The sequence below is a fragment of the Excalfactoria chinensis genome, chromosome 3 (assembly GCF_039878825.1).
Source record: "Excalfactoria chinensis isolate bCotChi1 chromosome 3, bCotChi1.hap2, whole genome shotgun sequence".
NCBI classification, from domain to species: Eukaryota; Metazoa; Chordata; class Aves; order Galliformes; family Phasianidae; genus Excalfactoria; species Excalfactoria chinensis.
The window spans coordinates 48,453,074-48,741,431 of NC_092827.1; the positions used below are offsets into that span (position 1 = coordinate 48,453,074).

The 288,358-nt window shown below is 41.3% G+C and overlaps 4 protein-coding genes, 1 long non-coding RNA gene and 1 other non-coding gene across 18 annotated transcripts; 4 read left to right on the forward strand and 2 right to left on the reverse strand.

Moving 5' to 3' along the window:
- Positions 1 to 34,211: 34,211 nt before the first annotated feature.
- On the reverse strand, positions 34,212 to 39,778 carry LOC140249647 (uncharacterized). 2 transcript variants are annotated; one of them, XR_011903053.1, is made up of 4 exons: positions 39,666 to 39,778; positions 39,195 to 39,389; positions 38,652 to 38,805; positions 34,212 to 37,834 (listed from the first exon to the last, which is right to left on the reverse strand). It is a non-coding gene; the product is annotated as an uncharacterized lncRNA (long non-coding RNA). The 2 variants fall into 2 exon arrangements; XR_011903052.1 differs by having other exon boundaries at positions 34,906 to 37,834; positions 38,652 to 38,829.
- Positions 39,779 to 39,792: 14 nt separating this feature from the next.
- On the forward strand, positions 39,793 to 50,763 carry HEY2 (hes related family bHLH transcription factor with YRPW motif 2). The gene is made up of 5 exons (XM_072331636.1): positions 39,793 to 40,015; positions 41,141 to 41,219; positions 41,324 to 41,407; positions 44,010 to 44,091; positions 48,553 to 50,763. Exons 1-5 carry the CDS (start codon positions 39,933 to 39,935, stop codon positions 49,230 to 49,232), a joined length of 1,008 nt encoding a protein of 335 aa, XP_072187737.1. The 5' UTR covers positions 39,793 to 39,932; the 3' UTR covers positions 49,233 to 50,763.
- An 8,710-nt stretch (positions 50,764 to 59,473) lies between these two features.
- On the forward strand, positions 59,474 to 150,611 carry NCOA7 (nuclear receptor coactivator 7). 9 transcript variants are annotated; one of them, XM_072331119.1, is made up of 17 exons: positions 59,474 to 59,531; positions 61,149 to 61,830; positions 84,379 to 84,510; positions 101,978 to 102,231; positions 122,807 to 122,886; positions 123,743 to 123,850; positions 124,794 to 124,895; positions 125,981 to 126,106; positions 127,903 to 128,087; positions 129,526 to 130,592; positions 132,148 to 132,316; positions 140,618 to 140,765; positions 144,976 to 145,104; positions 145,236 to 145,388; positions 145,877 to 145,972; positions 147,375 to 147,448; positions 148,328 to 150,611. In XM_072331119.1, the coding sequence occupies exons 3-17, from the start codon at positions 84,461 to 84,463 to the stop codon at positions 148,461 to 148,463; spliced, it is 2,877 nt and encodes a 958-aa protein (XP_072187220.1). In that variant the 5' UTR covers positions 59,474 to 59,531; positions 61,149 to 61,830; positions 84,379 to 84,460; the 3' UTR covers positions 148,464 to 150,611. The 9 variants fall into 9 exon arrangements, with proteins under 9 accessions (XP_072187220.1, XP_072187217.1, XP_072187225.1 ...); XM_072331116.1 differs by lacking the exons at positions 59,474 to 59,531; positions 61,149 to 61,830 and adding an exon at positions 67,548 to 67,693; XM_072331124.1 differs by lacking the exons at positions 59,474 to 59,531; positions 61,149 to 61,830 and adding an exon at positions 67,548 to 67,693 and having other exon boundaries at positions 129,526 to 130,178.
- TRNAE-CUC (transfer RNA glutamic acid (anticodon CUC)) lies at positions 60,979 to 61,050 on the reverse strand. Its single transcript has one exon. It is a non-coding gene; the product is annotated as a tRNA-Glu (tRNA).
- Positions 150,612 to 152,137: 1,526 nt separating the features above from the next.
- HINT3 (histidine triad nucleotide binding protein 3) lies at positions 152,138 to 160,197 on the forward strand. Its single transcript, XM_072333272.1, has 5 exons — positions 152,138 to 152,355; positions 153,143 to 153,260; positions 154,233 to 154,302; positions 155,095 to 155,221; positions 156,749 to 160,197. Exons 1-5 carry the CDS (start codon positions 152,200 to 152,202, stop codon positions 156,794 to 156,796), a joined length of 519 nt encoding a protein of 172 aa, XP_072189373.1. The 5' UTR covers positions 152,138 to 152,199; the 3' UTR covers positions 156,797 to 160,197.
- Positions 160,198 to 166,583: 6,386 nt separating this feature from the next.
- Positions 166,584 to 194,105, forward strand: TRMT11 (tRNA methyltransferase 11 homolog). Of its 4 annotated transcripts, none has more exons than XR_011903084.1 (13): positions 166,587 to 166,742; positions 167,818 to 167,883; positions 168,564 to 168,637; positions 169,779 to 169,860; positions 169,952 to 170,044; positions 171,783 to 171,917; positions 172,564 to 172,720; positions 176,529 to 176,609; positions 177,608 to 177,772; positions 179,192 to 179,264; positions 179,931 to 180,082; positions 184,378 to 184,498; positions 191,386 to 191,520. XR_011903084.1 is itself a non-coding variant. In XM_072331962.1 (13 exons), the coding sequence occupies exons 1-13, from the start codon at positions 166,668 to 166,670 to the stop codon at positions 191,515 to 191,517; spliced, it is 1,386 nt and encodes a 461-aa protein (XP_072188063.1). In that variant the 5' UTR covers positions 166,588 to 166,667; the 3' UTR covers positions 191,518 to 194,105. The 4 variants fall into 4 exon arrangements, 3 of the variants coding, with proteins under 3 accessions (XP_072188065.1, XP_072188063.1, XP_072188066.1); XM_072331962.1 differs by having other exon boundaries at positions 166,588 to 166,742; positions 179,931 to 180,062; positions 191,386 to 194,105; XM_072331964.1 differs by lacking the exon at positions 179,931 to 180,082 and having other exon boundaries at positions 166,584 to 166,742; positions 191,386 to 194,105.
- Positions 194,106 to 288,358: the final 94,253 nt, after the last annotated feature.

Consider the following 288,358-nt stretch of genomic DNA (forward strand, 5'->3'; position numbering starts at 1 on the left):
CACAGAGGACTACAGCTTTCCAAGACAAATCAGCTCCTCAGAACGACAGAGCTATTGGGATTCAGGCACTCAGACATTGTGCCTGGCAGAAGGGGGCTGTACATGCCTCCTGCTGCAGCTCGTGGTCCTCCTAATCAGCAAGAAAACACAGGTACCATCACCCCGAGACTTTGGAAAGCAAATGTAGAACATAGCATGCCATTCTCTTAAAACTCAGAATTAAAAACACACAGGAAAACTTCTCTTGAATCAAGGGGATGGAGAAAGATCCAATCCTTGATTCAGTTTTCATTTCGACAGTCTCAAGGTACAAAAGATCAAATGTTTTCTGCAAGCCACAGGACTACATTCACACTCCAGTGCTGCTATGATCAGACAGCTGACAGCAGAGCCTCATGCATGAACATGTTGCTTTACACATGTGGAGTAGGAAGGTTAGCTCAAAGCATCCATGCTTTGCACACTGCAGAACACTGATCAACTCTTATAAATCTTTTCCTGTGTGACTTTCTCTCTGTTACTAGCAGAACAAAGTGCTGATGGTAAAGCCAGGCTCTCCATTTTTGCTCTGAAGAGGACTAGAGCTTAGTGTATTACTGAATCATAGAATGGCTTGGGTTGGAAGGGGCCTCAAAGATTGCCTATTTCCAACTCTCCCGTATCCTTTCAAACAATGATGCAAAGAAGAATAAATTCATCCTTGAGACTGGAGCTCTGGACTACCTTCAACTTCAGTGCTTCTTTACTTCTGCTGGCTACGTGTGTGTTCGACTGCTGTCTCTGCAGCAGACAGAAGTAGGCACCATGCCTCCTGGCACTGCTGTAAGCAACCCATAGCCCTTGGGGCTGGGACTCAAGGGATATGGCTACAGTTCCCAGCTCTGTGCCCTGAGACATGGCACTGAGGAGGGAGGAAACACGATGGCTGCTTGCAAATATATGTGCTTACACATGCACCCGGAGTAGCAGAAAAATAATGTTTCAGTTCCTGTGCTCTTGCAGGCTAGAAGACTTCTGATCAAGAAAGCGTTTATGGATGTGTTTAATTAGAAGCACATGTTAAAAATATGGACTTCAATTATACTAACTTCAATGCAGCTCAATTAAAAATGTGCTTAAATATTTCCTATTTGAGGCCTAAAAAAAAGCAAGAACACAATCCTTCATAATATAGGATGTTTCATTGTGTGGAATCTTACAGTACTGTATGTGCTGCATATGCTGCCATTATTCATCCATAAAGGCGGTTGCTTCTAAGGTGGAACATTTTGTGTGTCATGAGAACAAACAGAAACGCTGTAACAGTTACAGACAATGAGTATATCATGCCCAAATAAACCGCTGCAGGAAAACAGACGACCAGAACATAATTTCTCAGCTTGAAACTTAGAGAAGACACTGAGTGTTACAAAAAGCCTTACTGGAGGTCTGGAGCCCTTCGCTTCATGTCAGGACACTGATTCATTCTCTGCTCCTGGGGACAAATGACCATGTCCTCAGCAGAACTGCCAGGAGAGTATTATTTCTTGAACAGAATTCAGTTTTCCTGCAAGGTGTCCTACTCTAAAGCCACACATTGTTTGCAGCCTGGTTGTCACGACTGCAGGGAAAGGGCAGTCTTGAAAATGTCACACACGTTATTCGTCATTGTTTTTGCTATTCCATTTAGGACACTTAATCCTTTGCATTTATTTCTAAAATCCACCCTGTGCCATCACTTCTTCACCAGCACTTAAAAACAGATAGCAAGCCATGTTTCATTCACAGCCCTGTGCTCTGCCTCATACCAACATCTGTGCCCTTCGCCTCCAGCAAGCACACAGCAGCTGCACAGAGCAACACTTGGTGGGAATGCAGGGCTACAGAGGGCACAAGGAGCACACAGTGCTCTAACCACACAGGAGCTGCAAAACTGTAGTACAGCAAAACTCCTAGCACCAAGGTGCAGCTCTAGCAGCCAGGGACAGATTTTTGGCAGCACAGCTCTTTCCTGCATGGCTAGGGTATAACACTGTCAGCTGCTTTGATGCAGTTTTGCTGTATTTACGGCAGATCTTGTACCAGGACATTCGTGCTTTTTAAAATCACTTTGTTAACTATCACCATATTGCAAGCCAAAAAAAGAAAAAAGTTCTGCCTTAAATCTTCAGCTCAAAGCAACCTGCTTGCCTGATTATAGCAGAAATTTGTTCTGGAACATATGTACCAAACAGTGCCAATTTAGAAATATGAACAAACAAACAAAAAAATCAGTTAGCACCATTTAAAATTAAGTGAAATCTCATTTCATTTATTTTTGTTTGGCTGCTGTTTTTGTTCTTCTGTTACTTGATGTCTCCTTAGAGAAGTGATGCAAAAAAGTCTTTTTAAATGGACATTTGCAGCAGATTAGTCCATGATGTGAACTAATCCCTGTGTTCTTAAAACATTCAACATGTCAGAATTTAAAAGGCAGCCACGCAGTAATCATTCAAGATGGATTACTGCATGCCTGAAACTGTAATTGTGTTTTGAATGATTAGTGTGTGGCTGAAATTTCAATTCTACCATATATATATACATACCCATAAAGAACAACAAAGAAACGTACTCTGATTATGTTAGTAGCAAGAGGAGGATGAGAAAAGAGCTGGACTGCCATGTAATCTAAGAGGAATGGCACCACTTGATTGCACAGAGGAGGCCGAATAGCAAATATTAAGTCTTTGTATCAGTCTTCACTACAGTAACATCTGGAATGAGACACAACTTGCCTCAGAGTTCAGCTCTCAGACTAAGACAGGAATAAAGAAAATGTAGAAAAATTAATTGCAGCATTTTATCATTTTTCCTAATTGGATTCCTCATTAATGTTTTTCTCGTTACCATCTTGGGGGTTTGCAGGACTCAGATGGGCAAACACACGCTAGCCAACTAGGATCATCCAAACATCATACACTGAGGTTAGGTGAACAAGCCACCTTGTTACCAGGGGAAGACAAGCATTGTCCCCAGCAGATAATTTTCTCATCCTACAGTGGTTCCTAAAATGCCCCTCTTAAGATTATAGAAGAAACTTTGGGAGCTTAAACTGGATCTAAGATTCTGTGCCCTGGCCAGGGAGCATTTCATGAAAAGATGGCTGCAGTCATCCCAGGGAACATTCCAAGCCTGGTGACTTCCTATGTCCCTGCAGTGTCACACACTGAAGGCAAGAAGCAGCAAGAGCAATGTCCAGTTCATAAGAGGATAGTGCCCATCCCACCACCAGTGATGCTGTGGCTCCTTCTCTCAAATAACTGTGCAGATGAAGGAGAGCTTTGCTTCACTACTGTCATGGGCTTTCGTTACAGAAACTTAACTCACTGCTCAACTGCTTTGAGAAGCATCTCAGTAACAGCAGTGGTTGAAGCAAGGCTGCTGAGTGCTGCAGTGTAATGGGAGACATCATGGAGAGAGAGAAGATCAATGCTCCTGCCAGGAAAGGGTATGAACACAGTGTTGGATGAAAAATGTTTTTATGCAGTGAGCATACTGTCTCTTATTCAGACCTTCCCTGAGCAAGAGCTTGCAGGGAATGCCCGTAATTATTCTTTTTTTCTGAGCCCTTTGATGTAGTACCCATCAAAGCTACCTCTTGTTGAGCAGCTGTCCTTCTGCTCATGACCCATCTCCTCCTTTCAGCAGGGAGGGTGAGTGAGGCGTGGAACACATCTGCCATGGGCAGTGGGGTCACACACAGCTGTTTGTGCCCAGAGGCTGGCAGAGCTGCAGGCATTTGGAGAATTTTGCCTGTGGAAATGCAGATTTCTGGGGAATGAAGGGGTTTCTTTGGACTTCAGCATCCTGTGCATAGGTGCTCTATGCATCTACATTGCAAATGGATTTCTTTACTTAGATGTCACACACGTGATAAGAATAACATAAGGATAACATAGTGTTTCAAACCGAATACAATATAAACTGATGTGGTAGAGATACAATACATACCTACAGATATCTATGCTTTAACAAAATGTCACGTTGCTACTCATCCCATTTAGAATAACACACTAACAAAAGAAATCTAAGAATAGAGTTAGATATTTGACTGTCTGAGATCAGCTTGTTGTCTGATCTCTGGTGCGTTTTCAGCACAATTACTGTAAATGACATTTTCTCAGACTGCATGTCTTTGATTTCTGTGTCGTTGTGTCCCTCTGCCACAGCTCTCACTGTGATGACTGAGGGGCATTTCTCTGCTCTGCAGCAGAGCACAGCACAACACCCAGTGCAAGAGTCCAGCCAGCATGGTGTGTCCTCAGAACAGCAAGGCATTCCTATGCTATGAATAGGTTTAGAAATGGTAATTTATATAGTTACGTGATTACTGGAAATATGAAAATAATTATTTTCAAATAACTCTTAATTGTATTGGATTGACCACATGGGCACAGGTCTGCACTGGTTAGAAGCTGGGTTCTCTGCACTCAGAGTCTCTAGTAAGATACGATGCTCAGAACTGGCACTGGTTTTGTAGAGCCAGCTTGAGTGTTTCATTTCCCAGAAGGTGAATTCTACCTCAGCCTCTAGCTTTAAAAGTGTCACTTTTATATACTGAGAAATACTGAGAAAGAATATACAGGATAACTGTTGTGGTTTAACCCAGCAAGCAGCTGAACACCACACAACCTTTATCTCCCATCTCCTCGCAGTGGAATGGGGAAAGAATAAGAAAAAATGGTAGAACTCTTAACTGGAGATTAAAACTACTTACCAAAACAGAAAAAGAAGAAAGAAATAACAGAGATAATTAAATACACACACACTTACACAACAGCTGCACCAAAAGTAATGCCTTCTATTTTATTATATTGTCCCACTGCATCGGAGGTGGGTGTTGGTGATACAGCAGTAGAGATTTAACCTTCCCACCAATATTCTGTTACATGTTGATGCTGTGTGACAGATGGCAGCAGAGGGGCAGCCTGATGGAATGGTATCCAACATGGAAGTGTCCTTGAATCAAAGGTGAGGAATTGAATTCCTCCATGCAGAAAAAAGTGGCACCCACTGACATTCATCTACACTTGCTGAATGTTTATGGAGACCAAACAGTGAAGGTGAGCACAGTGAGGCAGTGGGTGTTGTGTTTCAGCAGTGGCAACAGAGACATGGAAGACGAGCTGCATTCAGATGGCCACGCACAGCTGTCACACCACAAAATGAAGTGTCCTGATCAGCTCATCAGCTCAAATTGTCATACTGCAGCCAGTGAACTGTGTACAGAGCTGAATATCAGCTTCAATGCATTGGAAATGATAGTCGGCAATGTTGGAATATTGCAGCGAACACTGGATTTCATACTGCAAAATCATGCTACAGTTTACTGAATCATCTGGTCAGATACTAAGCAAGGTTTTCCAGCTCTTTTCATCCAGGTTTGGGTTTGCCCAAATAATACTGAGGAGGAAATAGAAATAGCAAGTTTTATAGAGATGCCTAAATACAAATAAATGCCAAAACACTGTGCTCTGAGATCCTTGATGCTCATATAGAGGTTGTAAACATAGTGATGACTTACTTACAAGGTCCTAGATGTATTGAAATTGCATTGGCACACTAAATCAGCATGTGGTTTTGTTTGATGGCCTTATTTCCAGCACCAAGTTTGTACCTAAGCTGCCCTTTTATCACTTTTGCTTCTTGCGTTTTCAGCCATTGGGATATATTTTGGCACATCATGTCTCTCTGTAGTCTGCAAGGTGCCAGAAGAAAACAGCTGAAGTACAGCAGAAAAGACCTGTGTGGGATGCTGTGTGGTTTTATTCCATTTCTTTAGATACTCCGTAAACTAAATAATTTTCCCACAAGGTGAAACAGATGTAATAAATTATCAGCCCTTGCCTTTGTGAAGGGTTTTCACTCTCAACATTAAGTACAGCATCAGGTCAAACATTCCCTGGAGAAACCAGGGCATAGATTACAATTAAACCATGAACAGCACACCCCAACCTACAGCTATACCTCCAGCATTCATCTAAAATGTGCGACACACTGAACTTCAAAGAAGAGATAATTGCAATGGATACAGGAATGAGCAGGGGAGGGGGTAGTGAAATGCAGCATTAGCTTCTGCAGTTGTTAGGTACACAGCCAGAGGAGTTTTCCCACGTGGTTAGAGAAACAAAGAAGTTTTTGTAAATGTAAAGGTGGCGGGGAAGCATAGTTGCATCTCATTATACGCTAAAGAATGGGAAGGGTAAATTTTTTTCCTTTAGCTGTGAGTTCTGTGTAGCAGAAACTGAGCTTTCCATTTCTTTCCCAGAAAGTGTTCAAGTGAACCAAATATAGATGTGCATATGTATAATTGTCTATATATATAAATTATAGTTAAGAGAAGATACACTTTAGCACTTTGCCATCACTGAGAAGCACTGTGTAGTTTTGCATTCCAGAAAATCTCTCCCCAGCATTTCTTGAACTTTGACAGAGAAACCCAGTGCTTATAAAGGTAAGATGTTTGTATCCTCCATGCTGTGCTTCACCCCTACCTGAACCTCTGGTGAAATATACAGTTCTGCTCCAAAACAACTAGATCTTCCCAATTCACTGATGTCTCCCATTCGTGAAAGAACTGCTCAAACTCATAAATTTGAAGAGAGATTAATACATGTTTTTAAGCTTTTTTTTTTTTTTTTTTTCAGCTGTGGTGAGGTCCTAACATAGAGGTAGAAGTGCATCTGGATCATTGGCAGAGCACTACAGAAATGCCATGCTGTAAAGGTGGCCAAAAGTGACAAATAGAACTGACATAATGTGACTGGCAACAGGGATCCACAACATTGCACTAGCCAGACAAAAGGGCCTTTAGGAGTGTATTTTAAGCCTCCAGGGTTGATTTAACAGAGACAAAATTTACTGTTGTTTGGCAAGCACTCATCCCAGGAAGGCACCAGGAAGCAGTCAGCTGGTCCCTGAACGGAGTGAGGTGGGAAATGGAGGGGGGGAAAAGCATCTGTGCATTTTCAGAAATGCCTTCTCTTTCCCCTTTTGGTCTTGAGCTATTTTGTGAAGTTTGTGATCAGAAGACAATGACTCAGAAGGACAAAAGTCTGCCCTGAGGTTGGTGTTGTCACTGCTTGAGATAAACTGGGCAGCAGTCCTGGAAACAGATGGTAGTGACCAGTCTGGGAAGGGTCAGGGCTGCCTGAGCATACCCAGTCTGCCCTGTCACCAGTAGCAGGTGGCCAGTGGGGTTCCATTCAGTTCTTAGAACCTAGAATATGTGTGTTGAGGTTTTGTTTGGTTTGGTTTTTGTGAAACATACCAGGATTGATTCAAGATCAATGCAGAAATTTGAGGAAATTCAGTGCTCCTCCACTATAAACATTCCCCATGTTCTCCCATGCAAGTACTCCAAGGCTATAGAAACAAATCTATAGGAGAGGATGGGGAATGCAACTGTGAACTGAGGTAAAAACAACAAAACAAAATTACAACAATGACAAAGTCTGAAGTACAACATACATAGAAGCTAATCAGACTTCCCTTTCACATTTCATATTTCTCTGGCAGGATTTCTCTGATCCCCGTCTCCTTAGCTGCAATGACTGTCCCACAGCCATGCTACCTCTACTGGCCCTGACAGAAAACATCAGCACGGAGCCTAAGTTTCTCTCAGCAGCTGCATCTGCAGCCTCAGGGTCCAGCTTGCTCAACCTACAGTGGCGGCAGCACCCTCTCTCACTGTCCTGGCTTCCATGCAGGCAGAAATTAAGAGAGGTATTGCTGTCCCATGTGCCACCTCCCTTTGCAAGACCCACCCTTCCATCACTCTAGAACTCAGTCCCTTGCAGCAGAGACCCCAGGAACAGGACTTTTTCAGCAGCCTTGAACACAAGGTCTTGAAAGCATGGAAATGAAGTCTTTGCTACAAGACTCCTACTAAATTCACAAAGAGCAGGTTGCCACCATGACAAAATAATTGCTGAAAATCTCCAGGGTAACTGTGGGTAAATTACTTTTGCAAATGAAGCTCCAAATAACTTTACCCTTTTATCAACTGATGAAGCTTCTGGCTGTGGTGTGGCAGATAAGTCACCGACAGGAACATTATAGCAATCTCTGACTCCACATTCTAATGATGGGTGCTGAAGTTCCTCTCAGACCTGTAATGGTTACCTTACACTGTACGCTGTGGCAGTCCTCTCATTCCTAGCTTGGTTGTGAGCCATAATATTTCAGCAGTCATAAGGATCACAAAACCAGAACTAAAACCTATATCACTGCTGAAGGAATTTGGGGTTCATAAAAGCAGTTGGGTTAGCTTTCATAAAGTAGCTCATGGAGAATGACCTAATTTCTCTATGATAGTGGCAGTGATATGTAAAAGCGTTCAGCAGCTATGTTGGGAGCCTATAGAAAGAAGAATCACTGCAATTTCTAACTAGAAGAGAACTTAATTTCTGTCCTTATCCACCAGAAATACATTCCATCCTGCATTTAGCCCTAGTAAGATGGAGCACGAGAGAAAATCTTAATTGCATGTTGCAGTTGTATAGCCACACCTAATGAATCACTTGAAGACATGCGGGTGTTTCCAACCACGAGTAAAATGCAAAAATCTATGTCACACCAATGAGCGGAATGAGCGGACCCTGAACCCCCAGGCAGCCAGAGACGTCTGTTTGAAGAACATTAGGATCCTTTGTCACCGAATTCCTAATTCAAAATATTATACTGGAGAGATCTTTTCATAGGACAGCTCCAGATGCCAAGTAGTACACATACAGTTTCTAAATCAGTGGAATAAGAAAAAAGTTAGCTTCCTCAGTATTCAAATCTTTCATATTATTTCTCAGTCACATAATTTTGAAGACAGAAACTCAGTGGGGCTATCCTCATCTAAAGAAATTGCCAGCAGGTCTCCCCATGCAGCCATAAAAATGGAGTTCATTATAGATTCCACCCTTAACTATGGCTGAATGTTCTGCACACACTTATCTGTGAGACAGAGAACCACATCTGCATTCCTGGTAATAAAACGAACATTTCATTGCCTCACTGCTCGCTCACACATACAGCAATTCTCTTATGATACCATTTGAAATATGGGAGTGCTGAAGTCCATCCAAATTTGTTCTGACATTGTTTATATGAGCATGGCCCAAATTTGGCATGACTCAAATGAAGTTCAAGACATACTGGTGTTGAACAACAATAAGGCGTTATCCACGTGCTTGCATTATGTAATTGTACATGAGATAGGGATTAAATTAGATGCTGCAGGGATGGGTAAGGAAGATACATCCATAGCCAAAGTTTCAAACAACTGACAAAGACCATCAGAATTTTGTATCTGAAAATTGCCACATGTTTTTCAGTGATGTCAAGGATGAAAGAGATTATGATAATTTTCAGCTGTTAACTAGTGCAAGCCATCTCACAAACTGATTTCAGTCAAGGAAGGGACCCAAAAACATACTGAATAACCCCATCCAAATGTTCCCATGTAGCCTGTATACTTACACATGTCTTTCAGAACAACATCAGATTATCAAGCAGACTATAACTGCATTTGTTGCAGAATACCAGACTGATCAAATATGCTGCATGTTGTCCCAGTCAGCAAAAGAATAGACTGTATTCTAAAGATTTTTCTTTCACTGAGAGTAAGCAAATCAATGACCTACTGATTGAAGATGGGAATGGAAGAGGTAAATTCACACCAAAAGAAATGTTTGCTAAACTTCAAACAGTAATAACTTTCCTGACCTGTAGTAGGGGAAAACACTAAAGTTACTAAATGTCAGGTGAAATTCTTTCAAACTAACATTGCTGGTTCTTTTAAATCATTGTTGTTAATGCTTTTTTCATCTTCATTAAAAATGCCCTTGTCTTCTCCCTCAAAGTCTCTGTAGCACTGTTGCATATTGATGGCTACTATACAGTTGTCTTTGTCTTGATATCCCCAAGATGACTCCTTCTCTGCAGCAAGCTTCTTTCTCACACCATGTTATCCGCAATTAATGGAAATCCAAACGACTTCTAGACTTCAAATATTTCTGAAAAATTGGAAGAGCATCCATGGCTTCACTCTGCAGTGGGAATTGCTGCAGCACAGAGAGATAAAATCAACTGTCTTGGCAGGAAGCCACTTGCAGAATACTTGCATTTGTTTGTTTTTCTCCCGCCTTTATATTCTAAACACTTAGATATTTTTTCTTTCTCATTCTTGCTGGCATTCTGTTTGATTTTTTTTTCTCTTCACTTGTTTATTGGGGTACATGTATTTTTAATTACTCCTCCCTGCAGGCTATGCCATATGGGGGAACATTTCCCTGTCTGCACAAAGTCCCTACTGAAACATCCAGTAGGACCAGGATGAAGCATACCTTGGCATACTTCTGTCCCACTTTTCCCCATCCTTTGGACGCATTTATGCCTGTTTCTGCCCATTTTGCGCTAAACTTCCAACCCTCCCCCCGTCCCCCAGCACCGCCTTTCTATTTTGTTTCTGTCTCTCTCTCCTTTTTTCCCACCAGCTGGACATAAAGGGACCAGGATTTGAAACTCCAAACAATAGCTTTTCAGATCTTGGTATGTTTCCTAAGGACTTCACAGGACTGAAGTCTATGGGAGGGGGAGTAGCCTTTAAAATAATAAGTAGATGTTCCTAATCATTGCCAGGAGATGCGCTAAGGGGAGTCTGAGAGGACTCAGTCCCAAAAAGGGAGTGGTATTTTCCTTGCCATGAGCCCAAGATTGCACTAGCCAACAGTCTGAGTCAGTGGGGGGAGCTTTGCTGTGAGTTGTGCAGGATGTTCAGTCCAGGAAACCAGTCTTAGAGAAGTCATCATCCTGTTTTGTAGAGTATCGAGTATCAATACAAAGATTGTTCGAATTTACCTTCTTGTGAGGGGTAAAAGGCCCAAGCTATCTCTAAGCAGCACAGTACTTTTTAATGGTTTCTCTGACATTAACATGGTCTCTGCGACCATCTGTTGAGCAAACATTGGTGATGTGTTCAAACTATCCCTATATTATTTAAAATAATTAAAGATATATTTACCAGGTGTCTGAGCACTTTGGAGATACAAGAGAAGAAAGGGAGCAGTATAGAAAATATTAGATGGGACCATATCTTAAGATAGATTAAGACAGAAATGATAGACACACTCTTGTCTCAGAAACTGATGTGGATTTCAAATCAAGCATTACCTGTGGTGTATTTATATTGGAACTGATAAGCCAAAGACATTTGAAACAGGTTTCTTAAGGCAAGAAAAGCAGACAATAGGTTAGCTTCCCCAAAACACTGAACTGTCCTTGTCTATCTTGCATAGGAAATGGAATAAATTGTCACAGAACCACCATTTTTCACTGTCATTTAAAGTGTGATCTAAAAAGAAAGTCACAGAAGAGTAACAAAACTGTGACCTACATGAGCTTGTCTTGTATTTCTATATACACACGCTCTTCATTACCTTTACTGCTGAAGAATCGCTTTGGTTAGTCTATGTGGCATAATGAGAAACAGCACTGTAACCCAGGGCAACTCCACCTGTGCCCCTGTAATCATGGTAAGCCTTTCCACTTCTGAAATTCGGGAGTAGATTTTCATCTTGTTGTATGTAACATGTATTTATGAAGAAAGAGAAGTCCTTACGATTGGTTACACAACAGGAAAAAAATACTGTCATCAAACAGGAGGTTGATGAGTTCTTCGTTATCTGACTTTATTTCTAAATCTACAGATAAAGTTTTCTAAACTCTTCTACCAGGCCCATCCCCGTTTTGGACAAAACAATTGTTTTTTTCCATGTTTTTTGAAGATTCCTCCACTAAAATTCATTTTGCAATCCTAAACTACAGCAAGATGGATCAGTACTGCTCCCAGGTGAGATAGGATGAGGCTATGATCCTGCTGTGGGACCACCTGCTTGGTATAGGTCTGTGCCCGGGGCACATTCAAGCTCCTCACTCACTGGCAGAAAAGACAAGACATGATTCAGACACACGGCCTTGCTCCCTCCTGCCCTCTGTCCTGAGGGAAGGAAAACAGATGTGCATGCTCGGAGGCAGCTCGTGTTATCCAACAGATCCCAAGACTGAAGAAATAGGACAGTGAGGGGAGGAAGATGACTTTGTACTCAGTCTTCTCTCTCTCACAGTAATGTAAAAGAAACCACAAAAGCCGCCCCACAATAATATGCAAAAAAAAAAAGGCTCTGCAAGCTCAAGTAATTTAAGCTTAGGGGGAGCAGTATTTTCCAAGTAATTAATACTCATCTTCCCAGGAGTGTCTTACACTACAGGCATGTGAGGTTAATACAGCTGTTTCAGAATCTTAACTGAGGGACTGTGAAACAACAAAGCTGATGCGACAAAATGTAGACTAACCACAGTATGGCCCTGGATAGAAGAGAGGAAGGGATTTAAAAACCTTGTGTTTAAGGAGTGTTGTGTCCTTTTGAAATATCTCAAAGACAGCCTTGTGCAGGCTTCACAATTAGTGTGGAAAAGAGAGGATTGTGAAAAAAAAAAAGAAAAAAAAGAAACGACGGAAATGGAAGTAGAACACGAAGAGCATTTTAAGAGGTTGGAGGCAAAACCCCCACCACACAGAGTGGGCAAAAAAAGAATCTAAAAATAGGCAGCATGAGACAGGACTCTCCAAAGAGAGTGGGAAGGACACTGTGTTCTGGAAACTGGTGCAACCAACCGCAGGCAAATGTGCCAAGGCTCTTGTACATTTTGTTGGCAGCCGCTCAAGGCTGGCACATAATTCATACCAGGAAAGGTGTCACCAAGTAGGCAGTGCCCTTGGCAGGGACATGCATTGCCAGTACAAGAATCTGAGGGGCCAGAGGCAAGCGGCTCATCAGTTAGTGATAGAAAATGAGAAAATGGAGATCTTCCCGGAGTCTCCCTTACTGTCAGATGAACTGAAGGACTCAGGGTTTTAAAAACTGATAAAACTCCATCAAAAATATTTTCTTCTCCCTACCCAGTCAGTTTATGGCCATTTGTTCTAGTGCTTACATTGGCATTTTGTTTCTTTCTAAATTAGATTTAGTTAGCTTATCTTCTCCCCCCATATGTTTATAGAGAGTAATCATATCCCCTCCCCCTCCTCCCTTTCTCTCCCCCCCCCACTAAACTAAAGTGCCAAAATCTGCTATTTTCCATTGTAAACTACATCTATGATTTCTCAAACGCTCTTCTTTCCCAACTCTGCACTACTCTGGTCCAAACTAGTTTTGGAGTGGAGAAAAAAGTTCAAATACAAGCTCACCAGCACCTGGCAAAACAGTACCTCTCTACTCTAAGATGCTAGACCTGATAAAATATTTGAGGGTAAATAAGTCTTTTTCATTTCCAAATCACACTAGATTTTCTAAGTTCTTATTACCTTTTACAGAGTTCCAGTTTATAACAGATGTTTCAATCACCTCCTAAATGCAGTAAGTTGTACTACTATACCATAGAATCATAGAATGTCTTGAGTTGGAAGGGACCTCAAAGATCATCTAGTTCCCATAACTCGGCCACAGGCAGAGCTGCCACTCATTGCATCAGACACCAGATCAGGCTGTCCAGGGCCCCATCCAACCTGGCCTTGAACACCTCTGAGCATGTGGAATCCATAACTTCTGTGGGCAAATCTATTTCATTGAACCCCTTCTCTGTTGCAGATATTTTGAAAGTCAGCAACTCTTAATGTGATTATCTGATCTTCATCTCTATTCTTTTTGTTTACCAGTGATGGTTTTCTACAGTTGATTCCTTCTTTCTATGCTAAGCTCATGAAACAAACACACTAGCTGTCAGCAGTACCAAGACAGGGTCTCAAGGAAGCCTTCCTGCCTGGAGGCTTCCTTTCAGCATGGCATATTGTCCATCCCCTATTACGTGTAGCTGATGGATCTCATATTACCCCCTTTCTCCAACCTGACTATTTCTCAAGAGGCACAGTATTGAATATTTCACTACACACTAAGAATATTGGGCATACTGCACTTCCTTTGACAAGAAGTTCACTTATTCTTCTCAAAGAGACTTCATGTCTGGATTGCTTATGTAACAAAGGCAATGTTTTGTCCTCTTTTCTATTCACCTTCATTTCCTTAATTATTATGTATCTTTCTCAGCCCTGAGCTCTGCTAAAAGACCTTAGTGCCTGAAATACATTTTCCTGGCTGGTGTGACAAATGGAGATTGTCCAATGCTCAAACTGGAGCTCATGGAGGGGGCACAAGGAACACATGTTCACATGTTCCCCACTGTCTCTTTTAACCTAAGAAGCAGGAGACATGTTCAAAGCAAACAAAAGGAGATATTCTTCAATTAAGCTGCAGACAACCTCTGGGCCTTCTTTTCCTGAGATGTTGTTGTATGATTGAAGTTAGAAACAGACTGGGAACTTGAAAGAGGAAGCAAGTGAAGACTATGACCTTCTCCACCCTTAACTTTGGTTGTGGAAACCTCTGGGCCACAAATTGCAGTAGGCTTGGAAACCAGTCCTGAGTGGGAAGCATAGTGAGATGGTCTTTTGGTCCAGCACAGTTACATGTTTATAAGCTTACATGTTTATATTTTTACCGTATCTCGTTTAAGCAACACATCCGTCTTATTTCCATCTCACACATGATAATGTGCCTACTACTGTCATTTACTTTCCTGCTTTTTACCTCAGAGGCAGCACCTGATGATTTTTGTCATCATCACTAATGAAAGCTGAGGCAAAAGTGTTGTTTATCTTTAACACAGTACATGGATTTTCTTTAAACCCTGTAAAACCATTATGACACGGAAGGTACACTTATGCTTTTTCTCTTCCTTGACGTAACTTACTTTAGCTGTTGTTATTTGTTGTAATCTCTTTTTTGTTTGTTTGTTTGTTTAGTAAGGGATTTGACTTTGGAAATTCTCACTTCCCCCTCCCCCTCCCTTTTTTTCCCTTAATATTTAGTATGGTTTATTTATTGATAAATCTTTTCTCTATTCCTTGTAGTCTGCAAGTTTGGTTCATAAGTTCCTGGTTGGCATAATTACTCACTAGACTATGACTGGAACCATTTTTGCAAATTCCTCCTTGTCAAGGATGAAATATCAAGGTAGATTTTGAGCCTTTGATTTGAGAAATTCCATCCCTCTACTGCCTCCAAATTTTTTGATGATCTCTAAGTAAAAGAAGTGAGGCCAAGAACTCAGAGGTGAATGGAAAATAGATGTTATTTGAAGCCCCTTGCAAGAGTCTAAGATACTTACCTTCAACAATTACAGCCATCTAGTGGGCAAATACAAGAATCAGTCACTAGTCAGTAAAAATGTGCTTTTTTACTTGAAGTTCACTTTCTGAAAACTGGATATTTCATGTCCAAACTAAGCAATATGTAAAACAAAATTCACAGGTTTTTTTGTTTGTTTATTTTTTTTAATCTTAGGCTTTTAGTGAAGTGCATCTGCCAAAGACCTTAGGAATGAACACACCTTGCTACCAGTGAATATCATATCACATGGAATCAATTGGGTATACAGATCTTTTTCTCTACACATCAGCAATGGAACCAGAAACTGTCACCATAGTAGTATTTACCTCTTTTAGTATCAGCTGTGGTGGTATCCAGGCAATCTGTGGCTGCAAAATGCTTTGCTAAAGGGTTGTTGTTTTTCTGATATATTACAATTTGTACATGATAGAAAAGAATGTTCTTCCTCAAGAGTGACCGTCAGGGTTTTTTTTAATGGCCATGTTACTATAGAGCATACAACATCCAGAATGCTCTTGTGCCAAAAAGCACACTCTCAGCAACATCACCGTGACAACCTGCTTCTTTGCCTGCCAAAGCCATATTTTAAAATGCTGCTACTTAAGTGCCAGACGTGACTTTTCCATTTTTTTCAGCTAGGAATTCACCACAGTTTTGTTGCTGTACCACTGAAAAATGTTTCTTACTATGCTGAAGGAATGACTTGTTGGAAGCACTGTCATTTCAGTTTTAAGTAATACCACAGAACTTAGTTGAACTTTAGTGGTTACTACAAAGATAAAAGACATATGCCCATAAAAGAATCTGCCAAAAACTGAATCCTAAGAAGCTAACTGATATACTAAGCAGGTACAATGCAATAGCCTACCTGTTTGTATAGGTTTGTAGCCATATTTGTATGTACTCTTACAGATACATTTGTATACATACCTGCAGCCAACAACATAGAAAAGCCAGACCCTTCTTCCATTCATAATTTTTTTTGAGCTCCACACTTCATCTATTTATTTTTCTTGTAAGAAATTCACTGTAACTCTTTACTGGAGTATATGCTTTTTTGTGTTATACCTATTTCACCTGACATTATTTCTGTCACCAGATCAGCTCCCTGAAACCTTTCATCAGTAGGTACTGGAAATAAAACAGTCACTTCTAGTTGGATCTTTAAGCAAAGACAGACTAACGCATATACCCACAAAAAGGGAGCCAATGTTTGCTTGTGTACACAGCCTGGGGCAGCGATTTTCAGTATTGAAACCCAATGGTATAAAAGAGATAGGAAAACAGATGTGCTGTGAAGTTCCCAGCATCAGCAAAGCATCGCTGTCAACATATCCTGGTGGTCAGCCCACTTCAGAGGGACTGACATCAAACTGGTTTGTATTTATTTCACATTCCAGAATAGCAGCAATAATACCAAGTTACACAGGTCTATGCTGGACACTTGTGCCTGGTGGTCATTTGTCATCTATGGCCTTACTCCACGCACACTGAGTCCCTGCAATATTTTCACGTTGCCTTTTGGCAGGATTAGTGTACTGGACGTCCCCTGAGAAAGCCATAGGAAATACATACTGGTCTTGTGGTTAATTCAACAAAGCTCTTGATGTCATTATTATTTAGTGGAAATGCAGTCAAACACTTACCGGGCAGCCAAAATTTAAATAAAATCCCATGTTCTTAAGTGGTCATTTTGAATGTTTGACATAAAATGCACATCTCTGTTTAAGACACATGGCATACACGGATGAACTTACACACCACTGTGGGTTTTAACATGCTGAAACAATTTGCAACCCTGCTTTAAAGTTGCTGCTTTCCAAAACCAGTGGTGATAAGTGAAGTGAGATCTGGAACAAATTAATATATTTCCCAATAACCTGCAGGTTTCTTTGGGACTGCTTGTAGAACTTGAAGCGTGGTCAGAGTTTCTCGTAACAATAACAAAACATAAAGGAAGAAAAACCCCTATGGATATTAATAAGGTGCAAAGTCAGGCACTTAAAATTTAGGAAATGTAAAAATAAGGCACCACTCATAATGTTAATTTGAGATCTTTGTACATATATCTTATGATACAAACCTGATATTCAAACTGCTTTTTTTCTACAGAGCTCTCTTACCAGGCAGTCTTATCAGTCTGTGTTCCAAGTTAAATGCAGATATCTGTCAGCAAACGCCATGGTACAGCCAGCTTCTCTGCAGGCACCAGAGTATGGCTGACCAGGGGGCAATGAGCTCTGCTTCCCCAGACACAAGGATACCTTGTCATGCCTGTGTTACTCTCCATGTGGCTGTTATGTGTTGGCCCTTTTTATTACAGCAATTCAAAATAGAGTGAAAAGACTTTACAATTTGCACTCATTTTATTCTGCTTCGTTTTTTCTTCTTTCCAGAAGAACAACAATGACCAGCTCTGCCATTCAGTTCGTCTTGTTGTGTGCTTGGGCACTACAATGGTGTGCATTAACAGCTGTAATATTTTTTATAGGAGGTAACTGGAAGTTCAGAGACACTGGGTGACCTCTCCAGGCAGGAAGAAACAAAAGCCTTTATTTCCAGCTTCCTCTTCCAACGGCAAAGCTTCTCTCCCATCCTCCCCATGGTTTACCGAAAATTGCTTCTCCTGTTTAAAATGTTTACTCCAAAATACCACAATTGTGTCTCAGATTCCTGCAAAGCTCAGAGAAGTGATTCAACAGACCCTAAAATCTGCCAGCAGAGTTTCACCTCCATGCTGCTTCCACGGCCAGGGAGACACACTGCCCTATTCACCTAGGGAGTAAACACTAAGGAAGAAAAAAGCACAACCTTTTAAAGCTATCCCAGATCAAAAAGTATTCACAGTATTTCTTTCTAAGTCAGACAAGGAGTCTCATGCATATAATACAGTCCCTTATGACTCAAATTTTTCTCAGCTTCCACATTCCTTAGTATTCATCTGACTTAAAACTTTTTCACACAAAGGCAGCTCACAGATTCTCAGCATTGTAGGGAAAACGCAGTTCTGTAAATGGTGGCAGAATGGTTTCAGGATGGGGAGGACAACAAATGGGTGGCTTTGGTAGACAGGCTCTCCCATCTTCAGGAATGGCTCACCTAGGCCATGTCTGTGAGACAGGCAATGCCATGGAGCACATCTGAGTACTGCAATTTGGCTGGCTGTTATTTTTGTACCACTGATTTGGTGTTTTACAGCCTTCTCAAGGTGGTTTTGAGTACTGGCCTGTCCAAAACCTTGGTGTTGGAACTCCTCCACAGACTGCCTCAGCTGCTAGTTCTGTGACATGGCACACAGAAGGATGTGGATGTGGCACTCATCCAGCGGCTTGAGTGCCAAGCCAGTCTCCCTTATAAAGCCCTTTACTGGTTAATGCTTTAAGTAATAATTTCAGTGCCAAACCTGGGCAAGCTCAGTGGCATTGCTGCGGACTAGAAATGCCCATTGCCATCTGCTGAGCACCTGCCTCAAGCCCTAGCCCTATTTTCAGGAAGTCCTGCATGGACATGTGAACACATGGCATTACAGCCTGGAGGGACTCACAGTGTGGCTCCAAACTCAGGAATAATGACAATGGGAATAAGCGTGCATGATCTGAATATGTGTCACACTGTTTTCCTGCCCCCTCAGAGGCCTTTTAATCAGCCTGGCTATGAACAAGGTGGTCAAGATGATGCTGTGTTCATGTGCACCCAGTAAATCTGGGCAGGTGGAAGGGTCTATCCACTTTCAATCCCTGAAAACTGACTATCTGCTTCCAAGAGTGCTGGTTACTTGCAAGCAAGCTGTCTGCTGCCTTTTTTCCTTTCTCCATTCTGTGTTTTGTGAAGCATTCAGACTAAAAATGTGTTAAGAGCTCTGGGTTGGCCTAGCCAGCTCTCTCAGTGGATCTGCAAACTGCATTGTCTCAGCAAGACTCAACTTTCTATCACAGTTTAGGATGAAATGAGTAAACGCTCCATGAAAATGGCAAACTCAACCAACTTTATTTGTGGTGGATGTGACTTGCCGCAGTGCTGTCCATCAGGCCTCATCACATGGGAAAGCAGAAAGAAACCTACATTCAGAGGATGACAGACAGTTTCTTCCTTGACACTGAGGGAGAACGCGATGTCCCCTAGGGGCATAACAAGCAAAGCTAGCCCTTTTCTTTTGTCAGATGTGTCAGTGCTACTGCCACTGCACCAGGAAACTCAGGTTTCCAGGATCACCGGAAATCACTCAGTGAATCATCAGATACCTATAGATCTACAGCTGCTTCTGAACAAAGATGCTCTTCATGCAGTGTACATGGGGAACTTCTCTTTGAGCAGCTTAGGCAGGACTCCCAGTCCTTTGTTTGTGTCACAAAGTCTTCATGAAGTTTTGCACAACAGTAATACAAGCAAATATGTATCATTTTGAGCTAAACTACAATATAACTGTGACCGCTCTATTTCAACCAGGGATTTAATCTTCTGGCTGTTAAAGGCTTGCTTGCTGAATAAAAGCCAAAGGGAAGAGACACTGAAAAATGTTTAAGCACACATAGAATCATAGAATGGCTTAGGTTGAAGGAGATCATTTAGCACAAACCCTGCTGCCATGGGCAGTGCCCCACTAGATCAGACTGCCCAGGGCCCCATTCAACTTGGCCTTGGTCACTTCCAGAAATGGGGCATCCAACACCTCTCTGGGAAACAAGAGAGTCTATTGACATTTAATCTGAATCTCTCCTCTTTTAGTTTAAAACCATTCCCCCTTCTATCAGTGTTAGACCATGTAAAAAGGTGGTCCCCCTCCTGCTTTTTATCTTCCTTCAAGTACCGGAAGGCCACAGTGAGGTCTTCCTGGAGCCTTCCCTTCTCCAATCTGAATAAGCCCAGCTCCTTCAACCTTTCTTCATAGGAGAGGGTTTTCAGCCCTCTGATCATCTTTTTCCTTCTCCTCTGGACCTGCTCCAACAACTCCATAACTTTCCTGTACTGAGGGGTCACAGACTTGGACACACTACCCCAGATGGGGCCTCACAAGGGCAGTGTAGAGGAGAACAATCACCTCCCTCATCATGCTGGCCACCCTCTTTTGATGCAGCCCAGGATACTATTGCCATTCTAGGCTGCAAGAGCACACTGCTGACTCATGTCCAGCTTTTCACCCATCGGAGCTCAAAAGTCTTTCTCTGCAGAGCTGCTCTCAATGAGTTATTTTCCCAGTCTGTACTCATACCTAGGATTGTGTCCACCCAAGTGCAACACCTTGCACTTGGCCTTGCCCGCATTCCTTTTACATATGTCAGAGGGGGTACATTCTCCTTTGCCTGTCTCTTCTGCCCTGTGTATTTAAAGAATCCTTGTAGTTTTTCATGTCCCTTGTCAGGTTCAATTCCACCTGCTTCTTGGCCTTCCTGGCTTCATCCCCACACATACAGATAATATCCTTATTTTCTTCCCAGACCATCTCTCCCTGCTTCCACTGCTTATACTTCTCCACTTTTTTCCTTCAGCCTGACCGGGAGATCCTTGCACAGTCATGCTGGTTTGTCATGCTTTGTCTGTCTGATTGCTTATTCTGTAGGGTGGAGAGCTCTTGTGCTCTCAGAAAGGCATCCTTTCAGTTTCCCAGGGTGTCTCATCAAACAGTTCATTAAACAGCCTGAAGCTTGCTCTCCTGAAGTTCAAGGTCCTGACTCCATTCTTTGCTAAGCCCATGTTCTTCGAGATCATGAAGTAGACCAGACTTTAGTCACTGCAGCCCAGACTGCCTCCAGTCTTAACTTCTTTTATGATCTCTTCCATGCTGGCGAGCAGCAGGTCCAGCAACAATGTTTCTGGTGGGTCTGTCCAATATCTGAACCAGAAAGTTGTTGTCAATGGACTCCAGGAGGCTCCTGGACTGCTTACAGGTCATCGTGTTGTTTTCCCAGCAGATACCTGAGTGGTTGAAATACCACACTGGGATGAGAGCCTGTGAGTGTGATATCTGTGCACATAATGACTGAATATAGCAATCAAACAAACTTTAAAATTATTTTCCCTTTAATTCTGATACCTTAACTTTTCTTAACTGGTATTACTTTCCCAATATAATTTCAGTGCAACCTCCATATTTACATAGGAAGCAAAGAGAGCTAAGTAGCGATTTCCATGACAAAAGTTATAGGTCTCCATTTAATTGAGGACCTTTTTTTAATGACTGGAGTCAGATCCAATCACAGAGTTTCTCAAACAGACACTGAGTTCTTTATTTGCATCTTTAGGAAGCTTTGAGCTGTTTATTTCATCTTATATTAATTAAATGAGAATCAATCATTTATATATAATTCAAATAATACACAGAGTACAGAGTGGTCTTGTAAACACAGAGAAACACTACAACATCTGTTATTATTAATCCTCCTTACTTTCTGCCAAGTTTATCCACGGTCCTTTTGTCAAAGGAAATCCCTCCTTGCTGGTACAGGAATCAGATGATCAGAGCCCAGCTCACCAGGGAAGAGGAGACGCAACGATTCTGATGCATATCAGCATCGTTCTCCATACTCTTCTCACTGAGAACTGAAGATGCTTTTGCCTCCAAATACGACTTAAAAGACTCAGAGCCATAAGTACCTCCTTTTAATGAAAGTGTTATGATCTCCTGGACAGCCTTAATTTTGGTAGATTTAACAGGGTGCAATGAAGATTCACTGTTCCCTTTCAGTGACTTATAAGGAGCAGCACCATGTTTTCCATCACCCATGTTGTTAGTCCAACATGCTGCAATTACATGCATTTAGACCAGTGGTAGTAGTGTTCAAGTACACCCACAGTAGGTGCGTTTCAGGCAAGAAAAGTATTTTTTTGAATAGTGAAAATTACTGAAAACTGGCTAACATTAATTGTGCAAAATAATGAGGGAGAGGTGAGATTGGTATATTATTTGAATGCCATTACACAGAAAGCTGGACTAAAGCTTGCTTTGTTAATGTCTGGCAAAATGAATGTCAGTGTTTGAGTCATGTGCTTCTGAAGACTAACAAATATTTTCTGTGACATTGATACACACCAGAAAAAAAAACCTTCCCACTGAAATCTCTAGGAAAATACATTCAACACAAAAAATGATTTCCCGCAATCTAAATCGGTTCAGACTCATCCCAGAGGGAGCTGCTCATCCTTTCTGCTTATTTCCACCCCATTTCTTTTATGCCATCTCTTTCTAATACAACTGGGGAAACTGATCAAACACATTCTATACATACCACCCAGCCCACAGTCTCAGCATCCCAGCTGTATTCCTAACCTCACAAATTCACAGTGAAACCATCTCCAGGGTTTCAAAAGCATAACAGCTTTCATGAAGGGGGGCAGTGGGAGCTCTCTTAATTAACCCAGCTCCTTTGTGCGTTTCTAGGCATGTCTCCCTCTTTGTTCACCTTCAGGAGATTAATGCCAGCGTAGAAAAAGATTTCTCCTCCATAAAGTAAAATCGGAGTATGCATTCTTATGGGTCTTCATTTTTTTTTTCTTGTAAAGTTTTTGCACTTGGAAAAGCAGCTGGGGACAAGCATGTGCATGGAAAAAGGTGATTTTTAAACTGGTTTGCTGAATACTAAGAGGAAAATGTGGAAGTCCAGCCAGTTAGGTGAGCATCTCATCACCAGGAAGTCCTTCACTTGTTGCCCTTACAAACCTGGCCAAGAAATTCAACCACAAAATCATCATTAATGTAACTCAAACCTTTCTGGAGGTACAGCAATATGAAATTCAACCTCAATAGCTTTGGTCTTCCAGTTTTTCCCCTTGAGACATAACTAGCTGACCTGACAGCCATTTTCTAGGAAAGAGTGGATGCAGGGAATGCAGCAGGTCTGTGAATTTTTTCACCAGTTCTTTAAAGTGCAGGTCTATACAGAGCAGAAAGTTGTGGATAATGTCATGGTAGGATGAATTAGAACTTCACTGTGATTTGATTTCATTGACAAAGGTGAACAGTTTTCTATAAGGAAATAACATGACTGGACAGTACATTCAACCTGGGCTCAGAAGTTCTGAGGCAACAGATCACCTAAGGGTTTGCCTGATTCACAGCAACAAGTTTTTCTAAGGAGATCCCATGTGGATCAAGTTAGAGAAAAACAGAAATGTCTCAACCATTTCTTTCTGGCTACAAACAATTAGGTTTGAAAACTGAGAATCACTGTTAAAATGTGTGTGCTCTCCAAACTGAAGTAGTATGTGGCCGAATAAGATGCAGCAGTCAACTTAAATTTGTAGCTTTTGAGGTTTTGGTTGACTGCAGTATTTCTATTACTGGAGAACTGAAACAAAAAGGATACACTCTGGGTTTAGCTTTTTAATGTTGTTCAGTACCACAATGACTTAAAAGAAAGAGGAAAATATGAAAGAATCAGAGAATTTTGAAGATCTCCAAAGTGGAAGTATTTTTGAAGGTAAGGTAACTGCGTGCCACAACCTCTCTGTTCCCTTATCATTATAAAGAGGCTGTCTGCCTTAGTAAGTAAGCTCAGAAAGGGAAGACACTAAGAAATGGCCAAAAGGAATATCTGCAGTCAAATTTTGATATCAAATCTTTTCTGTCACCTCTGGTCCCTGCTGTTCACAGCAACTTAATGTATTCTCAAACCTTATCTCTTTAAGAACTGTTTTGTTTAACAAACATCATAGATATCATGTTCGTCATAGAAAGAAAATCAATTGACTACTTTGGCTAGCTATTCACCTTTATTTCTTTCCAGTGTAATGTCTAACATGTTGATGCTATTTAACAAAAACTGAATTCATTAGCACAGTAGTCGATGTGATACAAATATTGTTCAATAACTAACTCCTCGTTCTGTTTCCCAGGCTTGAAGTGATCAAATTAAACCTCAGACATGTTTCTTCTTGCCGCTTTACTGCTCAGCTGCTGTTTGTTTATTCTAATGATTTTCTATAGATAATTTGGCAAAAAAGAAATACTTCTGCAACTGTCTTATTGGAAAGCCCTTTTACACATTCTTATTGGAGCATTTATATTCTTTGAAGAGACCATGGCAGTCTCATCTATTGAAGGGTAATGCTCAAAGAAAACAATGGAAAACACAATTGGAAAACACAGTTCTACAAGCACTATGCAGAGACTTCTATTTTTTTTATCTGAATAGAATTTGGGCTATAAGATCCCAAAGGATAATTTTATGACTTCTTGATGTAGACTCAGCAGCCTGCCTAAGCACATCAGACTGTGCTTAACAGCTCAGCTACATCTGTGCTAGCAACAAAGGCTCTCCTCCTGCTTCTGACGTAGTCAATGAGAATTTTACCATGAATTCAGATTACTGTAATTCAGATGTGAAATAAATGTGATGTATATTTTCCATGATACAATTACTGGATTTGGTTCTGGTCAATTACAGCAGCATGCCCAGGGCTATCAACAGAGTAATGATTAATGTCAATAAGCAACACTTCCTGGCAACTGCTGGCTGCATGTGAAAAAAAAAAACCAACAAAAATGCGGTGGTATCATCAATTTGCTGTTTGCAGCCACATGTAGACTAAGAATGCACAATTGCATGGAAAGCTGAAGCTGAGTATTATCCCAAAAATAATGGAAGAGGAAACACGTGGCAAAGAGCATTCCAGACCAGCCATGAACATGGCCGTGCTTTAAGTTGCAGCGTTTGCCTGTAGCATTGTGCACATCACCTGCAGAAGACCATCCAGCAGCACTCTGCAAGCACCTCACAAGACAGTGAGTAAGACCCAAGCATTGAAGCACAGCAGGAGAGAGCTTAAAATGAAACAGGTATAACTGATTGCATGCGTGAGAAATTGATTTGGCACCATGTGATACTACCACAAAACAGTCCAAGTGCCAGGAGTTTAAAGCGCAGTGAGCAGTGTGAGTGCAAGCCCTACTGAAGGAAGCATGAGAGCAGCTTGCAAGCAGCCAGCTGGGCCTGCCATAGAAAGAGAACTGCAGAAGAGGGAAATTCCTCCCAGCACACCCACAATGACTCTCAGTGCTCTAGTGAGACACATTCTTTCTGGTTTTCCCTTCTAGCTGGGCCTTCCTAATCAAACAAAGGTTTGCATCTTCCAACAAAGATGCTTCCTCGTACCTCAGTGAGACTATTCTGACTCCTTCTGCTCAGGTTTTAATGCCACCCTAGAGACTGGGATGAACACATCCTCGCACCATAGGGAGTAACGATGGGTATCTCCCATCCTTCATTGTTTTGAAGCAGGAAATGGCTGCAGAAAAGACTCTTCACAAAGTGCCCAGGCCGATGACATGGGACTGGTGGGATCCCTTCTGGTCAGAATGTAACCCTCAGTGGAACAATCAGCAATTTGGACAACAGAAAATTATTTTATTAAATAGCAGTTGTTAATCAGTAGGAGGTCTTTTTCCACAGCCATTCTTTAAAGCCCAGACATTTCCATGCTTCCTGTAATACTTGTGCTTAGTCACACATTGACAAATACAAGGAAAAAAAAAAAACAAACTCAGATCTGTGTGACAGATTTTTGGAACTGCCAAAATAATCTCTCTGAATTTTGCAGTCACTCAACAGCAGGAGTCCAGGAGGAGAGTGTTGAAAACAACTTGCATTTTATTCACTGGAACTTTTACTCCATTTTTCCTGCAGAAAAGAGTACCTATCTTATTCTGCTAAAGATGCTTTATCAAACAGATTGTAAAGCATGTAGCAGTTTATGAGTAGCCACTTTCTGCCACCAGGACTTTAAGACTGACAGAGAAAGGAAGACGTTTTGCAATTCAGCCAAAATTTAACATGCTTCAGGTACGGAGACCAAAGGCCCTGTTGGAGGACATCCTTTGAGGAGCACCCTGCTGTTTTGTAACCCACACACTTGTATGAACAGAAAGTCTCCAGCTGAGTCTGGCTTCCCCTGCTGTAATGCATCACATGAACAGGCACTAGGTCAGAATGCCCAAGAATCTAAGTATGTGAGAAGTATTAAGTATTGTAAGTAAAAATATCAGAATCATTCTCTAAATACTTGGAGAAGGCTGCATTCCCTGGGCATGAGGTTGTATCTTTCCGCCTCCACATCTGGATGTCAGGGGCTGGCAGCAGGTCTTTTTCAGGGTACTGGACATGAAAAGATTATTAAGAAACAGCAAATCCACTCTTTTTTTCTTTCTTATTGTCATCCCAAAAGATCATGAAGTCACAGAATCAGTTCATATCCATCACATTTTTTGAGACACGGAATAAACAAGCAGTGCATTTCTAGGTGGCTTTTGAAAGAAAGAGATAAATCATCTGGCTATTTTTTCAAAGGTCTGGCTTAGCACAGGACTGGGATTAGATGTCAACAGCTGTCAATAGCAGCCATGTGGTCTGCTCCACTGGTGGCACAGGCTTGAGAACCTGAGTTTGCTGCCTGACCTTACTTGACCAGCTGCTGCTGGTGGAATCCTCCTATTTTTTCACCAGGAGAGCACCCACTAGCATGAGCAGAAAGCACAGATCCCCTCTATCTCTCTTCCTCAGGTTTACCCTCTCCTTCTCCCCTTTCTCTCCCCAGGACAACTGCAGTCCCTCCACTCTTCACTTCAGACCAGGCTTAGCCCATCCCATGCCCATCTGAACAATACAAATAACATCTTCAATCAGATAAAGCATTTCTGCAGCTCAAAGGAGTACTGTGAATAAAAAACACATTGAAACCCATGAAGTGCTTAAAGAATTAATTATTTATGCCCTCGGGGTCATTTTGCTGTGATGGAGCAATAACTACTATCGGGAAATGAGTACCCATGCTCATTCCCTTCAAAGCATACTCTGAGGTGGCCTTTGTAAATGAAATGAAAAATAAAATTCTCCAACAAATATGGATTGAGGATTGAATCTTAATAACATTTTCCCTCACAATAAAGACGGCATTTATTATAGAAACTATTCTTAAATTTCCTTGGCCAGGTCTACACTGTGGTGGGGTAAAGCCACAGGGAGGAGTTCCCTGGAGAAGCAAATGGGAGCAATGGAGTGTACATGATGGGTACAGCTGAGCATCACCAAGCAACCCCCTGACCTCAGCAGGGTGAGTAAGTAGACCTAGCATCTTCCACATAGCAGATAATATTTTTTACCTTGCACCTTTGTCCTGAGGCTCCCAACAGAGCAACGATTCTTTTTTTCCAGACTCTCCAGCTGCTGTAGAACTTCTCCCCAAATCCCCTCCTGCCTTATCAGTACGGGAAAGGAAGGAAACATTAAGTGCTCACAGTGACAACTGTTTTTCTCCTTGATCAAAAATTGTGGGAAATTTGTGGTGGCAAGAGAGAGAGATGATACGCATCAGAGCAGTGAGGGGCCATGTCTTGGCCAGCCTCCCACCTCTCTCTTCCCTTGCACAGACACAACTCATCATGAAACATGAACATGACTAACAGAAGTGGCTGAGCAGTCCTCTGGCTTCATTATGTCTTCTAGCAGCTCCTCTCCACACAGGCTGAACAGCGATACAGTGTAGATCACATTGGAGTTGATACAAAGCTTCTATCAAGCATAGTTCCTGCCTGTCTATGCCACGTGCCATGCCCACGGGGCTACTGCATGCACACAGAGCAACCATTGAGCTCTCACAATGCACAAAATCCATGCACTGAATTATCTATCTTTGCCTCCAGCCATATGTATTCTGCTTTTTGCTAAGTCAAGTAATATCTACCATGCTGGCTCTAAGTGGCCCTTGGGAAAAAGGAAACCAGGGGGTAGACTGGCTGTTCCCGATCTAGGCTCACCCTGTGCCAGTACAGCATATTTTCTAGAGTGTTTTTTACAATTCAGTTTAAGTGACTCAACTGAGGGGTTTTGTATAACTTCTGACCACAGACTAACAGTTCTCACAGGAGGTAATATTTCCTAGTGTTTGGCATGAGCTTCCCTCCTTTTCATCTTAGCACTTGTGCTCCTTCAGCAATCCTCATCCACTTTTTTTCCTTTCTTCATGCTTGCAGCCTACAACTTGTATGTGGTTACTGGATTCCCTCGGCTTCCACCAAGTCCTTCACCGCGCAGCACAATGCATCACATTCATTACTGTTATGCAAGTACCTAGACAGACAAGCATTATCTAGCTGTTTTAATCTTTCCCATAAACCAGTCCTTAAAGTCCAACAGTGGTTTGAGTTCTTTTATGTGAATTCCCTCCAGTCTGTCAACATCAATTTGCAATACTCTGATCTTTGATTAACTAGATCATCACAGTGCTGACAAGGTATGACTATTTTCTTTTTTGGTATGTAACCAACTACTTATTTGTTGCATTTTACTAATTGTCCTTATTTACTCCCCTGTTTTTTCACTGTTCCATCATGCTCCTAGTAGCATACTTTTTGTGGTAAACAGCACCAAACACAATCAGATTCTTGAGGCCATAAGCAGCAAAGGTAATCCTCATAAATATTTAATACAGCAAACTGATACATGAAACAACTAAAAACCTTTCAAAAGCATCATCCCCCTACACAAGTCTCCTGGTAAACTGAGTGCAAGTGGCAGCAAAGCCATCAAATCAAAACCTTATCCTTCATTTCTACCAACATGAAATATTCTCCTGCTCTGCTCTATGCTCTCTCCTCACAGAACGAGTAGATGTTTGATTAGGTACAGATTTAAACACAAAAAGATTTTCCGATCCTCAGTTCCAAGTTCCAAGCAATTACCCATTTGCTGGGTGTAACTCTCAGCAGGGTCGCCCAACTGGGGAGTAGAACAGAAGAGGCCCTTCACAAAGGAAAAAATATTCCGAGTGTTTCACCTCACAAGGAGTTCTTGAAAAATGTGCTTCCCCCCAGGAGACCTGGAGTTGTTTGTCTCATTCAAGGGCTGAGTGTTTTCCTTTCACTGGCAAACTGGCAAAGCAGTTGCCTGCTCATGCAGCTGAGTGAGTGGAGCTGCCCTGAGCTGACGCCACATTTTCACGGGAGCTCCTTAGGGTTCCTCTGTTGCCACCTGATAGTTCTGTCTACCACATACTGAATCCCAGCTTTTGACCTCAGATAGACTGAGCAAGATGTAGTCACCTTTTCTGCTCACTAGTGGTGCTGGCAGCAAAATAACTGTACATCAGGGCAAAAAAAAAAAAAAAAAGCAGCCTTTCTAAGAGACTGCAACTGTTAGGGTTGGTGGTCTTCCAATGACTCTGCAATATCACCTCTGAGGATCTCACCTAGGGAGAATAGGAGCTAACGCTGGGCCCTGAAGTCTCAGACAATTAAGATTAAATGCCATTTTCTTAACACTAAAACCAAGCCTAGAACAAGAAGCTAACAAACTAGCTCTGACTAGATGACACCAAGTGGTCGTTGCAAAATTTACATTTATTATTACTGGATCACTTTGCAAAAGTTTCACCCTTTGAAGTGTAGTTTTGCAGCTTTGCCATTTGAATAATTTTATTCTTTTTTTTTCTTCTTTCTTTCTTTTTTTTTTTTTTTTTTTTAATGTGGGAGCCACTAAGTCTGAGTATTTTGAGTCTAGGAAGTGTGCTCTCACTCTTAAAAAATACAAGCAAAATATTTCAACATAAATTGCTGTTATATTCAAAAGTTGTCCTGTTGTATGTTAACAAGATGCAGATTTTAAACACTATGTATTAATTAATGACTAATGAAATGACTAATAACAAGGTTATACAGGTGTACTTCTACAGAACTCAATGAAAAGAATCCTATTAGTAAAACATCATAGAGCTTTGAATGAGACATTACATGGACTAGTCAGACACTGAACTATATGAAACAGCATCAAATCTGTTACACCATTTTTTGAGAACAAGTGTTTGTCACTCCTTATGCTCTTAGGCTTAAAGTATCTCTTACAAAATATATTTGAACATATCTTCATTGGACAATATACTTACTGATGTAGGAAAAGAGAAATCAGAAGCGTGTTCTCTGCTACAATTTGGTGTACAGTGTAGAGTTATATACACACATTTCAAAACGGATTTTTAAAAGTTAGTCATCTGCTGGAATATCTTCTGTTAGGATGTTTTCTTTTCTCCTTTAGATGACTCTGTGAAATACTTCTTCGGTCATTTTGCCAGTAACCATGAAACCCCAGCAAAACATCAGAAGTCCAGCCAACCCCGAACTGCAAAACTGGCTACACTACAAATTAACTCAGCAGGTTCTCCCAGTGATTTTGAAGGGCTTAAATCCTCCCTCAGCTACAGATTCTGAATCTGTATGGGCACACATGTGAAAGCAAATGCTCTTCATGCCCACTGGGAAGGGAAAACCAAGAAGCAGGTAATAAAATAGTATGGGGGCACATCCCCTTTGTTTTACAACTGCTCACAGAAGTGAAATTCCACTTTCTTTCTACAGAGTTATCACATCAAAATATCTCCCATTTTGAATCTGATCCCTGTAAAAAAAAATCACACTTTAAATTAAAAACAAACAAACAAAAAACAAACTGTGATTTTAAGGAGAAAGGGAGAACAATATGAAACACATAGTGAAAGGCAATCTGCACTGTCTTTCTTCTTGATGTAGTAGAGACTGCAGGTCTCTGTGGTACTCCTGTGGTATCTGTGCAGGCCTGCCCCAAGGTACATTTGATCAGCTGAGCTACATCAGCCACTTCATAGGTTCTCTGCATGAGAAATACATCATAGTCATCTGTTTGCCAGAATGTGCTCCCACTTCCCATGTTTCACTTCATGCCTTGGTCAGTGTTTTACCAGATGAACCAGTCTGCATTGTTTCCACATTTAATCTGCTTTCTGACCTTTCAAGGTTCCCTTCTGTCGTGCTCATGTCCTCATTGCTATTACAGACCTTCTAAATTTTAAATAATCTTACATGTTCTGTTTAGCATCTCTACAGTAGTCTGTAGAGACTTACCATTTAAGATCAATACAAAAGAAATAAATGGCCCAACCAGCTCTGTCATTTTTAATTCTGATTGTAACTCACTACTTGTACTTCCTCTTTGTATCTGGTCTGTAAGCTGTTTTTCTCTTCTGAAATCACTTTAGCTAGTAGAAAGTTAAGATTCCTGGAGAACGTCTATTCAGAAGAGTGATGCTGAAAATCGAAGTGTTGTGGTTTAACCTGGCAGATGGCTCAGCACCACCATGAGTCATTTGCTCACTCCCACTCTTCCCAGTTATATGGGGAAGAGAATCACTAACAAAGAAGTAGAATTCATGGATTGAGCTACAACTATTTACTAAGATAGAGAGAAGGATAAAGAAAATTGAGTGTGTATAGGTGATATATCTATATGTGTGTATGTGTACATATACATATGAATGTATATAACAAGTGATGCACAAGTAATTTCTCACCACCCTTGCTCAGCTAGCCCCCCAAGCAGCAGTGGAAGCCTGGAGGCCAAAGATTAACTAACTCCTCCCCCTTCGTAACTCCTTCTCCTTGATGTCATATGGTACAGAATATCCCTTTAGCCAGTTTAAGTCAGCTGTCCTAATTCTGTTTCCTTTCACCTCCTTGGGTCCTTCCCTGAGAATGGCCCTGGGTCTGTATAACACTGCTTAGCAGCAGCTGTAAACATCAGTGAGATATCAACATTGTTTTTTTCCTAGAATCAAAACATAGCATCATACCAGACACTCTGAAGAAAACAATTCAATCCCAGCTGAAAATAAGACATTACATCCAAATAATTTATGCTGTTTTATTTTCTGATGTTGAACAAATGAAGCATAGGTCTGTTAACAACAAAAGTAATGATCTTCAGGTGGGCTACTCTAGGTGAACACATGAAGCACATGTGCTCCAGCAGTTTTGAAACCACAGGAAGAGCAGCACACTGGATGGAACCATGCCCTGAGCAACTGAGCCCTGCTGGGTACCTGTCTTTGCAAAGGGGGCATCTGAGTGGTTTGTACCCATAGAACACTGACTTACTTCAGATTGGCACTGCACCTAGTTTGAGAGATAATCCCATCTCCAGAGTGAATAGCAGCAAGATTTTTCTTTGTCCTTGTTACTACTATTGGGCCTCTCAGAGCAGGAAAGTTTGTCAGACCATTTCCTCACCAAAGAGTCCATGTAGGAAATGTTCTACTTCTGCTCACTCTCTTCATCCCCACCTGAGAAAGGAAGATCTCTGGAGCTCATCCCTCTCACCTCTTTCCTCCCTGACAGACATCAGGGCTGCAGCTGGTGCTTGGAATTCTCCTATCAGGAGCAAAACATTCCCACTAATTGTGTCAACCTGAGTCACCTACTGAGGTGGATGCCTGATCAAGTCCAAGTACTGCTACTCTGAAAGGTCACTTTGCAATAAAAGCACTTGTTAAGTACCTCAATGTGGGGGTCTCAGCCACAAGGAGGTCTAAGGATGAGGTGAAATTTTGGGGAGCTTATGGATATGGGCATATCTAGTAAATACCCAGGTTTGCAGTGCCTGCAGTTAGGCCCCCCAAAAATATGAAGATATTACAGGAGATGCACTAGCAGGGAGAGAGGGAGGGCAGATACATCCAGCTTTAGTGGACCAGAGGGAGAAGGGAGTAGAGACTGTAGTAAGACTGAAGGCAAGGATGAGGGAAGGGGAGGGCTGGGAGGGAAGACAGGGTGTTTTGGGAGGCAATGAGGGAGCTGGCAGTGATGTGGTCAGAGCTGTTAACCAGACAGGTGAGATGAACAGCCCAGTTGAGACAGGAGAGTGTGCATGGGAAGCCAGAGTGAAGCCTCCACAAAATCTTGTCTATCTAGCAGGAGAGTCAAAGTATTCATCGCTCTGGTAGGAAGACTTGTTAGCCACACTAGGATGCAGTCTTCCTGACTATGCAAACAAGAAGACAGAGAGGACACCTGTATCAACTCTGGAAGCAGTGATGTTGTCAGCCACCTCCGAGGAAGAAGGTGAGACAAAAACTTTAGAGAGGGGGAAGAAAAGACTGACTGACTGTGTAAAGGCCAAAGACCAGAGAGGTAATGCGGGAAGTGCAAGAGCCTACCAAAACAAGATGTGAAAGACCCCTGCATGGCTGAGGAGAAGTTATTGCTTGAAAGCAAGTTGTGTGAACTGCTGTCCATAGGATGTCCTCTGGCCTGACTCAGAGATGGGTGCAGAAAGAGAGAAGAGAGTGAAGTCAGATTGTGCCCCTCCAAGAGTAGCAAAAAACTACGGGACAATCAAAAGCAGGAAAAAAGGCTGAGGAGCATGGCCTGCAGCCAGGGAAGCCAGTTTTCCACAGAGGAGCGATGGTTTGGAAGAAAGAGAAAGGAAAAAAAAAAAAAAAAAAAAAAAAAAAAAAAAAAAAAAAAAAAAAAAAAAAACCTTCAAAAAGGAAACTAAAAATTTTCAGTAAAAGTGCATTCTGTGGTGACAAACAAAGCAACAGAGGAAATGTGGAATAGAGTGTCTATGACACCCCCAGCACCAGGCCTCAGCAGCGTGGTGGCAGCAGGAGTGCTGACAGGCAGCAGGGCTCTGAGGGACTCCAGCCCCACAGCTGGAGTGACCCAGGTCCCAGCACAGAACCTCAGCCTCTGTCAAAGGTGAGCACCAGCAGCCCTGTGAGCACCAAAAGCAGTGTGTTCTCTGGCAGGAATTTCACGTCCCTTGGTTAACATCTGCCATGGATATAAAACACACGAAGAAACAACTCACCAAGCAAAAGAAAGCAGTTAGCGTTTTGGAAAGCCTACAGTCTACACAGAATTTTTCATCTCTTGCACCACAAAGAGCAGTTTTAAAGTCACCAACAATTAGACTGACGTGTCCTCAGAACCCCAGTGAGAGCATGCTTTCCTCCCAAAAAGAAAGCCTTATCTCTTTTCCTCTAATATAAAGGACACGTTTATTTTCAGTCCTGCATAAATAGAAAAAGTATACTGAATAAAATCTATCAGAAAAGATGTTAAACTAAACTGCTGCCAAGGCAATATAAGATTTTGAAGGAGAGAAACATGTTTGCCGCTATAAAGCACAAATACCTTGACAGCATCCTTTTATTTTAGAATTGAGAAAAAAACTGGAATTAGGCCCAGCTCTCCCAGAGAGCTCTTCAATTTCTTTATTCAAGCAAAAGCCATATTCAGTCAACACAAGATTTCTCAGTTAAGCTCAGCAGGATGAAATGCAATGTTAACTATAGGATCAGAGAAAAGTCCTGCTTCAGAGCAGGCAGTTCTAATACACAGTGCTGAGGACAACCAAGACAACAGCAGTTTCTTTCCCTCTGAAAAAGACTAATGGACAAAAGTGAACTTTCTGCTGTTTAAGATGGCTGTTCTCTTCATGAACACACATTCATGCCAGCATTTGTAACTTTGAGTTCATGGAAAAATAGGTTACTTCTTTGTCTTAAGATCCTTAACCAAATTCTGTGGTGGTAGAAGTCTCTGGCTCTGCACTGTATTTATGCCTGCTTACTTTGGGAACGGACTTTACCAAGGATTTATTTTGCCCCTGCATTTTTTATGGCAGAGATAGAGAAAATATTTGCATTAATAGTTTTGTCCAATGTCATAGTTTCTTCTACTGGCAAGCAGGAGTGGAGCATGTGCCTTTATTTACCCAGCTTTACAGGGATCTGTATTTTTACAGTCACTTCCAGGTGCCAACAATGACTACTGAGGAAGTGAAATAAAATACCACAGATCTTGCCAGAATAACTAGTGTTGCTTATTTTTGTCGTATGTATATACATATATACACAGGGGCGTTTTTAGAGCGATGTGCTTTATTATTAACAGCTAGATTGGAAACCTGAAGATGATTCATACTTTTCTGTCGTGTAGAGAAACTCAGCTAAAGCTACTACTGTTCCCTTAGCACTTCCCGAGAACTGGTTCCTTCCTAACTCTCTGGAAAACAGCTTGGTTTTTATTTTAAAGGAACAACCAACAGCAAAATTCAATAATGACAATTCTCCAGTTTTTTTGGCAACCGAAAGGCACAAAAGAAGTCCCACTTGGAGTGAAACCACTCAAGAAAGAAAGGAAAACGTTGAAGCAGACAGTAGGATGGGTGGGAGGGATGGGAAGAAATAAAAGAATCCCTCTAGTCCAAAACCCACTAAGCTTTGATTTAAAAGAATAACAACCTCTCAGTGTTCCCATTTTTGACAGAAGATGTGCTGATGTGTTCATCCGGCCCTTCAGTACTTACGTACCACAAATTAGTCAAACCATGCTACATCACTGCAAAGACTTAAATTGCAGTGACTTCCAATAGGAAAGTTATGCTAGCGTCTTCATTTTCACAATGTCTTTCCACTATAAAAAGATAGTTTTGTACCTGCTACAGCTTCGTCCATTTTAGCAGAGCTGTCTCAGTAACAGATTAAAGCTCACAATTCATGAAGTGCAGAAAACAGCGAGACAAGGTTCCACGCATTTTTGTTAAGTAATTAAGTGACCTGATTTCCATTAATAAAGAAAGTGTCCTAGTTCCCATTAACACCACTGAAGCCGTTCATTAAGATGATGAAAGTTAGACAGTTCTTAAGTCTTGGCCCACAGGCTTTGAAGAAAACACGGAACCAGAGCCAAGGAGATGTTTGGTCAGAGTTCAAAACGCGCAGCAGAGCCTTAATTCCCCACTGCTATCTGTCTTGTGCGGCCGTGTACAGCTGCTTACAGAGCCTGCAAAACACCACCAGGCAAGAATTCTGCACACGTGTAGAAAATCAAGTCCCGGCTTTTGAGGAACATACACACCGAGTGGAAGGCAAAATGCTGCAGTTACCAGGAGTATCCAACACAGCAATTTTAAATGTTAGCAAGCTATTACTATCTCCATTTTATTGATAGGAGACTGAGAGAAACAGAAAGCAAGCTAACCTAGATGGAAAACCCCACGAAAATTAATAGAGTTAATTTTTAAAGTGGATTAGTTAAACCACAAACAATTCTATGCAGACAACCATTCAAAACTAAAGCTGCTTTTATTCTATTCAGTGTTATTTTATTCTGAAAGTGAATTAATTTAAATCAAATTGCAGCTGCTTTTGTTGTGAATAAGACCGTGCAAATTGAGGTTCAATACAGTTCACAGACACTTCTAATTTACACCCTTTGTTAATGGAATTAATTGGTCTGAGTGTCTGAGCTCACAGAGGAAACATGCAAAGGTGTGAGGAGGGAAGGACGAGGCTCACGCCTGCAGGGTTTGTGCCCCCGCATCCCAGGGGTGCGGCCCCACCATCCTTGCCGTCACCATTCGGTGCAGCCCGTAGCCAGAGGACATCTTGCCTTTCCCCATCACTTAGGAAGCAGTGACAGCTCGAGCATTTCATGCATTTAACGAGAGGACTGCACAAGCACCTACTGACTGGGGGCCAGGAGGCAGCACTCGACCCGGGAGAGTGCATTCATTGATCTCTGTAGGCACCAAAAGGTGGGGAATGCAAACTGCAGGGCACGTGGAGCTGTGCTTTCAGTCGGCAGCCGGAAAACCCAATAGCTGGCTTCACCGAGAACACATCTGCGGAGGTGCTAACCTCCAGTGATAACCTCCAGTGATAACCACTGAAAGATGCCATTGCAAAGGATCTATAAATACTGACTATATCTCCCCTCCTTGATAGATTGTTCTTTTTTCTTTTAACTCATCATCCGCTTGACATCATGTTTGCTTACAGCAAGCCTCCGTGCAATTTTTATACTTCCCAGAACTGAAGTAAAATCAAACAATCTGCTGGTGTGAGCACAGCCCGCCGGGGCAGCGCACTTCTATCACTGCACGCTCATGGCTGCAGCTCCGCAGCAGCTACCGACGGCTCAGCCCCGCTGCGACCCGCTGGCAGGAGCCCTGCTGGCAGCTCACTGCCAGGTCGCTCGCTGCGAACCGGGATGAACGCTGCACACCCACCGCGCAGCCACAGTCCCGGCAACGCCGCGTGTCTCCTTCTTTATTTCCCTCACATTCACAACACACGCTTTCCTCGGTTCTCTGCTCTTTCCTCAATCTGTCAGAACCACCTCGGTGCGACTTTGGCTAGAAATCACCTCAAACTTTTAGTTACAATCAAATCAGGTGGGGAAGAAAAAGAAAAACAACACAGTATTTTTTCTTGTTTTTCAGCTTTCCCCAGCAGTTACCGGTGATCCCATCAGGAAGAAAATACAGCCTCCTTGTTGTCAGCCACGGCTGATTGTCTTCCTCTACTGCTCTGAAGGTTTCCCAGTAAGAGAAAATAAAAGCTGCAGAGCAGTTACTCACACGGGGCTGCTCACAGGGTGCAAGAAATGAGATGCGTTTGTTTAGAAGCGAGATGGTAAAATACAAGAAACAGCTCTAAAACTGAAGGATTAAGTGCCATAAAGAAGCTCGGAACAGTCTTGAGTGCCGCGGGATAGAACTGCTGCTCTGTAGGGACAAAATGCCCCAACTAGCGCACCTTACACGTCCCCCACTGTCTGAAAAGAGCAATCCCGAAATCTCGGGCACGAGGCAGATTAATCTGCTGGAGACTGGGAGCGGAGGAGCGTCTCTTCCCCGCGGGCCGTGCTGACATGTCTCCACGTCCCGGCGGTTCCCTACACCCGTTCCAGTGCCGTCGCCGCATCCCGGGGCCGGGCGCTAGAAGCGCTCCCGGTCAGCGGGATCCGTGGTCACACGGCAGCCGTCCCCATCCCAACCTTCATTCGCACCGCACTTCTGAAGACGGAAAAATGGGGGGGGGGAGGGAAAGAGAGAAAAAAAACCAAAACAATAAAGCAGCCGTCGCGGAGCCCCGTTCCCCCGGCGGGGAGCGGCTCGGAGACATGCCGGACCTGTGCGCAGTCTCCGCCCCGCTCCCCCCCCTGAGGCCGCTCGGAGGCTCCGCGGTTCCGAGGGCAGCAGTGCCTTGTGGCTGTTACCTGCGGGGGAAAAGCGGTAGAGAATGGGGAGGGTTACATTAAAGTGAGCATGCGAGCCCCACTTGCTCAGGAGCGGTAATTCCTCTGCAAGCAAACGCCCAGAGAAGCTCCACTTTTCTGTAGTGGAGGAACGCGCCTCACAGCACCTCTCTCCGCCCGGCAAAGACGGAAAACGCAGAGAGCGGCTGCAGCTCCCACCGCGCACCTGCTGCCGCTACGGGTGGGGACTGACAGGGAGTGAGGCACGGGGGAACCCAAAATGGCCCCCGAGGAACGAGTGGGTTGGAGATAGGAAAGGGAAAACAAAGAAAGGGGGGGGGGAAAGAGAGAGAAAGAGGAGAAAAAGAACAAAATAAAAAAAGGGGGGAAAAAAAGAAAAAATAGATAAAAAAAAAGAATAAAAGAAAGGAAAAAAGGAGGGAAAGAATGAAAGAGGAGAGAAAAAGAAGAATAAAAAGGAAGGAAAGAAGGAAAGAAGGAAAGAAGGAAAGAAGGAAAGAAGGAAAGAAGGAAAGAAGGAAAGAAGGAAAGAAGGAAAGAAGGAAAGAAGGAAAGAAGGAAAGAAGGAAAGAAGGAAAGAAGGAAAGAAGGAAAAGAGAACGAAGTGAACCTGCCTAAGCTGGGTGCAGCAGGGCCCTCTTAGCGTTGGGAGTTTCCAGGAGGAGAGACCCCAGCAGGGCTGTCGGGAGGATTTCGCAGCCGGCTCCACGACGCACAGCCCTGCCATCAGCCTGGCTCAGGGAAGTACGCACGGGACAGCTCGGGTTTCTGTAAGAGAAAAGCACGGCAGAACTGTGCCCCGCGAGAAAAAAAGAGAGAAAGGGAGAGAGAGAGAAATCGTAAGGCAGCCAGAACGGTGTCCTGAGTGAGCACGCATCACACAGCTGTAGCGGCACTGACGTTTGATCCGCAGATGCCCGTGCGGAGCCCCGACAGCGGGCACCGTGCCGCGCTGCGGGGTGACTGATGGCAGCGCCCGCCCCCCGCCCCGTCCCGGGAGCGCCGCACGACCCTCTGCGGCAGCCGCAGCCCCAGCGGAGAGCAGGGGCAATGCGGCCGGTCGCCGCGGGCTGTTCCCGCTGCGCATCGTTTTCCACCGAGCGGTCCCCGTCCTTATTTGTTTTTGTTTGGTTTGGTTGATATTTTTGCTCAGATACCATCAAAGGGGCCACTGTGGGGAATGCGTCCCGAGTCCCCCGGAGCCGCCTCGGCCCTTCCCGCGGCCACTCCGCTTCGGTTGCGTCCCAACGACAGCACGACTCCCGCTGACGGTACCGCGGGCGTGAGAAGGGCGACACTGCAGCGACAGCCACGTGAAGAGCCTGCGTCCGGCGTGCCGCCGCTATCACTGCCTGCACGGAGGGAAACAGGGCTGCCGCTGGCTTCTCTTCCAGCACCGTGCCGCCCCAGACGCACAGAGCCACCTGCACCCGAGTGCTGCGCGTCCCTGCCCCGGCCCAGCGGCGCTCCACAGGGGCACCGGGCGAAGTGCCGCCGGCACCGCGGCTCCGGCCCCCCCGGCGCCCATTCTCCCCGCTCCCTGCCGGCCGCCTCCACTGCCCTCGGTACTGCCGGGCACAGGGGTACAGTCCGAGGTCGCCCCCTCCCAAGGCCGGGAGCCTCCTTACCTCTCCTCGCGGATCCCGGCACCTTCGGCCGAGACTTTTTTCCGGCTCCCGGGTGGGCGGCCCCCGCCCTGCCTCCCTCCCTCCCGTCCTCCCGACGGGGCGGGCCTGGCCGGGGGCGGGCCGGCGCGCTTGAGGCTGTGCCGCGGCGTGGGAAAGCGCCTCAGAGAGGGTTCGCTGTGCTGGCGGTGCGGTGCGTGCGGTGCCGTACGGGAGCCCCCGTCCGGATTTATTTCTCTCTGCCCCACGCCGGCTGCGGGCTGAGCCACGATGAAGCGACCTTGCGAGGAAACTACCTCAGACAGCGACATGGACGAGACCATCGATGTGGGCAGCGAGAACAACTACTGCGGGTAAGCGAGACTCTGTTCCTCCCCCTCCCCACCATCCCACCCGCGCGGGCGCTGAGGGCCGAAACCCCGAACACCGAAACCCCGCACTACAAAACGGCAGCATCCCGAACATCCATCGGGAGTGTGGGCTGCCCCGGGATCCCCGGCACCACTCGGAGCCCGCAGCTGCCTGGGAACACCCGCACCAGCCGGGGCTCGGGGCAGTGCTGGCCCGGGAACCTCCCGGCAGCCCTGCGTGATGCACTGTGTGCAGTCGGATCTGTTCTTGGAGTCACTCCCGATCGGGACCGAGCAATTGAAATGAATCGGCGCCAGTAGGAAATGGCCTGTGGGTCCAGTGGTTGGATGGAAACCGCAACAAACCCCGCTGTGAGCCGATGGAGATGGGCTCGGGGGGGGGAGGGGGGGGTTGGGAAGTGTCGGGGGGAACTCTGCAGGGACAGCTCGAGTCTAAGGGCTAATGTGAGCAACGCAGTGATATGGGCACCAAGCCCCGGCTTGTCGCCATCACTGAGTAGATGCCTGTCAAACAGCAAGCACGTCTTGCCTGTTCGAGATGAGGTTGAGAGCCTTCTGTAGCTGTGGGCAGTGAAGTTTTAAAAGCAGATTGTAAAAGCACTGTGCCGGTGGTGCTGGAGGAGGCAGCAGGTGTCGTCAGGGCACTGACCTCCTGCATGAGTGCCCATTGACCACAGAGGTGACAGGAATGACAAAACCTGGCTGGGCCTGCAACACTGGCATACATGTGCTGCTGCTAGCACTGAGGCATGGAATCGTTAAGGTTGGAAAGGGCCTCTAAGATCATCTATTCCAGCTATCACATAAAGGTGATCCATGTTCTTTCCTTTGGACGCGGTTCTACAGACTGTATTTGTAGGCATGATTTTAGATGGAGTGAAAATGAAACCTGTGCTGGACAGTGAACTGTCTCCAGAGAGGAACTTTCAGGATGTTCTGGCAACTTGCAGAGCAATCCGCTTGGCTGGAGCAATCCAAAACAGAATGTCTCCTTGAACACCCAGCAACATGAGAGGGTACTATGAGTACTCAATACAGTGACCTAAGGTGTCTACGGAGAGCAGTGTCACGTTGTGCAACACCTGATGTACTTTTGTCATTTCCCAGGCAAAGCCATAGTTCTGTGCTTCGACCAAATTCCCCAACCACAACATCTCAGATTATGGCCAGAAAGAAAAGAAGAGGGGTACGTGTCCTTTCGTTCTTCTCCCATGTGACGATTTACGTGTGTGCTGTGATTTTGCCCTTCAACGATTGTGTAAACTTACTGTGTTTTGTTTTTGGGAATAGATTATAGAGAAAAGGCGCCGGGATCGTATAAATAACAGTTTATCTGAGCTGAGGCGGCTGGTGCCAACTGCTTTTGAAAAACAAGTAAGCCCTCTTTTTTTTTTTCCTTCCTGTATCTCATCTGGCAATGTTGGTTCTCTTACAGAGCTTATTAAAATAATCCTGTATGTGTCCTGATCTGGCACAAAGCTGGCATCTCAGTGAAGCGCTTTGTTGTGGCCAAACTATTAGGAACATAATTCATCATAAAGCTGAAAAACATTTCCATTCTTTGGCTTGTTTTTCCCTTAAGGGTAACAGTGTTCGTGTTGCCTCTGTTCTTTCGATGAATTCCAGTGGTGGTTTTGTTAAAAATGTGCTTTGCTCCATAGTTAAAAAAAAACAAAACGAAACAAAAAGCAACAAAACAACCCCCCAGACCTGTGTGTCAGTTAGTCGTCGGTATAAATCTTGGATCTCTTTTGCCCTTCCTTTAAGGAAACTTTCATTTTCATCTATAATAGCAGTTGCAGCGTAATCAATACGGTTTCCTAAGAAGCAAGCAAGCTGCCCGGATCAGTCAGGTTTTAAAGTGGCTGTGTAAAGGCAGTGCACTGGGGCTGGGAACAGGCCCAGTGGTGAGATCTGGGTAAGGCAGTGGTACTTTCAAAGGCTTTCAGTGAGCGGTGCTCCATGGGAATGCTGTGAGGGTCCAGCTGACCGCAGGGAACCTGGTTTCAGCTCCTGCCTGGGAAATTGCACAGTGAAAGCTTCAAGTACAGTCAGTGCTGCAAAAAGTGTGTTTTGTTTCTGCTGCTCAAATTATTTAGTTACTTTCCCATATCTTGAATTTGCTTTTTTTTGTTTGCTTGTTTGTTTGTTTGTTTTTTGTTTTTTTTACTCTCTCGATTTGATATTTAACGGCATTTCTATTTTATCAAATGTATTTGAAGATGCATGGGTACATGCAGATGGCACTGGGTCTCATTCAGAGGCACCAACTGAGCGTACAGCTCCTGACTTCCTTCTATCTGAAAATAAAATATAGAAAGTAAACCCTGAGAGCAGCCTGTGGGTGCTGAACTGCTGGGACAGCTGGGAATGGCCAGCACTGTACATGGCTCGATACATGAACAAGAGGCCAATGAAAAAGATATTTTAAGCATTACAGCCACAGTAAGAGCATCACTTGTGTCACCTGCGGTATACTTCGGTACCTGCTGGCTGTAGCTGGACTGTTCCACAGGCCGTGGCACAGTGGAGCAGCAGAGGTATTTTCAGCTAGATAAACAGGCAAGAGACAACAGTTGTTTGTCCCATTTTATTGTTTACTTCTCGAAACCCACAAACATTATAAAACAAGTCCTACAGAGCCTTTGGAAGGGACCCAGCAGCGTGCAGTTTTTAGCTATTAGTCACTCGCCCAGAGACGGCCTGTGCTGTTTCTACGGAAAAGATGAAGCCTGAGCAAAACACGGGATGCAATTGCATGTAAAATGTAGAATTTAATCAAAAAATCACCTACGCAGCAAAATTCATTCTAAAGAATGCTGAAAGCAATAACTGAATTAAATAAAAAGAAAATAAGATGGGGGTAAAATAAGCTTGCAATGTATTTTGTTCAGCTTCCCTGCCACTTTCCTGCAAGATGCCAAAGGCAAAGTCACCCGTCCTTTCCCAGCTCCTTGGCATTCCACTCACTGAGGTGTCTGAGCAAGGCTGCTCGTTCCCACTGACCTTCCACCCGCTCCTGGCCACATGCTGAGCCCCTGCGGCGGGGAGCTTCCCCCTGGGGCTGAGTGCTGGGTTGACCCCAGGCCTCTTCTGCTCACCTGCAGCCCAAATGAAGAAGCGGGTGCTGCAGAGTGTCTGGTGTCAGCAGGTGGCATGTGTGGGAACAGAGGGCAGATTTAGCTTGCAGGATGCTGTCTGCCAGCAGTCAAAGTTTGTGCAGCTCTGATTTTAGTTGATGCTGAGGGGTGCCTTGGGATAATGTTTGCACGGGAAACTCAGCCATCTGGGTATGTTCCAGGTGTGTCGAGGGGAATGGTTTTATTTGTAGATGAATGTATTAATACTGCCTTCGGACTTGCATCCTACAACACCATGAGCCATCCTCAGTGGCAGGAAAGAGACTGACCGCTGAAGGAGCTCTTTCTTTTTCACAGTGTTTGGCTGTGTGTCCCTGCAAACCCGGCCTCGTGGTGACTTACAAAACTGTGGGCTGTGCGATTGTTTTTGCAGCAGAGAATGAGAATAGAATATTCAGCAGCCAAATGACATGTCAAAAATTAATAGGCTTCTAGGGAAGAAGGATACTTTTCGGTGTGTGTCCATAGGGACACCTACTGGTAAAAGCAGCAAAAAAGGCTGTAGTGGGATCTTCATCACCAGCTCTGCAGAGCTGTCCCAGTGGGATTTTTTGGGTCGGTTGCTTGAAAAGGACGTGCTGAAAGTGAGACCCTTCTTTCATTTCATGAAGGCGTCATCTCTGCACCAGCCTTAAAGACAGAGTTACACCGAGCCATAGTCTTAATAAAACCAGGTTGTGCTTGTGTCACTAAGAGGGAGACGGCAGGAGTGGTTAGGCAGTGTCTGGGATGCAGATGCTCACAAAAGAATTGAGCTGAGAATGTTCCAGTGATAGGAGAAATTGAAACCGTAATGCTGAGCTCAGTTTTATTTACATGAATCTCTTATCTCGAAGGGATCTGCCAAATTAGAAAAAGCGGAAATACTGCAAATGACAGTGGATCATCTGAAGATGCTTCAAGCGACTGGAGGTAAAGGTAAGGAGAGGATGGTTTCTTTTCTGCTACTTGGGGAAATCTCAGCAAAAAGTGCTTTGACGGGCTGTGATAGGCGTTTCCAGATTAAAGGAGTGGAAATCAATGCTAATGGCAGGATTGAACTCGTGGGAAAGAACTACTGGGACAAAAGAAGCACTTGACCCTGGGCTTGTGTTTGCTTTCATAACACTGTGGGAGTAAAGGCTTCATTCACAGGCAGCCCAGTCAGAGATTTGTTTGGGGTTTTCAAAGAGCACTGAAATCGGCACAGGGAGACAAAACAAATACGCAAACACCAAACATAAACAGGAGGTTTGTGGCAACGATTGCGTAGCACAAAACCAATGTTAAAACTCATTATACATCAGCTATACCAAAGGAAGTGGATGGAGAGGAGCTTTCATTATTGTGAATGTATTTTCTTTGTTCAGAAAAGACTCAAAATGCGAGGTCAGACTGCCTCATCCACCAGAACAAAATCCAGCCTGTTGTAGGCAGCTCTAGGCATCAGATAAGACTGCAGACTGATAGCAGCACTATCTGAGCTTTTATTTACATGCAGTATGTGTTTGTCAGAGGTCAGGGTGGTTCCTCGCGTCCAGAGCCTGTATGACACAGAGGCAGGCAGTGCAGTCGACCCATTCGATCGCCCGCTGCCGTGAGCCAAGCGTGCCCTGCTTGTGCGAGCTGACAGCCCTGGGGCTGGAGGCCAAACGATGTCAGCCACCCACGAGCTGTTCTCTATAGTCACGGGGTTGCAGCTTATTTGGAGCAAAGAACTTGCTTGCCTTCCATAAGCACTGTCCCATGTCCTGTGCCCTTAACCGTGATTATAGTTGAAACTGCTGTAATGTAGACCAGACCATTTTTCATTGACCCATTGTGATACAGAAGTATGGGCTAGAAAAGAGACTGCTGCTGGAAGTGTAATCACTTTCTTTCTTTTTATTAAACTCGAAAGTTTTTAGCCCGTGAGAGAATTGCTGCAGCTCTCCGTACCTTGCAGTGATTACAGGGCTCAACTTAAAATCAGCGCGTGCGTAACAACAAATGGCTATGGGAAAGCCTGCTGGAGGCTGGTGTTCTGTTATTTGTTAAAATTCACACCAAGCCGACATACATATTTTATAGGTGTTAAGAGGCTTTTGTTAGTGGTACCTCTAAGCTTAAGATTTACTGGTAGCTCATTTTGTCAGAAGTGAGAGGGATTTTATCGCCTTTCATATAGCAGATCTGCCTCTTGGTATTCTGAGCAAGCGTACAAAATTTAATCTAAGAAAACATTAATTTTATATCGCTCTATTCAGGAAAAAAAAAATGCTCTGTAAAGATCTGTATTGAGCTGGGAAAGTAGTGCTCTTCGAAGTTATGAAATGCTCAAATTTTTGTGCTTGTGCAACTTGAATTCAGATAATCTCATGTGTCTGCGTGGTGGTGCAGTCTTTAATTGCATATTTGCCTACCGGTTTTCCACAAAGTCTGTTTCGCTTGGTGCACAGAGTAAGCAAGGCTAAGAAGCCAACGGCAGTGGTTGCTGCTTTGTTGCATCCTCCCTGTGCAATGTGTAGCCCAGCTATCCCAGCCTGTCTCCCACAGCATGCTGCAGAAGTCATCATAAAAGCTGCAGCAGCTCCTTCTCTCCAAAATCTGTACCAATAACAGGAAATCTTCAGGAAGATTTAACAGGAATCTTCCTTCCCCTGCCTCCCCATCCTCAAACAAATGTTGTCGGGGATTATTTTTTAAGTAGGTCAGATTGAGTCGCTGGCTGATGGGGCAGGGACAAAGTGCTGGGACAGGAGCTGGCAGACACTGAGCAAGGAGTGTCAGGGTGTGGGGAGGTGATGTCTTCTCAAGTCCACAGCCACCAGTGGTCAACCAGAGCCACCTTTGGTGGCTCCCCAGGGCCAGAGGTTTGTGGTGCATCAGTATAATGCCCAGCTATTTCACAAACACTGCGACTTAATCTTCTCCTTCTGACCCAGAGATAAGAGTAATCTCACTGGATGGATTAACAAACTTTAAGAAAAGAGGTCTACAAGTTAGTGCTGGGCAAAGTTTAAGCCTGTGTTTCCTGCTTGCTTAATGTTTTACTTTGCAACATTAGTAACAGCTTTTAATATCATTTCCTAAGGTATTTTAAAAGCTGATATTTGTTTTATTTGCAAGTGTAGTTATTCCCACTTCATAACTCATGTTTGGAGCCAGAAACTTTGTTGGTCAGAAAAAAGATTAGTCCCATCATTTCATCAGTGGACAGAAGTTGTTATCAGAGGAGAGAAAAAAACATGTCCTAGAACCCTTACACTGTGTTGTACCCTGTGTTGAGAGCTGGGGATGGCTTGTTTTTCTCCTTGTGGCCCACCAACTGAGGATGCATGGGGATGAAAAGTCCAGGGTGGTGTTGGTGGCTTCTTGGATTTAGTGGTGCGGTAAAATCCAGTGTGGGCATAGCAGGAAAAAGGCTGACGTGGTTTCAGCTTTTTGGAGCCACTAGGGCAGACAGGGAAGCAGGAAGGGAAGAAGGCAAAGCAGGGAGGCTGCTGCTTTTCCAGCCCTGCGTATACTCCGTATTTCCTGATGCAGGTGTGGGCAATGGTCTCATTGTCATGTGAAGTTATTATCTGGCCTGGGGCCAGCGCTTTTTGCTGACAGGGCAAGCAAGCAAAGGGAAAGAGCTGTTAGCCAGCAGCAAGTAGCTGGCTGGAACTTTGGTGTGGTTTTATTGCAGCTTCAGTGCAAATTGAGCTCGGGTGACTGACACCTGGGTCGGTGTAGACAGAGCTGTTAGTTAGTGGCCATGCCCTGTCACCCAAGCACCTGGAGCTCAGTTCCCACATGAGCTGGTGTCCTCATTTCTGTTTCTTGGCCACCTCACAGGAGATTGACAGAGAGCCAATATAGATAGGGCTTTTGGACTGCTCATCACAGAGCCAGCTCAGGCTCAGAGGGAGCCACGGACAGCCATGTCCTCCACATCTGCATTCCAAAGACATGGAAGGGAGTCCTCAAGGCTTCTGATGTGAAGACAACCCTCAAGCAAAGCTGCTGGCCACCAGTCAGGCACATAGCTTTCTCACCACTGCCTGCCTGCCTGCATGCCTGGTTTCAGTCAGAAGTTCCCTCAAAACACTGTGATTTCACAGATAGTTTGGATGCGGCAGAGGGGTCTGTGCTTCCTTACAGAACTCCCCGATGTATTATACTCACCAAGCTGCTAGATGGAGAGGGGTTTTCTGGGATCTTGTACAGCATCGCGTGGGCAAAGTAACCTGCATGACAAGCACTGTTGTAAATTGGCAAGAGGTGGTATATAGCAGGAGGGGGATTTGGGGAAATGTGTTTAATTGTGCCTGAGTTCATTCTACAATGAGGACGCACAGCAATAGAAAGTGAAAGCAGCCATCTGAGCTGCTTGATTTTTTCAAGAAGACCTCAGTTATTTCATGCCAAACTGTGCAAGATCTGGTGTAGATATTGCTGACAAAATTCACCATGATAAGAGCACTTGGTCCATCTATACCAATGCACATCATAGTCATAAATACCATAAACGAGTTTTGCAGAAAGCAAAAGAAAAACCACTGTGCCAACTTGACAGGACATTGTTCTCCCAAGACTACCTCTAAACTAAAGTGGAATTGATTTTTGTAGCTGAAGAGCAGCAACTTAACCACTAGATTTAATACTAAAACCTTTTAGAAAGGGAATATCTTTTCATGTGCATTTAATAAAACTGTTGTTTGTTTGTTTGTTTTCCAAATGTTTTTTGTCCCAAGCCTATGGAGCTCCAGCTGCTGTTTGCTGAAATGCCTCATGGGCTATGTGACTGTCAGTCTTCCATCTCCAAATTAGCAATGGCACTGCATTAAACGTTTTCTCAGTAAAGCTTTTTATTGTGTGTGTGCAGAGTCATGACAAGATGTTTTTAGTTTGTAGTTAAATAGCACCGTATGCCACATCATCCTAATGACTCTGGGAAGGAGATGAGCCCTCAGCAGCAGTTACAACTGTCTCACAGTCTCAAGCAATAGCTCGAGTGCATTGCTGTGAATGCTAGCATGGGGAAAGCAGAGGCAGCAGAGTGCGTGCGAGCTGCCTGGTCCCCCACCGTCTCTTTGTGCATAGAAATGTGTCCCTCACACACGCGCAGGGGTAACACCATAACACCACACTGCAGAAGCTTCCTGAGGTACTGCAGGAGCGGCATCGTGTATCTTTTCAAGAGTCACGAGTACTTATGGTCTTAATTCTTTTCATTTATATAGTGTGCAGAAACAACTGTAGCCTATTGCGTTACAGGGATGGTCACACAAATCGCTTACAGACTGGAGAACACACTTTTCTCTTTGCAGATCTTAACCCCTAAGTGGCAGACCAGTGGCTGAGGGAGGGTGGGGTTGGCCGTGTTGCCTAATGTCAGCCTAACACTCAGCATGCCTTCTTGTCCACCTCTTGCAGGTTATTTTGATGCTCACTCACTGGCCATGGATTTCATGAGCATTGGCTTCCGGGAGTGCTTGACTGAAGTTGCGAGGTACCTGACATCTGTGGAAGGTCTCGACACCTCTGACCCACTGCGTGTCAGACTGGTGTCCCATCTCAGCACCTGCGCCTCTCAGCGGGAAGCGGCTGCCATGACCTCCTCCATGGCCCACCACCACCACCCGCTGCACCCACACCACTGGGCAGCCGCCTTCCACCACCTCCCGGCTGCCCTGCTGCAGCCCAATGGACTCCACACCCCCGAGGCCGCCCCATGCAGACTCTCCTCAGAAGTGCCTCCCCACGGCTCCGCACTGCTCACCGCCACCTTCGCCCACACCGATGCCGCCCTCAGGGTCCCTTCAGCTGGCAGTGTTGCTCCCTGCGTCCCCCCGCTCTCTACCTCTCTCCTCTCCCTCTCGGCCACCGTTCATGCCGCAGCCGCTGCTGCCACAGCAGCCGCTCAGAGCTTTCCCCTCTCCTTCACCAGCACCTTCCCCATGCTCCCTCCAAGCGCAGCTGCTGCTGCAGTGGCGGCAGCTACAGCCATCACCCCACCGTTGGCCGTGTCAGCCTCATCCAACCCCCAGCAGGCTGGCAATGGGGCAAGCAGCAAGCCCTACCGACCTTGGGGGACCGAGGTTGGAGCCTTCTAAGTGCCCTCTCTTCTTCCCTACCCAGCTCCCTCTTCTCCCTCCGTGCGCTCACACACATACACACACGCATGCACCCACACACACACATGCACACACACACACACACGGCTCCTGTGACCTTGCTGAGGGCCAAGGGCCACTGTCACCCAGGGCCTGGCAGCCAGCCCAGGCACTGCCCTCGCTACAGGCACTGGAAGGGACACGGGCAGCCTGCTCCTCTTGGCAGGTGTGCTGAGGGCACCTTGGGGCAGTGGCTTTCAGAAGCATCACCACTGCGTTGGCATGTGGATGTTCCCCAGGAGATCCATAGGCACTAGTGTTAACAGTTCTCTGGCTGTACATGCACAGTTGGGGGAGAGGCAAGGGATCATCCCCATCAGGTCTCCTGGGGCTCAAAAAAGGATTTGATTTTCCTAAGTGCCTGACATCTAAACAATAATAATAATAATAATAATAAAAAGAAGAAATAAAACTTATATATACGTGTGTTCTGCTAAAACCAATAACATTGCACAGGTATGGGAGTGATCTGGGAGAGAGAGGCAGTCCTGCATGCAGCTTCAGGACAGCAATATTCTTCCAGGAGAGTGTGCTCTTTAAGCAGACAGGTCCATTTAGCCAAAAGGCTGCTGAGAAACAATGTCCAATTTGACAGGCCTGGAACTCGCTTACTTAGTCTCCTTCCTTTGTACAGACTTGCCAAATTGTGACATCTAGCACAGCCCTGGTAAAAGCGATTATCTTATCAGTGCTTGGATTAATGAACGTTTCAGCAGTGCCTGTGAGCCTTGAGGCACCTTTTTTTATGGCTTAACTATGGTGCTAGCTTGTATCTGCACAAACAGTAGGTTGTCATGCACCCAGAAGTAACCACCTGCTGACAGCACGCACGCTTCCGTGGGGTTGGCTCATGCCAATACAAGAGACCTGTTGTTGTGAGAGTTCTATTTAACTTATTTAGCTGCATTCGGACGTTTACTTTTAGCCAACTCTGTGCAAAATCCCTCTTCTTTTCGCTATCGACTTCTGGGATAACAATCGCTCTGGGTATGAATGAAGTGATGGTAGGGACAATTTTAAATTGGCTGTTAGCATGCCAACAATGTAATGTGGGTTTGATTCCAAACCAAAATGAATGTATTAAAGGGGATGGCAGTAAGTTATTTTGTCAATACCCAGACAACTAGTGCTGCATAAAAATGTTTTGCTTTCCTTTTTTATTACAGTGACTTAAAAATAACCTAAGTATTTTAATACATCAAGTCAAAAACTAGAGATTTTATGTTTAAAAAAAAAAAAGAAAAAAAGAAGTAAAAATAAAACACAGCATGTATTATTATGCACTTCATTTCTCTGCTGTGTGGAGAAAGCAGTAAGCATTGAGAATGTTAAACATTACGCAAAATATACTTTAAAATATTTGTTTTAAAAATACTGTACCTAGTTGGTCTTTTATGCATTACTTTGTTAACCTTTTTCTATGCAAAAGTCTTTACATATCACTAATTAAACGAAGTCCTTTTTGACTGCGTTTTATGGATGATTTGTTGCCGTTTTTATTTGCTCTTGAGAAATATTCCTGGGCTCTGTGGCCAGAAACACACCCATCAGCCTCTCTCCTGCTCCTGTTCGATCAGAAGCCTGTCTCCTCCAGGATGTGTTTAAATGGGCAGGAAAATGAACAGTAAAACAGCATTGATTTTGTTTCTGCGTTGGTGGGGCACTTAAGAAACAGATCCATCTGTCCATCCCAGAGAGCGCCCTAAAGCATTGGGGTTTCCTGATCCAGCATTCATTCACCCTCACTAAGGGATCTGTGTGTAGAAGGAGAAAAATGTAACCAAACGACATTCAACACTGAGAATAAGAGAGGGCAGTTTTCACCTCTGGTTCTGGTTTCCTAACTTCAGTTCTCACTGAGGCAAGAGTTTGTTTCCTGTTAGGTCTGCTGAGAATGTTAGTGGAAGGTGTGTAATTCCCTAGCCATAGGATAAGCACAAAGTCTTACAAGCCTGAAAGGTGCTGGAAGATCTATTAGGCTCACCTAACAGGTGACAAGACTGAGGCACAGAAATGAGGTGACAACCCTGCAGCCTCCCAGAGACATCATCCATTGCCAAAATGCAAACTCAGCTCAATGACTTGCTCCCACCACCCCTGCCTCCCAAGTGTTAGAAATGTAGCTGATCCACACCTGCATAAATGAGACCTCAGTGTTCAGGTAATGGGGGGCTTTGATTTACATGAACAGCATGCTGTTCCATGGATAAAACAGGCAAAAAATAAAAATTAAAAAAAGTAAAAATAAAAATAGGAGGAAGGATCTCTACTCCCATGCCATAAAACATACATGGTATTTTGTGAAGTTTTGCTGTTTGTGGGAGATTCGGACATTTCTTTGTCTCTCAACATAACTGCCCTATGGCAGTTCAGCATGTCCAGCAGCATCCAGTTGAGGTATCATTCATTTTCTCTCAGGGCACTTTCAAGAAGAAAGTGAAAAAAAGTGTGGTTTATTTGCATGAAAAAGCAGATTTCAGCCCTACTTGATTTTAAGCTGTTAACTATTAACCTGCCATCTAAGAGCCTGGTATGAGGTCTCCCTACATCCTACTGTGGTAAGAACAGGCAACCACTCATTTGGTTCCAGCTTAGGGCTTCGAACTGTTACTTGGTTTGCCCTGAATCATTACAATCTGTCTCCCTAAAGGCAACATTCATGAAGAAAGGTAGCTCGAAAAAATATTTTTCAGAAACTGATTAGACAGAACTGTGGTTATTTTAGCTCCCTGAAGCAAAGCGTCACGGGTGGATTTGTGCAGCCTTTGTATTTGGGCCTGTCTTGCTCTCACTCTAATGAAACAAGCCAAGTTTGTGTATGCTGAGTGGCTGATATCTCCTCTATTTTCTTTTTCTGCTTTGTTTTGGTTTTTGTCTGGTTTCAATTTGTTTTTTGAGACCAGCACTGGGCAAGGCAGGAGCTCAGCCTACGTGTCTGAGCTGAGCCCCCATATAGGATGTCACCTCTGTCATGGCATGTGAAGGTTTCCTGAGTGAGAAATGAGAGGAAAAGCAGTTTATCATACATGTGCCCTTGGAAAGACATCAGAAGGTAATAGCTTTGGGTAGGCCGGAGCTGAAGGAATCCCTATAAGTGGTAGAACAGAGCAAAGGAAAGCTGTCCACTTGGTATAACTGAGTGCCAAAAGGTAGGATGTGGCTCTGCACACATTTACTTCAGCCTTTTTCTGTCTTTATTCTGCATTCAACTGAGCAGCAGTCCTGGGCAAGGAAAACTTAGGATCTACATCATAGCATGTAGCCTAAGAAAGCGAATCAGACTGTTCACTCAACGGTGTATCTGACTAACTTTAGCTTTGAGTAACTTTTCCATGTGTGGGTTAGAGCCTTAAATTTCAGGACTTGTACCCTGGCAGCAGCCGGGGGGGGGCAGGTTGTGCTGCTGCCTCCTTGGTGCCATCCTTCAACATGTTTGTTTGAAGCAACTCCGAAAGATGGGCCTTCAGACAGGCAGTCTCAAGGCATGTAAAGGGACAACCCAGGACATGGGTGTTGGCAAATTCATATGACCACTAACAGTGATAAAATTTTTCACATTAATAGAAAAAGTTCGCATGCATCTTTTCACCAGAAGATCTTACATAAGAAATTACTAGTGAATCTTAATCTGGGCTCCTATTAGCTCTGTAGTCACTAGGATCCCTGGCCATTTGTTTCAGTGGGGCATAGATAGCCTGAGATCACACAGATGAGGATTTAAGGGATTCAGTAGTTACAGATGGTTTTGTCTGACTTCAAGAAAAGATGAATGTGTATCTTTCTTTGCAGGCTTCCTGTGCCTGAACCTGGGTGTAGTTTTGCTCAGAGCTGAAGGTTTACATGTGCTTTTCCCCCTGCTTCACCATTTCACACTGGCAAAGACCACTGTTTTGGAAACTGATGTGTGAAGGTCTCAGAAAGAGTGACAGCAGGAGCCCACCTGCCCATGACAATACATGATAAGCAGAGAACACCAGGCAGGTGCCAGAAATGCCACGAACTCAGCCAGATCCAACGCCCAGCCTTTCCTGATTTACAGATTAAACAAATGTTTGGCGGGTAATTAACCGTAAAGAGGTGAGATTTGTGTTTTTGTTTTGTTTGTTTGTTGTTAGTTTGGGGCTTTTTGTTGTTTATTGTTATTTTTTTGCCTCTGGCAACTGCTGCTACTGGAAGTGGGAAAGTGCCACAGCTGTATTAATGCATATTTAGTCTGTATTCATTTGCCTAAATATCTGTGGTGTCCTCAGCAGGGATCCATCCTGCCCCCTGGCAGGCACATCTCCCTCAAGTCCTCCTAAGTCTCTGCCAGTTCATGCAGCTGCTGCTTGAAATGACACTAAATGTTTATGCCCAGGGAACTGAATTTTTCCTTTTCTATCTTGCATCATCTGTGAAAAGGTGGAATTTAATGATAGTTTCAAATGCAATCTAATACTTTTTTTCCACATAATCAGGTATCTCCTCCCCTGATGAGAATGTAGCCATTTTTCAAAACAATTTGAAGATAATGTGAGATTATCATTCACTGATCCTTTAAAATTACAACCAGTCAGTGCTTGCAATGAACTCATTCATCACTAACGCCTGAATTTCTCTGCAGCCAGAGGGCTGCAGCAGTAGCAGCATGATCTTAATACCATTTCTTTTCATGGAATATTTTCCTGCATTCATGATCGCAGTGCAAAGCTGGGCAACGTGAACTAGCGTTGTGCCCTATAAGCTCAAAGATCAGAATAAGAAAGGAAACGAATGCAGGAAAGTCTGGAGAGGTGGACTGCTTTTTACAGCTACAGCTGCCAACTCTGAATTCAGGCAAAGCTAAATGTCTTAGACAATGCTTATCTGAACATTGCTATTACTTATTCTACATGAAAGTCCTTCTGGGCTTTTGATTTCATTCTACTTTCCATGTAGTCTGTATTCAGCATTTTTTTCTTCTACAAAGGGAAGTCTTCAGAGAAAAAGGTGTCCTCTGATTCAACACTGAAATGATGATTGTGATCAGTTCAGAAATCTGTAACTCTGCCCACATCTTCATGCAAGTTACACTGTAAGCCCTCCTTCCATTAAACCAGCCCCCTGATCCAGGAAGCAACGCGTGACTGGTAAATGTTAAAGAAGGGTTTTACCTGCAAATACCCATAAATAGTATTCTATATTACTGTGTGGTACATGAAAATCTCATAAATGACTATAAGGCAATCCATAAACCTAAGGAGCAAAAGCTACAGTTACTGAAGGGCCCACGCTTTTTCTTTTTTCTTAGTTTTGGTTTAACTCTGAATGCTCTGGGGGATTTTTTTTCGTATATCAGAAAAACACAAGATACTTCACTTTGCTTTAGGAGAAGACTCTCTTTTGAGGACTTTAAAACAAAAATTTACACATTTCAGGTACGCTTTTGCTACAGGATTAATAAGTATTATGTGTGGATAGCTCGAGTCGTTTTCAATGATGCTTCCCAGCACAACACTATGGTTTAATCTGCAAGCCTTAAAATAAAATAACATTGCTTCCCTCCACTCTGTCTCCCTCTTTTAGAAGTATTTTGGTGAGGAAGAAGGGAGCAGTGTGTTTTGTTTGGGTTTTCTGGGTTTGTTGTTCTGCGGAGGAACCAGGCCAGAGGCACCGCGCTGGGAGCATTGCCTCAGTGGGACAAGGCAGAGCCACTTCCTCTCCTTCTACCCCTCCCCTGCCCCATGCTGGGCAGATCTCTCACCCGACAGCCTCCTCCCACCCCTCCCAACAAAAGGAAAGGCAAATGGGGTGAAACAGCAATAAAAACGGCCCTGCCAAGCATTTTCCCAGCTGACAGCTGGTGGTAAGCACCAGCAGCACAGCAGTGGCTTCACTGGGCTGCCTCGCATCTCTGTCCCCACTCACTTTTATTTAAGGATCTCAAAATATGTGCTTTTTATTAGTTACCTTGGATATCCAGTCTTGATCTGCCATCCTCAATGCCTGCTTCCTACCCTCCCCTCATTATGACACATCTGATGCCTGCTCAGCCACAATGGCTTTTCCTCTTCTATTTATTTCCCTTCACATATAGCAGATAAAAATGTTCTAAGCATGAATCTGAAAACAAAGCAAAACAAATAACAACATTTCTGCCCAATGATAGAGCTGAAAAGTGACCTGTATGTGCTGCCCTGTCCTCCTCTATGTCCTGCTAAACCTACAAGAAAGATTCCCATTAGTAAATCACTGTTGGATCATTAAACCTTTTTAAGGCAGTATGTGCTTTACAGAGAGAATGAGGATTACGACACAGCCGTGCCTGCTGCCCACTGACAATCATGGGAACCGACCTCAGTAATAAATCCATGAATTATCTGGCTCACTTTGACCGGTTCTCACGCCAGAGCAGTTCCTTTGATGTGACCGTCAAGACCCAAGGATGCCCAGTAGCGGTAGCCACAAACAAAACAATAGAAAAGTAATAATTCAATATAAATATGTAAAACCAGCTTCTCCATATGTCCAGCTTTTGCAGTGGGGTATTTCTGTGCCTCTGGTTGCAACTGGAGGAGGGAGGAGGGGGGGGGGGGAAAGAAGAGAGAAATAAATCCCTTTACACCTTCTGTTTTTTTTTTCTATGTATAATCCTCTAACGAAAGAAAAGCTGAACATGTCAGATACATCTTTTAGCTACAACTGTGCATGATTTCTTCAGTTAAGGGGCATTTCCTGTTGCTTTCCAAAAGTAGCCTGATATTCAAACCTGATGTGTGCTTAAGGACTGATCCTGTAGAGCCAGTATGTAAGCAGCCCTACTCAGAGGAACTATTCCACTTCAGTGGGACTGTTGACATAAATAAAGTCAGTTGTGCTTTTAAGCACTTGCAGGACCAAAACTTCAGAGGATGCATTCTCATTTGTCTGATTTGTAAAAATATTTAGGTGCCAAGCTTCTTCTGGATGTTTAAATATGTCAGAAACGCAACAGTTTGTCTCCTTCCTGGCTGCCCAGCTGCACAACAGGGATAAAATTATTTAGTTTCTTGTCCTTGATCTCGTCAAATTAAATGCCAGACACCAAGGAAGAGTTTTCCTCCAACCCAATCTCATCAGCACCCCTCTTAAGTTTCTGGCCTTAACTGTAAGCCTCCAGATTGTAGCTGCCCTAAAACCAAGTTGTGAGGGATTTGTATTTACTCTAAAGTGAGATCAGCAAACTGTAATAGCTGACTAGCAGCAAGCACGCCAGGGTGATGGGAACAAATGAGATCACCCCTCTTCTTTCATTCATTTTGCTGGAACATTTATGCAGAACTGCACCTTAGGTGATACAGTTCATGCAGTTTATGCATAGAAAACTGCCATGTATGTCAAAAACATCCTTGCATAAGACAGGAGCTGTTCAGGGCAGTGTCAGAGCTGGAGAGGGTTCCCTGCCATGGCCATGGCCTCACCTGGGTCACCACTACTCCCTGTCAGACACAGCAGGCAGCACCCACAATCAGCACATGTGCTGAAGTATCAATTTATTGTCTGTTACTGTTTTCCTGCTTTCAGGGGAAACTGGCACCTCCCAGCTCTGTTTTCCTGCCAGCTAGACAAAGATTAGGCACAGCACAATGCACTGTCAATGTAGTTTACTAAGGTATGATTAATCAAAGCGCACATGGGAAACAAAGCATAAAAAAAGCAGAAAATAGTGATTAACTGTAGCCACAAGGCAGTAATAAAACAGGTCTAGAAGCAGATCTTTAGAACGTCTGAAAACATTCCTGCTTTGGCAGGGGGGTTGGACTCGATGATCTCTAGAGGTCCCTTCCAACCCCTATAATTCTGTGATTCTGTGATTCAGATGTTTAAAAGGGTCAGAACTTTCAAGGTTTCGTTACCAGAACACTGCTGAAAAGGACGTGGCGATTGGTCCTATAAAAAACCTTTTTGGAAAATAGCCCTTGGATAGAGCTACGTGAGGTAATCAAATCTCCACTGAACTTTTGTTATCAACGCCTTCAATAAGATGCCTTATTTCAGATTAAGCAACTTCTTCCAGAATATGACTGAGTAAGCTTTCTAACTGCTGTTCTGAAGCGACAGTTATGGTGGGATTTGCAATGAGATTGCTGTGCTTTTTTAAGTTTATCTTACTGCCCGGGAAATGTTGCACATCAAATCTCTGTCAGAGAGATTTACACTTCAGACTGTACTATTTTACAGAAAAGTTGTTGGGGGGGAGAAAAGAACAATAGTTAGAATAAAGGGTTATGTGTCTGACACTTGTTTTTTTTCTTTTCCTTGTATCTCCAGCAGTTTATCTAATACGCACTTTGCCTTGTTTGTATCTGCTTACTGCCATGGTGACAACAGCACTAGTGTCACAGCACAGTCGGCTCCCATGGTCTCACCAACCGGTGCAGCAGGGAACCCAAGCAGAGCTTCGTGTCTCCCTGCCAGCCAGTCGTGATGCCCTCCCACCTGGGATGCAGAAAAGCTGGCTGCCTCCTCTGCCTTGGCACAAATTTCTGCACGACCTCTCATTGCAGATCTCTTGTTAGAAAAGAGGTGGAAAGAGGATGGAGGAGAAAGAAATACATTGCTTACAATTTGGCTTAATAACGGTTTCATCTGTACACGAAGTTTCTCTGTCAGCGATACAAAACCTTCGTTACTTCAGAGCTTATCACAATTGAATGGGTATAACATTGCCTTAAAAATTAAACTGAAATCGGTTTCAGCGATTGGTTGGGAGACCGAGCGAGAGATAGTGGCGAAAATGTGGCTGGGGTGCCACCTCGTGGCCTATTGATAGCAGGCTTTTATCCATAGGCTAAGGAGTGTTTCCCTTTGAGAAGGCAGCATGGAGTTTTACTGCAGAGTTTTTCTCCGTAAAAAACAAAAAGAAAAGAAAAATAATGAAATAAGCTGCATATAGAACTATATGCTATAGAACTTCAAAAGCTGAATCAAAATAGTCCTGTACCTTCAGAGATGTCGCCTGGAAGACATAAGATCAAGTTTGGATCTGAAAGCTCCTGTTTTCCAAAACTTCAGAAAGGTGTGAGTTTAACTGCATACTCAACTGCTGGTTAAACTGATCTGTACTCAAGGTGTTGATCTCTTTACCTTTTTTATTGCTACTGCACTGTTTTCCCATCAACCTTTGCTGCGAGGTGGAAAGTTATTGGTCAAACTTTTGAGGAAGAACATAAGTGAAATCAAAAAATACTCGAGATTTTTATCTCAAATGTATCATATTTGGAAGCAAATTCAGCCACCTGGTCAGGTACTTCTGCATTCCAGTGTCGTGAGTTACCAATTATTTAAAACAACAATAACAACAACAAAGTCTCTGTAACAGATTCTTCTTCCATCTCTTATAATTGAGTACCTTTTCTCCATCATGCTGACCTGAGGCCCAAGTAAAAGGAAGCCAATCTTTAGATATCCAAAACTGCATCAAAGAATATTGGCAAACCAAGTGTGCAACAATGAAAATACAAATAAGACAGGTTATAGAGAAGTTTTATGAGCTATCTATGACCATAGCAAGAGTACATCTAGGCAACATCTCCCTCTCTGCTCTCCTTTTATCTACCTATACACCCCATCTATAAAGATATATAAATATATATATATATATATATATATACATATATATATATATATATATATATAGTGGAGAAATAACCATTCCAATGTTAACAAGGCCAAGTACCCACCCCTAGGAGTCAACTGCCACAGTTCTAAGAAGGCATCAAGAAGCGACAATGTGGTAGCACAGTGAGATGGCTCTCAGAGGAGTGAGCCAGGTGCTGTTTCAGCTCAGACATGGGGGCTGGAAACAATCACAGGCTGTCAGCCCACGGCTGAAAGGAACATTCTCTTTCTTTAGCCTGGCCTCCCAGCTTTTCATAATCACTGATTTTACTACCACAGCAATCTGACCTATGCTGAAAATGAACAATAATCCTAGAGCTTTTTTCAATTCAAAGAGTAACCACAGCAGAACCTGAAGTATCAGGAAACTTGCTGTAAGGGAAATGGTGGGAAGCTCTGATTAACTACCTGAGGCAAGCAATGAGTCAGTTGCAGGAGCACAGGTGAAGGTAATTCAGCTGTGCTCCTGGAAGGGGTGGAGCTTGACTCCACCTCTCCTAGATCCCATTTAAGGGCTGACTACCACTAAGGTAGCATTACTTTCTGGAGATTGCTCCTTTGTGGAGTTCTTGTGGTGAGCCTTGACATCAGTGAGCACCTATCTTGAAGGCCTTGGAGTTGGTGAGTGTCTTTGTTACTCTCTAGCTATTCATTTCCATCTGTATTTGTACTATTCCAACCATACAATACCATACTTATATTATTTTCTCTGTACAAATACTGTACTTGTATTATTTCCACCATACGCTTGCACAAAGGATTGTTTTACACTTATTGCAAAGTGGGTTTTTGTTATCTGAGCTTCAGTGGCAAATTTCAGGTCTGGCACTGGACTGAAAAAGCTTTGGAATGGTAGTGTCTCCATTCCATATTATAACCTGCATGAGCTGTTCTGTGTTTTTTTTGTTTGTTTGTTTTTCCAAAGTTTCTGAAATCTTGCATATGATTAACCTTTCTCAGATGACTTTAAATCTGGGCTTGTGGTGTTAAGAGCATGCAAAGATATCACTATGAAAACTGAATTTATGCTTTATGCCTTAAAGCAAAGGAAGGCCTCTCCCTTTGCACTCCTTGGAAGTTCCTTTATCATTAAAAACAAACAAACAATCAAAACAAAAAGAAACAAAATGGAGGACCTCTGGCTTCTCATGAAACACTCTCATCTGTAGTGGAGAGTGGCTCAGTGCACAGCACTCATCCAGCACACCCAGCCAAAGGCAGAAGAAGGTATTATATCCAGGGATGCCTTCACACCAAAGTCTTCCAGCACACAGTACGGCCTCAAGGAGTTACCTGTGGGTGATGCAAGGCTTGTGGCATACTCCTGGCAGTGGGGAGGATCCTGCCAGTCATGCTAACTAAGGTAACTTCATGATATTAATTTATTACAGGTATTTCTTATGTGCTGGCAGGCACCACTCCAATATGAATGAAGGGGTTCTCCCTCAGCCCCTAAATGGCAGCCTGCTCCTCAGGCCCTAGGGAGAACTGCAGCCCTCTTCCTTCTGGCAGACAGCTGGGGATTGAACATTCTCCATAGGATGCTCCAGGAGGCTGTGAGCAATGAGGTCTGCCATGGCAACCAGCACATCATGTTTCAGCTGGGTCCTCATTGCCTGCCATGGCACCAATTGACTGCTCATCTGGTCTGTGGGAAAAGCTGTGGGAACTTGTCAAAGCAGTCAAAAAAAGGGGAGTGGGGATGTGAATTTTTACATGCTGACCAATCACCCTGCCTGGCAAGTGTCGTTCACCTGGCTGCTATAGGGCCTGCAGGTGGGAATACGGTATCATATTGCAGAGACGTTTCTGTGAGGATGGTACATCCAGGCAGATGCCTCACCTGCCTGCAGGTACCGGTGCACAGGATAAGAATTTACATACCTCCCCCTTGCTTGAGTCCTGCAGATTGCAAACGTGCCTGAAACTTCCCTCTGAGCAGGAGCACCAACACCTTAGGCGCGGCACAGAGACCGTCCGGATGCTCGTTGGGCTATAAAAGTAAAGAAGAGAAACAAAGAGAATTTTAAAAACATCCCAGAAAAGACGTTGAAAAACAAAAAGTAACTTCCCTGACCGGGAATCGAACCCGGGCCGCGGCGGTGAGAGCGCCGAATCCTAACCACTAGACCACCAGGGATCCATGAAGAAAGCCTCTAATTTGTTTATCAAGACTTTATCAGCTCGCCACGTCCTCACCCTGCTGTATTCTCGTTTTGTTCTCCTTCTTCCGGACAGTACCACGCTTCGGAGGCTGGCGAGCGTGCGGAAGGAGCCTTCCATTCCAACCTATGGAAGGAGAGCGGCGGGGAGGGAAGCGGAACCCGCTTGGCTCCGAGGCGAGTGCTGTGGCGGGCCCTCGTCCTAGGCGGGCCGGTTGGCAGCCCGAGCGACCGCCGTCAGCGTCTGCGGGTGGAAGGAGCCGGGGGCGCCGGGCCTTCTCGTTCCAGGGGGCTCCTTCTGAGGCCGGGCTGGACGGGAGGGACCCCGAGCCGTGCCAGCCTTCAAGCTGCATAGAGGAGCTGGGCCGAGAGACTGTGGAAAGCTGGCACCTGGGATGAGAGCCTTTAAAGCAGTTTGTGCTGTGCCGTCTGCTGCGTGTACAGTATTCCCCCAGCGGCAGCAGGCCGGCGCTTGATAGATGGGTTTCTTCTGTCCAGAGGAAAACGTTGCATGAATATTTATGTACTTAAAAGAGGAAAGAAGGCCTTGTCAGTGAAGTGCCAGGAACACAGACTGAGGACGAGACGCCTGGGAGAGGAAGTTCCAGCCGCATCGTGTGTTATGGGAGAAGTTTGAGGGAGCAGAAGGTTCCCTGGTGTCTGGTCCGTAGGAAAATGCCGATCCAGAGGCACACTGAGTGAAATCTGCAGCTCCAGAATGGGAACCAGGCGCACAGTTCTCTGTCCTGTGTTGGCAGGTAGGGATCCATGACTACTGAAGATGCAGACCACACCTGTGTAAGTGCTTTCCCCTCTGGCACCGTTGTTTCACAAGCAAAGCAGACCTGCATGCAGCAGTACTTTGTTGTCAAGAGTGGGGCTGGATGCCCCATCCCAGGATACATTCAAGGTCAGGCTGAATGGAGTACTGAGCACCCTGAGCTAGCTGTAGGTGTTCATTGCAGGGCAGTTGGACTAGGTGGCTTTTAAGGGTCCCTTCCAACTCAAATGACTCTGACTAGTAAAATTTTTTCCCTATGGAAGCAGTGTCCATAATGTAAGAGTGTTTACTCTATATAAACAAATGTCTGGTTCTCAAACCTTCTGTCACTGAAATTTGTTATAGAGTAAACTTTTTCTGCATTAAGATAGATATGCTTCAGATTTAAGATTGTGAACTCTGCAAATATGCCTTAGCTTATGTTACTCAGCTTCAGAGTCAGAAAGCAAATGTAAAGGACTCCTTTTTCCTCAGGGATTTGCTCAGGAGCTCAAGGTGTTTGGTTTCAGCCTTACCAGTTTCTTGTGTGAGCTGATGGTTTCTTTCAGCCAAAGTCTTTCACAGTTAACAGGCTTGAACATAATGTATAATTGAATTGAAATGGAGCTTGCTTTTGTCCAGACCGATTGATTTCAGGGCACAGTGATGCAGTCAATTTATAAAACTGTAAAGTAAGAATCAGGCCCTGCTGGATACAGTCAGTTATCTAATACCCTACAAGACTTTCAGTTCACACATGTAAGTCAATAACATCTTTGGTAAGGCCAAGACATTTTCCTCTTGAGGGATCAAAACTGACGGCTGCTGGATAGGGAGCACCCCAGGTTGAGGAGCCACCGTGCCCTGAGAACTTTGCAAAGATGGGAATGTAGTCAGGTGAAAATCACCTGGTCCCAGCAGGACACCAGTGCACCTTGTTGAAGAGAAAGGCCATGTGGGACCTGGTGTCCTGCCAGTTTGAGCCAGTGTAAAAGTAGTGGTTATTTTGACCCCAGAGTCTGCCTGGAGCATCAACTTAAGATAAGGAAAGTTCTATACCAGCCCAGCTGCTGGTTCAAGTGTGTTTGTGTGCTTAAACAACTCTGTGGCATCACAGTTAGCAGCAAGGCTCCCCCATCTCTAATGCTTACTGTCACTCCAAAACTGGCTTTTGGAGGGCAGCTGAGTTCTGTGCCACTGTGGCAATGATGCTAGCAGAAAAGGCAGCTCCTTCGAAACTAGAATAGGTCCACGAAGTAATATGATTAAGTTTATACTTCTTGGAGAAGGAGTCCTTGACTGCAGCTGTAAGGGTAGTGAAAAATGTATGTGCTGGAGTTTTGCTGAATTTTTTTTCCTATATGTGAATCCAGGCTGCAGCAGCAGGGGGCAGACTCCACGACCTCCAGGAAAGTAGCACTGGGAGTCAGACGTTTTCTAGTTGTTTTTAGGAAAGGCTTTCACTTCCCTGCAAGTCATATGCCCTGACAGAAGATTACACCTCTTCTCTGGGTTCCTGTGTCCGACAGAGAAACCCCTCCGTGCAGCTGTCAGCAGTTCTTCCTCCTGCTTGTGCGGACTTAGCTGCAGCTGTGCCTGCATCCCTGTGATACCAGCTGGAGAGGAATGATCATCTGAGAGCAACAGGGGAGGATGGGTGTCACAGCTTATCACCTGACGTGGTGGGATAGCCAAGTTAGTCAGTTAGGCCAAGTGAGTAGCACTCAGTGTCTGGGGTACCGTACCCCAGCTTTCAGAGATGAGTAATTAAAGCTGAATTCTGGAACCTGAAAAATCAAAGCACTCACTTTAGCTGCAAGCTCTAAAGCAGCACACAATTAACTTGTCTGTTCCATATGAATATATTACGTTATTATTACTTTCATTTGCCAGGTTAATTAATGTGCGACAGCAGGTTTACTGCATAAAAATGAGTAAGAATAACATCAAAGCGATCTGTTAATTTACTCAAGTCTTTTATTTGGTTGTTTCCGCTACATAATGGTAAGTACAAATTGTCTTTAGTACCTAGAGTACCCAGTCTGGTAGTAGGGGAAATCCTGTATCTGAGCAGACACTGTAATCATTATTTATAATTACGTGCAATATGTGCATTTATCACTTCTCTTTCTTCAGCTGTTTATTTGAGCTGGAAAGTCTTGGCATCAGCTTTTCTTATTTAAATTAGCCTGGTTTAAAATGTGCATCATCCCAGTGTTGGGGAGGTGGAAATGAAAAGGAAGGAAAAGATTCTGCACAGACTGATGCGTTTTTATGTTTAATATCCATGTATAGTCAGAACGGTTACCTAACTGTTGGATTATAATAATGATCTTGGAGGAGGAGGGGTGTTGAAAGAAAAACGACACACTACTGCAGTTTAGGTTTCTTAAAGCTATTTTCTTCGTGGTAGTTTTTGATGGAAAGAATCTAAGGAAAGTCTCAAAAGATGTTTCCCAGTTTTTACAGCAGTCCTGATACTCCTAGCTCCAAGATCACTGTAGAAGCAAAAGCAAATGGCTCTGTCCTCTTGTAGTTTAATTTCAGTGGTGCTAGGGGGCAGTATGAGAGAATTTGCATTGTCATGTTTTCATACTTTGTAAACCAGTTATTTACTGTTTATAGAGAACACTGTAAAGATTCTGAGAAGGAATAGGAGAGAAACTCACCAGCAATACTGTTACAAATAATCTTGCAAGTTGTACTACTGCTTCCCTTGTTCTCCCATTCCTCCCCTGACACTGTATTTGATTCAGGAATGCCTAGGCCAGCTTTTCCTCTTGCCTCTGTTAAAAGATGATACTGGGGTCTGGGATAAGGCATGGCAGTGGGTGCTTCATTAAATGTCCACTGAGCTCAGCAAAGAAACCTTATTTGAGAGAAAGACAGTTTTGTTCTTATCTGCCTCTGTATCTAAGTAAATCCTTTTCATTTCTCAGTCTCCTCTGCAGAGCCTTTTGGAAGCACCTTCTGGTTTGATCCACTTGACAGTAGAAACTGGAGAACAGTATCAGTTATGAGGGGAGAAGTTCTTGCATGGTTTTTTAAGCTCTTGGCCTAAACTGCAAAAACCAAGCTAAAAAGAGTGATGTGTTGTAAGGGAAGTCAGCCCCTAGTGCATGGTAGGATCAAGCAGAGACTCAGTTAGGAAGATGTCTGTCTGTATCAAAGCTATTTTGTGACTGTTTCATAGTGGAAAAAGTTGTAAAAATTCTTGGGGGGGGAAGGGGGGAAAAACACTGAACAACAGAATGACTGCTAGTAGGAATGGGAAACATCCATCTCATGTTTATTTTTATACCTTTTCACAACTGGACTGTTAGGATATTCTTTACTTCAGTAATTCTTTATTGCGTGTTACCTTCCTTAAATAAACGGGCAGTAAGGTAACAGATGCAGATGTTTGGGGGAAAAAGTGATGTGAGCCATACCCGAGCAATTGATTTCTTCTTTACTTTTCTTTTTTCCTTATATTCATGAAAGCTGATCTGAGTGCAGGTCAGAAATTCACCATCAGTACCTCTGACTATTCTTTTCTCTGCAGTGTATGCAGTTCTATTAATATCCACTGCAGTGGATATTCAGTGGGAGATCAAACTGTTCAAATATTGTACTTCAGTATCTGAAGTCTGTTCTTCCATATGCTATTATGCATGTGAGCTTGTGTAAGAAATCTTATTTTTTCCAAGAGTAAAAATTGATGAAAGTGACTAGAAATCAAACTTGCATTTTTATCTCATTCAGTACAGTGTGATCAGTGATAAAACAAGTTTGTCTGATCCTGAAATCAGTAACAGATGAGAACACCTGCCGAAGATATTCTAAGCATTAATATCACAAAGACTGTGATTTTAAACAGTGTTAAATCATTTGCATTTAAAATATTTTTCCATAGGAATGTATTGTCCCAGGAAAGAGCAGACTATTCAGACTGTTCCTATTGCCTATGATATACAGAGATCAAAACTAAGTTTTGTTTCAAAGGTTTTATTTCAAAGATGATGCATCTCTGTATCTATACCTACCTCTGCCTGTCATGTTCATGACTGTAGCAGATAGGCACTATCTCTTGCTTCCAGACTCTGTAAAAATAAAACTTATTTGGTTTGTTAGATCCAGCCACGCAATTTCTTCCAATGTCATCAACTTGTCTATGGCTTCATAGAATCATAGGGGCTGGAAGGGACCTCCAGAGACCACTGAGTCCAACCTCCCTGCCAAAGCAGGTTCCCTACACCATGTTGCACAGGCTTCAAGTCCAAGTGATATCTCACAGTTCTGTAACTGGAACTTGTGCTGTGCTTCTGTTCCAGCTTCAATGTGATTATTCTGCTGCTGTGACTGGATCTAGAGTGAGTTCTTTCCAATGTCAGTAGCTAGAACAGGCATTTAAAATGCTCAGGGCTATGTAAATTCTGAAGAGGAATGTGTCGTTACTTTGTCTGATATATGGAATCTATGCATTGTCCTGGTAAAGTCTTCTGCACAAGACAAACAGGTGATGCACTCGATGGAGAGTAAACTACATCTCAACAGAGGCAACTTTTCCTGGAGTTAGAATAGGGTGTCACTGACATTTAAATTCAGCTGGGAGATGGCTGCACATCCATATGAGAGCTGCATTCATACTTGAAATCATAGAATCCTAGAGTCACAGAATGGCTTAGGCTGGAAAGGACCTGAAAGACCATCCAGCCCCAACCTCTGCCATGAGCAGGGCTGCCACCCAGCAGCTCAGGCTGCTCAGAGCCACATCCAGCCTGGCCTTGAGCACCTCCAGGGATGGGGCATCACAGCTCCTCTCAGCACCTGTGTCAGGACCTCACCACACTCTCTCCATGATCTCTCCTCTTTTAGTTTAAAACAATTCCTCTTTGTCCTATTGCTGTCAGACTAAGTAAAAAGTTGGTTTCCCTCTTATTTATAAGCTCCATAATCAACACAGATGATTTTGAAAGGGATCTTTAAGCAGTTGTTAGGTTATTAAACAAAGGGGGGGGGGGGGGGGGGAAGCCTATGCCAGGTACTTCCCTTTAAATCCAACAGGCTTTGATGTAGACTAACAACATAACTACTAAGAAAAATGATTCTTATCTGGATGTACTCATGTACCAATTGCTGTTTTATTTTTGCACGGTCTTTTCCCATCTGCATGCACACAAACACATTTTGTGTTACGTTAAGTTGCTGTTTATGCAGGCATCTGTCTGTCTACACACCTCTGTCTTGCAGACTCTGGGATTTAGTGGTGCTGCGATATGGAAGGCCTTTCCCCTGGAGTTCCTGTCTTTCTCAGCTGCTTACTGACTAGAGGAGGGAACAGAAAGTGAGGTCTCATTTACGATCTCTGGTAGGGTTACCCAGAGGTACCTAAGGTAAGGGAGCAGAGTTTCTGGTAACTTGGATGGGTTTTTGGGGGGTTCACGGAATGCTTGTGAGGAAGCCTGCACGCGATGGATGTGCAAACAACAGGAAGTTTACAGGCATTTCAGTTTCCGATGGACATCTGCAAACCTGGATTTCCAAAAGCGGCGCTTTAGTATTACCCTTAAAAACAGCTAAACAGGGGTGAAGCTTTTCCCTCACCCCGAGGGTACCCCCTTCCCGGTACAGTGCCGGCGGCACCGGGATCCCCTGAGCAGCTCCCGAAGCCCACATTGCACCCACGGGGCTGACCGCGCCCCCTCCCACGGGTCCGGGGCGGGCCGGGGGCGGCTCGGCGCGGTGGGGCGGAGCCGCGGGCCAGGCCGAGCCCAGGCGGGCCGCTCGGGAGCTGTGGGGCTGGTCCTGCTCCGGCCGAGCGGGGAGCGGTGCTATCTCCGCGGTCGCCATGCCGCCGCCGCCGTTCGTCCTCCCTGCAGGTGCGCTGGCCGCGGGGAAGGGAGGTCGGGACGCATCCGCCGTTAAGCCGCGGGGTCGCCGCCCGGCGTGCGGAGGAGGCGCGGGGCGGCGGCCGCGGCCAGGGCCCGGCGGTGCTGCGGGGCGGGAGGGAGCGGGGGCGGCCGCTGAGCTGCCGTGCGGATGTCGCCCGGAGCCGCGGCGCGGGGAGGCGAGGGCTGCGCCGCCCTCCGCTCTGCGTATCCTTGTTTTGCGGGCTGGGGGCTGTGTGCGTGCTCGCGGTGCTGCGGTGGCCGTGTGCCTGCCGGGCTGAGCGACGCTGCTTGCGGGGCTCTCTCTGCGGACCCGTAGTTTGGCTGCTGGCGGAGCGGAGCGGAATGAGTCGTTCTGCTGATGGCCTTCAGCCTTCCGATCGGATTTTTTCCCTAGACCTCGCGTGATTTACTGGAATGTTCCGAGCTCTCCCTGTTAACTTACAGTCTCTGATGACCGTGACTAGGAAGCGCAGCTGGAGGTCCGGCGGTGACTGTTGTCTGTCCGTCCGTCCGTCCGTCCATCTGTATGTGCGCAGCTAACCTCACCCTCGGCATCCGCGTTAGTGCCCGGCCCTGGGGCTGAGCTGTGGGCTGCTGGCAGCGTGTGGTACTGACCGATGCGGCCTCCAGGTGATGGAATCGGGTGATGAATGCTTACGGCAGCCTTCTACCGCGTGTTTACTTTACACGCCACTGTACCGTTCACCCATTAAATCATCGTGCGTGTCTTGTGCTAATGCGTAGTAATGGACTTGAAGGACGGGTAGGTGCTCGTTAATTGATTATGGCTTGCTGCAGGATGCTGTGCTCCTGACTAAGTGCCTGTAGTTGGATGATGTTTAAAATGCACACTGGAGAGCTCTTCCAAGCTGTTGTATAAGCAGGTATTTCCGTGGTGTGGAAATTACATTACGTTTATATTGGGTTTTGGATGTGCCTATGCATAAGTTTGTATGTACATACTCTGACTTCAGGAAATTAATGGCAAACACAATAGAAAATGGAAAGAAAAGTGTACATGCCTATATAGTTTCTGAATGGAAGCTACATTATCAGCAACAGATGTAAGGCAAGGTAAAAGGTCAAGCAGCTGCATTCTCTGTTGTCCTTGCAAGGTTGTCCTTATTCAGGATAATGTTTGTAAGTGTAAGCAAAATATTTTAAGGATCAAAACCCATAAGTAACTTGGGTTCTGTGAGGAGCTTTAATGGAGTTGTTGGGACTGCTTGTAGACATAACATACTTTACAATGACTTTTCTTTCTTTCTTTCTTTCTTTCTTTCTTTCTTTCTTTCTTTCTTTCTTTCTTTCTTTCTTTCTTTCTTTCTTTCTTTCTTTCTTTCTTTCTTTCTTTCTTTCTTTCTCTTAATGAATCAAAGTCTTGAGTTTGCTGGAAATTGTGTACTTGGGTTAAATTCAGTACCGTTGTTGTTTATTATGCCATTAAAAAAATAATCAGGTATTCTGAAAGTGTGCCTTATCTAAGTTGCAAAGTCAGGTCTCTGAGTCACAGCACTTGCCTTTGCCCAGTGGGCTGTTCTCTTATGTTTTCAGTGGGTCAATGGCCATGTTCCGATTTTTATTTGCTCGTCTATTGCTGAAATGATAAATGATTCCCTTTGGAGATGAAGTGACTTAGAATTGATTGGACAAGTTCTTGTCTGGCAGGGTAGGAATACTGTTTTATTTTGCTTTTTGTATCCAGGGTTTTGAAAGAGAAGACTGAGGTTGGCCAGGGGTTGCCGCTGTAAATATTTGGCTAGCTTATGGGTCTGACTTCTCTTCAGTGGACAGCTTATGTGTAGGTCTATTCTTTTAAGTGATTCATTGAAAAGTGATTTGTGTTTGAGAATAACATTTCTTTATAAGGTTATTAATAAAACTGTGTAAAATGCTCTAGATTATGTACAGCATCTGCAGGGGCTCCCTGCAGTCACCCATCTGGGTGAGCATGTCAAAGGTGGAAATTAGTGTGATCCTCTGGAGCGTGATCTGATGCAAGGACCTGCTGCTTCAGGCAGCTGGAAATTTCTGCTGAAAATAATTACGATGCAAATAGAGGATGAAGGGACTAATTTTCCCTTAGCTTTGAGTGAATCTGCTGTGACCATCCAAGGAGTCACAGAGTGACAAATCTCTTCCTTCCCACAATCAATAATCTGTACACGTCCAAGGTTTTGTGGGCTCAGCTCTTGTTTTGGTGAGGCATCTGCTGGCTGGTACAGTGCTGAGGGTGGGGGTGTGTACTGGCCTCTGTGCTTCTCATTTCTTGCTCCCTGCTGTGAGGATGTTTAGTCTCAAGGTCTGCTGTCTGTGTGTGTGTGACACACAGATTGCGCTGCTGCTTCAGGGCCTTCATGTGGGCTGGTATCACTTTCCCCAAAAGAGGAAATGTAACTACAGCTGAGGAGGGAAGTCAGTGCCAAGAGGGCTCACTTAGGGGCCTCCTTCGGTAAGAACGAAAATAAAGGTAGAAGAATTGAGTTTTTAGATGTATTTTTTGAGATCTGATTTCCTTATTCTCGAGACATTTCTCCCTCGCTTTATTCCCGAGATACCAAAACGGAGGGATTATATTACCACTATAATCACATTGTTTTAGTTTGACGCATCAAGCACGTTATGGAAATATTTTTCTTCCTTTTCTTTTCAGACCTTTCTGATTGTGGGTGGAAAGCCACATGAAAACATCAAGCAGGTGTAAGCAGCCGTGAGCTGCAGCCGAAAGACATCTACTGTTTATTCCGTTTTGAAGTCCACAGTGTAGTGCTGCAATCCCAGGGCCCTTTGTTATGAATCTGCAGTTTCTGTTCCTTTTGATTGCAGGAGGAGGATGCATGGACAGGCTTTGTATGGCCTGTCAGGACTCCACCATGGGGCACAGCACAGAAGCTAGAAGTAAGTGCTGGGAAATGCAAGTTACTGCTTGCGCAGTGCTTTGCTCTCACAGCAGGGCTGCTCCCAGTCTCTGACTAAACTTGGATACTTGCATCAGTATTTCACCTTGATACCACGTAGCATCCTAAAGATGAGCCTGTACTCAAGCTGCAATCTTATGGCAAATTTTTCTCCTCTAGGAGAACTGGCTTAGGCTTGATGAATATTGTATCTATTGTAAGCTTCGTAATCTTTATGGGCCTTTCTGAATTTTACTTAATCTTACTTTTAAAACATCTGCTGAATTTTCAGTTGCATGCCTCAGATTCCATGTTGCTTGAGGTCCTGCGGCCTTATTAGCTAGATCAGTCTGTTCCTTACATTCAGTTGTTCTGTCTCCTGTAAAACGTGTAATTGAGCACCCGGCCTCCTGTTTGAAAACCGAGTGTACTTTGTCACGGCTACTCATAGTATGCTTTAAGTTGTTGTTGTTTGTTTGTTTGTTTTTGGCTGGGGGGGGGAAGTAAGTCTTGTTTCTTCTTTCAGCATCTTAAAATCTAGGCTCTCTGACTGCCTATCATGTTTAAGTGATGGTAATTTCAACCAGGTTTACAGGTTACAGGTTTACAGAGCTGAGCAAGGATACTGTACCTGTTTGTTCAGGCAAGATTTGTGTTTATCTTTTGCTTAAAGTGTCAAATTAGGAGTGTTTGTTTCTTTCCCTTTCCACTGCAGCAGGATTTATAAGTCTTTTTGTTAACAGCTACTAATATTCAGACTATGGATATCCTACCCTAGCTTCACCCTTTCTGACTGATTTGGGGATCTTCCCTTCAGAGTTTCTTTAGGTATCTGAAAGCCATTCCCCCAAATCTAAGTGTCTCAAGAGTGTCTCAAGAAATCACAGCTTTGTTCTGTGGCAGTTCACAGCGAGAGCTACTACTACCTTGAACTCAAAGTGGGAGGAACCTTGTCTAAAGGAAAGGCAACTTATGCCATTTTTCCAAGTAAATATAAATCTTTTCTAGCAGTGCTTTCTCTCTACAGCTACGCTTATCTTTATTTTTTCCTCCTCTCTGTCCCACATGCCATCTGTCTTATTATCTCATTTGTTTTCTTTTTAAATACTCTAAAACTGATGCAGAAGATATAAAAGAAGTATGAACTTTTATGAACCATTGCTACCACCTTTACTTTTGGAGGAAGATGTGCAGATGCCTTACTGTCAGCTCAGGTGATATCAGAAACTGCTTGGAATCTGCCTAAGTTCTTACTCGGGATGTTGTAAGGAACAATTTGCTATCGTCAGTGGCTCAACACAGTACTTCTGTGCTGAGACACTTGTCACCATTCAAACTATTTTGTATGATATTTAGACTATTTACTGAAGAACAAAGAACTTTTCTTGTAATCTGCAAGCAGTATTTGACTTTTCAAACTCTTTCCTGTCACTCATCAAGACTCATGCAACGAAGCTGCTGAAGATTAATGGTAGCAACTCTGATAACTTTTGGCATAAAATCCAGAGAGCTCCTTCTATCCCATCTCTAAGAGCTTGCAGCCTGTAGATGTTGTCCAGTGGATGTGTGGTGTTAGTGATGACATTGTGGTGACAACGGGTGGTGAAGCAAATGGGAAAGTCTTTGGTTTCCACTTTGTTATGGAGCAGCATATGCTGTGTGCTAAAACATATACAGGTGTGTGGTGAAAGACTGGCTTTGCCTGACATGAGCTAGCCACCTGCACAGATATGAGCCGAATGTTCTACAGCTATGTGACAGTTGATGGAACCACTGCCACCCACATATGAAGGGTCAAGTAAAAAGCAGTTGGAGTAGTCATCAGGGTGGCTAGGAGGCGAATTATAAACTCAAAGGAGTGACAAGCATGGCACTCACTTGGTGCAGTTTGTTGTTCTCCAGCCCCTGTGATTGCATATCAGCTGAAGAAATTTAGAATCATAGAATTACTCAGGTTGGGAAAGACCTCAAAGATCATCAAGTCCAACCGCAGCCTAACCATAGTACCCTAACACTAACAACGCTCTGCTAAATCATATCTCTGAGCATTTCCTTTGATTTTCTGTTTTTTTTGTTGTTTGTTTTGTTTTGTTTTTCAGGGGGGTATGATGCTGAGCTCTGTTTGTTAGGCATATTTTACTGCTGGGAGGTGAATAGATAGTGAGAGATGGCTGGCATCATTACACTGCTGTGCAGAGGCTAGGCAGGAACTTGCAGTGTCATCTGTTTGTGTTCTGCTGCAGTCACACAGGACTGAAAGCAAAATCTCTGGTGTGGAGCTCATGTTGACATAGTTGTTGATGGGAGCAGAATTGTTTCCTTCAATACAAGAATTCCCAATTCCTTAAAACAGAGCCTGCTGCTAACTGATCAGTCAGCAAATTTAAAAGTCGATGATTTGTTTTGAAAATTGGCTTTCACATTGTAAGGCATGGTTTCTGGTAGTACAAATAGCACGTTGTCATGAAAAGAGTTTTCTTTTTTCCCACTCAGTTGACACTGTTGTGCAAGTGGTAAGTTCCAGTGTTTTGTCAACTGGTTTTGTCCTTTCCTGAACACTGCCCTGGTGGCTGTCGATCTCAAGCTGAGCTGGGAAGATAACAGCTTTTACAGCTCATAGCTACCAGTGGGTGTTTCTCCCTAGAAGCCTACTGGGATGATAAATTCAAACGTCGTGTTGAGGAACGTGGGTTAGTGGGAACTATTGATGATGGGTAGATGGTTGGACTGGGCGATCCTTTGGGTCTTTTCCAACCTTGGTTATTAATTCTATGATCCAGCATGAATGGGGGGAACATGGAAACAGCTATGCCTGATGCCATGATGGATGTTAGTGAGCTGCCTCTAGGCTCAATGAGTAGTGAGTAATAAAGAAAATACATTACCTAAGAAAACTGGTCTTAGTTCTTCTGTTAATCTCTGAAGTCCATTTCAGATTAGGTTTATGAGAAAAGCAAGAAAGGTATGTTCTGTTCCTTGTTTTTCTCTCTGGGAAGGAAATACCCAAACTCTGCAGAGCAGCAGTGCCTGCTTCTTGCAGAATCCATGTCTATTAGGAGTGCAGTGCTATTTTTATGTACTTTCTGTAAGGGCTTCAACTTTCAAAATGTTTTTCTTAGGCAAAATGATGGCTGTCCATCAGTAAATGGTAACAGGCCTTTAGAAGTATCTTTTCTGCCTTTGTTTTTGCCTTTTTTTCTCCTCTCTCCTGTCTGTCTAGGATCTTAATAAATGATTTAACTTCTGCAGACGTCATTGAAATGAGGGCTTCACTTTCAGTGCTGATACAGTTTTCAACTCTTAACTGCTTTGCAGTCAACATTATATTGTGTTTAAAAGTTTTACCTGATACATTGTTTTATAAGTCCTTTAATTTCTGATTCTTTTTCATTCCACATACTATTTGTTATAAATTTTGTGATCAAAGAGCTACAGGTGATTATTTTCTTCAGTGAAAGGCTCTAGGATGACAGCAGACTGTGTTATAAATTGAAATTTATTTTATCTGGCCTTGTAAAGTATCTTCCTGCTTCCCTTCACTTTTTTATCTTTCTGCCTCACTGAGTTCAGCAAGCAGAAAGTTCAGAAAAGCCATGTTAACCTGTGAAAAGCTCATGCCACATACTGGCAGTTCATTAGGCTAGCCCAGCAGTGCATTCTGGATTTGAAGTGTAGATTTACTTCTAAGTCTTGTAGTAGTTATTGATCAGAACGTATATCTAGCTCTAGAATAATGTACTTCCTATAAATAAAGTGCCGATGCTTTTTAACTACAGTTCAATTACATACACAGGCATAGTAGATGTAAGCTAGAGGTTTTTTTCTGTCCTTTCTTTTTTAGGTTGTATATTTTTACCCTATTTGGAGACAGATTTGCACTGTGAAAAGGTCTGAACTGTTCTTTACCAAATCTTAAGTTTTAGACACCCAAGGTGGTTTAAAAACAAAGGCTTTAACATGGACCAAAAAAAAAAAAAAATGCTGTTAATATATTAACTATTCTAGATGACTTCAACTTGAGGTCAGCCAAGCAATTACTTTGGTGTAGCTGTAAACAAGAGAAGGTTGGAGGCTTTGCTTGGAGTATGTGGGCAATCTGAAAAACTCAGCAGTACTAGCTATGTTAGGACTATCTTGGAGTGAAAGAGAAGTCCACAGCTTTAGGTTCCAATTCTGCAGAACTGTACTTAGGTACTGGAAGTACAATAAGCAAGTAGTCCTTCTGAAGGCACATGATGCAGACATAAATCTGTGTGAGCGCAGGGCTCAGCAATGTACCTACTATGAGGCTGAAATGGCTTCCATGAAAGTGCAGCGCTGGAGTAATTGGTTGAAGCTATTTGTAAAATCAGGTCAAACTGTGTAAAAGCTTTTTAAAAATGATGATGATGATTTCCTAGCAAAAAGGAATGTTTAACTTCAGAAATGTTGAGATACTTTGTTGCTGCACTAAGCGCATGATTCTTTTAGTTTCAAAATCACCCTGCTCTGATCAACAAGAACACCCCCGTTCAGTAACAGCTTTTAAAACCCTCAAATAGCCTGAAGGTAAACATTTTTGGTAAAGCAATAACACCAAATAATTTCCATGCTTCTGTTTTATGCAGCTGCTCAACCTTAAAAACAAAACAAGCTTTGAATTGTCTTACTGGCTGAATACGTCTTTCATTGAGCAAATGAAGGCCAGATTAGGTACACCATAAGAAAAAAAAAAAAAAAAAAAAAGCCTACAGGTGGTTCGTATCATCTGTGTCTCTTCAATATATATAGAAATACACTGCTAATCTTATTTGCCTGAATATTTTCAAGCAGGCACTCAGCTGTGCATGAATATCTATGACACAGAAAAACTGTTCCTCTGCTTCTGGGCAGAAGCAAGTAGCTCTTCAGAGAGACTGTCTAATTTGAGGTAGGTAAATGTGATACTGCTGTGTTGTATATCAAGGTAAATTTGTTTTCACATATGAGATTTTGCCTTGTAAATGACGCAAGCTGGCTGTCGGTACAGGACCAGAAACTGCTTGTAATGTTGTATAGGAGTCTTTAGCTAGAGAAAGGATGAACAGAAAGATAATAAAGGCTTTGAAGATGTTTCACAGGAGCACGAGGACTAAATCATTCTTCATCACACAATACTGAAAGGAATCATGCAAGAAGGAAGGAAATAATTAGAAACATTGCTGCTATTGAGCCAGGCCTCAGGCCATGCAGCAGTAAGGGCACAGCTGGCTGTCAGAGTGCTGTGGCAGTGCTGCACCATGGCCTGCAGCATCTGGGCACTTGTGGCCTGCACTGGTGTCATACCCTGCAGTGCCAAAGCACTGTGATGCGCTGAGTGCTGCAGGCTGGGCAGGTCAGAAGTAGCCAGGGAAGGTGTCCAGTGTTTGTCTCCTGTGTTAGGGGCAGACAGGATTTTCTGTTAGAATCAAACTGTTCAATGTGTTATTTAATATACAGCGTATTCATGGCAGAATTGAGGTTGCTATGGAAACCTGGCATTCTGATACTGGTAAGGGTGTTTCAAATCAGAAAACATTTGCATTGTGTTATTGCAAGACTCCCTTTTTGCTCCACTCATTGTCTCAGCCCCACTGCTTCTTGAGAGGCAGGTGAGAGAGGTGCATCATGCACCTGGATTTGCATCAGTCCTTACAGGCAAGGTGGGCTGGAAAGGAATGTTGAGAAGGGATAGGAAAATGATCGTTTCCCCTTCAATTACCTCTTCTATCTTGAGTTGCTTTTATGGGAGAGGAAGTATTTATAAATGCTAATCTTTCACATTGTAAAGTCAGTAGGCTGTTAGCTTCATCTTTTTCCCTGTAAAATTGAAAATGATAGTTACTTTTTAAATAAAAATTTATAGTAATTTTTACAGCATGAATTTTATTGGAAATATACTCAAACGGTTCTAAAACTTCCCATTAAATTGGCAGATTTATGTGTATTTTAATACTTTATCATTTGCTTTGCCTTATTCTGTAGAGCACTGAGAATGTGCTAACCAAATCTGTGACCCTGAGAGTGTGCGTTTCTCGTCTGTAGTCTGTGCCTGGCACTTGCTGGCTCCTCTTGCCAGTTATCAAACTGTACAGTTTCTGAGGCCTACCGTGCAGGGTGACTACATGAGGAGTTAAGTCTACAGCTGCAGGTCTGCCTCTTTCTGTCAACTCTGCCATTACAAACGTGTGTGTGCAGTTCATCTGTGTGGCACAAAAGCCTGTGTTGCTTTCAGTAGATCAGCTGGGTGGAAGTGGATATGAGCTGACATGGCAGGAGACAAACTGGGCTGCAGGTATGGAGTCTCTCTGCTGAATCTGTTACTTACAGGTAATTTGTCTGGCAGTTTTTGGTGGAGTAGTGATAATGTACAACTGTAGCAGGTGAAAAGGAGAAAGACAAAGAGCAGCAACACTTCAAACCATGGCAGCGGCTTGCTGCATGGGCATGTTTTAGCACCTTCAAAAAGCCCACTTTCTTTGGATTGGTACTTGTACTGTGCAATTTGTGAAGGATGTTTATTGTACATCTGTTAGTGGTGATGCTTCTGTGTGAGGAATTCTGCTTTTTTTGCCAGTGTAAATTCCACTTGCAGGAACTGGTTAATAGGAAAGACTCTGAGGTGTGACCTGGTCTGGGATGTGTGACACTGGGATCCAGTGCCACTTAACAATGTCCTACATATTTGATGTAGGTATATCAGTCAAGGATCTGAAATACTCAGAAATACCTTATAAAGAGTGGTAGAGATACCTCAGTATCTCCCATAAGCACAGTTTGGTTTCACTGACAAGGTGTCTTGAGAAAGAAAGGCACAATGGTCAAACCATTCAGCTTGCAGTTAGAAGAGCTGTGACTTTGTAGCAACTTTGCTGAATGACAGCAACGTGCTTCTGAGTCTCAGCCTGCAGCCTTTGAAAAGAGAGCAAATGTTTTTGACAAGGAATTTTGGGAGACATAGTTTATTTAATAAAGTTGCTGACGCTTCAGTCTCACAAATAACTGGAGCCAGTACCCTACACATTCCTGGGCACTTCCATTGTTTACATGTACAAGGTTGTCTGTATTATGGTGGCTACACAGTTTGTTCTCCTTATCCGAATGTTGATGTTTTTCTGCTTCCTTGTATCTTCTGTTGCAACATTTTTTGTAGGAAGAAACCAGTTCTTTCTGTCAACAGTCCACGAAGCATGCAGGATTTGGCATACTGACCCACCATACCATGTGTATCTTTACACAGTGAATGTAAAAGGTGTTGGGTTCAGAGAGGTTGGCTTTAATATTTCACTTGAACTGGGGTGAGTTGACACAGGAGATGCAAGAAAATGAAGGGGTTAATTCTTCAAATACTTCAGGGGCCAGCAAATTCTACAGAATCTTAACTGCTGACTTATAAATGAAAATCTTCCAAAGTGGCTCTGTTTCAAACAGTACTGCACTTTCTCATTCAGTATGATGTAGCACTCTGCTTATCAGTTTACAGTTTTATAACTAATTTCTAACAACCACTGCCGAGTTATGCAGTAAAATGCATTGATCTTAATGGAAAATATATCTGGTGATGTTCAGCTGTCTGATTGGGAAGATTAAATCTAAATGATTTTCTCTTGACAGCTCTCACTTGTGGCCTTGACTTTCTGGCAGCTCTTTTGCTTCACTTTGTTCTGTATGAAATATGATAGCCTGAGTTAGTGGTAAATTTTTCCTCCCAAGTAAGCTAGGGATGATTCAGCTGGAGAGTCCATAGTAGCTGTTTCTAGTTTTTGTTATTGACATTCTGAATCAGAAATGTCTGTGGGGTTGGTCTCCTCTCACTTGTGACGGAATGAGGAGAAATGGCCTCAAGTTGCACCAGGGTATGTTTAGGTTGGATATGAGGAGAAACTTCTTTGCAGAAAGGGTTGCTAAGCACTGGAATAGGCTTCCCAGGGAGGTGGTTGGGTCACCATCCCTGGATGTGTTTAAACGCCATTTGGATTTGAGGCTCGGGGACATGATTTAGCGAAGGGTTGTTAGTTAGGTTAGGGTGGTTGGGTTATGGTTGGACTTGATGATCTTTTAGGTCTTTTCCAACCTGAGTGATTCTATGATTCTATGATTTAATCATTGAGTTTATTTTATTTGAACTCTGTTTGGCTCTTGCGTATTTACTTGGCGAGTTGAAAGTGATCTAAGCTTAGCCTGCTTCAATCATGTTAATGAAGAATGAAAATGACTTTTAGCTTGCAGCAGACATAATAACCTCAGAAACCATTGCAGTCAGTTCCTTAACCAAAGGTATGTTTTTCATTTATGTATTTTATCTCTATTATCCTGGGCTTCTGAACATGCTGTTGCAAGTCCACATGATGTAGCAGGCAGAACAAGCTGCTGTCAAGCTTTGCGTTTAAGATGGAGAAACTGTGATACTGGTCTGCACATTTAGTCTGAACAGGAAGTCTAGAAGTCATTTTTGCATACAAATTCACTTTCAGGTTTTTTTTAATTTTTGCATTTGGGACTTTTAGGAGTGAAACCCTGTTGCATGAAACTTGACAGACTTAACATTTTAAATGTCAGTGGAATTATATGCATAAATGAGGGTTGTTCTCCTTAGCAACAGCTGAGTGATCAGTCCCAACTTCACTCAAGTGGGGAAGCTCTCCTAGTTTTTGCTTAGTACCCTTCAGTTAGGTATAATAGACTGGTACTTCTTTATAAAGATAGAGCTTATTAACATCTTAACATTGCATTGTACTTTACATGCTAATTACATTGTGACTATGTAGTAACAGTAAAATAATCTTATATTTATCTTAAGATAGCTTTAGAATAAACTCTCAGTTTTTTGTTTGAATTACTAAATCTAATTTAACGTAATTAGTCTCTGCTGTGTTTTATTGGCATGTACTAGTGCTTTCCTGAGAGCTTCCAGACTAATTTTATCTAAGTCATTCTGCTCAAAGAAGACAAATAAATAAGTAAATAAATAAAATGGTTGACTTAATCTGTTCTTTTTTTTTTGCTGGCTGTATGTTTATATTACCCTTTCAGCCTAAAGTGCTGTAATGTCTTGCCTGCTCTGTTGCTTTACGCACAAGCATGTTCTGTGTGATCCTATGCAACAGCCATGTTAGTGTGCGTGTAGTGCTTGGTAACTGCTTTGGTCTGACCACAGACACAGACAGCAACCCCAGGTGTTCAATTTCATAACTAATGTGCTAAAAATACTTTCCCTCTGTTGCCATACAATTTCTTACTCTGGTAACTTGGTGGAAATTTGCAACATTGCACTTAAGATACTACATATATATTTCATTTTTTGGTCTTAATATTGACTTGCTGATGTAATCCTCCTCATCTCTCATGGTATGCTCTTTAGTGTAAAAGTGGCATGTATGCCCAGAAGCCTTATTGGCCATAAGAAGGTGCTCTGCTGCAGAGCTGAGTAGAATCCTCAGTAATGCTTCATGCCCCAAGCCTGTGAGTGGCAACAATGCAATGCTTGTACTGCAGCAGGTAACGTTAAGGAAATGTGTAGTAGTGTGAGGTGCTGTACGTGGTTTATCTGTAATCTTGGGGCAGAGGTAGAATAGAGAAGCAGAAATAAACAGCTGCTGTTGTGTGAGATGCTATAGCCCACACCTGCTCTCTGTGGAGGGAGGGTATTTGTGTATGTTGTTCCTCTGCTCTTAAGTGAGCGCGTGGAAGTTACTTAGAGCTCAGTTCTCCATTTGCTAAGGGGGAAATTACAATGTTTTCCTACCAGATAAAAAGTTGAGAGATACATTGACTCCACAGTGTAAAGAGGAAGAGAAGAGCTGCATGATTTTAAATCATAGAATATCCTAAGTTGGAAGCAACCCACCAGAATCATGGAGTTGAACTCCTGGCTCCACACAGGACCACCCAAGATCCAAACCTTATTTCTGAGACTGTTCTCCAAATACTCTTTGAACTCTGTCAGCTTGGTGCCATGACCACTGCCCTCTGGTGAAGAACCTTCTCCTAACCCCCAGCTACTTTTCCCCTGATACAGCTCCATACCATTCCCTCAGGTCCTGTAGCCTTAATCAGAGAGCAGAGCTCAGCTCTGCCCTTCCACTTCCCTCATGAGGAGCTGCAGCTGCTGTGAGGCCTCCCTTTATCATCCTCTGCTCTGCACTGAGCAAATCAGGGGACTTCAGATTCTCCTCACACATCTTGCTCTCTAGACCCTTCACCATCTTTCTAACTCTCCTTTAGAAGCTCTTTACTAATCATATGCTCTCCTCTTTTTTTCTTCCAGACTTGTAATGAACACAGGTGGCCAGACACAAGCTATCAGGTCCACTGAATGTTCAAAACGTGTTTGGATATTTTATTGGTTTCTGCATAGTTAGTGCCATCAAATGTGCTATTGTTCATGTACATTGTTTTGGAAAGTAATTGGAGGACTGATAACTGATGCCAGCAAACAGGAATTCTGAGTTCTTCTTGTTGAGCACAGCAAGCAGATCCACTGTTGTCTCTTAAAGACTGCAGACTGCTTACAATGAAAGTAGCAAGGCATATCATTCTTCATTCTTGAGAAGAGACGGAAGGAGAAGTGGTGGTCAGGAGTTCAGTCTGTTCCTTTTACTTGTGTGGCTTTACTGGAGCATTCCTGCCCTTGTTATGAATGCTCCTGTAGCTTCTTGGCACCATAAACAGACAGAGGATCAAGTATCAAAAGATATGCTAATATAAATGAAAAAGTTGAAGTATCAGGACTAACAGCAAGAAGTAAATTTTTGTATCTTGCTCTTCCTGTGTGAGATGTTACCTGACATTGGCTGAATTTGGAGAGCAGTACATTTTTAACAGGATCATTCCATAAATGCATTATTTGTGCATCGGGATTATTTCTTCATTTGAAATTATCTTGTAGAACATTTAGCATTGCAGTAGATACACAACAACAAGATTATCATTGACTATTTCAGCTTTAGTGTAGAAAGAGTTAAAGGGAGCTTGTAATTTCTGTAAATCAGTTTTTTCATCATTTGGGCTTGGACTGTTCTCATGATATATGAGTAACATCTACCTCCCAGCATATAAATATGCCCTAAATATATGCATTTTTAATAGTCTGCCTGATTCAGTCTTCAACTTTACCAGACAAGAGTGCCAGGAAACCAAAATTCATTTTAATTGTGTATCCATAATAACATTTTCAGCAGTTAATAAAGAATACCTGTTATTTCTTTAATGGGAGTTGTTGAATGACAGATGGAGGAGAAGTGTGGAGTTAGTTTCCCTTTTCTGATGTAACTTTAAAGTGTTACTGAAAATCTGTAAAGTAAATGTTGCTTCTGTACTGGTATTCAACTGAAAACCAAAAAGGGCCTTTCAGAAATACTAGTCTTAGCAGCAATCAATGCAGGTTACCTTGATCTTCCTAGCTTTTAAGCTTTTGTTCCTTAAAGGTAATTAGTACATGACAAATTGCAAAAGAAAACAAAAGTGAACTCAGAGGTCATAAAGGCTGCTCTCCTAACCCATTTGTTGTTCCATAGTACTGTTGAAAGAAAACACTTTCAGAGTAGAGTTTTTCAACTGTAAGTAGACCTTCCTGGGATAATACTTTTTGTTTCTTTGAAGAAGGTGAACCAAATACATTTTAATTCAAGTGAGACTTGTTGAATTATTTTGTTGTGAAAATTTCTAGTACTCATTTGCTGAATACAAGATTTCTGTGAGTTTTATTTCGAAAGGGAAGAAATTAAGCCATTTTTCACCAGATTGCCTTTCTGTTACCTCTAGTCTTTCTGAACAGAATAAACCCGACATTTGTCAAATTAAGCAATACCATGATTGTTTTGTGCTGATGCTTTCTGTAGCACATGCAACTCCAGGCCAAAGCCCTATCAGTATCTGCCTTTCTTCTCACTCTCCTTGCAGAGCCCAGGTGTTGCTGCTCCAACACTGGCAGGACTCATTCTCCTCTTGACTCCCTTGGGAGTGAAGGAGCATGCTTCCATCACTTGCACAGGATGAGATCCCAAAGAGAGATCTTCCTTCCCTCTGTTCATCCTGTGCTTTCTCGCTGTCATGTGAGAGGACTCTTGACACTTCCCTATTCTCATTTTTATGAGTCCCATTGTTTTTGTGTTTGTGACTTCAGTGTTATCTCAGTGCTTTGGTTATATGGTAGTTCTTGACATCAACACGAGGTTCACCCATGACCAGTCAGTGCTCTTATGCACACACCATAGCCTATAAATAGAGGAAAAGTAGGCAAAGGGGAAAAGCTAATTCCTCTGTCTTTGATCTCCATGTAGTTTGCTAGGTAGGTGGTGACTGTGTGCTTTTGAAAGACTTGTTGTAATTCTAAATACAGTTGTAACGAAGATACCATTTTTGATCCTCTGAAAGCCTAATGACCTACCTCAATAGAGGAGATAAGGTTATACTGGAATTCTTTATATCCTCATTCAGGCTGTGCAGGTGAGCAGGCTGCTGTAATGTCAGTGTCTGTGTTCTGCTGGAGACGATAGCAGACAATAATTTGCAGGGATAAAACAGTGTTCTATTTATAAACCAAAGATGTCGCAGTCAAATTTGACATTTAAAGAGTGCTGTCACATACTGACCGTTATAAGTCTCTGCTTGATGCCTAGAGATCAAAGAAACTCGATTATTTATGAAGTGCTGAATATGTACCAAATTAATGAGTAAGGAAAGTGCATTTTGAAGCACTGAACTTTAATTGCCAGGGACTGAGGCTTCCTAAACATGAAAAAAACCTATGGCGAGTATTTCTGATAGAATGCAGCATGATGTGCTCTTTGGATTTTCAAGTAGATTAGTCTGTTTTTCTGCATGACCTCTGTTGTTGATACCTTGCAATTTATATCATACGATCTTTTAATATAGGAAAAAGGTAAGAGGAGCTGATTATGTCCTAGAGTAACTTTTCTTCTTCTATGAATCATAACTTACGTGTTTTTCATTTCTTCGTCGTATTGTCCATTAGACTAAAATGTTTTAACTTTTGATTTAAATTTTAATCTGATAAAGAATTCTCAAGAAACTGACTCTGTGCATGTGCACAAGCCTTCAGGGTGGGCTGAATGTGTACTGGAGAGGGGAAGGGGATAAAATACATGACAAGATTCTCTGAAGGGAATTGATGTGGCATATGATTCATTGCAGTAAGTGCCAAGCAGTTCTGAAATTCCCACCTCTGATTTACAAGGGCCTGAATACTTCTACAGTTTATCTGGAGAGGAGATAGATCCTAATTCTTCTCCTAGTATGCTTGTTTGAACTTGTGTATTGCTCACAATGGTAAAAGCTGTTTGAAGAATGCAGATGACTCTTATTTTTTTCCCTTTTCATTATTCTTAAACTTCTCACTATTTTACAGATGATTATTTTTTCTTTATGAAGTCAACATTACATAGCTTTCTGTTTTTTTCTGTATGTGTGGGATGTTTCTGAAGAGTCTTGATCTTCTTATCTGTGAAACACCAGGAAGATGTTTTGATATAGCCTATTTAACTACTGCCAATCCCTCCAGGGTTTTATAACTTGCTACTGCTCTTTGGATTACCTGTTTTGCAGTACACCTCTTTCTGTGCTAGAGAAATTGGCCTGAGTGCATTTATTGTTTGTCTTACTGTATGCTAAATGAATATCTTGTGTCATGCGCTGACTGGTTAAAGTTCTACTTTGCTTTACCAGTGAGTCGATTGCATTTCCACAACACTGCTGGTTTTTGTAGGTATTGTTGACACACTGATTTATGAACTTCCTGTTTTAAAATTTTATATACAGAGAATTCTGCCTGGATATGAGGTACTGAGGGGAAGAAGAGCATCACGCCTGGCTGCTCACCTTGCCCATTTGACTGTACATAATGGAGACCAAGGAAGAAAAAAAGGAAAGAAGACAAGGCTATTTTGCTCGGTAAGGTTACAGATTTTATTTCAATCTGTATATTCACATGGCTTAACAATTTTTAAATTATGCTTTAAAATAAAGCAGTGCTACATTATGTATCCAAAGAGTGCTTTTATTGCCCATCCCCATTGTTGGAGTAATGATTTGTTCCCTTGAGGCAGTGAAGATAAACTTGAACTGTAATTGTTCTTTATAACAGAAAACTGTCCCTGGGTATTCAATCTCAATGTGCGTACAATTTGAGCTTCCAGCATCCAGCTTTGGAGAGTATTTATAAAAATAAATGCATCTAAAACAAAATGCCTGAAACTAAAGCTTATCTGACTGAAGATAAAGCACAGATTTGGTATTGCCTCATAGGAAAAGGTGAGCTAAGAAAGGGTCACTACATACTATATGATGCTGCCTAGACTTTGTCATATATACATGCAATACTTATTCAGTCTCTCTCTCTCTCTATGTGTATATATATATATTTGTCATTTCTAATTAATTATTGGTGGTGGCTGAGGTTTTTTGTTGTTGTTGTTTTTTGGTGTTTTGTTGTTTTTTTTTTTTTTAAAGAAATAAGTGACTGTGATTTCCTGAAAATTTTCTTCATTAATTTGATATATATATGTATAGTAATCTCTGAGCTTCAGTGTACAAGAAGAACTAATGCTTGTTTACTCCTGTAGGAATAGGAGGGGGGAGAAAACAAGTATGAAGCCATCTTTGACTAAGATATACTTTCTGCACCACTGAAATGGAAAGCCGTGTACTCTTTCTACTCTATAATAAATAACTGTTACTAAAACTGCTCTAAACTGCCAGCCTAAGTGAATTTCAGATGCCTAGAGACATGTTTGTCATACCTGCTTGAAGTAGTAGCATGGGGAAAAGTTGCAGCTCTGATTAACAGGTGGTGTGTGATGGTGGCTAAAGACTGAAGGGTTGCAGTAAAGAACATCTGTTAATGTCAGGTAACTTGCTTTCCATTTGGAGAACTGCAATTATGCTGATGTTGAAATAAATATTTTGATTTATGGCATTGAGAAATGAAAATAAACAATGTCAGCTATAATAGAGATATATGGAATAAGGTAAAAACCATATCTGAAGAGACTGCAAAGCCAAACAAGTAATTTCTTGCTAAAGAAGATGTGATTTTCAAGAGGAGCCTGACTAGGATGCTTTAGTATTGAAGATAATGTTTTGAGTCCTTTCTAAATGCTGTCTGCTAAACAAACTGGAACTGCCACCAGGGGTTTTCAGCAAGGTCCTCCTTGACATTTTATTTACTTTGTTTTGTAGCTTTTCTATGTTACTCTCTTTCCTGTGGCTAGTCTCTTCTAAATTTTCTTGGGGTAGTTTGCCCTAAATGGGTGCAGGATGTTGTTGATCCTTGCTTAACACCTGAAATCAGTTTTGAGTTCCACTACTTACCTGCTATGTAACTGTGATCATTTTCTTCCCTCCTGTTTTGCATCTTTGTCCTTTACATAGGTTATAGGCCCTTAAATGAAGGCTTAGATCAGCTCTAAGCCAACCTGTGCGTGATTTCTACAAGACTGCTAACACAAATCCTCAAGTTATGTTTTATATATATATATATATGTATATATGTTATATATATATATGTATATATGTTTATATATATAACATATATATGTGTACATATACATATATAAACATATACATATAAGCATACACACATATATATGTATATGTTTATATATATAACATAATATATATATGACATATATTTATATGATTTTTAATAGAAACTTAAATAAACAGGAAGGCATTGTGCACAGCTTACGTTTGCATACATTGTCCACGTGTGCAGTCAGGAGCAGAAGTGGAACGGAATTTGCATGTCAGTGATTTTAATCTAGCATATTTCCTCTAGCAAGCAGGTGTCATGTAAAACATCTTGCTTTACATGATGACCCATGTAAATGTCATGGGAGTACCTGACTAATAGGTGGTTAATACTGCCTTTAATAAAAAGGCAGTTCTAACAAGCCAGTGATTGTTTTTTCATTGTTCTTTTGTTCTTTAAGCTTTAGTTTTTACTTAATGTAAACAAAAGTTCCAAACTTAGGTGCCCAGTATTGGTACACCTAGATAATTTTATCAGGTGTGTACTTTAGTGTCATTGTCAGTTCTGGTAGTTCATTAGCTTAGAATCCATGGACATCTGTTCTGTCCTTGTGTTTGAGCACGTGAGTTTAATAGTTCTGACCCTAGGTTCAGGTTGTTTCACAACTTGAAATATCCTGCTTTTACTGCCAGCTTGAACTCATGTTTATAAAGCCAAGAGCAACCTTAGAGGATATCAAATGCATGCATCCCTCTACTTCCATTACTGTTTTTAATTTTTCTTCCTTTACCTCTTTTAACTTGTTTTGTGAGCCTGGGAAAATCTGTCTCTCTGCCCTGCCAGTGCTTCAAAGGGCCCAACTTCCCATCAGAAGGCAGCTTTTGGTCTTCAAGCTGGTGTAGTTTTGGCCCTTCTGAGAAGGCTTTTGATGGGGGTGATGGTCAGTGTCTTGATAGATTACACTAAAAAGTGTTGGAGAGGTTCAACTTGAGAACCCCAAAGTATTTGATGTGGTTAGAATAGTGGTGGTGATGTGCTGACAAACCACTTCCTAGACTGCTAGAGGGGAAACAAGATTAAAATGAAGTAACTCTCTGCATCTCTCTCCCCTCAATTCAGTGTTTCAGTTAAGTTTTTTAAACATCAGTCCTTGAAAGTAGTTAAACTTCCTCTATAGAAGAAACCTATGCAGCCATTCTATCTTTTCTCTACAGATCTTTGTTCTGTCAGTGCCTCAGTACTTCCCTGTAGCCAAACAACAGTTTCCAGAGGTCTCCACGCCTTCTCCAGGGAAGTGAAGCTGAAATAAAGCCCTCAGCATTTCTTTCTGCTTACCAAATACTCCTTTACCTGCTGTTTATTGTGATAAAGGCCATACTTTTTGGCCATGAAACAAGTAACTTTTCAAACAGAAGCCTCTACAAATTTTAAAGACCAATTTAGATTCCTTATACAGATAAGATGTTACAGTTTGTGGGAGTTTAACAGGCAGGAAGCTGAAATATGAGAGTAACATGCAAGCATAAATTTCTCTTATGTAATAGGTCCTTATGCGAGACTGCTACTCCTACTTAAAGACCATTCTCTATAGTTGAGTCTTCTTGCTTATGTATTCAAACTTGTTTCTAGGCTTTTACTTCTGTGCTATCAGCTCCTAAATGTATCAATGTTTCTTCCAGCTCTTGCAAAGAACTCTGTCTCCTCTTACTCCAAAGGCTTTCCTGGTATCCAGCCAGACAGAAAATAAATGGTACAGTGTAATATGGGTCTATAGTGGCACATTTGTATGTACTAAGTCCCTGCTCTGCAGTTGCCTGCCTGTGACACTTGGTTCTTTTAACTGTAATTATGTGCTCTTGAAGCTTGATATTGTTTGCAGTTCCCTTCAGTCCCTGCTTTTCTTGTCTCTCCTCTGCTCTTAGAGAATGGGGAACCTCTCTGTTTTTCCCTGCCTGCTGTGTAGGGTCAAGTACTTCACTTCATCTATGGCTTGTATGCATAGGTGATTAAGAAATGGTATTATATAACAGTTTAAAATGTATGCAAGTTGGAGCTGACATTGGTATGCATGCTTAAACTTCAGGTAATACAGATTTTGTTGTGGCAAGGTACAGTCTGAAAGCACTACATTTAACAAAGTAGCTGTTACAGTAGCAGAGGAGCAAGTAGGGCTGTCCTGTCATACCTTCTGAAGGCAATACTCAGAGCCTGAAAGTAGTCATACACTTGATATTCACTTCATGTTGCCTTATGATGTCTGAATGTTTGAAGAAAATATCAAAATTTATAACAAAGTAATTTAATTTAGATTCTTGGTTTAGATACTTACATGTGAATCTTGCAAGTTAAGATTTGTACATTAAAGGTTTACTAAGGTTTACAAAGATTATAAATGTCATATTTACAACCTAACCTGAACTCAACTTATAAACATTCATAGTTCATTACAGTAGGAATCATTAATACATAGCTGCTGAGTTTTAAACAGCTTGAATCTGGAAGGATGACCTGGAGAAGAGATTTCATATGTATATGCCTTTCTTTTTGGCCAGTCTCATTATGTCCACCTGGCAAATGCTGGTTGCTCCTCCAATTACTGTTTTGCCTGCAATTGTCTCCTTACAATTCTTGATCTCTTGAGCCAAACTGTTGCTGTTTATTCAGGTTTCCTATAGCACCCATAATTTACTTTTTGCTTTCAGAAGGAAAAGCTTCCACACATTGTTCTTAAAACAAAACATTGTGAAGGTTTATCTTGGGTGTGAAGAATATTCAAGCCAAGATCCTGGAGATACATAATTTATTTATCTTTTTAATTACTTGAGGAAGCAATGCTTCATTTCAGCTCATCTGTCTAGCAGAAATTTCTTAGCTCTGCTTCCAGACATACAAATGTTTCTTCACAACCCTTTTACTGACATTAAAAATGGTATTGCATTTTACATCCATCGTTTTGTCCAATGATATGCAACGCCTGTGGCATGTATATTTGAAGAAATGTGTTTTTGAAGAAAAGCTGAAGATATCCCTCCCTCAGATTTGTAGGTGCAAGCGTATTATTTGCTCAGTTATTTAGAGGTGTGTGTGTGGGATAGTTGAATTGCTGTGTTGGCTGCTGAGAGAAGCCATAGAAATAATTTTCTGAAACATAACAGTATTGCATTGTCTCCCCTTGCTTAGAACGGAGAGGTTTCAATGTTTTTAGCGGGCTTTCTGCCTGCTGTTGTCTAGGTTAGCATTTCAGCAGTCTTTTGCAGCCACTGTAGTTTTCAGATGTTAAAGAACATGTAGAATTCCACAGACAGCAGCATGAATAGACTTTGAATACAGGTTTTCTGGGAGGTTGGTGAGATCCCTTTGATGCTTGAGAGACATTTGCTGCTCATACACCTATTGCATATATAAAAATACATGGAAGCCTTTTATCATAGGTATAAATCGGAAAAAAAAAAAAATGGAGATCTGGGGAGAAAATTGTATCTTTTCTGAAGTATGTTGTGGAATGTGATTGTTGGCTGGGGAAGAATGTGTTGTGTAGCTGCTTAGCTTGGGAAGTGTTTCCTCACTTCACGTTGCTGTTGTTTTCCATATCAGCAATCTTGTAGTTCTGTGATGCAGGATGAGAGTCACTGGGAAAACAGCCTTAATTATTGCTCTCTACTTAGCCTGTGAATCAGAGAACTATTCTCTATCTGAGTTCCTCCTCTGGGAAGTTGAAACAACACAGTGGTTTGTGCAGTCTTGGTTCCTTGCAGTGCTTTTGTCCTCAGGAGTAGTGGAGTCATCTATGATCAGAGGTTTTGTTTTTGGCTAGCAGAGGTTAGAGAAAGTATCTAATGTGACTCTGAAATGTTTCTTCAGGGTTTTTCAAAACTTTCCAACTCCAGAGATGTTATTTATAGTGATGCAAAGCTTGTTTAAGACTTGTGTAGTTTATCTCTTACCCATTCATTTATTTCCCACTGGATAGGATTTGAAACTGGGGAATAGTGTGTGTTCTGCATAAAGACTTTGTGTTTTCTTTTAGGAAAGAGAAGATAAGGAGGTATTCATGATGTTCTTATTTCCTTCAGGCCTATATTGCAGAATAAAAGATTGTGCTTGTTTAATCTTAAGACATGCTTTCTTGTAGTGAAATTTCTAAAACTGTTGCTGTAAGATCTGTACAAAGTTTGTTAGGCAGCAAGTATACAATGTCCTTGTGTTTGCTTTTCCCAAGGGGACCTTTGGGTGTCTCTTACCAGCCTTTAAAAAGAAAGTATTATATATATATATATGTGTGTGTGTGTGTGTGTGTGTGTGTATATATTTTAAAAAGAAACTGATTTAGCCTCCTTTTTTAGGACATAAGTAGTTACATGATAGACCTTTTAGTGTAGGAGTCTGTGCAGTTTTGATAAGAACTACTATTCATACCATCATAGCGTGTTTGTTCTTTCTCCCCTTCCCTTACTGTCTGCTGCCTGATCTGCAGTGCATGAAGGGCATGCAAGAGGCCTCAGGCAACTTCCTTCTTTGCTCTCCTAGAGATTTAAGGAGGTAGCATCCTAAAGGCTATAAAAATATGGTACCTTCAAAAGGTAGCTTTAGATCTAGGTAGCCAAGATCTAGGCTTTTTACTGATGTCTGTAAGAAACTGATATAATTACCTGTCTACACTGTGCTGTGTTTCTGTAGTGCCTACATACACAATCTTATCCTGTCAGTCTCTGAGAAGGATAATCTATTCTGCTGTTAAGACCTACTGTGTACGATTCTACATAATCCCAGTGATTAAGCATATCTGAAAGCTGGTGAAAATCTAGCACTATTACCTGGCAGATCTTTAGTTCCACAGTCAACATAAACCCATGCTGAGCTCAAGCTGTCACCAGAAGAAGTTATCCTATACAGCCTTCTGGTTTTGCCAGGTCTCTGTGCACCAGTTGGGAACTGCTGGGGAATGAGGGACCCTTTCAGGAGCAGCCATGCTGTTTCTGGCATGGAGACACTTCCGTGGCACAGAGGCACACACTTAAGGGAGTGCCTGGTGGTACAGATTTTTCTTGGTGGTGCTCTTAATCATCTCTTGCTTGTGTTGAAGGAAATCCCAGCTGTCCTAGCACCTTGTGAAGGCAGCCCTGATGAGCTCTCATGCTTGGTACCAGGTGGCAGGTGGGATGCAGAGCGTTTTGAGAAGAATTAGAGACAGCATCATGAGATGTGTCAGAATTTACTTGGATTGTGTGTTTGTAGTGAATGATGCCTACAGGGGTCTGCTTTTTGACAGAGGCAGGTTCCTGATGGCACTTGGTTCTTGGTGGTTCCAGGCTGGTGTGCTCCCATGCCCTCAGTACTAAGCCAGGTTGCAGACTGAATTCAGAAGGGACTGTGAGATGTAGGTTGTCAGTGTAAGTTTGTAGGTGTTGTTTTTCTGTCTTACGTCCCTGTCTAGGCAGGGACTGTTTCCATCTGAAATTTGAACATATGTGTTAACTGTGTTCTAAGTCTTGAATGTTCTACCACTGAGGTCTATGGGATTTTATTTTTTCCATTTGTGTGGGAGAAAATCTCATGGAGAGCAGCAGAATTAGTTAGAAATTTGATGGGAGGGAGAGAATTGCCTTGATGATAGAAAACTTTTGTAATGCAAATGAGCCATAAATCAGCTAGCTAGCTCCTGGGGTATCTTCATGTGCTGAGCTTTTTCCTGTCAGGAAGCAGTCTCTTTGGAGTGGAGAATGTGTCTTGCATAGCACTTAATCTACTGATAATAACTCTGAGTTTTTACCACTGTTTGTTTTTTTCTTCAGTAGGCTTAAATTTAGCATGTGGCCAATTGCAGATAAATTCAGCTTAAGTTTGATGTTTTTCACATAACATTGTGTGTCTGTCCACTAAGGAGTCTTTTTCTCTCAATAATGCTTTTATAAATACATAGTCTCAGGGCATTCATCACACATTCCAAGCATCTGATCTTCAAAAATCAGATCTCTTGGAACAAGATTTCTATGTGTTCAGGATCTGCATTGGAAAGACAAGGGCCCTGGTTCCCCCTGGAGCACAGTGGTTGCTGTTAGAATTGCTTCCCCCAGATTGAGAAAAGAGTTTTTGGTATTGTAAAAACATTCATGTTAGACATGCTGCCAAACCCCTTGGGTTTTTTCTTTAGGTTCTTTTTGTTTTTGCTTTTTGTTTGTTTTGTTGTGTTGTGTTGGTTTTTTTTCAATCTTGAGTGTCCTTAAACTGTAGAAGATGACCCTGATCGCATGAAGTGTTGCATTTGAGCCATTTTTATGCATTTGAAGAGTCATACTATTCGGTTTACAGGACAGTGGAAGTCACTTGTAGGAACAGAGCTGAAGGCAGCATGGTGGGAGTCTGTCTTTCCAGGAAGTTCCTGCTCCCAGCTGAGTAGGGATGGGGTGAAGTGGGGGTGGAATGGGAATGTTACGCAGCACCCACCATACCTGTTTCCTGCCAGCCATTTCTTCTATGAGGCCATTGTCCTTGAAAGCAGCGGACTGAAGATAGATGGCCTGCTTACTCTCTGGGGAGGTGGTAACACTTGACTCTGTGCCTTACTTGGCCTCACTGTGGTCTGGGTGGATGTGGTTATCATTTTCACTTATGAAAAATCAATTGTAAGAAACAATATTACTAAAGCTGTGGATTCCTCTTTTTCCTCACTTAATGTTAGCATTGCTGAGTGTTTTTCTGAACTTTAATCCATGTGCCAGGATCTACCATATACTCACACATTTCCTCTCCTGTGCTGTTGTTTGGAACTCTTCTCAGGAAGCCAATTAAACTGTTCAACTTGTTAAATAGGTTGCAGGTTGTTTGGAAGCAATGATTGCAAACGTAGAAGTGAGACACAGTTGAGATGTGTTTTTAGTATCTAATCTGAAATATTTTAAATAGAACTTTTCTTCATTTGTGTGTCAGTGTTTCTTGCTGTAAATTTATTCCTGGACAGGGGAATTTTGCAGCCTGTTTGTAAGCATGTGCACAGCATCTTTTATGAGCTCCAGATGTGTTTAACAGAATTCCTAAGGTATACATGGTCGCACTTATATAATTCCAGTCATGGCAGTTATGTCATACAGAAACCCTTGACATTTAAATTGTAATTTTCAAAGTAACTTCTGAAATAAAAGCAAAAGCTAATGCAAAGACAGGTGCTTTAAATTTTGGTTTACTTCCCCTTTGGAACATCCCTCATAGGACAATTTAAATGAAGAAATAATTAAGACTTTTGCTTGCATTACTTTGGTCACTGACTTTTTGGCTGTGGTTACTTTCTGATCTTGCTTACGTTGCTGTCAGTGTCAACCAGACAACTTCATTTAGCAAACTGAGTTGATTACTCAACAATAAGATCTACTCTAAGAAGGAAACCTTTCTTCCCCACTGGTACTGTAAAAGCAGTGTCTCAGTGTTCTTGCATCCTGCTGCAATGAGAGCTACACTTCTCTCAGCTCTCACAACTCAGATGAAAATTTCACATCATCAAAGTGTTTTTTCTGGATAAGTGGGAAGAACTTAACACAGCTATGTCAGTGTTCCTGTCCAGACGCTGATCGGGCATCATGTAGCCTATGTTTGGTTTAGTTTCTGGTGGCTTCTCTTTGCTGATCTCAGGCTGATACTGCAAAAGCAAGGCTCTCATCTGATGAGTCCTGCAGTCTGAGCAGGATGCCTATAAATTGGCACTGCTGCTTCAAGGGGCAGCCTTGTCTCCTCTTTTGGCCTTTTCCTTTGTATTGGTATAGATATTAGCACAATCATGCAGGATATAATGGGGAGGTTTATCTGATTTTTGAGAAGCTAGTTACACATTGGCATTTCTAGAGTGATTCTTTTCTTTCATTTGTTTGTTTTTACTTAGGTAGTTTCCCATGAAGCTGCAACAAACACTTATGTGTCAGAATAAGGATAGCTCTTGGGGACAGTAATAATAATGGACACAGAGAGAGGCTCCTTCCTTGGCTGGGAGAAGTAGCTTGAAATCTTTCTTGAGCTGAATCTCCTTTTCCTTGAATTGTATGGTCCCGAACCTGAAGTCCAGGAGCTTGCTGTGCTTTCTACTGTGTATCAGTACACTTGATGTGCATTACTGCTGACAGTGTCTGGTTGTGGATACTTAAAAGAGAGCAAAAAACAAAAAGAGAACAAAAAATCTCAATGCTGTGTGCATGCAGGGATTCTTCACAAATGTGCTGACAGGTATACAGGCTTCTAACAGTTTGCAGTAATAGGTGCATGGGGAGAAAAAGGCGGTATCCCTGCTACTGTGCTCTTATGTCCTCATAGACCCTGCCATTCAACAGGGGAAACAGTTACAAGCTTAGAGAGGATAGATTTAGGTTGGACATAAGGAAAAGTCTTTTACAGTGAGGGTGGTGAGGCACTGGAACAGGTTGTCCAGAGATACTGTTGGTGCCCCATCCCTGGAGACTTCAAGGTGAGGCTGGATAAGGCTCTGAGCACCCTGATCTAGCTGTGGTGTCCCTGTTCATTGCAGGAGAGTTGGACTACATGGCCTTCAAAGATCCCTTCCAACTCTAAGGATTCTATGATATTACAAGATTATTTGATGTGTACACCAAGCTCATGGCAATAGGGCTGGCTGAAATACATTTCAATTTCTTTTCAAAACTTTGATAAAATCCCTCCCCTTTCCCTCCCCGTTTCAGTTAAACACTTGAATAAACTCAACTTCCAAGAGAGAAAAAGAAAGTTCCTTTGAAAGTAATAATTAACTAAAATAGGGAAATAAAGTACAAGAACTGAGAATGTCACAAAACAAGAAGACAGGATACACGAGGACTTATCGGGATGTGCACTGCTCAAGATAATCATCAGTAATCATCCATTTTATCAGATCAAGTGCTAAACTTTCCTGAACATATAAAGCTAGTTTTAGTTTTCGTTAAATGGACTGAAAAGTAAGAAGGAAATTTAAAGCCCAGTGACTACAATAGCAATAGACATTTACAATGAAGCAATAAAACAGAAAATTAAAATCAATGATTCGTTCTTCTTTCATAGAATCATGGAATGGCCTGGGTTGAAAGGGACCTCAAAGATCATCTAGTTTTAACCCCTCAGCCATGGGCAGGGTCGCCAACCACTAGACCAGGATGCCCAGAGCCTGTAGCTCCCCTTTAGATGTTGAAAGAATATACTGCTTTAGCCATGTAACTATGTGTGAGGGTGTTTTTTTGTTTGTCTGTTTGGGGTTTTGTTTTGTTTTCTTTTGCACTTCCAACAGGCGTGTCAGTGGAAGCAGTAACTCAGCAAGCTGGCAATGAATGTAAGGAGGGGCTGGAGCTGTGAGCACCAGCTGGAGGGCACAAGTTGGCCATTCCTCCCTGGCAAAGGGCTTGAATGAAAAGTAAGTGTCTTGCTGAGTCAGTTTGGGAGGAATCTGTTGCATGTGTAGGAGCAGCTGGGGATGAGTACCATGGTAAGATAGGTATCTAGCACTGTTAGAAAGAAAGAAGAGTAGGAGCAGGATGGGGTTGTGGTAAGAGTCAAGTTGGAATTTGTGACAAGATAGATATGTAGTGTGGATTTAATTGAACGAGCCTGTTTAATGCATTTAAGGCAACTTTAAAAGAGTAACTCTTAAGGGAGAGATTTCTTGATTTTTACCTTCTGCTTATAGCCTGCAGTAACTGAGGTTATAAAAGAAGGAATTAAATAGATGTTTAAATCAAACTTAAAGCAGCTTTCAAAAATTCTTTCCCTATGGAAAGGATTTCATTAAATTGTTGCCATGGTAATGGAGTGCTGAATACATGGTAACCTCTTTTGCTAAGTAAACAGAAAGATGGGGATACTTTATGCCTTTGAAAGTAGAGTTTATTAAGCTGTGTGGGAACATTTTATTCCTAAATTAAAAAGAAGATGGAAACTTTCTCAAAAGTTCAAAAGTCTCTCAAGTTTTATCCTGGGAAACTGTGATATCCGCCCCCAAAATTAACATAAGAGAGCTTAAATAGGTTATTTAAAATTCTCTGCTATCCAGCAGAAGACTTAGGAAGAAGTAATACTTTCATCTAATCCAAGAACTGTCTTCTTTATCAGAAGCTGCAGCCTTTTTAAATTCCAGAAGAGCATTGCTACAGAGCTGCATTATGGATAATGAAAGAAAGGTTGCGTTTAGTGTTTTATTACTATTATGTGTTAATGGCAGTATCTGGAAGGAAATGGACATATCCCCACAGTCAGTGCAGCACTTTACTCTTTGAAGCATAATGTCTTTCTTGATGATTGCTGCTGGCTGACCATGTGTGAAACATAGACCTGGTGTTTGTTGTAAATTAGTAACTGCCATTTCAATGAAAGTGGAAATTTCCAGCTTTGACCTGTGCTACTAATATCAGAGATTTCTGTGGTTGCAGAATATGTTGTCCTTTTAGAGAACTGGCAGAGTATAACCAGCGTGGGCACTTCTTGGCACATTGCACCCATACCCGTTGTTCTTGATAGCTTTTTCAAAGAGTTAATTTTATCATTTTTTTCCACCTTCAGTTAATCTTTGAAATCTAATATAAAAATGTGTGCCGTTGCTTACTTTTGCCTTTATAATCTGTTTTAATAGTAAACATACAGAATTGTGGCTTGCTTATTTCCAGAACAGAGTGCATAGCAGCCTGAAACAGCACACCTTTGGCAGAGTGTGCTTTCTTGCAGGGTGGCCACTACTTACTGAGATTGCTCTCTGAGGGTGAACTGTCTTCACTGTAGTTGTGAAATGAAAGAAGCTGCACTGAAGAAGTCAGGTGAAGGCATTATGGTGTGGCACGCAAGCCTTTCTTTGGCTCCATGAGTTGTCATGATTTGCTATGCCTGAGATCATTTATTCATCATGTTACATCAAGTTGGATGAAAGAACAGCCATGCTGTAAGGCTTCTGAATTTCAACACAATGAATTTGATTTATGTAGCTGTTTGTGTTCTGCAGGATGTTGTGCTGATCGTATATCAGATACCAAAGCATTTAGAGGATGCACATTGTAGAAAGTTTCCCGAAGGGAAAACCATCAGCTTTAAGAAGTCATGAAGATTTCTTTTACCTTTGCCCTTCCCCCCCACCTTTTTTAAAAAACATGTATTTGTTTGAGGGTCACCTTGATAAATCATTTCTAAATGGAATTACTTATGCTATGTGATCTTTGGCAATCTGATACATCTTAAAAATCAACTTGATCATATTATCCTGGGACATTTTTAGAATATAATATGAGCCTAGTGCTCTTCGTGATTACTTACCAAGTATATACAAAATAAGTTCCAAACCAATTATTTTTTAGGCCCTCCAGTTGAGTAAGTGTTAATTGAAACCAAATGTATTTTCTAGGAAAAGAAAGATGTTACTGTCAGATTAGTTTATTTTCTTGTTATCAGGGATGCATTGCCTTCTTGATGCTCACATTCTTCTAATGAAAGTTTTACAGTTAGCATCACCTTTCCTTTGTCTGGACTGTTTTCTTTTTACACTAACCACCTATGTTAGTGTTATGGGAAAATTTAGCTGCTTTATTCTAAAAATGCATATGTATTTTCTATTTGTAGGCAGTCAAATAGACTTGAATCTGGATGTTTAACTAGGTTATTTCTTGAAATATTTCCTGGCTCTTTTCCTGTAAGTCAGTGCCCAGATTCTCCCCACCCTCACTGCCAATGAATTTAAGGAAGCACTGCTGACACTATGATTCTATGATTCTATACTCAGGGATATGATATAGCAGAGGTTTTTTTAGAGATGGGGTACTGGTTAAGCTGCGGTTGGACATGATGATCTTCAAGGTCTTTTCCAACCTGGGTAATTCTATGATTCTATGATTCTATGAAATTACACTCCTTTCACATCACTAGTCCCTATTAAATGGTGTCAGAAATCTTGGCAGCCAGCTCTCAGTGTCTTCAGAACTGTTTTTTGTGGAATTTTGTAGTGAAGTTCTCATGCCATCTGTTGTTCACATTGACAGACTTAAAAGTTTTGTTTTGCCTGTTGTAACCAATTGGCTTGAGGAACTTTAACTGGTGTCTAAATTACATTATGAATGTGTAAGACTTTCTGAAGAAACAGGCATGTTTTTGCAGATAAGTTGTTTGTGTCTTCATGCCTCCCTTTTTCTCTGTCCTTCTTCCTTCCCTTAACAATTTTCCTGGTGAAACGCAATATATTCTTTGACAGAGACACTGAAAAATTGACATCTTCTGCAGCAGTATCTATCTGCTTGCTAAAAAACATACATATAGTTTTGTTTGTAAAGCTGTTTTAACTGCAAAACCTGACACTGTGATCAAACTGAGTGATTTTAATTAAGTATTTGGCCTTCAGCTCAGTGTTTGTTCTCATAATGCAGAACAAAATAGTTCAGTTGGAAGGGACCTTCAGAGACCAAGTTCAACTGTTTGACCTCTTTAGGCTAACCAAAACTTACATTGTGTTTTTGAGGGCATTGTCCAAATGCCTCTTGAGCACTGACAGGCATGGGGCATCAACCAGATTTCCAGAAAGCCTGTTCCAATGTTAGACCACCCTCATGGTGAGGAAATATTTCCAATGCCCATTGAGCCCTCCTCTGGTGCACTGTGTGTTGTTTCTGACCCACCACAGGTGACCAGGACCAAAGCCCATCACCTCCCTCTGCTTTCCTTCCTCAGGGAGCTGCAGAGAGAAGTGGGGTTGCCTCTTGGCCTACTCTTCTCCATAGCAGGCAGCCTAAGTGTTCTCATCCTCTCCTAACAGGACACTGAATTTTAGTTGGATTCAGAGAACTGTCCTTCAAAATGGAACAAGACCACTAGAAAACCTCCAAGGCGGTTGAAAAAGGAAATAGCTTGACAAATGTTCTTCAATGGATTTTTCCATCTTGCTAGGAAGGGTGGGAGATAGCAGAGCTGTAAGGAGCAGATAAGACCTACAGTCTCTAGCTTGGTCAAGAGATGAAGAAACCTTCAAGAGATGTTTGAAACCTTAGCATGAGCAGGAGGAGGGATGACCAGCTTGCTTGCCTTGCTGTGCTGTGTCCCTGTTACTCTTTGTGGTTGGTTATTGACTAATACCAAAGGAGTTCCCATTCAGCTGTTTGTTGGGTGCTTCAGTTGAATAAGTGTTCAGCAGCCTTGCTGATGGTGCAGTGTGAGTGATGAATGTGTGGAAGCTGAACAGAGTACCACAAGGCGATGCAGTTTGGCTATATGTGCAGCAAGCTCTCCAGTTATGCTGTTTTCTGCCTCGTCTCTGCAGTGCTTTACCAGTGAATGTTAATAATTAATTGCCTTGTGTATAGGCAGGACTTTGTATTTGCTATTCCAAAGAAGTGCACTTAGTTAAGTTAAAAAGCGTAGTGAGTTTAGGATGTTCTTGTGGTGTTAAATGGTGTTGCAAGCTTATTTTGGTTCACTGGGATGTTTTATCAAGGTCTTTCAAGAATGAGGTAAGTGGGTGGGGGAGTAATTTTGGCCTGACTTTTGAGGCCTCTAAAAGCAGCATCTTCTAGGTACAGAGCGTTTCCTCAAATGGAGTTAGTACAAATCCAGATCCTACGATGAACACTGTGGGTGCTTAGTCCTCATATGGTGATTTTTCTAGTGCCTAAGTTACCACTTAGAAAGCTCAGTGGTTACCTCAAAACAGAGAATTGGACAGGTGTAGTCTAGGTATTAATGGAAAATGTGATGTGTGTCTTGAGGACAGAGTAGGAATTAGGGAGCACCTAGATCATTAATTGAGGAGTGTGCTGGTGGCTTTACCTATTTACGGCTACTGTAGATTTTGTGATAAGCTCTTGGTGAGCTGCCCAGCCTAGAACTTCAGTGAGGTTAAATGCTGTGATGAGGAGCATTGGTTGATGATGTTACTATTATCGGTCCCGTCTTTTTTTTCTGCCTTCCTCCTCCCTGTCACTAATGGACCAGGTCTTTTAAAGCTCCTTTTCCTTCAAGTTGCTTAGGGCAACTTTGATAACTCTAGTTCAAGTGTGCTTTAAGAGAAGTATTGATGAAGCTGTTGAAGTCATCATGAGGAATGTTGGCCTCTAAGGAGGATTGCGGGTGTTTCCCTTTCAGAAAAGGGTTACATGTTTCCATTATAGCTGCTTTTTTGTTGTTGGTTGGTTTGTTGGTTGTTTTGAGATAATGTATCCGTGCTAAGTAGAACTTACTTAATGAGGTTGGTGATCAAAACACATTAGAAATGTGAAATGGAAGGCTCTGATGCAATGTGGATAGAAATGGAACTGCTGGTGCCTCACCAGTTCCAGCCTGTTGAAGCAGATGATTTGGATAGCCTGTGACAGGCACATGTGCAGGAAGGTCGTTGTGTCACTTGAGTAAAAAGTCAGGGACATCTAATTTACAAGTTTGGAACCAAGTTCAACCACAAAGTAAGGATATGCCATTGTAATAGAGCAGACTCCTTTAAAAGATACTAGCTGGGGCTAAAGGTAGACATCGTATATACAGTGCGATTGTAGTGTTTTACAGTTATTACAAAAGCCTTTGATTAGTTTGTGGCTTATTAGTCAAAAATAAGCTTCTTTTGCATACTCAGATTTTCCAAAATCTAAACAAAACATTTTTTGTTACACAAATGTATTCACTTTTGTCTTTTAGAAATACATGTAGGTTGTTTTTATATGTAGTCAAGACCTAGTCTACAAAGTTTACACATATAAAATCTATTTTGCTGTGCAGAGCATGAACTACCACAACTGCTTTATGAGTCAGTGGGTGTGAGTGAATGGGGGACCACTGCAGGAGCAGAACTCATCCTCCCTGCAGAGTGGAGATCTGCTGCTATGATACTTGGGGAAGCATTTAAGAAGTATGTATACAGATGAGTACAATAGGTATGAGGCTTTTGCGAGTCAATCTATTGATATATTTCACTGGAAAATGTTGATTGCATGTGGACTGAAAAACTGACCTTTGTAACCTAGAAGTCAGTGTAGGAGAGAGAAGTATCATTAGGTCATTTTTTTTGTTCTGTGCAATATATTAATGATTCTTAAATTAGTGATACCTGGGGGCATTTCTGGTGACTCTGACCCATAGGCAAAGGTGAGCTTTGCATGATAAAGATGGTGATGTAGCAGAAAGTGGTGTTAGGATTCCTGAAGCATCTTTTTCACTTGGGCTGTTTTAAGGCTTCTAAAAAGAAAGTGCTCTTGTTATAGTGATAAGCTGACAGATTTATAGGCAGGACATTAGCATTTTTCTTAGAAGAGCATAAAAATCTGGGAAGTGTTCCTGCACCAACAGTTTGCAGCCACATCAGTCTCTTTGCTGTACAAGCACTGGGTGTTGCTTGGGTGCAAGGTAACACAGGCTGTGCAAGAGCAGCAGATGTAGGTTAGCATGGGTAGATAATGTTGGGCAAAGTGGAAATAAATAACAAGTTTGTGTCAAAACAAATAGCTTTCTATTATGCAGGAGCAGTTGGCTGTGAAATTGTTGTGTTAGCTGTTGTATGATAATACATTAGGATCTGAGCTTTTATTTTATCCTTAGTTTCATCTTGAAAACATGGTCTTGTTTTCAGAATTCGTTCAATAGGGGTTTAAAAACAAAACATTTGGATGTTCCTTTTATGAGGAAGAGGAACAAGGAAAGCAATAGTAAAAACAATAGTAAAAACAATAGTAAAAACATTCTTTTATTATTATTGCTCTTGAGAAGATAATCTCAAGGTGATGGGTGCTATGATGATTGAAGACTATGCCTTGGGATAATGTTAGGTACTGATGAGAAATGTGTTTTTTACAGGGTTGTAAGGATTTTTGACCTTCAGTTAACTAAAAATCAAGAGAAAGTGAACAAACTTGTTTGAAGATATTGTCAACATCTTCATATTGTTTTTTTTTTTTTTCTTTCCTTTATATATAGTTTGAAAAAGAAAAGGCAAGCCAAGCAAAACACCGAGACCGTCTCTGCCAATTCCCCCGGATCTCCTGTTTCCAAAACTCCAGCTGAGAAAGATGATGAAAGTAAAGTTATTTTGGAGCAAATCAGTTCTTCTGAAGACAACTCTAAATTTGCTGGGGAAAAGGAAACCATTCCGGACAAAGAAAAGAAAAAAAAAAAATACAATCAACTGAAAGACATCAGGCGCACAGAACTTAAAAGATACTATAGTACGGGTGAGTTATGTTGATGTTGCAGTGTTCCTTAAATGTTTGTTTTGATGGATAGTTAATGGGCTTTTCTGTTATCTTTTAGAGGTTCCTTTGAGGGGTGATTGACTCTGCATATCCTTTCTGTAAAAACAAAAAGGATTATGTTGTTCTGTATATCCTCTAACTTTATCCTTCAGTTTCTTTAAAACAAACAAGAAAACCCAGCGTTATCAGAAACACATTTCTGGTTTCTCTGTTCTAAAATACAGTGTTATAGGCAACTGTTAACTTTTCTGCAATTCTTTTTCTGAATTTTTCTTCTTTGTGAAGTTTATTTTTCGGTAGGGTTATTTGTCTATAGGTGATGCGCACTATTTAAGACATCGGTCTTAATTCATACAGTTTTATCTGCTGAAATGTGAACAAGTAAGGCAATTAAGTACATAATTCTAAACAAAATGTCAAAAGACCCATGTGCTTGAAAATTTGTCATGTTCACCCCTTCTCTCCCTCTGTGTAATGAGTGCTTAGTTAATCATTTATAATATTATTTATATATATAATATATAATTTATTCTCGCAAGTAATTTAGTCAAAACTAAGCGTAAATATAAGTGAGAAGAGTTGTACACAGATGTGTTTGTGTCTCTAGATTGTAATTTGTCAAATACTTCAAGTAGTTTTATATTCAATTTATGAAATACTTTCCAGATTCTCTTGGTGTTTCCAGTGAGCTCTTAGGTTAAGAGAAGTAGGTGTTTTTTCTGTTTGTGTGTCTTAGAGGGAGACACCAGGAAGACACCATCTTAGAAAATACAACAGGAAATTGTAGATACCCTAGAAACAGACTTCTTTCCTGCTCATGCAGTGTGTGTGAGCAGTTGACTTCTGAGGAGTTCTCACTAGTAGGAAATGAATCAGCAGTAAAAATGCTGTTATGCATTGACTGGCACGTGCAAACTGATCTGTGCCTGTCTTTTATGAGGCAATTGGGCCTTCCCAAAAGGGTGGGAAATCTTGGAGTAATGTTTCCTAGCAAGCACAAGAGTTTATGATGATATATCAGTCAGACCCTAAATTTTGTCAGGTTTGAATTTAATAAGATCAATAATTTGGAAACTAAAAAAATACTTGATTTGCTTTTTTTGTCTTATGTTCTAGCTGCACTGTTTTTGAAATCAAATTAAGAGGAATTTTTCAGGAATGAATCTGTGAACTATTTCTGTTGTGTTGGTACATCAGTTTTAAAAACAAAACAAAGCTTACAACTCTAACACAGCAACATATAAAGTCCTGCTGTATTGCTTACAAAGTGCTTCAGCTAAAAGCTGCAATTCCTTGCTGGTTTTTCCAGATCTGTGTAAGGTAGTTGGATTTCATTTCTCTGGTGTTTCAGGACTTCTGTGAAAACCTTTTGCTCCAGTTGATGCTCTCTGTGGAGCAGTGGGGGATGACATACCTCCAGCAAAGGTCCTTCTGAGCTGGCAAGGGAGGACAGGAAGCTCTGCAGATCTTGGCTGGTGATCCAGCAGTCAGTAGAAGCTCAGGTTTTACTCATGTTTGTTTTGTAAGCTTTCTGATGTTCTGCATGGACTGACATCATGACTCAACACGCTGCTAGCTGTTGTGTGGATGTGCAAAGTTCTGCAGTGCTTTGAGAAATGCAAGAGTTTGATTCTGCTGTTGAGCTGAGCACAGACCAGGCTGACAAAAAAAAACAGAGAGACTGCTTCATTATTTCAGTGCTTGCTTTGTTGTTCCTAAATACTTTTCCCCAGCTGGAGTGTCAAAATTGTGGAAGTGAAACCTTAGAGAGAGGTGGAAGATGGATTGTGAAATGAGTGTAATAGCCCTGCGTTCTCTGTGCAAGTCTCAAAATGCAGTAGTTTCACTTGAAAATTTGGTTGCCACAGAATTAGTCTTCATGTGTTTACACCTACCTTCTTTCGCTGCAGCTGTACCTGTTAAAGAGTTTGCAGTCCTCAGGCACTTGTCAACACAGTTCTTCTAACAGCTGCTGCCTTTGCTGCCCTTGTGTGCTGACTGAGCAGTTCTTGAGAGCTCTCCTGGAACCCGCAGCAGCCTCTATGGAGTGGGCTTATTTAACAGATAGGCTTTGACTGCATGAAGATGACAAAAAACATCCATCTGGCTGAGCTGAGCTCTGCAGGAATTATGAATGCAGTCCTGATGGGAAGGTGTTTGCTGTGGTGGTCAGAATCATAGAATCACCAAGGTTGGAAGAGACCTCCAGGATCATCCTTGCCAACCATCCATCTATCACCAATATTTCCCACTAAACCATGTCCCTTAGTTCAACACCTACATTTTTCTTGAACACCTCCAGGGACAGTGATTCCACCATTTCCTTAGGCAGCTTGCCTGATCACTCTTTCAGAGGAGAAGTTTTTCCTAACATCCAACCTGAATCTTCCCTGGTGTGACTTGAGGCCATTCCCTCTAGTCCTATTGATAGTTATGTGGGAAAAGAGGCCAACCACCAACTCACTACAACCTCCTTACAGATAGTTGTACAGACATTAGGTCTCCCTTGAGCCTCCTCTTCTCCAGACTAAACAATCCCAGTTTCTTCAGCCGCTCCTCATAAGACCTGTGCTTCACTAGTTTCCATAAAGACTAGTTTAGAAATGTTGATGCACTTCTGTATGAAAGTGGCTAAGAGAGACCATCACATCTTTGTTATTTAATGTTATGGATACATATATCTCATATATTTTTTCTTCTTTCACATGATTTCTTCTCTGAGTTGTTACTTACATGGTGCTTCAGACTGAAGGACTCTCATACCTGTGATTAACCTTTTTTTCTGGGTTTACCTTTTTTGTTGTTGTTTTTGTTTGGTAGTTGTTATTTTCCAATTATCTAGCTTTGACTTAATGTCTAGAACTTTTTAAGAAAATCTGATGTAAGAATTTTTTCTAAATGCATTCTGTACTTGGCCAAAATGCATTAGGTGTAGCAACATTCTTATAGATTCTCATCTTCACATTGATATGTTGAGGCACAGGAAATTTATTTTGTGATTTAATGGAGGTTCTACTGGAAGTTTCCTTGAGCCCAGCAGGGTTGGGTTTCTTAGTGTAAGTAACTGAAGACCTCTGTCCTCTAAATAAATCTCCCTTTCATATTTTGCATGACTACAGATGCTTCTTTCTTTGTTTTTGGTTGTAAAACAGGGAAGGAATATTACAGCTCACAGTAATTTGTTTCTCATATACCACGCCTCTTTCTTAAAAGCTTGTGGATATGTTTGCCTTCATAAATTGGCAAACGTTAATGATGGTAACCTCACTCAAATGTGATTCTGTTGATATGATAAATCCTTTTTCCCCAGAAGGATAGATGTAGTGCAGTTTCTCTGAATGCTGCAGAGAAAAGGAAGTGGTGGTACACCCTGCCACACTATGTAGAAACAGTGTTTAAAAGGTTAATGCTTTGAATCAGAGGGGTGCAGCTGGTGAAGTGTTGTGGTTGTGTCTGTAGCCAGTGGGTGGCATCGCAGAGCCAAGGAGGAAGAGCGTCATCCCGCAGAAGTGAGTCCTCCATCATCTCTCCCCATCTTCTGGTATTGTGGTGGCATCATTACAGATAGCCTAATGTTATGCAGCATTGATCTTGAGACATTGTTAAATGGCTGAACAGGTGCCAATAAGAGATAATTTCTCCTGTGTAAGCTTATACTTTGATTCTTTATTTGCACTTGTGTTGTTCTTCAATGGCTGTATAATTTTACAACATATTTGTACCATTCAGTCCCCAAATGTCACACTATAAGATGTTGCTTCGTAAATATAGCCCTTGTTTTCATGCCTTATATCAGCAGAGGCACCAATACTACTCCTCTTTCTTTTCTGAGGACCAATGGAAGTAACACTTTCTCCTTATTTCTGCTTCATCTCTTGACGTTCAGCTTCCTAACTTTGTTTTACTCTTTTGCTATTAATGTTGCAGTAATCTTCTAAGGGGATGTATTTGTCTGGCACAGTGCAGTGTTTGCTTAGGCACTCTGGCTGACATGCCTTCTGCCCAGGATGCTCTAACCTTCTTGAAGCAGCATCAGTGATGTGCTTCTGCAGCTGATTAGTTATGCACATTTTTTGGGGGAAGCCAGTTCTGTTGGAAGATATTGACTTCCCAAGCTTCAATATATAAATTATTGGTTTTTACTTGTTTTACTTTTTGTTTCTTTTTCCGTAAGTATCAGAGGTTCTAAAACACTTTCAAAGCATGAGGGTGAATTTCAGAGCCCTAGCGCTGAAACTCTAGCAGCTTGGAAGCACCGATTCTTCATCTCTGGAGTGGAATCCACATCTTAGGAACAGAGAGAGCCCAAGTGGACTGCTGTGAGACTAGAAAAACAGGGTTTGTGTTGGGAATTGTAAAAGCAGATGAAGATGAGTGTTTGTGCTTTGCCATTGAAGGCTGTTGAGGGGAGAGGGGCGGGGCAAGTGACCTTGTAAAAACAGACAGTGTGAAAGTGATGTAAATGAAGACTGAGTTCACCCTCCTGAATTCCATTCATATATTTACTCCATAAGAATATAGCTTGCCTTTCTAGCAGCTGTGCTGTATATTCCCAGGTTCCACTGATTTTGCTTGAAATTGTAAGCAGTTAGCATATATAAAATAAAATATAGCATTTATAAATACCTGAGGTGTGGGAGCTATAGTGGCGAGGCTGGTCTCTTTTCAGTAGTGCGTGGGGACAGGACTAGGGGCAATGGGCTGAAACTCCAGCATAGGAAGTTCCGCACAAATGTGCACAAGAACTTCTTTACGGTGAGGGTGACGGAGCACTGGAACAGGCTGCCCAGGGAGGTGGTGGAGTCTCCTTCTCTGGAGATATTCAAGACCCGCCTGGACGCCTACCTGTGCGACGTGGTGTAGGGAGCCTGCTTTGGCAGGGGGGTTGGACTCGATGATCTCTAGAGGTCCCTTCCAACCCCTATAATTCTGTGATTCTGTGATATGTGAGAGCTGGTCACCATTCAAGAAAGCATCATAAAGAAGAACTTGGTTTAGACTATTTGTTCCACATCACACATTTTTATCAGCAGAATAAAATCTAGTTCACTAGCTTATCATTCTGCCCTCTAATCTTAAAGCCATCTTTTATTCTCATGCGCTATGCTATCTCATTCAATGCATACAGCCCAGCTTCTGCAGTGTGTGGGAGATCACTCTAAAAGAGCTTGATCCTATTACATCTCTGATTTCTCTTCAAAGAAAGTAGGAGTCCTAAATGCCATGACAAGAGTCCCAAGAGGGAAAAATGGTATATGTCCATGTCATGATACTACATAGTGTATGTTGAGCAGGAGGTGCCAAAGTATGTCCCCAGAGTCCAGAGGCATAACAATAGATTCTTTTATGATTTGTCCTCCTTGGCATGACTCAGGCAGGGGCGGTATGGGAGCAGGATGGCACACATGCAGTCACAAAACATCTGAACCTTCTGGGTATCTGGCCAAGAGCAGATGCTAGTCAATAAAACAGAGGATATAGCAATTTTCATCACTTATAAATGTGGTGAGATTTACTTTGATTGGCACCAGATCAACAGAAGCAGCTCCTCTGGTTCCAGCTGTACTTAATGTCACTTTCAGAGCTGAAAGCTGCATGCAGTGCAGTGAGAAGCATTTTACAGTTTAATTTATTAAAGAAGTGGAACACTTTCTGAACTTACTTTGCGTAGTGGTTTGTAATCCTTAGGCTACTTGTTAAATAGGCTTAGTCTGAAGTAGAATTTTCAGTATATTTTGAGTTAGAGCTTTGCACTTAGTTAATCAGGCTTGATTTTTGTCTTCAGTGCCTGTGGTGATTATGCAATAATAGGATACACCTGAGGACTTATTTAAGGTGATAACCATAGAAAGACAGATAGTAGTTAAAAAAAAAAAAAAAAAAGAAAAGAAAATTCATTGAAATTTTTACTGATAATTTGCTAACTCTGACCAGCACTAATCACTGGAGGCTTGATTTGGTCAAGTCTGTTAATGTTGTGAACTGTGTTGTGTTGCATTTAATGTAAATGATGTAAAGAGGGGGTGAAAAGGAAAATAATTACCTCCGAAACTGAGATCACAAAATTGAAACAGCAGAGAAAAAATAAAAAATAAAAAAAATAAGAAATTATTTGGTTATAATTACCTGGGTAATAAAATGAGAAGTGTGGAATAACTTTTGAGTATAAATGAGTATAGCTAGTAGTGGGCTAGGTGGGAAGCTTCACACAGTTGGCATAGTAGCATGACTTGCTGAAACTATTTAGAAATAATGAGGTGAACAGATGACTGCGAGACAACAGGTTTCACATCATCATTGTTTGGTAATAAGGAAAAAATGATCTTGAGTCCCTTGGAATCAGTGTGAAGAGCAAGGAGTTATGTTCAAACTGAGTACAACTAATGTGTTTGCAAGAAACAGTCACACACGGGAGGAATGCCCTGTCCACAAGCAGCAGAATTTGGTCTGAGAAGTGGGTACCAGAAATAATGCTGCTAAAACTTAATTTCTGAAGTCGGGTGGAAACATCTAAACACTTTCTTGAGTTCTCCATGTACAGAATCCTATTTTAATCCTTTTCTCATTCATACCAGTTTGTTTCTTAACAACCCGAATGAGTTCATCCAACAGAAGCCAGAAATGACAGTAGGAAATTTTTTCTTCCCATACCTGGATTTTCCTCAGTAGATGAAAACAGTTTAGAATGTACGTAAAAATTGGTGTCCAACCTCTATATAAACCAAGTATCTGTGTAGTTAGTCATGCAAGTGACAGAAAATCAGATACACCTTATTTATTTGATCTAAGGTCACATGTTGCTTTCTTCTCGCAGTTCTCAGTAATACTGTATATTTCTGTTGTGTGCTCAGAGACTGACATGCTTCATCTATGCAGTGCAGTTTGGTCTAGTTTGTGAGTTGAAATCACAGAGACCTGCATGGAGTATACATCCTCAAGTGACCAATTTAGCCAGAAAAGCTCTCTCACATCCCATGAAAATTGGGGAATAAAAGGTATCCAAAGGTGCCTGCTACCAATGGAATCACTTACCAAAATCTTTGTTGCTGTCTTTATTAAACAGAAAATTTATATTGTTTTGTTGGTTCTTTTTCTTTAAAATCAGGAAAAAAGTTAGACTATGCATGCAGGGGATGCGTGTTTTTCAGAGAAAAAGTAGCTTGCTTTATTTTATTTATTTACTTATTCCCTCTCATTTGATTCCTCTTACTAGTTTTCAGCATGCAGACCTCTCTTTTAAGCCTGTGGTCACTTTAGCAGTGCTGGAAGATGGCTCATACCCTGCTGTCTGGTAAATGGGAAAAAGCACAAAATTCAGTTTTTCCTGCAGTTTTACTCAGTGCCTCCCAAGAGAACCTTTTTTCAGCTTAACTTTGAGAGCAGTACGTTTTAGTGCCAGTGTCATTTCTTTCAAGAGATTCATGTCTTTTCCGTTCACATCTCTTTGTTCTTCCCCACTCTGTTTCACTTTCTTCCCTCTCACATCCTCAGTGGTGACTTCAGGCTTGTTTAAATGCCATCTTGCCCTTTAAGGATTAGACAGGTTGGGATGGAGTAAGAGTTAGTAGGATGTAGTGCAGGATGAGCAGACACTAACACTAGAAAACTGTTTACTTTTAAAATTATAATCCAAAAAGATTAAGCTCCCCTGAAGTGAGGAATTTATCCAGATTATTGTGCAAAAGTTTATCTCCAACTTGTACAATGTTGCACTTTGATGTAACATTGCTCAGGCTAAAGCTTCGCAAATGCATGAATGGGCTTGTGGGTTACAGCACTCTATAAAATGTAAGAAAAGATAATATGAGAAAGATTAGGCAAGGTAAGCCTTTAGGACATGCAATTCTATTGTGCTTATATTAGCATTGTATTAGTGAAGCTGCTCATTTTTTGCTATAATAACTATCATACAGTTCCATGAAATAGTAATTCTCACTGAATTCCTTATAGAGACTAAATTGGTAAAGCTCTATTTTAAAGCTAACGAGAGTTGCTTTCCTTCATAGCATCTGTTATTCCTTACTGCACTCTTGTGAACCATCCTATTTGCTGCTAAAACTGATTCTTTCTTTCCTTGGTTTTTAGGAGCAATAAACAAGCCTTGTATGTCTAAAATGGTTTTCTTTTTAAAAACTTCTCCTTTAAAGTGGCCCAGGATAGATATAGATAACCTCAACATGCCTTCTTACTATAGTCTTCTTAGACAGTGGTTTTGCAAGTACAACTGGGTGATGTGAAAAACTTGATGTTTTGAAGTGTGAATTAATACCTCACTGCCACTGAAAGGGGAGGTCCTCTGCTTCCCAGCCTGTATTGGTTATTAATATACAGATGGTAACAAATGTACAGAAGGTATAAGTAAATATAAGTAAAGGAAAACTCACCAGTGGTGGTGTCTTGGCTAAAGAAGCTGGGGCAGTCCTCACTGGTGAGCAATCTCCAAGAGATACTGCTTCAGTGGGAATCAGCCCTTAAATGAGGTCTCAGAGGGGATGGAGTCGAGCTCCACCCCTCCCGGGAACACAGCTACATCACTCTCACCTGTGCTCCCGCAGCTGACCCCATACTTGCCTCAGCTGATTAATCAGAGGTTCAGGCTGTGATTACCAATCTCCCATACACCAGCCCTACTCTGAACTACATTTTCTTCTTCTCCTTCTCTGAACTGTCACTGTGATTTATCTGATTGCAAGGTAAAGGAGTCAATTCACTTGTCCAGCAGCAATAATAAAAGCTTTGCTTCTTTGTTTTAAGTAACTGAATTGTTGTTGTTGTTTTTCCTTTTGGATCAGATGACAGTCAGAGTCCAAGTTTATTTAAACAAACAAATGAAAAACAAAACAAAGGAGAGAACTGCTTCTCTCCCATTTGTAGCCATTCATTTGGCTTATGAAACCATACCCATGTTTGTCCTGTAGAAGAGCTTGAGTGTCACTGCTAAATAATGTGTGCTATAGGCAGGAACACCTCCCCCTGGGCCAGACTGTTCAGAGTCCCATGTAGCCTGGACTTGAATGCTTCCAGGGAGAGGGCATCCACAACCTCGCCAGGCAGCCTGTTTAAGTGTCACACCACTCTCACAATAGAGAGTTTCCTCCTAATAGCTAGTCTAAATTGAATTTCATCCAGTTTCAAACCAGATCCATCTCCTTCTTGTGTTGGGGACCACAGAACTGGGTATAGTACTCCAGGTGGGGTCTTACAAGAGTAAAGTGGAGGGACAGAATCACCTCCCCCAACCTGCTTGTTTTTCTTTCACCCCCTAAACCTAATTCAAATGGTTCTTGATGTCTGATTCTTTCCATTTATTTCAGGTATTTGCTTATGGGGGAGTTTTTATGTTAAAGAAATTCTTTGCTTCTGTATGTAAGCGGTATTGACTTTGCTTTTGAGTTCAAGACTTTGTAATGTTTACAGTTTACATGCTCTAAATACCATATAATTTAAGAGCTGTTTGTATTTTCCCCCCATTTTGTCTCAAGTATTCTCTTGTTGTATGGGGAAAGTCACCCAATTTTGGTTATTAATTCCTGTACTATTTTAATTCCACACTTCATATGTACAGTTGCAAGGTACTATTCCCAGATTCATATTTGTTTAGATCCTAAAAATATTTAAAAATATTAACCTGATTTACCCTGTGAAGTAGGATCATCTCTACAGAGATTTTTTTGTTCCACTACCAGCCTTCAGTCTCAAACACGTCATGGAGAATCACAGGTGTACAGTCTGTGTTGAATTTTAGACAACTGAACTTATGGAAATCCTACATGAAATGAAACAGTGGCTGGTATTGCAGCATCAGTTACATCTCCTCCAAGAGTAAAACTGAAAATGGTTTAATAATACATCTCACATCCATTAGGTTTTTGCTTAGCCTTGGTGTTTCATCCTTGTATAAGGAGGTACCCCTTTCTGTCTACGAGAACTTTGTTAATGGAAGCTTTTTGCTTGTGGCATTGGGGATTTGATTTAAAAATGGTTTGGACTGTAATTGGCAGAAGTGAGATTTGTTTCCTCTTATTGTCAGAGATGCTCAGGATAATTGTTTCTTTACATTGCCTATGGTCACACAAAATTCTAATGAAATCTAAGCACTTGATTAAGAGCAGCCACAGCTCTGTCTCAGACCTGAGAGGGGACGCAGTCTTTGTTTTGATCCACAGACAAATGAAGTTTGCTAGTGTACCCAGTCTATCTCAGAGACTTAGGACACAGAAGATTTGCAGCATTTAAGACAGCGTTTCCCCTTGCAGAAAGAAAAGCCTGTATATCCAGCTTACTTATGGGCAAAGATATGCAGACAGGATCATTGCATCTGGGAGGCTGGAAAAAATGTTTTTCTCCTATCCAGCCGATAGATATCATAACTTAACATGTACTTAGCAACAAATACTGCTCTTTGTTGGACCTGAAAAGTGGAGTTGTGGTCCCAAAGACTTCTCTCATTTTTTCTGTCTATATTAATTGTTCTGTCAGAAAACTATTACTTCACACAACAGCCTTGTCTTGCCTATTTTTGACCATTATGGCTCCAACAAGAACCCCACCACCCTTTCCTTATGTTCTCTCCTTTCTTCTTCCCCTTGACACCTGATACTCACATTGCAAATGGACTGCTTTGTACTTGGAAACACTTGGTGAGAGCATTCCTGAAGTCACTCCTCTCCACTTCTTCAGGGTGGGTTGCACAGGAGCTGGATACAGAAGCTGCCCCACCGATCAGGATCCACTGTTGGCCAGGGAGTGCTTGTGCCATCTCCATCAGCAAGGCACAAGCTTGCTTTCTCTGCAGGCTTTCTGCACTTTGGTAAACATCACTATGACCTATTTCTTAAGTAGTGATCTCTGCCCACAGAAGTTGGTTTTGTTTTCTGTCTGGTATGAGGTTATCTAACCAGAATCTTTCCTGTATCTTCAGACAGCACCTACAGTGCCAGAAGCTTTCCACCATCCCTGCCTTTGCCGGACACCCTCTGCATGCACTTACTGTTCATAGCAGCTCCATCATCTTAACTTTCTTTCCTTTCTGACAATATAATATAATGCAATATAAAGACTCACCCAGTCTTTACTCTTCAGCATTTCTTTTCAGCTTTGACACATTTTAGCTATTGCCCTGTTGTTTTTCAGGTGAGATTTAGAGCTGAAGCACTGGACTGTTCCTGCATCTCACTGTTTCTTTACAATAACTTGCTAAATAATCCTCTTGGCTGTTGCAGTACTTAAACTCTCTGAAATAGTCCTTTTATTCCCCCCCCCTACCTAAACTTCAGTGACCTTTTTCACTGGATCTTTCCTCCTTCTCTTGTTTTTCTAACAGATCTCGTTAAGGAAACTTTGAATGCTGTGGTGTGCATCTTGCCATCTTAGCCTTGGGAGCCACTCAGTTGTTGGGCACTCAGCAAGCTGTGTGAGGCTCTTGTGCCTCCATGCTGTCCCTGCAGGGTTTGTGCGTCCTGCTGTGTCTCCCTCCATTCTGCCTAATGTGAAAGTGCCAGCAAAAGAAGAACAGTGATGCCTCCCCATGCTGCATCTCCTTTTGCTTTGCATTTTAGCACAGCATGCTCAGATTGTAATCAACTGTTAAAATCTGTAATACGTGACGTTGCTTTGCGCCCCTACAGTTTAAACTGGAGCACCTAAACCCCTACTTCGTGAAGGAAGAAGTAGATAACTGTAAGAGGAATTTAACCTCCTTGAAAGTATTTTCAGTTTTCCATGTAGAAGCTGCAGTATATGAATATTGCATGAATCTCAGTTTCTGAATTCTTACTTAAATGTGGCTGAAAATACATAACTGTATTTATAGTAGGAGTTACTGCCTTTGTTATGTCAGTTAGTGGAACAGACTGTGACTTTGTTTTGGGGCCTTCTGTTTTCTGGAGGTCTTTTAATTTCTTTACCTGAAAAAACAGCTAGTATTGAACTACAATTAACTGTTAATGAAAACAGAGAAAAATTATTAGGGCATGGATATTTCAAAGTAGACGTGACTAGATTTTTATTGGTCCAGGAATTACCGTTCTCCTATGGCAGAAGTTTCAATAACTGAAAAGCGCAGATGTGGTCATGGTGAATGACAACATATTTATTATTCCAGTGATTTCAACCGCAGAGAAAGAGGAGCCAAATTATAAATATGATTCAGTAGAGTGAAAAGTAGAGAGAAGTAAAGGTGAGGGCTTGGCAAAAGGTTGTCAGAGAAGTGGAAGTAGTACTGAAGAAGAGATACCTAAGATAGCGTTGGCATGTCAGTTTACATTGTTTTGGTTTTTTTTTCCTTCTTTATCCCTTGTAGTATGGTAGCACTTTGCTGTCCAAATCTGAACAGAAAATGTTTCCGTCTACCTTGTTGCTTTTTTCCTCAGGAGGATTGGTCTGACTAGATACCTAAAAATCTCTTTATGTACCTAGCTGCTGCAGCTGTATCCTTTTTGCTGAAAGGAGGGAATGGGGCTGGAATGGGATCTGCTCTGAAGATGCTGTTGTGATCTCTGGGTAGCACTGAGACTTAAAACTGGGTGGAGGGTATCCCAAAATAGGCATCCAGCTCCTATGGAGGTGAGGTTCACCTGCACTTGACAATAGCTGAAAGCAGGGCTATGTTACATGTAGTAATTTCAGTATCAGTGCTGTTCAGCAGGATAGTTCAGGGATGATGAGAGGAAAATTGCTTGGGGAGGCAAAGTTAAATCATCCTGTATTCAGCTGCTCTGCGTATATATCGTTGCTGGATGTTATTGAACTTTTGATTTAGAAAGTAAGGATGAAAAAAGTTGCTCAGATAAATTGATTTGTCACCCCTCTTCATCCTCAACCAGCCCAAGCTGGTCTTGATATTCTTGAATTCTTTGTGTCTCTGTAATGACTTAACTGATGCTTACTGCACCATGTCTCTGTCAAGATAGTTGGTATTGAGCCTCATTCACTGATAAGAGGAAGTTTTGTCTGCATAATCTCTTAAGTGGTGTTCTGATTAGGTTACTTCAAGTGATAACTGTCCACTGAGTTTATTGCCTTTTAGATTCTTGTGAGCTACCTGCAAGTTTTCACTCCTTAGTGCTTGGTAATCAGTTAGGCTGAAACTAGTGTAATTTTATTTCTTAATAGAGGTGTAAGACTTGATTGTCTTGAAATGGTAGTGAAGTACTCAGAGATGTGGAAAAAGTATCTAGAATCTTATGGTTTTAAGGAAACACTTGTTATGCTATTGCATAAATTAATGACACCTTTACATCTTGAAACCTGCATGTAGTTTTTCTTCTCCAACTGAAGAGGGGCATATTAGAAAAAGAAAAAGCAAAGAGAGAGCCTTTGTGATGAGAGAAATAGGAAGGAGTATGGAGTACGCTAGTATTAGTCAACCTCAAAAAGTGGCAGAATAAATGGAAGATGTATAGAAATCTGTGTCTTAATATGTGATATGCATAAGGGAATTTAGGATTGTTTATTTGTTCATTCCTTAGATAATATTAATCAGGATGCTCAGTGAAAATAATAAATTCTAATTTTTAAGTAAAAAAAGGGAAGCACTGGCTTATGTAGTGCACAGTGGTATATTGTGGGGTTCACTGTCATAGGATCAGTGTGAGGGAGTGAAGAGGGACTGGGCAGACTTGTGGATGCTGCTCCTTTACCTTGAGAAATCTGTCATTTCTAGAAGCCTAGGAAACTGGTCAGAGAAAAGATTTCTGTTTGCTTGCTGCTGAAGTCCTTTTTAAGACAGAGATTAATAAGTAAAATGGACTTTTGGTCCAACTGAGCTATTGCCTCTATTCTCTTAGGCTACTGAGTTTATTTACCCAGTTTGGGAGGTGCTCAGTCCTTCAACTCTTTGTTTACTTCTGCTTTTCTGATAGCATTATTGGACGTCAGCTGAACTATCAGGCCAGTTCAGATGTCATAGCTGGTATGAAAGCTCCTTATGCTGATTCTAGCCAGTTGCAGGTTAGTCCATAACAGCAGTGAGTTACACTTACATATCATATGCAGGTATAAGCAGCCTGGGATTCTGTTGATGTTTTTTGACCTATTCTCATCTCTTTACATAGCTATTTATATAGATACAGAGGTGTAATTCTCCTATCATGCATCAAGGTGTTCTGGATAATAAGCTGATTGACCTCTTATTCCTTCAATAGTTGCTTTCCAAATTACTGCTAGATAACTCTTGTTTTTTTTAAAGGTTTCTTATAGGATTGGAAAATGAAATATGAACAGTCTGCTAGGAAACTGAATCAGGTATAAATATATCAAGGGCAGAAAAATTTCCATTCCAAGCCTATCAGTTTTTAATAGGCATGTATCTTATTGCATGTTCTCACTTAGCATTCTTTTTCTCATTGCAGATTAATTTTACTATTTTTGCATAATTCCTATTTTACATGTTTCCTGAAAAGATAGAGAACTACAGTCCACCCACTCCACCCTTTTCCTTCAAATGCTGTATGTTTCCATTTGCATTAACACCTAGTCAGCTATCATATTCGTACATTGCCATGTTCAGTACATGTGTAATGCAGGAAAACTTGTGAGGCAGAACTCTGAGTCACTTTACCACCAAGCAAATGTCCAAGATCAAAAAGTAGACAGTGGCTTGTATTTTAGAGCCTGTGAAGATGTACATCTCTATCATTTGCATCTGCCTGAGAGAAATGCGATTACTGAGGATAAGCCTGTCTAGCCTCCATCATGCCTGTGTGTGCTTTGGGTGCTTTTGGGACTGCTACCTTCAAACAGTCAGAAAAAAAACTGGTGTCATGAAGAAGAAACTGGAGAGAATAAGAGAACTGGAAAAATAATATGTTGTTTTTTCTACTTTCTTTGTCAGTTTTTATTTTCTACTTTATAATCCTTCATGCAGAGTGTAGTTTGTGACCTTGGCCCAGCTAAGTGTACAGTAAGTAGAGAGGGCAGGATTTGCCAGACTTAATGGATTCACTGGAATCTTTTTTCTGATAATCTGATTTATTTATTTTTTTTTTTTTAATAATTTCAAAGCTTTATATGAAAAATGAAAAGCATGGAGTAATGAGGACTTTTCACCTTGGAAAATGATATGATGTTTTTTGGTTAGGTGGTTACAGCCAATGTGAGGATGGGATTCAGAATTCATTTCATTATTTCATCTAGGAAAAGCCATTGTATAAAGTAACAGTTTTAGGAAATAGTAACTGAAATTCCAACACTATGAAGACAGGAGGAGGTGACATGATGATTCTTTAATCTTTAATTCAGCTGTCAGCGTGAATACTTCTTAGACTTTACAGAAACATTTAATTTTAAGAACCAGAATCTGTCACGTATACAAATTAATCCATCAGAGTTAAAGTAAGTGAAGATACTGTGTGAAATATTCTCTTGTCGTCTTGGAAAATTACTTAAATGAAGTGATGCTTATGAAACTCTGAAAAAGATATCTAGAAAATAACTATTCCCAGTGTACAAAGAAAAAGGTTCTTTTCAATAAGTTCATAAATATATTCCAAGTTTATATTTGCATGTGGTTTAGTATTTTAACTGCAAAATTCAACATATATTTATGCATGTAGCTAGTAGACATGAAAGAAAAAGCAAGCCATTTAACAGTTGGGGTTCTTTAGGATGTGTAGACCTTTACTGGAGAAAGAAGCACTGCATTATATTTGTCCTAAGCTCAGCTCGTCTTTTGAACTCTTTTGCCTTTTGTTTGTTCCGTTTTGGATGTTCAGTTATGTGTAAGTATCTAGCTCACTGTACCGTAGTGCTCCGCAGTTCTGTTGGGGACTCTACTAAACAGACAGACCCACAGTTCTGTCAGGCAAGAACTGGAGTGCAAGAACTGTTTGCAACAGTATTGCAGGTTATAACTTTTGACTGTGTGATACTTTATAACTTCCAAGCTTCAGTAGCTAATGCAGTTGAATGTTGAAAAATAAGGTGTTGCAAGGGGAATTAGGTGAGGGAGAAAGAAACGTCCATTATCGGGCAAGAAGCTGTAGAGTAGAAAGTTATCTGTACTGGCATATTGTTTTGTGGTCTCCTTATACCACAATGACTTAGTGGTTGCTGATGTGATCGGCTGTCAATCATCTCTCCAATCTTCCAAAGACAAAGTCTTGTTATCAGCTAAACAGCTTTAGTTCCAAACAGCAGTGGCTCTACTGTGTATTACTGTTCTTCCCATTCACATACAAACTTAACTTCGTGTTCAACAGGAATAAATTCTGCCTCTTTCCCTCCATCTTTCTCAACTACTTTATTTTTTCCTCTAGGGTTTTGTTGATGCCTATCTAGTTCATATTCACACATGCTAATTCAAGCTAAGGAAGAGTTAATGTATTTGAAAATTTGTCTGTTTTTTCCAGCTAGACTAAAATAATTCAGTAGAAAATTTAGTCTTCCTGGCAAACCTTTTCTCATCTCTAGTGATAGATCATGGGCAACTCATAAAGTTTGCCTTTATGTTTGTGCTACATGGTTTTAATTATCCTGGAGTAACTGGAAGAGTATCTCCTGAGTGGGACATAACAGTGATCACAGTGTAGGTGGAAACAGAGGCTTACTACATTACTCCACCTGGGCTATCCTAAGTCTGCATGGCCTGATGGAACCCACCTAGGGATGCTGAGGGAGCTGGTGGAAGTGATTCCCAAGCCTCTTTCAACTGTCTAAGCATTCCTGATCAACCAGAAAGGTCACTAAGGACTAGTCAATTGTAGGATCATAGAATTGCTTAGGTTGAAAGGAACCTCAAGGATCATCAAGCTCCAATCATCCTCCCCCCCCCCCCCCCCCCCTCCCCCAGCTCCCACCACATGCAGGACCACCAACCTCTATAACTAATATTAGACGAGGCTGCCCAGGGTTCCATCCAACCTGGCATTGAACACCTCCAGGGATGAGGCATCCACAGCCTCTCTGGGCAGCCTGTTCCAGCACCACACTACTCTCACTGTAAAGAACTTTCCCCAGTATTCAACCTAAATCTTCCCTCCTTCAACTTAAAACAATTTCTCCTTGTCCTTGTACAAAGGTGACTCCCCTCCTGTTTGTAGGCTCCCTTTAGGTTCTGGAAAGCTGCAATGAGGTTACCCTGCAGCCTTCTTTTCTCCAGGCTGAACAAGGCCAGATCCTTCAGCCTGTTTTCATAGGGGAGGTGCTCCAACCCTCTGATCATCTTTGTGGCCATCCTCTGGACCCTCTCCAACACCTTCCTGTCTTTCTTGTAGTGGGGTCCCCAGGCCTGAACACAGTGCAAGGATCTCACTAAGGCAGAGTAGAGAGGGATGATCACTTCCCTGTCTTTGCTGGCCACCCCTCTTGTGATGGAGTTCAGGATACCATTTGCTTTCCAAACCGCAAGAGTACACTGCTGGCTCATGTTTGGCTTTTTATCCACCAGGACCCCTAGGTCCTTCTCTGCAGGGCTCCTCTCAAGGATTGCTCCTGTCAGTCTGTATAAATGACTGGGATTCCTTTGGCCCAAGTGTGAAACTTTTGCACTTTGCTGTGTTGAACCCCATTAGATACATGTGGGCCCACATTTCAAGTCTGTTGAGGTTCCCTCTGTTAAGGTCTGTTGAATGGCATCCCTTCCTTCCACAGTGTCACCCATACCACTCAGTTTGGTGTCATCAGCAAACTTGCTGAGGATGCTCTCAATTCCAACATTGATGTTATTGATAAAGATGTTAAAGAACACCATTCCCAAGATGAACCTCTGGGGGAAACTGCTTGCTACTGGCCTCGATGCAAACATAGAACCACTGATCACCACCCTTTGTCTGTGGCCTTTCAACCAATTTCTTATCCACCATGTGATCCATCCATCAAAATCACATCTCTCCAATTTGGAGATAAGGATTTGGAGGGGGGGGAGGGGGGAAATGGATCATACCAAACACCTTACTTGAGTCCAGGTAAATGACATTGGAATTGGTTGCCTTCCTTTTCTCCACCAATGCCACCACCCCACCATAGAAGCCCACCAGACTGGTTAGGCATGGCCTTCCCCTGGTGAAGCTGTGGTGGCTGTCTTGGATCACACCCTCATTCCTCATATGATCTAGTATGTCATCCAGGAGGATTTGCTCCGTGATCTTCCCAGGCACAGAGGTGAGACTCACCAGCCTGTAGTTCCCCAGTGTGTCCCCAGTGTTACTCTTATCTACAAGAAGGATCATACTGGAGGGTCAGGGGAACTACAGGCCTGTAAGTCTGACCTGGGATCAAGGAAACAGAACATCTTGAGTGAGACCATGTGTCAGGTCCTGTATTTTGGCCTCAACAACCCAAAGCAACACTACAGTGCTGGAGCAGAGTGGCTCAAAGACCGCGTGGAAGAAACACCTGTGGGTGTTGGTTGGCACTTGGCTAAACATTAGCAATCAGTGTGCCCAGGTAACTAGGAAGGCCAATGGCATCCTCGTTGTGGAAAGGTGGTAGTCAGCCTCTTCTCCTGCATACCTAGTGATAGGACTAGAAGGACTGGCCTCAAGTTGTAGCAGAAAAGGTTCAAGTTGTGTATTTTGAAAAATTTCCATAAGAGTGGTCGTGTGCTGGAGCATGCGTGTTGAGTCACCATCCCTGGTGGTGTTCAGTAAATGTTTAGATGTGATACTAAGGGACATGGTTTAGTGGAGAATTATTGGTGGTAGGTGGATAGTTGGGCTAGGTGATTTTGGAGGTCTTTTCCAGCTGACATCCATAATTCTGTAATTCACTGTTAGTTGGGAGAGTTTCTTTTCGTGGTATTGTGACCAGCAATTTTACTTAAATAATGGATTAGGGAAGTATTTACTGTTTGCCACTTTTGGCCATCATTAGCATTGTTTTTGATGGTTTAATACTGTGCACCCCTAACTCTTGTCACTGCTCTCTTTCTCCTGCTTTCACCATAGACTTTGATCTGAGTAAGTTGATGGCAGAGATGAAAATCCAAATGGTCAGAAAAAGGCAATAAGAATACTAATTCTAAAAGTTCACTTTGGGTCTCCAGTCTCAAAGATGAGATGACTGAGATCTCTGAATAGTGTTCTTCTCCAAAACACTATTGGTAAAAAGTCAGCGTCGTCCTAATGTTCATCATCCTACCTCTGCCTTTCAGGATATGTGTGCTATCCATGCATGTTTAAACTGTGTATTTGGTTCTTGCATGCTTTCTGCCTCCTTGATGAGAAGATCTGCATTGAGATCTTTAATATTGTTAACCATGACACTTCTCATGGCAGTGTCCTGAGAAGACCATTGGTTGTGTCTGCAGTACTACGTGCAGGTATGCTCAGCTGAGCACGCTGAGTATTGCTTGTGTGGGCCTCTGCAAGCTGAAGAAAGTCCCTGAGTGCGTGGCCTCAGTGTTTTGAAAGCACTGTGTTAGTCCCTGCACCAGTCTCAAGGTGGAAACCAGCTGCAGAAAGGCCAGGTGTAACCTATCTGTGGGCCCCTCCCTTCTTTCTGTGTACATTACAGTTGGTTATATGAGCCCTCTCCCTTCTTTTTACTACTGTCTGCCTCTCACTCTTTGGAAATAGCAAAGGTTGCAGTGTGGTCTGAATGCAAGCCAGGAGCCCTGCCTTGCTGTTCCTCATTCTTCCTCCCCTGTCCTTCTCCCCAGAGCTGCTGATTTGCACAGCAGAGCATCCCCCAGGAAGGCAGCGTCCCCAGGGCTCTGCTACTTGGTCTTCTGGGCCTGGCCCTGCTTTCTCCCCTCTCCCACCCAGGCCAGCTTGCAATACTGAGGGGCTGGGGGCACACAGGGCAGCCATGCACAGTCTCTCCACCCTTCGGCCTCGCTCCTGGAGCTGGGGCTGTGTACCAGCCTCACCCCCACCACCAGGTAGGAGAACATGGGTCCTTGGTGCAGAGTGAGCATGTGAGGGTGGAGCTCACTGAGTTTAGGCAGGGTGGGGGGTGAGTGGCTTCTCTGGTCCTTGGTTTTGCTGTCCCTTTGCACTGCCAAGTGCTGTGTGTGCCTCGCTGGTCCTGCAAGGGGTTGTGCAGGTGCACTCAGTTTTCTGTGTGTTAGCTGGCAGAAAATGTCTCCTGAACAACCTTTATGCTTATACTACTTAACACTTTCTTTTACTGCTTTATGCACACCTATTTTGCAGGACTGCTGGGGTTCTTCAGGCTTCAGAGTTAAAAATAGCATTTAATTATGAAGTAGTGGTGGTGAAATGGTGGTGAACCGGTATCTGTTGTGATCATACTGACATAGTATCAGTGTATATCTTTATAAGCTGGTTTCTCTCTCAGCCATGATAGCAGTTTGTCACACAAAATGGTAATATTTATTAACAGAATTGTGCAGTAATAATGGAAAAGCATGGGAGCAGCTTGGCATTGATACATTGTCATGCACAGAATTCTTCCAGAGTTCCTGAGTGATCACTGATTGTGCTGCACTTGATGAAGAGTTGCCTGCTTTGCAATGCCTGTTAACTAATAGATTTTTTTGATGTGTTTGTTTCCATTTGCAGCTTCAGTTTGTACATCCCGTGAATCTCTTTTGAAACTTGTTGATACACAAGCATCTTTAAAAGTCAATTACAATCTTTTTCTTCCTCTTTAGATGACAATCAAAACAAAACCAATGAAAAGAAAGAGAAGAAGATGGTTTCTCAGAAGCCTCACGGTACCGTAGAATATACTGTAAGTATTGCACTATGGTTTGTTCTTATCTGCTTTTTGAAAGTGGAGTTGTTGAGGCTGACATAGAGCCAGTGGCATAAAGCAGAACGCATGAAATGAATACTAAATGATATGTTTGTATGAATCTCAGTAGGATCTGTTCCGGTTATCATTGTGAGAGGAGAGCCAGGCTTGCATCTGGAACTGCTGTTCAGCCCAGGTGCTCTGCTTTTTCTCACAGCTGCCAGCCCTGTTTTTATTTCTGGGTGTGACCCTTTCATAGGATAATTGGTTTTGTTACTTTGAAAAATACTTCCGGTGTTGCTCAGGGGCATCAAGCAGATGCTTGATCCTGAGATGACTGTGTGATCTTTCTCTAAGGAGCCTTGAAAGAGCTGCCAGAGCTCAGAGAACTGCCTCTGAGCAGAAAGCCCCTGTGTGTCATCCAGGGTCCTGGAACAACACTTGCACTCGATCCTCCCACACCCAACATAGCTGTAGAAAGCTTGTGTCCTATCTGGGAGCAAAACAAGTGTGCGACTTACTGGGACTGCTGAAGGTGTAATGAGCTTTTCAGTGTGTGTCCATCTGCCATTCTAGTTCTAATTAAGGTACTGCTGCTTTAAAGTTTTGTGACAAAATGAGTGGGGTGTCTATAACACATCTCCATTTTTTTACCTATTGCATAGTGTGAGAGAGGTAGGTTTGTTGTGGTTTTTTTTTATGTATTGACTTTGGCTTATCATATGATCTGTTAAAAAGGGAGTGTGTTCAATCATCAAATCCATTCCCTGCAAACAGTTTTAGATGGTTACAGTCTAGCTGTTAAACTGTATGTGATTGCCACCTTTATCTTAAGCTTCAACTCTTTCTTCAGGCTGGAAATCAGGACACCATAAACAGCATAGCGTTAAAGTTTAACATCACCCCAAACAAGCTTGTGGAACTCAATAAGCTTTTCACACACACGATTGTTCCAGGGCAGGTAATTTTTTTATGTTTTATATACCTGAAATCTGATTATTTGCTATGCATCTAAGGCTTTTTATTGCTTTCTGCATATATTTGGGTACCTAGATGCAAAGATAATGGACAGTAATTTAAATCTCTCAAACGTCAACTTTACGTGGAGCTGGTGGGGGGAGAGGAGGATGTACTTTTATAATTGCCATATCTGATATCTGCTATTTATTTGCTGTCACTAAAGCTTTAAGACAACTCTGAAGCTCAAGAGGGAAATGGAGCTGTTGTAAGCGAGTAGAATTCATGGAAAGCCTAGATAAATTATATTATATGATACATTAAAGAATTAGAGAGTTGGATACAATAATTGAAATGGCTCTTTGACATTATTTTGGAGATGAGTCAGTCTCCTGTAAAGTGGGAAATAAGTAGACTGCTTTTGAGAGGGTCAGCTAGAGGAGATGCAAATGTGAAGGCTAATACGTGGCTCCTGAAGAGTAGATCTCTGTTGTTGCATCACAGACAGAAAGGGTCTGAAGTATCCTGATCTGCAGATGGGAAAACTGAGGCACAAAGAAACAGCAATACCAAAAAGACAAAAGCTGGGATAAGCTAAATGATTTTGTTTCTCAACACACCATTTTTCAGGTGCTAGTTTTGTGGTTGTAATTGTTGCAAGGGAAAATGGGATTACAGTTTTGGAGGGAAAATAGGACCTCTTTGTGTGGGGAAATGTGTTATTTTCTTACTTGTTCTGCAAAGTAAAATGCAGAACTATATTCCATAATTAGACTACACATACTCCACCATCACCGCTAATGTAGAAAGATTCTAGAATTTGAAGTAGTTAAGTGTGTTGCAATCATGAAAAACTGATACTGAGTTGTCCTTCTAGTAGAACATTGTATTTGTAATGAGTAACTTTTTAAAACCAGTCTTAATGTTTTTCATGCTTTTGTATTTAGATTCTCTTTGTACCAGAAACGAGTGTTGCCAGGCTGCCTTCTTTCAGTCCTGGTGCTCCCATTTCTCCTTCGTCATCAGATGCAGAATATGATAAACTCCCTGTAAGTCAGACGTTGGTTCACACCAGTCTCATGTTCACAAAACATTTCCTGATTCTGAAGCTGACATTCAGGGCTGTGTAAATAGCTGTTTGTTGAAGTTACAGTTCTGACCTCATGTGTAGCGTTATTGATTAGTGCTGTTACTTAGTGTCAAGTAATATTTTAATATGTTGCTGTACAAATTTTACATCTTTACAATAATCAAAATTAAGGGATTCTGTCTGAGCAGAGCAATCAAATACAAGATAAGCTGGGCCCAGAGTATAACAGGGCACTTGGAAATAGTGTGTGGCTTCTAAAGAATAGAAAGTTGGATGTGGATTTACTGTTTCATCCTGGAGATTTCTATACTGCTCTGCAGGTTTTCTGCTCTGTTCTGCAGCCTTAATCCTGCATGGGGATCTCTTTGCATGGGAATACTAGTTTGACAGAGAAGTCACTTTCTTGCTAGCAAGTGTACTATGGTTGTACCCATATAAGACAAGGCCACTCGGCTTAATATTTGTGACAGGCCTTGATGTAGTTGAATTTTCATTTTACTTGGAAGGGTGGTTGTAATTAGTGTTTTCAGGGAATTAGCTGTTCATTTGCTGATAATAAAACAATTAGACATTTCAAATTCAAAACTACTCAAGAGAGAAAATGGAAAGAAGCTTGGAGTGTAACACTGTGTTTGACCCTGGTGCTATCCCTCTGTGCCTTCTGCATGGGAAATCACACCAGTGCCAGTGGGGTGCACCGTGTGTGGAGATCTTCAGCATGGATGGGGTAGCAGGACTGGCCCTCTCTTAATGAGAGTACCTCATTGAAACATAGTAGATTTACTGGACTTGACATTTGAGTTTCTTGCCTGTTATTTGGAAGAATTTTTTGTAATGTAAGATTTTTCTTCCTTACCACATACTGCATTATGTGTACGTATGTATCGATGTATGCATGATCACCAGTTTTCTTCTTTTTGATTAAAACAAACAAACAAACAAAAAGTTGGTTAAGCTTGATTACTTTTTTTTTTCAGTCTTGTGAAATGTAGAAGTAGATGGTTTTGGTCTTGTTGTTCCGCACTAAGCTTTTTCTTTCTTAAGGATGCTGATTTGGCAAGAAAGGCCTTCAAGCCGGTTGAGAGAGTCTTGTCTTCCACTTCAGAAGAGGATGAGCCTGTTGTTGTCAAATTTTTAAAAATGAATTGTCGTTACTTCACAGATGGTAAGGTATGTGGAACTCGGGCTCTGGGGACATTTCTTTTAAGATTCTTTGAATCCAAAGTCTGTGTGTTTGAGAGATGAGTACTGTGGGAGCCAGGTGTACTTGTATGTTTGTAAAGAATGTAAATGTTGCAGTGGCTTTATCTGTCATTGCTGTGTTCATTGCTGTCATAGCAACATGTAGTATGATTTCTTTCTTTAATGTTTGGAATCTGTTACAATAACTGCTTTATGGAGGAGCAGCTCTTCTAACAACCTTCATTCCTTTATCATGCCTTAACCAGAAATACTCTGCTTCAGAGTGTACTGTTAGATGCAGAAGACTACACTTTAATCCTGACTCGTCTGAGCTTTGGTTGTCCAGTTGCATCAAGTTGTGCAACAGCTTCGTAAGAGATGAACACATGCCTGTCTATCTCATTTACAACTTTAAGCTAAATTTTAACTCTTTCCAAATCAGTGTTTCCAAATGTGACCAGGTTGATTCTGCGCTTACTAATGAAGGTCACATGAACTCTAATAAAAAGGTTAACATTGGTTAACGTTGCACAAGATCTTTTCTTTCTTTTCCTTGGAGCCATTCTTGTGACATACATGTTCTTGCTGGGACTGCAACTCTAAATTTTACTGTGACTGTTTTGGGAAAGAGGGCATAATGTTTGTGCAGTGTCTTGGTCCTGTTCTCAAGGTTGCAGTACTTTAGCTGTCTATTTTCATATAACTGCTGTTGTTGAGTCCAGTTTCAGATAGATGTGGCTCCATGATTGTGTTTTCAGGTTCTCTGAAATTGATAATTCTGGTGGTTTAAAGTTTAAAGTTGTTTTTTTTTTTTCCCCCTAATCCTATGATTTTTCTAAGAATACTTTTACACTTCACGTTTTTGATTTCTTTTTGCATGAAGTGAATGTGGATTGTATTTAATCACTCAGCAATTTCTGCAGTCTCCTATTTTGTAGAAAGCAGTGGGGGGCTACTTGATTTCTTGCATGTAAATTAGGGCCGTACTATTGCACTGTTGTGTGATGCTTGCTAAGTGCAAAGGACATATATTGCTTTTTGGCCCTGGGACTGAAACAACCATTAGCAGTCAAAGCAGTGGAATGTGGGACAGCTTGAAATGTGGTCACATGTCAGAGGTTGAATGCTGGATGGTGACTAATGCAGTCTCTTATCAAATCAATGGCTAGGTCACATCTTAGTGAATTAAATGCATCTTCTACAGTTGTGCAAAAAATGGTTGGGTCAGTAGTACCAGGGAGGAAGTGACTTCATAATAACTGCTTATGTACAGAAGCTTTCTGCATGTACCTTTTGGAACTCCAGATCAAGATGATTTGGAATTCATCTTAGCACAGTAACCTTGACATTTCCATGATGAAGATTGCCTTCAGGCATGCTAGTTTCATATAAATATATATGCTGTGTGAGACTGGCTGTAGTTTGGATGAATGTGTTTGTTTTTAAAATTCTCTTCCCTGTTTTGTCTGAGGCTCATTAATAGTCTGTAACTCTAGCTTGTAGCAGTCAATGCTGAAAGCTGAATAGTTCAACTGTTCTTCCATAACGGACGTGAACTTGAGTGTCACTAAGAAATCTTTTTCTTTACTCTGCCTATGATGTCTGACTTGATGCAATTGGAAAAATGTTTTGTTATCAAATATTGCATGACAGTGGTATAAAAAGGCAGGAGAGAGGTTTTTTGTTTCGTTGGCTTTTCTTTTTTAGTCTAGTAGACAAAAACCTCATAAGTTATGATAAGTTAATTATATCTGATATGCTAACTCTTTGTTCTTCTACTTTAGGGTGTAGTTGGAGGAGTCATGATAGTAACTCCAAACAACATCATGTTTGATCCACATAAATCTGATCCTCTGGTAATTGAGAATGGCTGTGAAGAATATGGGCTAATCTGCCCCATGGAGGAGGTTGTCTCTATAGCTCTCTACAATGACATCTCTCACATGAAAATTAAAGATGCATTGCCATCGTAAGAAGTGTTCTTTCCTGAACTTATGTTATTGAATTTTCCCTAACAGTCATGGAAAGGAGTTGGAGGGAGGGGGGGGGGGGAGGGGATGGGGGAAGGTTTAATGCAGCAGAATAAAACAAACCGGGAGAAAAATGCCAGCAAATGAATGATTCACGTATGTTCTTTTGCTTACTTCTTAGAAAACTTCAGTGGCAGTAAAGAGAAATGTGTTGTAAGTGTGAGAATGCCAGTGCAAAGGAGACCAGTTAAAAAGAGTACTAATTAAAGCTTAGGTGTTGTGCCATGACTGGGCTCTTGCACTGTCAGGTCCATAGGGATATTTCAGTGGAATTGAAAAGAATTAGATTTTTTTGAACCATTTGATGTGTTATCGGGATAGTTCTGAGAGGGTTGTTTGTAACTTTTGAAGATAATGCCTTAACTGTCTCTTTCAGGACTTGTAAAAATATTGTTTTGTAGAATGTTTCCAACTCAGAACCAATTCAGAAGAGTTTTGATAGTTAGAATTTGTAACACGTAGCAGACTTTTGAGCACAGAGAAGATGGTATTTTAATTTACATGCGGTGTAACTGCTGCTTAATTTGTTCTAAGCAAAACTTTGTCCTTATGGATAGTACTTACTTCCTAAGTGAAATTCACCAATGTTTCTCTATTTTCTTAGTTCAAGAAAAATTTTCTAGATACTTGTGTTATCTTCATTACCAGACTGCCTACTAACCAGCTTCTGAGTGATGAAAATCATCTATTCTCATTCACCTCAGACTTTTTAGCAGTAAGATGGAGCTTATGCTGTTGTCTGCTGGTTTTAAGAATTTTCCATTGTAAAACATTTTAAATGTCTTGCATTAAAAATAAATATGTGGGAGTCTGCATTCAGATAGTATAACTTAGTGCTGGATAAAAGAAAATGGACCGTTGCCAGTTGTGTTTGTGGAAAACATGTTTAAAGAGCACATACCTTATCTGTGATTTGCTTTCTTCTCAAAAATGCATTTTTACTGACTTAGGGAGCATGAAAACCCATTGAACTACCAATGAGCAGAGCCTGACAGTTCTCAAGTGTGGGAAGCAATAATACTAATATGATAAAATGAATTTCCAGTAGCTAAATACGTGTCCCTTCTTTTCGTTACTGAGCTTCTAATAACCTTGTGCATTTTTATTACATGTGCCATATCTTCACCTGTGTTGCATAGTCTGCAAAGTGTGCTACTCATTTTAGTTTGGTATTTTCCTTTCCACATTTTTTTTTCTTTAAAGTCATTCATTTGTACTGGTCTATGTTTATTTTGGAGAAAGTAATTTTTAGTTGAGTTTCAAAACTTAAGTTGATATATTATTCATTTTTTATGTTTTTCATTTTTCTTTTATTTTTTTCTTCTGTTTCCATTTTGCTTTTAACATCCTATGTACATCCATCATTTAACCTGGCAGTGACATACCAAAGGATCTTTGTCCTCTGTACAGGCCAGGAGAATGGGAAGACCTTTCCTCTGAGAAAGATATCAATCCTTTCAGCAAATTCAAATCCCTTAGCAAGGAAAAGAGGCAACAGAATGGTGATTCACCCAGTGTTCCAGGTGCCAAACAGATAAAACCTTCAGATAAAGAAAAGTCTGCTGATTTTGAAGTTCTTCAGTCATCTGAGAGTACGGGCTCAATTAAATCCAAGTCACTGGAGTTTTATAATAATATCACTGCCACTGAACATTTGGAAAAGTTTGCTGCAGATCCACTTGTCAAGGAGCCTTCTGAAGAAAAAAATGTTTCAGACATCAGAACCAAAGAAGACTCCCTTTCAGGAGGAGGAGGGGATGATTTCATTGATCTGGAAAAGGTGCCATCTCGTATGGATAGAGGGTTGGACAGGAAAATCTCATTAATGGAAGGCTTGTTGGCTGACCCCAGGGAGTTGGGGAGAACGAAGCAGCAGGTAACCAAACCCACTACAGAAGTCCAGGAGCACTTCACAGTTGATTCCTTGGAAAAAAAGGACAGTGTTGAACCTAAAGCTGATTTAGACTTAGAGCTATGTGAAAAACAAGATGTTATTCCAGAAGTAAACAAATGTGTCAGTTCCCCAACAGGTAAGGTGGAGACTGCATTGGACACTAAGAAAGAGCTAGAGAAAGATAAACTTATAGAATTTTATCTCAATAAAGATGGGAGTGGGTCTCAGTCATCTGAAGACTTGCACAAGGCTGAAATCCAGAAAGGTGAAAACAATAAAGCAATTGGTATAGACCTTACACTTAGCTGTTCAAAGTCCCAAGCTGATGAAGTCCATACAGTTAGAAGTATGGAGCTTGATTCCTGCTGTGTTGGAAGGAAAGCACCTTCATTAGAAAGCAGCGCAGCAGCAGCAGAGGAAAAGGATCTCAAAGAGTCTCTGGACTCTTCGTTAGTACCAGCTGTAGACAAGACCTGTCAAGAAACACAGTTAGACAATCAATCAGAGGTCAGACTGTGGCTGCTGCAGAAAATTCAAGTGCCAATTGAAGGTAGGTCTCTGGTTATCCTTGTTTCCTCTGAGACTCGGACAGCATTATGACGGTAACCTTTGCATTGATATCCTTCTGCTCTGAATTTTCTCTTTTACGTATATAATGCTTGGTCTCTTCTTTTTTACTGTTGTATATTATAATTTTATATTTTATGATATTTAGAAGAAAAAGATGCACCTTCAGGCTCCCTAAATTTCTAGTTTAATAAGTAGTTTATGTGCTCTTTCCGTATTCAGTGATTACAGTTTATATAAACCTTATGTAATGTAAGCTTCACTGTTGTTTACTGGCTTTAAGAACAGTAAAATGTCAACCAGTTGGAACATTGACATGGATGCATCATGGCATAGGAGTTGTTACTGCTTATCTATCAATAACTTCTTCTGCTTCAGTGAAGTTAGTAAATGTATTTCTAATCAAATCTAAAGTATTGCATTGTTATAAAGTCATCTTGACGCAGTATCCTTCTGGTGTCTTTGATGCTATGTAAGCCTCTAGGGAAGTGATAAATAGGAGTGTATGTAGAGTCTTACTGATCCTTTTGTTTTAGTTAGTGATTGGTTTATTGTGAATAAAATTTGAGAAACAAAATGAAATCTTAATTTAAGTAGCGTGTTCACAGATTGTTATTTCTACTGCTACTCGGGACATCTGAGCATGAGTCCATCCCCACGTTTTAGTTTAATATGCTACTGGCCATAATTCCTTGATTCATATGAGATAGTGGAGGGCAATTCAAGTGGAAGTCTTTATTTTAAAAACAGTTGCTCTTAAAATAGTTTTCCTTTTCCCTAATGTCTCAGTAGTTGCACTTGGTGCTAGTTCTCATCACCGAAAAACAACAGAAGATGGCTGTATGTATGTTCCTCAAATGGCTGTAACAACTTCAGTGTGGTTGATGTTACCATTTAATAAACAATTTTTTTTTTTTTTTTTTTTTTTTTTTTTTTTTGGCAATTTAAGAAATTCAAGCAACTGTTACACTTTACTTGTCCCGTGCAGACAAAAGATTTTGACATGACTATCTATCTGACCATTATGGCTGATGATCTGATTGGGCTTGGTATGTTTGAAGTTATTCTCTGGTGGGATTGGTTTCCTGGACTCATTCAAACACTGGGGTAGGAATGAGGGATCTAGCTGGGGACAAGACAGCAAATGCATCACCCTTTGTCTGTGGTGAGGTTTGCTGGGCTGGCTATGGTGACAGGTAGGCAAGATCTTCTCTTCTACTGTCCCCCCTTCCTTGCCTGCTTCATGTCACAGTTTGTACCCAGTCCAATTATCTTAATGATTTAATTTACAGTGATACCATACTCAGCTCTACAACTGAGGAGGATATGGTCCTGATAAAATGGAAACAAACACAGCTTAGAATGAGCAAGGATTTATTAAAGCAGTTTGGCTATTAAATGGAATGTTAGGTTTAATTCAGTGCATGATACTTTGTAGTCTACTTTGTACAAAGTTATCGATCTCTGTGCTGATATTTTATCAGTTGTGGTAGTTGTGCTGTCTTGTAAACAGCTCATCTCTTCTGTCTCTTGTTCAGATATGCTTCCTTCAAAAGAGGAGAAGAGCAAGACTCCTCCAATGTTTCTGTGCATTAAAGTAGGCAAACCTATGAGAAAGTCTTTTGTGTCTCAGAGCACCACCATGTCTCAACAGTACAGTAAAAAGATAAAGCAACCAGAGTACTGGTTTGCTGTTCCCCGGGAAAGGTAAGCTGCAGCATGTAGTATGAAAACTTTATCTGTCTCTTAATTTTTAAAGGTACAGTGCTTTCTGGAGTTGAATTTGACTTTCTTTTTGTGGTCTAAGGTATAAAATGCCCCAAGAATGCTGAAATGAGGAGGGAGGTATCCTCATTTAATTGCATGCCAGAGATACAATGAATATACAATTCCCAGTGAGAAAGAGGGCACTGAGTGCCATGTGAAGGTTGAAAAGCTTGGTAGCGTGTGATAAAAGTGCTTGGGGATCGTCTGGGTTTTGGCTATAGTTTGAGGAGTGAGGAAATGGGAAAACGTGGGGCATTTTCAAGTGCTGAGGAATGCACTAAAGTGCCAATGTTAAAAGTAGGTATTTCATGTCAGCGAAGGACATAGAGTGGAAAAGAGAGAGATATCTAACTGAATGGGTGTGAGTCTTTCTGCCTTCAGACCCATCAAATAAAACATGCCTTTGTGACAAGATCCACTTAAATGCTCTGTGTGTCCCTGTGTACAACAAGCAGTACTGTAGGGCAAAAAAAGTTAAGGCTGGTGATGTTCCATACAGATCATTTTTCCTTGACTACGGGGAATCAAATTGCTAGATTTCCTGTAGCTAGAAGAAGGATGGAGCAGCTCTCAGGTCTGTTAAAACAACAGAGGGAAATCAGAGATCACACTTCTGGTGAATTAGATGCTAGGAAGAAAGAATTGGAGTTTGTGATGGACAATCAATTTTTCTTTTTAAATACTTTTTCTGAATATTTTCAGATTTGTAGCGTGTGTATAAATTTAAGTGTTCATTTCATGTATGTTAGAAATGAGTGTTTTAAGCAGACTAGTAGTGTGGAAGTTGCTGACATAGGGAGGAGGGGGAGAGGCTTAATCCAGCTGGAATGTGGCCATCAGGAGTGTTGCTGAAGGTAACTTTGGGTTTGCTTGCTATCTGCTGAACCTGGTATTCAGCTCCTTAGGGATTTCAGAAAGGTGGGTTTAGAAAATTCTAGTTTGGATTGTGAGTAAATACTTCAAGGAGCTCAAGTGATGCTGTAATATAATACAAGGTCAGTTTTTGCTTTTGAGACAGTTTGTCTAATGTTGAAAGCTGCTGGACTAATGTAATTTTTTATCGTTATCCTGTGTAACAGCGAAATCTTAAACTTCTTAACACAAACTTTGAAAATGGCAGCTCTATTTGTCATTTTATAAGCAGAAATTTTCATGTTATCAAGGAGATTTAATTCATATATAAACTTAAACATTGACAACTGGTTTATACTTCAGTCTTCAGAATAGTAAAAGTCATTTCTGGAGTGATGTTGCAGTATTTGGCCATGTTGGCTGAAAAGACAAATCTTTACTGTCACACCTGCTGCTTGGATCCTCAAAATCAGTGGTGAAAGCATTAAGATTGAGTCATTCTTGTGCTATTTGTACGTGACTGTTTTAAAGCCACGTGGGTGCTTAAAAGGTTGCACTGAACTTGGGACAAAAATTAAGACACTTAATCCATCGTTTTAATGCAGGAGATATGGTTGCCCAATAAGTTAGTGTTTCCTTTAAAGTCTCAGATGCATCCTAAAGCAAAATGGGGCTTCCTGTTCACTCATGGCATGGCTTGTGCTAGTATTACATAGTGTGTACTTGTTGGTGTCACATCTCGAGAGAATCGTGGAGGATAGATAATTCGGGATAGATCTTTAATGTATTTTTGATACAGTGTATCAAAATAACATAATGAATTAAATTCTGTTCTGAATGCAGAGTAGTGTTACTTATGAAAATAGCACAAAATACCTTTCTTGTCTCATTGGCCTTGTAGCAACATAAGTAGAACATTTTCTGTTTGCCATGATTGCTGTAGCTTGCAGTGTCTTCGTATTTTGTAGCAATTAAGCAAAAGTGAGATTGTGAAGAAATTAGTGTGCAGGTCAGTAATCACTGCTTAAGTTAAATCTTCAGATTTTCATCTAATTGTGTTTTTCTATGACCTTTTACTGTTTGCTGTCAAAACGGCTTCTGTAATCAGTTGCGAAAATGGCTCCTTTTTCACCCTGAGCCCCCATAATCTGCTGTTCCCAGCAGAGTTGCTGCTCCTTGTGTAAACAGTCTGTGGCTTCTGTGTCCTTGGCAGGCTTTGGTAAAGCTGCATGGTGGGAGGTGAGGGACATGCAAGGTAATTGCATTGGTTTGCTTTTCTTTGTGTTCTGTGTTTTATGAGAAACATTGTTAATACACAGAAAAATGTTAGGCTGGTATCCTTCATAAAGGGTGTTAGAATGTCTTAAATCTTGTTTTCCTTTTGCCTGCTCTTCTAGTTCTGCTCTGATATGCAGCTTCACAGGGCACCGAGAGCAGTCCAGTGTGTCAGTCACGACCCTGAGCAACACTGCTACATTAATCAGTGACTCTGGGACTGCTCTCTGCAGCTTTGCTTAATCACAGAGGCATTTGCCTTAGCACGTAATGTAGGAGATGGAAATCTCTAGTTGCCTTACATAAAGATTGCCTAGACTCAGGTAGCTTCTCATCACATTAACTGTTCCACTGAGCAGGGAGGCACTCGTGCTTTTGGACAGTAATGAGGAGATCGATTCTTTTGCTGCGAAGTCTTGCGATGGGTGTAGCTTATGGTGTTAGAGGGTAAGTGTGTGTGCTCTTATGGTTTATTTAAGTGGGTATTTAAACGGAATGTAGATTTTTCTAGTTTACTAGATTTTGAGCAGCAGTAGCAGGTGAGTAATTTGGTAACTCAAAGATTTCCTCAAGCTCATCCAAAGGAAAATGGATTGTGCTGGGACAAAGATAGCTGCATTGAATTTCTTCCTTTACAAACTTGCATCCTAACAAATTATTTCCTCATTTTAGCATTGAAAAGTTCCTCAGGCAAGTAGTAAATCTTTTAAATCATATTAGAATCATTTCAGTTGGAAGGGACCCTGAAAGGTCATCTAGTCCAGCTCCTGTGCTACAAACAGGGACAGCTACATAGCTGTCAGGCTGCTCAGTGCCAGACCTTGAATGTCTCCAGGGGCAGATCATCCACCACATCTCTGGGCAGCCTGTTCCAGTGCCTCACGACCCTTACTGGGGAGGGGGGGGGAAAAAAATTCTTTCTTATATTCAACTTAAATCTACCCTCTCTAAGCTTGAAGCTATTTCCCATTGTCCTTCTAAACAGCTATTTCTTAAACTCAAAACACTTCTTTCTTACAGCCTCCTTTTAAATACTGAAAGGCAGCTATCAGGTCACCTCAAAGCCTTCTCTTCTCCAGGCTGAACAGCCCCAGCTCTCTCAGCCTGTCCTTGCAGGAGAGGTGTTCCATCCCTTGGATTATTTTGGTGGTCCTCCTCATGATACACTCCAACAGGTCTATGTCTCTCCTGTACTGAGGACTCCATCTGGATGCAGTACTCCAGGTGAGGCCTCACCAGTGCAGAACAGAGAGGCAGGATTATCTCCATTACCCTGCTGGCCATGCTTCATTTGATGCAGCCCAGGATACAGTTGGCTTTCTGGGCTGCAATGGCACATTGCTGGCTCATGTTCAGCTTCCCATCCATAAGTACTCTCAGGTCTTTTTCAGCAGGGCTGTGTTCAATCCTTTTGTTCCCTAGCTTGTATTGATATTGTGAGCTGTCACTACCCAGGTGCAAGATCTTGCACTTGGAGGGTTTGAGCCTCATTTCATTTTTTGGAACTTCATTTTTTGTCTTAGCTTCCTGCCTTCTGGATTTTTATAGATTATTGTCTTTTTATGTTATATCGGAAATCTTATGCAAGCCTAAGCATGTAGTATTACTGCTTGTCTAATTAATCTCTGACACCAAAACAAGGATCTCATCTGAACAGTTTAGTTTTGAGATTCCCATTCCAATTAATGAAAGGATATTTCAGCGATTCCATTATATCAAGGACATTGTCATTACAGTACTTATGTATTTCATTATCGCTGTTCTTGGGCAGTTTTTTTCATTCAATGCTAGTTTTCTCCCAGTCTTTAGAGCTGCCCCAGTATTTCAGGTTTCACTGAAGTTGTCATTACCTACTCAGACTGGATTCCCAGTTCTCAAAGTTTTTAGACATAGACTGCATGCGTAGGGATAACTTAAAACAACTCACAGAAATATCTTCTCTTTTAATATAGTTCTTAGCTGCTATACAAACATGAAGTATTTTGTTATCACCGTTATTGAAAATTTTCAATAGTAGTTGTTTAGGTATAAAACAGAAGTATTTATTGAGTGATTTTCCTCTTTCAAATGACTTCTGGTAACTTCATACATTACCCTTATTAAGGAGTGTGGCCAATACAACTTTTAGGAATCAGGCTCCTCTGTGAATTGCTTAAAAATCTCTAATACTTCAGTATTTGCTGTCCTGATTTTGAAGTCATGTTCTTTACTCTCCAAAATGAGTTTTCTAAGTAGTTTATATTCTTCACTGTAATCTTTTTGTTTTACATTTGTTTTGTTCCTGTATGTATTCAATACTGTGAATATATTTGTAAGAATATTCAGTTTCCTTTTAACTTATCTGCAGCCAAGGGTGTTTTTCCCCATTTTCCTTCCCTTTCTTTAATTGGTGTTTCATTTTTCATTTTTTATTTGATTTCCTGGAAATTTAATTATTAACTTCAGGTTACTGCTGTTGGTCCTTTCCAAGCACTTTGTTTTATTGATTTTTCTTTTTTTCTTATTAGTATATGACACTTATAAGCGTATGATCACCAAAACAGCTACTGACATCGAGGGATACATGCTTTTGCAGCTGTCAGGTTGGCTCTAAGAGAGTTCCTCAAGCAATGAATTTTCAATCTAAAAGTTTCTTCCTTCAGTTCTTTTTGGCCATAATGTTATGTTACAATTTTACACACAGAGAAGGGATGCTCTGCATCCCCTGTCACAATTACCTCACTTCTGCAGCTGCCTATTTCTTATTTTTCATTGCTGCTTCTTAAATCTGGAGTGTCTGGATTTACTCAGCGTTTGCCCATGTGGAGGAAAACTTATTTATTGATTACTAAAAGAAACTGAGATTATACAGGACCATGGAGACTGACAGGAAATACTCTGAGTGTACTGAGGCAGCTGGTTGATATTATTGCAAGGCTGCTTTCTGTCTTCCTTTGAAAGGTAATGATAATTGGGAAAGCTCCTTAATAACTGGAAAGATAATTACTGCAACTATCTTCATAAAAATCAAGAAGAATCTGCAGGAGCGTGGGTCAGTTGGCTCTGCTTCGGCCCCTGGGGCTGTTATGATGTAGGTCCTGATGGAAGCCATTTCCAGGCATGTGGAGGTCAAGAAGTGATTGGAAACAACTGTTCCAAATTTACCACAGGCAAACCATGTTGCTTTTCTGTCTTGAGACATTAAGTTTTGTGAACAAGGAGACAGCAAGAGGTGTTGTTAACCATGCCATCAGTAAGGGTTTCCACTATGGTGTCTTATAGTACTGTTACAATTAAATTGGAGAAAAGTAGTCAAGACAGATAGAAAATGAGACAGGTGAAAAATTGGACTGTCCTACTCAGTCGATAGCTAGTCTAAGTGGTAATCAGGTACAAGTGGTATTCCTTAGCAATTGATCCCATTTAATGTCTGCATCCTTGATGATAGAATGCATCCTCGTCACTTTGGAGGGTGACACCAGATCTGGGGAGTGTTTGTACATTGGAGAGCAGAGCTGCCATTCAGAAGGACATCAACAAGCAGGTGCAGCGGCATGACAGAAATGTCAGGAAGTTCAGAAAAGGCAAATGCAAGGTTGTATGCTGTGGGTGGAACAACCTCACTGAGAATCTGGGGACAGATGGCCTTGGGGAGTAGCTTTACAGAAAAGGAGATGAAGAAACTGAGAACAAACTCAACATAAGTCAGCCTGTATTTTCTTTGAGGTAATGAATACTTGACTTCTTGCTAGCTCACATAATGGAGGAACATGGTGAGCAGTTTGGAAGTTGTTATTCACTTTTTAAAAAGATTGATCCAGACTCTTTGCAGATGACATGCTGCATACACTGGGGGAAAGTCTGCTTAGATGCAAGAGGGGAAAAAAAATACATGGCATTGTTTGTATGTGGAAGAAGTTGCACAAAGAGGCTGTGGAATCTGTTGGAGATTTTTAAAGCTGCAGATGGACAAGGCTGAGCAAACTGCACGAACTTGGGTATTAGCTCTACTTTGAGCAGAAGGTAGATGAGATGTTCTCCAAAGGTGCCTTACGACTTAAATTCGTTCTGTTTCTGAAATAAAGAGCATACTGCTCTCCTCTGCCCAACTACGTGAAAGTACTTACAGGTTGGTCTTGGCCAGATAACAGCAGCCCCTGGTTTTATTGCTCTTGTGTAGGGATTTGTAGGAATTAAGTAGGTTAGCTTTCCAGACTAGGCCTACTGCACATAAAATACACAGTGCTCGAGCTGAAAGTCTCTTCCAATTAAAACTCAAATTAGTTAGTGAGATTATCACACTGTTCTTTCTGAAGCATCTGTGAAGCAAGCTGAGAGGAATGGGGCATACTGCGTCAGCTATCGATGTGGGGTTAAATGCAATTAGGGGAAAAGATCTAAAATTAGATGAGGCAACTTTCAGAAATATGTTCCACAGTTCACAAATTCCAGATCTGTGCAAGCTTGTAAGCAGTCACATGGATTCTCACAAAGAAAGGGGAACCCTTAACACTGTGGAGTGTGACCCTCTTCAGTCTCTTCCTTCAATTATTGGCTAGAGTGATGCTAAAGGCTGACTGATTGTGCATTACTACCTTGATCTCTCTCTTATTTGTATGTGTTGCTTCAGAGTTATGAACAACAGTTGGATTTTTAACTTTTTATATTGTTAGCTTCGTTGCTTATCTGTGGCAACAGGAGGCCGTTGATGCCATAGAAAGTAGTGCTGGGTAGAGCTGTATGTTGTTGCATCCTTTGAAAATGTTTCACAAATACAATTATTCTGATAACAAAAACATAAATTTAACTATGTCACCCAGTAACCATATACACTATGGAAATGTTTTGTGAATGTGCAAAGAAGAGAAAAAACTAATTTGTTCCTTTTTCATGACTGGGACATGAAACAGAAAAGTCAACACTTAATACTTTCTGGGGGTAGTGGAAATTGGAGCCGAATTTCATGAGGTCTAAGAAAGTCGAGCCTCGCAAATATTTTACTTTAACTAGGAATTAATGTGACTATCATGAGCAGACAACTATTTTAGGGTTATCAGTTTCTGCAGTTACAGCTGGCAGCAGACTGTGACTCTTACTGGTAGAAATGTGGAACAAAAAAACATAGATTCAGTTGTAGAAATCTGTGGAATTATATTTGTGAACAGAATCCAAGAGTGCAAGAACCCAGGGGCTTTAAGGCTATTCATATTAAGATAATTTTGCATATACTGTAAGTGCAAGTAACATGATTTATAAAGTGAAGGTATCTAGGATTCACTAGGACTTCAGTTCTTTTGTATTGATCGAGGAATTGCCAGAAGAATCTCTGGTGAATAACTGAAGAAAGATCCAGTGTCCTAAGTACTTACTACCTGTCTGTCTTCTCTCTTTAATTAGGGTTTGATTTCTGCTGTGCATTCAGTTTTTGGACAGTGGGTCCACTAACCTATTCCTGTTTGGTTTTGCATATGTTTGTTTTAATTTTGATCTTCAGAGCTACCTGGATCAAAAGATTATACTAAATAAATTGTTCCATTGTTATTTTTTTCCTCTGTTCATTATGGATATTGTCAAACAACATGTCTTTAAAGCTGTCAGTAACTGCTCCTTTTTGTTATTACAACGGGATGAAGAATTCTTTTGTGATTAGTCTGTAAACTTTAGAGGGCAGCTAGAAATGCTGTGTAGAATTTGTTAGTGCTATTTAGCAGCTTGTTTTACTTACAAGGTCAAACTAATTGAAATGAGATGGTAGTCTTTTCTTTTTATATCTTTCTCTTGGATTTAACTTCTGTGAAGCGTGTTTCTAATACCAGTTGGTGGGCTTTAATATGAATTGTGTGTGACTAGACAAGCCGCTTAGTCTATCTGTAATGCTTTTTTTTTGTGTGTATAGCAAAAGGAGAAAAAATGTATGATTTGGGAGGAGGGGGATAAGGGTGGAGGGGAAGGAGAGGAAGATTAAGTAGTTCATGCTACTGTGTGGAAGGAGCTACTGCTGTGTGTGGAAGTGTGTGAGTACCTGGTGCGTGTGGTTATCCCCTCTTTGTCCCCAGGTGAAATCTCTGCACTAAGTGGTACTGCCATATTCATGGATCACTGAAAAACAGTTGTTTCTTCCTTTTCTGTTCACAGGGTGGATCACTTGTACACGTTTTTTGTTCAGTGGTCACCAGAGATATATGGAAAAGATGCCAAAGAGCAAGGTTTTGTTGTGGTAGAAAAGGAGGAGCTTGACATGATAGACAACTTCTTCAGTGAGCCCACTACTAAAAGCTGGGAGGTGGGTGCTTTCTGCCACTTTATGAACCATGTATGTGTCAATTGTGCGTACCCTGTTAAGAGTCTTATCAGCACTTATTCTTAGGACAGTTTTTATATTTCTTTTTATAACGTTTTCTGCTTCAAGACTTGGCAGCAGTCACATAAATGTACTCATCTTCTTTCAGTATTTCTTTCTTTTCTCCCCGGAAACTGCAGGCCAACAGCTAAACAGTTTTCTGATTTGCCACCGGTACATATTATGCATGTATTTTGGCTGCGTGATGTTTGCCTTTTGCCAAACTGTACAGCTGTATGTTGTTAGCATTGCTAAATCTATATTGTATTTATATACTATTAATAAATGCTCCCAAAAGCACAGGTACCTGTGAGCACACTAGCACAAGCTCCTGTGTGCTCACTGAAATGGATTAGCATGAGATGCTGTTATACCAGACAGATCTTTGCTTCTTAGTTGCACAAAGAAGTTTAAATGGTAGTTGTAAGATGGATAGGTTTTATACTCAGATTCGTTCATCCAGAGACTTTTGCAGTCTGCTTTAACTACTTAGTGTTCCTGTCTTTATTATCTGCATCTCATGCCTATCAAAACTAGTTTCTAAGGGAAGTAAGTTTATGTGCTTTTTTTCTGGTTATACTTATGAACCCTGAAGCACTTGTTGTGTTATGATACGTGATAAATGAACAAATAGGTAATTTCCTGACTGGGAGGTAACTTAGTTGTGAGTATTTGCCTTAAACTTGATTAAAAAATAATCCTACTGCCCTGTTTTTTGAACATTTCTATTTTCAAATTGAAGTATGTTCAGAAGCAGAACTTGGGAATGGAACTTGTCCTTTGAAATGTAACACACTGAGCTCTGATTGTGAATAACTTTAAAAATGAAAGTTTTACTGCCTCAAGATTCTGGTGCTTTGTGAACTGCAGCATGAATGGGGGGGGGGGGAAGAAAGGTTTTCAGCCCTTGTTTTTCTCCGAGCTGAGTGCAGTCATACATCGTGCTGCATTTCATTCTTCAGTTGCTATTTGCATTTTCCCAAATCCAAAATGAAGGAGCAGGGCCAGCGATCCAAAGAACAGAGGTGGGAAAGATCCAGCCACATTAGGAACTTCTCTCACTGTTTTATTTAAATATGTACTGGGAGAGGAATTAGCTGGAAACAGTTTTAAGGTGTGTCACTTTTGTTCGCAATACATTCAAGCTTTGCAAATTTAAAGTAGGTCTGCCAGGAAATATCTGTCGAAAGTCCAAATTTGGGCATGGCTGTTGTGAAACTATCACTCTCCCTTGTGGGGAAATAGAAACTGCAATTGTGGAGAAGCATATAAGCAACTTTATCAAAGCGTGTCATGGGGAGAGGCTGTCTGTCACGCTTGTGGGCAGGAACTCTTGCCACTGGAGCACTGAAGTACAGTAGATACTGCAAATTAATAGATGATGAAAAGGCAAAAGATGCCTTTGAATATTCAGATTCTTTACTGTGCCAAACCTGACCAGGAGGAACCTTTTGTGAAGGTATGTTGAACTGTATTCCTATTTGAGCAGCATGGATCTGATACAGTACTACTTATGTTCTAGTAAAAAGTCCCTCTGTTCTCTGATGAATTTTAAAACAGAGTATTTGCACCTCAGGTAGCTTGTTTTCTCTTTCCCATAGAATCTCTGATAAAATGCTGTAGGTACAGTTCCTGTAGCTGCTGATTCTTTTCACTTGTTTTTGGTTTTGTGTGGTCTGCAATGTTAGTAGTTTTGCTGCAGTAACTGAAGTCTGTAGGTTGGGTTGTATTTTGCTTGCTGGTGGTTGATTTACTTAATAGCTTCCCCCCCCCCCCCCCCCCCCTTCCTTCCTGGAAAGCCTAAAGAATAACATAGGAGTTCAGGTACATCTGCTTTAAGATGAAACAGATGTTCATTCAGTTTTAAAATATATATATAATAGTAATAATGGCCTAGGTAGGGAAGAAAAACATTTAAGAGGTAGAAAAAGAGCAGGGATAAAAGCAGAAAGGCCATGTTCCTTTAACAGTTAGAGGAGGAAGGGGTTGTTTTGTGTCTTTCATTTATTTATTCTTAAATTGGTTTAATTTTGCAGTTCAAACACAGATTTCCCTCCAGCCTCTGAAGACTCAGGCCTGGATCCCCCTGAGCCTGGACTGTAGGGTTAGGATGCAGCTGCACAGTTCTTCGAGTACCACCATCAGAAATATCTGTACTCCCTGGCTTTGCTGGGGCAAGGAACACTCATCCTACAGGCTGGATTTTTGCCCTATCCCCCACTGCAGGTGCTGCACCATGAGTTCCCTGGCTCCCTGCTCAGGGTGTTGTTGTCAGCGCTGCTCCAGGTGCCTGTGAATGGACACAGGGTGGATGGGAGCAAGCACAGCAAAGGCCTTGCTCCTGTCCCACTGGAGATGTTGGCATGACTGGCATCCCTAGGGCTTTATTCTCCACACAGAAAACTCCTCACAAGTCCTGGTTTTTATGAGAAGTTCCTTCTGCACTTTGTGGTGGGTCTAAACCTCCACCTGGAGTCTGTCCAGTAAATTTCTTGCCTGTGGGATAGGTGTATATAGGACCTCCAGGTGTTTTTTGGCTGCTGATGGCTCCTGCAAGTTGAAGCAGCAATTATGAAAGTGTGGGGGAGTTGTTCAAGCTCAGCCAGTGTATTCAGTGAATGACATTCAGAAGCTGTATTTGTAGGAGGGTGTGTGGAAGCTGTGCAGTAACGTTTTGAGATTGTTCTTCTGAGATAAGGTTGCTGTGGCATTAAGCTCATAGAAAGATGTTGATGTAAAGTTTCCTAGCTTTTGTAGCTGGGCCTCTTTCTTTCCCCTTTTCTTTCTCATCAGCCCTATCTCCAAGCCCTTGCTGGTGTTTCCTGTTTGCCATGGTGGCATAGAGCCCTAAGCCTAACTACAGCCCTGCTGCTGTGTTCAGTGTACCTTCTCTCACCTCCCCAGGCTGAGCACTGTGCCTGAGATGCCCAGAGTTGTACTGAAGGGTCTGCAGCTTCCCTCCAGCCTTGCACCCCATTTTGGCTCCCATTGCCTGCCCAGGCTGCACGTGTCTCAAAGCATGGCCTCTGTATCTCTTGGCACGTTGTTGGCTCCTGAGCACTTCTATAGATGGCTGTTAAATATATGGACTAGCATTCTCGCTACCTTTTCAGCTTTATCAGAAAAGGAAGTGTGACATACCTGCAGTTGCTGAAGAGAAATCTGTGCTTCATTTGACAAGCAGTCAAATTCAAACCTGACTTTGAAGTATGAGTATTGGCTCACCTTGTAAAATACTGTATGTTCTCCATAGAAATTCTTCAGAAAATGAATAAGTAGAAGTTCCTCAAAGGGCAGTTTGATCATTTTCAAGAATGTTATAAAGATCTTGTCTTTACTGATAGTATTTTCAAGAACTTGCATAAGCTGAGCACTCAAATTCTTACTCGGTGCATTTCTTTCATGATACAGCTGCAAAATTTATTCCAATTGATTTACATTTGTAGCTTTGTTATATTGTTTCTGATTGAGTTTGCATATACAAAAGCAAAAAACAATAACAGAAAAACACCTCCCCCTGCCACACACACACACACACACACACACACACACACACACACACACACACACACACACACCCCATCCAGAAGAAGGGGGCTGTTTTAGAAAAGAGAAGTGAAGCTTTGAACCTTTTCATGTTCTTATGCACTAGCATCTAAGATTATAAGGTGCTGATTATAGTACATAATACTACAGAAATAGTATATAGTAACCTTACTGCGTGAGAGAAAATGAAGAAGCTTGTGCCTACCTCCTTTAGATTCCCATAAGGTGAAGCTGTGCACGGGGTGATGTGGAAATAAGACAGTGTGCTTTCACCTTTTGACTCAACACCACGCATGTCTGAGAACAACCATGTGGTGTCACCTGCTCACATCAGAGTTTATTAATTCCAAAGGACCCAACAGTAGTGGAAGGCCATGGGGGTGTGAAGACATTCAGACTGTGCTACCCATACTGTCTCAGACCTTGCCATTTGAGAATTACCCTAACAGTGGGCTGCCCGTGCTTTGATGTAACCATTCCATACAGTGGTTTTGCTTCATGCAGTACAGCAGGTGATGAGTATATTGCTTCAAATGAATTTGCTTGCATAGAGGACTGACAGCATAAGAGCCGTGCTTTAGGTTTGACACTTGTTCTCTTGCTTCAGATCATTACTGTAGAAGAAGCAAAACGGCGGAAGAGTGTTTGCAGCTACTATGGGGAAGAAGAAGATGATGATGCTTTACCTGTCTTAAAGCATCACAGTGCACTTCTGGAAAATATGCACATAGAGCAGGTATGACTGAAAACAAACAAACAAACAAAAAAACCCCGGTTTCCTTATTAGTTCTGCTAAGTGTGGGGCATTCTGCTATCTGTGACGTGACTGGTTGAATGCCTCATTGTTTATCCCTGTTCACTGTCCAGCTTGCCCAGCGCTTGCCTGCAAGAGTGCAGGGCTACCCGTGGCGGCTGGCGTATAGTACTCTGGAGCATGGGACAAGCCTGAAGACTCTGTATCGCAAATCGGCATCTCTGGACAGTCCAGTTCTCCTCGTCATTAAGGACATGGACAACCAGGTAAGGTGTATTTGTTCTGCAGGGTTTGGGCTGAAAATAAATGTGTCATTAAGAAGCGCTAATCATACCATGAAGTGACATCATGCTACAATAAAGCATTGCTTATTTCTTTTATTCTATTTATATTTTCTACTGCTTAAAATAAATTTACAGGTAGGAAAGCACGTAAGCACTAATGGAAACAAAACTACATGTTTTCCTAATTACAATGAGTGCTCCTTTTAACATTGGCCATGGAAGTTGCAAATAACACCTTTGTGGTGGTGTACTTAGTACTCGGCAACACCTGGAGTCATCATTCCTGTTGCCATGTGGCTTTATTTTGAAAGACAGAAAAGATTTGCAGGAATACTTGCTCAGCTGGTGTATTTCACCAGTTGGTTCTTTTAAGGTGAAACACCAGCTCAGAAGGTATTTTGAAAAATACTTATTTTCCTCTTGAATTTTGTTCTGTTCTCAGCACTAGTTTAATCCTTTTCTTCTGACAGATTTTTGGAGCATACGCTACGCATCCCTTCAGGTTTAGTGACCATTACTATGGCACTGGTGAAACATTCCTCTACACGTTCAGTCCAAATTTCAAGGTAAGCGGTGTTTTCTTCCTCGTATGAGATTTATGGATTCCCTTTTGGAATAATAACCTTTAATGCCCCCTGCAACCGTAGGCATTCTGTCATTTTAGAAGATGTGCCGGCTGTTGGTTGCTTGTCTCAGTTGACCGCTTGTCTCAGTGTAACACTAAGCAACAAAAAGGCTACAATTGTTTGAAGTGAGGGTAAGCAGTGGGTTTCAAGTGGATTGAAGGAGGGAAGCAAGGTATAATAAGGAGTAAGCTATCAAAGGCTCACCTTGGAAGTTAGCGAATGTCAAGAGGAGGATATAATTGCGCACATACTTAGGACCATAAAGACATCAAACTAGAGACAAAAGTGCCACTGGAAAACCCCTTGATTTCCATAGCTTGTGTATTTTTCAATACTGAATACACTGGCCATTTTCTTTTCAGAATGCTTGTTGATTTAAAGATGCAAGCAGAATTGTGAAAAAGACTAGGATGCCTTGTTCCTGATTTTAAAAATGCACTGTTTTATTTTTTTCTTTCTAGCTGGGTCCTCTTCCTTCTTGCCAATCAAAATGAAAATAAAAATCAAATATGACTACACTGAAAAATACCTGCTAAGAATCAGTCCCTGCTAACTAATTGCATGCACCAATACAGGCTGGGGGATGACCTGCTGGAGAGGAGCTCTGCTGAGAGGGACCTAGGTGTCCTAGTAGATGACAGGTTGGCCGTGAGCCAGCAGTGTGCCCTCGTGGCCAAAAAGGCCAATGGCATTCTGGGGTGCATTAAAAAGAGCGTAGCCAGCAGGTCGAGGGAGGTGATCCTCCCCCTCTACTCTGCCCTGGTGAGGCCTCATCTGGAATACTGTGTCCAGTTCTGGGCTCCCCAGTACAAAAAAGACAGGGATCTCTTGGAAAGAGTCCAGAGGAGGGCCACAAAGATGGTGAAGGGCCTGGAGCATCTCCCCTATGAAGAAAGGCTAAGTGAACTGGGTCTGTTTAGCCTTGAGAAAAGGAGACTGAGAGGGGACCTGATCCAGGTCTATAAACGTGTGGGGTGCAAAGTGGTGAGGCTGGTCTCTTTTCAGCAATGTGTGGAGACAGGACAAGGGGAAGCAGCCAGAAACTGGAACATAGGAAGTTCTGCATGAATGTGCATGAGAACTTCCTTACAGTGAGTGTGACAGAACACTGGAACAGGCTGCCCAGGGGGGTTGTGGAGTCTCCTTCTGTGGAGATATTCAAGACCCACCTGGACGCCGACCTGTACAACCTGGTGTAGAGAACCTGCTTTGGCAGAGGGGTTGGACTCGATGATCTCTGGATCCCTTCCATCCCCTACAATTCTGTGATTCTGTGAACTACAAAATCTTGTAATACTAGAATCCTCACAGTACAAGTAGCTTTGTTCTCCTTCACCCTCAGGTATTCAAATGGAGTGGGGAGAATACCTACTTCATCAATGGAGACATGACCTCTTTGGAGCTTGGAGGTGGAGGGTAAGTGAACGTTTGCTTCTTTTTCAAATGGTGTATCTAACCTTATTTTATTTTGCTTAAAGAGGATGCGGACTGTGGTAGCTGCAAGAAAAACTCGTCAGTGAAACTGCTGACATTTTAGTAAACTGTGTAGGGCAGATATCTCAGCAATCTGATTTCTGTTACAAACCTTAGAGCAGTTTCCATCACTTAAAGATAGCAACTGATGTTGGGCAAGTAATATTTTGGGGGAGGTTAGAACAAACAGATGTTTGGGATAGATACTCTTCTCATTGCTGAAGAGGTTTGCTGTTGGGTGATAATCTGTAATGGCAGTTTTGCCATCAACATCTAGTGTTTCTCACGTGGTCCTTTTAAGCTGTCCTTATTCTGTTGCTCTGCAGAGCTAGGATACAGTACTTAATCAGGTCCTAAATTTCAAAAATGGGTTGGTATGAAATCAAGGGCTAAGACTGTGCAACTAACTGAAGCTGATGGCAGGCTGCTGTGTGCAGTATCTGGCCATGGTTTGCATTGGGGATGTGTAAACACCTCTTCTCCTAAACTGGGAGGGACCGTGTCTGGAGCAGGGAAAGGTCCCTGCTGTCTGTACTCTGGAGCAGCTGGACTCCAGCCATGTTTGGGAGGCTGCTCACCAGCAGCAACTGGAGCTGATGGCACTGAAGCCAAGCGCATAGGCACTGTATGCACACACTCCAGCTTGTGATCTGCTGTGATTTGCCATGTGAACCAAAGCAAGCTTATTTGCAAGTGCTTCGTCAGGGCTAAGCCTTCATGTTCAAACCCATCTGTTCTCAGAATTGTCTACTTTCTTCCATGTCACTCCTCTACAGCTTCGGGTTAAATATAACCTGAAATTTGATGTGTATTTTCTTTTAGCGGACGATTTGGCTTATGGTTGGATGCAGACTTGTATCATGGACGAAGCAACTCCTGCAGCACCTTCAATAATGACATCTTATCTAAGAAAGAAGATTTCATAATACAGGATGTAGAAGTATGGACATTTGAATGAAGTACTTACTGAATGCCTTAAGGACTGGATCCATTAGGCACTTAAAAGCTAAATAAAAGGTGCGGGCTGCCTCACAATGTTACACGCTTTTTTTTTCCCCATCAAGTCGTACCAGAGCATGACTACGCAAAAAAATAACCAAGGAACAACAGCTGGTTTTCAGAGGCAGAAGGAGATGGAACAATACAAGATCAGTCAGAGGTTGTTTATTTTTAACTCCTTTCTTCAAGGCTCGTCCACTGAAGATACGATGCTTATGAAAACATTGATGGTGTATGAATCGAGAACTACTTCTGTTACTGTGAAAATATATATATATAACGTGGGAAAACTATCTCTGTCCTGTACATTCCATGTGTATTTATGTTCAGCGTACAAATGCTAACCAAAAATAAAAAGTTAACTGCACCAAAATCCACAGCATACTGTTTGCCATGGGAATGAATCGGAAGTAGGTGTAAGCAGCACTTAAGGGAACGTGTTTTTAAATGCTTTTTATTTATTGTTATTGTATAGCGAACTTGGTTGTAAATGCGTTACCTGTGAGGGTTGGGTTATTGGGTGTTGTTGTTTTTTTTTTCTTTTTAATATTTCAGATCTTAATTTGGTAAATCATTACCGTTCAGGTAGGTTTCTTATGCGTCGGCATTTATTTTTCAATCAATTTATTTGATTTCTGAAGTTTAATTTTCGTTTTTAGTTTGTAAATGAGGTTTGGTTTTCATTTAACCCTAATTAAGAGGGTTTATTTTCTGGCTTGAGTGCATAATTCTGGTTTTCTCTGAGATGAGAGGAAAAGTGGCTAGCACTCCTCATTAACAGGAACGTGTAAGCAGAGCTAATAGATGATTATTTAGGCCGTGTGGGGGAGACTCTGGGCAGAATGCCACCTGGTGTAGACTGCATGAGCTCTGGTGCAGCCAACAGAATTGGGACAGCACGCCCTGAGCATCTGTCCTAGTGCTATTGACTGTTTAGCAGGGACGTTTCTAAGAGGTGATTGTTTTCTGTATCACCACCAAATGATTCAAAATAAACCACCCACTGTGCTTTTTTTCTGAGCATTTCTTTACATATTGAATAACTGCTTTGTTAAGGAAAACATACAGTCTGAAGATATGGAGAAGAATGCTGTTTCCTTAACAGGCCGGGTTACGGTAGCGTAGTATTTGTTTTCTTAGCAATTAATATTATTTCCTTCCTTATGACTTGAAGCAACAGGCCGGCTTAGGATTTGATGGGCAAATAAGTATTCTTCCTTGTTTTGCGCTTTCTGATCCGTCAATCAGATAATTTTCCTATCAACACTTAAAAGACCACGTTACAATATACGGCTCAATGCTAACCAGATCAGTGCTATGAAAATTTTAGCAGGTAGAAAAAGTGTGGCAGAAGACCACCCGTCTTACTGTTTTCTACAGAATTCTGCTTTCCAGTTAAGCCATGGTTTTATTCACACAATCCGGTTGTGACCAAACGCCGTCTTGCCATTAGTATTGAATGTGGGGTTGTCCTGAGAAAGGCAGGTTGTAGAAATGGTGGCGTGTTTCCATGCATTAAACAGTATAGTCTAGTTTTGGAATATTATTGAGTAATGCAACTCTATTTAGTTACCGTTCTTCCTGTTTTTAATATATTCATAATAAAACAAGAAGCCAAATTATTTTCTCTCAAAAGCATTCATAAATCTTAATCCTGCACATAAATTTCACGATCTAACACCAGTGCTGTCTATACACAGTAAGTCTGTAATATGCTGCACGTAAGCTTTTCACACTTCCCATCTACATGGCCTGCTACAGCCATAGACTTATTGGTAATGCTGTGAAGTGTTTTCCAGGTTGCTAACAGCATAATGCTTTGAAGACACCAGGAGTATGTAGGACCCGTTTGCTCTTCTGATGGTGGCAAACCACTTACTAGTTAAAAAATCTACAACCCCAAAGCCAAGTTCAACATTTTACACACGTTTCACCATTGCTATCTACAACTTAGTTGGTTATATTATACTTGTCAGAGCATATCTAAACGCTGTGTTCTATATTCAAACAGTGTTGTTCAATCAAATTCTGTGACCCTTGAAACTATGAATATTGAATATATGTAATGCAGTGCTATCACAATATTTTCAATAAAGGAATTTATGCATTCAGAAACTCGGAGCAGATCCTATCCTTTACTCACAGCTCTTAGGGCATTTTTAAACTGAAAGGATATGGCTTGCGAACATCACTTTTGTATGGACCACCTTCACATTCACCTAAAAGCAGTTAGTTCCCAGCTTTATCAATGTATGCATTTAGTAGGTAAAGAAAATTGGCATTAGGAAAAAGAAAAATATGATTTCATATTAATATAGCAACTGTGCTTTTGAACGTTTCTTTGAACATGACCTTGAGTGCAATAGTTGTAGAATTTTTATGTAAGTCAAGAGGAACCAGTCACTGGTAATTTTGCTCTTATAGCCATAACTACTTTAGGAAGAGCCTGTTTTTGTGACATGGAACACGTATGTACCTCAGGGGATAACAGTTTGTTATTTGGGACCATATAGAAACGCTCATTCACGGCAGGGCTGCTAAGTGCCCTGTGAGGCACTGGTGATTGGTGCTGGTTTGCAATTCTTGCACTGGACTTTTTGTGCAAAGCTGGCTTTAGAACCAGGTAAGACACAGCTGTTTCCCAATTAATCTTCGCAGATTATTATTATAATCTTAAAATGTAGGGATCCTGGAGGCCTCCATCTCTACAGGGAGGTGGTGACGCACTGGAACAGGTTGCCCAAGGAGGTTGTGGATGCCCCATCCCTGGAGGCATTCAAGGCCAGGCTGGATGTGGCTCTGGGCAGCCTGGTCTGGTGGTTGACAACCCTGCACATAGCAGGGGGTTGAAACTGGGTGATCATTGTGGTCCTTTTCAACCCAAGACTATATATAGTGACTCAAAAGGAGGCTGTGGCAAGGTGGGGGTCAGCCTCTTATCCCAGGTAACAGTGATAGTATGAGAGAGAACACTTCAAGTTGTACCAGGGAGTGTTCAGGTTGGATGTTAGGATAAATTTCTTTTCAGGAAGAGAAGATGGGCATTAGAACAGACAACCAGACATGGTGTTGGTCACCATGCCTGAGGGTATCTAAGTGTAGATGTAGTAGTCAGGGACATGGTTTAATGGGCAATATTGGTGGTAGGCAGACAGACACTGGATGATCTTAGAGGTCTTTTCCAACATCTATGACTGCAACTCGAAGTGTGGCACCTCCTGGCCTCTAAGCACAGGCTGAGGCCTGCGGGTCAGTACGAGCAAGCTGAGAAAATGCTTCTAACACCAAAGGTTAACTACCATCGGGAAACAGCATCTTTCAGCTTTGATTTAAACGAGGTCAGAGTGCGTTCACTTTATTTCCAGTTTGTGCTTTTTTTACTGAAAACTTAGGCTGAACAGAGACGGTGGTTTGTTTCGGAGCCTCCACCGAAGGCTCTTTAACATGGCTATGGTCACCCGCGGGAGCCAGCCACAAGCCTTAAGCACAAGCCTTAAGCACACATAACCCCGTCCCGCGTCACACACCCGCTGAACGCCGAACGCTCGCTCGCTGCAGCCCTCCGCGCCTGGAGGTGGCGCGGGCGAGCCCGGGCCCCGAGCGCTGCAGGGCCGCCATTGGCGCAGGCGGCGAATACGTGAGGGCGGGTGGGCCTGCGGCCGGTCGCGGGGCGGTGCCTGCTTGGGCGAGGGGCGATGGCGGGTGAGGAGGCCGCGGCCGCCGCCGGCCCGGGGAACGAGCAGCTTCTCGCCGAGGGGAAAGAACCCGCGAGCGGCGGTTACGATGGCAAGTGCGTGTTCTGCAGGATCGCCCGCCGGGAGGAGCCGGGCACCGCGCTGCTGCCCTGCCAGGTGGGTAGGGGTGGCCCCGACGGAGGGAGGGTCGCTGCCGCCGCCGCCCTCGTTGTCCTTGGCAGCGCTTTGCCCCGCGCCGCGGCCTGCTGTCCGGCGGAGAGCCGCCCGCTTCCCGCTATGGGGTGGGCTGGTGGGACGGACGCGAAGCCGTCGGTCCGCAGGGCTGGGCTGCGGCGTGAGGCGGCCGTGCGAGAGCGGAGCCGTGGCGCCCGTCTTGGTTGAGCTCTTGTGGCAGCGCTCAGGGAACGGAGAGAACACCGAAGGGGTTAACTTATGAGAGCTGTAGATCAGCCCCTGAAATCCTGGGTGTTTGTAGGCCAGCTGACTGCTGCTCCCTCTCTGAGGAAAGTGGTGTTTTTATTTCCAGCTAACGAAGGGTGTCACCTTAGGGATACCAGTCCTGGGGTTGCCATGTAGCCATAGAGGTTGTCTGTTCTTTTATGGAGGCCACGATGAAGCTTTCACAACAAGTATCTTGTTGTACAATAGCTACAAGTCTAAAGGTGGTCATGGAACAGGTTCTACTGCTGTTAGATACTGAGGAATTCTGTCTGCAGAAGGCCAGCTGAGGAAACAAGGCTGTGCTCCAGTGTTTCAGCAGGCATATTCCAAGACAGCTTGCTTCAGTGTAGCGACAAAAGAAAATAGGCTTTAGTTTTGATATTGTTGTTAGTTGATTCAAATATGATACCAAGTAATATCAAACTGGTACAGGGGAAGGCCAACTGTGTTACCTGCTGTTTTCCTCATCCTGATCATGTAATGTGTTTGTATTCTTCTGCAGTATGAAGACCTTGTTTGCTTTAGAGATATCAGGCCTGGTGCCCCTCACCACTACCTGGTGGTGCCGGTAGAGCACATGGGAAACTGCAAAACACTGAAGTCAGAGCATGTGCCCATAGGTAAGGCTGGAAATGTGTGTTACTCAGCTTAGATCAGGGGCAAAGACAGCAGTCTTACATAGCGTGCTGTCAAGTAAATTACAGCTTTGGACATTATTTGTCTGCGGTTGTAAAACACTGGAACGCGTGATGTGAGTGAGTTGGGCGGGGAGTTACTCTTGCTGAAAACCTCTATCATGTGCTGTTCTAGAGTAATGCTGCACTGATGCCAGAAATCTTGTTTTGTTTGCATGGAGTATAGATAGATGCTTCTGCTCTTGGCTGGAAGTGCCGCTACAAAGAAATGCCCGGCTAAGTGTGTTGAGTAACAGGAAAAAATTACATCCCTAAATGCATGAACGGATTCTGCTGTGGGGAAAATGGCAGGTGCTACAAGAGAAGCATTGTAGTCCCGTGTTGCAAATTTTGACTCATCCTATTTGACTTCTAAATGTCGGCGTTTCCTTCAGAAGCAACTTCTGTGTGTTTTGCTCCGAGGCAGTTATTTTTTATGCTTTTGTCTTGGAAGTTTTTGCATCAGAGTTTCTTCTCTTTTACAGGAACGAAAACGCTGTCCTAGTAATAAGTAGGGATGATGGTTTCATTGTGCTTTCATTTTAGTTTCGTATCTGAAACTTTCTAACTCCAGGCTACAAGGGAGATAGAGGTCAGTGTTGCTGTGTAGAGACATGAGATTAGTAAACCATGACCTCTGTGTGGCATAGTGTGGAAATCAGTAACAGTAGTGATTTTCACATCAAACTTTGCACTGCAATGTCTTGACAGTCTGTTTTATTATGAGCAGTTATGGTATTTATACTTTGAATAAAGCAAACACAAGCTTGTGATCTTAATGTAATCTTTGTTGACGTTAATAGTCAAAGGTTTTGTTTCTTAAGAACACCTGCTTTAAACTATTTGACTCTAAAGTCTTAAGATACGTAAAACATTATTTGAACTAAACAGTAAATGAAATTCATTTGTATTTGATAGTGAAAAGAATGATGGAAGTTGGAAAATCTGTTCTCCAGAAGAATAACTTCAGTGACTTGAATGATATAAGGTAGGTACTTGAGCCTTCTGTGTTAATTACTCATGTCCTTGGCTTTTCAAAATGCTGTTTTAGGTACCATGTTACATTTGCAGTAAGGTTTATTGGGTTTGCCTTGACTTACCATATGACTTGTCCAGTCTCATGCCCTGGCAATGAATATAAACTCTTTTTTTCCCTGATAAGTTCCCAGTGTAGATTGTGTTCTGACTGCGATTCTTTCCTGAACGCATTGTGGAACAGGGAGGCCAGTTCACACAGCTTATCTAAAAGGCTGTTCTTTAGTTACGTGCTGGACATTGACTCCACCGGTGGATTCCAGGAAAGATAAAGTTTGTCACTTTCACCGGGGCGCTGCAGTGTGTTTCAGAGTTATACCTGCATTCATTTAGTTTAAGTCAGTCTGTTCTGTAGCCAGCATGAAGTGAGCTGTGACATAATTTAAGCAGCGTAGAGTGTAGGGAGATGAGTCTTCCTGTTTAAAATAGGTAGAAAATACGTTAATGTGGTGATACTTAACTTTCCAAGTAGGTATGGTGTATCTAAGGAACATTCCTGTTTTTTAACCCTCGTTTTAGCACAGTGTGCTGGGTAGAGAGTTGTGAAGTAAGTGGTTGGTGGTCTTCTGAAGGGTTTGTGTCAGAGCATGTTGATGGGAAAGGACACATTATTTTTCATGCAATGTAAAAGGAAAACGTTGTGAGTAAATTTCTTTGTGCAATTGATCTCGAACGTAAAATGTATTCTGTAATTCTTCCTGTATTAACATCACCGGTGTTTTGAACTTGTTTTCTCTTTCTGAAGAATGGGTTTTCACTGGCCTCCATTCTGCTCAATATCCCACCTGCATCTGCACATCTTGGCCCCGGCAAGTCAGCTGGGATTCTTATCCAGGCTGATTTACAGAATCAACTCCTACTGGTTTATCACAGTAAGTGTAATGAGGTTTGTTAGAGGTCTTCCAAGCCTCTAGAAACCTCAAGAAAGAGGTTGATGTCTATCTAACATCCAAGATATTCTTTGAGCTATTAATTTTATCATTACTATAATTATTTGTTATATTCTGCATTACCTATTTGAGAAAAGGCAATGGGTAAAATTTGATACTGTTTACACTTACACAGGGAGACAGAGTGACTAACATTAACAGCAAACAGTGAAGTAGTTCTGGATTTAATGTGTAGCTTAGGTGGATGTGATTTGCTTCTGACTAGACCTTGTAAGTATTTGTTCTTTGATACAAAAAGATTCATTAGAATGTGATGGTTGAACAAAGACATGTATAACACATAGCCCAATTTAGATGAAAAATATGGCCACGTCATGGTTGGTTTTATCAGTTCATACATTTTTTTGCTCATCTTGCCACCCTTAGACTGAAACAAGTGTTTGCTGTACCAAAGCATTGTTTGTGCTGTTTACTGTCTGTAGAGATTGCCAATGAGATTGAATTGAAGCTGCCAATCACTGCTTGAAAACCTCTTTCCTCAGCAGAGGATCTGTCCATGCAGTGTAGCTCCAGCATCCTTGTGTCATTGGGCAACCCCAAGGCAAAGGTGCTGAAAAAAGTCTCTCCTAAAGATGATTATGGCAGCCTCTTTAAGAGGAAAAAACTCTGCTTCTTTGTGGTGGTAGCTTGTTGGACATCTCACCTATCTTGAATGAAGCAGATCTGGCTGCTGTGTAACAGAGCACCATGGGACGGGGGGGGTAGGGGAGGGAGGAAAGAAGACCTATGGCTTGTCTAGTTATATTGGTTACTATTTTGGATTAGCATAGAGATCTCTGTACCAGGTCTGGTTATCCAGTGTGGATGCAATTCAAAAGATATTTTGCCCAGTTGTCAAGTTGGAAAATGTTCTTGAATTGTCAGGAAGTTTTTTTTAGTTCTATACAATGCAAACATATACAAAGTGTAACAGTCCCAGCTATGTGGTAGATGCATGAATAGCCATATGATGAGAAAAAGCACATATGGGCCTCGTGACATAACCAAAGAATGAATGTGTTTCTAATGACACGAACAGCACACACATGCTCTCCATCACTCAGTAATGTGTATGACTGCAGTGGAGTTGTGAGGTGTGAAGAGGCCACAGGATGCTGTTCTGGAGAGTGTCCCAAGGAATTCCAGTTCTCATAGCTTGGTTGTTCTGGTCACTGTCTTCCCAGGTCCTTAAAACGTGATCCTTTAACAGTGATTACTTCTCTCAACCATCCTCCAACTGTCAGAGTTGTTGTTTTTTCTTTCCTTATCCCCTAGTGGGAGTTTAGTGAACGCATGGCAATGTCAGCTGTTTAAAGTCATGGTATTTTACTTCTTTGTATGCTTTATCCATAAAAATGAATAATATACGCTGTGTCTGTCAGTGTTGTGCTGTTACTATTTTTAAGGCAGATTTTTCAGCCAACTGACAGCCTGCTGCATTGTTAATGCCTTGTGTTCTCTCTTTCATAGGCAGAGCAACTGATTGAGCGACTGCAAACTGAAAATGCTGCCAGCTGAGAGCGCTCTTAGCCTTGTGTCATTAGCCATTTTGTTCTTTGTCTTTGAACTCTGATTTAAGGTTGCACAGTTTGTGGCCAAATATATGCCAGGATAAAAAAAGGCTGAGTTCCTTATGAGGGAATACTGAACGTAGGGCTGTCAACCTAATTCACACATTTGGGTTCTTCAGAAGTCTGCACATTTCTCTGACAATAAGGAAATGCATTTTAATTATGATTTTATCTATGTGTATACATATACATGCATTCATAACACATACAAATATGTAGACAACTTTTCCCAGTAGAATGTGGGGTATAGCAGCAGAATGCACTCTTAAGGAAACAGGTTGGTAGTAACAGCATGCACATGGTACTCGGGGTAATATTTGCTGTGGAATCTAGCTTTTATTTTAAAGATGCATCATTCTGGAATTGCAGGGAACATTTGAAGTATTTTCAGTTTCCATCTGTTCTTGTATGATATATTACCTACGCCTGGTTAGTAGCAGGTACCTTGCTGAAAGTGCACTACTAACTTTTCTGGTGCTAAACCACTTTAATATATTGCCGATCTTACTTGCATGGCAGTGACGTAGTAAATGTTAATACAGTATATGCCCAAGGTGTGATAGTGCTAAACCATAGAATGTCCTTTACATGGATGTATAAGTGGTTTTATGTTGGACCTAAAGATTGTTCCCCTCTCACGTGCGCAATATTTTTAACTCGTTATTGTATGTTTACAAATATGTGAAGAGTTCAGAGGAATGGATTTTAAAGCACCGCTCTTCTGTGTCGTGTTAGAAGAAATTAAAACAAAACAGATTTTGAGATTATTCTGATCGTGTTCTCACTGGAAGTCACTTGGAGATTACTATTGCCTTGGCTAGATTTGATTTCTAAATGAGGTAACAAAACAAATGGGTCTTCATTACAGTGAACTGTAGCAGGCTTGTATAACAGCGATCTGAGTTTGGAGTAGCAGGGGCTCAGCCCAAAAGCAGAACTTGTAGGGATTGTGTTCTGAAGTGCTTATGGAATCCGCTGAACGCTTGCCCTCGCTGCATGACTCTAATCAGCAACGCTGGCACTCTGTTTTTCAATACCATGTTAAGGCAGGCTGTTCGGAAAGTTTTGAACTCCAGAAAACGTGGAGTGGATTTTCTTTGCTCACAAACTATTATCTCTTGGTGCCTAACCAACCAAGTGCCCTTGGCTGTTGCACTGAGATGCGGCTGAGGCGGTGATGGTCTGTTGCACCTGCAAGATTCCCTGAATATAATCTCAGTGTTTTCCACTGATCCAGCACCTGTTGCCTTAGTGGACAATGTATTACAGGAGACTATACGTCATAATTCAGAAGGTAGGCACTCTTCTAAACAAATGTTTTCTACCCAGAAGAGTTACTATTAGTCTTTTCTGAAGACCTCATTCCCAATGTCTTGTTCTTATTAGTGGGCACTGATGTAATTTGTAGTACTTTGGTTTTAATTTGTAATATTAGCTGTGAAGAGCGTGAATTAAAGCCGCTGAACTTTGATCAATTCTGTGCAATAGATTGGGAGGCTTGAGTGGGCTCCTAACTTCATGAAATATCTGAACATTAAGATTTTTTGAAGAGTTAATACTATCTGTGTCCTGATTTTTAATTAATCTGTGTAACTGTACTTAACTGTGATATGTAATACTTGAAGAGCCAACATGGACTGTTGTCAAAAAGAATTAATAAACTGAACAAATGCTAATCTTGGAATGATCCAACCATACAGTGGTAAGATACCTCCTCGCTTCTGCTCCCAGCGGGATGGGGGAGAAAATGGGTCAAGGTGACACTAGTTTAAGAAATGAAGGAAAGAGGATGGAAAAAGAACAAGATTTGCACTGTAAAGGCAATCATTACCTCCTGTAAGCAGTCCAGTAACACTGGCTAGCCTAACTGTAGCCCTCAAGAAGCCTTCCCTCCATTTTTATTGCTGAGCATGATATTATACAGCACAGGATAACTCTTCTGGTTGCTTTGTGTGGTTGTGCAGGTTGTCCCCTCCCATCTTCTTGCTTGCCCCAAGCCTACTGGTTGGAGTGGCAGACTGGGAGAAGGAGAATGCCGTCGTGCTGTGCAAGCACTGCTCAGCAACAGAACGATAGAATCCTATTATAGAGTCATAGAATGTCCTGGGTTGAAAAGGACCTCAGAGGTCATCTAGTTTCAGCCTCTGCCGTGGGCAAGGTTGCCAACCATTAGACCAGGCTGCCCAGAGCCACGTCCAGCCTGGCCTTGAATGCATCCAGGGATGGGACATTCACAATCTCTCTGGTCAGAAGATTGGTGTGTTAACACTGTTTTAATCACAAACAGGAAACGACATTGAGCTGCTACAAAAGAAACTGAAGTCCATCCCCAATACACTGAAATGTACGCAGCAGGAAACGTGAAGACTGACTTTTATGTTTGAGGAGGGCCAAAATAGTGAGAGGAAAGTAAGACTGGAGAGGTAAAAATGAGGACATAACCTAGCTTACAAAACTTTTGCTGATAATCGAGATAGGAATTTCAAATTGTCTCTGCCACTAGCAAACAAGCATCAAACAGGCTCAAACAAGAAGATGCTAAATGGAGCCACATTCATTACTGAGATGAATGCTTAGTGTCTCATTAGTGCTTTCCATCATGGAACTGTGCTCCATTTTCCTCCTGTATTGACAAGCTTTGTTCTTAGATTCAGCGGATATTTTTTAATTGGGCCAAGAAATATTTTCTGAAAAGTCTATTCTAATGCTTTGAATGTGTTTCAGAATTGTTGGTTGCCCTCTGGCAAAAGCAGTGGGCAGACCCTGTTCATTATGTCACCCTCTTCAACAGCAGCTTTATAACGCCATTTTAAAACATCCCCAGTCTTCTGTAGAGTGCTGTGGTGAGCAGAGATGGCTGAAAAACCTTGTGGAAAGTGAATGTACTCAGCAGTTTTAATCTTCAGTAGACAAGACCGAGAAGCAAAGGAAAGTTGCTTAGCCTCTACCCCTGTTCTTTGTTCTAGTATTAGCAGTCTTGAGAAAAGCTGCTTTTTTGACTACATATTTAGGAATGACAAAGCTTCGCTTGTACTCTTATGCTCAATTGTTTTACCTAATGCAAGCACAGAGAATAATACTTCTGTGCTGGACCACTAATTGCCTCCTGAAAGGATGAAGTAGACACACATACAATGCTGTTGCACGTAGAATTAAAAGATAAAAATGGGTGTGTTGACCCAAGGACAGCATTTTCCATGTGAGTAAACTGGTAATAGACCCTCTAGGTATTCTAAGGCCTCCATAAGCATGAGTTGGTTGCAAAAGCATGGAAATGTAAGCAAACTGGTGAAGATCGTATTTGAGATTTGGCAAATATGAGAAGTAAATATGAATGGTAGAACCTGCATAAAAACTCTCTCGCTGTCATTTCAACTGCTGTGCAATATTTATTGAAGTGCTGAAAGCGCTTTCGTTTGACAAGACAAAGTGCAGATAATTCCCATACAATGCACAGTCCAAACCAGGTGCAGAACTCACAGGCTTCAACTGAAAGGAAAGACTGCAGAGGAAGCAGGTAAGGTTGTTGTAAGATAAGAGAACCTTCAGGAGAGACTGGAAGAGCTGAATGTTACAAGGTAGGACAGAAAACCTCATAAAAGGTCAAACTTTAGATACTACTACAAACAATTTTTAATATTTAAAATACACATCTTACATTTTTAGCGAATATATTAAATTCTGTCCCACTAAAGAGGATTTCTATTCCTCTAAAGAGGCCCTGTTGCATAAGAAGACTTCTAAAAACTGTCACCTGTAGATGCTAATTGAAGCTGCATTGCAGATGAAGAAGCAGAATATTGTTAAACTTGTAAGCTGGTAGCTAGGTTCAGACATGCTCATTAGGTAGGGCGCGTTCTTGTCTCTACTGGCTTTACGATGGATTTTGTTATTCTTGAGTGTATCTGGTGGACAAACTGAACAATTGCATTACCTTTCAAAGACTTCTTTTGAGATATGGGCGATTGCTGAAAGCGGATTAGATTTGTCAACTTGTGCACTGATCCAATTTGGCAGATTTTGGTGCCATTGTGTGGACACAGGAGACAGAAAGACTCGTCCACCTTCAGAGAATGCTCACCTAATAATGGCAGACAGGAAATTTAGCCCTACAGCTGTTATTAGAAAAAATCCAACCCCCTGTGAATGTCCTATGAATTATGTTTTTAGTAATAACCCTTTGTTTTGATTGCTGACAATCTTCTCACAGTCACACAGGTCTTGGTAAGACCATTTCATTTGGGCTTACTCAGAATCACACAGAATCACAGAATGACCTGGGTTGGAAGGGACCTCAAGGATCATGAAGCTCCAACCCCCCTGCCTGGCAGGGCCACCAAACATCCACATTTACTAGATCAGTTTACCCAGGGTCCCATCCAACCTGGCCTTGAACACCTCCAGGGACAGGGCATCCACAGCCTCCCTGGGCAGCCTGTTCCAGGACCTCACCACTCTCCTAGTAAAGAACTTCCCCCTGACATCCAACCTAAATCTTCCCTCTTTTAACTTAAAACCATTTCCCCTAGTCCTGCTATTATTGGCCCTTTCAAAGAGTTTACTCCCCTCCTGATTATAGGTTCCCTTCAGGTACTGAAAGGCTGCAATGAGGTCACCTTGCAGCCTTCTTCAGGCTGAACAAGCCCAGCTCCCTCAGCCTGTCTTCATAAGGGAGGTGCTCCAGCCCCCTGATCATCTTCGTGGCACTTAACTTCTGTTCTGAGAGGTACGCTTAAAGCTTTTGCAGATGAGCTCAAGTGATACGTAAACCAACCCTAAGCAGCAGCACAGCTGAGGCCATGTTACTGTCTGACACTACATGCATGGCAGTGGAAGCCTTGGTTCTTGTTGCTTAACTACTTGGGTCAGTCTTAATTAAGAATTAGTGAGTCTGCACAAGCTGGACTTGCACCCTGAGAGTGCTCAGGTTACACGCTGCCTCAGCTGTGTCTTTTGAGAACAATGGATTATTTTCCCTGATGCTGCCATCCTGTAGTTCAAGTATCACCAGCTGCCTTCTCTAAGTTACGAACTACCGCTAGAGCAGAATCAACTGGACTGACAAAGAATGCAGCAGGCCACGTTTCATAGCTGTGTTATAAAAAAATTGATTTGCTTTGAAATCAAAATGCACGCCCATGTTGCATCAAACGGGAGTGGAAATCCACTAACTCATGCTCGTGTCATTTGGCTAGAAATGCTTTTCCAAAAAAACCAAAGCATTTGAAATACGTAGCGATGACAAGTTACGTAAGTCCTGTTTTAAGCCATAAATTATCTTAGAAAGGGGTGGTTTTAAGAACACAAGCCAGCGCTGTCTGGTGCAGCACGTATTCTCCAGTTTCCAACATGCTGAAATGATGTGGTGATTGAAGCCCATCCTTTGTTTCCCCTCTATGCTGTGCTTTCATCTGGCTCTCCTGCTCTCCACATGGACTTACTTCACCAAGTTCATCTCTGTTTTTTTTCCATTCTCCTCGTCTTTTCACTAGGAAAAGGAGGCAGAGGGATAACACAAACTGTATATTCAATTGCTCAAACTTCTGCTTTTTGAAAAAAATAAAAATAAAAGGTATTTTATGTAAATAACACTAAATAATCAGTTTTATCTAGTGCATAGTTTACACTAAATCTCAGTATCCTTTTGAGGCAAGAGAATATTCCTATTTTAAAGACTCGTCAAGTACTGTTCTTAGCGTCACATACACCACATAAGAGCTTTTATTTACCCTGTTTAAAAGAAACAAAGAAAAAAGTTCTGTATTCCCGACAATTTCTTGGTGGCAATTATGTGAAACACAGATCCTGATTATTTTTAATATTGTTATTACAACTATCAAATGTAGCCAATTCTGAACGCTGAAAAAAGTTCCTCCAGAAGAACTATGAAGAAAATTCCCGTCACTCATCTCTCAATTTCATTTTTATCGAGCAGCTCATTTTTTCTCCCAGTTTGGAGAACTTGCAACACAGCTTTGCCTTGACTAAATGAGGGTTGTGACAGCATCCTATACTTCTACTTATGTGTTTGGCATTACAGGATCTCTACTCTCCTGTTGTAGACAGCATTGCTACACTTTACTGTATAAAGCCAGAGCTTTTTTTTTGTTGTTGTTATTTTTTCCTTTTCATGAATGCCCCAATATATTTTCTGATGTCTTTCAAATTGCTGTGTTGTGGCACCATACTTTTAGTGAAGGGTATATCTGAGGTCACTAAAAGCTGCAGAGCCTTGTGATGCCCCTTAGTATGAAACAGCATTAGAAGAGGAGGTGAAAGTGGCAGGATATACAGAGAGGAAGAACTAGATGCAGAAGACACAATGCTAAGGATAGACCATTAAAGTCAGCAAGATGAAGCTTATTTAGGAAATGTGAAATATCCTTGCTGTGTATATTGCAGGCCACTAAGCAAGTGATATTTCTGTAAACTTGGGCATTTTCATATACTTCATGAAAGTTAACCTAACTGCCATTGATTTAGAGTCACCAATAACCAAAACTTTTGCTACAACCAAGCTTTGCTTTGAAGTATATGAATTCCCACAAAAGTGCTCAGTTCCATGTTTTACAAATCACAAAATCCCCCCCACGGCAAGTCTTTCACAACCTCCAAGATTCAGTGCTTTCTGGTGGCAATTAGTCATTAGTGTTCAGAACCTAAAGCACTAACCCAGTGAGGATACCTGAAAACCACAGCATGCTTGGTGTTGTGACAGATTAGTTGATTATTTGTGATTTCTCTCCAAAATAGCTTATTATTTTTATGCAAACCGGTTTTTTATGTTTCACACCCATTTTCTCTCCTTTAAATGTCCCGTTCATTTGCAGAACTGAAATTCTGCAGTGAAAACCTTTTTCAAGACAGTATTTAGAGGTGTTGTTTTTTTTTTTGTTTTTTGTTTTTTTTTTCCAAATGGAAACAAGCAGCAAAATTGATCAGATGCCAAAGTCTCATTCCAGCAAAGTGATGACCACATCATCATCCTTTCCTTGCCAAAGCATTTCACCTTCAAAACGAACCAGGCCGTGTTTTCTGGCTCTCAGCAAGATTCCTACCACTTTGTTGGAGATAGTCACATATGTCTCAAACAGCTGCCCAAATGTTACACTCACGTGTCCGTCTTCTCCCTTCTGCCCGGTGCTTCTGATAATCAGGCACAGCTCTTCCACCTCCTTTTCCACATGCGAGTGAGCATCTTTCCCTCTCTGCTCTGTTTTAGACCCTTCAGGGGGTCTCCCGTAGGCAGGGTCTCCTCTCTGAGCGTGCAGAGGTTTAGATGCAAGCCTGTCATCGTTGCTGAATGGGTTCTTCCTCTGGTACTCGACCCGATCCTCTGCCCAGGTCTGCCAGCTTCTCCTCAGGTCACTCACTGCACCGCTGGTTTTAGCACGTTGCCCCTTATTCTCCTCCATTCCCTGGAATTGGTTTGTGGCACTCAGATGGGAACCAGCAGCCGATGGTAGAGGTGGTTCTCCTGTGAACTGTCAGCTGAGAGGGAAACAACACAAATAAGCCTCGTCAGAAGCAAGAGAGAGAAAAAACAATCCTGATAGTTTCCGCCAGAGTTTTGCATCTGCGACTGCCAAGGCTGCCGAACACACTTCAAATACTGAACTTTTTGGTCGGTCCACTCATATCCGCACAGCAGTTGAGAAAGCGAAGAGATGCAGTCGGCCTCTCGAGGTCGGGCAGCGGGGCGGGCAGGACGCTCAGCAGCCGCTGTCCGCGGTGCTCTCGGCCCCGGTTCCGCGTCCCCACAGGCACTGCGGTACCCGGCCGGCCCCGCGGGCACGGGACGCTGCGCCCGCCCCGCCGCCGGGATGTGCCCGCCCCGGAAGGACACAGCGGCCCCGTTACGGCCGGGAAGCGCGGCCGGGCGGCGGAGCGTTGCTCGGTGGAGGCGGATAGTTCTGCCTTAAAAGGCCCCGGGCAGACACTGGGCGAGCTCAGGCCGGGCCCGTCTGTGCGTAGAGGCGGCGGTGCCCCCTGCCTGCTGAAAGGCGGGGTGCTGCGGCTGGGTTGGGATCCAGAAGGGAGCACGGGGTTAGCGGCTCTGGGGTGCTGAGACAGCGAACAGCAATGAGCACTGCACCGCGGCTTTGTGTCCGTGGGAACTCACGATCACCGCATGATCCCGTGGGGTGTTTTGTGAGAGGATGGTTTACTCGAGGCTCCTGGAAAACTTCCAACTTGAGTAATTACATTTCAGGTCCTTAAAAGTCCCCTGAAAGGTAAAAAGAAGGAATTCCACTTCCTTCTCTCCCTATTGTAGTTGTGTGATGCTGTTGTTGCCTTAAGACAAGTCCCTTCCTGCAGCCCAATAATCTGCTTGGCTCATCTGAGACCTTACAGTACTGGGTTCCGCATCTGACCAACGCTTTGTTTTTGTGCTGTAAGTACTCTGTAGCTCTTACTTGTTAATCTCCATACACTCTTAAACTGTGCTATGCAGCATACGGATTCGGCACGGATCCCCATGCAGAGAGCAGGAAAGTGCAGAGCCTCAGCCCTGTTCTTCATCAGAAACGCACTGCTAGACCGTGGAGATCTTCATCTTCTGGGGTGGACAGCAGCGCTCCGTGCAGGTAAAGTAGGAGAAAGGCAGACCCAAGGAGATTTAGCTCAAGCAATAATGCCAGTGGCACCTCCTAAAAAGCTTTTGTAAGCTGCATGGGATGGGCTTGTCAGCAGCTCAATGTGGTGGGCACGACTGAGCTCTTCTGAACTGACCAACAAGAGACATCTCCATCTGCTGCTTCACTTCCTCCTCAAGAACTGCCCAGGAAGATTCACCCTCAGATTACAGTGCACACTGAAGTTGGCAGCTGTTGAGGTGAAAGCTTTGTACCAAGATTCAGTTCTGCTTAATGCAGGTAGGGAAGGTCAAGCATTGGCTACATGGATACATCAGGAATGCAACCGATACGGTGCTTACAGGTCATGAGCAAAATCTTAGCCATGTCGAAGAAAGGCCATCCAAAAATCAGCATGGAAAACACAGACCATGAGTTACTGCTGAGCTGGCCTGCTCCTAATAAAGGCTTACTGAAATCTGGATAAGCCGAACCTTCCAGCTCAACGTAACGGGGATCAGGGAGTATGGGATTACAGCTATCGAGTCTAGATGTTAAGTTATAACAAACAATAAGCTGCAGCGCAAAACAGCATTCTTTTATCCTGCTGAACATCCGCTTCTCTGCCATTTCCCTTCACAAGAATCTGTTTCCCATCTGTTTGCCCCAGCGCCCATGCTGCAGTCACTGACCTTCCTGCATTGTAGTGCTCAGGGTTCCTCACTGCCTGCTACGGCTGATGGCACCATAAAGCATCTGGAGATGCCAGAGGGGAGAGGTGATGGCTGAGGCCAGGTGAAGGCAGGGCCTGTGGCATGCCGGTAACCAGCAAGGTGCCTCTAGGCCACGGCCTTCCTGTCAGCTCGTTCTGTCAAACAGTTCTGAGTGCACACACCAATGAGGTGCGTACGGAGTGATTTACAACTCACGTATGTGTAGGACCGCACTCATACAGTAGGTACGTTACAAAACGTGCACGGCGACTGAGAAAGCTGGACACGAAGACGAAGCCAACTATTCCTCTGCGAGCGACACCAGCGGCCGCTTCGTTGGAAAAGCAGCACCGCCTGTGTTATGGGCTTCGGGCCCAAGGCACACACCGACCCCGCCGCCCCGCCCCGCCGCCGTACCGCAGCGGGCGGGAGCCGAGTGGTTGCCTCCCGCCGGGCCCTGCCTCCCGCCCGCTCTCCGCTAGGCCCGCCCGGCGGCGCATGCGGCGCGGGAGGCGGGGGATGGCCGGAGATGGCGGCGGCGGGCCCGGCACTGCAGCGGTACCTGCTGCTGCTGGCGCAGGAGCACCTCGAGTTCCGCCTGCCGGTGAGGGAAGCGGGCGGGGGGCGGCCTCCGAGGGGAGGGGGCGACGGGGTGCTGCTCACGGGGCTCCCGTGGATGTATCCGGGGGCGGCCCGGCCTGGCCGCGGCGGCGGGACCGCGCCTGGGCTGCCCCTGGAGGCTCGGGGTGGGGCGGGTTGTTCCCGGTCCGTGCCCCGGCCTCGCTCCCCGTTTGTGGTGGCAAGCGGCGCGTTCGCTCGGGGCCGTCTTCGTTTGCTCCGGCATCGCTGCAGCCTCGGGTCCTTCCTCGCCCTCCAGCCCTCCCTTGGCTGGAGGGAAAGGCTTTCCTTGCCGCCCTTCTGCGTCTGGTGGGATGGGGCGCTGGAGCCAGACAGCCGATTCTATGTAGCATGTAGAGGCGGGACAGGCTGGCAGCACAGTGCTGCAGGCTGTGAATAGAGACCTGGAGGAGAGAGCTGGCTTACGGAGGTGTTGCTAAGATCCTTTGCTGGTGCTTTGGCCGCGTGAGGAGCTGCGCTGCTGAGCCAGGCTGTCTGAAAATGGAGAGCGCTGGGACCAGTGCAGGATGGTCAGCCAGAGCTGATGCTCGTCTGTGCGGGATGGAGGACCAGCTTTGCTGCCTGTATGGTGGTGCTGGACCCCAGCAGCTGCAGGCTCCTGTTCGAACCCACATCTGTTATCAAGCTAACAGCCAGTCATTAAGTTACATGTTTCACATTTCTCAGTCTCTTAAGAAATCACAGTCTGTGCTCAGAGCATCTCTCTTCTGCATAAGCAGAGAGAGATCCCGAGAGAGGCTGGTGCCTCCTTCTTTGCTGTGGACTGGCAGTGCCCTCCAACTCCTTCCCTAGGAGATGTGCCCTACATCACTGCCTTTGCTTCTGTTACACTCTGTTGTACTTCAGTCATGTTCAGAGGCTGCAGCTTGTCACTTGGAGTGAACAGGCTCCAGGAGGAATATCCCCAGTGCTTAACTCCCATTTCAGTTTAAAATGCTCTTTCTGTAGGTATTTTTTACAGCTACTACTAACTTGTTACTTGGAGATTTGCTGTTTCTCCTAAATACTCCTAAAGCCTGACCTTTATGTTTTCTCCTTAGGAAATAACATCTTTGCTCTCGCTTTGTGGCGGACAGTTTAGCAGTCAGCAGGAAGTCCGTGTAAATGTAAGTGAGCATCAGATATTTTCTTAGAGCGTTCATGTGATATACAAGCATGCTGTCTATGGTATTTTTATTGGCAGAGGGTGACTGAATACATTCTAAAGTTTATTAGGAAAGTAAGAGATATTCCAAAAGTGAGGAATCTTCAGTTTCAGTTACGGTTTTGAATTCAGAAGAAGCTGCACAAAATGCACATTGGGATGTCTTCAGTTATCTATGTATAAAGAAATTGTGCCATCTACTGGGAAGCTTGTTTTATTTCAGTATAACTGAACAGTGAGAAAGTTCAGTAGCTCTGTGAATTTAATGTTTACCTCTGGTTCAATAAGACAGCATATCCAAAACAGTGAAGCCAGGAGATACGTGTTTCTAGTTTCAATTCTTAGTCAGCAAACATTACTTAGATTTTATTATTAGCTGTGTGTAACTAAGTATTCCAATTCTTTAGAGTCTGAATAACCTAGAAAAACTGGAATTTGTGATAAAGCTTCTTGGCCTTTCAAGATAATATACAGTTTTCTTTCAAATTAAATGTTTGATTCTTGTATTCTCTGTACAGCTTGTGTTTTCTTTGTCTCTTTTTTTCTTCAGCACGCGTATTCTGTTTTGATAGTGCAGAACTGTGTGATGGTGTAACATCTTCCATCTAGGTGTCTGCATCTCTCATCTTCTTTTTATTTCAGTCTCCGTTCTGGATTCTCAATATTCCTTCAGAAGAGATGGCGAGGGGGCTGATGAAACGGACAGTATGTGCAAAGTAAGAAGGGGTGGAAAGTCTTGAAAATGATGATGCAGACTGTGAACATTTGTATCAGTGTATGGTGGTAATGATTGATTTTGTATGGAGAAATCTCCCCTATGAGGAAAGGCTTGATGACCTGGGGCTGTTCAGCCTTGAGAAGAGAAGACTGAGAGGAGATCTTATTAATGTTTATAGGTATTTTAAGTGTGGAAGTCAGAGGAACATAGCCAACCTCTTTTCAGCGGTCTGTGGGGACAGGACAAGGGGAAACTGGAGCACAGGAAGTTCCTCACCAGTATATGAAGGAACTTCTTCACAGTGAGGGTGACAGGAATGGACTGCCCAGGGAGGCTGTGGATTCTCTTTCTCTCAAGATATTCAAGACCCACCAGGATACGTACCTGTACAGCCTGCTGTAGACCCCCTGCAAAGCAGGCCCCCTAGACTCGATGATGTGTAGAGGCCTCTTCCAAGCTCTACAGTTCTGTAATTCTGTAATTATAATTAAAGATGAGAACTGTGATAGATAAAAACTGAAAATCAAATTTAGAGGGGAGTTGTATGATACATATTTCTTGTGTCAACCTCCTACAGCTTGTATGTGAGCCTTTAGCTCAGCTCCTCCTACAAAACTCCAGAGCAAAGGAGTATGCCAGAGATTGGCTATTTCTGCTGCTCTTGGCCCTTTTTGAGGGATCTGGATAACACATTTTCCCATGAATCATGAAAGATGGCTCAAAGACATAGTACAGGACAAGAAACAGCATAGACATGGTATGGCTCTCTGAGCACACTGAATTTGTTTTATGGTCTCTGTGCTGCCTTGTTCAGAGTTGGTTTGGGCAACTCTGCAGAGAGTTGTATGCTCCCTGTTGGGTGCTCGTTCTTCTTGTACACAGTTTTTCCTATGTTGGCTTAGACTGTTTACTCTTGCTTAGAGAAAGTCCATGTGTACAAAATGGCCCTTTGTGATAGTGTGTTTCCAATGGGTTGTGAACAAAACTTATGCATACTCCAAGACTTAAATAACATCCTTTATTATCCTGTGAAGCGCACATACACCGGCCAAGAAGGACTGGTGGAAAGGAGTAAGTGTCTCTGAGACATCTTTCAGCCTCCTCATCTTGCTGCACTCTAAAAATATTGGTATTTTCAGGTCTATATTTGAGCTGTGGGGTCGTGGCAGATCTGCAGGGGAACTCTATGCATCCTTGAAGAACTATCCAATGGACAAGATGGTATGCATGTTAAGAGCTTGGAAACCGTGTTTCTTTCATCACAGTGATTAGTGTTGCAGCTGTACTAATTACAGTTTTTGCCTTTTTTCAGCTTCCATATCTACAGCCAGACTCGACGTACAAAATACACATTCATACATTTAATAAAACGCTGACCCAAGAACAGAAGATAAAAAAGATAGATGTAAGTAGGCGTTTGAGATCTCCAACCTTTGTTTTAATCTACTGATGTTGTTCTTATGCCACGTTATCAGTGTTGTCTAAGATAAATGGAAGTTTAGATCTTCTGAAGATTTTAAAGCAGCTTGTGATCTCGTGTGATCTTTGTGTCTGACTTAACACTGAAATCACTGACTTTGTGGTATTTTTTTCTAAGCAGGCCGTGTAAGGCCAATGTATCATTGTGCTGATTTCACAGATACAGAAGCATAGATGTGTGGCCGAGAACTCTGAGATTTACATGATAGAGTTAGGTGACAGTTTTAAGAAAATCTGTTCCTTGCTCTCAGTATTCGGCTTTTATTGTTGTAGAATGTGGTACAAACCAGTTCAGTGACTTAAGTTGCAAGCTGTGGATTGTTTGCCAGTTTTCTGTTCTGCCCTCATGTTCTGGTCTGCACTTGTGTTCTCCTCCTAATTAATCAGTATTTTCATTAGGATTTTTTCTGAATTACTGTTAGTTTTTTTGTCTTTCCACTTGCCATTTTTTGTTATTGATTCTGTTCACATTGTTTATTGATATTGAAATTATCTGATAAATAATTGGTGCTCTTTAGTGTTGTTTTTTTTCAGTTTTTATATATGTGAAATAGTGCTGAAAATTTCACAGAATCACACACACAGAATGATCTGGGTTGGAGGGGACCTCAAGGATCATCAGGCTCCAACATCCCCACCACAAGCAGGGCCACCAACCTCCACATTTAATGCTAGACCAGGCTGCCCAGGGCACCATCCAGCCTGGCCTTGAACACCTCCAGGGATGGGGCGTCTACAACCTCTCCGGGCAGCCTGTTCCAGCATTTCACCACTTTCATAGTAAAGAACTTCCCCCTGACATTCAACCTGAATCTCTCCTCCTTCAACTTAAAACCATTTTGCCTTGTCCTGCTGTTATCTACCCTTTCAAAGAGTTGACTCCCCTCCTGTTTATAGGCTTTATTTAGGTACTGGAAAGCTGCAATGAGGTCACCCTGCAGCCTTCTTTCCTCCAGGCTGAACAAGCTCAGCATCCTCAGCCTGTCTTTGTAGGGGAGGTGCTCTAGCCCTCTAATCATCTTTGTGGCCCTCCTCTGCACCCTCTCCAACAGCTCTCTATCTTTCTTGTACTGGGGTCCCCAGACATGGATGCAGTACAGGAGTCTCATGAGGGCAGAGTAGAGAGGGACGATCACCTCCCTGTCCCTGCTGGCCACCTCTCTTGTGATGGAGCCCAGGATACCAATTGCTTTCTGAGCACACTGCTGGCTCATGCTTGGTTTTTCATCCACCAGGACCCCCAGGTCCTTCTCTGCAGGGCTCCTCTCAATTTAAATTTGTATAGTTGCACATCATTGAAATTCTGTATCTTACTGTCTGTCAGAAGTATTGTTTTCATTCCTTGCGAATTGCGTAATTATCATGCTCATTTCTTTTCATCTAAAGTTGCGTCTTCTTCAATTAATAACAAACTTTATGCTTCTGCTTTTTATTCTTTGGTCATTTGAGACGTGTTCATAAAAAAAGGCATTTTAGAAATCCAGGGGAATGTCAGAATGTACTTTTAGTAACAGTCTGTTATTTCTCACAGGCAGAATTGCACAGTGTCTTTTGGTTTGGTGGCTGTTGTTGTGCCTTTTTGTTTTGTGTTGTTTTTCGTAGGGTACGTGTTTTAAAAAGTTGACATAGAATATGTAGACTGTTTTTCTTTCTTTACCATTTAGGCTCTTGAATTTCTGCCATTCAAAGGAAAGGTGAATCTAAAGAATCCAGAACACATCTTCTGGATTTTGGAAGATTATGGAATGGACCCTAACAACGTCCCGGAAGAGCCTTTTGATCTGTATTTTGGTAGATGGGTGCGTAGATGCACTTACTTCCATTTTAGGACATGTCTATTAAGGGAAGTGTTTTTCAATTTGAAATGTAGAAGTTGTATTGAGCCTTAATGGAAGGAGAATGGTATTGGAAGAGCTTTTGAACATGCTCTGTTCCAGATTGCTTTGGTCATCTCCCATGTATTTTATGAAGTCCTGAGCTTTGTTTTTCCAGTGATTTCTTATCTGTCAATGCTATCCTCAGTTTAGATTTCAAGTATGAAAAGCCAGTGAAGATGGAACTTTTATGTGACCTTTGGCTATGTGCATATACTTGTTAATATGTCCTTATTATTTGGGAATTCTTTTAACTCTGTATTGCCAGGAATTGTTATTTTGTTACCTAGAATAATAGCAGAGTTGCTCTAATTCTTATTTATTTTCAAGAAGAAATTTCACTCTAAACTGTTTACCTGCTTTTGTTCTCTTATCTTGAGGTATTTATCAGTTATTGCATAGGGTTTCTATTACTTGGAAAGAAGTCGTTCATACTTGCAGAAGGCAGAAAGCAGACTGATGTGTTATGAAACAAATAGTTCACCGTTTGTTGGGTAGTGTTACTTAAGCAAATCCGTTAGTCTTATCTCTTGTATCTGAGACCTGACAGTGATTTCAATTCTTTCAACAGATTGCAGATGGCCAAAGAGAACTTATTGAGTCCTACAGCATAAAAAAGAGACACTTTATTGGAAATACTAGCATGGATGCCTGTCTGTCATTCATCATGGCAAACCACGGGAGAGTAAAACCCAATGATATTGTATATGATCCATTTGTTGGAACAGGTATGTTTGTTTATTTTTCTACTGGAAGAAGAAAAACGGAGGGATTGTGTTACTGCTTGCACTGCCCTTATACTTGATACATCAGCCTCAGGTGGCCTGACTGACATTTGATTGTTGTAAAATGAATCTTGAGAGGGATTTTGGGAGAAGGAGGCCAACTTCAGAAGATTTAAACAGACTTCTCAGAAGTATAAAATATACTGTCTTAACTAGGGTGTTTCTTTTTTTCTTTCTGAACATAACGTGAGTTGAACTTCGGTTTATGTGTATTATGGACTGCTTAAAATCCAAAGTAACTAAGAACCGAACCTTTGCCTTCAGCCACTTTCAAAATGTTATATGAAGCAGCATTTTTGGAGGCGACTATGCAGAAAAGTCTTGGGGACACTTCTGAGCATGTAATGCCATGTTGTGGTTATTGGGCCATAGCCAGTTGTGATCGATTCCTCCTGCTGTTACTTCTCTTTTAGGACAGCTTAGTACATACCACTTGTTCTCCCCAACTGAGAATTTTCCTGGCTAAACCAGGAGGGGGAGCTTTTATTCCACACAATAAAGCGCATGCTGTGGTAGTATCTCTCATCTAAGGGAAACTACTGTTGTAGTTGTAATTGAAATAGAAGATCAATGGTACTAGGTCGTGAGCTGCAAACGAGCAAAAATGCTTATGTTAGTGAGACAATGAAGAGAATTATTCGCACAAATCAGTAGAAAGAGTTAGGAAGTGTGAAGGCAACAATACAGCATCGCTAGTAGGACAAATTCTTATTAGCGTATGGCTTCTGTGTACTGTAGAAAATACATTCAGAATGTTGTATTTTCAGAAACAAGACTTCAGTAAACAATGTTTTTGTCTTTAATATTTGTGTTCATATGATATAGGGGTTTTTTTTGTATGCAGAATTATTTCTTATGAAATTTATTCTTCTTTCTTGTGCTTGTGTGTAGGTTGTAGCTTTAGAAAGGTTGAGGAAATTCCTCGAGTTCACCCCGAGCAGTTTGTTTCACCTTGTTGTCGGTTTTGTTTCTTTATTCACTAAAACAACATCACAAAAAAAGTTTCTCAGAGCATTCGTTCTCTTGGGGGTGAAAACTTAGTAACAAAAAAAAGTTAGAAGAAAAAAAAAGAAAATCACATAGAAATGGTAAAGCTATAAAAATTAAAGATAAGTGTTAAGACTTAAATGACTTAGTCCAAAAGTATAACATACATAAAGTTTTCCCTGAACTGCCCAATGAGTTGAATTGCAAATTTTATATTCTTATTGCACTAGGCACTTGTACTGTACGGCCTCTTGATTAATGTATATAGGAACACTGGAGATGTTGGGTAATGCTATATCTGTTGGTAAGCTTTATTTATGACCAGACAGTAGCTTTTCCTTTGCACCTACTCTTGGTGAGTAAGGCTCAGTAATAGTCTCTTATGGCCTTTATGGGATTATCACTGGACTATAGGGAGGTATTTGTGAGTGACGCAGTAAATGTGAGCTGATGGGTTAGGAAGGAGCATATCTTCAGGACTCGAGGAGTGCTTTGGAAAACACATAATTCAGATTTCTTTCATGGTGCAACTCCAGCACCTACCTTGATTTCATCCCAGTTTTTTAATGCTGAAAAGATAAGTATTATCAAATAGTATCAAATGGTGCTTGACTGTTGGAAGCAAGCTGCTTTTGCTGAATGACCAAATCACAAGCCTTCCAGACTAGCAAATTAGTGGACAAATTCCATGTGTCTGTGGAAGAAAAAGTGCTTAGAATTGTGCTGCTTTTATTCTTTTTTTTTTTATTCTTTTTTTATTTTTTTTTATTTATTTTCTTAGTGAAGCAGAATTGAAATGATGTATTTCCAGAATGTAAATTCTATCAACTTTTCAGATACATTTTTTTCTTGGTGTTGGGTAAAATGAAACATCTAGGAAAAAAATAAAGCCTTTTTATCTTTATATTGTCCTCCTAGACAGTTGTTGTTAACTCACTAAGCTTATTGCTTGTACCTGTGGAAGGTGTTTGTCCCTCGTTTTCCTTTTACCAATTCATGATGCTGTATAATTGCAAGAATTACCAGTTTGATATTGTGGGGGATAATGATATGCCCAGACCCTCATCTGTGCTCAGGAGGTAGGAAAACGAGACACTGTGATGGAAGGCCATGAAGTCTTGTGCCATTGTCATTCTGTTAATAGTCATCACTGGATGCAGTGATTTTCTGTTTAATCCTTTATATACATCTATCTAATATAGGCTAGGTCAAAGGGCGGACCATGTAGACCATTTAAATATCTGTGCACCTTCTCTGTAAACACAATTTAACCAGTACTGGCTGAGATCTAAAAGCTCTAAATTCATACTTTCCTTTTCTTTTTCTTTTTTTTTTCTTTTTTTTTTTTTTTTTTTTTTCCTGTGATTAAAAATACTCTTAGATGGGCAAAGTACTTTCTTCTTACTTTTTTTGTAGGACTGGGTGGTATGCCCTACTTGGGGTCAGGGATAGCTAAATTTGTCTTGACCCCCTGGAGGTACTGCCCATCTGTTCTGAGGGATTACAGCCGAGGGGAATGGGTGACTCCTTTGGGGTGAGTAACCTTGCTTTTCCCTGATCCATTTCACAAGAAAAAGCAGATTTTAATTTTTTTTTTTCTCCCTCGCCTTCACTTTTGGTAGAGTTGGTTAGCATATCATATTTTCTAGAATTTTCTTGTGCCCTGGGACAGGATCTTCAGCTTGCATGTGCAATATGTATTGAAGATTTGTCCGTGCTGAGCAATTGGTATGGGGCAGTGTAGCTGCCTGAGATGCTCTTTTTCAGGTTGCCAGTGAGTGCAAGGGTTGATGTCATCCACACAGGCAGTCTGTGTGTTTCTGGTGCTGGTGGTGGCCTCTTGTCTTGCAGAAACTGTCCCCCTCAGTTTAGTGGAACTGTTTCTGTCTATAAGCAGTTGGCATCAGTAAGGTGGATTTCACAGCTGGGTTCTTGGTTACTGCTCAGTTTTAAAATGTCCTCTTAGCTCTATACTTCCCAATGAACAGCAACACGAGCCTTTGATAATCTTCTGCCATCCTTTTTCATTTGGAAGCTGTTAGAAGAAGTTTTTTAGCTTTCTTTTTTTTTTTTTTAATTAGAAATGGAGATCCCAATGGTAGTGGTAAACTAAATTAGATTTATTGGTAGATAAGCTAGTAAACATATTTCTTTTCTGTATTCTGCTATACTCAATACATCTGCATGCAATTCTCAATTAGTAAAAGAATTAAGAAAACTTTTTTGATACTCGCATTTACAGTGGAGACAATTATATCTATGAGGTTCTTCTTGACCATTGCTACCTCATAAAGAATGGCCACATACACAACAAGTTTAATTTTTGACATGATGAAGGAGACTAACTTTGAGATCAGACACTGTTTGGTATTAATTTCTCCATTGTTTGTCAAAGTACTTGTAGAATAGGAATAATAATTTTGATTCCCGAATCATCAAAGGATTCTTAGTGCTTTAAAATACAGAAAAATACAGACTCCTGAGAAAAGTCTCCAGTGATGAGTGGCATAGCAAGATGAGGACGATCAGGGATAACAGTCGGGGAACTTGGTGTTACATTCTGTGGTTATAGTTGTGCAATGATTCTAAGTGGATTGTAGCTTTAATTCTTTTTATTTCTTTATTTCTTCTGTTATTTTATTATTACTCATTGGGTTTGATTCTGATGTACTGCTTGTGCAGGCTCCTTCCCGTGGAAAAAATCATAACACAGATAACATTAATGACAGTAATTCATAATTTTCCCCTTTTCTCCCATTCACAGGTGGCCTCCTTATCTCCTCAGCACACTTTGGAGCATACGTCTGTGGTACTGATATAGATTACAACACAATCCATGGATTAGGTGTGTTATGTATTTCTAAGCCACTGAAATCTTACTTCTTGAAATATTTAAATAGTGATGTTAGTAGATAATTTTCATCTTCCAGCTTGTGTTGGTAGTGTGAGTTGCAACGGCCCAGGTGCAAGACCGTGCACTTGGAGGGCTTGAGCCTCACTTCATTTGTTGAAAATTCATTTTTTGTCTTAGTTTTCTGCCCCCTTCATCCTTATTTCATAGGAATGTCTGATTGAAAAACACAAAACCATACTTCCTATCAGGAAACTTTGAATCAAGGTTTTAATAATTAGATTACTTCAGACTGGAATCATAAGTTTTCCTGAACAGATCAGAAGTGTCTCATTCAGAAGCAATTATAAATACATACTAAGTTACATTTCACATCATTCCTCTGCTATATATAGCCATGATTTATAGTGCTCTTGTCTTTTATGGACCTAGATGCATTTTCCTTACTGGAGGATGCCGTAAGATTTGTCTTAAAAGTGAGAGGTTTGATGGTTCCCCAGATGAAGCATTTGGTCGCGCTTATTTTTATTGACCATTTTGTGTGTGTTCTAGCTAAGCTATCCTATCAATTTTTGAACAGGAAATATTTATTGAAAGGAATAATGAAAACCAAAACAGAGTTCAAAATAGTAATGACAGTCGCTGTGTGCTTTCATATTGCTTATAACCAAACCCAGAAAGTCTAGTCCCATTTTTACTTCTCTGAAAAGGTTCAGTGGAAATTGTTGAATGTACTACGTAGGATGGATAGTGATATACCACAGTTAACATATTTAAAAGTTAACTGTTTCTCATGTATTTTCATTGTGCCTTTTTACTTAGAAAGTTTAATCCAAATAGTTGTGATGGTGAGTAGGGTAAGGTAGAAGGTTTTTTAGATTTTTTAGTGGCTTAATTCCTTCCCTCTAAAAATAAATGGTAGGCGATATGAAAGGCTTTCCAATGAAATAGTTCATTGTTGAGAATGTGTGTTTTTTTCCTTTCTCTCTAAGGCAAGGCAAGCAGGAAGAACCAGAAATGGAGAGGGCCAGATGAAAATATCAGAGCTAATCTCCGACAGTATGGTTTAGAAAAATACTACCTCGACGCGTTGGTTTCTGATTCTTCAAGACCAATATGGCGAAAGGGGACATTGTTTGATGCAATCATTACAGACCGTAAGTTTGCTAATGTTTTTTGTTGCCTGATGACAGTGACTGAAATACTGTTGCCAGGATCATAGAATCATAGAATATCCCAAGTTGGAAGGGGCACAGGAGGATTAGATGTGAAATCAATATAGAACAACATGTCTTGATGGGTGCTCACGTCTGCAGTTTCCATGTTGCAGAAGATGACCGCTGGGGCTCTGCATTGTGCCATCTCTGCATTTATTTTAAGGATAGCTATACATGTTTAACAAAGCTGGAGATAATGCTCTCTTCCATGAATAGAGTATTATGATTAATAGTAAAAACCAGTATGGCTGAAGATCATCCTCTGAAGAAGTTTAATTCATTAAAAGCATAACTTTACTGGTGCGTGGAAGCTTCTTACCATGATGGTCCGCGTTGCTGTCAGCACTGAGTCTGCAACATGTGAGTCTGCTGTGCCGCTCTAATGGACTTCTGCAGACATGTTTTAAGTGCTTATTGGAATGATTCCAAAGAGAGATTTAAATGCATTTATAATGCACTTATATACTAGAAACACTAGGGATTTGTAAAGATCCTCCACTTTTTTGGAAGCTTGTGCGTTTAATGCCATTTGTCACACCTGAGAGAAGTAGAAGCTAAGGGAATAAATAGAAGAGCTTGATACAGTGAATTCTGATCTCTGGTAATGACAGATTCGTATTAATTGGGAATGGAGAGAGTGACTTTTCCTTGTGTTGCCTGTGGTTCTTTAGCCTATTTGAAAATGAGGTCATGTAGAATATTAGCATTGCATAGAACTGAGTTTTTAAATTGTGTTGAAATTTCTGCGTTTATGAAATAGTAATACTAGTGCTTCCATGCTTAAATGACTCTTACAAGAACACATGTACTGAACATGCAGTGAGCATGTTATACTATTAGAAATCTGCAGAAATATGTGAGAAAAGCCAACTCTGGCTCAGCTTGTCTGTACGAGAATTACCATTTGCATGACGTGTTAGCAAGAAATTCCTATATATACAATTTCATTTGACATTCTATATATTTTATATGTACAATTTCCTTAGCTAAGCTTGATAGCAGAGGTGTTTGTCAACAAAAGAAGATGGCATTATTTGCCATGCATTGGAAATGTAGGGAATATGTAAATTTTGTAATTAATAGTATGGAAAAGCATTCTCCTCTGTATTGCTGCTAATGTTGAGTGTGCTAGAAACCACTTACAGCTGAAGGTTTTCTTTGAAATAGTTTCAAAGTAATTCTTTACACATTGAAGAAATTGCCCCTATGAACGTTCTTTGTAAAAGTTTGAGGGTTTTTTCCTAGACTTTGTGTATGCTACAGACTGTGCACTATTGTATATGTATAACGTAACTGTATATTGTTATTTGGGCAAAGAGTGAATTTCTTATCTGCGTGTGACCTGTTTGCTTTTAATAGCACCATATGGTATCAGAGAAGCTACTCGCAGAACAGGCTCACAAAAGGAATCAGTTAAATCATCTGAGAGAAGGTAAATAAGCTGTCCTCTCTGTCGTAGAATATCAGTCTTAATAGGAAGCCAGTCACAGTTTCAGAATCTTTATTTTTTTCTTGGTTGTCTGTCAGCTCTGTAACAAATCTCAGTAACTGAAGAAGAAAAGCCCCTTTTGTTCTGTTTGCAAGACTAATATGCCTAATACATCTGAAATCCTCTTGGTTTTGTTCTACCTCCTTGCATGCATCCAGACTTTACATCCTGTATCTCACCGCAGTGAACAACTGTTACCTTGTGTTTCCCATCCTCTAAAAGTTCTCTTCAATCCCTGCAAGTTGCAGAATCAGTTTAAAATGGAATGCCTCTGTTTTAACTCAACCATAGCTCTTGGTTTTCCATTGCTCCTTTTCTCTTCATGGATTACATGTGGCTTCTGCACATGCATGGCCTTCCTTGTCTTCTGCCTTTTACTCTAACTTGCTGTGTAAAATAGCTTTTCCCAACACACTTGTGATTCTTAGATTTTCAGGGGTAGGTGATAGTCTAACGTCTCATTCTATGGGAATCTGGCAAATCTTATAGCAAAAGCTGCACATCAGAATTGACTTAGGGTACTTTTATTATTAGTGCTATTATTATTTTAATTTAGCAATATGATTTTTACCTGTGCTTTTATGCTTACACTTGCAATTTTTTGTTTAGCACAGAAAATCACATCATCATTTCATCCAGCTATCATCTGAGTGACATCTTTTTTGACCTGTTGAAGTTTGCAGCAGAATATCTGGTGATGGGAGGAAGATTAGTTTACTGGCTGCCGATACACAGGCCTGAGTATGTATGCTTGATTTCTGGTATGTACTATGTCAGAGTAGATGGTAAATCCCGGCCATGAATATTTGGGCATAGAGAGCTGAGACCTTCTTAGTGCTAGCACTGAAAAGTATTGCTCATACTTTATATGGTTAAAACTTTGTATGAGGGAAATCGAATTTTGAAATAAGGTTTTTGAGTGGAGATAATTCCTGCCTGTAACTGAAAAGAAAATGCCATCACATCTCCTTGTAAATGTGTGTCCAAAGGATTGAGATTTAAGCTTAGATAAGGAGACTTTTGAGGTGCAGATAGATTCCTAAGATAGTAGTAGAAAAGCTCTTATTAATATGTATTTCTATTAGAGTAGTTGATGGAGGTGCATGACAAAGTCCTGTTGGAGAACATTCTTGGCTGTTCGGAGTTTGGCACTACTAACTTAGCTTTCTTCTCAGAAATCAAAAGTCAGTTGACAAGAGATGGCAGTGAGAGGCAAGAAGTGTAGGAAGCAGCGCTGCTATGGACGAGAGAGGCCAGCAGAGACTGCGAGATGCTGTCTGCTCAGTAGTGCAGCCTGGGATGATGACTGAGTTTAAGAGAAGAGATGTCTGTTTGCATAGCTTAGTTTATCTCCTAAGTAAGTTTTGTTGCCATTTATTTTTCCTCAAAACTGCTGTGTAGTAAAGGGAAGAGTCAATGTATGGTAGCTGCTCATGAGTGTCTCCCAGATAAAGATATGCTCTGTTGGTAGCTTCTAGTGTCCTGTATTTTTATGTACAGGCAAGCTATACTGATAAATGGATTAACTGCATTAATGAATTAACTGAATTAACAGTCCCCGATTTCACCACGCACAAATCTTGTGACAATCCTACATACAATTATCACGTGCTCTTTTTGAAAATTTGAAAACCAAAAGGAGCCAGTTTGTTACATCAGATGCCTACACACTCTTCAGTAACAAAGCACTTACTAGATTATATGTGGGTTGTTGTTATTTTAAATGATATAGTTGGTATTTTAAGCTTTTTGCGTACTTTTTATTTATTGTTGTTTTTTTTTTTACCCAAATCACAGAATTTTAGGGGTTGGAAGGAACCTCTAGATTCCAATCTACAGCTAAAGCAGGTTCCCTTCAGCAGGTCACACCATAGGCATCCAGATGAGTCTTGAATATCTCTGGAGAAAGAGAGCCTGGAATCTCTCTGGGCAGCCTGTTCCAGTGCTCCATCGTGCTGACAGTAAAGAAGTTCTTTTACATGTTTGCATGGAGCTTTTTGTGTTCTAGTTTACGCCTGTTGCCCCTTGTTTTGTTGCTGCTCCTTGTTATATTGGTACATGCCTCCAAGAGTCTGCTCCCATCAACTTGACTCCTCCACTTCAGATGTTTATTAACAGTTACAAAATCCCCTCTCAGCTTTCTCCTCTCCAGAATGAAGAGTCATAGAATCATATTATTGCTCAGCTTGGAAAAGACTTTAAAGTTCATTGAGTCCAACCACGACCTAACCAAACTACCCTAATTCTAACAACCCACTGCTAGATCATAGCCCTGGGCACCACACCCAGACAGTTTTTAAACACATCCAGGTGTTCAAAATGTCTGTCTATACATGCTTAACCCTTGCAGAATTCACTAGTACGCAGAGGCTTAGTTTTCCATGTCAGTAAACTGTTTGGAATTACTGCATCTGTTGTGTTTGTCAGGATAACAGCTTTTTGTCTGCTTGTTACATTAGTAAGAGCACACTTCTTCTGCACGTGGGATAAAACGTTTAGCTGTTGGTAACTGTCAGCTATGTATTCTCATTCTACTTTTGTCGCTGGTTTGGGGATGTCAGCTCTCTCAAACTCTAGTTGGTTTGCCTCTTAACACTATGTACAAATTTACTTTTTATTTCAAACTTTGGTGCATAAGTTATATGTAAGTCACTGTATTAGCACAGAATATTTCTATGGTCTATTTTCAGCTATGAGGTTGAGAGAAAATTTTATGTATGTACAGGAAAAATAGGAGGTTATCTGCTGGTATGTTGTGCTATCAAATATACCCAGGCAACACCTGCCATCAGGCTTGTGTGTTATTTGAGATCCTTATGTATTACATTAAATTATGTATCCTTATGTATTACGTAGGCTAAAATTGATGCCTGTTAAATGCACTGCTACTGTATTTCTCAGATAATGTTCTGAATTTTACCTAAGATTGCAGAAAGATATAGATGTACATACGTGTGCATTATTGCTAACTGACAAGGATTTTTAACAAAGTGATAACGATCTCTCATCCTGCAAGATAGCATCTCACACCAAGTTTACTCTTTCATTCTGACACTGAAATCATTGTTGGGTCTGAATTCTTTTAATTCCTTTGCAGTCAGGCTTTTATATGCTTAAGAAGAGAGACTCCAGGGACACTGTGGCAGAGTGCCTACTTTATTAAGAGTGAGAGGCTGCTTGGTGTACTACATGCAAGAAAAGTCTTGGGGAGTAAGAACAAAACATTTGAGAATTCATTGGATACTCCCATGTCAAAAGCATATTCTTACTTCACTTTGCAGAAGCTGTGACTTGATTTCAGACACAAGAAGGGACTGAAAGGCTGTTTTGTCTATCTGGAAGTTTTGGAACAATGGAGAGATGTAAATAAATAAAAAACAAATGCTGCTGCAAGTCTGCAGACTGTTGTTTAATGGCTTACTATTATCTTTAAATTAATAAATATCAAGGCTTCACTCAGTACCCAGAGGGATCGTTTTATGGGTTCTTTGCTTTTGAAGTTGCAAGCTACTAACATTTCAGAATTTGTATTTTTATCCTCTAAAGTGAAAACTTTGTGGCAGGGTTTTGTGAAGGCTGGCTTTTTTTTTCTTGCAAATGCTGCATGAACAGCTGAGCCTCTGACATTAGTGTTAAATAGTAGTGAACCAGAGACTGTATGAAATTTGTTCTACCAAATCCTGGGTGAGCATAGTGAAAACTCATTTGAAAAAAGCAAGTTTCTCTTCTTCTTTTAGCTACTGTTAGTGAACTCAAAGCTATGGCTTAGAGAAGTTCACATCACTTTCCTGTCTTATTAATAGGTCTGGATTAGTGGAATTTGAGTTTTGTACTGCTTATGTTCTTCAGCCTGGTTTCCTCCGCGCCCTTCTAGGTTGTGTGCCTAAACAGCTTTGCAGGCCCATCATTTTGTGACATGCCTACTCTCTCAAGCCTGTGCCATACATACAGGACAAGTTATTTTCAGTGGTATTGGATTTGACTACTCTTTCTCCTAGAACATTAAATCTACTTTGTCAAGTTCAGAAAATCCACATCTCTACAGGAAAAAAGAAAAGTTCCTTCGTTGTATCTTTTAAGTTGCTGTGATTTGTGTGAAAATCGTTCAGTTCTTTTTTTGGTTTTCTTCTGTTGAATCCCAACCAACAGGTGAATCATGAGAGCAGGCATTTTATATGAAATCATAGTCATTGACAATATCATATATGAGGCCTAAATGGCTGATTTTTATTGCAATATATGGAAACAATATCTGAAGTCATTCATCTTATGAGCTAGGTCAGTGCTCTACTATTAAGTTTTAAATTCCTCCTTCAGCATTTGGAGAAGCAGAAATAGGGTAATTTCCTATTTCCAAGGGCAAATAGTATGCTTCTGAGATGCAAGGCATTTTAAACATGGTAACTACTTGATTCTGTAGGAGGATCTTAATTGCAAGGCACATTACTAGCATCTGATGTTAAAAGATAATTGATTCTTTTCTTTTTTTTTCTATTTAGAAAAATCTGCCATAAAGTAATTACTGTATGGTTTGCAGCACCAGCTTCCGAACTTGACAATGTTGCGCTCACAGGAGCTGGTTTAATATGATTTGGAATTGGAGTGCAGTGGGGTCCTTTTAGGAAGCTGATGTTGTGTCTTGCTGCAGCTTAATATATGTTGGCTGTGAGATTTATTTATTTTTTTTTCTAATTTTTTGTAAATCACAGCTTTTCATTGGAGAAGTTATTATTCCTGTTTGGCTGAGATACTTTCCATTGAAATGATACAGGCATGAATGCATACATTAGCACAGCATAAATAGATGAAGAAAATGTGGATGGGACCCCTTTACAGTAATATTTTCACTTATTCCATATGTTTAATGTAAGGAAAGAAGGTTGGAATATATGGTGGATAAACTCAGCAACAATACTTGAGCTTCTGGTCACTTAATAGAAAGTTGTCGTAGGCTTTTTAGTTGTAATCCGTTTTGTGAAAAATCTGCGTGAATTTTGTTTTAGATGCAAGCATTTCAGTTCATGAGCTTACAGCTCTGAATGTTTATTTCTTCCAGATACACGGAAGAGATCATTCCCCGCCACCCGTGCCTGAAACTTATTAGCAACTGTGAGCAGATGCTCTCCAGCCACACATCAAGGCGCCTGATAACCATGGAAAAGGTGAAGGAATTCAAGGTAAGCTTCAATTCTTGATTATGCTGTGTAAAATGGTAGCTGCTGCGATGGTGAAAGGTTTGTGCTGCGCAGCATTTGATCTTCATGCAGTTCTCTCACACTTGAGTCTTTTTTGATGATGGAGGTTTTGTAAAATTGCCACACCTTTCTTCCAAGTAAATGGGGTAGTGATTTAATGGACTGTTCTGGTTTTGCTATTTTGCTTTTTCTCCTCATCTTCTGATAAACTTCTAGTCTTCAACAAATCCCTTTAGTTGGGTGGAAGTGATCTTTAAAACTATGCTTGCTTATGGAAATTGCATATGCTTTTCTGTGAATCGGATCCATGGAGATATTGAGATGCCTAAATACCCATTTTCTGAAGTGTAATTCGGTGCCTAAGTAAATTTTAAATACCAAGTACCTTGTGGATCTGACGGTACGTGTAAACCATATTCAGCTGTTACTTCATTTTTAGTGTGGTACTTCTGATCATTAAATCTGTGAGAGACTAGGAGGAATATAGCTTTTGGAAGTAATGATGTTCCTCTGACATGAGTGCAATGAAGCAAAGAGATTTGTTTAAGTTTACTGTGGGAGAGGACAAACCAAGTTTCTTTCTGGAGACATCAAAACTAGTAAACACTGCATTCAAGTCTCCATGCCATTGTTGATGCTTTTCTCACCTTCTAATGCTGTTAAAAAGATGCTACATCCAGCAGATTGTTAATGAAAACCCAGGCAAAATGTGAGCATTCCTTTTCTGTTAAAAGAGCTGTTTAAAATGACAGGAGATACAGATGGGCTGCTGTGTTTGCATGGTGCTCACACTGATAACGCAGCAGGGTTTCAGTACTGCATTTGTATTGCTGATGATGACTGAAATTTTCAAGCAACTTTTTGTAAAACACCGTATGTGGAATTCAGAGCCCGAGTTGTCAGTTTTGTCAGTAACAAACCATGAGGGTAAATTACAAACCTTTTTGACATTTATGTCTCGGGATGTCCACGGAGGTATTCTGCAGAAGTTTTATTACATGGCAGCAGGTATGTGGCTGCCAGTGCTGTAGGATAAGATGTTCTGATTTAAAGAGTATGTTCGCCCTTCTGCGAATAGACTGTCATTATTAGTTATTCTTGTTTTGTGCATCACATGTTCTTCAGTAGTGTTTTGACATGTTCACACCTGGAAACACTTAGCTTTGAGCACCTGATGCTACTTGGCAGACTTACTGCCTAGATAAAACTGTGCGGTGCTTCTGCTGTGGACTCCAGATGTCTTTTATGTAGCTTAAGGATACTAAGTCTCGCACACTGTTTCTTATAATGTAGGACTATAATAAACACCAGGGTATGTATAGACTCTTTTGCAAGTGTCTGCTTGGTTAAGGATCTAATGTTTAGCATCTGCCTTCCAAAGATCTCCCCACTCCATTTTCCCTTGCCTGACCTGCTTCATATTCCCATGGCCCTCCATATTGTGTATTTTTGCGTCTTTACATCTCAAGAAACCAAAAAAGATGGATACTTCTGACTCATCAGATGTGATCGTAAAATCCACATCTTGCAGGCATTTGCATCTCCGGAAAGTTACCATTTTCTTTACTGAACTGATCTGTAACTGAAACTGACATATTCGGTTCAGCTTTGTATAATGCTCAAAGCTAACTAACAGTTTATAAATGCTGTGGTGTCGTTACACAATCCTGCAGTTACCCCAGTGTTTGTCACCAACACTGAACCACAGCAATTTCACAGCAAATTCAGTTCTGTTATTAACGCTCTTAACTGAAATAAAACTTTCTAGTTAATATTTGAGTGGGCAGGACTGTGCGAGTTTAACATCGCTGAATTGTGGAAAGAGGTATTTTTGAGAGAAAAACACAAGTTCCACTTTCCAAGATTGAAACAGTCATATGTAAGAACCGAAATACAGTAATAATGTAAGACTGAGAAGTTGCTGGTTGAGTAGATGAGTGATGCGATGTCTTTTGACTGTAATCAAGTAGGAGTCCAGTCTTCTGCTTTAGGCCAGAGTGGGTTTAACCAGTTTTTCCAGAGTGAATCACTGTGGTGGGTTATTTTTCAGGAACCTTTCACAGTATCACAGTATCGTGTGAGTTGGAAGGGACCTTAAAGATCATCAAGTCCAACTCCCAGGATTCGAGCCTTCTGTGTAGCAGAGCGGCACTTTTACCACTTGCGCCACAGGGGGGATTCGAACCCCGGGCCTCTGGTGCTGCAAGCAGCTTTATTCCACTGCACCACCGGGGGCAAACCAATGCAAGTCTGGAAGGTCTCAGTCTGTGCTATCAAGTAGCTATTTAATTTCAATTTCTGTTAGGTAGGTTAATCTGTAGCAAAGTTGGAGTAGAACAGCCTTCAACATTGACACCAGCAGGGTTCTTTGGGATCTTTATCTAGTGATCAGCCGTTTCAGGAGGGATGAACTTAGTAACGGCATTTAACTAGGCTGTTGCCTTTCTTTACAGCAGTGGTCTTGCGTTTTCCCATAATGCTTTTTTCAGCCATTGCAGAATTCCTTGCACTTGTTTCATCCTTATTTGGCTGTCCTAATGAAATAGGCTAGCTTCTATGGCTGATAAAAGCTAACTCGTTCTAAAGTTTCTCATTAATGCTTCTCAAAAAACAAAGTAAAACAAAAATAAAACCAACAAAAACAACTGAAGCAGAGCCCTACAGTTAGCAAGGGTTAAGAGAAACACCTAGAAACTTTAGGGAGAGATGATACAGAAAACTTGATTGCAGGTTCAATTCTGAGCATAAGGCTGCCAATGGAGAGGCTCTGGAGCACTGGGTTTACAAAACCACAGTGCTGGATGGGTCCAGCATTTCCATGTCACACGGTCACTGCAGAGTTTTTATTGGTGTAGATTTTTTCCTACTGCATTTAGCAGTGTTTGTTCCTGGATGTGACCCTGTTGATCCTGATCTGGAAAGTTGTTTATAGCTGCGTAACATTAGTACAGGTGGCTTCTATAGCTACTGTTCAGCACCAGATGTAGAGTGGCAGGAAGCTGTGATAAGGCTAGGAAGATCTATTAAACAACAACTGCATGTGGATAATTACCCTAAGGCTGGATGGAGGCATGCCAGATTCATAAAAACTTGTAAACTTACACACAATATTGACCAAGGCTTAAAGAAAAACAAAGCTTTCCTGTTATCTTTAAGCTCCCTCCTCTTTCTTCCATCACTTCCATTATTTATCTGAGACATGACACCTTTTTAGTGTTTAGTGTTGTCCTTCAAGCAGTTAAGTGTTAAGCTGAAAACTCAAATTAGGTAAAAGCAGTTTGGTAGCATTCACTTTGACAAGAGCTTTGTTGGCTTTCAGTTGTGACAGAATTCATCATAAAATGTTTCAGAGGAGAAGTTTTATGCAATAACTGCTGTTTACAATTAATCTGCTGTTTTGAGAACCAAAATGAGAGCCAAGGATGATATAAGAAAGAAAATGAGCAATGTTTAATGAACCTTTTTAGTTCTGACTTCTACAAATAAAGGAAGAAGTCTTTGTCTTCATGGTAGGACCTGGGGGAGGAGTTGGCTTACTGCTGGCTAGGCTGATCATTGCTGATCAGTCTTGACACATGGCCTAAGGAAATGTTTTCTTGGGAAGTGTCAGTATTTTGTGCCAAAGAACCAACTATAAAGTTTATGCCTTGAAAACTACGTACACTTGTTTCAAAGGGAATCAAAAGCTCGTCATCCCTAGATGCAGCTTTATAAGTATCACTCCTGATTCTTCCAGTGAGTCAGTTAAAAGGGGTAGAAGGACTGCCTAGATGAAAACACTGGTTCAGCTCCATTCTCTGAATTCAAACATGAATATTAACTGGACTGGACAGTTAATGCACGTGAGGGAAAGTATGGTCAGCAACTGAAACAGTTCCAGTGATTTGATCCATTCTTTACTGTTTCCCGTATCCCAAAGTTGTCTTCTCTTACTGCAAAACTGTAAGAAATTTGGAGTGCGTGTTCTGCCTGTTTATGCTACACAAAATGGAGGTCAGCTGAGGATATTTGACTGGCTTCCTCACTGAAAGGTTCAGGTGCTCATTGCCTAGGCAAATTCCAAGCCAAATATTCAGAATAGTTTCATAAAGGTGATTTTTGGCATGGTCTCATCCCTGCAGAATTCAGCGCAGTGTATTCCTAGTGCTCAGATAGTACCCATTCAGCTCCCTTTATAGAATTTGTTCAAAACATCATTAGTTTCTGAAATTCAAGAACTTCTTTTATTTGATCAGTTCTCATATTCCTTATAAAACTACTTTGATTAGTACATGTCAATAATGAGTGGCATCTCCGGATAAATTTAATGTTTATTTTCTTATCCTTTTTAGGAAGCCATTCCTAATCTGTTCTTTAAAGCCATTAATGTTTTTATTGGGCAGTCATGTCTGCATAGGAAAGAGGTAGAGAATGGTAATACTTAAGCTGGAATTATGACAGTATGGGCCAGGAGCTTTCTTTGTAAGCCATCCCAAGAAATCAGTGCCTGACTGCAGATCTCTCATCTAGCAAGCAGTGATCTGCATAGCTTTCAATGAGGCCTGGATTTACAAAAAAGATTTTTCTGTGGTGTGAAGCGCCAGACTTTTGTCCATCTGATGAATACAGATGCTTTTCTTACAGCTCTGTTTGACTTGAAGTTTCTTCCCTTTCATACCATATCCCCTCTTTTCCCTAACCAGCTTGGGGTTAGAGGGAGGTAGTTCCATTCTTCGTTCCTCCCTTCAACCCAAGTTAGCATTTTATGTCTTAAGGAATCCAGATGAATGGTGTACAGATGTGTGACCTCTTAGAGGTTATAGGGATTAATTTTTATATTAAAATACCGTTGACACCTATGTCATTATTTTTCAGGGTCAGATATCTCATCCGTTTCTCAAAACAAGTGAATTAAGTAAAATCACCATTAAAACACTCCCCAAAGGTATAAGAATACATTGCCTGCTTAGGTCAAAGAAGGATTTACTGACTGCTAATTCAGTGGAAGAACGAGTGTGCTTTTCCTCAGAGTGGTACAGCATAAGAGAGCTGGAGGAGTGGGCAGACTGTGAAAGGGACTTAACTCCTCCATGTTTCCTGTCTCCCAATAATGTATAGATATATTTCCCATGGGCATGTTATGAGGCTTTGTCTCACCTCTCACAGGTGACAGAAAACAATTAGTCCTGCATCTACAGCGCGGGCTTACTGAGATCATTTTCTCTTGCAATTTTCTTGCATCACAGTATCTAAAAAGAACAGACAGGCTGCTCGTGGTGTATGTGCTTTATGTCTTAGGTATGCACATGGCACTTAATTTTCAGCAAGTTAATATAAGCCTTTGGCGTGCTGATGGCTATCTGCTAGGATAGAAGAAAACAGCTTCATAGGAATTTCTCACTGTGTCCAGAAGAGGGCACTTGCACATGCACGCAAATGTCTTGCTGTGTTGTAAAATCTTTGTCTCGCTCCTTTAGAGTGTGTTAGGACATACAGCGGAGGATGTGGTGTTGATCTTGCTAGATGGAAGCCTAAAAGAGCTAAAAAATAGCTGAAGGGGGGCGGGATGTCCACTAGAACTTAGTTTATTTAGTTCAATTTTGCGCTGTAACAGCTGGGTAATATACAAAAATACAGAATTAAATTTACTTCCATGTTACTACTGCTTGTGCTAAAGCATACCAGAATAACTTCAAATATGAATGAATAACCCCAAACTGTATATTAAAATAATGAACTGATGTATATGTTACTACATTGCTTGAAATTTTTACAAAAGCTGTGAAGGAGCGTTAGGAAGAAACATTTAGAAGAATTTTAGTTCTGTTGTATGCTTGTGTTTTATCTTCTCTTTGCATAGTTCAGTTGTACTTGTGAGGCTGCTCATCTCAGTCCCATCCTGCTACTGAGAGTGATAAACTGTAAACCATAAATGTTAAACTGTTTTTAACTTTGACATCAGCTTTTAGCTCTGAGATTAAAAGGTTGATGTATTATTCATGTTAGAATGCTGTTAACACAAATTGGTAAGTATCTTAATTGTACAAAGACACAGCATGTGATGAACTAAACTTTTATATATAGTCACTCATATAATGGGTCAGCTTTCTAAACTGTTTTATAGGCTGATGTCAAATAGATTTTATGTGCAGGGCTTCATTATGTCAACTTTACTTTTCAGAAGTACATGAATAGTGCACACAAATAAAATCCCCTGATAGTACTTCAGTACCTGTGGGAACTCCTTTTAATCTTTTGTGTTCCTCTTCTTTTTTGTATCTGCTTTCCGCAAAAGGAGTGATTGAGTTCTTCAGGTTATAGTTTTTTTTCTGAGAACTAATCTTTGTATTTTCCTTTATAAAAGTCTGTGTGACATAGTACCTGAGCTCTCATTTCAACGTGAAAGGGTTGAATGCTGGTGTTAACTGTTGAGAGACTTCCAGTGATTCAGTGCAGTTCAAGTTTGCAGTGCATGTTATTGCATCAGATTGGTGTAAAGAGTAGCAATTGGAATAATTGCATTTAAAACAAACAAGGAAAAACAAACCCACTTGGCAAAATAAACGAGAAAAAATTTGCTTACAGCCTGTATTTGATCAGTGTTGAGTGAGAATCCACTGCGTATGTATTCTCATTTCTGTTAACATGTCAGTGAGTTTGTAGTATGTATGTGTTCTTGTTAATTCCAAGGAAAACTTCAGCAGTGTATTTTTGGAATTCTTTAACAATTTAAATGTTTGCCATTAAATTGTAAAAATAATAATAATATATATATATATATACTTTATTCTTGTTTATAATGATCTGAAAAAATCTGGAGGAAAAACAGTGGCAATGCATGCTGAACTTAGTACCGTAAAAATTAATGCTTACATTTTGATACCATACAGGATCAAGACCAGAATTCTTACTTGTTGGATGGTCAGTACACACCATACAAGGGACACAATTCTTTCCGTGAGAAGTATTTCAGTGGTGTGACAAAAAGGATTGCCAAAGAAGAAAAGGACAACCAGAAGTAAAATATAATATAAACATATTAAAAAATGAGGAAGGAATGAAGATTGTGTTTCTTTGTAAAGACATCTGGATATGAACATTCATTTGGATGCTTCAGAAAAATAAATACTGCTTTTAATTTTAAAGCAAGATGAAACCCACAACACAGGTTGAGAGCAGTTCTTTTTAATTCCATTTGTTTATAGCAGATTTTATTGTACAATGTTTCTGAGTTTTATTTAATTTATATTTGTGCTTTCAAGTCCTAATGATGATTGACTAAAACCATTATTATTGTTCTTTCACCGTTAACATTTACAAAAAGTAGTGGTGTTATTTGGCTTCTTAAACTGTGAACATCTGGCTGTTTTAGAAACACGTGGTGGTGATCAAGGATTGCTTATTATGAAGATCAGTTTCATTTGCTTTGGGGTTTTTTTTCCTGTTGTTTTCTGGTTTTCTTTTCTTTTTTTTTTCCCTAAGAGGTATACAGTAGAACAGAGAAGTTTGTCATGAGATTTTATTTCTAATCGTTGTATGCAATAATTGCTCAGATTGCTCTGGCTGAGGACTGCGGTGTTTAAAACAAACAAACAAAAAAAACACAAACACACAAAGCAGCAAATGTGTGTATGTGCACACGTGCACGCGCCTCTGTGACCTGACAAATGCTGGAGAGTCTGTTAAACCCTGTGAAGTTTGTCCACATCTGAAGCTCATCTGTACTTTGGATTTGCTCTTGCATTCCTAAACCTTGACTCTTGGTCAAGCCAACTGTCTGCAATTTTTGGTTCAGAAATTGATAGTTAAAGCAGTAACAACAACAGCATAAAATCAGTAATGGTTCCCTAATGGTATTAAGCCTAATCAGATCTCTGAAATTGAAGCTGTATTTGTCAAAGGGAAAACTTTGCTGAATCCACACCATGTCCATCATGAAAATACCTCATTTGAAAACCACTAAGCCCATTAATTCAGGATGTTAATGGCTCTTCTCATTTTGGTGGTCAAATATTCTTCAAGAGGGCGTTGGTGAATGTATCTGCTTGCTCCAACTAGAGAAAGCTTTGCTTCTTAATTTGATGCAAGCTACTGACTGTGATCATTTTACATTCTTTGTAGGTAATAACCTAGAGCCTCTCCAAAAGCCCAGTCGTACCTAGGCAAGTAGCAATCATTGTGCATTTGGTTGAGTTCATTAACTGGATTTTCTCTTCTGTATGTTGTGGTCCTCAGCTGCAGCAGGGAGAGCTCAAATATTCAATGACAACTTTGTCTGACCTTCTGGATCTAATCTGTGGTGGTGTAGGTAGTTCTGAAACAGTGATTTATTTTCTCTGTTTACATTATAAATCACTTTGTTTTGAGACTCATAATGTCAGCCGTCTAATAGTTGTTCTGGGCTAAACTTGGAAGGAGATGAAAGCTCAGAAGATTTTCAAAAGCAGAATTTGAATTGAACACTTTCAAATATTACATGATGAAATTACTGCTTCTGAAAAGCTGTCTTCATGTAACTTCTGACTTCAATTTTAGTATTACACTTTGACATTCAGTCTTTATTACTTTACAAATTAAAATTACTTTCTGTTCTTCATAGGCAGGGAATTTTTGTAGATGGATTTATTATGCATTTATAACTTCGTTTTCTTAAAAGTTACCCTACATAGACATGATCTAAATGGTTATACAAGATGTAACGTAGTGGCAAATCTGGCTCTGTCTATTTAAGGAGAATGATTTAGTTTATTTCTCCTCTTCTTGGTCCAACTTTTAGCCCATTCAGCAGCGGTGGTGTGGCCTCTGTTTAGCAGTTCATACATAACAGCTCTATCATTACAGAAGAATACCATTTTGAACAGAAACTGTAAGTGTATTTAGGGTACTACATCAACGTACGCTAATCAAAAAATTTGGAATTGAAATCAGATGTTCAAGCTCTGCTGATCCCCAACATTAAAGCTATCATTTGGAAGTATTTCTCATGTCTAAACTTCTCCTGGTTTAATGTGCATACTTCAGACAATTGTATGCGCAGACGTGCAAAGCAGAGGCGTTTATAGCTATAGAGCTGGGACACAGCCCTCGTGCTGTCTCTAGCGAAGGACTGACAAGTGGGTGAGTTATCCTTTCGACAGGATTTGGCCACCGATGGCCGCGGTTTCTGGCGCTTTCATTCAATCTGGTTCCATTCAGTCTCTTTCTGTGAAGTTCCAGTTTCCTGTCCCTGGCAGGGAGGGTCAGTTCACAAGCCTGCTCTGAACTCATTCCGTTGTCATTCTCTCCTTTGGGGTGGTTTGTGCCATTTTCCAGTTTTGAAAAATAAACGTTATTTTTGGAGCGCTTTGTTGCACTGCAGTGAATTGGATGGAGGGAGGAGCTGAAGTCAGCTGCAAGGTCATACGGGCAGAGGCCCTCTTTTGCTGTAGGGAGCACTTTATTGAGTTAAGAAACGGAACGAGTCCTCATCTTTCCATGGAATTCCTACACTTGATGGTGAAAACAGGTTTGACAGAATGTCAAGGTTCGATGGGGTCTTACAGGTAACAAGGACCTAAATTTTGTTGAAATGAACAGAAGTGTTGAAGAAAAAAAAAATAAAATAGCTTTCAAGATTAAAAAATAAAAAAAAGAAAAAAAAATAGTAATGAGTTCAACTCTCATTCAGTATCAGAGGACTTGCATGGAAACAGGACTTCGATATATAAATGTTAGCAGTTGTTTCTGCTGCTTCTGCTGAAACCAGTGCTGGTTCTGCTGCTTCTTGATCCTTTCCTTAAAACAAACCACCAAACAAAAAGCAAACATAGAGCATTTTAGGAGGTCTCAGCAGAGCATTCTGATTCTTTAAAGCTATGACACCAACTCAGAAAAGCTGAGATTCAGTCGTTTTAACTCTTCAGTCCATTGAGAGGAGTCAAGGAGATGCGCCAGCCTGCTGAATGCCTCAGGGAAGTTCAGTCTTCCCTTTAAACCAAGCTAAGAAGCCAGTGTCTGTTACTGGGACAGCTAAACCTTGATCTCACCTAGGAGAGCAAGCTTCTTGTTTCCAGAACGCTTTCACTGGACTTCATGCTGGTGCCACACAATACAGTAACTTCCACCCACTGGATAGGGGCACGAGAGGTCTTGATGAGAAGCCTTTCTTCCTCTCAGCTTCTTTTCAGCAGGCCGGTAAGACTGTGGTGAATGTCCTTAATTGTTTGACCTCTCTTCTCCTTTTTTTCTGTTAGCCTAATAAGCAGTGCTTTAGCTCAAGAGTTGTGCCTTACAAGCAGATTATTTGTATCCATACATGTGGAAGCTGACAAAAGTCAAGTCTAGTTTTGATTTCTCAATCAAGGTTTGCCTGCCTGAAAATACTGAAGATACAAGTGCACATCCTCTTCAGCTGTTCTGACACTACAGTTAACTGCAGAGCTTCTACAGAGAGGAAACACCTCAATATTTCTGAATATTCTTTTTCCTTCCAAGACTATGACTTAACAGCTATTCATTAATGGCTATTTCCAGCATCCCCAGAACAGCCTCAGGCCTTGGGGCTACCAGCCAGAGAAGAGTGTCACTGGAAAGGTAACTGTGACTTTGCACTGTCCTCCAGCCAAAGGTCTTTCAGGCACAAAACTGTCCTCTGGGACAGGGCATGACTGGATCTGATGATGTGTGGTGGTTCTTTCCCTGCTGCACAGCAAGCAGCTCTGGGTTAGCTGACAGAGGACTGAAAAAGGCTCCAAGATGTAGAGGCTGTTCACTGCTGGCTCAGCTCCCGTCACCACCATGGTTCTCTTTTCTGACTCTCCTTTCCACTCCTTCATCAGAGCTCAGAAGAAAGTTTGAAAGCATTCTTTCTTTGCTGTTTAGCTTGGTCTACAGTCTGAACTGGGGTCCAAAGTTGAACGAGACAGTCTTTTTAGTTTGGAAATTCCTTCTTTTCTCCTAAAAAAGTGGAGTTTGGGGTAGCTGGGAGAAGGAAGTAGCCAATATCCTTTTCTTTTTTGTTTGCTATTTGGAAAATAAATGTGTTTTTTCTTTTTTCATCCTTGTTTGCTGTTGTTAGTGATTATGTCATTTAAAACAGCAAAATGTATCTCACCTGCCTCCATGCTGCCTTTTAAATATATTTCTCTGGTGTTCTTTTATTTGCTTGTAGCACGGTAAAAATCTCTGTTTATGTATGTACGCTCACAACTGTTTCCATTTCAGTTTTCTGTCATTGCTGCTTCTCTCTATGGTGTCTCTGATCAGTTACAGCTTTTCTGAGCCTACGGATGTGGAGGATACCTCTCGAAAGAGATGTTTGCTCTTTCAGCCAAAAAGCCTCATCAAACTCAAGATCTTGGAGACAGGACAAGCTGTCTGGCTAGGCTAAGGTTATTGGACCTCAGGACAGGTTTGCCAAGTAAAATCCTTTAAAATGCCGGTATTTCACTTAAAATGAGGTAAGCAGATGAAAAATATAATCCACTGATAAGAGATCTTTCTGTCTTCACTGCCACTGCTGTGATTTTAGGTATGTCTGCACTCAGTAGGATGCCTGTTAGGTTCATTACAGATTTCTGACAGCGGGCGTAAGCACAGGAATCTCACTGCATATCGAGTCTGACAAGGAGTATTTTGCATACAAGTGGTTAGAAATGAGGTATTTTATTCTATTTAACGTTCCTCAACAGTTATTTTTTAAATTTCAATTTATGCATCTGGGATGAAGAGGTTACCAGTAATTTCCTGGGATTCTAACTGAAAATTTCTGTAGCATTAAGTAAGATGGCAAAAGTAAATAATTTCACCTTTCAGTGATATAAAACCAGCATGCTGCTATCGCTGTTTTAATCCTTTCCAAAACTAAGTTTTATTTAAGTGTTTTTTTGTTTGTTTGTTTGTTTGTTTTCCCAAACTTTTATTTCAAAGCAAACACCATTAGGTATATAAAATTCTTATTTAAAACTTATTCTTCATGGATTAATTCTGATAAATTTAGGACTGATAATGTTGGCCATGTTGCCATCCTTTGTAGGATTAGTAATTAACTTTAAGCAAATACAAAGCTCTTAATGAAATGGTCTTGTCTATGCAAGGGGATAGTGTTGGCAAAATACTTTTGTAGCAATTAATCATTATACTTCCTTCCATAAAAGTCTGTCCCAGAAGATGTGATGTGTCTGAGTGATGACTCAAGATGGAGGTTTAGTGCCAGGACTGGACAGCCCACAACTTTGCTTTATTCTGAGACTGATACCGGAGAAAGAATTGCACCGATGACTGCATTTTGGGGCGAGACTAAAACTTGATCTTTTTTCACTAAGAGAAACACAGTGCATAACGTTAGTACAGGATAAATTTAACTGTGGATATTCTTAACAAGTAATAGGGAAGGCTCAGTTAAAATGTTGTGATTTTTAGATAGAGTTGAAAAATAGCTTAATTGATGGGGACAAAATTTGGCAAGTAGCTGGATTTATTCAATTGGAAAGATAGGTGCTTCCCAACACGCAGTATTCTCCACAGAGAATACTCGCTTTTTGGGTGGCTGTGGGATGGTGCCTCTTTGGCTGCAGTTCATGCTCGATAAATTGCTGTGCTTACAGGTTTGTTTTGAGACTGTGTGCACAAAGCTGTGAGGTCCTGAGATTAGACGTGCTTGGTGCAGTGTTTGTTACAGTAAAAACTGTGGCACAGACTAGGATATCTAAACTTGTGAGCAGTTCCTCAAGACTCACTCCTCTAATGGAGAGAACCTTTTGTCTTGCTAATAAACAAACTGCTCACAATATAGGAAAGTTTTTCTCTCTTCAAAATGTGTGTGTAGCAAACGGTACTTGTGTGCTCTTTCATGAACCTAACTCCTTCACGCAATGCGCTCTGGAAAAAAACTGATTAAATAATACGAGGTAAAGGACTGGTCTGCTTAAAGAAGCATGTTTTTAATGTCAGAACTGTTTTCTGCAAAATGTCATATTTTAGTCTCAGTGGGTTACCCTAAGAGCTGTCGTGGAGGTGTATGTGCACCTGTTGGCGGGTGGTGGTTGCTGGAAAGCAACTTAGTTCAGCAACAAGATGAATACACTCAGTCCCATAACTGCAAGGGGCTGGGCCGGTGCTTGGCGGCTGGGTTTTGTCTGAATGAGTGATGGCTTCATACAGCGGTGGGCGAATAACCGTGAGCTGCCAAGTACTGCGTGCATTTGCTCTGCCTCAGTATTTCTGGTGCTCCCTGGGGCAATCTGACCAGCTGCAGTTTGAACGTGATAAACTACTTCTGTTTGCTGCAGGGAGTGACCTGCCAAAAACCCGCACAGGCCCCGTGCCCGTAGGGTGAGGGAAGTGGGACCTCCTGGCCTCCTTTCCCCTTGTAAAGCAGGAAAACGTCCACCCCATAAAAGATAAATTACGTAGTGATCACAGAAATGCGTTTCTAGCCTTATGCAAAGATGACCAAGACTGCACAGATATGGGATATTTCTTAAGTATATCTGTTTGTGTTTTTTCCTGTTTTTACCCTAAAAGCAAACAAAAACATGTTTGTGCCAAGACCTGTCACACTCCACCCCCATTTCTCTTCTTTTTAATTGTATTTTTATATGCTTGGCAGAATTAATGATGAATATCTTTCCAGCTGTGACTTTGCCAGAATCCCTTTCCGAAGCTCCTACTAATTTGGATTCAAAGTGGATGGATGAAAGCCTCAAACAGCAAATCCTGGCAGCAGATCTGCTGAGGCCCCACAGCACTGACTTCTCCAACTGTTCTTATCTTCTGAGGCAAAAAAAGAAAAAAAAAAAAAAAGAAAAAAAAAGAAAAGAAGAAAAGGGGAAAAACAAGCAACGTAATTTTGTAATTACGCTCTTGTTAGTGCCTTGCCCCCTTTGGGGGCTGCAGCCTACACATGCAAGGCTCTATGGTGCTGCCCTCCATTGGGCCTGTGAAGGCCAGCTGGAGGCCCTGCGCACTCTCACCTTGCCGCTGCTTTCCACCATAGCACATAACCTGCATTTGGAGGAGGCTTACCACGCTGAGGGATGTCTGTTCAGTGTGGTGAGGGAACACTCATGCAAGCATCCCCTGTGCAGTGTGAAGGCATTGAGCACCCCAATGCTGGGTGCTCGCCCACAACAAAGGCCCACAATGTAAGCCACAAGGTGCATCCATTCTTACATGAACAGTTCTCACTGTATGTAGTGATAATAACACTTTCCTCTTAGAGAATTTAGGTAAAAGCTAACTATAGACGTTCCTTGGTGACAGCAAGGTCTGTGTGGTCCTTACAGTGCTAATAGATGGAAAGTTTTTAATAATCTAATCAGCTAAGAATTGCACACAATTTTAGTTGAATATAATTAAAGTTTTTAATTTGACCCCACAAGAACAAGAGAAGGATGACTTTTGAATCCTACCTCGGAGTTTTCATCTCACTAAATCATTTGTAACTTAGGAGTGTATACTTACTTGTGAGAGTTACCCATTTTATTCACTACCAGTCAACCAGACAAACTGGTTTGTTGTTTCGAATGGTACTTCCATCTCTTGATTTATGGAAGTCATGTTTTGGGTAAGAAAATTCCCAAATTTGGTTTGTTTATAGCATACAGCGCTCTGATTTTTTAGGATTTGAAATGACAAGCAGGCTTTTGGCAATTGCTCTGTGCCAAAAAGAGCCACTAGGAAGCGTCTCAGAAGTGAAAGTGTGTTAAACATAAAAGGCTTAACTAAATTTAGGGTCCTGGTTCTTGAAAGACACGTAGCAAATCTTACTAAGAGTTTCTCTGTGCCTTCAAGTAACTCCTAATAATGACTTCTGAAAACGTTAAAACATGATTTTGCAACTCATTTCAGCAGGGCAATTTGTTATATAAGGCATTAGTCTGTAGATTTTAGGTATGGACTGCTGTGGTCGTCTGGTCTGCCTTTGTACACAGTGTTTGCCTCAGGATTTCCTTGCTTTATGTCTAACAACTCTGGCTGTGCTAAGGAGGCTGTTTTTGGTTGTTCTTCTAGCACTGCCACTTGCTGCCTCCAGTAAAATACTTCATTTCTTGGGAGTGTGAACAGCGCTTTATGCTCCACAGCGGCTTGGTACAAGGTCAAGTAGTGGAGGAATAAGAACCGATGCCTACGGGATTAGAAAAATAGAAACATACCACTGATGATTTCTTATTTGTGGTTATACTTTGTCCCATCCCTTTAAGGCGTTTTTCTTTCTTTCTTTAAAACAAAAACAAAAACAAAAACAAAAACCCAAACCAACAAAGAACAACTTTCATCCTGTTATTCCATTGTTCTGATTTATTAGCAAAAATATTGCAACATCTCACATCAAGTGCTTTCCTGAGAAATCTTTTATCACCAGTATGGAATTTTGTAAAACTAAATTCCTAAAGCTTGCTTTCCAGATACTGACTTTGACTGGCATTAGTTGCTTTAATTTTTATTTGTTTTTTCAATTAGCCAAGTGTCATACCAATGTAGGTAACACCAAGTTGGCAAGACAGTACTTGGTACATACTTTACCATGAGCTTTATTCTAGACTCTTGGATTTCTTTGTTGTATTGACAGTGCTTAGACTGAGCTTTGTTTCATCTGGCACTTGACACGGTCTAGACACAGATGTCATCATCTGCATCTAAATCAGTTTTGCCAGCCTCCTTCTAATCAATAGAGAGAAATAAATCCAGAGCACTTGTCAGGCTTCTTCTGCAGCTCTTGGATGTGTATTACACATTTAAGTATGTCTCTAATTGTTAATGTAAATTCAGACGTGCATCACCTGCTGTTTCTACAATAATTGAAGGGAATATCTACAAAATAATTCCGTCTTTTCATTTTGTCTACTTATCTATCTAAGCATCTTTTCTTGGTCACTGAAGTTATTTCTCTTTTTCTGTTTGCCTGCCTTATCAGTTTTCTGGCTTATCATTTCTATGAGTTGCTGCCTTCTATTTTTCATGTGTTATCTGAATATTTTGTTATGGCAGGTTTACCTCCCCTTTCACTAGACTGTTATTTGATCCATATGATGCTTTGGGGAGCTGATGGGTGAGATATGAATTCTGCTTGAGAGTACCAGATTACATTTCGTGAAGTGCTCTGCAGATGACTTATTGCTTCATGGCAAGTCCTCAGCCTGCGGTTTCACAAGGAGGGGAGCTAATGTGACAGCTTAGTGCTGCTGAAAGGAGAGGATTTTTGTGCCTTTCCCTTATCCCCATTTTTGTCTTTTCTCACACAGAGCTCAGCAGAGTTGACCACTCTTACATGAGCTGTAGTTTTTATTGGACATTCTAGTGTCATTTTGCCTTACAGAACCAGCCAAAAAGCTATGTTTTTGCTGAAGAAATGTGGCCGTGAGTGACTTTTCTTCCATCAGAGGTGAGCTGTTGGATCAGTGGTGGTTGTGATCAGGAAGCTGTGGTCTCTGCCACATCAGTCCTAGACCACAGGCTGACTGCAGAGACTGTGCAGCTCCTGGCTGAATCACCCAAGAACCCTTTGCCAAGAAATGGAAAGCAACTGAGGGGCTTTGGTGTCACAGCGGGCTTAGCCGAAATGTAAAACAGTGGAAGGTCAAAGAAGAGAAGTTATTAGCAGCCTTTCTACATGCAAATTGACCGTGCCTTTGAGGAAAGGAAGGATAAAGTGAGAAGGATTGCATCTGGGGATTAGTTAGTCAGTTGTGACTTGACACTTGATTGTTTTTTTCTTCTCAATGAAGAGCTATGTTGTGGCTGTGGAAAGCTTTCCTTTCTTGTTGTGGTCTGGGGACGGAGTGTGCCGAATTAACCAAGAAGAACTTTTGAATATCAGTCCTGGAGCAACAGAGCATGGGTTTTAGCACCTCTGAGGAGTGGGAAGATACTTGCAGCCCAAGGGAAGCTGCCCTTCAGATACTGGCAACTCTTAAGGTGTAGAAAAATTGAGCCACAGTGTGTGTCACTGCAGAAAAATCTTTTTTTAGCATGATTGTGTCTCTTTCAGCATTTGGTGCTCTCATTTTGAATACCTCATAATTATTACTGCTGTTTTCCTTTGGAAAATTCCTTCTCCAAGCTGATTTGGCTTAAAATTATTTCCAACCCTTTGAACTGACCCTCTGGGAACATAATGTGTTTCTGATTTGGTCTGTGTCCTATTTGGATTTGCATCTCAGCGGCTACTGATTTTTACTGAGAAATCAGTTCTTCCCTCTCACTCCCACCAAATGAATGAGATGTGGTCTGGGATTCATTAACTTGTTTGCTGCGAGTTTTTGAGCCAGGCGTTTCAAAGAGCATGCCTAATTAGCTGGTGCAGTGGCATATAGGTGCCTAGGTGGAATGGGTGTGCTGGGTTTCTGTTCTTGGTGAGCAGTGTGGCGAGCCAGTTGTTGTCTGGGCTGGATGGCTCTGAGTAGCAGTGTATGAATCAGAGTCTGTGCGTGTGCATGAAATCATTGGCTTGTTAATCCCACCAAGAGGAGTACAAGGAAGCAGCAGCATTGTGCAGCAGGCAAGTTAAGACAGTTACCAGGCATAAAGCAGTACCCAGCGGAGTTTTGGAATGAGATGCTATGTGCATATTTATGGGGACATCTGAGATGATGAAGTATTTGAAGAGTGACAGAACAGACTGTGAATGCGATGGGTTCCCCAGATTTTATGTCCTGCAGGAATATATCTTGCTTGGATATATCATGAAGGGGTTTTCTGTGTGTGAAATGCAAGTAGGTTCTCTTCTCTAGGGCTGAGAACATCTTTCCACATGGAGATGTCTTTGGGAGTTCAGGCTGAAGATTCATTTTATCCTATGCCATTCTATTCCCCCTACAAATACATGAAAATATAGTTCTAGGAAAACTCCCTACATTGCGAAGCTTCCAACCATGGAGCTTGCATAATTATTCTATGTATTTATATAAGCCATATGAACATAACATTTGAGGGTCTCACATGCTTGCATGCATTTGCCCATACAAGATCCTTATGAAACAGATATTATTCCCATCTTTGTTCAGAGTCACATATGACAGTGAGAGCGGGGCAAGTCTCTTCTCACTGGTGACAAGTGACAGGGCGAGGGGAAATGGCCTCAAGTTGCGCCAAGGTAAGTTTAGGTTGGATGTTAGGAAACACTTCTTCACAGAAAGGGTAGTCAAACACTGGAATAGGCTCCCCAGGGAGGTGGCTGAGTCACAGTCCCTGGATGTGTTTAAGAGCCGTTTGGATGTGGTGCTCAGAGATATGATTTAGCAGAGGGTTGTTAGTGTTAGGGTACTATGGTTAGGCTGCGGTTGGACTTGATGATCTTTGAGGTCTGTTCCAACCTGAGTTCTATGATTCTGTGACATCTGTGGTGGAGCCAGAAAATGAAAATCTTCCAGGTTTTGTGCTGGCTTCCAGACTGCTCCACTGTCTCTTCTTCTAGGGTTGACCATGATCTACTCCCAGTGCGGTATGTTCACTGATTATTATTTTTTCCATAATAGGAGGTGGAGGAAGCAAAATATTCTGGATCTGTAAATCTAAATCTCACCCCAGCTGAGGAGCTAGTCCTTTTGTAGGGTTCTGCTGCAGCATTTAATATTTTAATGCCAATGAGTAACACTGACATTCAGTTTCTTTTTAACTGGAGAGAACCAATGATTCTTAAGCATGTATTGAAAATATACAAGAGTGATTTTTAAGTTGGTTGGGAAAGTCATGGTGATCTACAATATATATATATATATTTACAATATACTGCGCTGTCTACTGAAAAACTATATTGCATGGGTTATGTAAACTGCTTGGCGTCATGAACAACAAGGCAAAGCAGATTAGTAAACGAATGTTATTTTTTTCTGTGCAATATTCAAATAATGCTTCAAAGTTTGTATTCTGCACAACTGATTCCACTCACTCTTATTTGTCATTTGTAAGGAAGGTACTCTTTATTTTATATGGAATTACAGCAAACACATGAAGACCTAGGAAGGTAAGAGAGGCTTTATTGTAGGTGTTATCTTCAGATCTTGCCTGTAAGATTTTTTCCACTGGAGATGGAAGTGTATTAGTTTTTCCAAAGGAAAAAACTGTGTGATTGCTAATGTTAAGAAAGGCTGTTCAATTTGTGGAGCTGTGGATTCTGTGAGCACCGATGGACTAAAAAGCACTCAGGGAATTTCATAGAAACTAGTAAGTAATTGGTATTTATCACTCCACATCTGAAATAAGTGATTGTTTTATTTAACTCAGCATTGCTCTGAAATATTCAGTATGAGAAGCGCAAGAATAACTTGCAATTTTTAAGTAAGTTTTATCTTATTAGTGCAGATCTTCACAGGATTCGTATGTGAATGGAGATGTCATTTAAAACTTACTGTTCTTCCACGTCAGCTTCAGGCACATACTGCCAGATCTGAAATCTAGAGCAGTGTTGACACTATTCTCTCACTCCAGAGAGAATAGACCATTCAAATTCTTTTCTATCACTCAGCAGAGCTGTGACAAGGTGAGGAGAAAACCGTCACAACGTTTCAGAGAGTCTGTCTTAGCCTTCTTCACAGGATGCTACACATCAACACGGAAAGAGAGAGGACAGTGTGGTGAGGTACCTCCAGCATATGCCTAGAAGATTATTTTCAGACGTTTTTGTTTGTTCTTCTAGAAATGAATTCCCACTCTCTGATGATGGATAGTTTCAGTCTTAAAGGTAAAAGGCCACACTATCAGATTACTGGTTACCAGATGCAGGCAACCGATTGCATTGGCTACTCCAGCGGCCCATGTTTTTGTGTCCACGCTGAACTCAACTTTCCTAGCTCCACTGCTATGGGCAGATACTAAACTGCTATTCTTAGGTTAAATTACAACAATGGACATTGGAGATGGTAAAATACCTAATGGCCCATTCCCCTCCAGATGTCAAACAGACTTTACTTTAAAAAGTCCAGGCAAATATCCTCCATGACAATCTTTTACCATGAAATATGACATCCTCTTTATTATCTGGGCAGAGAGCAGGAAAGCTAGCTACTTCATCACTTAAGGTTTTGTCGGTCTGTAGGCTTGGTACCCAAAGACTTTATTTTGGTACCTGTTGCCTTTTGCTCTGTAGGTTTTGAGTGTCTGGAAAGTTGGACAGGGCATTTTTACAACATCCAGCTAATCTGTTGTGTGAGTACCTAAGTTCTAAAAACGGGTGAGGATTATTTGTTGAATCAAGAGACTTAGCACCCAGTCCCACAGGTTGCATTGCTTATAGCTCAAAGCCCAAGTGCTGTAATTTGGCAGTAATCTCTTCTGTACCTGTAGGACACCTTTGTCACTACAATGGCTGCACATACTTCGTTTCAATTTACTACCACAAACATAACTGTTCCAAACAGGATGAAACGGTGCCTTTTTTCCAGATGATCACTATCTGTCCTATCAGAAACACAACTGCACTCCTACTTCTGAGGTCTTTCAGAACTGATCTTAATATGTGATTTTATAAACCAGGTTTTTCAGCATTTTAAGGCTTTTGGACACGTGTGTGCTTTTTCTTTTTTCTTTCTTTTTTTTTTTTTTTTTTTTTTCTTTTTAAATAAATCTGGATCCTGTAGAACAACTAAAATGCCTCATTTAGGTTATTGAACCTGTAATGGAAAAAGTAAAAAAACAACAACCCTGCAGACACTGTAACGGTTTAATTGGTATTCAATTACTTGTGCTTTTTCAGGCTTGTAAGAAAAATATCAAAGAATGAACTATAAAACCAGATGTATATCTCCAGAGGTTTAAATTGTCCAGTTTCCAGGGACATGCTTTAATTCTCCTCCCACTTAGTAATTTTACATTGGCGCAAGTCCTTTGGATAAGAAAGGGCAACTGACCTCTCCAAAATTAATGTTCTTACGTTGAGCTGGAAACCATGGGATCTCACGGAGTCTATAATCTCATTAACTGTAATCATATATATCTCTGTGTATTAATTCTGGATGCTCTAATTAATGTCTTGGAGGCGATCCAGGGAAAGGCTTCGGTATATGCAGTTTTGCACGTGCTTATGTGTCTAGCCAGCTTCAGAAATTATTATAGGTAAGGAATTATTGACCAAGCTTTTCCACTCCTTTCCCCATTTCTCCCCCTCTTTCTCCCCCACATCATTCCTTAGATTTCAGTTAGTTCAGGTGCAGAAATGTCTGCCTGAATTTTTATTTTTATTTTATTAAAAAATATTTTTAAAAACCCACCAAGCCCTGGGTTTGTGTTCTGAACATCTCAAGACTTTCATTCAGCAGGTCCATGTGAGAAAAAGGGGTCCTGCTGCAGCCAGTCCCTGTCAAGATGTAGCAGCAGCAGCAGCACTACCTAGATGGGGAAAGGAGTCTCAGCATGGGTGACCCAGCCCAATTAAGGTACCCATTCTCAAATCACAATGAGCAGCCAAATTTAGTGTGCTGAGTTGCTTCGCTTTGTCCTTTTGGTGCCTTTTCTGCTGAAGCATTGCTTTGTTCTCGGAGATGTGAGGCTTATAAGGACCAAAATGTGCCATGTACTTGTCTCCAATGTGGCTGCTTCACCCTGGTAAGAGAGCCCACCAGTCTGTGGGTGACAAACCAGCTGACCTTGTTTGCTGACGGCTGACTCTTTGAGTTCTCCTAGGGATTGTGGTTCTTCTTCTGAGATTATATTTTGGCAGCTCAGTCTGTTCAATGGTCGGGACCTCTATTTATAATGTGCAGTTGAGCAATAAGGTGGAGTAGGGATCTGAAACCCAAAGGAAATAGCCTGTTTGTAAAAATTGGAAGAGAGTTTGAAATCCCAGGGTCTCATCTTGTTCTGTTCCTTCATGGGTTCACCTTCCTCATTCTTGCTCATTACTTATGACAGAATGAAGTTTATGAAGAACTTTCACTTTCCTGACTCCTGTCCCAGAAGCACAAGTAGGATCTATGCCAGCCTCAGTTCCTCGTCTATTCTCCATCGGTTGTCAACTGAATATTAACTGCAACTAATATATATGTTATTACATATATATTGGAGAAGCAGAAACAAAGTATGCTTTCTACTAAAAACAATCACTTTATTTATTATGGAAACCAGAATCTTGCTTGTTATCATTGGTTTAAAATATGACTAATTGTTTGGACAGCTCAGTACTTGAGTTAGATGGTTGGCTAAAGAGTATAAGTTGTTGAAGAGTGAAGTAGTTGATTTTGATGATAAAATATACTCAAATATTATTACAGTTGTGTGTTTGCCTGAAAATTGAGAGGAAAGGGGAGTTTTTTTGTCTCTTTTTTGGCTGAATTGTTAGTTTTCTTGGGCAAGGAAATGGTCCTATGTCAATCTGATTTGCAAAATAATTGTTCAGTGGCGACCCATAACTGTTTATTAGAGCTGTTGGGGTAATGCTGAGATTGAGGAACTTTTGTTAGAGATGGAGGAGAGCAATTGGTTTCCTTAAAGTGTCTGACATGCACAATGAAACTGAACTTATCTTAAATTCTACTTCCAGGAGAAGAAATTGGAAAACTGCAAAAGAAAGGGTCAATTACGTAGACATTTCCAAATCCACTTCTATTGCAGCTAAGATTTTGGGAGATATTGTTCTATTTTAAGGATATATTTTTCTCTTCTTAGTCTAGCTTTGAAAACCATATGGCAGAGAGTAGAGGGATTTGTATCCTTTTTTGAATACTTGGAATAGGGCTATTATTTCTCAAACTTTCTTAATTGTAGAATTATGCAGCCTTGTAAAAACCTATGAATTGTTTTATCAGTTGGATCAAAGCAACAGTAATAAATAAGAAAATCCTTGGCGTGTGGGCTTATCTTTTTGCAAATTCATAGTTTAATCTTGTTATCAAACATGTGTTGATAATGTCTCGGTGCCTGCCAGTAGGTGCTGCCTACCCACAGAACCCCATGCCTGGGTGACTGGCCCCCAGTGATTTTTTCAGCAGGCTGGAACACTTCTTTGTGAACTGCCTTTGGAGCTGTGGGTGTATCTGAAGCAAGGTGCAGTCATTTTAATAACCACTTTCTCCCAGTGATCTGTGGACTTCAAGATGAGTGTCAAAGATGAGAGAGCAGAACTGTGGCCCCCAGGAAGGTACTTTCATCTGTTCTATAAAATTTCTTCTTTTGAGCTCTGGCTGCACAATGCAGAGATGCGTTAGTATTGCTTCTTTAGGAAGGACTGGAAAGCAAATACAGCATTTCTCAAATGAAGGCTGGAGACCAGCTATAGAGAATAGCCTGTTATCCTGCACTAAGCCTGGTGGAGTAATGGGCCAGAGACTAGAAAAGTTGATGGAGATTCTTTTTGTGGTTGCATATTGAAAGTGAGAGGTGTTAAGAAATATATAAGATGCTGTTGTCTTTTGGCTGAGGCTAACCTGGTAGGGCTGTTTGCAATATGTGCACAAAGTGGTAACAAATCAGCAGACAAGGAAACTGCATATTGACATGTTTTCAAATCAAAGATTTTCTGGCTGATTATAGCAGAAATGCAAGATATTTGCAAGTAGTTACATCAGTACAGTTGGAAATGCCTCCAGCATAAACTCTAGGAAATCAGTTTATTCAGTGGTGATGTGTCAATTGCACTGTCTTCACCCAGCCTTTTCTTTCCCAGCTTTGGGCTGCCTCAGCTTAGATGAGCTACTCTCCTCAACTCTTCTGGTTGTACAATGAAGTCTAGTTCGTTGCCCGTGATGTGCCTTCGACCAAGAAGTAGAACAGGAGCTGTGAACATGCATTTCTACTCACTCTCTCAACATATGTGGTTGCAAATCGTACAAAGAGAGCTCACTGCTGGCTGAGTGACTGAGTGGGGTAAAAAGGAGACATTACAGTAACCTACTATTTAGAATGCGGCACTCTGAATATACTCATCATTTCTTAATCTGGCCCTGGGTCTGGCTATAATTTGCATCTTGAGCAATCTTTCTGTGTTCTGCATTTACAGTTGTGTTTTCTTTTTCTATTGTTAAACCTGTTTTCATCTCACACGTCTTTCATTCTTCTGCAGCCCGTAGCCAGAGACAGATGAGAAGGTTCAAATGCTGAAGGTCATTTGGATCATCCAGTGGCCATTGCTGCCAGCACAGGATTATGGCTTGCTTGGTCTTTTTGCTATTGTTTTATCCAGTCAGTTGCTAAATAGACTCCGTTTATTGGACAAAGTTTTGCCACCAATAATACCCCACATAACCTTAATTATAACAATGGAGTCATCTGGGCTATTGTTGAGAGGTGGGAGATGGCCTCATATGGTCAGAAAAATTATCTGTTTTTTGAGTCATCTTCTTCAGACCAGATTCAGTTCATTTTCTGTTGCACGATTTGTTAACTAGTCAAATCCAACATCTAAATCAACAGCACTGTTCAAGTCCTTTTAGTTTAGAATATTCTCTTAGCAGAAAACAGGTTGGTTATCAGTGTGCATCGGCATGAACCAAAAGGCTCTTCTGTTTGTTCAAGGGCCTGCTTGCCTGTGTATTTATAGTTGTCCTGGGCAGAAGGGATTGCACTTTGCTTTCCCGTGGTTTCATATTGCTACAGTTTACCTAGCGGAGAAGCTTGCCTTGTGGAACTCAGTAAGACATTACTGAAAATTGTTTGCCTACAGAAGGAAATAAGAGTTTCACTGGCAGCCACAGAGGCAGAAATCCACAGAATAAAAGGCTGGGAGTTGTGCCATATTGCAAACATCATTATGAAAATGATTTAGTATACATTTCAATACCCTTAAATTTTATAAAACCCGTGATACAAGTCTGAAGCATACATTACTCACACAAACTTCAAAATGATGTTCCAAGGCTAGACTTTCAAGAATGCCCTCGTATATTCCAGAATACGAGACAGCGAGAAATATACTTTTAATTATTTTCAAGAAAGTTTCTTCAGTGCCTTACAGTCTGACCTGAAATCATTGAAGTGGTTCCCTGCGAAAAATATGCAGCTGTGTGTATTACAACATTGCAGAAATAGACTTCTTGTGGGCAAAAGCTGTAGCATTTTACTGTTAGCTGAATAAAATCACATAAATATTCTTTGGGATAGATGTCTTTTGGATGTGTATCTCTCAGCTGATTTCACATAGATATTACTCTTACACGCTGAGTAAGGAAGCCTAAGGAGGAGTGGATTTTTTTGGCAGGGTTCGAGAGATGTTACATCCAATATAAAAGGAAGATGCAGCTGCACTCTGCTTCCTCAGGGACAGCAGAGTCTTCTTTCACAAGGTAGTATGAAGGGGATAGATAACAAAAGCTTGTCCATCAGGGGTGGGAAAATGCTGACCAAGAGCTGGCCATGATACTCTCTTACATGAAGCTTTTACAAAATTCATCTGTATCTTCACATTACTTTGAGTATTATGGGCAGCTACGGGACTGCTGTGCTGGTACCAGATGGGTATCACCCCAGGACAACTACATCTTCAATTGTAGGCACAATTAAAGACTCTTGCTGTATACCATACCTGTTGTTACACCTATGCAGCTTTGGCCTCAGTGTGTCCAATCTTTGCCAAGCCCGACTTGCCCCCAGGTCCTGGCAGTGATTATCAAATGTAGCAAGTCTTCACTTCTCACAGATCTAGGATGGTATTCATGTTTGTCTTGACTGGGTCCTGCTTTTGAAAGAAGCCATAAATCAGGCATCTTGGGATATATCAGACAGATATTAGTAGACAGAAGGCTGACCTGAGACATGGGGTAGTTTAACAAACTCCCACTCTCTAGCTGATGTGGAACAAAAATCCAAATGCCACACCCTTGTATACTTCAAACATGCTGCTTAACAGCTTCACCTGATGTTTGATGATGAGCCCCATGTTTCCCTGGCTGAGCCTATTTTGCTTTGCACACTTTCTGAGGGAGGGGACTTCTGTGGACACCAGGGCGTGATCAGCAGGAATTGGGCACAGGCTGGGCAGCAGGGAGGCTTGGGGCAGGTTCTTGTGGGGAGTGATACTAAGTGCAATGGAAGTAACAAAGGGTTAACAGGGCTTGAACAGGAGCGGATTCAGAACCGAGCTCAGAGGTTTCTGTTGCCTCTGACTATGGTCCTTCGCTTTTCTTCGTGGTTTCTCTGGGCCAGCGTGAATAACCATGCTCAGTGTACTGGTTTCTAGGAATCCTATTCTAAGACACCTAATTCTCCCTGGGAATTGTATCTTGACTGTCTAATTCCTGGCTGAGGAGTCTGCTAGGCAACAGGAAATCTACAAATTAAAACATTGCGACATTGAAATCCCTGGCTGTACCCCAGCTTTGCTGGAGGACCAGTTTTCATCTGTTTGCCTATGAAAAATATACTCAGATGTATATCCTTTCTCTTGCATCATTTAAATGATTCCTCATGCTTCCCACGGGCTATTACTTTTATTACACATGTGCAGTCATTTTGCTGCTCATTTAGTTCATTGTAACTCAGCCAGTAGCGCTCTTGTTTCTTGATCCCCCAAAATGTGTGGTTTAAGATCCCACATTAGCAAACGTTGGTTAAAGTTAAGTGGACTTAGACTTCCAGCTTCTGATAAGTTGCAGTGGGAGCTGGAATAGCTCCCATTGCAGAGATGGACTCTCCATCCTGATTGACTAGGCTGGACAGCTTCTCTTCTTCCTCAGCTCTTATGTACTTTCTAACAAAGAGGATAGAAGAGTCTGTACCTGGAGTGTCTTGCTGGCAGCATTCAGTACAACTCCAGTTGGCCTCATTTCTGCCTTCCATTTCCCGACCCCTCAGGGTCCCAACATTATGAACTGCAGAATTATTCTCTCTCCCTTCTCTCACAGCAGCAGCCCAGACTTCACGAGCGGCAGCACAACCAGGAGTCGAGAGGCAGCTTCCACGCTAGCAGTGGGCTCTTTGCAGGGTCAACTGTCTGTCTCCACTAAATGTTCAAGGTAGTATGTGGGTGTTGGTTCATGGAAGATTCTGAAGACATTGGAGACTCCCCAGCTGTAATTACCAGGTAGATTGTCTGCTGCCTTGCAAGCCTTTTTGGTAGAGAGATTTTTCTTTTCCTGGCTAGAAGGGAGTGAAGGTGCTTTGATTGTTGATCAAAGGCAGCCTTTAGAAGAAGACATAAAACAACAGAAACTCTTAAGTATTAGCAATGTTCATTCCTAGACTTATATTTTAATGTGACCAGAAGTGTGTGTGCCCTTTCCTATTTGATTTCTGTGTCCTTCCGTAGTACTATTATGCTCAGCATTTAATAAGCTTCTCTTTCAGATGGAACGCCTGTGGAAATATGATTCACTTCTATCCCCTCTAGGTCAGTGGTGTTAACACCATAACACTCCTTGCTCTGGGGATCTTTCGTCAGCCTTCTACACTTGCATTTTAAAAAACAATGACAATCTTATCAGGAAATCAAAGTTGATATTCAGGATTCCTTAGCAATAGACTATTGACATGCTGCAGTGGGGAGAGGAGCATCAATGCATGGAGGCACATGATTATTGCTGCAGAGATTTGGCATTCACAGAATGGCTGTCTTCCTACTTATCTTTAAGGGTGACACAGGGCAGACTCCAGAGGACTGGGAAACGATTTAGGCACTTACAGCTCTTGCTACTTACCCAGCCAGTGGGACAGCCAGCATGAGAGCCATCCTTTGCCAGGGCAATCCAGAGATGTTTGCCCACCTTTTAGGAGAAAAACATAAAGCTTTGTGGTGGGATACCAAATTTCCTGTTCAAGCTGTCATTTTTGCTGCAAGGATTTACTTATCACATTCAGAGGAAGTGCCAGAAGGAGCCATGCTTCTTCACCAGGTTGCTAGCCCTCTCCAGAGACTGGAGATCTGGATCCCATTCTCCTACTGTACCAGATTCTTCTGGCTGAGAGACAGGAACCTACTTCTATTAATGCTCATTGGCAAATACTTCTTTAGTTCTCAAAAAGCAAGAGCTTCCGTAAGAGCACAACATGAGGGGAACCCTATTTCTGAGGGATAGGATGTGTGGCAAGGGTGAAGAAGTGAGGGGAGGGGCTCAGCATCTTGAATGAGGGAGGTGAATCACAGTTTTCAGTGCTAAAAAATACACACAACCAGTGCAGTGCAGAGTTTCAGTTGTGCATATGAAGCTGGACCTCTGACCTGTGTTGCTGGGAAACAAATAAATTTTGGACTTGGAAGGAGTTTTCTTAAGCTGTAGAAATAAAAACTTGTTTACAGCATACAAGGTAAGATTTACTGAGTGTTGTCATTACCAATAGCATAGGCCTACATAAAGGCTCACTCCTCTCTAGCTGACAGCTTCCTGGCCTGAGTGTGGACTCCTGGACTGTCATCAAGGACATAGTTATGCATCACATATTAACAGTGTTGCTTCAGATTATTTCTGATTGCATCTCTCTCTTTTTTGCTTGCCAGTTTCTCTTTCCCATGTCTGCTCATTCCCACTCTGCTTCTTCCCCCTCCCTCTGGCTGCCAAATCTTCTATCCTAGTTCTGTGCTGAGCTGCTCACCTCAGATCTACAAGAACTACAAGCACACTGACTTGTGTTGCTTACTGTGCATAGGTCCATTTGGGGCTGCCTCTGAAAGCCAGCATGGAGCACCACCTCATCACCCCTGCTTGGACTTCCCTGGGTAACAAGGGCAGTAGCCATGCAGGCAGGAACCTGAGTGAGCTCACGGCTTTCCAGGACGGCCATGAGATGCTGTTCCCTCACCGTGTATATGCATGCCAAGGAAAGGTCAAGCAGCATGACTGGGCAGTGGGCCTGGAGCTGCCTGTGCCCACTTATTGCCAGGCCCCAACACCATCACTGCCAGCTGAGGGGCTGAAGCTGGCCCTGGGACAGGCTACTGGGGAAGGTATCGTTGTGTTTCTGGCCAGTGGGAGCAGGCCCTGGAGCCTGGGGATCATTGCAATGTGCACAGAATAGGCCAGATTTGAGGCTGTGGACAATCTTTAATTACTGGAGCGCCCCAAACTTTAGCAGTCAGCAGATTTCTTGTGCTGATAATATTTATGACAACCGAGAGCTTACATGGGGATTTACATAAGGCCAGAGAGTGAATTAGCTCTAATTCCTGGCTTTTACTAGGTACAGATAGATTTGCACCATTCCAGCTTTCACCTTATGTAGTTAAGAATGATTACAGCAGCATCAGAAGTGATGGGATCAGTCCTGCAACTAACATTGCCCCATAAATTCAGCTGCATAAACCATGAGGCCTAGCTAGCTAAGTAATTAGATTTAATCCAACCTATAATTTGCAAAGTGGCGTGTAAAATGCAATAGAAGAAATGTATTTATTTATAATAATAAAATGTGATCTTAAGCATCTGATTTTAATAATTGGAAAAGTGCTAAGCCAAAGGCCTTGATTTTCTGTCTATCAGCAACTTTTACTGCTTCATATGCAAATGCAATAATATAATGAGCACTGAAGCTAAACTTGTCCTTGGGCATGTGTGCAGCTGTGGCCCAAGGACAGGAACGGGAGATGTGTCTCCAAAGATACATGGGGGTCTCTTTATTTGCTTGACATAAATCTCAGTCTTCAGTGACTTAAGGGAGAATGTTCACATACTTAAATGAACATTATTCTTGAGCATGAAGTTTTAATAGTTCCTATTTTAAGTTTGTCATCAGTCTGTGTAGATTTATAGCAGATGAAGTTCTACACATAATTACCCATTTGGATGTGATCTCCTCTTCCTTCATCATGGAGCCAACCCTCTTTCCCAAAGACATGAACTCCTCGGCTTGTTGATTTCTGGGAGGAACTGATGATCAGTAGTGCAGGTAATGTGACTCCCACAACATGCTTTGGGAGCAGCAGCTACCATGGTAACTTGGCTTTTAGATTTCTACAATGAGGAGAGAAAGGCAGGAGCCACATTTTAATCACATTGTTAATTTTGTAGGCTATTAGTTGCATGTCAGGACCCAAACCTTCTCAGATAGAAGTGATGCATTTACTGGACACATCTGAAAGGCTTAACATTGAAAACAATTTTAAAAAGGTGGTTTAAACACGCATTTAGTCAAGCACACTTTCCATGAGGTGAAATATGTAGCGGAGACATTTATTTTGATTACAGAATAGCCAGCCTTTGTTTTCCTTTTGAAACTATACACTGGGAGCCACTGGAGTCTAGGAGCCCCTCACAGTCTCCTGTGAAATAGTGGATAAAGGAAACAAGACAGACCCAGATGGTTGGAGATGATTCTGCTGCCAGTGCTATCACAAATGGCACCTGTGAGATGGCTGAGCCCAGGAGCTGGGACATGTCCCTGACGTGCTTCTCTGAGTCACTGTGGCAGCTGGACTGGGGCTAAATTGAAACCAGAAATACCAGTTGTCATGTCACTCAGATGCTCTGCTTTCAGCCAAATGGTAGATGGAAAAAAATACTACCAGATGTTCTTATGTTATTAATATTGTTATTATTATTATTATAAATAATATTCTGTGCTGGCTGGCTTTCACTCCGGGCACATCTGGAGCACACATGCTTAGGATGGGAGCACCAGCAGCCTGCTGTCCCCCTCCTTCCCTGCGCACCTGTAACTGGGGCACCCTGACCTCCCATGGGGTACCCATGGGTACCCATGTGTCCACTCGCCCATAGCCCTGCAGAAAGCTCTGCACTCCTGTGCAGCCCTGCTGTGGGCACACTGGATGTACATGATGTAGGCAAAATGCAGATACTGCTTTTTCTGGCTGCATCTTTGCTGTCAGAGATGCTGATGTGATATGCCCGGCAAACCCCAGGACTTAAAGGTGCACCAGTTGCCAGACACTGTTTGACATTAGTGCCAAACCATTGCCGGAGTGGAAACGATCTCATTATTCCCAACTTAGGCCATCTGTCTAGGAATACAGGAACAAGGGAAAAAAGTACTGAAGGAGGTGATAACACCGGTTCATTAAAAATAATAAAATGCAAGGATGCTATTAAACATGGCACAGTGGTATTAGCGTATCTTTGAGTTGATCAAACACAGCTCTAGTATAAATACACTGGATGAAGCTTTATCAGTTGACCTTTGCAGTCAGTTTACTGCAGTAAGACACTATATTTCTCATTATTACATTGTGGTGACATGCGGTAGGGTAAAGCACTTTCTATGGACATGGGAAGATACTGTGCCAGCCCTTGTAATTTTACAACTGTCAAAAAAGGAAGTACAGTCCTCTGAAGTCAGTCCAAGAGTGACAGATCCTTCCTCTTCCTCAAGACAGAATATTTCTCATCTATACCATTAGCAGAGAGCCCCAAGGGTCCCCACTGGGACAGCATGGATGCAGTGGCAGTCCCTGAGCTCCTGGCTATGTGTGGGCAGGAACTTCATGCTGTTGCTGAGGAAGGGCAGTGCCTGCTACAGCCAGAGAGACTGCTTCCAGAGGTAATGCAGAGCAAGGGAATCCTGCTCAAAACAGCTAGCTGCATTTGGGGATATATCAGCTGTATCACGTATGTGAGCTAGCTCTGTTCAAAAGAGAACCAGTCCTCCATCTGATTCTAGTTGCTGTGGGTCTGTATTGGAGCAATTCCTCTGCCTTCAATAATGCCATATTTTTTTTATCCGTACCTTGATCAAGAGTCATCCTAAGCAGTCAGATTTCCACACAACCAACTTTGCACATTGATTAGGGTTTTCTGGGGTGCGTCTATGTGAGGATGTTCAGGTTTCTGGAGACCCAGGAGCTGAGGGAAAGGACACAGGTCACACAGAGCCCTGGTGCTCACTGCAGCACCCTGGGTAAGTTGTATTAATCACGCTGGCCAGGAGCCCTTCAGTAAAGGGGAGGCCCCAGTGAAGCTATGGGTGAGGGCTGAGCATTTCAGTTCACTCAGTAGGGAATGCCAGCCTGGAATTTCTTCTTTTTTATTTTCTCTTTTTCCTTCTGCACCTCACGGGAACAGAATAAACCACGTATATATTGGAAGGAGTCTGATATATTTATCAGACATCTTGCATTTCCCCAACACACTGCTGGCAAACAAAACCTGTGTTGGTCTGCAGCCATAAAGAAACAGCAGGAAGTCTTTTCACCGTTAAATCAATGAGACATTGCTATGGAGGTGAATAAGTCACAGCCTTCATGCTTTTCACCTGAGAGGCATGTGATCTATGGAAAAGAGAAGGACAATTAGGTGATAGGGGTGTTTGTTCCTCCTCTCCTTTTTCTGCTATTTACTGCTCCAAGTGGAAAATAGGGATCATTACTGTGTTCAGCCTTGTTTTCTGTTAGATGCTTATAAATCTTGCTAATTAGCTGTAGAAATCATAAAAGCTCAGCATCATGTTTTAATCATAAACTCCTCGGGCCACCGATGTTCATGTCATTCCCTGGATCCTCATTTCCATGTACAAATTACCAAGCTCATAACACTTTGGCAGCTCATCTCTCATGCCAGTGCTGTTTCCAGCAGGATTATTATTTCAGTAACAAAGCCACAAATGTACACCTGCAAAAAATAAAACTAAGAGAATAACGCAGCGGTGGAAGTCCTCCATTCCTTGTACTACTGGAATATTAAAGATACTTTGAAGGAATTAAACACCGGATTCAAGTATAAGGCCTGCCTGTCAGATCAACAAAAGCATTTTTCTCCTTCCAAAGGAAAGCTCCCCAACAAGCAGATAAGGAGGAAACACAAGCACTGCACTTAGACACCAGTTCTAACATGCAGAGGGTTTCTGGGGCAGTCCAGCAGGTCCAAAACATGACGGACACAGCTGTGAAATCAAACTTCAGCTGAATTTGTATCCAAATGATCACAAGAGAGGTCAGCATCTGCTAAGACACTGGATAATAATAGCTTGCTTAATTATACATTTTGCCTGTAATTTAGTCCAGACCAGCTTTCCTAGTGACAGCGGAGGAGGGTATTTTCCAGTTCTTTTATGTTCCTGTGATTAGCGGATAATGCCCTCGGTATATGCGCATGTATCTAATTTACACTTTATACTTTAATTCAATTTAATTTTGTCAAAATAAATATTATTCTTCACTTTTCCAGATTTTCTTTAGCGCTTAAGTAAACATTTTGCTTAGGAATGTGGAAAGCCTGTGCCTGCTTAATGCCTCTGCCTCACAGGGGGAGCAGGAGCCCATACATCCGTCATGGTGGCTGAGGGCCGTGCAGCAGCAAGCGCTGTGTCCTTCAGGGGGACCAGGCCTCCCTAACTAACTGTCAGAGGAGCAATGAGGACAGCAGAGTGTCTGCCTTGGCCATTTCTGTAATTTGCCTTTACAGACCAAATAATATAAGAGAAATGGGACGATGTGATAAAAGGTTCTTCTACTTTTGTTGTTGTCATTGTTCCCTTATATGCTTTGTTCCTGACTTCTTTTTCACTCACAGAGAAAGTACAGCAAGTAGTCCGTCTATTAATTTACTATCCACAAAAAGATGGTGCCAGCCACATTTCTGAGGATACTCTGAGAAAGAGCTCAGAGCTCCTGCACACAGGTCTGAGAATGACAGAAAATGGAGCTGCAGTGAGCCAAGCTTAATCATTCAACTTCACTTCAGTGACATGGCCAAGGTGTCACTGGTGCAGGTTGCCCGGAGAAGATGTGAGGCCTTCTCTTTGTGGATCTCCAAGAACCACCTGGACACAAGCTTGAGAGTCCTACTTTAGGTGTCCCTGCTTGAGCAGAGGTTGACCCAGAGAGACCCAAAGGTTCCTGCCACCCACAGTCATTCTACCATTCTGTGTGGGCCTCTGCTAGCTATTAATGATACACCTAGAGCAAGTTGCTGGCAGTGAGGATCTCCAGTAGTAATAACATCTTGGTTTGTAGCAGCAGGAGAAAGGCACAAATGACATGGCTAACCCCACGCATGCATCTGTTCATCCCCAGCAGGTTCTGGGAGAGGCTTGGGTGCCTACAGGGAAGATGGCTGTATCTGCTTCCTTGATCAGAGGCTCCCCTATGGATAGACAGATTATGTTTTCTAAAAAAATTGGATCAAAAAGTCACTGATCATGAGTTTCTGGTTGAGTCCTATTTTCTGAGCTGTTTTCAAGCAAGACTGAAAATTGAAAGCTGGCAAACTTACAAGATCAATAGGCTTTACTTAAAATGACTCACCAATTAGCATGTCTGTGGCTTTTAGTAACATTGTATTCTTGCCAATCACACTGGTTTAAACTTTATTTCTTACACGCCCATATTTGTGTTTTCCTTCCCCTTCCCCTTCTCCTACTTCCACACACTCCTACACCTGATTTCTCTGGTGAAGCCTGTCTTGCACAAGAACGACTTTGGGGCAGATACTACAGTGCTAGGTGCACACAGGAGTGGAGCAGAGATAGGAGGGACTGCCAGACTCCCATTGAGATGTGTAGCCAATACTTCTCAAGTTCAAGGTTCCACAGGGGTTAGAGGGTCTTAATAAAAGTATTTTGAAGAGGATGAGAGCTGTGAACAGCACTGCTCTTTTCTCTCTGAGTCTGGCTAGCAGATCATGGCTTTTATGGGTTTGGAAGCAGCCTTACCTACTGTCACCCATGCCTTTGTTCTTCTCTGACCAAACTGCTGAGGAATACTCACAGGATGAGGCAGCAGGGATGTGTTGGGGAGTAAAAGGTGCAGAGAGCAGCTGGATTTACCACCTGGAAAGCTGATAGATGAGCAGCCTTCAGGCAGATTTAGCTTTCGGAGTCTCAACTGTAGTATAAATTCTCAGTTTTAGCAAAAACATCTGCAGTAGCATGGAGCTTAGATGCTGGAGAGACCTATTCCTGCTCTTGACTTTGTGTGTTTGTGCGCATGTACATCCATTCAGTTGGACTTTGACACCTAGGATAAAGAGCTGTAAGCTTAGTGTCCTTCATGAAGCTCTCTTAGCTTTGACATTTGAAACCCCAGTGGCACGGTTGGGCTACCTTGGCTGGGTGGGCTGGGACACTGCAGCCTAACTCCAGCCTGGCTCAAGCTCTGGACCCTGCAGACAGATGAAGTTGGAGACCTTGTGTTCAACCTCAGCAGGACCAGTTAGAGAGGCTGCACTTTACTTTGCATTTGCCACGTGTGAAGCATGCTCACACAGATGCTCCACACACAGAAACTCATTAATCAAGGGGAACCTGATCATGTGTCTGAGCCCTTGTTCAGTCTAACTTAGGGCAGCTTTGTTGACCTGAGAGGCACACTGCAAACCACATTATTCCTCGTAGACGTGTACAGAGGTGGTGAGCCTGGGGAACATGTGGTTAAAAGGGAAGTAGGCCATGTATTTATATGGTTTCACTTTATTCTTTTTTTTCCCCTGTATAGTACATTATTTTATGTGCTATGAAAATGCCTATGGCAATTGGCTCAGCGCTTTTGTGTGTGCAAGAAATCTAAAGAAATTAAAAGTCTTCCAGGGGCTTAAGCATCATCCTGTGTTTAGCTAAGATGAAGCTTAACAACAGCCCTGACTTAGATGAGTTTATACACAGAAGCATAAATCTCCAAGGTGGTCTTAGGGGTCTGTTGCATCCACCCTTCATCTGCAGCACTCTGGTTATGTTTCCTACTACGAGTTTGCACAGGTGTCTGCATACTTTGGCTTTGACAGCACTCCTTTCTTCCAAGAAGACACCAGGCTGAAAAAGTTGCATGACAGCAGCTTAGCCACGATCATTTCACTGGGTTGGCAGTCAGGGGAAAACCTCTGGAGAACTGCTCGCGTTGGCTGGGGAGAGTGGAGCGACCATCAGGCACAGGACCCCCCAACACCATTTTTACAGCTTTGCTTTCCAGGGCTGACCTGCCCTGAGAGTGACATTACAGAGCCCACACAGTGAGTCAGTGCTGGAACTGAGCTCCTGGCGCTTGCTGCTCTGTTCACTCTGCTAAACCACACTGAGATTAAACCAACAGAGGCAAAGAGGGAGCCTGGATATGAGGGAATTTAGCAGGGAACCTGCCTTGACTCATTAACGGAAACTTTTGAAAACAGACAGCAGCAGTAATTTTATTATATTTTTTTTCCCCATGCTGAAACAATTTGCGTGCAGTGGAGTCATTCCCTGGAAAAACATTGCTTTAATTTATCTTCTTTAATTATCACTCATCCTTAGTGGCATCTGGTTCTGATATTTTATTAGAAAGTTTGCATGTTTGAACTGGGCCTGGGTGGTATTTCCTTTCTTTTTTTTCCTTTCCATTTTCTACTGTGATGGTACTTCCCGTGGTGGGAAGAGATTGGCTTTGCTTTATTTCACAAGCCATAATAAATCATATGGATGTTCTTCTCGAACATCATTATTACCATGTAAGCATGCTCAGAGACATGTCCTGCAGATTATTTGGTTCAGTTACTTGAAGTTAGAATGCCAAGCATTACAAACAGCAGACTGGGTTCCTGTTGAGAAGATGTGCATACTGCTTATGGGAGGATGTACTTTCTAGCCAAGATCTCAACAACCGTCTGGTGATACTGAGTGATACTTATGATGTCCAAAACAAAGCCTGACTTTTGAGAGAACTCCCTAAAATTGGGCTCCTTTCGTATTTCCCCAAATGTGCATCCAAAGCATGAAGTACTCAGCATCCAAGTCCCTGCTGAGCTTTTAAAGTCATACTTTCTATGAGGAGCTGTGGACAGAAGAGAAGATGTTGCTGCTCTTGTGGGCCCTAGTTAGCACTGCTTTTCAAGACTCACTTCCTGCTAAGAGATAAAGATGCTGCTTTGATTATCTGATGGCAAAACATTTTTTGCTGCTGGTTGACAAACCCTTTGTTTATGGATGAAAGCAGCTAAGTGTCGTTTTTCTATACATGACCAAATCTGATATTTTCTCAAGTAACCCACCAGTGTTGGTCAGAAATCATCTATCAGGCAGACATAAACTCACCTGTAACAAGAAGTTAACTGAGTTTCTGAGGGGGAGAAAAATGTCATTCAAAGAATCACAGATGTAAGCTCCCAGCATTTTACATCTGAAAGAATGAAAATGAGATCACCAAGCCAGTTGCTGAAGCAGACCTACAGACAGAAATAAAGAAATGCAGATGTTAGTTGACACTTCCCAGTACCTTACAGTATTGTACTCTCTTCCCAGTGGCATTTGCTTACACAACATGCTGTACTGGGTTTTGTGGTGTATACTTAGTTTGTGGTGTGCCTGTTTTTCCTATCATGCAATGTTTTCTTCTGGTTAAACAGAATTATGGCCAATTAAATGTGACCTAGCAGTCACTTGTCCTTACATACACAAGCCAGTGACTGCTCCCCCTTGTCTAGAAAAGTTTGTGCCCTTTCCTACTGATGCACATCTATAATGCCCACAGAAGTCTCAATGAAATTTCACCTCAATAAGCAGTTTGGTTTTGGAAGAGAAGAACTGCTAGTCCTGAAATGCACTAAAAAAAAAAAAAAAAGCTGTGCTATGAGGAGACATTCAAATAGTCAAAAGGAGGACATCAGTTAGTACATCTTGTTACAGATCTGGAATTGGAAGGAAGGACCTGGGCCAGCTTGTGCCTACTCCATTGCAGTGCAAAATGGTTAATAAGATAATAGGATAATCAGAACTCCAGGTAACAAAAATGAGCCTGGTTGACTTATTTACAGGGAAACAAAGGATGCCATGTCCTGCATTTTTTTGCAGAACAAATTGATGTTGCTTTCTCCCTGTGGTATACGCTTGCCCTGTACATCTGTTTGAGCTACCAATGCTTCTGTCCTTCAAGTACTGGGACTCTGATGGGCAGCAAAGCCTACAAAAGAAAACAGTTTGTCTCAGGAGCTATCTATCTAATACTCTACTTGACAGGAAAGATATGGATGAGCCAAATACATGTTGTAATGACAATCCAGGACCAGCTGGACTGCGGAGCTTGCCGGGTGGCCTCTATGTCAATAGTCCTACCAGAGATTGTTGCTGGGAGCTGGATTTTGATGTCACCCTGGGCAATGAGCCTTGCCCAGCTGGGAGTAATTTCAGGAGTATGGGTCTTTTCTCTCTCTGAGTTGCCAGGGGCTGCAGTATGAGGAGAAAAGGTTTCACCAAGGAGTCCAGCCATATTTGGATGCCTGTGGACTTTCCCTCAAGGATAAAGTGAAAAATATGACCATAAATTGACAAACCCCTTTCTCAAAATTATAGTCTTGTTTCCTTTTCCAAACAACGTTTATAAAATGAGCAATTCTTCCCCATCCTCCAAGTTATCCCAAGCTCTGCCCTTCTGGCAACTAAGGTAGGTCTCCCTTCTGCAAGACACTGTAGTCAGAGTATGGGTCTCGGTCTGGTGCCCTTGAACAGCTCCCCAAGATTTCCCTGGCACTGAAAAGACAGTCCTGCTGATGCAGCCAGAGTTCATTTGTGCTTCTTAATTGCCAGACTTTTGGCTGTGATTTTCCCAACCAGTTCAGTAGATCCTGCAGGAAGCTGAACCAGACTCCTGCAAGCCCATGACTTTCCCATTGTCCTGTGTTAACTGTAAGGCTGGCTGAGTTCAAGACATTTTTCATCCTTTCTGATTGTTTTCCTTACAGTCTGTGTTAATAAAAATATTTGTGCTATGTATGCAACGATTAAGCCAACACACATTGTTAAGATTATTGCCGAGTAGCCCTGTGTCCCTCACCACACACTACCCAGCCAAATACACAATAGGCTGCTCCTTGTCCATCATTTTAGAGTTGCAGCATGATTTACATAGAGAAATGCCTATTATGACAGCTGCTTTCCTATGATTAGACTATGCAACCTACAGGTTCAGGGACTCTTACAAAAAGATCTTATAAAGTAAGTTTGAACTGGGCACATGTGGCAATATTAAGGTTTATTCTTGGATGATTTTCATCTTGTTTCACCAGTTTTGGAAGAGATCATTTATGTCTGAGGTGAAGTACAAGCAGTCAACTCAGTTCAACCACAGATAAAACATCAAGGTTGGGAAAGGTTGTTCTCATTTGTTAAATTGGTTACGCAAAATACACTGCAATAGGTTCTCATTCCAGTAGCTAGAGAACATGAGCTTTTTATGCAGGTAACAAGAAAAGCACATACCCAAAGCCTCTCTGGATCTTAGCTGGTAAGCCCACAAGAAAATAAGCATGGATGCTAATGTGTTCTTCCATCTCTTGTTGAGTACTATGTGAATTCCTCTATAGGAGAGAAATAGTTTTTCGGTACAGGTAGTTTTTTGGGGAGCATGGAGGAGGAAGGCATTATGCAGAGGAGAGATTAGAAATCCCACTCTTACTGAAAATGGTCTGACCTCCACCAAAATGGGATAAGAGCTGCTCTGAGACCCTCCTCCTGTCCCAGCTAAACCACCTGGAGAAACATGAGTCTTCATTTTCCTGAGCTACTTTTTTTCAGGGTAGAGATGTTTGCCTTGGCAAAACAATTGAAATAGAAGGAAACAAAAGCCTCCCACAAAAAGGTGGAAAGTGATCATGTAATTTGTAAACTAGGTTCTGCACTGTGTTTCACAGCTGTCATGGATGCAAGTGTGGCCTCGTGGTTGAGATGGTAACAGCTGTAAACTACAAAGAATAAATTCTTCCACACTTTTTTAATAAGCCTCCACCCTCATCACCAGTCAATCCAGATGGTTCAATTGAGTTTCCAGTTCTCCAGTACTTTCATGCATGAAATAAAAGCTATGATTCCCCATTCTTGCTTTAGGACACAGTACTCATCCATTAAAGGGCAGTTTTTCCATATTGCTCACTGACAGGATATGGAAGGAGAGAATATTCTGCTGGAAAGACACAGGGTTATTCCCTAACAAATTGACTGTGGTATCTGTGGCTTGGCATGAGGATCAGCACTGATTTGTTTCATTGTAAACCAGAATCACCGTGAAGTATCTGATCACCACAGTGGGCATGTTGATAGGTTAGTGCACTCATTCTGGATATTTTTTTCTCTTTTATTTTTTTCCTATTGATTCAGTTCCATAGGCATTCTAGGGATGGTCCTCAGTAAAGCACACAATCTTCTCTTACTCGATCTTCCTCTTGAGACATTTTCTTCCATCAAAAATTAAGTGGGGAAAGAAATAACTACACTGTGATATTCAGCCCTTGGCTCATTCGTGGCTTACACATAAGCACTTGTTTGTAATGCTGAACATTTATTTCTTTTCCTTTGCTTTTAATCTTTTCCTCTCCTAAGCCTTCATGACTGGATGCAGCTGAATTCTGATTTGGACCAAATGGTATGCCATTTGAAACTTGGACTGGAGCTTCACAAAATTTCAGAAAAACCTACTATGTCTTCAGTCACAAGCAAGCACACAAAAAAACTTTTGCTTTAAGACCAACTGAATGATATAGGGACATCTTGGCCAAATTCAAGTTGCCCTCAGCATCATAATTTTGGATTTGTGCCTGGCTGGTGCCATGGACTGTAACACTAAGGAGTTCCTTAATACAATGAAGAGCCATCAGGATCCAGATGCTACCATCTCATTGTTGTATTCGGTTTTCACAGAATCACAGAATTGTAGGGGTTGGAAGGGACCTCCAGAGATCGTCGAGTCCAACCCCCCTGCCAAAGCAGGTTCCCTACACCAGGTGTTAATAGCATTATTTTTCCCTTCTAAGGGGTTGATCTTATTTCTTATCCTTCTTTCTTATCCTCTTCCAACTCTCCTGGAGAAAATAGAGGCATTCAACATCTGCACTGGAGATTTGATCCCAGAAGCCTGTACCTCTGTTTGGAATTGCCAGTAAGAATGTATCTTATTGCTTCAATAAAATGACTCTGCAGTTAACACATAAGTCAGCTTTGGGAATCTGGTCCCTTGGAAGTCGTGCAGTGTGCCTGGATTTTGATTCCTTCCTTTATTCTCCATGTATGTATTTTGTTTGACTCTTACTAGCACTTTTTACGAACAGATTGGACATTTCATTCTCAGCCGTATTTAGGCTGTCTCACATCAAAAGGATGGAGTACATGACTTCTTGAGATCCCTTCCAGCCTTGTTTCTGGGGTGTTTATGTATCTCACTTCGCTAGAATGAACTTACTGCGCAAAAATGTTACCCTGCATTTTACGTATGCCATCTGTGAGGCTGTTCATACCCCTTCCTGAGAGGTATTTTTTTGGCTATATAACTGACACTTCTGCAACTCAATGCTTCTGTTGTGCCTACTATAAATTTTAGTTTTAGCTGTTTTGTTTCCTTTCAATGTCCTCTTATATCATTTGATTTGAGGAACTGGCTTATTTGCTTATTTGCTCGTCTAATAGCTACAAGATATCTACTGCCAGTTAGATTGGGCTGAACAAAAATATAAATCTTCTGAGCAAGGTTCCTTCACTTTTCTGAGCACAACCTATTATGGAGAGCCAGCCCCGTTGTTTTAGGCACTAATAATGGGAGGACGTTTAAAAAAGTTGTTTTTATTGTTATGGATCATTGAGAGCCTTGAGAAAAGAAGGCTGAGAGGGGATTTGAACCAGGTTTATAAAAACCTGAACTGTGGGGGCCATAGTGGTGACGCTGGTCTCTTTTCAGTAGTGCGTGGGGACAGGACTAGGGGTAATGGGCTGAAACTTCAGCATAGGAAGTTCCGCACGAATGTGTGCAAGAACTTCTTTACGGTGAGGGTGACGGAGCATTGGAACAGGCTGCCCAGGGAGGTGGTGGAGTCTCCTTCTCTGGAGATATTCAAGACCCGCCTGGACGCCTACCTGTGCAACATGGTGTAGGGAATCTGCTTTGGCAGGGGGGTTGGACTTGATGATCTCTAGAGGTCCCTTCCAACCCTTACAATTCTGTCATTCTGTGACTGAAAACTGGTGCTAATGTGGTAAGGCTTGACAATGCCTTCAATGATTACCATGCTTTTTGAGCTGACTTTCCATATGGGATCAAGTAAAAGTCTAGAACGTTGGTTCAGGTTTATTCTATGGATCAAGATTAAAAAACAAAACAAAACAAACCAAAACAAAAACAAACCAAAAAGTAAGAGCAGATGTGGCTTTTTTCTTTTTCTTTTTTTCTTTTTGTTTGTTCAAAAGGCCTAGAGAGATCCACAGAATCGATTTTCAAAAGGCCCCTTCAGGAACAGCATCTCCCCTGCAGAGATAGTACATCCCACTAGTTGATATACTTCACGAGACACACCAGGGCATTGTACCATCAGTGATGAGTTTAATCTACTGAAATGTTAGAATTATCTCCAAGATGTGTTAAAAAGACATTTCATCTTGTTTTTGTCTCTGAACTTCAGTTTATCCAGCTGACTGAATGGATCGTAGAGGTTTAGTTTAGAATGCCTTTATTCTGTGGGGAGATATTTTGGAGGGATGTTTCTAGTTATGTCAAATGTTATTGCTATTCAGTATGAAAGCCAGATACCACTGTCTGCAGAAGAAAATGCTACTTTTTTGGTACACTGGAATGCCAAGTAGATATGTTAATCATAGAGTCATAGAATCATAGAATGGCCTGGGTTGAAAAGGACCACAGTGATCATCAAGTTTCAACTCCCCTGCTATGTGCAGGGTCGCCAACCTCTAGACCAGACTGCCCAAAGCCACATCCAGCCTGGCCTTGAATGCCTTCAGGAATGGGGCATCCACAACCTCCTTGGGCAACCTGTTCCAGTGCACCACCCCCTTCCATTTAAAAACTTCCTCCTAATATCTAACCTAAACATCCCCATCTCAGTTTAAAACCATTCTTCCTTGTCCTACCACTATCCACCCTTGTAAACAGCCATCCCCCCTCCTTTTTATAAGCTCCCTTCAAGTACTGGAAGGTCCCAATGAGATCTCCCTGGAGCCTTCTCGTCTCCAAGCTAAACAAGACCAGTTCCCTCAACTTCTCCTCATTGGAGAGTTGCTCCAGCCATCTGATCATCTTAGCGGCCCCCCTCTGGACCTGCTCCAAGAGCTCAATGTCCTTCTTGTATTGGGGGCCTCAAGCCTGGACACAGTGCTTCAAATGGAGCCTCACAAGAGCTGAGTAGAGGGGTAAAATCACCTCTCTTTCCCTGCTGGTCACCCCTTTTCTAATGCAGCCCAGAATACAGTTGGCCTTCTGGGCTCCAAACACACACTGCTGGCTCATACCCAGCTTCTCATCTACCAGGACCGCCAAGTCCTTCTCCTCAGGGCTGCTCTCAAGGAAATCATTCCCCGGTTTGTAGAAATACCTGGGATTGCCCTGACCCAAGTGCAGCACCCGGTATTTGGCCTTATTGAACCTCATTAGGTTTTCATGGGCCCACTTCTCCAGCCTGTCCAGGTCCCTCTGGATGGCTTCCCACCCTTCCAATTTATTGACTGCACTGATCATCTTGGTGTTAATACACGTCTTTGTGCATATATTTCCTGAAGTTTCTTCTGGTATTAATAGAGTACGAGAAGAATATAGATGTCTTATCTGCTAACAAATTCTTAATTTACATTCTTGAAATGCAAGAAAACTGAAGAACAGTGGATTCTCAGAAAACAAAATGAAACAAAAAGTAAATCTGTAAGAGCAGTTAATGATGAAGCTGAAGCCTTTTTTTTTTTTTTTTTTTTTTTTTTTGGTAAGGGAAAAATGAATGAGGTGTTGATGAGTGCTGTCTTTTGGTCTGCTTCAGCCACAAACATATGCAGAGCATACAGCATGTGTCTTTACACACTTACTCTCTGTTCGTATCAGGGACACTTTGCAGTTCCCTTCTGGGTTTCTACTGCACGATATGGAAGGAACCCATTGGTAATTGGGTCTGCTACCAGCAATAGCATAGGATGTTGTTGGCAGAGGAGAAAGGAAGTACTCCAGGTCCTGCTGGACAGACATGGGCAAAATGCCCAGTTCTTGTAAAATGTTTTGGTGCAGGCATAGATGATAGATAGCAAATCACGAATGCTTAATACTTACAAATTACCTTTTCAGAGACAAACTTCCTTCCTTTCAGACAGCTGTTCTGCCTCAGCACTCTTAGCTGGTAGTCTTCCAGAGCTGCAACATGAGTTTAAATTAATTTATTGATCTTTTTTTCTCCTTGCTAAAGTTTTCTTACCCTTCCTTCACAAGTCTCTGTTAACTGAGTCTGCTGTGCTACATATGAGCTGGCTGAACATGGATTATTTTCAGCAATCATAGAGTCATAGAATGGCTTGTGCTGTAAGGGACCCCAAGGATCAAATATCTTCACCAACCTTTTCTGCCTATTGGTTGCTGTCAAAACAGAATGGTCTGAGCATCTTCCTTTGTGTTACATGCTGTTAGGTAAGTGCTTGATCTAGTGCTTAGCTAAATAAATAGAGTCTTTTCATCTATTTTTTGTAGTGGAATTTGAAGGCTCAGGAGCCAAAGTTGGAGCCCTCACACAGAGAAAAGTACAATTAATAGAAATAGGGATAGCTACTTGCTTAGTACCATAGAATCACAGAAACACAGAATGTTTTGTGTTGGAATGGACTTTTAACATCAATTAGTTCCAAGCCCCCTGCTATAGGTAGGGACAGCACCTACTAGACTAGGTTGCTCAAAGCCCCATCCAGCCTGGCCTTGAACACCTCCAGGGAGTGGGCATTCATGACCTCTCTGGGCAGCCTGTTCCAGTGTCTCACCACCCTCACAGAAGAGAATTTCTTCCTAATATCTAGTCTAAATCTACCCATCTCCAGTTTAAAGCCACTTCCCTCATCCTGTCACTACATGCTCTTACACAAAGTCCTTCCTCAGCTTTCCCATAGCCCTCTTCAGGTACTGGAAGGCAGCTATATGGTTCCCACAGAGCATTCTCTTCTCCAGGCTGAAGAGCCCCAGCTCTTTCAGCTTGTCCCATTAGGCAAGGCTTTCCAGCCCTCTAATTGTCTTCATGGCCCTTTCTTGGACCCATTCCAACAGTTTGATGTCCTTCTTGTATTAGGGACCCTAGAACTGGACGCAGTACTCAAGGTGAGGCCTCACATGAACATAGTAGATGGACAGAATCACCTCTGTCAGTCTTTTGGTCCCAATTCTCCTGATGCAACCCAGGATATGGTTGGCCTTCTGGGCTGTAAGCAGATATTGCCAGCTCATGTTGTATCTTTCACCAACCAGAACACTCAAATCCTTCTCTTCAGGACTGCTCTTTAACCATTCTCCACCTAACCTGTATTTGTGTTTGGGATTGCCCCAACCCAGGTACAAATCCTTCTGGTCTTGTTCAATATCTTTGTCAATTATCTGGATGAATGGACAGAGTCCACACTCAGAAAGTTTGCAGATGATCCAAAGCTGGGAGGATTGGCTAGTACAAGAAGACTGTACTGCAAGACCTGGACAGGTTGGAGAGTTGAGCAGAGAGGAACCTGATGAGGTTCAACAAGAGCAAGTATAGACTCCCACACCTCGTAAGGAATAACCACATTCATCAGTTACTGGCTGAGGGCTGACCTGCCAGAGAAGAGCTGGACCTGGGTCTCCTGGTGGACACCAGGTTGGCCATGAACCAGTAGTCTTCCCTTGTGGCCAAGAACACCACAAGGTTGGTTTCCTACGGTACATCAAAAAGAGTGGCTAGCGGATCTCAGCTTTCTATTGATTAAGTGTGATTAATAACATTTTATCTTGAAAAACAACCATAATGTACTACTAATACCCATTCAGACCATTATCTTCTCTCTGATAACACCCAGTAGCAGATCCTCAGTACAGGATTTCTTGGTCACAACCTTTGTGATCTGTGCATAAGTTTTAAAAAGTGATTTAGGACTTCTTTTTATCCCATCCCTATAGCAGTCAAAGAGACATTAAGTCTTCTCTCAGCTGTCTTTGTTCACAACCTGGCACATTAACTCAAAACTTGTCATTTTCACTTCACCTTACTCCCCCAGCCTGTGACCTGGGACAGATGCCTGTTCTAATTCATGGTGACTGCTGCCTAATGACTGATGACCCATTGGAACAGTTATTTCTTTAGCCTCTGCAGTTACATTTAGCAAGGACTGTGAATCAGAGCCCTAAAGGTAGTGCACAAACCTCTCTGTTCATGAAGCTGTGATTTTACTTCTTGTATGCACATAGGTTTCATGCACATCCTCACCCTCTATGCTATACACACAATATAACTACACCTATGTTTTGGAAATATTTAAACTTCTCTTTAAACCATTCTGATCAATTTACGTTTACTTAGAAACAACAACTCTGATGTGCCACTGGTGAATTTATTACTAAAAATGCCCTCTTGAAGAGTGCCATGAATTTATTTCAGTCTAATGGTCTTATTTCCTTTCTCACTATGCAATCTTTATTATGTCCTTTCCTGAATAATTTTGGAACAAGAACATGAAAAGGGCAGATCTCCAAGAATGGCATTGTCTGCATTCACTCTTGGATGGATATTTTTTTATTTATTTCTTTGTTAAAAGATATTTCATTCAGAGAATCCCTGCTGAGATTTTTATTGCAGAAAATTAGGGATCATAAATCGTCTCTCAGAAAACTATAAATCCAGAACTATTGATGCATTCCATGGGCAGAGCTTGGCTCTTTGATGAAATCACTCCCTTTTCTTGTATAATTTATGAGCTTTTTTTCAGCATGGGGGGATTTATGCTTTTAAATTGCTCACCAGGGTTTTATTGAATATAATTTGCTAGCAAATTTATATGAGCCAAATATATTGCATTTTATCCACAATTATGAGCAATAAAATTGATGGGGCTTTACTTTTCATTTTCTTCTGGCAAGCAGAGGAAACATGAGTTTATCCTGAACTTGGAAAGAGGTTTCTCAGGGATACACGTGTACAATTAAAATAGAAAAGAGTGCAGTCAGCAAGGCAGAGGTGCCATTTTGGAGACTTTATTTGGTGTATGGGAGGTGGCAAGCTAGATTTCTCTTGCTCCAAAGGAATTGTAAAACACTGAGGAACCGAGTTAAAGCCACTGAAGCCTATGGCATGCATCAGCTTCTACAGGGTTTGAATCACACTGTTAGGAGGGAAGGTGTAGATAAGCTGTCTGAAAGAGGCTTGTGTTTCAAGGTCCCCTTCAGTTCCATTTTCCTGAGACGTTTTGATTTTCATTTGGTTCAGTCTGATATATTCAAAGACATAAACAAAAAACCTAATGTAATGCTACTTTCTATGATTTATTTTCTTTATCTAAACAACATTCATTTCTGTATGGCCGTTTTCCTTGAGAATTTTTCTGACTGACAGAAAAGAGGAATAAAATGCAATGTATCATCAATCTTAAAGCCTGAAGTGCCATAAAGTCCTTCATGTACCAGTTCTTGACTGGGCTTCTCAATGCTCTCTTAACACACATACAGAACAGGACTATTTTTCCTAGTATTATTTCAACAAAATCAAACTCCTAAATCCATTTCCCTCATTACATAGTTGGATGCAAATCCTGCATCTTTCTTCTAAGTTAAAGCATGACAATTGGATGTGCACTGGACTGGCATGTAACAGGGTATGTGATGGGAAGGAAAATGAAAGTGCAAGGCTGTACCTGAGCAATACATCTCTGCTAGTAAGGCCCTCCTGCCCAAAGCTTTGTGCTGTGGACACTAATCTGCAGCCCTGCATCTGCCCCTTGGTCTGTTGGCTTCACAGGTTCAGAATCATTCCCTCTTCATAACACTAACAAACTCTTTTGATGGAGGTTGCAGTGAGACTTGTAGTGAGTGATGTCTGAGTGAAGAAATGCTTAAGTTAATTTAGTTAAACTGAAGCAAACAGGATTGTGGACACACATTATAGTGTCATTTGGAAAAAAAGGCTAAATGTAGCTGCTTTGAAATGGAAATAATATGATAGGAGTTTGAAAAGCACCTGTATTACTGAGTACATCCCATGTCCAAGCAATAGAAGTGCTGCAATATGCCTCCTCATCTGCACAGATATGGGGAGACACAAGCAAAACCACCTTCCATCAATACCAGATATTGATATGTTCCTTTGGCTGTAAGGTATGAAATCAGAATGTCTTCTGATTTGACTGCAGGACATGAAGGCACAGGAGAGTCACTGAAGTTGCTCAGTCACTCAAGAATGCTTTGATGGATCAAGACGCAGAATCTGAATCTTCTAAAGACCAAAGCCATCTTCCTCCAACCTACAAGCTCTATTGTGATTTTTTTTCTGCCTTTTTTCTCTATTGGGGTCCTTTTTCAAAGAGGTTAACATATAGGAAAGGCAGGAAGCCATAGCAGGCATCCATGAGGCTGGAGATGTCAAGATCTGAGCAGGGGGCATCACTCCCTGTCCTGGACTTCTGTGTCCATCAGGCTGTCCAGACGATGGGAGACCCACCTATACTTGTAGCTTCACTCACAACTGGAGGAAAACCCCCTTCTGTCCAGATGGAATTGTTCAGTGCAGACATCCTAAGGAAGATCCTCGTAACTTTTTTTCTCCCTTTTTGGCCTCCTCCTTCAGATTTTACAGCAGAAGAACTCAATTTGGGACAGATCAGGTACTCTGAGGTTTTCTTTGCTCTGAAGGAAATTAGGGCTGCAATTTCAAATGGTCAAATCAAAGGAAATTCAAAGATTAAGACCCATATATTCTTCCATCCATTTGTCCCACAAAAGCCCAAACTGTTGGTATGGCCAGTGTGTTAACAATGAGTGTCTGTCATGAGTCCTGTCTGCTCATTCTTGCCCATTTTTTTTTTTGCCATAGATATAGTATTGCTTAAACATTATATGGGTTTTGTGCTTAATGTACACAGTGATGAACGCTGGGGCCATAATAATGAAATATGGCTTTCTTAATGAAATTTCAGTCCCAGCTCATTTCAGTGCTGACATTGAGGTGACTGCAAATAAACACTTTCCAGAAGAGTCAGTTAAATGGCTGCATAAGCAATTTATCAAATACCATAACACTTAAATAAATAAAAAAGAAGTATTCAAGTGCGGTGTATTACTGCCTGTGTTTTTGCTCCCAGTAACCCCACTCTTTGTCTTTCTAATAGTGAGATACTCACTGACAGAAAACAAATCTCTCTGCAGAGCTGAAAATTTTATCAGATTTATCTCTGACTGTCAGATCAATGTGTAGGAAACAAATGGAGTCAGCAACATGATTTAAATTAGAAGTCTAACAATTTACAGTCTCCACTGGTTTCTCATAAACCTTATTAATGTTTGGCATCGGGTACCAAGGAACTATAAATAACATTCCAGAAGAACATTTATATCTGCTTAGACTCTCGTTATATCTCTTCAACACAGCTTAAATAATGTCAGTAATACCTTCATCATGAACAGGAAATGAAAAAGTTACCCCATACATGTTTTGTCTTTTAATCAAATATTATTTTCTCCTTAGAACTGCAGAACTGTTTTATTTCTTATTTTATTTATTCAAAACTTATGGCTACAATTTCCACTTGTTTTTCTAGATCTCAGTAGGGTGCAAACCCCTCCCAGCTGAACAGAGCAGCATAGTTTCCTCCCAGCCCTTCACAGTGGCTGCTGGTGGAGACCAGGCTCTCTCCTCTGATCTGTGGGCAAGGGAACTCAGAGTGCCCGTGGGCAGAGGAGGCACAAGGAAGTGTGGAAGGCACAAGTGCCTTCACTCATTCCTTGTGGTTTTAGCCCTTTCTCTCGTTCTAGTGTTTTCTCCAGATTACATTCAACAATTTGATTTCCTTTCTTAGAAAAATGGATTCAGATTTTCTTTTCCATTCCACACCTTCAAACACTCCTGTCCAAAATTCAGTTTTGTTACAAAATCATCTGTTGCCAATTTGCTGCTGTTTTGACTGCCTCAGCTAGAAGACTAGTTCTTCAGGAAAAGATGTAGAGTTGCAGTCAGTTTCTGAAGCATCATGCTTCAGCCAATCTCTGAATAAAAACATTCTCACATAGAAAGATTCATTGGTCCAAAGGCCACATCTACACCAAAGACTAACTTTTTCTCAGTCAGAGCAGATATTTTGTGATGTAACTGGCATCAAATCTTGCTGCTGATAGCTAGTAAGCAAACAAAGCAAAAAAGAATCAATGGATACCACAGAAGTTATGTTTCATGCATACAGTAAAGGCAAAAAGATTAAAATATGAAAAAGATTAGTGGTGAGGAAAATGAAAAGTAGTGGAAAGAAACAAAGATCCAAGAAATACTGCACACATGGACTTTATAAAACATGAAGTAATTCTTATAGATGTCCAGAGTGCATTCATCTAAGCTAACTTTGGAGACTTAGAGAGTCTACTTCCTTTACTATGAAAGAAAATAATTAGGTATGTTAGGAGAGCATCTGATCTTCTCTGAGACTTCTGCCTTAGGAAAAGGTGAACAATACAATTGAAGTGACTGTTTCTCCCTGTTCACTACATGGAGAGTTTACACAATTAGTCCAGTTATAGCAGAACAGATGCTACATTGCACTCCGTGCTGGGAGCAACATGGCAGCCTTTCACCATGACTCACTGCGGAGAGAAACGACAGTGGTTTTCATAGCTAGAGCTTTGCATGCACCAGTATAGCAGTCCCCTGGGACCGGTGCCAAGTGGTATACAACAGCTCAAAACACACGATGGGAAAGATGCTCCATGATGGCATCTTACACACAGCAGCTCACTCTAGCAGCTTCTTGGGATGGTGCATAGACTAGTTTTGCAAGATGAAACTGGGGAAGAGTTGCATACTTAAAATTACTCTTGCTTCTTTTCAAGGCATCCAGGCTCCACATCAGCTGGTCTAGCAGGACTCTCATGGTGTCCTCTTGTCTTGGCAGTCCTTCCCACTGCAGAGAACCTCAGCTTTCCATGTTTTCTATCCCTTGCACTTCATCAGCCCAATCAATACTTTTTCTTTCCAGTCATCTGCTGCATCTATTCCTGTGCACACTTTTGCATCTGAGAAGCGAATTCTACTGCCTGCCTCTCCACACAGCCACCCACTATCCCTCTCAGCCCAATGGGGTGGGTCAAACCCTTTTCTAGAACACTGAAGAAGTCAGCACAGAACTGTGAAACTTCAATTGCAGTTTTTGTTTTTAGTCTGGCTCCTAACAAGGCACTTAAATTCAGAAGGTCATTGAACTGAAAATAAATGAATAAATAAATAAGTGCCAAAGGCAGTAAATGAAAGAATACAGGCCAAGTAAATAAATAAATAAATAAAAAGCCACATAAATGCTCAAAGAAATAGTTCAAAGAGGTGGCAATTAGATTTAGCTGCTCAGAATGATGTGACAGAATTTCAAGGATAGAGAAATTTGACATTCAGAAGTACAAGAACTGGTGGAAGATTAGTTCCAAGAAAGCCCAGTCTTAAAGCCAAGTGTTTCTTCACCTACAGAAGTCAACAGCAAGAAGAACAAAACTTTTAGCTTGACCTTCAAACAGTAATTAGTAGCTGATCTACTGACATGATTTTCCAGAAAATGGACAAAGCTTACAAAGACATTGGGAAGCCTGTTTTATAAATTATATTTTCTTTGAGCTTAGAAGGATGTAGCCAATTTTCCACTTTTTATACAAGTTATGCTAGGGTGTCCTTTTCTTAGGTCTAAGAATTAAAATCAAACACAACAGCAGCTTTATTGTACTGTGTGGTTTAGTAGTAGACCTGGGGCAACTATTCAATATTAAATCTTCACAATAAAAAATGAGAAATAATTACACACTTTGTTATGGAAATTATACATGATAAGTTTATTAGAAGCCTCTGTGAAAATAAATCTGAGTAAATGGTAATTCAGTTTTCCACTACCAAGTACTCACTGTTGCTAATTAACAATAATCGTGTTCTGCATAGGAATCAGAAATCACTGTTAGTTTCAAGGTCTTGTAGTCCCTTCAAGTAGGGGGAGGAGGAGCTCTGTCAGAGTTGCTTTTTATTTTTGAAAGATTTATTTATTTTTCTTTCTATCTCTCTTTTTATTTTGTCCAGAGTACTATCATTAATAGAAGCAACCTTCTCTAAGAAGCGCTCCAAAGATACAGTGCTGGGTTTGTGCAGTCAACATGCAAGACAGAACTGTGCAATTTTTTAAGTGACTAAATTCAATTTCTGAAAGGGATTTAAAAACTTATGAGTCCAGATCAACTACCCACATAATGCCACATAACAGGTTATCATGCATCAGCTAAACAGCAGTGCCTTTCTTTGTGTCTGCTTTCAGTCTGTGGCAGCTCTGAACTTACCTCATAACAAGAGAGGTTTAAATTAGGTTAAATTACATTGCATCTGCATACGGATATTCACTGCCATTCAGCTTTTGTACAGCCTCTGTTTACTCCATACCGGAGAAGTTCTAGAAACCTGATCATGTGTTTGATCTCTAAGTACCACTCAAAGTCAACCTGGCTTAGTAACAAAGGCACTTCTGAAAGTTTTACTCAGAAACTGGCATTTGTGTGTGAAAAATGTCTGATTGATTTAGGGAGAACCTAGCAATTTCTGGAATACTACAGTAGGCAGCTTGTAAAAGGACCACACTAGCTAAAGGACCTGCTTGTCATCAGATAATCAGTCCAGCACTGGTCTTTACATCACATTATACCATGAACCATAGAATTGTTAAGGTTGTAAAAAACCTCAAAGGTTATCAAGCCAAACCATCAAACCATCACCACTGTGCCCACTAAACCATGTCCCTAAGTGCCACACCTACATGTTTCTTGAACACCTCCAGGGATGGTGACTCCACCACCTCCCTGGGCAGCCTGTGCCAGTGCCTGATCACTCTTTCTAAGGGGAAATTCTTCCTCTTTTCTGACCTGAAGCTGCCCAGGCACAAGACAAGAAATCAGAGAACAAGACCTTGAGGAGCACCTGAGATATTTTAGAGCAGCCAACCTGTGAGTTGTTGGTTGCTTTTATAACTTTTTTTTTTTTTTTTTTCCTGAAACTCTAGACATTGACTTTTCTTTCTGTTAGAAAGTGAACCAGACCTTTCATAACATTGCCATTTTCTCCAGCATCAACAGAACAGCAGTAGTTGAAAAAAAGTGACTTCCATTGAGTAAGTAAGCTTGTAGTAAATGCTTCAATCAATTGCTATCCCAGATGGACTGAAGTTAGGCCATTCTGGACTGTGTAAGGAAGACCTTATTATTCTATAAAGCATATGTACATCCTGAATAATTCCTGAATGTAATTCTGTATTGAAATGACAGAGACTGAATATTAACTGATTCAACGTGAACATCAAAGGTTTGCATCAATTTTAAATAACTGATTATCAGTTGATGTGTATTAAACAGATTAGTATTAACATACCAAATTTAGAAACAGGGCAATTAACATTAATGTCAAGTAAATTTAAGGTGTTTAAGTGGTTGAGTGAGCACTTTAATGGCCTGCAGCATATCCTGCTATCTATACAGTCCTGTTCAGATGTTGGTGCTAAGAATTGTTCTAGTCCTGTGCCATACGCTGCACAGGGAAACAATGAGAAGAGCCAGGTGAGAGTGAAGGAGTTTCTAATTACTGCTTGCGTTTCCCCACTTCTAGCTCAAACTTCTGGACTATATACAAAGTGAGCTGTCAAGGAAAGGCGCTCAACCCATATGCTGGAAACATCACAAAGCTTTGTTGGCTGTATAAAAATCACTGCACATGGGAACAATAACTCTTTTTGAAAACCAAATAACTACTCTGATCTAAATCAATCAGGCCTGAGAAAGACAGAAAAAGGCTAGGAATATAATGGAGAATAAAGAAAGCATGATCTCTGTGACCCGCCCTTCACAGAGCTATAGTTTTTATGGGTAAGCTGAAGGACCTTTTATGCCAAGATTTTTGCCCAGAAGAAACATCTCTGTTGGAGATACATCTCTGCGCAGGCAGGAACCTCCAGCAGGAGGTCAGCTCTCCTGGCTGATGGAGTGTCACCTCAGAGCATTGCCTCTTGCTTGTTTAGGCCACCCCTTGCACCCTCTCACCTCCATTCTTCATTTCCAAAGTGTGACGGTTTGAGAATTGAACTCAGGACAGTAATTTAGAGAGAGCTGTGAAGCCGCTGCCTTTTTTTTTTTTTTCATGTATGTCTTGTCAAATACAAAAGTAACAGAATTTCTCTGCTAACTTTGCAGGTTCCAACTGCAAAATTATTTGAATGCATAAATATAGCTAAGTAGATCTAAATAGAACTAATTTGTTATCTCTGTGCAAGTGGAGCTTTAGAGGCTTTTGAGAGCATTATTGTACAAAAATCCAGAGAGAAGGCAGCATGTTGGAAGGCCTGTGCACCTCAATCAGCAGAGGCAGACATTGGGTAGGACCTTCTCCTTTACCTGCACATCTCCCTGTGCAACAAGACAGCTGACTTCTGACCACATCTCTTGAATGCAATGAAGATACATGCCAAAGCTAATACCAAGGGCACATGAAGTCAGTGAGATAGACCTCAGCTTCCTTCTCTTTCCAGGGCTTCTCCTTAAAAGGGTGGTGTTTTACAGAACTCAGCATGAGAGTTTTGGTGCTGTCTAGAAATTTCCATAGAACATGTTCTATATCATCTCATTACTGCTCAACTATTTGTTGGTTATTATTAACAAATTTGATTATGGTGGGTCAAATTGTATGTGAAATATACAGTGTTCCTTTTCTCTAATTCCTCCAAATAGCTATTTGTGCCAGTCATGTACTGCACTCTGAGCCAACAGCAGTCCCAGAACTGCCAAAAATGCAGTTCAAGCTGAAGTCTCACATATTTTTCATCTTTTTACTTGCTCCCCAGCCAACATCTTCAGATTCCCTTTCAACCACCAGCTTCCTTGACCCCATGACATGCTTGGGCCCGTGCAATGCCATGCTGCCTGCCCACAGCCCCTTCCCCAGCAGCAGGCCCCATAAGTAGGATAGGGCTTTCCAGTTTGCTTTGTGTGGTTGTTGACAATCTGCTCTTTTAAACGGTGGGAACTACTGGTGGAGGAGAGGGGACAGCTGTATGCTCAGCACACCCACTGTGGGAGCAGTGCTAGAAGGAGCAGAGGAACAAAAGGGAGCAGAGATGTTCTGGAATGGATGAGGTAAAAAAAAAGGTTTTGAACACAGATGCAGGAAGACCAAGATTCCCAGTTACTGTGAGTTGTGTGCTATCCTTTAGAGCCTTTCTCTAAAGCTGGTCAGTACATCTGCACTGCTCACACTTCTCAGGCCTGTAGCTTTCCAGGCTTGACTCAAAGTAGATAGCCACCAGAACACCTTTTGTGGCTGATGGCAGATGGTGATACTAAAACAACCTTTGCAGCAGCTCTCCAGCTGTGGATGCCAGACGGTGCTTCTTGAACAAAAACAAAATCAACTTTTTGTTGGCTCAGCAGGCTTCCACCAGCTCAGCTGCTATCACAGAAGTGGAAAGGTGGTATCAGAACTACTCATCCATTATACACTATATATTTCACATAAGCTTTATTAGTACATTTTTAATGCAGATGCTCTAAGACTTCCTACTTGATGGCTAAGTATAACCTTGTGGCTGCATGAATAAACTTTTCCTCACATGCCTCAAATCTGCTGCTACGACAGAAATGTTGGACATGTCTGATGGCAGCTCCTTTGGCTTGTTTTTGCCCCACACTGATGTGTTCATGTCAGTGAGGTCACTGACAAGCTTCTGGGGTTGAGCTATTAGCATTTTGCATTCTCTCATGCACTCAAATATACACCTGTTTTTATCTCATGGGCTATGGTAGCATAAGACAAAGTACAGAGTGTCCATCTGACCATTGTGGATGAAGGTGGGGAGGACTCCAGGACAATACAGAGAGATTAAAGGAACTTCTCCCAGGGAGTTAAGAGAGTGCCTTAATGGTTAAGCGAAATACATCCAAAGTTAGTTCAGCTTTTGGGCTGATATTTTGCTACAACATATATGATGGAAATCAGCATTTTACTTTCTTCAATAAACACCACAGTGTAAAAGCATTGTTCAGAGTTTTATGCTGTTATTGTCTGGAGTGTTGGTTTTTATGGTGCCATATGCATCTGTGGTATGGACAAGTTACAGTTGCTGTGGGAATGTTAGTAATGAAATTTTTGAGTACTCAGTGCTTAAAAATCTCAACTGAGTTATAAAGAAGGCTTGTTTGCATTTCATTTCCTTAGTTAAACACAGAAAAATCATTCCCACAGCCTTTTGTGGCAAAACTTGCCGAACTAATACCCCTTCATGTTAAAGATCTGTTTGACTTTTTTTTTTACCCCAATATACATGTTATGTATAACACTTTCCTACAGTGACAGCAAAAAGATTTTGAGTAGGTCTGTGGAAATACAATGCCTTTCCTGCTACTGTTATCTTCCCATTGGTTCAATATGAGTCCTGGAAATGTAAAATTGTGTACAGGGAACAGCGGAAGAGCCCTGAAACCTGGGATTTATTTATGATCTTAGACAACCTTGAGCAGCTTCCCTGATCTGTGTGTGTTTGGTGTTGTTTCTTTTGTTTGTTCTGATTTTACAATCTGCCAAAAGAAACTTCTGCTGTCTATCCATTCCCTTCTCCTCAGTCTCCAGGTTTGCTCAGTAAGGAGTCCAGGGTGCTATTGGAAACCTGCATGAAGTTGAGGTAGGAGTTAGAAAACTCCACTTGATTCTATCAAGTATGTTTGGGGAATTACAAAGGAGATTATTTTGTTTTACCCTAGAAAGGTATCACAAATTTATGTTTTAAAGTGCTGGTTCCCCCCAGCTTATCTCCCCTTCCCCTTATCCACAAGTGCACATTGCCTGGCATTCATCAGCATCCTCCTACTGTCCAATGGGACAGACCAATACTATATCTCTAGCATGTACATGAGTACAAGGTTTTGTGCTGTTATCTGTACACTGAGATTGAACAGCATCTTATGGACGTTTCTTCAGTTCTCTTAACAGTAAATGGAAGGGAAGTTTACTGTTATTACATCCCAACATTGTTTTTTCCTCTAAGAAATCTTCTCTTTGGGGAAAAGTTTTGGAAATTTTCTGATATTTTCAGTTCAGACCTTCCCTCCTCAATTAAAATTAGCTCTTTATTTCCATTATTAATATCTGCTTGTCAGGAAAGGAATAAGGTACAGGGTTGGAAGACCTGAAGGCAAACACATATCTCCAAGAAAAGTGTTCATATTTTCCTCATCAAAGGAATAGTTGCTGTAGCAGAAGCTGACCACAGTATAATCGGGTAGCTTTTTCAAGTTAATCTGCTTTCCCTCTGGACCTCCTTCCACAAATCAGATGATAAAAAAGGGCTTAACTGCAGGCAATGTCCCATTTAGAAAGGCACTTGGAGGCTCCCTCTTTATTTGAAATCAACATCAATAGGAATTGTAGACTAAAGAGTGCAGGGTGCCTAATAAAGCTGTATATTAGAGGCCAGGTACACATATGGCAGGAGTGTATTTGCAGCAAAACCAAAGTATTTATAGAGCTTGCAATCACAACAAAAAATGTTATTTTGCACTTAGAAAAGATAAAGTGTTGAGTTTGTGCTTCAGACACATTTCTAGATTGCATGTACAAAATGCATAATCACACTACTGCTTTCTAGTCTATTAAAAATGCAGTCAGAACAGGTCACTATAATACAGAGTGTATGTGAAGAGGTGAGATGGGCACTTGACATTCAAGATATAGGCGCATGAACAGGAAAAGACAGAAAATATATGAGGATTGATAAGAGATGGAGGGAAAAGGGAATAGTCTGAAGTTAACTGAGGAAGAGAAACAGATGAAAACAGGAAAAGGCAAAACAGACAAAGAAGAAAGTAAAAACAGCAGAGGCTCAGAATAATGGATAAGATAAAATATAATAAAATTGATTAATGAATTGCATGGCCATTATCAATGACTAAAAATGGATGATATTGAGCACAGGAGTCTTCAATCTGCATTCATTTGTGTATCTTGGCATTTCAGAAACCTGAATGTTTTGAGGAGAGTGGATGGGGAACTGTAGTTAACAGGAATCTCCACTACCCCAGGTCTATCCCAAAGTTTTTGCATTAATCACTAATCTTGGAATCAGGAAATAATGTGGTTTTGGGAGAAAGAAGAGGCAGGGCTTGAGTGTGAATGAAAGATTTGGATGGAGCAGTCTACAAAGAAAGAAGACGTGATCAAATGTGGGTAAAAAGGTGATGGAAATACTTTACCTTTCATCATCATCTTCCTACTCATATATCCCATAGCACTCTACAGAGATGTAATTGTTGACTACAGAACCAATCTGAAGTTGATTTAAGTGAAGAATACACATTCAGTTGACATCTGTTCTACTCCCAATTAAAAGAGTACTTAAACTTAATACCCTGGAACTGATTCTTAATGTGACTGAAAATGTCTATGTTTATTTAAATATACATCTTCATATGTATTTTATTTTTTCATTTGCTGAAAAGAGAGTGATCTGAAAGGGAGAGGGATGATTGCTCTAGGTTATGTAACCAGGACTGGTTTCTGAAAATGTCAGCAATTTGCTTTATATGTAAATCTGCATTTGAGAAAAATCAACAGAGTCTAAGTACGAAAAAGAGAGAATAATAAATTCTGATTTAATTACACTATGAATAGCATTGATTAAATGGAAAAGGACAGTGTGTCCCATTTCTTTGCTCCTAGTTCTTGAAGAATTCTTGTTTCCTAACTGTGAATCAGATGTTATTCTAATTATTCCCAACACGAGTCTTATCCTGGACAATGTTAACCTTTCAGTTCAGAGAACACTAATTCTCTGTTTCAAATGTCATCTGAATTCCTAAATTTCTAACTTTTCAAGGTTCCAATTATTTCTGTTATTGTGGACTAAATTCATAAATGAGGCTTGCATGCTTGATTACAACAGTGAAATTTTGTTCAGTCAAGAAGATTCTCAACTGGTGTAGCTTTGGAAATGTGGTGACAGCTCTGCCAGTCATGGATCTGACCTACACAGTTCCAGTGGCTTACAAATTCTCTGCAAAGTCACTGTCAGCTGTGTTACCTTAATACCTTGCTTAGCAACTGGGAAGAATGAATTCTATACTGACTTCATAATCATCTTTTTTGGCTGATTTTCATTGACTCCTGAAAAATCATGGAATAAATCACTAAAACACTGTTATATCTGAAGATGGGGCGTAAATGGAGCTTTTATCCAATCCTATCCTCTCCCTCAGATTTAATGATTCCTATAAAATGTAACAACATCCAAACCACCCCCAACTTGTTTTTGTTTCTGCAAAACCAAAACCTGAGTGATGAGATTTTGCAAAATTCAAACCCAAACCACTCCAGTTTGTCCATTATAGACATGAGACTAAACTCAGAAACTTTTATCTAGGCTCTTTATCCCCTCCGGACTTTCGTGGTTTGGCTAAAAATGGAACCTAGATTTAAACCATTCCTGATTTGGGTCATGCAAATCATAACTTGACTAATGTAGTTCTTCAAAACCAAAACCATAACATGGCCTTCTTGTTCCATCCCTAATTAAATTAAATATTTTTTGTCCAGAGCATTATGGAGACCAAAATGTACAGAGGAATATTATCAGCACAACACAACCTTTTATTTTATTCATTCCCAAAGGGTCTGATCCTGAAATCACAAAACCTCTCCTCATCAGACCATACTTGTGGGCATTTGAAGACAGACTTCTGCTTTGAAGAGGGCTGTTGCTGCTTTCATTTAAGATATGGAACTTTCATGGAGGTTCACTGAATTCAAATGTACCATTTCTCACTTGTATTTTCTGGGTACTTTATTATTCCATGTATGTACAGGTTATCAGATCTCTTCTACTGCAGGAGGAGCTGAAGAAGAGCAGAATTGTCCATGATACTTCTAACAGAAGTTATCAGGCTAGTTTTTTTTTGTGTGTGTGTATGTTGTTTTTTTTCCTCCAGTATTTTTCAGCCCTCAAACATCAATACGTCTGTTTCTAGAAAAACATGTATGGTATTTACTGGCATCCCTGTTAGACTCTACTATGTTCTTGCTTTCCTTAAGAGGGTGACTCCCTGCATAAAAGCAGCTGATAGAGTTCCTAGAGTAGTCTCTCAAACCTTCCTTTGCAAGGGCTTAGCAAGTTTTCTAAGGATTTTCTGTGAACCTTGTTATACACTAGATTTCTGCTCATGATGGATGCATGCTTTCTTAGCTTTGGTACAGTTCCTTCCCTCCTTTGCTGCCACAAGCAGGGTCCAAAGGCAGCACTTTCTGACCTCTCAACTGTCTGTAGACTACTTTGAAAAGAAAAACAGTTCTGCTGGCAGTAGGATTTAAGGCAGTATCATGCACTCTCCAGCATAATGTTTTAAGGGGCCTGCAAATAGAGACATGCCTGAAAACCACCATCAGCATTCACAGACAGCTCTCCTGCAGATCTGGGAAGGGAGATCAGTGCCTCTGAGAAGCCAACTCCACCCTGGCTCCCTATGGAGTCAGCTCTCCCCTGTCTGAGTACCTGCTGTTTTTCCAGTAGCTATGCTAACAGACTAGTAATCCTTTGGTCAGGTTTGTGGTACTCTTGCATGCTAAATTTAACCTAATGCTTCATTTATTTAGCTGCATCCCATTTTCTGATGTTTTTCTTGTTTGCTACGGATAAACTGTTGATACTTCTGTTTTTCTCTTGCCAGCAACCTCTGCTATTTTTTTGTTTTTATTCATGTATAGATTTCAATAGGCCTTTCTGAAGGCATAATGCAAAGGAAAGCTTTTGAAAACAACATTCACAGACTAATAAACTCCACTCTTTACATACTGAAACCTGTGTGATCTGTCAGTAATAGTTTTCCCTGTTTACTCCATGTGCTAAGACCTGTATCATTTCTGTGAAGCTACAAGTTGCTCTGAGGAGAAACAGCCCCAGAACTGGAGCAAGCCACACATTTAACCAGATAGCTGGCACAATTACAGTTATACCACAAGTCAGCTTAGACTAAGACATTAAATGAAACTCAAAGCCCAGTGTCTTTTTCGCCTCAAGCAATGACTTTTATCCAGTATGTTCTCTTAAAAAGAAACAGGCTAAAAGCAAAGGACAAAAAAGTACTCCTAAAGTTAAACAATGAAACCCACGCCAGCAGTGCCTCCTTTCACTGCCTGTGAGCTTCAGAGAAGAGATGTTGTAGGTTTGTTCTCTCTTCTTATCCACAGTTCAGGACAGGAGGAAAAAAGAGAGGTCTGTTTCACAAGAAGAACAAGCAAAGGATCTTCTTTCTCATCTTCAAAGTTAGAAAGGAAGCGGCAGTCAAGATAGGGGTGGGGGGAATGGAGGGGGATCATGAGAGAAAATTGTGCCTCCCCTTTGTCATTATGGGTTCCCTTCAGAAAATCTCACCACTTAGTTGTTAAAACAGGTAAAATTTCTTTCCTTTGCCTTGTATCTTCCAATTGACTCAGATCATCTCTCTTCCCGTCTTCCTTTAGTATAACCAAAATACATTGCTTTGCAGTGCTCCCACCTGTTGGACAGTTTGCAGAGCTGGGGTGGAGGAGTAAATGTGCATGCCTTATGTCTGGGTCTCTGCAGTACTGCACATCTGGGTAATATTAAACAAAGCTGGGGTGGGAAGTTCCAGTATAACAAATCATACGAGCCATAAGAGCTCAACTTAGGACCTGTGCATGTGTTTTCAAAGCTAATTTGAAGCAAACCTTTTCAGACTCATACTTCAGTGTTCTTTTGCCTTGTCTAGAAATTATATAACTTCATTGCTTTTCATCCTTAGGACCATGCTATTACTTGGCCTATCCTATTCAGGCTCACAAAACAACACTATGGTTAGCAATTCAGATATTTCCCAAACAGAACAACTACCACTGTATAGGCTTTTGTCAGGATGCTGCTAAAAATTTGCCCTGGTGCGGAGCCAGACCCAACCCTAAAAGCTTATGGAGGGAAAAAAACCCTTGTATAGGTCTTTACAAGTCCCCTTTGGTTCGGTGGATTTAGAACAGGCTGGGGAATATTTTTCCACTCCAGTGTTCTCCCATTTTTATCAAAATCAAACTAAGCTCTTAAGGAGACCCTGTGAACATGACCTGCAGGAAGGCTGCATGCCCTCCCTATCCCCAGATATGAGCAGTGAAGAGAGAAAGGAAGCATCACTTGCAAGGGTGTGGGGAAGAGGACAACTGTCCTGAGGGACCAGAGAGGAGTAGTTTTAGTGTTTGGATGTTGATTTTTTCAGTGAGAGAGAGTTAAAAAATAGGAGGTAGTAAGAAGATACTTGTGAGAAAACTCCCCTCTGAAGACAGCAGCTTTAGAAGTATTTTCAAGAAATCCAGTCTTCAGGTCTGCTTACTGCATTTGATTGAGTTGCACTGTAGAGCCGTGGTCCCAAAAGATGTTGAAGTGTTCCTTCTGAGAAGGGTTAGCCTTTCTCCAATCTCTCTGCCACGAAAAACAGGTTTCCCAACATCACATGTAGAACATTTGAGGCAGAACTGGCTTGAGCTATAAAGTTAATAGCATGTCCATAAAGAAGTGAATTATCATCAAACTTTCTGGTGGATCTCTTAAAATATTTATTTTTTAGGGGCAAGTTGGGTAATGGGTTTTCCTCAAGTCTTCAAGTTTTAGTGGGCAACAAAGAATGCAGAATAGAAGCTGCTTACCAGATGTTCCACAGCCTGGAGAGATAAAAGGAGATTGTTTTTACAAGTAAAAACAGTGACATGGTAGAATACATGGCGTAAAACACATACTTTTATTAAGTCATTGTGCAGTTGGAAAAATAATTTTCCATATTTCCCAGTAATAATCTGCCTCAGCTATTTACTATTATTATTATTATTACTATTGTGTTATTTCTGATTACTTCTTTGTAACTTCACAGTTCTGGCAAACATTAAATTTATTTATTATTTAAAAAAAAACTTTGATTTTACTGCTTTAGTAATTCAAATAGTATAATCTTTTGAAACTTAAGATAAATCTAACAAAGCTAATCTCATTAATAGAGAGCAAAACATCCTAACACTTTCAAGTTATGAAAAAGATTGGGAAATTGTTTATTGCCCAGACATACCCAGAGATAACAGAGGATTCAGTTCTGAACTACTGTAAGCAATCTTGACTATTTGCTTTACTAATGGTGTTGTAAAGGTTGACTATGATTTTTTGAGTCAAACAGTTAGAACAATTTGAGTGAAAGTCCTCCAATCAGCAGAACAGTAAGATTGTAGACGTTTCTCACAGGATGTACCATCTTTTAAAAAATGTACCATTCTTATTCACCTGAAGTGAAAGCTTTGAAGTCTTGTCTCAGTTTTTAGATGGCAAATATGGAAAACTGAAAAAGCAGAGAAGAAAATGCTCTCATTGGTGACAGGCTGGAACTCCTATTTTCTCCTGTCTCCAACAGAATTATCCCGAAGTTTGTTTTCTTTTTGAGTTTATAGGTTCTGCTCAGTTGTGTGTGCTTCTATGTTTGCTGTTAGTCCCTCTATAGCTCATTGCTATGAAAAAAACACATCACCAAAAACCCCAGAGGAGTTAGAATATCTAATTCTTCTGTCACTTCCCCACCACTCACTGGATGAATATTTTTTAACAACCTTACATAATCAGGTTTCCCATATTTGTCTCTGTTCAAAGAAGTTCTGTCCTACAGTAGCTTTTCAAAATTGCTAGTGACCACAGAGCAAAGGAAGATGTGACATCTTTGCCATCATCCTGGTGGGGATGGATGAATTGGTCCCAAGCAGCCATAAAGGGGTAAGATTTTGCATTATGTCATCTTTAACAATTCAGACAAGCTATTTGCTTTTATTATACACTGGACTCTGGTGATAGAAGCCATGGTTAGGTAAATTGATTTGCAATAACTTATGTGTTTTTGTCTGCAAGATACAGGTTGTTTGCAGAATTGAAACCGAATATGGCAGAATGATGCCTGAGCACTTCTGAAAATTCTTTGCTGTTTTGATTGTGATCAGGAGTAAAAGCACCGGCCCTGTGATGCTATTAAAAATCCTGGTCTGTATGGATCCTTAGAAAACAGGTGGTAAACGCCACTTCCCAAAGATCTATAATCTCACGCAGTGAATACGGTGGCTTGGATAGGACTAGATCTGAGAACTAAACAAAGCTGAATCTGAAAAGTAACCTGTTGCTGAATCTGTGAATTTAAGCAACATTAAAAGTAGCACATCCTTGTAGGCTATGTTACATATAACAAAAATTGTTCAAATGCCTTGAGTCAGAATAGTTTTTTTCTGTTTTGAACATGGTGTAGTGTAGTGGAAATGCAAAGTCAGGGCCTTAAGCTGTGATTGAACACCTGGTGAGGAGGCAGGGCCAACCCAAGGGAGCTGAGGTGCATGCAATGTACCTGAGTGACCAGAAGGGGTGGAGACAGATCTGCCCCTTCCGAGACCTCATTTAAGGGTTGGCAGTGGAGGTAAGAATTTTTCTGGAGATTCTTGCCTACCTGAGGCCTGCTGGAGGTAAGCAATTTTTTCTTCCTTTATTTCTGTATTTGTAGCTGCTTCATTTGGGCTTGTCCTCATTTCCTGCAGCCTAGGGAACTGGCACCCTGCTAATATTGTTGTACTCTCCATCACATTATAATGTTACACACAGACACATATTTAATTTGTTTTTCTAGACAAGAAAGTTTGATGTGTGATTTATGCTATTTAAAGGTAGAAGATAGGGTAATTCATTTCAGTGAATTAAGTTTTATCTTAAGAGCACCATCAAATTTAAGATCGGTGAATCTGAAAATTAAAGCTCTAGTTCCTGAACTCAGACTTGTGGGATTACACTCTACAGTTCTGACTATGCTTAATTTGTGAGATTTAAGACTTAGTGTTGTTGGTTTTTTGTTTTTTTGGTTTTTTTTTTTTCATTTTAAAAATCTTAAGTGTTCCCAGCAATTTTCATGAGTAAAACTATCTTGTAATATTTATTACTGAAGAAGATCATGGAGCCATATATATATATATATTCAAGAATGAATAGACAAGATGTAAGATGCTTACAAGGATACTTCTTTCTTTCTCCTCACAGCTTAAGGAAAACAAGGTAACTTAAAGGTCTCAGTGCTTAAAAAAAACAACAGAAAACACAGAAGAAAAGTATAGTTCCTTCCAAGAAAGCATGAGGCTAGGAGGGAGGATTTCATTCAGTGTGTGGGGGTGGGAGGCAGGGGAGAATCATAATGTTGAAGGGTAAATTAATGTGTATTTTTTTGTTTTTCATGGCTGTTTAAATAGGAGCCAAAGAAACATTAACAAATAGTAGAAGATAAAAGTAAAAGGATTGGGGACGTGTAACATAAATACAAATCTGAGTGTTACTTTATATTTTACTAGGTAAAAATTAAGCAATAAAATAATTGTGCTTGCAGTTTGAGAGATCTATAAATAGCATTACTTCCAGTCCCTGACATTCTGTGGCTGGGGTTGGATTTGAAATTGCATATTAAATGACTTGAGGGTGAGATAGTTAGATAGTTTGTTGACATGTGATTCACTAGCAGCATCATGCTTTAGAAGCATTTTATTCTTCAACTACTGGTTTTCCCAGAGTAGGGCACAATCAGTTCTGTGCAGAGTCCTGTGAATAGTGTCATATGCACAGCAGTAAGTTCCGTGGTAGTAATAGTTGTCATGTGGTGTAATGTGCTTCATTATTTTTCTGACTATTCCTATGAAACAGCTATGAGATATGGTTTAGTGTCTTGTGGTAGCGGATGGTTGGACTAGATGGTCTTGTAGGTTCTTTCTAACCTTGTGATTCTATGATTCTATGAAATAAGCCCCTTTATTTCTGCTTCTTCAGATAAATAAAATCTCCTGTGAAAGATTGATCCATTTTGCATTAGGAATTATGTGAGGAAAGTCCCAGTATGTAGAACAATGCTCTTGAGTGTGTAAGCAATGCCCAATAGCTTGGGTTGAAAGTCTCACCTCTTTTTGAATGCCCTTTCACCAAAAACATTTTAGGAGATTGTGTTTAGGTCTGAACCTGGGTTGAAGGCTCATTTGGAGGGAGGCCTGAAGGCTCTGAAAGACCACTGGGGGAACATCAGAGCTCCAGCAGTGAGATCTTCCTCTGCAAGGGCAAGGTTTAGGTAACACTTTCCATGGCCTGTTGGAGGGATGACTCGGTGTCCTGCTTCTCAGGCTGGTACGTCATTGTTCTGAGAGATTTGCATTCACTGAAGCATTGATACGCTGCTTTTTTTTGTTTCTTATCTACTGAACTACAGACAGTCTTAAGAAAATGCTCTTTCACCAGAGTGTGGTCAGACACTGGAAAGGGTTTCTCAGTGCAGTGATTATGGCCCTGAGCTGCTGGAGTTCTAGAGGCATTTAGACAATGCTCTCAGACATAGTGGCTGGATTTCAGTAGTCCTGTGGATCCAGGAGTTGAACTTGATTATCCTTGACCCTTCCAGCTTAGGATATTTTATGATTCTATGGTTCTGAGATCAGTCTAGAGCATATTTGTCTTTTTCTTATAAAGGTGCTTCAGCTTTAGACTGGGTTCATCCTTTGCAGATCTTTCCACAAGGCCCTGTTCTTTTCTGCTCAAGTTCATTCAAGCTTCTTGTGGTATAACAAGTATTTTTCTTGTCCTTCCCACGAGGCTGTGTCTGGAACATGCTGAAATAACATCCTGAGAGAATGTCCCTACAGTTAATGTTTCCAGTGTTTTCTACTGCCTTAGAACATCCAAAGGCCCTTCCCCAGCTGGAAACCTGAAGACATGGTATTTTCTGCATGAGGATTAAGAAGGAAATTCCATATATTGTGAGAAATACTACCTAATATATTAAAATGTGGTGGAATTTAGGCTTTGTGGACTCAACTGTGATTCATTGCCACAGCTTCTCAGCAGTTATACTGCTGCCCTGTATGCACAGACAAAGCTGTTGATTAAAGTAAACGTCAGGAGAGCAGACAAAACCACCTTCTGCTTCTGTGCACTTCAGGTGCTGCTGAAAGTGGCTTCTTTGGTGTAAGCGCCAGAGGGTAAATTCAATTTCTGCATCTCCTGTTAAAGTGAGGTAACCAGACATTTCAGACTCCCTGCTTGGCCAGAAGACCTGTGATTTTTTTAATAGCCATTAAAAATATATTTACTTTTTGCTGTTCTTGGCTGATCTTCTCCTTTCGTGCTGATTAACAATGCTCTGATCTTTTACTACTGCCTTTAAGTAGCATAACAGCCTTCCAAGATGGAAGAAGTCCATGCTATTCAGCTAACTGGTGTTTTATGTACACTAATAATTATTCTTCCCTGGTTGCTCCTTTTAATAGTTTCTTCCTCCCAATTTGTACGTTTTATATTAAATGTAGAGGTACTTCTCATAACTTTGCACAATGTGGAAAATTATTTTATTTGATTTTAATTTACAGACTTGTGTGCTGCTGTTTTGTCTGCAAATTGTGGACACTTTTGTTAGCAGTTGTGGTTTCTTGACATTGCTAGCCATTTCTTTTTATACTAAATGAAATATTCTGATATGTATTCTCTTGATTATTTTGAAGCTCCTCTCTGTTAACAAAGAACAGCATGACTCAGGGAGTGGGTAATGGGATGTGAAAGTCTTTGCCACTCTCTTGCTTTACCGTGTTTGGACTAAGGAAGTTAATAGAATGTAACTGTATGAGAAAAGTTTGCGTGGATTGTTGAGTTTATTTATTCATTTATTTATGCATTTGTTTGTTCTATTTTTATCCTTAAAAGTGATTTTAATAGCTGTTAGAATGTGGCATTGCTAATGAAAATGAACAGACTGCTATTGCATTCTACAATAAAAACAAATGTGTGTGGTAATGTTATTAGAGGAAAAACTCTGCGTGTGTAATCAATATTTTCCTTTCCTATATTCTATTCATAGTGAAACAACACATTTTACAGTCAAAACAGTTGCATGTAGCGAGCAGTCTGTTTCAAATAAAATCAAATTTGTTCTTCCAAGTGGCGTACTGTCAGACCTGTCAAAGATACGTGTAGCAGGCACATATACATGGATCCCTTTAATGTGCTTCTTTTTCTAATAAAAAGCCCTTACATGAATAGAAACTTTTGAAAAAGGAACCGTAATCACAAAAATGCTTCAACTTTTGCAGGTGAGCTAAGGGAACTTCACTGTATCAATCACTAAAAAAATGTCTTGGCTTGCAAAGCTTCTGAACCCTGCTCCATGCAGTATTGAAGGATTACAGGTATTATGGAAACACACTGATTATGATTATTAAATAGGAAGATTACCAGGGGACACACGGTGTGTGTGCACATGAAGATGTCCTTGTGGATGAAGAGTTTACAGAGTGGATGATTTTTTTTGTTTTGTTTTCTTTTTGTGACTTGATGTCTACATGAAAGAAAAAAAATATTTTTCCAAAACAGGTTGTTGTTGCTGCATTTCATGTTTTATTTCACTTCCTCTTGATTCAGCTTTGGGTTGGTGGGTTTCACTCGGGTTAAAACTTGCTGTGGCTCTGACGCTTTTGCTCATAGAGGAAGAGTTATCTTAGTAACACTACTACTATGCAATGACAATGTTGCAGTACTATGTAATAGAGGTGTTACTGGGAGAAAGGCAGAAAAATGGTATCCAGTAAAGCAAGTCTGAAAATGATCTTTGCAATACATTTGAGGCAACTCCGACAATTATCCTTGTTATGTTGGGAGTCATTAGTGGTACTTATCTGAAGCTAGTGAGTTACTGTTTCTGAAGGGGTAGGGGAGATTTATTTCAGTGGATGTTGGTTTACACTGAGAATGTGTATTCTGTTTTTACTAAAATATATATATTTAAAATGTTTACAAAGCATTTGCAGGGGCCAAAGTGCTAGGCAGTGCATATGCTTGAATGAGGAAAGTAGTCTACTGGTCTTAGAGATTGAAGCAGTCAGTGCAAACCAGGGAATTGAAGTCAGGCTTCTTGAAAATGCTTCCTGCTTTGTGCACTTAAATCTCACTGAAATTTGTACAAGTTGAACACCAAAATGCCTTGAGAACCTGGTTTAGGATGTAAGGTAACTAACTTGTACTTTTTTGTTGTTATTATTATTGTTGCTTTTTCTATTTTCTACCTTCTATTTTAAATGTAGTGTGTATGAAAACAGCAATGTACTGCATACTGCCTTCTGTTGGTGCCTTCCTAATGACTGGTCTGTAGGCACTGGAGGAAATCTGGAGATGAGCAAAGACTTTATGAACAACAGCCTTTGTCTGCTGGCACTATTGTCTGTCTCCTCATTCTTTCAGGAAATATTGCATGTGGATGTTCTTTATGTAATTCCAGTCACGTTAATAGGTTGGCTTTGTTTTAATATGTATCTAAACACAGAGCATATAAAGCAATCATGCACGTATGGGGGTCTGTTTCAACCCAGCTGGGTGCTGATGACACTGAGCAAGTGTGAGGGCAGCAAGCAAAGGTCTGCTTCCAACCTGAACAATTAGTTGGCTCCAGTGCCACCACTGAAGCTCACAGGGGTACTTTTGAGAGGTTTTCCAGTGCCCTGCTTACAAGGATATGCCATCACTCTGAACCTAAATTAACTGTCATAATTGAGCAAAGGGAAGACTTAAATGATCCCTGAACCAGAGAACATTTTCTGTATAGGAATGTTTTATTCATGCTGGATAAATATCACAGGATCGAACTCATAGATGTTGAAAAGTAGCCAAGATGTTAGCAATGCACTTTAATCAGACCAAGCAGTTACTAGCAGCAGAACAGGAGGAAAAAAGTTATACTCAGTATCTTCCTTTAAGAAAGAGTCTAATAGAAAAATTATTTCCATTTGCTTGAGCTGTTTTTTTTCCTATCCCACTGTCCTTGTCTTTCAGCTGCCAAGAACAGAACAGAATGATGTGATTCATAGACTTTTTAATTGAAATTGTACACAGCCAAATCCAAGGGCTGCTACTCCCCTCAAAGTTGGTGGCAAAATTCCCATTGACTTCAACAGAAGCAAGCTTGGCCCTATCAACGTGTAGGGAAAACTACATCAGTCTGGGTGACCCACAGAAGGGTCACTTACATTTGTGGGACAGTGTCTTGTGTTCATGTCCTGTGGTGTCTTACCTTACTGGCTCCTGCATAGCTGCTGCTCTTGAGGATCCTTTGGCTCCTTTGAGAGTGATCCTCTGTCCCAGCTGATTTTAAAATTAATTTTTGATGTTTAGCCTAATTTTTTGTTTGTTTCATTGTGTTAGGTTGTTCCAGCATGTCCTGTACCTTGTCAAATCAGGATTTTCTCTTTATTTCTCCAATTATGTGTGGGGTAAGATCTTTTCAAGTATTTTATTTGAATGTTTCCATTCTTTGCTTTAAAGATGACACCCACTGTAGTACTTCTGATCACCTTCATTTAAATCCCCTATGACTTATTTACCCTTCTGTGAATACTCAGCAGGCTTTCCTACCCTAAATGCACTGCTATGTGGAGCACTGGATTTACAGCTTGGGCTGCAGTGCCAGATCCTGGGTGGTGCTGAGTTGCTTGGTTTGATCCAGCAAAGCACTTAAGCACTGCCTCAGAAATAAAGGGAGTAATGCCAGAAGCAGAAGACAGTGTCACTCCTTACATGCTTTATTGCTGAGAGGAATTCAGTAGACTTCTCAACCGCCAGCTAATAGATGGGAATGTAGTTGGCAGTACCAGGCTGCCAGACACATGGAGACCAGGACAACCAAGCTTGTCTAGCAAAGCCTTTGCAATATTGACACAAGAAGGATTTCTTTTTTTAAGAGATGCATAGGTGTTTGTTCAACATCTGTAGCTGGAGTTAATCATTTTGTATATTATTTTAATGTCTGGCTGGTCATTGAGCCTGCTCAAACTATCAGTGATCAGTGTATTGGCAGTGTAGATGGGTTTTCACTTCCACCACTTGTGAAAGTTGTTAGATTGATTAGTGTTAGAGACTGAGACTCTCTAACACAGTGGTTCTCAATCTCTTCCAGATTGTGACCCCAAGTCACAAAAATAGAGAGTTTCAGGATTCCTCTTCTCTCTTCCTAATAAAAGCAGAGTGTTTCTTGCACATGTGTATTCATCCCTGCAGGCTCATCACACCCAGTAGACTGATTTTTACTGTTATTTACCCTCTGAATGGATTAAACATCTGCAGCGCTGCAAGCATCATCTCTTTCACATCCACTTATAGTGGAGTTCTGAGTGGCCTTAAAGGTAATCTGTAGGTCTGCCTTGCTGCATGCTTATGTAGTTTGAAAGTGACCTCTCCAACTATTTAACTTTATACTGCGCTACTTCAAAATCTTCTCTCTGGAATACGTGAATAAAAATCAAATGTTTGGTGATGTTTATGAAAATGGGTTTTCTGATCATAAAATTGTTTTTCATAAACAGCTAACTGCACATAAATTTAACATGATAAGAAGTCCTTGAGACATAGAATGTAAGATAACTATCCCATAAATACTGTGTTGCTACTGATCAGTTCAAGTGAAAATAAGGAAGCTAGGACTACCAAATCCTCAGTCCATGTACTTCTGGTTAACTGGTCAGCAGTGTGCTGTTGCAACTCACTGCACTAAATATCTGAGTATATTTGCGTTGTAGGTGCATTGCAGAGTGGTAAACATTCTCAGTAATATGTGTGAAGTGCAAAAAGGATACTTTGTCTCATAGATGAAAAGTCTGCTGTAGGTTGACCATATGTTGTTTTTTTTTTCCCCCTGAAATTCAGTTCATTCTGTAACTGTGTTTTTTGCTATTTTTGTCCATTTTATAAGTGCGATTTAGGCTATTTTGGTCAGAGCCTTTGCCATTCCATGTAGTCTGGTCTGCTGCCTCTTCCCACAATTTCTGTGCTTGAAGAAGTTTTTCCTTCGGGAAAGAAAGAGGCTTTTCGTGCCGTAGCCACAGGCTGTGGACATGTGGGAGGCAGGGCACATTTGGGGCAGCTACTCTGAAGTGGGAGTATTTGACATGGGAGAAGTCATAGAATCATAGAATGTTTTGGATTGGAAGAGACCTTTAAGACCATTTAGTTCTAACCCCATTGCTATAGGCAGGGACAGCACCCACTAAAACAGGTTATTCAAAGCCCCATCCAGCCTAGCCGTGAACACCTCTAGGAAGTGAGCATTCATGACTTCACTGGGCAGCCTACTCCAGTGTCTTACCACCCTCACAGTAAAGAGTTTCTTCCTAATATTCAGTCTAAATCTATCCTGTTCCATTTTAAAGCCATTTTTCCCTTGTCCTATTGCTATGTGCCCTTATACAGAGTCCCTCCCCAGATTTCCTGTAGGCCCCTACAGTTACTGGAAGGCTACTTCCAGTACTACTACTGAAGAGACCTTAGAGCCTTCTCTTCTCCAGACTGAAAAGCTTCAACTCTCTCAAACTGTCTCTGCAGGGCAGGTGCTCCAGCCCTCTAATTATCTTCACGGCCATCTTCTGACAGCTCATTGGCCTTCTTGTGTTGGGAACCCCAGAACTGGATGCAGTATTCCAGGTGGGATCTCACTAGAGCAGAGTAGAGGGGCAGAATCACCCCTCTTGACCTGCTTGTCATGCTTCTCTTGATGCAGCCCAGAACACAGTTGACATTCTGGGCTGCAAGTGCACACTGCTGGCTCATGTTGAGTCTTTCATCAGCCAGTACCCCCAAGACCTTCTCCTCAGGGCTGCACTTAAGCCAATCTCTGCCTATCTGTGTTTGTGCTTGGGATTGCCCTGACTCAGATTCAGAACCTTGCATTTGGCATTGTTGAATTTCATGAAGTTGTCATGGGCCTACCTCTCAAGATTGTTGAGGTCCTCTCAGGTAGCATCCTTTTCCTCTATTGTGTCAACTTTACCACTCAGCTTGGTGTCATCTGCAAACTTGCTGAGGCTTCACTCCATCCCACTGTCTATGCTGCCTACACTAAAGATTTTAAATATCATAGGTCCCAGCACCAATCCCTGTGGTATATTGTTTGTCACAGTCTCCACTTGGATGTTGAGCCACTGAATGTGACCATCCAGTTAATTCCTTATCCAGAAAGTGGTCCATCCATCAAATCCTTTTTTCTTCAGTTTGATGACCAGGATGTTGTGTGGGACAGTGTCAAATGTTTTGCGTAAGTCCAGGTAGATGACATCAGTTGCTTTTTTCCTTTATCCACTGATGCTGTAACTCCATCATAAAAGGCCACCAAGTTTGTTAGGCATTATTTGCCTTTGGTGAAGCCATGTTGGTAATAACCAATCTCATCTTTATTTTCCATGTGCCTTAGTAGGACCTTCAGGAGTATCTACTCCATGATCTTGCCAGGAACAGAGGTGAGGCTAACTGGCCTGCAGTTCCCTGGATGTTTGTTTTTTCCTTTCTTGAATGTGGGGTTTATGTTTCCCCTTTTCCAGTCAATGAGAACTTTACCAGGCTGCCATGACCTTTCAAACAAGATGGATAGTGGCTTGGTAACATTGTTTGCTGGTTCCCTCAGAACCCATGTATAAATCTCATCAGGTCCCATGGACTTGTGCACCTTCAGATTCTGTAGATGCTCTCAAACCTGATCTTCGCTTACAGTCCAGTTCTTCCTTCTCCCAGTTCTTACCTTTGCTTTCAGTAAAGTGGGTCTTTTTAGTCCTCACTCCTCCCACTACTCTTGACACCTTGATGTATAAGGAGTAGCGGGAAACCTTGTGCAGCTATACATAGAGGTTTGCATTCATTCATGCCTCTCAGTAGTAGAGTGTCAGAGGGGATAGGCTATAAGGAAACTTTGTTCTTACTGGACAGTATCATAGTGCCAGGGCCATGTTTCCTTCTTCTTGTTGGCTCTTGAGACCTAATGGGCTCTTGGAGATTGCTTTGTCACATGGAAGCAAGGCAGCACATTACAGTTTTGGGACTTTCTTTTCATAACCAGCTGCTTCCTAAATGTCACTGTAAGGTCTGTAGTGCTACATTTGTGCTGGCACTTTATGCTAGCTGTGAAACTACATGGAGTTGCTCTAAATAGTAATGGGATTCTGGATTTTTGTCTGTACTAACTTACACAAGAAGAATGGGATAGGCATTCATCTCATTTAACCAAGCACGCTCTCTCTGAAACCAGTATTTCCACAAGCATCTGCTCTTCATACTTCATGGAGGGAGAGGAGGATGATGTTTTTCTTGAACAAAACTGCCAAATCAATTTTCTGTGAGCTGTATGTTAAATTTACACTTGTCTTACTATGTTGGGTATGAGATTTGTCTCTGTGCTTAAACATGCTGATAGATCTATAGTTGACAGTAGCAAACCACTGTATTAGATCAAGTGATGGGCAAAATGCAGTTTTGCCTGGAAAACTTCATAGCGAATTTCTTTCCTCCCTCCAAATTTTTTTGAATGATACTATGTAATTGACATTTCCCACTAGACAATAACCTGTTAAGCTGAGGTAAGTTGTCTGAGAAAGAGTTGTGAGAGCAGTGAGAAAAGGTGTCTCTTGTGTTTATTTGAAAATCATACTCCAAGAAGTGAAGCAGACTCAGAAATTCAGATCTCACCAACATCTGGTTTGCATCAGTAGAATCTAAAAGCATATGGGAATCTGACTGGGTATCTGTGCATGTGTGTTGTAACTTCTGATATTACCTGAAAGATAATTAAACTTGAAGATATTCCAGCCACACCTACATGTATGCACACATTTGCATAATATGTGTTCTTCATTTGTTTAGTCTCCTCATCCTGATTGTTGCCAGTAGTGTGAGCAATGCTATCTCTTATGGTCAAAAAGCTCATCTAATTTAACTGTTAACCTCTTCTCACAAGACTGTAGAAGGCCCTTGGAAAATACTGTGTGAACCTCGGGATGAAACAGAGATACGTTGACCTCATGTGATTAGCTAGATGCTCAAGTGGGAGGGAACAGGCTGGGGATTAGAACCTTCTTGGTACAAACATGCAGGACACTTCACTTTGTCACTGTGTTGGCTGTGAATTAAAGAAAACCCTGAGTAGATTTGGGAAAAGGGTCTAGGCCTTTCAACACTTCCACAATGTGTGCCCTAAGCACTAGCTTACAGTTCCATTCTTTGTTGCCTTTTTTCTGTCCATTTCCATAGCTCCTGTATGCCTGGCTGCATTGTGGCTTAGTTTCAAGAGGGAGAATGAGGAATACTTTTGCCCAGCATACCCTATAATCTAGTGGTTAGAGCAGTTTTAGGGAGTGAGTGGGCTTAATCCCTGTTAGGCTGATCGGTCCCTTTTGATTTCTGCTTTAATCCTTTACTATCCAAAAGACAGAAACCAACACTAATTCTGTCTGTCTTTAAATCTACATGTCTTTCCTAGAGATTTCTGCAGGTAACATTCATGCACAAAAATGTCTCTACAACAGAGCTTCATCTGTCTGTCTCTACTGAACATGTGGTTAAGGACAAAAAGTGAATAAAAATAGAAATGTTCAAAGAATATTTGTATTGGAAAAGCAAAATAATCTGGGTTAAGTAGAGGAAGAAGATTTATACTTGTGCAAACCTACCAGTGCCTATAGGTAACATTTAGAAGAATGTATGCTGCCTTGATCACCCACAGCATTGCTCAGGATATTATGCTGTGCTCTAGTCCCTGGGAGAAGCTGTCAATTCCTCGAGGAATCCATGCAAGAATGGTTTTTGATTTAAAAGGAGGAAGAACATCATTTGGAGACCGGGATCTGTATGCTAGCACCCTCACAGTACCAAGTGTGTGTTTTTTGTGATTTCTGATTTCCAGTTCTTTGGTTACACTTCTTGTCTGATTGCTGGCAGAGCTTCCTTAGAAAGTTTTTGTCTTGGAGAGAAAAATTGCATGTTATGCAAAATTGAATGTTATATGTTATTATATCAGTGAAAAAAGACTAAATATTTTGACATATGATATGTTTCTGTAGTTACCATCTCACTAGTTAGATGAAAGAAGTGTTAATGTACTGTCCAGAGGTTTTTAACATCTTCCGTTGTAGTGTTTAGAAAGCTTATACACATTTTACCCAGCTCAAATCACCTTCCTATATTACAATGCATTTTAATTTCTGCTGTCTTTGCAAAAATGTTTAGGGAGTAATGGAGAGTATCCTGATTCAGTTATTAATCTTTACATCTGGATATCCTTACTCGCTAATAATATTATAAAGCTGGTTTTAGTTTTTCTGACCTTCCAATGTGGGACATTCCGAAGATGCAATGATCTGCTGGTAATTAGAGGGATGCATGTGGATATGCTTCTATACCCCTGAGCTTCCTTGTTGTTGTTTTTTTTGATCCATCCCTCAGTACCTGCTTCTCCTCTTTGTTAGGGGTTGCACCACATCACATTTTCATCTGTACTTCTGCTTGAAGTACCATTACACCTGCAATGCAATGTGCTGTTTTATAGTGAGGAAAATGTGTTGGATTTGTTGACTTGTAAACTGCTGCAGTTTAGCTGTTATTAAAAAACAAAAACAAAACAAAAAATGTGATCAGAAAAATCAGAATAAAAGTTTTCAAAGCTTTCGAGCATTGTTTGGAGAGCCTCAAACTCGGCAATGGAAACAAGAAACATATATTTCCTACCATAAGTCTTGTTCCAGTTTCCAAAACATATATAATTATGGCCAATCCTGTTTAAATTATACTTTGGAAAAAATTATTTAAATAGTAGAAGATTCCACTGCATTAGGAAAAAATCTTCTAGCAACATGGGAAAGGGTGTATCTAGTTGCTTAGAAATGTGGTTAAAGTCCAAACTGACCCTAGTGGAACAATCAGAAATCTGCTGTCCCAGTTATGTGGTAGTGGCAAACAGCTGGTCAGGGACAGATGTACTGGGGAAGCTGGGGGAGGAATTGTGGTATAAGCAGTGACTAAACTAAAACATTCAGGATGCTGTAAGTTGGCTTCCTAAACTTTCTGGCACCTGCAGAAGGCTAGAAAGGGCCCATTTCACATCTGTTTGATTTCTATAGAAAATCCATAGGATTATTCTTTTTAACCTCCAAAATTTAGGAGAACTGGATGGAAAATCTGTTATTTCAAATGTTTCTTACTTTTTTATTTCTTTAAGTGATTTGCCACTTCTCCATTGATATATACTGGAAAAACAGGAAATTCTGAATGCTTCTTTCACATGATGCAGTATTAAGAGGTTACACAGGTTGGGTGGTAGAGCTTCCACTTGTAGTTTTAGATCACATAGATGATCAGAAATACTCTTGTTATGCTTACAGCTGATCAAAGGAATGAAGAGATTACCTCTGCAGTTAGTTCCAGCCATAGTGGTAGACATTTGGTGGATCCTAAGGAACAAACTGGTTTCAAAGTCAACTGATCTTTTGAGTCTCAGTAAGTCCCTTTAGGACAGCCACCTGTTCAAATACAAATGAAAATATCTCCTTTTCTTTTCTGGCAGAGATGAGGCACAAGAGGAGCTGCTGGCCAGGAGGCCAGTGCTCAGAAGGGTGTTCAGAAGAGTAATCCTGGGTCAGAGTGTTGAGTGCAAGGTTTCAAATGACATTTTATACTTCTCTGTCCTGGAGCCTGAGGTGCTGTCTTTATTTGCTAAGGCTTTGTATCTTCCCAGCTGTCTTCATGAAGAGATCTAGAAAGTGGCCAGGAGTGAGGAAGAGGTAAGGTGAGGATGCTTACATGCTTTTTTTTTTTTTTTTTTTTTTTTTTTTTCTCTCAGAGCAGAGATGATCAGGTTAGAAAAGCCTGTGTTAGCTGGCTGTCCACAGTTTTCTTCTTGCTCTTCAATAACCAGACTTTCTCGGTGTTTGGGAATGTCTGATTCTAAATCAAAACGTGATCATGGGGCAATCAGGTGAGACAACTTGCTCCCAGTCCGCATAGTTTTCCTCATTGCATGCCTGCTAGAGTACCTTTACAGAAAGAGTAGCATGGAGATGAGCTATATTTGTATGATATGTATGAGCTATATTTGTAGTGTAGTCCTCTGCATTTGATGTATTTTGATGAGAAGCCAATGCTGCTCCTGCTACGGGGGTGCAGAAAGGCTCAGTTGGAGTCATTCAGCCTTCAGTGATTCCACCTTCAAACCCTTGGATAGACCTTATTGATTTGGATTGATTGGATTGAGAGTCTAGCTTTTGCTGCTAGGTTGGACTGGTATTATAACAGGCATTAAGTACTTGAATTCCTTTTCTTCCTCTTCTTCGTTTAAAGCTGTCAATATTTTATTTTTAGGAGCACAAAAGAAGCAGGGGAGAGGGGGAAGAGGAAACCACTCCCAGTGTTAAATCTAGTTTTGAATTGTGGGTTTAATGAGGAGATGTATTGACTTTTCTCATTCTGTAGATTAATGATTGATTTACCAGGAAATGTGATGTTATTACAAATGTGGGACCTAATTTGGATCTTGTTTCTTGGGAGTTGCCTGGATGAGGAAGGAAAGTGGGATCTAGTTGTTATTTTTGCTCCTCTTCTCGGTACTGGGAATGCACATGTTCAAATAACTTGTCTGATTCCATTTGCATGGTCTGTGAACCACTACCATTTGCTCGAGGAGACCAAATAGTGTTAGCACAGGAGAGCCCAGCCTGCACACTTACTCAGTCTTGTCAGGCAGTAGCTACATTTTAGAAGGAAACCACAGCACAAAATTGCATCTCAGGTTCCATGCAGTGTATGCAAAGCAGATTCATTTAAAATGTCAGGTTTACCTTGGCAACACCAGTCTTCAGTAGGGATTAGGGCTGCAAAAACCACTGAATCATACAGTGTATTTCCATCTGCGTGCCAGGTCGCAAACATAAATTGTAATGTTGGCCTTTATCTGTCATCACACAACACTTTGGCATACTTTTTCATTCCCTGAATATGAGTGGAATGAGAAGGTTATTTGGAAAGTCATCTGTCTGAGAAGCTGTCCTGTTACAATTAGCAGGCAATCTTGAATTTCATCCGTGAAAGACAATGGAGTGGGAGGGGAATGGGTTGTATATGGTAGTCAGTCAGACCATGAACCAAAAGGCTGAAGTAGAAAAGACGGGGGAGTCAGACAATGCTGTTTGTTTTTTAAACAGAAATGTGTAACTGTGACTTCAAACAGCCAAATTTTGATCTAGATATGAGCTCAAATTTCAAGCAGCTCTTAAATTTGGAGGTTATTTAGAGATGTGATTTTGATTTGGCTTGTATCTGGTATCAATGAATTGCTTTTCTTTCTAAAGGTCTCTCAGATGCTGGGAAAGAAGGAGTTCTTAGGTGTGAGCTGCAGGCTAAAGGAAAACAGCAAACAACTGGGTGGAGATTATACCTGTAGATCAACCAAAAATTAACATTGATGACCTTGCAAGTTATTTGAAGCTATCTTACTGCTCTGCACCTCTTCACAGTATAACACAGTATCGTGCGAGTTGGAACCTTCTCTACCTTACAAGTGAAGATCTGTTGTCCTTAGGCAAGCTTCTATTGCAGCACCTGCAATCTGCATACAGTTTTCTTTTGCTGTATTTTTAAGGACTTAAACAGCCAAGCTTAATCACCCTGGTGCTGTATTAAAGAAGTACCTTTTGCAGACTCTAATGTTCTTTCTAATATGTTAGGGTCTTTATCCTTTCATCAGCTTTCAGAGAAACCTGTGAAAGACACTTTGTAATTCAAATGTATTTGATAAATGTTTTTACTATTACTATTTTTTGGTCAGGAGATGTGTTACCATTTTTCCTCTGGCTGTAGTGTGGGATATTAGACGCTCTGGAAAGAAAATAAATGTTTAAATCTTGCTTCCTCTGGTACTTCATTAATGCCAAGAAAGAAGCTGAGCTGCATTGCTTTAAATAGCAGGTTTTTGTTAAAGAAAAAAAAAAAAAAAAAGGTTGTTGGAAATACCTGATGCAGTTTTATTGAGCAAACGAAACACTAAGATTACATCCTGGAGCAGAACGTTACCTCTGGCATGACCAGTGCTTATAATACATTTGGCTATATGTGCCACACTTATTCTTTGCTCCTACTGGGGACTGACTTAAGTGTCAAAATGTGAGGACTGCATTTCCTGCGTTAAATAATTCACCTGCTTTGTGACTTGGCACTGCTGTTTTCTTGTCTCATGTTGTAACCCTGTGTGGTGGCCTTCTCTTATTAGGCATCTGTTGTCAGTCTTCAAGGTAAAACATTTTTTGTAACAGGCCTGATTTTTATTGCTCATCTATTTCTAACTGTTTTCCCTTTATACATTGTAAGTCTTTGCTCTTATGAAATAATAAAAATAAGTGTTTGGGCACTGACAGGATAAAGGACAGTGTGAATTTCTGGTTTCATTAACAGTGTACTAAACCACAAAGAATTTCTCAGATGTACAGTGACGTGCAGAATACAGGGTCTGGGGAGTTTCTTTAGCCATCGCTGTGACAGATACTGTTGGCATAAATATAAAAGCATTCCTTCTTCACACGTTTTGTGTACAACGCTTTGCTGTAGACTTCTGTAGTGCACTGTTCCATGAGAAAATTTTATTCCAAACATTGGCAGTGGGTGCCTGGGTTGCTTCCCTAAGTCTGAAGTTTTCTCTTTCCTCTGTGTTTTTATCTTACCACGGTTACTGCTGTTTTGTAACTTATGTAATTCTGTTCTGAATTCCTGTGAGCTCTTCCTTGTAGCTCTTTGTTTGTTCCACAAGCACATATTAGACAGAAAATTACAAAAGTACTGTTTCTAAATGGGGAACATTTTGAACAAAAGAAGAAAATTGTAATCATTCCAATGAGGATTTGAGCAAGCCATCAGAATTAACAGTGCTGCTTTTCCAAATGGACCAGTGTTTTGATTAGCATATGTGTTTACACAGTCTCTGCAGTGGCAGGAACTGCAACTGAATGCCTGTAATTGCAGGCAGATGGCTATTAAAGCCCATCCACAAGAAGGCAGCTATTTCAGTTAACTTCTCATCAAAAGTCTATGGTGCCCAAGAGATGCCAGCTATGGAGTTGCTTCTGTGGGAGCATTATCTCCTTGTAGCATTCAAAATGCATATTTTGTTAGAATGATACAAGCATGCTCTATTAATGTTTGTTAAAAGTGTTCTTCAACAAGCCCTTTGGGCAGTGCTGAAAATCAGCCTTTGAAGCAAAAAAAAACCCCAACACAAACCCAACAAATCCAAGACATCAAATTGTAATCTCACTGACCACTTGAGGGAGGTGGTGTGTTGTCTGGGTGCTGGAGCTGAAACCAGTGTCCTCACTAGCTTGCAACAGAAATATCAAAGTTTTAAAACTTTTGTAAGCAGAGAGAATACAGGACTTAGCAGTGGCTGTTTTTCCTCATGAATTAATTTCCCTTGCCCTTTATGATAGTTCACTCGTGCCTGGCTGATTTTTGCTCTCTGAAGGGCATAGTGTTTGCAGAATAAAGAAAACCAGAACTTGGCCAAGTAAATGTCTTCAATTTCATCAGAAATGAAAGAAAAAGTAAAATCTAAGAAAGGGTTTAAGAGATGACAGGACAAAATGCAGGATTTCAATATCTGTGAAGCATATTTGTCAGAATAAGGATGTTTACTGACTGGCTTGAACTCAAAATTATGAATGTAAAAGTTCTTCATCCTTCTGTATGAGTTATTCCTAATACTCAGAGACCTGACCTTTCAGCCCTTTCTCTGTTTCCCCTTCCGTCCCACGGATGTTTGGCCTGGCAGTGCTGCACAACAGCTGAGGTAAAGACAATACAAATGTGATGCAACAGTTTCTCATCTGAAGGAGTTGGATGTGAACGTGGAGTTTGAGAGAAATTAAAAACTGAAATGTCTCAGAGCTGTTGGCAGATCTAGTGGCCTGGGCCCACCTCCTCAAAAAAGAAAATGGAAATAAATAGCGGTGTAAAATGAGCAGTACCATTGTCAGTGTGGGGTCTTGTGTGCAGCTGAGTTCTGGACGGCAGACACTGCTGTAGCCCCTAGCCCACCACACTAACACCAGGCTGGCTGGATATGCATCCCCTGAAGCAAAGCCTAAAGCAGAAGTAGTCCAAGAGAATAGTGTTTGAGTGGAATGACGAGTGGAGAACCCCAAACTGGCTAAAGTAGAACACAAAATTCTGTGCTTCAAATAGACTAGAAGATGCTGCATACTTTGTCTTCCATTTGTAAGTCCTAGCTTACTGTTTGGCCTTTCAAAGTAGGATGGCATTGCTGATTTATATGCAGACAGCAGCATTTATTGACCCTCAGATCTCTTTCTGTATTTGTCCACCTAACCCATTGTTCTCCATCAAGTAAGCATCTGAGAAGTTTTCTTTCTGGTTAAGTGTAGCACGTTGCATTTTTCCTTGGTGAATATCACCATGTTTTTTTTATGTAACTGCAGTTTTCAGGACTCTTCTGAGCTCTTTGGCATGCCTGAAGCTCCACCCTTCCTATTGTCTGAAAATTTAATAAGGACTTTCTGTTTTCCATCATGTAGATTGTTCATGAAAATGCACTCACTGAAGGAGATTTCCCCCAAACTCTGGTTAACAGAGAGATCCTAAATCTAAACCAGATTTAATTGTTCTCCTAAAGCTTTATATCTTCTTACTGCAACTCTATATATTTTTCTGTAGTTAATGTAATAACGTAAATATCTTTATTGGTGGAGATTTGTGAAATACCTGGTACAGTCTTTCTAAGGGATGGGGTATAACAAAAAATGGAATATATAGATTTTTTCCAAAATCCTTGTAAATGTGCATCCTGTTTTCTGATGGGGTGAAGACAGACTGGTGTGACTTGCAGGAAACAAATCACAGGAAAGATTAGGGCTTTCTCAGAACATGAAGGCACTTCTCAACAAGAACAGTCTCTCTTCTGCATGTCACTGAAACTCAATCAGGGACATGTAATCGGCAAGTTGAAGCCTTGACTTTGTTCGTTAAGCCCTCATAGATCATCAGTCTTCCTATCTAAAATATTCTAGATTCAGGATTTTCTGCTGAATAGTTTGAGCTCTGTGCCTGTCTCTTTCAAACATCTTGATCAAGACTTAGCGAAAAGTCAAAATGCACAGATTAAATACAGTTAAATGTCTAGCAAATAGAAGTTGCATACACAGTACTTTCCCTTGTTAAAAAACACAGGACAAGGCTCAGTTATGATATGTCACATATAACCTTTCTTTATTACTATTTGCCTTTATTGCCATATATATTTTTTCTTTCAATTTGCATATTAATTTGGTTGATGATGAATTTATCAGCCAGCTATTTTATGAGATTTGTTTTATAAAGATGAAGACCAAGCAGTCTATGCTGACTGTCTTTTTCAGAAATGCCTTTGTTTTGGCATTCTTGGTAGAACTAATAATAGAATACTTTAAGGGTGTCCGATGCTTCAGTTGCTGAAATAATTTAGTAGGTATTAACAAGACAGTGATAAAAATGTATAGAATCAATTTTTTAGCTAAGTTACTTTTTCTTACATTAAAAAGGAGCCAGCAGCCAAGTGCACCAATGAAATCTAGGAGCAGTCCCCCGATTAGCTTGAAAATGCTTTCTTTTCTGTCAGTTCTAAACCTTACAAGAACTCTGTGTCCTACGAGAATATCTGTAAGTCTAAGACACGTAGGCAGATAGCTTGCAGACTTTGAGTCCTTAACTACTGTAAGATGGCAGTTATCTTTCCTAGAATCATAGAGTGGTTTGGGTTGGAAGGAACCTCAAGAATCACCAAGTTCCAATCCCCCTGCTGCAGGCAGGGCTACCAATCTCCTCATTTAATACTAGACCAGTAATTCCTTCAGACTCAAAGGTTTGTATAGATTTCATGAAACACAGTAGTATAAAAATGTTTTTTCTTATTTCATACCAGTAAGATTTACTGATATCCAGGCACTTGGAGATGAAACAGCATGTCTGTGTGTGCTGTTTTCCTTTAATACAAGGTGCCCTAGCTAAGCTCCACAAAAGAGCAAATGTACGAAATTGTTACCTAAAAGAAAATGTGATGGTAGCAGGTTAGCTTAGGGTGTAATGTGATGAAGAGTTCATGTGGCTACCATACAACTATGATAATACACAAGGGAAAAAATCTGGTCAGTAATTCTGTTGTAAGCATAGGTAGCAGTGGCTATGAGTTTTATTATTTCCTCCTATGGTTACTTTTATTACTTTATATATAATGGTTAGATTGTGAAAAAGAAGGACTCTCATACTGTGTGTGATTTTCTTTTTTAATTATTATTGTATTAACATCACTTCAAGCTAGTAAAGAGAAAACTGACGCAGCAAAAGACTTCCGCCACAAGCAATGGTACGGTGAGATTTATTACACTGAAAGCAAAAACACCAGCTATTATACTGCATTGCTGTGCACACAGTTTCCAGGACTGATTGATGACATTTCCATATATAGTTAGGAGTAAGACATTGGTTTTGAAAATAGAATTAAAACTTTCCCTTTTTAGGAGCAAGCACCACTTTAGCAACATAATCAGCTCCAAGTACATTAGTTCTTTCAGTCAAAACATTAACAGGGTACTTTGTTAACAAAATGTTTGGGTCACAATGAGGTCAAAGCATGAACTGAAAGACTTTTTATGAGATAAATGTTTCCAAAAATTACTCCAAGTTGAAAGTGCTGAAATTAAAGCATTTCTCCTGTAAACAGGGTGTTGCTGAGCTGAGTAAATGGTGTTGTGGTATTTATTTATTTATTTTTCATACCCAGTGTAGGTGATGAGACTGTGCCATGACATGCATCCCCTGTGCAAAAACAGATGTTATCAGAATTGACTGGGTGGTAAAGATGCTGCCAGAAAAAGACAATAAGGACCTATTTTATTACTATGTCCTTTTCCTCTTTGCAGCTTGGCAACACTTTGCTTTTTCTCCAAATGAAAACTTTGTGCAGCAGCATATTGTTTCAACTGCGGTCTGGTATTCTTGTCATCAGAATACTAATGTTCCCCCCACTTCCATTATTGCTGAAGCCAGAGTTAGATTTGTAAATGCCTACAGGCATTTACTATGCCTACAGGCATTTATTGTCAGTTGAATGGACTGTGGTGTAGGTGAAAGCTTAGCAACCAAACTGAAGGGTGTTCATTACATCCCAATAAAGAATGAGATATGATTTTGGTTGCAGTTTTGATGTAGGAGTTATTTTACTTTGTTACGATACTTTCAGCAACACACTTTGCATTATGAAGAAGATGAATCATAAGTAGAATTTAAACAGTATCTGTAGTGGTGTAAGGTAGTTTTTATATAACTAAACCCATTCCTCATAAGAATGTGAAACAGTAGGAAAAGTTCAAGGTGTTAATGGGAGATAGTTTTAGAAAGAAAAGACAGAATAAAAGCAAGTGAATTTGGAATACAGGTGAACGGAAACGAATACAGTTTCTCAAGGTCTGCAGGGTAAGCCTGCAGGGTTACAGACATTTTCAAAACTGAACACAAGTCTGCAAGTTTCAGCTAACCAAAAACATTTCAGGTAGTGTTTTGGTGAAAGAGAAGGCTCAAAAAATGCTTACACAAATACTTGCATATGTACTATATGTATGTGCATACATTTTCTACCACCTTGATTTTATAACTGCCGCTTTCATCCAGAAACACAGTATTATTATTAAGTGTATCTAACTTGTCTTGTACACAGGAGAAAATTAGAAGGAAAAGTGTTGAAATTAATGGCATTGAGCTAGAACTGAGCTGTCTGATTAACCTGTCAGGACATCAGTGGCTTTGCAGTAGAAGTTATGATGGACATCAGCATTGTGGTCTTAACAGATGAGATGACTATTTTGGAGGTTGCCCTGGGTATTGTCATGGAGGCAATGAAATAGGAAAGAGCATAATCTGGCATACTTTCATGCAAGGCAATATTTTGCAGAGTGTCCTATGAAGCTGCAGTGCTGGAAGGAGATTTTTTGTTATTAGATGTGCTTTATGATTTAACTTAGAAAGTTCTGCACTTTTATGTTACAATATTGTGCTGCGAGTGACAAAAAAATCTGTGCTAGTGATGCAAAAGTAACACTTCAAAGATAAACTGAAAACAATTGTGTGTTGCTCATTGTTTATTTCTGATCTCCTGAATTAAAAACAATGTCCAGACCATATAAGGAGCAAAAACTACATTAAATTAAGACACTGTGAAATAAAAATTATTTATTTCTTGTACTGTTTCAAAAACTGACATGGGGATTTGAGCAACCTGAAATGAGATCTCTAATGAAGGTCGAATTCTAACTTGTTCCTTTTTTGTGACGTTTCTTGAGAATAAATATGTTTAGATAATTATATTTTATACTCAGCTGAAGAGCTGCAAAGACTTGAGATAAAAAGAAATGAGGTACCTGGAACAGAGCAGACTTGTATAAATTCATCCCTAGAGATCTTGACAGGTCAAGAAAAAGAAATCCAGTCTTCCTGAATGCTCCATCCCTTGCTCTATGCACTGGGCAGCTGAGGAACACACTGAAGTAAAATAAAATCCAACTATTTCTTCCTTAGTTTTCTAATGGGAGTCATCTTTGAAACCTCTTGCAAAGCTCTGGTCATTGCTGTCAGCATCTCTGCCCTGGGCATATCAAATACTACTTTTCAGTTCATAAGGACTTTGTTATATGACATAGGCTTTGGTTTTCCTCTGAGCCTGCCCTCCTCAGCCATGGCAGAAGTTCAGAACATATCTATCACTGAAAAGATCACCTGGGCCGGAAAAGCACAGGTAGGATTTTATCACACTTGCTGCCTGGCTCACCATCCTCCATACCTGCTCCCCACACAGCAGAAGGGTGCTCTGTGATCAGTGAGACCATTTTTCTGCTCTGCCAAGGTCATGGCCAATGAGAATTGGGAGGAAACAAAACACAAAGAAGAGATATTTCTTTCTGACAAAAGAGCCTCTCACAACAAACAGATCCTGTTTCGGAGCAGGTGAGAAAAACCAAGAAGAGCTCCTTTATTAGCCAGTTTAGTCTGGAGATGGAGGATGAAAGCAAGCTTTGAAACAAGGCAGAAGGGATGGTGGGAACATTTCAAGCATAGCTTGTTTCCTCCTTTCTGCTGCTGCTCTGTCCTCTGTGGTCAGCTTCTCAATGTGTCATTGTTCAATGGAGCCTAGAGGGGATGAAGTAGAGGTCAGGGTGCCTGAGTGAGGAGAGTGCCCGGGGTTATCTGTATCAGATGGCAGCTACCTGACAAGAGACTTGGCTGTGAGAAGCAGCAGGCAGCAGCACGATATACTCTCACAAGTGTGTGGCTTTGTCAGGCAACTCAAGACTTCCAGGTCTTCCTGTGCACAGAGCTTGATCTTGCAGGTCTTGAAAGACCTCTTTCTCTATTCCCTGTGCATCTGGGTTTCTGTTAGAAGTGAAGCAGATCATCCTGAAACAAATATCCAAACCTGCCTCCAAGCAGAGGAGTGAAAGACTGCATTCCTCTATCTGCTCAGATTCTCTTTTACTTTCCATGAGCTAAGTCTGTAAATCCCAAAGCAAGGCATAGATTAAACAAAAACTACAAGAGATTAGGATGTAGTATTTAGCAAATAGTCACTAGCACAGCCCCATTTTATTTCATTTAAAAGCATGCCACAAAAGTTCAAAAAATTTTATTGCAAGACGAACCACCATGTCCTTACACATTTTAGAAGTGACATCTTCACCCATTTTCCCTGGCATCACAGAATCACAGAATTATCAAGGTTGGAAAAGACCTAGAAGATCATCCAGTCCAACCATTAAACCATCAAACAAGTGGATTTAGTTTCTAGTTGATGGGAAAGTCTTCGTTTTTAAAACACTTGATGAATAACACAAGCTTTGAGCTTTTCAGTTCTTCTCCTTCCTCCTATATCCTTCCTGCATGGCAAATATAGTTTAGTTGAAGATTCCAAAAGTCAGGGGATTTTAATAAGAAGATGGACTGCTTGCTTTGCTTTTTGCTAAGAAAGCACTCCGTCACTTGGTGGAACAGAGATTTGGAAAAATTACTGGGGAACCCATCTCTTCTTGTGTGCTTCACTGCTCTGATGTCAGGGATGATGACATACATACAAAGAGGTGTTTTCTGGTGCCCGCAGAACAGGGAATTAAGCTCTTATTGCAAGATGACTGGTGTTATCAGTGTTTGTTTATACATGTATGAAGTCCTTATTCAAGTTAACCTGGGGCTATAATATAACTGGACTTTATGATCTTGAAGGTCTTTTCCAACCTAAAGAATACTACAATTTTTATAAGAACTTAAAAGTAATTCTTTAAAGGGTCTTTTTTCCTGACCTCAGTAATTGGGAATTACTTTTTTTTATTTCAAATAACGAGTCTGCTTTATTCTCAGTGTTGTTGCGGTGTTAGAAGATGTGTCCTCTCTTATCAGTTTTGCGGTGATAATCTGACTCCTTTTAATTGTGTTCTTAAAGTTACTGTATACTTTGATGTTTGTGGTTTAGACTTGTGTTTATTAATGTCTATTACTGTTTTACTATTAAAATTATACAAATTTCGGTTTAAAAATCTCTACATGCAGGATTATCTTCAATTACTCTGAATAATTCTGTGTTCTCAGAAAACTTTAATACTTTATTACTGTCTGTTGTTTTGGGTTTTTTTTGCCATTTTTATGACCTCAGTTGAATAGATTTCTATGGAACTCCACTGGTAAAGTCATCCAGGTGCAAAATGTCTGTCTTTCTTACTCCATCACGACAGCTTCTTGAAAAGACTTCCTGAAGGAAGTGGTTGAAAGCTTTTTGTGTTTAGTCAACCAAAATACCTCAGCAATATTCTCAGAAATACTTTGAAGAAGTATTTAATATATGAGCTGTGAGTTCTTTCTAGAGAAGCAGTTTTGACTCTTATTATATCAAAACTTTCCATGTGGCTACTAATTCTAGATTTTATTATAGTTTGCATAGTTTCCCCTGAATGGAGGGAAGACTTTTTGATCTATTGTTTCCCAAATCTTTCTTGATGGCTTAAAAATGGTGTCACACTTCTTGCTTTCTGTTTCTCTAGGAATTACATTGATTTTGAGTGACAGATTACACATTGCACTTTCACAGTGATTAAGTGTGTTCCTTCAGAATGCCTGATTGAAAGCCACCTGGTCCTTGTGATTTGATTCTTCTCATCTTATAAATTCGATTCAAAAATCTCTTCTGACTTTGCAGTTTGAAACAGCCCTCTTTAAAGGGGAGATGATGTGGAAGCATCCTTTTATAAGCAAAGATTTGATTTAGCTTTTCCTTCATGGTCTCTTCTTTCTGGAAAGCTTTTATATCTAAATCATCTGTTGACTCTACATAGTCTTCCTTATATTTCTTGCTTCTGCGGCATTTGAAACCTTGTTATTTTTGTTTCATTCCCACCTCTTTTTCTGGAGTACTGCATCCCGGCCTGGGGCCCCAGCAAAAGAAAGACATAGAGCTCTTGGAACAGATCCAGAGGAGGGCCACTAAAATAATCCAGAGGGCTGGAGCACCTCTCCTATGAGGAAAGGTTGAGGGAACTGGGATTGTTTAACTTGGATAAGACTCCAGGGAGACCTCACTGTGGCCTTCCTGTACTTGAAGGGAGCATATAAACAGGAGGGGGAATGGCTGTTTACGAGGGTGGACAGTGATAGGACAAGGGCGAATGGTTTTAAACTGAGACATGGGAGGTTTAGGTTAGAGATTAGGAGGAATTTTTTCACTCAGAGGGTGGTGATGCACTGGAACAGGTTGCCCAAGGTTGTGGATGCCCCATCCCTGGAGGCATTCAAGGCCAGGCTGGATGTGGCTCTGGGCAGCCTGGTCTAGAGGCTGGCTACCTTGCACACAGCTGGGGGGTTGAAACTGGATGATCTTTGTGTTCCTTTTCATCTTCTATGATTCTACGACTCCATGATTCTTTTTCCTGAGAATTTTTCGTATTTGAAATGCTCTCATGAAACTATAGAACTTATGATAAGTATGCAATGAAACACCGCACTTGTAACTAATAAAAGCTAAAAAAGGTGGCACTAACTTTAGAAAAAAAAAAAAAAATGCTAATAAGTTCTCTTTAAACCAGTGAACTAACATGACAGCTTTGTTGATCACTCAGTGTTAATGAATACAAGGATGATATTTTGACTAAAATCACTGAAAGGGTTGGTTATTCACAACGTCTTGGCTAAAATAAGAGGATTACAGATGCCAAACTGGTTCTTGCTCGCTAGATGATGTACCCTTAGACATGGAAGAAGAAGGTAGAAAGTAAATATACAGCTTTGTTCCTTCTCATGTGCAACTTCTTGAAGATCTTTCTGCATCCACTGCAGTCAGCTCAAAAAGCAAGTGTTCTAGTTCAGGAAGCTCAGTTTACCATGAAATAAAATGGTGGTGACTGCAATGGGTGAGTGCTTTTATGGGAAATCTGACTTAGACAGGAGAAAATCTGAATGATAGTCTTTTGCTGAGAGGAAAAAAAAAAACCATAAAGTTTATGTTCTTGCAAAGCAAGGTCTTCCCCTTTCTTTCTGCTTTATCACAGAAATACCTCTAGACAAGAAAGATGAACTTGCCAGGAACTCTATTTGAAAGCCACTTGCAAGCTCCCAGGAGCTGGGTCATGGCAGCTATGCACACACACACTCACACATGAAGATTTATGTGACTTCGCCTCATTTTTTATTGATTTAGAAAGGGCAGAGTCACTCTGACAATGTTAGCAGTTGAAGTATGCATTTCTGTCATTCAAGCCTGTGGTCCATAATCAGCCTAGATTCCGTGACAAAGGAGATAACAAGCAAGAGGAGATTAATTGGCAAATATTAATTTAAATATCCATTGTTCTTCTAGAATAGCTCCCAGAGGATCTGGAGATCAATAACAAAAGTAGGTAAGAGTACAGATACTGGACTACATATTTACTTCCTATCTTTTCGAAGGTTGTGAAGCTGAAAGCAGGTATTTGAGAAATATACTTATGCACCTCTTACAGCAATGTGGTGCTACTCCCAGAAAGCTGGTGCTACTTACACACACTCATTGCTGCATCAGCAAAGAACATTTGCATTTATTTCTTTTTAGCTGCATAATTGAATCACACACATATACACACACAAAAGAAAAATCCGCTAACCTCAGCTTTTCAATTATGCCTCTACTAAAAAATAACTCCCATATTTAGCAAGGGCCAACATATAAATTATAGGATCTAAGTACTCAATAGATGGACATACTTTTTTCTTCTATAGTTTTAGAGATTGCTGATCTGCTTTTAAGATAAAGAGTTATCTGTGGGTATTGCTATGAAGTGAGCTTTGCTATGAATCAGGGTTGTTTGGCACAGAGCTGCTTGTTCTTCTGTTAATATCAAAGACTGCTTTGAGTAGATCCAACAGATGTCAAGAACAGTAAGATGTTTCATCCTTAATATTTGCATACTTAATTTCATTTTTTTCAAAAGCACCAGTGATGTTTTCTGTATGTGTGAGATTCCTATTTCCCATCAATGCCTCTCCCCCAACAGACACATACAACACACACAATTCCCTATTTCCTTTTCTTCCTCCAAACAGCCATAAATTAAATAATGCTTTCCTGAATCAACACAAACTCATTTGTATCTTAGCCTTTCATATCCCACCCACCTTATCTCCCTTTAGGACAGACTTCTGAACAGAGATTTCCTTCAGAAGCATCCCTTAGACAGGATTCATAACTCTGAAGAAAATCAAGAGCTGTAAAATGTATTTTTTCCCATTATTTTTAGTCTATTTATTTTATTTATTATATATATTATATATATATATTTATTTAATTTATTTATTTATTTAGTCTATTTATTTTTATCCCATCTTTTTTAGTCTATTTATTAGTCTAAAACTAATTTTGTGGTCCAACATTACTTTTACTTTCAAAGACTAATCAATTAATGGAAAAAAACAGGAATTTTTTTTCTATTTTTTTTTGGGGGGGGGTTGTAGAAGTTATGATTTAGGAAGAAAGTTGAAAATGAATGCAAAGCAGCCAGTTATTATTGAAGCAGTTATCAACAATAACTTTCTTGAGCAGACCTCTTACTGAGAATAAAGTAAGTCCCCAAAATATGTGCTATGTTTTCTGCAGGATTTTCATTTTCCTGTATTGAACAATATAACACTGATCTGAACCTTTCTGCCAAATGGACCAGGTTTGTTTCAAAAGTATTTTCATTCCATTATTTATATTTGTTTTTAATATTTGTATTATTTACAGAATGTATAAATAATGATTAAGGTTTTCTCTTGGCTTATTGATAAAAGTTATTTACTTTTACGGGCCATGAACCAATTTCTGAGTCCAAGGATGGCTCACGCTGTTTCATTCCGGAAAATGAAATGAATTTTGCTGTCTAACTCTGAATATTTGCAGGAATTCAGAACTGGATAAATTTGTCTGTTTTACCTATGCTGTAATACAGTAATTAAGATGTAATTCAATTAAAATGTCACATGAATTTGCTTCATTTTTTTTAAAATATAAACCCACTTGGCTGGAGTCTAAGAGAAGAATGAAGTAGGTTTTAAGAAAATGCTACATTGACTCTGGTCCTTCAGATTTCTACAACTTTAAGGGCAGTCTTTTGTCCAAGGATAAAATCCTCAGTTGTTCACATTGCCAAAGATGTAGCAAAAAAACCAAAACAAAAACCAAAATCCAAAAACACATAAAAACTTATAATTAATTTAATACTTTCTTTCTCACTGTTTCGTTCTAGAAAGCTTTCTATGTTGTCTTCCTGAGAGACTCTTGAACCCTCATTATTGCTTCCTGCCTTGAAATTTCACTTGAAGGCTTATTACCCAGTAATAAGTTCATTTAAAATGATTGTATGTTTGATTTGTTCTAGACTCTCAATCAAAATTTTTTGCAGTGCTAAATTAAATATCCCAGCAATTAAACAATTTTAATCCTATTACCTTTATAAAACAAACGAATCTTATTCTAATAGGTAGTTTGACACAGGTTCATGGGAAGAAGCTATGTTAATATGAATTAATTTGACTGAACCTTCTTTTGATCATTCTTTTGATGCAGTAATGATCAGAGAATTTTGCATAGGAGTGACAGAAATAGTTTGTTAGGTCTACAGACTACTGTCACCTTGTTTCCCCTTTGAATATGCCCATCAGATGGCACTGTTGCATATTGTCTTCTAAATTCTCTCAGGGTACGTGAGCAAATTTTTAGTCATATGAGAGTTTTGTTGAGTCTTTTTTTTTCACTCTCTTCCCACAGATCATAGATCTGTTTTTGTGTTGGCCAGAAAAAATAAATAAATCTTGAAGTGTTATGTGGGTGTATTATAAAGCTAGTTGCATTAAGACGGTACTGGTAAACAGCTATAACAAGTGCATGGCTGTAGAACCATGGAGAAAGGGAAAGTAATTCTTCTTTGTCCTTCTTCTTCCACTTTTCCTTGCTGTGTATTGCCATACTTTTTCCACCTCTCAGCTTGCTCCCTCCAGCTTTTTGAGGATCTAATCCAGGGATGATGGGTGAGGGTTTTCATAACAGGAAGGACATGGAAGTTGAAGAGAAGCAACGACACACAGGAGGATAAAGAAAAGGTAGACATCAGGAAATTACTTGCCTGATTTGTTCTACACAGTTTCAGCACTTCCCTTGCCTGCCTTACACCTACTGGAACCATGCATACATTCATTCTGAACATGTTCTTTACATTTTCTTTGCTACTTAAGAAGGAAAGAGGCATTAAATGTTAATTAAAAAGTGCTCCATTAACTACTGAGGGATGCATGTGCTACACCAGCAATTCACAAAATACACAGAGAAGCAAAACCAGTCTTGTCCTTGCCCACATTGTTTAAGAATTTGATTGTGTTAGAAATTCAGTAAAAAGTTAGTCAAGTGTTAATTTGGCCAAAGCAAGTTACCTGCTAGCAGTATCTCCTGCTTAGACTAGCTGTTCTCAGTTTCTTAGCCTTATGACAGCAAACAGACTCAAATCATAACTAACAAAGATTCCAAGTGTCCTACAAATTGAATTCCTTTCCTAATATAGTATCATATTGTTACAGCTAGAAGAAAACATTCTTTGCCGTAGATATTTAGCATCTGAAGAAAAAGCCTGATCATGCAAGATCCTAAAATAAAAAGGAAGAAATTATGTGTGTGTGCATTTGTGTGTGTGCACGCATCTGCCTGCATGCTAGGAGGTCATAGACCATCTTATATTATAAGCTGTGTTTTATGCTGTTCACTGTTTATTAAACCAATTGCAAGATCACTGATCTACTTTTTTCTATTTATTCTTTGGAAAGACACCATCTTAGCTGGAGAAGACACAAGAAGAAACCAATGCAAAAATATTTTATACATTTGTTGGAGGCTGCGATATTCTTTGAATGAAGTCCCCCCAAAACAATTTTGATGATAAATGACAGAGAAATTTAAATAGCAAATACGATGCAAAACCTTCACCAAGCAGAGTTCCATAAGTGTAATTAAATGAATATGAGCTGGGAAATAACTGTTTTTGAATATATGACATGAGTTCAAAATTAGCCTGAATGCAAAGTAATACCAGCATGGATTCAGATAAAATACATGCCAAACTCTTCCCAGTTCCATTGGTTTTAGCCTGAGTATCCTCACCTTCATCCATGTTTTTTTTTCCCTTTTCAATCATTTCTAGTTTACATCAGTGTGGCAGGAGGAATAGGTCCATTGCTTTGACCAGAATCTTCAGCACTGAAACAGGCAATGGATCAGAGAAGTTATGCAAGAAAAAGCCGAAATTGTTTGTGAGACATTTGATTTGTCTGTAGTCTTGAATTTAATGTTTCCTCTGTGAAACATTCATGACTCATGAGGAAAAAGTATTCCTTAGCTACAGAATCCTGCAAGGGAATTTCAGTGCTTGTAGCAGAATGGCTTGCTGTATATGTCATACCTTTTTATTGATCCCGGAGTTCAACACAGGTCTTTCAACTTGAGCACTTCTACAGGCCAACGTAGGTGACCTTTCTTCACAATACATTCTTTAAAATAGAATGGAACTCCGAAAAATCTCCATGGGAAACAGACATTTCGCCAAGTTCTCCAAGGGGAAGGAGGAATGATAAGACAACTGACAGGTTTTGTGCCCTATTGTAATACTACAAGCTTTCTGCAGATGTGGGCAGAGGAAGTGGCTTTCTTTTTCTTCACATGGTCTATTAGAATAGGTTGGTTAAAGTCTCATGGTAAACCTAGATTGCTCTCTTCTCACTGCTCCCAGTTCTCTAGACAGTGAATGCAGGAAATGACCCACCACGTTAGTTAATGTTTCAGCAGTCTTAATGATGAGCCATGCAAGGATGCAAGCTCTGAATGGGGCAAGCACAGTGCAGCAACCTACTAGGGTTCAGTTGAGTACACAGCATGATGTACTCAGTACCAGTCATTTTAAACTGACTGTGACCTGAAGATACGAGATGCTCATTAGGGGCCTTAGTAGCCTAATATCATAGGCAGATTGAACAAAGCTGTTCTACTCTTTGCCAGCACAAACATTAATAAAAGAACCATGTCAATAAAAGTTTCCAAGATGAACCCATAGAATGAGGCACTTATAGACTATTATAAACAATTTGCCCCTTGGTGGTTGTCCGTTATCAGGCTCAGTCAAAGTCATGATAAGCCCTGCCTCTTTAGGAATCATTAATTTCCTTGGAAATTTAAACAGCTGTCACTTGTGATATTCTTCAGGTGTACATGTGGGAAAGATTAGCTAGTGTTTATAATCCAATCTGTTCATTAACCGCCTGCCCATGTGGAACCTCCTTCACAGGCTGAGAGTCCAGCTTGCAAATCTCCCATAGATAATTGGAGGCAGCCATGAATTATGTGAATAAGCTGTCGACAACAGGGATTGTGTGGCCTTACTAGGATCAGCTGGTCCCAGTACAACGCTTAATGATTTCTTGCAAATGGATTTGGTCTCTCTGGGCACACATGCTTAGTCCCTATGAATGAAGAGATCCAGGTTGATTGCTTGTGTTTCCTGATTAAGCTGCTGTCTTTCCAGCTTGTTCTTGCTCTCTGATGTGATGTTTTTCTATAATGCAATGAAATACTTTATATTAGCCTATGGTCTATATGACTATGTGAGGTAAAAGCACAGCACTGGTATGCCTTAATGGCTGCAACCAGCCTTACTTGGAATCCAGCCACATATCTTTAGATCAGAGTCTCAATTTAAAATGGACAACTGGACAACTAGTCTTGTTCTAAGCTATAATGCCTATGCATTATATATGTATGTATTATATACAGGTATGCATGCCTGTCTCCAGCCCTTCCCCCTGGATGGAATGTGGATCTGCACTGCAGGTAGCATGGATCCTGGATGGATCCACTGGTCTTATGTTGCAGCTTGTCTCCAGCCCTGCCCCTAGTGCAGTCTTCTCTCATTCCTCACTGGAGCCCCTCTCTGGGCCTTGGATCCTTTCTGTGTTGGAGGCTGTTGATGATCCCTGCTATAGGCCCTGGCTCTGCCCGCTGTGCTCACGTTTGGTGGAATGATACCCTGTTGGTGAAGGCACTGCTTGTGCTGGGGTCATCATTGCCTGCTGGTTTGTCTCGCTTTGTGGGACAAACTTATTCCTGCTGCTCCCTGACTAACCACAGAATTGGTCGTTGCCCCTTCACTCAGAGCACGCTTCCTCTCTGTCTGTTGGTTCAAGTTCTAGGGTTGCAGTAGCTTGCGAATTTCCTGGTTTGATGGTTGTTGTGGCAGCCAAGGGGACAGGTGTCTCAAGGCAACAGCATTTTTTAAGACAGCTCTGTAGCTTAAGGAGTCGGGGACTCACACAGCCATGTCCTTAAGATCACTAGTGCTTTTAAACACCTGCTTATTTCCACTCTTGCTCACTGTGCAGTTCCACTCAGGGAGAAAGATCGGTCATTATCGCAACACTTGGCATATGATCATTTAGTTTGAGCTTAGTGTCCCAAGTGGCTCAAGGCTTTGCTAAAGGAGGGGAAAGCAGCTGACAAAGTACAGCCTCTCCCACTGAAGCTACTGGGAGTAGAAGCCAATAAATGCCTTGCACAAGCTATTTATATAATTAAAAAAATCACTTTCTCAGTCTACTGCTTCTTTATTTTTTGAACAAGCAGTGTTCATTTCTTCATTTCCTAAGCCTTAATCTTTTCCTGAAGTTTATGTCAGCTTGAATACAGTTCTCTACATTTTCTTCTTTCAATGTCGCTGCTTCTATAATGAATAGAGAGAGATGATATTTCATTTCAGGGTCCACCCAAGCCTGATTTAGGAAGACTGTAAGGTCTGCTGGGCCTTTAGCCAAGATCTCTTATCTAGACCAGAGTGGAAGGTTTGGGTTTTGAGTGACAGTTTTCCAAGGAAGGGGTGGAGGTGCATATCGATATTTCTGAGTGCCACGTTCTGACTCCAAAGTAATTTTATAGAAATAAACAGATTCAGCATATACCATGTACTGATTCTGGAATTTCTGATACTGCCTGCCTCTCCTGTGAGAAAGCTTTGATTTTCAGGTGGCTTCCATTCTTGCAGCAATAGCCTGCTTTCTAACATGAGCACCAGCAGAAAAGCGATTCTGCAGACTCTGAAGTATCAGACTGGTTCGGCAACACTTGGTTTGGTTGAATAATTGTAGTATTTTCTGCAGTGTTAATTTCTTGTGGTGAATTGGTTTGTCCCTGAAACATGAAACCAAGATCTTTGGGGTACATCTTTTAAGGGTAGCATAGTTTGTTTTAACAATGTCATTATATCTACTGATTCATTTCAAACAATGACTATTTCAGTTTCAGAGGAAGGACTTAGGGTGTGACATAAGAATAAATGAGTGAATAAGGCAGACTGCATATCATGGTTATTTGGTTAAGGGGAGTTATAATTGTTCTAATTCCCCTTTACCTGGAGGTGCTTTTAAGGCCACACAAGGAATAGAAAGTATAGCTCAAGCTGAGTAAAGGGAAAGAAACAGGAGAGTGTACCATGCCCTTTGGGAGCCCAGACACATCACATCTGAGGAGAGGCTGAAGGAGCTGAACTTGTTCTTCCTAGCAAAGAGGAATCTAAAGGATGATCTAATAGCAAGCAGAGTTACAAAGATGACATAAACAAGCTCTTTTGTGGCATAGTACATAAGAAGGGTCAGTGATCACATATTATGGTACAAATTAGAAGGAAGTTTTTGACTAGGAGAGTAGAGTATGAGAACCAGGCAGTATGTTACAGGCACCTGACACTTCTCAGTAGAGCCCAGTGAAAGGACAAAAGGCAGTGAGTACAAACAGTAATTAAAAACAAATCACAAAAAAACACACCTTTTTAAAATGGAATGGACTGCCCAGGGAGGCTGTGGACTCTCCATCCATTGACATATTCATAATCTGACTATGAATTGTTCAAGGCAACCTGTTCTCAATGAACTCACTCTGGGCAGGTGGATGGGCTAGATAGCTGCAGGAAGTCCTTTCTAACCTCAGCTATTCTCTGAACCCCTGTACTATGTCTCATGTTGCTAGACTGGTCAGAATTCTGAATCATGCTTTCATTTTCCCTACTGTATGACAGATGGTCTAAGGATGTCCATTACATTTGGCTATATCAAATATTGCCAAAATAAGAGCCACTAGAAGGCTAAGCCCTATACATGTTTTGACTAGGTGCAAGAGGGCAATAAATTTTTCCTCTGCCTCTTAAAAATAAGAACTTGGTGTAAAGGCAGTATATTACAAATTGCATTGTCACTTTGTTTTTGTCAAAAAGAAGGTTTTAGAATAAAGCTTAGTGTAAAAACTGTTTACTTTAAAAATAGTAAATAATTTACATAGGAAAAAAAAAGGAAAGAAAAAAAAGCCTGAAAGAAGACCTAACCTCCTCCAATATACTGATTTTATCAGTGTATCCTTGTTTAGCCGTGGTGTCTTTTAACACTGTGTTGCAGTTACTGATGTCTTTTCCACGCTGGGAAGTCTCCATCCTAGCTGTAATCCAAAGATACGTGAGCCTCTTCTTTTGTAAGTAATTAATCTTGTGAACTGAAAGAGGAGGAAGACACTACCTAACCACTTTTTTTATAGTGTTGGTAGTTCAAAAGGGCATTGAAGGCCTTAGTATTTCAATGACTGCATTATACTGGCACTTATGTGGTGAAAAATGAATATTATTTCAAAGCACGTCCATGCTGGATGAAAGTAATAATATAGCATGCTACATACTCAGGCTGAGATTTATGGAGCTTAATGCATGGCCTCAGACCTTTCCCTTCCTCACCAAAGGATTAGTTCTGCACAGTGTCAATCACTGTGACGTGTAAGGAGCTACACTAGCAGACATTGGTTCCTGGATACTGGTTGGACAGTGAAGGTCAGGCTGTGTCTCCTACCTGCAATGTGACTTGTGAGGCTGAGCAATGAGCAGCAACTCAGGACCGAGTGTTGAATGCTGGCACACAGAGGGTTGAGACATTTTACTGAGAAGGCCATACACTTCCAAAAGCAAGCCAGACAGTGTCTTCTACCCCTCTTCAAGAGCCAGGTTCCTCCAGGCCATGTCCATCTTTCTGTCCCTTAGCAGGGCTGCTAGAGGAAGGGACACTGCCAGTGCTAGCCAGGATTCTGGGAGAAGGCAGCCATGCTGTGAGCAATGTGCCAGCCTTTTTACTCTATTGATGTTATAAGAAGCTTGTAATGGACTGTAGTTGCTGACAGATGTCCTTATCACCAGATCATGCTGGAGCATAAATTGTTAAATTGCATAAATCCATTTACAAGGGTGGATAGTAACAGGACATGGGGAAATGGTTTTAAACTAAGATGGGAAGTTTAGGTTAGAGATCAGGAGAAAGTTTTTCACACAGAGGGTGGTGATGCACTGGAACAGGTTTCCCAGGGAGATTGTGGATGCCCCATCCCTGGAGGCATTCAAGGCCAGGATGGATGTGGCTCTGGGCAGCCTGGTCTGGTGGTTGGCAGCCCTGCATATAGTGGGGGGGACTTGAAACTACATGATCATTATGGTCCTTTTCAACCCAGGCCATTCTATGATTCTATGATAAATGAGAATGTACTTCACAGCCTAGGTCCTATTGTAGACTTGGAGGCACTTAGAGATCTTAAGGGCCATGAAAAGACATGACAGAGGTGCCCACTAAATTTTAGATGAGTTCATGATAAGGCACAACTGTATGGTAGATTTCATCATCACTTTTTGTGATGCAAACCTAAGTTCTGTCTGCATTGTATTTTGGTTACTCTATATCCTTCTCAACAAATCTGAAGCAAAATATTTGCTTCAGGATTTAACCAAGTTATATTTTGATACTTTCAGCATAAGCATTTTAATGATGTTTTGGAATATTGTTTCTAGCATGAAGTTTGAAATTTTGATATATTTTCTTTCAGTTCCTCCCTTTCCTTGGCAGTCTCCTGCTAGCATTAGATTAAAGTATTTGACTTTTGGAATTGTAAGCCTAAATGGTTACAGCTGTTGAAGTATCCCATGCTAATCAAGATGAATTATAGTATCTGATATTTGAACAGACTTAGCTCTCTTTTCACTTAGCTTTGTAAATTGCTTTGCCTATGTCTATACAACCCTTGACACAAAACCATGATCTTGGCATGCTCTCTGACACAGAAGCCTCCCAGGCGGCTCAAAGACAGCCTGCTGAGGCAAACTAGGTGGCAAGATCAAGGCTGTGGGATGGCACCTGTTGAGGTGATCTCCAACACCACCTGGGGCCAACCCAGCAGATTGTCTGGCTGTCTGCAGGGGGTGTGAAGCTGGTGCTGAGATCAGTCACAGGATGTTTCTGCAAGCCATGTCAGGAGTAACGAGCTCTGGTGATGGTAACCAGGGTCATCCCGGAGTCCAGATCACCAGAAATGTCCATACTGAAGAGACAGGTTCAGGGTCAAGATAAAAATTCAGTTCAGCTGGCAGCGATCAGTCACAGGCAGAGCTGCAAATGTTTATCAGGCAGAAATGAAGAGTGAGGTCTGAACTTGAAAGTAGCTCCCAAGGAATAAAGGGTAGAAACCTACTTCTTACAGATCTTTGCTCACAGTTCTCTGACAGAAGACCACAAAGGTGCACCAAAAGCAGCCAGACGCTGGTGAACAGGCAGGGCAGACAGAGATTGCTTTTTGGGCCTAACTATGGCCCTGACAAGCTGCATAGCCTCGCTCTTACAGATAGCTGGACTTAAGCTATTGTACAATACAGCTCTTCCATTCTTGAAAACAGGTTTGCCAACATTTGCATTGTACTTGGAAAATTCAGCACGGAATATATATGCTGAAATTTCTTATCTTACATCACCACCTTTGAAAGCACATTTGGGTGTGGTTTAAGACCATTGTGTTTTGTGAGTTATAAATTTGTATAGCACAGAGCACACCCAAAGACCAACAAATATTTTTAGTATTTGCACTTAAAAAGCCATTCACATTTTCTACATGCAGCTGGATTCCTCTCAGAGCAATTCATAATTCTTTTTCCCTAAATGCACCCAGAAGTACAAATTTGCTCAGATATATAGCACAAATACTGTATTTTTCTTCATTATCACACTGAATCATAGTAATGATATTGTAAGAACTTGTATTTGAGGTAAATGACAAAATATTTGGAGGTACTGTTTGAACTTACTCAGGTTATCCATTTATTTTGGTTACTACTATGCTTAGTTGTGAGTTCTGAAGTGCTGGGCCAACACTGCTGTGTTTTTGTTATGCATAGGCTACACTGATTTTGCTGCTGATTTTCACACCAAAGAGTGCCTCCTGACCAAACAGGGTTGCTTAGCTTGTGGCTGTGTTATTGAAGTCTCTGGGCTATTTTTTTAAAGAATTTGTCCTTGCTAAATATCAGAGTTGTGCATTGCAGAACTAATGCGGCCTCTTCTGCTGCTGCACACAGATACCACTGACCATGCTAATGAAGACCACAAACATCCCTCATTTCAGAAGCCTTCAGCCCTGCCTCAAGAGAGATGTGGAGAGAGAAATGTGCCAAGAGGATTAGAATTGGAGTGAGTGGTGGGCAGACTGTCCATAAGGCCTGTACCCCAGAATAGTGTGTCTCCAGACCGTACTTATATTTCTCAGAAAGAATTGTTGGTAAATACTAAAGCAGAGAATGAATACTAACTGTGTTGTTCTCATGAAGAAGATATAGCTGGCATAGAAATGTTGATTCATATTGCACAAAGTGATTGGCTAGACTGTTTGTTCACAGCTCCTAGGGAAGGAAACTTGATGGGATTTATGGCATGCAGGACCAGTCTGTTTTGCATTGTCCTGTCCATGACAATTGTGCACAGCACCACTGAGCACTACCCAGCATCGTAAAAAAGGATGGTGTAAAGCAAATATGAGTATGCCCTGAGGATCCCCAGCTCTATGCTAGGTCTTGGTGATGTATTTTCTGAATTAGTTGTAATTTCTACATATGTAGTTAGTTGTAATGGATTTTTCTTCCATTAGCTTATCTAGTTTCCCCTCACACTCATGCAAGTACAACATCCACTACAGCCCATTGTATGATGAACCACATTCTCCAATTTGTTTGGATCAGGATTTACATTCTTCACTCGATACTCTCCTGTTATTAGGAAGAAGTTCTCTTAATGAGGGTGGTGAGACACTGGAACAGGTTGCCCAGTGAGGTTGTGGAATCCCCCTCACTGGAAGCATTCAAGACCACACCAAATGGGACTCTGAGCAAGCTGGCATAGAGGGAGGTATCCCTGCCTGTAGCAAGGGAGTTGGAACTAGATGGTCTTAAAGGCCCCTTCCGACCCAAACCATTCTATGATTCTATGATCTACATTCATACCACTAACAATTCTGTACATTCTTTGTATTTTAACTTGTCAGTTCTTCCCTAGAATAAAGAATACTGATTTACTCAGGCATTCCTCATATCTTTAAATGGTCTTTAAGCAAGTGGACATTTAAAAATATAATTTAATGTATTCGTTTCAAGGTTATTGGTTATAGGCAATCCAGGTTTTCTGTGGATAATTAATTTTTCATGGATGTAGAGCCATTTCCTTCTGTTGACCCCACATATGCAGAAACATATCCATAACATTATCATTTCAGTGGTAATTGTTTATGATATCCTTTGAACTTTCTTGTAACTGGGGTAATAGGAATCTTTTACCTCTGTACTACAAAGCCATTCATATTTTTATAAACTTGGAAGCTTCCTGTAATGCAATACAATATTTTCACAGTTGAATAGAGCATTCTCTTGTGCCTGGTTTTAAGTTCAGTTGAAGAAACACACTAAAAATGAAAGCATGTCTGAAAACTCTTGGAAGGTATGATGAGCTACAGCAGACATAAGTAAGTCTGGTGCCTGCAAATGCTTGCTTGTATTTTCCTCTTGCAGGAATCACAGGGACCATACAATGCATATGTATGCATTCAAGGAAGCTCATCTTGAAGGTGTCAGGAATGCTGGTTCAAGCGCACATAAATAACATTACCCCCTGAGATTCTGATTTACAGTCGAACCTTCTGCTTTTGATTTTTTTTAAACATAGGGCTACACTGTTAAAGACAATCTATTAAGTTGGTCTAGGAGATTTGATTAACCATAATAGCCTAGAGGATCTATTTTGTGTGATCAAACTGCATTTTTGTAAATTATGTTTCTTTTTATTAGCTCGTGTAGTTCTCTTACTTGTGCCTCTGTAACTATATATGTAAATCATTTTGCTCATGCCAGCATCCTAAGAACAGTGTCTGGGGAGGAACTTCCAGGAATAATACTTTGTGCCCTATGACCATTTAAAAATCAAAACCAACAAGAATTCCTCCTGTAGTTAAGAAGTGATCTGCTTAACTCAACAGGGGGGTTCCAGGATGTGGGTTAACCATCCTTTTTGACATAAGTCAAGCTGTGTGAAGCAATGAAATTCTGATTGCTGTGTGGTGAGACGACTGCATAGTGTTACAGCTCCCTTATTAAGAGGTACTGGAGCTAAGCAGGGGGAGTTGAACTTACCTCTGTATTAAAACAAGTGTGGGAGAGAAGTTGAGTGAGCTGGAGTAAGGGAGTTCACCTTGTAACAACAAAGACTTAACATACAGTATATCAAGTCTCTTGAACTTCGTCCTGCTTGGTAGTTTATCAGCCAACCATGCTGAACAAAATAGTAACAAATGAT

What these genes read in the sequence shown, in the direction of transcription:
- HINT3 (XM_072333272.1), top strand. Translation starts at nt 152,200, where the DNA reads ATGGCGGGTGAGGAGGCCGCGGCCGCCGCCGGCCCGGGGAACGAGCAG. An exon ending in CCGCGCTGCTGCCCTGCCAG is followed by an intron (nt 152,356 to 153,142) that starts GTGGGTAGGGGT and finishes ATTCTTCTGCAG; the next exon opens with TATGAAGACCTTGTTTGCTT. An exon ending in GTCAGAGCATGTGCCCATAG is followed by an intron (nt 153,261 to 154,232) that starts GTAAGGCTGGAA and finishes TGTATTTGATAG; the next exon opens with TGAAAAGAATGATGGAAGTT.
- NCOA7 (XM_072331119.1), top strand. Translation starts at nt 84,461, where the DNA reads ATGGAGACCAAGGAAGAAAAAAAGGAAAGAAGACAAGGCTATTTTGCT. An exon ending in ATTAAAGATGCATTGCCATC is followed by an intron (nt 128,088 to 129,525) that starts GTAAGAAGTGTT and finishes TTAACCTGGCAG; the next exon opens with TGACATACCAAAGGATCTTT. An exon ending in TTGGAGCTTGGAGGTGGAGG is followed by an intron (nt 147,449 to 148,327) that starts GTAAGTGAACGT and finishes ATTTTCTTTTAG; the next exon opens with CGGACGATTTGGCTTATGGT.
- HEY2 (XM_072331636.1), top strand. Translation starts at nt 39,933, where the DNA reads ATGAAGCGACCTTGCGAGGAAACTACCTCAGACAGCGACATGGACGAG. An exon ending in CAACTGCTTTTGAAAAACAA is followed by an intron (nt 41,408 to 44,009) that starts GTAAGCCCTCTT and finishes CTTATCTCGAAG; the next exon opens with GGATCTGCCAAATTAGAAAA. An exon ending in TCAAGCGACTGGAGGTAAAG is followed by an intron (nt 44,092 to 48,552) that starts GTAAGGAGAGGA and finishes CACCTCTTGCAG; the next exon opens with GTTATTTTGATGCTCACTCA.
- TRMT11 (XM_072331962.1), top strand. Translation starts at nt 166,668, where the DNA reads ATGGCGGCGGCGGGCCCGGCACTGCAGCGGTACCTGCTGCTGCTGGCG. An exon ending in ACCTCGAGTTCCGCCTGCCG is followed by an intron (nt 166,743 to 167,817) that starts GTGAGGGAAGCG and finishes TTTTCTCCTTAG; the next exon opens with GAAATAACATCTTTGCTCTC. An exon ending in GTTAAATCATCTGAGAGAAG is followed by an intron (nt 179,265 to 179,930) that starts GTAAATAAGCTG and finishes TTTTTTGTTTAG; the next exon opens with CACAGAAAATCACATCATCA.